Here is a 212,178-nt window from a genome sequence, read left to right as displayed (position 1 = left end):
AGTGAATAGTGAATAAACATTTATTTCTGGGTGAACTATCCCTTTAATTAATCTGATTCATGACAGATGAAGTCTAAAATTTAATTTAATTTTGTTTTAAAATGCAGCGTTCAGTAGCTGTTTCCATTCAGCTATTTTAAGAGGCCTTTAAACTATCGCATAAAAATGAAAACTCCAAGATGCGTATCAATTTTAAAAATACTCATAAAATCTTATGTGTACAACTGAGAAGGAGAACCTTTTTCCACGTTACAACCCCTTTGATTGTAGTCTAGGGTGAAAGGGGTAACATTGAAGGTGTGTTAAAGAAAGAAACGCTGCTCTTTTCTCAAATGTTTATGCAATACTCAGTTTTGCACATAAATATGATTTGCAGTAGTGGAAATCAAGTGAGACTGATATTTTTTGTGGTCTTTGCAACTTACGCATCTGTTCTGTTTTGTGCTGTCGCATCTGATCCCTGAACCAAACCGCATGTGTTCATTAGACATTACCATGAAAGCAGACTCCATTCACACCAGTGCAAATTGATTTTATGCAGTCTTTGTCTTAATCCTCTTAAGAGTTGACTATGTTCCATTCGCCATATAAAAGACTGTAATTGGCTTAATTGTGAATGTCCTAGATGCCTGTATGCTGTGTGTGTGTGTGTGTTTGTGTAGGACTTTTCTCTGCTAACTGTTTCAGCATTCTGTCTTTTTGGGGTTCCTCTCTATATTGTTATGACTATTTAACGTACACAATGTCTTGGCTACTGGTTATTACTTTCCTGTATTTGAAAGTCTTATGTGAACCACAGAATTAAAACTCAGTTACATGCGAATAAGTGACTTATTTCAGCATTTAGTGTTTCTTAGGGTGCGAGATGCTTCTGATACTACAATACAATACAGTAGATTATAGATTAATTGGTAACACTTTACAATACCATAATTGAACATTTTCTAATGCATTATTACCATCCAAGTCAGTGCTTGTTAACATTAGTTAATGCAGCATGAGTTGACATGACCTAACAATGAACTACTGTATTTTCATTAACAAACGTTAACTAACATGAACAAATACAGTAGTAAATGTATTGTTCATTGTTTGTTCATGTTAGTAAATGCATTAATTAACATTAACTAATGAACCTTATTGTAAAGTGTGACCGATTAATTTAAAGAGATTTTTACAAAAAAATGTAAATTACCTCACTATATCTCACCCTCAAGTCCTTCCAACCCTTTATGAGTTCTACTTTCTATTGAACGAAAAAGAAGATATTTTGAAGAATGTTAGAAACCAGTAGTAACAGTAGTAACAGTAGAAAAAGCAAACACTATGGAAGTCAATATTTTTTCCCAATAGCGTTTCTAGTTATCAAATTTTATAAGCTTTTTTAAACTGGCATTATAACCACTGCATAATAAACTGAAACAATAATGCATATTGCAAAAAAATGTATTGCACTGAACTGAACTTGAACTCTGAAAACGGAACTGACACTGTTTCAGTTCACTGTAATCTTCTGTGAAGCTGCTTTGACACAATCTACATTGTAAAAGCGCTATACAAATAAAAATGGAATTGGATTAAATATTGTGCATCTGAATAGGATAATCTTTTTACCTGTGTTACAATTTTGAAGAATGTTAGAAACTGGTAGCCACTGACTTCCATAGAAGACACTATTGTGTTTAACCTGCTGTGTTCAACAGGTTTGTAACAAGTGAAGGGTCTGTAGAATAATGAGATATTTATTAATATTTATATTTATTAATTTCTAGACAGTCAAAAGTTGACATACATTTCCTTGGTATTTTTTTAGCTTTGCTTTTAATCTGTATAACTTTGGTCAAATATTTTAGGTATCCTTCCACAAGCTTCTTACAATAGTTTGAAGGAATTTTTAGACCATTCCTCCTGACAGAATTGGTGTAACCGAGTCAAAATTGTAGGCTGTCTTGCTCGCACAAGCTTTTTCAAATCTGGCCACAAATTTTCTATAGGATTGATATCAGGGCTTTGTGATGGCCACTCCAAAACATTCACTCTGTTGACCTTAAAGCACTTTTAACTAATTTATCAGTATGCTTGGGGTCATGGTCTGTTTGGAAGACCCATTTGTGGCCAAGTTTCAATTTCCTGGCTGATGTCTTGAGATGTTGCTTAAGTATTTCTACATAATGTTCTTTCTTCATGATGCCATCTATGCTGTAAAGCGGACCAGTCCCTTCTGCAGCAAAACAGCCCCACAACATGATGCTGCCTTCCCCATACTTAACAGTTGGGATGGTGTTCCTAGGCTTGTAAGCTTTCTCCTTTGTCCTCCAAATGTAACACTGGTCATTATAGCCAAACAGTTCAATCTTAGTTCCATCAGACCACAGGACATCTCCAAACATTATTCTAATTTAGCAAATTGTAATCTGGCTTTTCTCTCACTATTCTGCTATTAAGCATAACAAAAACAAATTTGATACACCTAACTTTCCTAAAAGAGAAAAAGTTTAATCACATTAACATCTGACTTTTTTATGGTTATGTGCCTTTTTATACAGTGTATGTAAACTTTTGGTCTCAGCTGTATGTGCACAGATTGAATGTGATGGTTAATGCTAACCTGTTACATACTGAATCCCTTGCTCTTTTTTTTTCTTCCAGATGGTTACTTTAATGAGGATGCCAAGTATAACCTGTGTTACTGTGAGTCCTGTCATAAATTAAGGGGTGATGAGGCCTATTACAAGCGAGGAGAGCCCCCCAGAGACTATGCTCTACCGTTCGGCTGGTGCCGCTTTGCACTCCAGTCAGTTACTTTTAAGTTGCTTCTGTATTTAAGCTGTTAGAATGTGAAGATGATTTATTAGTGGTATTTAATGCCTTATCAAGTGGTCTTGTCTTTATTTAATCAGGATCAAGACCCACTGTGAAGTCTCCAATGCCTTCAAGAAGTGGCACATTGCGTATCACGGCACAAGTGTCGGTTCTCTTAGACGCACCCTGGACCACAACCAACTGTTATCAGGTTAGCAGTTACTGGAAAATAATTCTGAATTTATTCATTAACAATTATTGGGTATTGTTTGAAACCATTAAACACTTCTGTTCATCAATGACTTATTATAAGTGATAATTGTCACGCAAATATTAATCTGTTTTCAACACTACTGATAATGTAAAACAATAATATATTAAACAATTACATTAAACATTGAAGAATGGAGTAATGATGCTGTCAGTCCTTTTACAGCAATAAATTACATATTAATAGATGTTAAAATGAAAAACAGTTATTTTTATATAATGTAATGTATAACATTATTTTTCAAACCAAATGTATAGTTATAATATACATTTGGTATATATATTTATATATTAAATATATTTATATAATATATTTATTTTAATATTTCACAATACTACTGTTCATACTGTATTTTTGATCAAATAAATCAAGATTGGGTGGTGTGATTGTAAGAGATTTTGTGTAGTTTCTTATAATTAAGATATGTTATTTAATAATATTTTTCATAAATAAGTGAAATATATATAATATATACATAATATTCAGTTGAATTCAGAATTATTAGTGCCCCTTAGAAATCTTAATTTTTAAAAAAATATTTCCTAAATTATGTTTAACAGAGCAAGGAAATTTTCACAGTATGTCTGATAATATTTTTTCTACGGAGAAAGTCTTTTTTGTTTTATTTCTACTAGAATAAAAGCCGTTTTTAATTTTTTAAACACCATTTTAGACAAAATTATTAGCCCCCTTAAGCTAATTATTTTTTCGATAGTCTAATTAACCTAGTTAAGCCTTTAAATGTCACTTTAAGCTGCATAGAAGTGTCTTGAAAAATATGTAGTCAGATATTATTTACTGTCATCATGGAAAAGATCAAATAAATCAGTTATTAGAAATGAGTTATTAAAACTATTATGTTTAGAAATGTGTTGAAAAAAATCTCTCCGTTAAACAGAAATTGGGGAAAAAATAAACGGGACTAATAATTCAGAGGGGTCAATAATTCTGACTTCAACTGTATATAATTATATATTATATAAAATAATATATATATAAAAATATGTACTTTTATATAAAATAGTATAATATAATGATTAAATATTTATTGTGTTTAATTGTATGTAAATGAATAAATTTACTTTGATCAAAGTATTTATAGTCTGTAATATTTATCTATACTAGCTGTAAATAAAAAAAAAATATATAAATATCCTTATTCTACTGTAAATAATTAATGATTTTTATATATATATATATATATATATATATATATATATATATATATATATATATATATATATATATATATATATATATATATATATATATATATATATATATATATATATATATTTATATACAGTTGAAGTCTGAATTATTAGCCCCCCTGAATTATTAGACCGCTTGTCTATTTATCTCCAATTTCTGTTTAACGGAAAGAAGATTTTTTTCAACACTTTTCTAAACAATAGTTTTAATAACTCATTTCTAATAACTGATTTATTTGATCTTTTCCATGATGACAGTAAATAATATCTGACTACATATTTTTCAAGACACTTCTATACAGCTTAAAGTGACATTTAAAGGCTTATCTTGGTTAATTAAGGTAACTAGGCAAGTTATTGTATGGATATTTTTTATTGTATGAATGAATAGTTACACTGTAAAAATGACACAACATGAAATTTGAGCTGATATTGTTATATACAATTGATTTACACTAGCTGTAACATGTTTACATGAAAATATCTAAGTCTCATTAGTACTACTGTATAAATATGCACAATCATGTTAGTTTCCGGTATCCAGTCTGCTAAAACAACTCCTTTTCAATTGTAGGCTTATTATTTTTTTTATCCAGTTCATCTCTAACATTGAAAAGGCAAAATATCTGCTTCTGAAATGCATGAATGTGTGAATTAAAATCAGCTTCTCTATTTCTCATCAGCAGAATCATCCTCTATTTTCTCGTCATCGTCGGTGAAGACGGAGGGTCATGGCAGCTACGGAGAGCCGGAGGAGAACAGCGCTCCAGAGAGAGACATTCCCAGAGTGCAGCTCTCACCAACCATGCGATATTCCGGCCTCGAGGTCTTCGCTCCGAAAGTGCAGTAAGTCCACAGTTAGCAGACTTCCTGAGAACATTTAAACGGGACATTAAAATTATAGCAGCTTTTGGATGCTATAATGAATAAAAGATTCAGCACAGTTGGTTCAAAAGAAATGAAATTGTTGTGTAGCATAATGTGTTTATCAAATCAAATTCTGAGATTCTATTATGTTGTCTTATGCTCTGTGTTTTCAGAGTGCATTTTAGTGATTAATCTTTTTTGTTGTTTGTTTAGGGGTAAAAATAAGCAGCGGTTTACTGTTAGTGAACATCCGGATCAAACAATTTATGCAATTAATTAATTAAGGGGCATATTTTGCCCAAAAATTTGAATTTACCCACCAAAAAGTGGTTCTCACAAGATTTTCTTTCTTTTTTTGAACACAAAAGAAAATATTTTGAAGAAAGCTAAAACTTAAGGAAAAAAAAAACATGATATGCTATGATATTACACTGTGCTGTGACTGTTATTTAGTTACCTACAGTAGTTGCTTTTTTTTAGCAATACAGTAAATAGTAAACTATTTTCTGATGATGCGTAACAACATTGCACCTTCTGTAGCCCTGGTACAGCAGCAGAGTTCCTTGATTATTACTCCAGAATGAGAGTAAAGTTCCTAACAATAGACTCCTGGAAAACTTTTCATCAGTCTTAGAACAGGATGTATCTGCAGAAGAGTCAAGCTTTAACAATAGAACTACAGAGGCAGTCATTTTGGCTGTTTAATTTTTTAAATTAACTAACTTTGTTGAAATAAAACACACATATCTATAATTCCCTGACTTTTACTAAGCACATGTCTGTATTTCCTTCTAACATTGTTATTTTATTCAAATTCAATTTCTGCTAACAAAAACAACTTTTTTGGGGGGAAAACACAGCTTTACTTCAGATATGTCTTTAAAAACAACATATTCAGCATGTGAAAAAGCCTTATCCTCTGCTTGAGAAAGTGACAGCAGACATGTATGGGTGGTCTAATATAGGATAACTATACATTTATAGGCTGTATTGCCATAAGGTCTGTAAGGTCATATTTTTAGTGTGATGACTCATGAATGAATATGATGACAGAAATTCTAATCTTATTTCTTATTTTTTATTTTAAGGATTTTCAAATAGTACAAAGACAATCAGACAAACAAACAAACCCTCCCAAACACTGCAAATTAAATAAAAATGTACAAATGTATGTTTAAACAAAACAAAATAATTTTAATAAAAATAATCAAAACAAAAGAAGCCAGAACTCTCTAAAAATAAAAAATTCAGAGTTTATGTAGAAAGAATTAGAGAGGTCCCCAAAGCCTCCAGAATTTGTTCTGTTTGTGGTTGAGATCATAGGTTAATTTTTCCAAAGGAAGAAAGACTGACAACTGAGAAATCCACATTGAAATAGTTGGAATTTGAGAAGTAGACTATTTTAGTAATATACATTTCTTAGCCAGAAATGTAAGAGTTGTAAACAGGTTTGATCTCTGAGTCAAAAAAGGTTTTCAGGAATGTCATTCAACAAAAAAAAAAAGTGAGGGGGAGAAGGAAAACGTTTTCCAATTATCTCCTGGATTGCAGAATGAACCCCCCTCCAAAATGCTTGGATGTGAACACGGGACCAAAATACATGAAAAAATGTGCCCTTACACGTTATTGCACAAGCTGGGAACATGTTATGCAGATGAACAGGTGTAAAATAAATTCTGTGGAAAAACTTGACATTTTGTTCATGTATGGAAATTGAGGTACATTTTGGAAAAGTGCAATCACAAATCTTGGACCAATCTTCAGGATTAAACAGAACTCCTAGGATTCAGAGTAAACCTAAAAGGCATAGAATTGAGAAATAAGCCCTATCAAAAGCTTAGTTTTAATATCTCAATAGAAGCTTTGAATATAAATATTACAAGACAATATGACGTCTTATATGAGAACGGTCAGAATGACCACTATGGTAATTCTAGTAGTTACAGAATTCCACTGTTAAATAGGAAAATTATCAAAGCCTTATTTTTATTTTTATTTTATTTTTTTAGCTAGATGCCAACGGTGTAATCTGATTCAATGATTTATGCTATGCTAAGCTAAAAGTGTTAGAAAGAGACCCAGAGATCGGCTGAATGGATTCAAAAATGGTAATGCTTAGCTGTTCAACTCTGGTGGTTGTTTTCAGGGTAAAGAAGCCTATTTCCAAAAAATGAAAATCAGGGTTTTAGGGCTGCACAATATTGGAAAAAGTCTAGCATTGTTGATATTTTATATTCTGCGAAATATATTTCGATATGAATACAATTTCACTAGATCATTTGAATGACTATTTGGAAAGAATTAGTAATTTTATAATTATTTTGATCTATTAGCATAGACAAATTCAATAAAGAATCAAATGTAAAGCAATACTGTATAGTGTTAATAATCATTAATAATTATTCAAAGTTACTAAACAGTACCATTTTTTTATACTTGAATGCCATTAAAATCTGATACAGTGACAGACCTTGGGAAATGATCAATTATATTCCAGATTCAATGTTTAATATTTTGCATTGTGATTATTACTAATGCAACATCAATGCTATTTTGTGGATCTAAAGTAAAACGGCTTTAGTTTTATCCTTTGAAAACTCAATATTTGTACAAAATGGTCACCGTTCCACTTTTCCCTGCAGATTTCGAGACCCGCGTTCGCTCCGCTGTCACCAGGCTCAGGTGGGCTTCCAGGTGTGTGTCCGGCCAGGCTCCTATAAAGTAGGTCCGTCGTCTTTAGGAATCAGCGAGCCGCTAGACCCGCGATTCAGCAATGCAGAAATCGAATGGATCACCAAGGAGAAAGGAGGCACGCTTCTATATGGCCTGCTCATACGAGTTGAGTAAAAACAGACTCGAGCAAAGGAGATCACCATCATCCTCCTCCTCCTCACCATTAAACCAAATTTCAGCGCAGCCGTTGAGGATTTTTGCATTGTTTTTGCTGCTCAAGCTCACTCATCTCTGCATGTTTCAGACATTCTTTTGAGTTCGTTCTGTTTTGAAGGAGGGCGATGAAAATCCCCAGAGACAAAGACACTGCCTGCACTTTATGTTTCGGACACTGGTGGGCGATTTTTAGTTTTTCTGTTAAATTCACTCACTCAGCAGGCTCTCCGTGATTTTTTCTGTCTGTTCATACATTAAAAAAATCTATATATCACCTCTTTTCTTTTTAAAAAATCTTTACAGCCTGTTTTTCTCACAGAAATAATACTGGACTGAAGCAACACAAAACCACAAGTTCACAGCACAGCTCTGAATTGATACTCCTGTTTTTTCTTAAGACTCGCAAAGGACAAATCAACCTGGAAATAACCCGTTTCAATAACTATTTCAAGAAACGGACAACCTGAAAATGACCTAAAACATGCAGCAAAATCAGGAAGAGACTCAGCGTTACAGTTTGTTCATCACTTTCTTTTGTTTACTCCAGAGCTTCTGCTCCATATTTGGTTCTTATAGCTGTGTATTTATGCACACATTACAGTGTTTAGTGGATCAAAAATTCTACATCAAGACAAGAAGGTAAGAATTCTCTTGTGTTTTTATTTTTTATTGTGAATACACAGTTATAACTATCTATGAAGTGGGTCTCATATATATTTTTCTCCATTTGGCCCGTTATTCTGATGAAATCGCTTTATAAAGTGGTTCAAAATGATAGTTCACCCAAACTCTTAAAATGTCAACAATCACCATTTGACCATCAATGATTTGAGTGACTCTTATTTTATTTAGTTTTTCACATTATAGAACAGGACTCATCAAATTTGTTCCTGGAGAGCCGGTGTCCTGCAGATTTTAGCTCCAGTCCTAATCAAACACCCCTGAACAAGCTAATCAAGGTTTTACAAGGTATACTTGAAACACCCAAGCAGGTGTGTAGAGGCAAGGAGCTAAACCCTGCAGGAACACCGGCCCTCCAGGGTCGAGATTGGTGACCCCTGTTATAGAAGATGGTGATTCTGAATAAAATGTAATGTAATGTAAGTCATAAAATGTAAGTCAATGACTAATTTTAGCATTTTAAAGGGATAATTTACCTAAAAAAAATTAATCTGTCATCCTTTACTTACCCTTCAAACCCTATTAAAGTTTCTTTCTTCTGATGAACATTGATGAAAAAAGATATTTTTAAGTTATTGTACCCATTGACTTCCATAGGATATTTTTTCTTTCTATGAATGTCAGTGGGCGTCATCAGCATTCTTCCAAGTATCTTCCTTTCTGTTTTCCAGAAGAAACAAAACTTTTTTAAAAACTACTTAAAGGAGAGTGAATGATTATTTTTGTGAACTATCCCTTTAAGAATAAAAAAAGAGTCATGATTTCTTGACTATTTAGTCATTAATCATATAAAAGTTGACAGTTTTATCTAAAAATCTTCTGTTATGTTTGGATGATGAAGAAATAAGTAATCTACAATTCTAAATCAACACTTAATAAACATTTTTGGGTGAACTATGCCTTTAAATATCAACCAAAAGTACATCATTTCACTGTATTGATGCACAGAAATCAATATCGCCCCCAAAGCACTCTGAAAATTGCTAGATGAGAACATTTATGAAGCTTTATGTGTATTCGTGCGTCCAAATGTGCGTCCCAGTAGTCTTTTTATCTTTAAAGTCACCTGCGGATGTTCTTGTCTTACTTTTCAAAAAACGCTTCACTGCTTTAGACATTGTTTACACAATGGTTTATGTTCAGGTTTGTCTTCTATTCTGAAGTAACTTGCTGTTAAAAGCATTCGTTTACTCGCAGACTTCAGTGTAACAGCCAGGATGTGAAGTTAAACAGGTAAATAAGATAAACAAATGCAAACGTCTGTTTATGTACTACTTTCAACATCCTGTTCAGCGGGAAGGACTGTTTATTCAGTTAGGTTGAGGAATTGTGGGAATTGAAGTCTATATTTGAATACCTGACCCCAGGATTGGTGTTTACACTGGGAATGTGATTTGTTTTAATAGATTGTTTACTCCATGCTAGACATATTGCCATTTTTTTTTTGTATTCTCTTATGACTATGATTGCACAAATGTAAGCCCTTGCTGGAAAAAAAAAGACGACGACATAAAACTCAACTCTTCCGATTGTATCTAGACTCTGTGAAGGCATATCTATCCATTAGTTTTTTTATTAATATTTTATTTTGTTGCCAATACGACATACTTGAGTGTACATTTCGCGTTAGCAATCCCGCTTTATTGCCAAGGGCAAAGTCTGAATAAATGCTTGCTATGTACATTGGAAAAATGTGAAAACAGGGTTCACGTTGGCCCATTGCTGCTTTTTTTTTGGTCATTTGTATTATTTGTTTGTGTTATTTTTATGTCTTTACATTGTGTTGTACAGCCTGTTACATAACACTAACATTACCTACCTGGTTTGTAAGAAAATAAAAATACAAAAAAAAGAGACAGTTATGCACAACATATGAAAGAAAAATGTGTCCGTGTCTTTCATTAGTTCTACCTGCACATCACAAAAATCTGTGATAATTCATTTCTGACAAGACAAATACATACTTAAAGGTCATAATTATAAACAATGGCCAAATATTTAATAAATCTTCATTTAAAAAAAGATTTAGAATTAGATGTTTAAAATAGAAATTGCATAGGTGACGTGGTCACACTAGAGTTTGAGCATGCAAAATTCTTTTGTACGACACTGTGAAAAGGGACGGGATTAAGCAAGATGATGACAATGAAGGGCATCTATTTTACCCCTTTTACAAGATGTAAGAGAAGTCTTTGATGTCTCTAGAATGTGTCTGTAACGTTTCAGCTCAAAACACCCATCAGATTATTTTTTAGGGCTGCACGATATTTGCAGTATTTTCTTTTACTGCTATAGAGTTAAAGTCAGAATTATTAGCCTCCTGAATTATTAGCACCCTTGTTTATTATTTTTTTTCATTTTCTGTTCAACGGAGAGAATATTTTTTCCAACACATTTCTTCTAGACATAATAGTTTTAATAACTCATCTCTAATTACTGATTTATTAAGTTTTTGCCATGATGAAAAAGTATTTGACTAGATATTTTTCAAGACACTTTTATACAGCTTAAAGTGACATTTAAAGGCTTAACTAGGTTTATTAGGTCAACTAGGCAGGTTAGGGTAATTAGGCAAGTTATTGTGTAATGATGGTTTGTTCTGTAGACTATCGGAAGAAAATAGCTCAAAGGGGCTAATAATTTTGTCCCAAAAATGTTTTTTAAAAAATTAAAAACTGCTTTTGTTCTAGCCTAAATAAAACTAACAAAACTTTCTTCAGAAGAAAAAATATTATCAGACCTACTGTGAAAATTTTCTTGCTCTGTTAAACATCATTTGGGAAATATTTTAAAAAATTCAAATGGGGGCTAATAATTCTGACTTCAATTGTATATTGCGAATTGAATACAATTTCAAAAGAAGACTTGAGTATCTCAGTAAAGAATGCATAATTTTAAATTGGTTGGGATGATTTTATAGGGGAGCGCATGTGCATAAAATACAATTACAAGCAAAGTTAAATGCGTATAACAGAGCAAGTATACAAATTAAATAAGCAATGACATGACCTTCTGGGGAGACGAATAGAATTCAGCAGCAGAAATGAAATGATCACTGTTTTCATTTAGTAAATATTTGTACAATTCATCTTTAAGGTACAAAAGTTTAATTTATTGTGCCCAAATGCATTAAATTAGCTTGAAATGCTTAGTCACAGGCACTAAAACTCTCTAAGGTTAAAGTTTGAAATGATCCCACTGTGTTGTAAACTGTAATGTCTGGTTAATTATAATCATAAAGTTACGTTGCAGATTCTGCAATGTGACTATTGCACACTCTCAGCTTGCAATATTGATGCTGAAACTATATTGTACAGCCTTAGAATTTATTATAGCCTCCAGAATTTGTCTATTTTGGTGTCTGAGTACAATGTAGGTGTTTTTGTAGCCTGTGGCTTTAAATGCAAATGAGCTGCTTCTCCCTGCCCACCATTCCAATGTGCGTGTCTGCTTCTCATTATGCGTTAAATCAGATAAACAACAGTCAGTGACAGAGACCGATTAAAATGAAGCTGATTAGTCAAAACTACCAAGTAAATTTTATAAGATATTTGTCGTGGAGTTTATTTAAGCCTTTCTGAAATGATGAGTCACACACAAATGCACACACACACACACATATGTATGTATATATATATATATATATATATATATATATATATATATATATATATATATATATATATATATATATATATACATATACACACACACACATACAGTATATATATATATATATATATATATATATATATATATATATATATATATAATATTGATTAGCATAGCAGCGTCAGTCAATGAATTTATTCTGTGTTGAGTATTTGCATTAAGTGATCCGATTAGCTGACGTTTCCGTTGGCGCTTGAAAATTTGAAAAATTCCCACCTTCTGCAGCGAGCGGCGCTGCGTATCCACAATTTAGTTTGGCAACACATGATGTCGCCATTCAAAGTGAATGAGATATGCTGATGCCCCGTTTGAATGTGTTATTGTCTTTATTACAAACATGCTGTTTTAAAAACGTTTTAATTTTATAAAATAACAGAGAGTTTGAACAGATACTTTAATCTCTGTTATTTTGCAAAGAATGTTCTATGGATGTATGTATACATGTTATTATAGAAACAGGGCGCCTGTCAATAAACAGGAAAACCGCACTCCTATGTCACTGGGATTTGGGTCCTATTTTAACGTAAGTAAAGAGAGACTTGTTGTGTTTATATCATTCCAATATTAAAGTAAACACTATATTTACACAGTTTGGTCCAAACAGCTTACAAAAGATGATTTTTCATCATAGGTGCCCTTTAAAATTTTGTAGTTTTGACCTCCGATTGGTCTCAAGCACTCACGTGATGCAATTTTTCAGATCAGATTTCACCAAGCTTTGGTTTTGCAATGCAGCGAACTGTGAAACTTGTTGCACGAGCTTGTGTTTCCAGTCTGCCGCATTCGCATGCATATGAATGGAAATCTATGGGGCAAAAAGAGCAGCGTGACCGTGGCTTTATTCTAGCTGGAAAGTAACATTTTACATACAAATACTATTTAAATCTTACCTCATTCTCTTGACGCTAACCTTAAGTGCACAAATGTGCTGCTTTCATTTGAGCAGACTTTTGTTAAAAGGCACCTATGATGAAAATCCTCGTTTGTTAGCTGTTTAGACAGAACTGTGTAGGTATAGTGTGTCCACAATCATACTGGAGCGATATAAACATGTTCATAAGCATGTTTGTAATAAATACAGTAAAATCCTTATGTAATTCTTAACCGCTATAATCACCAAGGCCACATGTGTCAGTGAACGCTAATATGTGTGTGTGTGTGTACTGCAAATGACATTCGTGTAAAGCCTGGTTTATACTTCTGCGTCAAGTGACCGGCGTAACCCTCGGCGCATGCAACGCGTGTAGCTGTGCATTTATACTTCTGCGCGCTGTCTCTGTTGGTCTGCATTAACACTTCCGAAACGCTAGTTAGCAGTGAGGTGTAAATGAGGCGGCTCTCGGTCTCGCCCACACTCATAATCGCTACCAAGCTGACCAATGACAGAGCTTGCGCTACGCGTCGTTGCATAATTTTTTGAGAGGTGCACATCAGGGACGCCGACGGGGAAGGGCTATGAAGTCAGCGCCGTAGCATACGCCGGCGTTTGACGCAGTATTATAAATCAGCCTTAAGACTCATCGTTTCAGAAAGGCTTGAATGAACTCCACAACAAATACATGAAATAAACTTACTTGGTAGTTTTGACTAATGAGCTGTATTTCAGCTTCATTAGAGTCTGTCTCTGTCACTGACTGCTGTTGTATTGCATGAGAAGCAGAAACACGTATGAACGGTGGGCGAGAATAACAACCTACAAAAACAGCCACAATGTACTCAGAAACTAAAATGGGCGGATTCTGGAGGCTATAATAAATAATTTGATGGGTATTTTGAGCTGAAACATTAAAGACACATTCTGGAGACACCAAAGGCTTATCTTAGATATTGTAAAATGGGTAAATTAAGTAAAACAATGGTTAAAAAATCTGTTGTCAACAAAAGTTAAGAAAAAACCTACAATATTCAAAACACCATGCTATTGGTTGAGCCAGTGGTGTGTAAACCAACTGAACAATGTTTTTATAGGGTTAGTCCAGTAATTAAATTTGCACTGTGAGCTCGCGTTTATTTTTGGTGTGTTAATCTTATTAATAATATTGTTCATGAGGGTCATGAATCGCATAATTATTACTTTATAATTACTTTATATACGGTAGCTTTATTTTACATTCTTACAAGATACAAAACTTAAGAATGTCAAATAAAGCTATATAAATAATTATTTAATGAGTGCGATTTATGACCTTCTTAATAAAGGGTTAGTCCATTCAAAAATTAAAACTCTGGTATTATTAATTACTCCCTAAAAAAACTAAAAAATTCCTTTTTTTTAGCCAATGTCTTCAGATTTGATCAGGGCATCAGTCTTACTTTTTTCTTGGTTTGTATTGTATAGTAATAATCACAATAAATCAAACTGTATTTTTGAGGAGTAAACACATCAAAATGAAGATTAAAAAAGAAATTCAAAGAGAGTCATGCACATATCCAGATGCAAAAGAAACCAAACACGCAGCAAAATATTATCTAAAACTTGTTTATGCTTCAAAACCATCCACACCCATCAGAGTTTGAACAAAATTGATAAATAACGGACATATAAATACGCTAATAAATAGAGGAACAAAATATAAAAGAGAGATCATAATTGTGGAGTCTTCATCTCTCCTACATTATACAGTGAAAACAGACCAAGTGCATTCAAATGGATCTCACACACACACACACACACACACACACACACACACACACACACACACACACACACACACACATAAAAACCAGTAAAAACCATTTAAGACTTAAAAAAGAACTCATACACAGTGAACTAGGGATTCTCTTGCAATAAATAGTCCAAACCAAAAAAAAAAAAAAACATATGCCTTGTTCTCCAATGCCTAGCCGTTTGCCAAAACAGGCGGATAATGATGCTAACTGCTACTTGAGGTTTCATTTCTGTGATGTCCTTTACATTAGACACAACAGGAAGTGACATTGTCTGCCTGTGGACAGTCGAAATGTGTTGAAGAACATCAATCCACCGATGTAAAGGAGCGATTTAGGCAAAGAGAGGAGAGGACAGAAGTGGCTCCTTCAGAAAACTAGACGCACGGAGAAAAAGACGAGAGCAAATTATAGGGAATGTTCTTGTTCTTGAGAGTCAACAGATGTGAGATCTGAACAAATCCATCTGTTTAGCACTTCTTGGGTCCCCACGCTGACGTTTGTTTCGGTGTTATTCCAGATCCAAACGTTGGGAACTCTTCAGCACTGCTCACGTCTGGTGCCTGGACGTCACAAATAAAGAATAAAAAGAAACAGATAGATTATGATTAAAGCTTTGTCAACAAAATAATCACTTCTTTTAACTTTAGACTGATTTGTTTAAGAGTATTTTTGGTATTTTTACATTTAAGTAGCGTTGGGTGATAAAACAATGATCACAAATCAATTCTCATTCTCCAAATGCTTCATACTGTTTTCAAAAAGTTGTTTCTTCTTAGAAATGACCTTGTTGCCTTGTGCGTTCCAGGGGGCGTCCCGTACGACGAAGCCTTTAGCCAGGGCTCTGTTGTCCTCGTCATTTCCTCCAGTCCCCATCGTCTTTGAAGGAGGCTTCATATAAGCTGCCATAGTCTCTGTTTCTGTGACGCTCAGCATCTAAGAGGCAAGATGGGAGAATGAGTGAGCAAGAAAACACAGGAGACGGAAAGTATCTGTGTAGAAATGAGCATCCTGAACTCACGTATTCTTCTTCCAGGTTGAGCAGATGGTCAATGGTGTTGTCAACATTCTCCGGCAGTCCTGTGACAGTCACCTTGTTTGGGTCCTCAGAACCCGGCTGAGGAAACCGTATATCAACCTGGAATAAAGAAAATAACTCAAAAGGCGCCTCTAAAGCAAATACTCTATGTATACAGTTGAAGTCAGAATTATTAGCCCCCCCTGTTTTTTTTTCCCCCAATTTCTGTTAAACAGAGAGAAGATTCATACTCATTTCTAAACATAACAGCTTTAATAACTGATTCATTTTATCTTTGCCATGATGACAGTAAATAATATATTACAAGACATTTTTCAAGACATTTACAGCTTAAAGCAGGACTATTCAATTGGCGGCCCACCACAAACCTGAGGCAATGTGTTTCGGCCCTCCAAAGTGTGACCAAGACATCAAAAATAAATTTAGTTCAGTCGAAAAATGGACGCTATAGTTATGAAGTGACATCTGTTCAATTATGAAGCGCGTTTGTTCAATAGAGCATGAGCTGGAGAGACTGAGACGCAGAGCGTGAGTCACCATAAGCGAGTGGCGCGGGCAGCTGAAAACATTTGGATGTGTTTGTAGAAAAGGCCTTTTGTACTATGCATTGATATCGTCAATAGGGACGCAATGCCGATTTCACTATTAACTGCGCTTTAATTCATCACAGTTATTTAATCGTAACGGCTTCTCAATGCCGAATTTCTGTTGCACGAAAAAAAAAAAAATGCTGCAATTAAACAAAGTTATGCAGAGTTGCCAACTGTGCGCTAGTTTAAAGTTCCAAGTATGTACACCAGATTAACTATAGCAGCGGCCGTTCCCATATCACGTCTTTTCCGCTTGCAAGTTTGTTATTTCTAATGTAAGAATATATGCCAATATGCGTGCGCCCGGAAGACGCAAGCGCGCCGCTCCGCTTGTGCGCAGTAGAAAACCATGATTATTCTTCAGATTATATAATCGTACAACCAAAATCTATAATTTGCATCCCTAATCGTTATGCAGCTCAAACATAACTGATGAATGTGTCTGTATGTAGAAAAAGCCTACTTCAGCAATGCACTGCAAAAAAGTCTGTTATACAATGCACTGATATTACAGGCCCGTAGCCAGCCTGGTGAAAGGGATGGTTCCTTTTTTCCGCAAAAAGTGGACCTTTTTGCAGAAATACGCTACAGTTTCTATTTAACTATGAGATTTAAATACTGCATTTTAGAGATGTATTTATTTATTTATTTTTGCTAGATTAGATACTAGTCAGATGTCATCATAACCACACTTTTTGATGTACTAAAAAAATTTCCTAAAAAATTGCATTAATTTTTTTTTAAACAAGATTCATTTTAAAAATACAAATTTATTACATCATATATCATTAGAAAATATAGCAATCTGTTAAAGTTTTAAGGTAAAAAAAACTGTGGCCTACTATCATTTATTTGACAAAAACAAACTGGCCAGCACATGCAACTGTCCTCAGTCACAATTTGGCCATTTCAATAAAAATAATAATTAAAACATTAAAATAATAATAATAATAATAATAATAATAATAATAATGAATTCTTTCGAATTTTCTAGTCTCTTTGTTAAAAAAAGTACATTTGAAAATTCCTGGATATCAACAATAGCCAAAATATATTCAAATTAATTTAATATGGTCAGCTTCTGGTGCTTCACACCTTTTTATTGCTCATTTTTATTTCAGGAATAAGGTTCAAGATTTAGAATTAAGTAACCTGTAAAATGTTTTCTCTGTTTTAACACAATACAGTAGTGAAAGAAGACTTCTTAGGGTAATTAGATTAGGCAGGTTAGGGAAATTAGGCAAGTTATTGTATACTGATGGTCTGTTCTGTAGGCTATCCAAAAACATATAGCTTAAAGGGGCTAATAATTTTGACTTAAAATAATTCTGAATGAAAAACTGCTTTTATTCTGGCCGAAATAAAACAAATAAGACTTTCTCCAGAAGAAAAAATATAATCAGACATACATTTCCTTGCTCTGTTAAACACAAGCGGCAACCTCCCGCTCTCTCTCAGGAAGCCAATACGGAAGTAACTAAAACTGCAATTCATCCGAAATTCCGCTACTCCTGGCCGCTCCTGGCTCCAAAACAGAGCAAATTTTAATTGAGCCCACTGTTAGAATGGCCAACTTTACAGCAGAAAAAAAGGTGTCTACAGCCTGGTACAAAAAAAGATTTTGGTTAATACAGGTAATATTACCCTTCATGACAACTGTGAGGGGGGTGAATGTTTTTATAACTCATCCGTTTCCTTATATTAAGTTATATTAAGTTTGCATAATTAAGGGCGTGGCTACTTGAGTGACAGCTAGGTCTTGTTGGTCGCCGTCACATTACCTCAGCTGAATCCTGCAGATTAGCCACTGAACTCGGCATATTTATCGTATTTCTGTGTTGTTTTATGTGGCTTTACACAGTCAACTGCCTTTTGGACTTGTTTCCTACACTTATTTGATGGAATGTCATGCTGAGTGCACTTAATTGTGCTCACAAACCATTCACGTGGCCTCCGTTTCCCATGTGAGTAAAGTTACATACTTATATTACCATCTCTATACATGTATTCGTTTTATTTAAGATCATTTATCGTTTTTATTTATATTTAGAGCTGTAATGCACTCCAGAATCTGTCAGATTGATTAGCTGTAGGCTCTAGAACCGTCATCTGAAGTGTTGTCATACAGTGTTATGCTGGATTTCATCAATAGTCTTACATTAACTAACACAGACTATATATGAAGAGTTTGGAAGTAATTTGCGTTTTCCTCCTGTTGAAAAACGTCATAAGAACAATGTTTAGTGGCTCAATGTATTACAGCAGTGTTTTTAAAAGACTAAACACTTTATTGATATAGTGTACAACCAAGCACAAGTGGTCAGAATACAAACGAGTCAAAGGTGATAAAGTATTAAGCGTTTTCCCATAGTAAAGTGTGTCTGAACCAGGTCCATGCAAACTGTCAGCAGGTGTCTGTAGCTCCGCCCACTCTCCACCTCTTTGCCCTTGTTTGGTATCCAGCCGTGGGTGTGATGATGCGCGAACAAAATGGCGACGGTTGGCCGCGCCTACTTGTGGCTTCTTTTGCGCTCTTTAGAAACCTATGGGTGACGTCACGGATACTACGTCCATATATTTTACAGTCTATGGTTAAACATCATTTGGGAAATATTTAAAAAATAGAAGGAGGGCTAATACTTCTGACTTCAACTGTGTTTATATATTTTTATTATTACATATTTTTGATTTTAAATATTAACATGCTCTACTTATTATTTTTGCATTATTATTATTAATAATATTAGTGAGAAATTATTTAATGACACTTCCTGTTTTTTTTTTTCAGCTAAATTGTCAGATTATGTCAGTATTGCCAGTTTTGACAACAAACAGAAATGGTGAGGAGGAGGTGTCTGTTAGGTTGTAATAACTCTTCTAAACCCTTTTCCCCATCTTTCAGAATGAAATGTCTACTTTACTACAACCAATTAGCTCATATTGAGGAATTTATTGAATGGATGTATTGGTGACTTTCAGATGATCACATTACTTTCAGTTGTATGCTTATGAAGATGACTTCATTATTATTCTTAGTTTTTTTAATGTTTATTTTATGCCATTCCCTTATTATCAACCTATTATGCATTATTATTATAATTCTGTGTATGTTTGACTTTAATAATTCAATGAAGAAGCCATGTTCAAGCAGACTGTTGTCTGATGAGAAAAGCAAAGATACTGTGCAAACACCAGAAACATGAAAAGAATTATAAGAGCAGGATGTGTAAGTAACGTAATAGGAACAGATGTATGGAAGTAAGGTCATAAGGGCACCTGCACCTGTTTTATGTGCGACTCAAGCTCAGGCACACATGCACACTCAGACATGCACCCACACTCAGTTGCAATGACTTCTAAAATCCTAAGACCCTAATGTGAACTTCAGCTGAACTTAAAGTTGACAGCTCAATGTAAAGTAAACAAGATATATCGTTGCGCATTGTTTCTGCTGAACTGCCACATTTGAAGTAGGAACTGGTCACTGGTAGGAAGCCCTAAAAAACTAAGATTCTATTGGTGGTAAAGAAATTACTCAACTGGCCATGGGAAGGGAGCACCTTGGAGAGCTCAGATCCTATTAGTGAAGAAGCTAATGGAGGTGTGTAATGCGTAAATGTGGGTGGAGCGTTAAGGCAAAGAAGTGTTTTTTAACTGTGTGCTGGCCTGTACTCATCAGACACTCCAACGAACTGTCTCTGTCGTTACTGATGCTGTAGCCTTGATGGGAAGTTAAAAAATATTGACCATAAAATGTTTAAATAAAAAATAAAAACAGCTTTGATTTTAACCAAAATAAAACAAATAAGACTTTCTCCAGAAGAAAACATGTCATAGGAAATACTGTGAAAAAATCCTTGCTCTGTTAAACATCATTTGGCAAATAAAAAAAAAAACTCACAGATGGTCTAAAATAATTTTGACTTCAACTGTAAAAATATCTACACATTTAAGTTGTTTCGGTAAATGTTCTTACTTTGAACTCCTCCATGATTTTGCGGATGGCTTTTCCACGTGCCCCGATGATGCGTGCGTGAACCCGCCGGTCCAGCCGGACGTCCTCGCTCACCATCTCCTGCAGCGCGGCCACCAGCTGCTCGATGGCCGACTTAGCATCGTTAGCATTCCTCTCATACCCCGAGATCACGATCACATCCTACAGCCAGAGAAACATGAATGGCATGAGCTGAAGAATGAGGGCAGAGCTGGTCTGTGCTCAAGCACGAGGAAATGTGCTCTGTGGTTAATACATACCTGCTGCTCATCACCCTTGTCCGGGAACTGAACGTTTACATCGTACTCTTTGCGGATTTGGGAGATGACGGCTCCTTTGCGACCGATGATTTTGGGGTGATATTTGGGGTCCACCGAGAGCGTTACTTTATAGCTCCGCAAGGCCTGTAAAAGAACAGTAAAATAATTTATTCTCAGAGTAATCTCAGGATATACACGTGAACTATGTTTTGGTAGCATGTAGCACAATGGCTCTGGATAGTGAGTAAATGGCTGCATTTTTTGGTCTTGGTACAATCGAATTTTGTTAGACGTCACACTGGTGTGATTAGTGATGTGCTACAATGAGGTTGTTATACTTGTGGTTGTTGTGATCTACAACTGTATAAAACTAGGCTAGTTTTTTTTGTACAAAGTGTCAAAGAATAAAAGTCTGGAGATACATAGGCATAGCTGAATCATTTGTATGGTGTCGCGCCTACTTTTTTGGCCAATACAGCATCAGTTAATCTTGGGAATGACAGATACAACTCCTCTACAGTGGCCAGAGGGATTTTGAGCCATTCGTTTTGCAGAATAGTGACTAGGACTACGTGATGCTGGTGGAGGAAAACGTTTTCTGACTCGCTCCTCCAAAAAAACAAAAAGTAGTTCAATAATATTTAGATCTAGGGACTGTGCAGGCCATGGGAGATGTTCAACTTTTATATTCATCAAACGACTGTCACCAGTCTTGGTGTGTGTATTGGTGGATTATCACCAATATGCCTTCACAATACAATGTTTGAACCACTGGGTGCACATGGTCCTCCTGAATGGTTAGGTAGTCCTTGACAGTGATGCGCCCATCTAGCGCAAGTATTTGGAATTCAGTATGTTGATGTACTTTCACATGAAACAGAGTGTTGTGTAAGGGCGGGGCTTTCTTTTGCACATCATTCCTCAATTATTAATATGCAGTTGCTTTGGAAGGCTGAAGGTTGACGTCAACAGAAGACCTGCCACTCTAAACGCAGAAGTAAATGGTCAGTCTTTAATTGTAGATAACCAAAACAAACCAATTTTTCAGTGGATTAACTTGCACAGATAAACTATTCACATTAAGAATAACAATGTGAGCTAGCAAAAGAAACATTGTAAATTCTGATTTCAAGCAGACTTTAAAACCCCAACTCTTAATACACATCTGCAAGCCACTTTGTGTAGTTAAAGGTTTAATTATATTACATAGAATTATAAACATACTTCAACCACAACACAACAAACTAATTTATTCGCGTTACATAAAGAGAGCTTACAATCCTAGCTAATACACCTCTTTATTCACTTCAGTTGGAATTCAATTGTCATTTCACAAGGCATCTACTCACTTTTTAAAATAATTTTTGACAGCTTATGTATGATTATTTTGCACATGTGCATCTCAGAGTACATCACGCTGTGTCCATATGTGTGTGAGTGTCAGACACTAACATGAGCTGCATGAGCGTCAGAGCAGAGCTCATTTATATTCACAACTGCTCCAAATATGTTCTAAACTGAGCTTTGAATTCTAGAGCTAATTCCTGTGGTTATAAGTAAGCATATAAAACTATTTCTGGAGATGCACTTACCTTTATGGCACTTTATGCTTTAATAAAAATACATTTACACTTAGATCCCAATTCACTTTGCTACTCTCAATACAAGCTTCTTTCAAATGGGGATTTCTAAGACAATTTTTTTTAATTGCTAACATTACATGTGCAGTGCTGACAAATTAGGAATTTATGCCATCATCTGTAGTGCTCTCAAATGTTAGTCTGAAGCCCTGATTAGTGCAGATACTATACCCGATCTTCCTGCTCGGCCTGCAGCTCTTTGACTCTGTCCAGCAGCCCGTGTTTGGCTCGCTCCACACTGGCCACCTGTCCTGTGATCTTTATGATGTCTGACTGCTGCTCAGGTTGAGGAACCCAAATGTTCACCTGTACAACACATTAACATTCAGTCAGTACTGGGCACAAATGCAGATGCAATTGTTTGACTGCGGTTTGTGATTTGCAAATGTAAAGTAAATAAATAAATAAATAAATAAGCAGATTGGAAATTATGCATAAACATCTGTTTTTGTTCACCACCGATTAGTTTTTTGGCTCCACTTTCCATTAAACAAGGATCTGTTTACTGCATTTCATTACAGTTGGATGATTTATGCATTTAGCTAAAAGGAAAACAAATGGTGTTTTGATATTTTTGCTCCTGACCGAGTAGGGTGATTATGTTGGCGTTAGACTGCATAGAAAATAAATGCTTTTTGAAAGAATATAATTTTGCTATGATAAAAATAGCATTTAAGAGTTCAATGATTTAGAAAAGCTTCACTATAATAATTTTCGGGGGCAGTTTAAATCAGACAAAATTTGAAACACTTTTTTGCCATTTATACGTAAACATTTTATGCTCGATTTAATTTTTTCATATAATTTCATAGAAAATCCATTATTTTTGTAGCTGAAAGATAATAAGACTTTGTATCTTATATTTCTAACAATTTAGTGTTACTATAAATTACGACTTTAACTAAACAATAACAATATGACTATAACTAAAACTGTAACCCATTATTTAATGTATCACTGATCTAAAGGAATATGTATATTATTAAATTATAATATATTTTATTATATTTTAAAACAGCCATGTGCTGCTAGCTGCAGCCTACAGTATAATAATAACAATAATAAGCATCATCATAATCATCATCATCATCATCGTAGTAAACATCATCATCATTATCATCATAATAATAATAATATGCATCATCATCATCACCATAATAATAATAATATTATGCATCATCATAAAAAAATAATAATAGTATGGCTAATGATAATAATAAATAATAATAATAATAATAATAATAATAATAATAATAAGCATCATCAACTTTATAATAATAAGAATCATCATCCTCATCATCATCATCATCATCATCATAAGCATAAGCATCATCATCAGCATTATCATAATAATAATAATAATAATAAGCATCATCATCTTCATACTAATAATATTACTCGCCACAGCGGAATGAACCACCAACTTATCCAGCACGTTTTTACGCAGTGGATGCCATTCCAGCCACAACCCATCTCTGGGAAACATCCACACACACACACACACACACACACACTCATACACTACTGACAATTTAGCCCACCCAATTCCACTGTACTGCATGTCTTTAGACTGTGGGGGAAACCTGGTGCACGCGGAGGAAACCCATGCAAACGCAAAGAGAACATGCAAACTCCACACAGAAACGCCAACTGAGCTGAGGATCGAACCAGCAACCCAGTGACCTTCTTGCTGTGAGGCAACAGCACTACCTACTGCACCCATGCTTCACCCATAATAATAATAATAATAATAATTGTTATAACAATAATAATAATAATAATTATTATAATTATTATTATTATTATTATTATTATTATTTTATTATTTATTTATTTGTAAATTCAAATAATACCACTAGGGGATTTTTTCAATGGCATTTAAAAATATTACTAACTCCAATATTTTGAAAAGTTCTATCTCTACCTCATAATCCTCCATCATCTTCCTTATTCCACTTCCTTTTTGTCCTATGATATAACGATGAAGGTCGTAGGAAACCTCAACATCGATGGTCACAGGAACTAAAGCCTTGAGTGAAAAAAAGCAGGATGAGGAGAATAAAACCAACAACAACACAAAAGCGAGAGCTAGAATTGAGATATTGTCTTACAAGTAAAGCAGCCCGTGCCAATTCACACTTTTCAGCTCGTCCCGTCACAGTGATGATATCGCATTTTCGAGGGGTGAGATCGGTGTCCCCATTCTCTTGAGATGTAGGCTCCTGAGCTGCAGATGAAAATAACAAACAATGGCACTTGTAAATATTGTTGTTTTCAATAAATGTGAAGACATAGTATGTGGAGTGCTGTGAGAGGAAGAGACCTGCAGACTCGTCTCTGTCTGGAAACTTGATCTGGACTTCATGTTCACGTGTGATCTGTTGTATTCGGCAGCCTTTGGGGCCCATGATGGCTCTGTGGTACCGCTGAGGAATCAACACCTCCATGCTCACCTGCGACTCCTGGTGAAAACAGCAGCAGGTAATTGCAGTCAGTGAAGCGAATGTGTGTTAGTGTTTCTTCTTTGAGATTTCACCTATAAGCAGCTTTCTGTAGCAGCTTACTGTAAAAAGCAGCTTACTGTAAAAAGATATTTAAATATTATTAGTTAATAAAAAAATATATAAAAATATATAAATAAAAAATTATAAAAAATACCACTATTTAAATAAATAATAATAAAAAGTTAAACTATCAACTTAGAAATGTTGACAATTAGAATTATTATTTGAACTGGTTTTTATTTACATTTACAGTAATGTTTATTTATTTACAGTAATGTTGTTAATTATGAGATTTCAATTAATTTAAAAATATTTTGCATTATTGCTGACAATTATTATTGCTAAGTAAATAATTTGAAGCACTAAACTAAATAAAAAAAAATTAAAAATAAATGTAAAACATTTGAAAATACTATTAAAATAATAAACATCATAAAATACTATTAAAATGATCTGTGCGGTTAAAATTACAAATATGTAGCATGAAAAATTCAAATAAAAGCTCATTCTAACATTAATAATTCATGATGAAAAATATATAGAAATATAAATACAACTTAATATAATTGGGTTTATTTGAATTGCAATCTAAACTCAGACATTTGAACAATAGTATACTGACTTCATTTAAATAAATCTCACACACACACACACACACACACACACACACACACACACACACACACACACACACACACACACACACACACACACACACACACACACACACACACACAAACATATATATATATTTACATATACAGTTGAAATCAGAATTATTATAATTTTTTTTTTAATATTTCCCAAATTATGTTTAAAAGAGCAAGAAAATTTTCACAGTATGTCTGATAATATTTTTTCTTCTGGAGAAAGTCTTTTTTTGTTTTATTTTGGCTAGAATAAAAGCGGTTTTTAATTTTTTAAAAACATTTTAAGGACAACATTATTAGCCCCTTTAAGCAAATTCTTTTTTTAATGGACAGTCAACAGAAGAAACCAATATTATACAAGAACTCGCCTAACTAACCTAACCTGCCTAGTTAACCTAATTAACCTAGATAAGCCTTTACATATCAATTTAAGCTATATAAAAGTGTCTTGAAAAATATCAAGTCAAATCATATTTACTGTTATCATAGCAAAGATTAAATAAATCAGTTATTAGAAATAAAGTTACTAAAACTATTATGTTTAGAAATGTGTTGAAAAAAATCTCTCTGTTAAACAGAAATTGGGGAAAAAATTAACAGAGGGCGAATAATTCAGGGGGCTAATAATTCGAACTTCAACTGTATATATATATAAATAATGGTGAAATGTATGACATTTTTATTAATAATAAAAAATACAAAAAAAAGTAAAAAACAAAAATTAGTAAACACTAAATTTGACCAAACTCACCAGATCGCAAACAATCTCCTGAATGCGTTTCTTGGCAGCGTCCACACACTCTCTGGGTCCTTTGAGGGTGATGCTGTCGCTGTGTGTGCCTGTGCGAGGAAAGCTCACAGCAACTCCACCGTATTCTTCCGCCAGTTCCCTCAAAACCTGCCCTCTCCGACAGACGAAATGACGATGGTGCCGCGGCTCCACTATCATACTGTCCTCTATCACATCATCCTGAGCAGAAAACGACAGATCAACTCAACAATCTCCAGTTTTCAACAGGGTTTCTACAGTTTTCCCACCAAGTCAAATACAAGATATTTTAAGACCATTATGAATGAAATTCACAATCATATGATGTTGGTCTCAGTTGTATTTGTAATACATTATATTTTGACTGGCAAAAGAATGACAATACCACAAAAACAACAACAATAAATGGTGTTAAAGACTGGTGCAGGATTTAAATTACAATTAAGTGTGATTTATATGTAACATGTCTGCATTTTCTTTATACATAAAGAGCACTAAGCACACAATTTGCTTGGATATAGAACATTTTGTCAAAATTAATTTAGCAAAAAACATTTGCTACAACAGTAGAAATATTTTTTTTCAAGGTATATAATAAAAGACTATTAAATGTTAATTAAAAGATAATACAACAATGAAAAATACAACATTGTTATTCAGTTTTTATTCAGTTACTTCTGAATATATGTGGTGGATAAGGAGACCCCCCCTTCCCTCCAAAAAAAAATGTGTAAAGTACTTTAAGTGCCCAGAAAAGCACTATATAAATGTAATAAATTATTAATATTATTATTATGTGTTTTAATGTCAATTAATATTCTCATTGCTGGGTATGGGCGTCAAGATGGCGCAGTGGGTAGCACGATCGCCTCACAGCAAAAAGGTTGCTGGTTCAAGCCTCGGCTGGGTCAGTTGGCCTTTCTGTGTGGAGTTTGCATGTTCTCCTCGTGTTTGCGTGGGTTTCCTACGGTTGCTCCAGTCTCCCCCACAAGTCCAAAGACATGCACTATAGGTGAATTGGGTAAGCTAAGTTGTCCGTAGTGTATGTGTGTGAATGAGTGTGTTTGGATGTTTTCCAATGTAGGGTTGCAGCTGGAAGGGCATCCGCTGCACATATGCAAACGTATGCTGGATAAGATGGTGGTTCATTCCGCTATGGCGACCCCAGATTAATAAAGGGACTAAGCCGAAAAGAAAATGAATTAATTAATTACTTGGTATTGGTTGTACTAAAATCAAACAGTGTAATTTAGCTGTCTCCATCCACCTTATTTTTAAGAGCATTTTGGTATATCGCTTAGAAAAATGCTGAATGGAAACACCAAGATGTGATAAAGTATTGAAATTGAGCATAAAAACCTTTGTAGAATAAGAATCTGATAAGAAAACGTGCATAAACTACAATGAAAACTGAATGAATTCCAGCATGCACATCAACAAAGTCATGTGCTGAGGCACAAATAATTTATTATGTTAAAAAAAAGGCCCACAGTGGCTTCTCCTAGTGCAGTAAATTTTATTTTTGATATTTGGTGGTGGTTTATCAGGATTTTGTTATCTTTGACTCACTGGATGTAACAGTGCTTTATACGGAAAAGTTTAATGTAATATCCTATTATTGTTTATAATGTAATTCACTTTTCTGGGTAGAAACGTATTAGCTACTGGTGTCAAATTTAATCTATTCAGTTCATAAGCAGGAAAATTAAGAGCTTTTAAAATTAATCAGGAACTAGAACGCTATCAAATGAATTTAATTTAATGCTGTGTTCACACCACACATTGAGCACTGCATCAATCTCTCTAGTTTACCCACAAGATGTTTTTCACTTCCAGGGAATTTTCCACTCAAGCTGAATTATTCAAACTTGTGCTGAAGAATTTAGGAAAATGCCATGCCTTCACAGTAAACATGCTGAACATTCCATGTCATTAGCATCACCTGATTGAAATTTGCACCCTTTTGTCAAATTTTCAGCTTTGTGTTCAGTCCTACCAGATTTTTGATGAGTGTTTCCAGCTCTCTCTGGGCGAGTATCACCGCTTCTTCTTTACCCATGATGGTAATGTGCTCCTGTTCCTGATCGTCTGCCGATGGGAAGATGATCCGTGCTCCAGTTCGATCTCTGACACGACGGATATTAGCTCCTCCTCGGCCAATCAGGTACTTGTGGTACTCCGGCTTGGCTTGAAGCTCAACTGAGAAGTTGTTGACTTGCTGGTGGGACAAGAGAGAATATCTTGCATTAGTTCAAGGAGTTCTTTACAGCTGGTATTAAGCTGTGTTTTTCAGGCATTTATGTGTTACGATCACAAATGGATGACAAACAAAATAGGTGTAAATGGGTTTAAAATATTTTGACCTCGTTAAATTTTGGCCACTTCCAAGATGTGGTTAAAAATTAATTTTATCGTACTGCTTTCCTGGTGTAGATCAGAGGTTCTCAATCTCGGTCCTAAAGGTCTGGTGTTCTGCCGATTTTAGCTCCAAACTCAATTAGACACACCTGGGCTAGCTTTTCAAGTTCTTAAGCTGTGGTCACACTAAAGTTTGAGCTTGTGAATTTCTGTTGTATGGCGCTGCAAAAAGGGGCGGGATTAAACAAGATGATTAGACATTAAAAAAAGTGAGCGATTGGTCCATATTTTACATTTCTGTCCAGAAAGGTTATGTTTTGATCTTCGATTGGTCTCACACGGTCAAGCGATGCAATTTCACAAGTCAGAGTTCCGCAAGCTTGAACTGCGAAACTTGTCACATGAGCTTGCATTTCCGATCTGACTCATTTGCGTACATATAAATGAAAGTCTATCGGGAGAAAAGTCAAGAGTGACCACAGCTGTACTAGGCTGGCTATAAACATCCTTGCAGGTCTGTTTAAACAAGCTGGAGTTAAAATCTGCAGGACATTGGACCTCCAGGACCAAGTTTGAGAACCCTTGGTGTCGATGCTCATATAGTTGAATGTGTTCAGAGACACAAAATGTTATCAGAAATTTCTTCCAATGTTTTAACAGGAATATTGTACAACACTAAGAAAATACTGATGTCTAAAGTCTTCTAAATTAAAAACAATGGTCATGTGTTGATACAAAAAAAAACAAAAAATAAAAAAGTAGCTTACAAAATAAAACTACAAATGTTTTACTCAAACTTCTAATAGAAGTCATAAATCCAGAGTAAGTGAATCTTTAACTTTCAAGTATTTAAGTATTATTTTTCTCATTTAATTATATTAAATTTATAATTTATATTGATTGATGACTATGTATATTATTTACTCATTATTTTAAATGTTAAAATGTCAATCTAAAGATGAATACATAATAGTTAATAATAGTTTTTTTTAACTAAATCGCCAAAGCTTATTTTCCAAAATTAGATTAAAAGATCAGAAAAAGTCTATCCATATAATAGGCCATAAAATTGTAAAAGTGGTCAAAAATGAAAGATTTAAATGCCTTTGTGAACAGGAATGTCTTTATCGTTTACTTTTGATCCAATCACCTGAAGCCAATGTTTATTACCAGTTGCAAACAGGCCCAAAATGAGGCCATATGATTATTGAAATGTGCAGCATTATTCAGAATTTTTGGTATTTATTTTGCTCTTCTGCAGTGTATGTTGACTGTATTCATCACCTTCTCCTCCGCCAGCTGCAGCAGTTGTTTTCTGGCTCTCTCCACTTCCTCTGCAGGACCTCTGATGGTGACCCTGTCCAGCCCTGATCCCTCCGCAGGGAAGTGGATGTGAACACCTCCACAATCCTCCATTATGGAGCGCACCAGGCTGCCTTTGGATCCAATCAGAGAGTTATGCAGCTTGGCTGGGATGGAAACCTCCACCTCTTTCATGCTGGCCTGGGTCAAACAGATAAAGTGACAATATGAGAAGGTGGAAAGAAAAACTAAAAAAGACTGTTCACCCAAAATGTTTTATTTCGTCATCATTTACTCACACTCTACTTGTTCCATCTAGTTTTTTTTTTTCTTCTGTTAAAGACCGCAAAATATATTTAAAGAATGCCGGAAACCTGTAATCATTGACTATGGATGTAAATAAATGCTTACAGGTTTCTAATATTTTTCAAAATAACTTATTTTGTGTTCAACAGAAAAAAGATTTGAATCCACTTGAGGATGAGTAAATAGTGAATAGATTTTCATTTTGGGTGAACAATCCCTTTAAGGGACTTTCTTTGGCTTGTAGTTTTCTCTCACCAGCTCTTTTTCAATGGCGAGGATTCGTTCTCGTGCAGCTTCACAGTTGCTCTTTTTGCCTGTTATTACAATCACTTCAGAGTTGCTGTTTTCCGTTGGGAGATCAATCTTGGTGTTGGTTTCCTCTCGTATCTATATAGATTTGCATAGCAACACAATCTCTTTCACTAAAAATATTAGCACAGCTTAAAAAAAAAAACACTCCAACCCAAGAAATTATTATTTATTCATACTCTGAATGAATTTCCATACAAATCTTATTGTTTTTTTGTTTTTCATTTTTCTGATATTGATAAATAGAATATATTTTTTTCCTCAGCAACTAAATTTGTTTACTAAAGTGCAAAAGGACTCAAACTGAAATAATAATCGATATAGAAATTTACAGAAACAAAAATATATTCAGTAAACTTACAGTACAATCAAATATAATATATAAAAAAAGTATAGTATTATTAGAAATAACAGAACAATTTGTAAATAAATTTAATGAAACCTAATCTAATATCATAGATACAATTTACTAAAATGAATACCTTTAACATGTTAAATATAAAATAAACATTAATCTAACATATAAATAAACACTGCAGAACATTCAGCTTTGAGTGAACTTTAAAGGATGATTTGATCAGTGTTAAAATCAATAGTAAAACAAAATTAAGGTATTAAAGAGCCCATATTATACATGAAATAGGGTCATATCTTGGTTGTAAGGGTCTCCAACAACAGTTTAATACGCATGCAAGGTCAAAAAACACTTTCGTGGTCTTATAATCTGCATTTATTTTTACCTAATTATCCCAGCGACTCCTGTATGAATCGTCCAGTGATTCATTTGTTCCCAAACCCCTCCTTAGCGCCAAGCTAATCTGCGCTGATTGGACCAATGACAGTCTGTTGCGATTGGTCGACTGCCTTCAGTCAGAGAGTGAAATGCCAAACAACTAATCAGCAATATAAAAGTAATCACAGTTCATACACGCTCGATAGTGTAGGCGTGGATTTTAGCTGCCAGTGGGTCAATGTAAATACAGACTATGGACTTGAAAATTCAGACGACTAACTATTTTATTGAGCAAAAACTCCAAAAACAGTTGAGGAGATCTCCTAGCTTCTCACTCTGCTCTTTTCACAGACACACGCGCGCGCACGCACGCACGCACACACACACACACACACACACACACACACACACACACACACACAATTACACACACCTCCGGACGACATCGCGCGCACACGCACACACAGACACACACACTACTCCTCGTCCACGGAGCTCCGTTAACAAAGCTTCACGCGTCGCGTTTCTAACGTGACTTTGCACGCGGTAAGAGAATATAGCCAGTTAAACTGATACAGTACACGCGGTTACAAGTAACAAATCACAACTAAATACATTTGCAATCTAGAGTAAACGAGGCAACTTTAATCGCACATACTTACACTTGAGAAATGGAGGAAGAAAAATCCATCCTGACATGTCCATCAGTAAGTTACTCTTTACTGATCCATCCTTTAACAAACGCTGATGAAGTATTCTTTGTAGCATGTAGTTTCCAGAAGTTTCCAGTAGTTTCCAACTGCTTGGCTATAATGCTGAGGTTTCATCTTTGGGTAGAGACTCAATATATCCATCTGCAGTGTGACTTCAATCGACCGGCATGTTTGTGTGTGTGTGTGTGTGTGTCTGGGTTTCTGCGTCAGAGGGCGGGGCCTCAGGTTTGAAATCTCCTGGGTTTGCGCGTGCACGTGAATAACTTGGTTTCGTTCGTACGTCATGGCGAAACACCTAATGAATCGGTATCAAGGCGACTCGTTTGAAGCACTATGAGTCGACTCTTTTATAGATGAATCAACAGTTTTAAACACTGTACACTAACAGATTTAAGCCTTAGCTGGATACTTCACTTCACTTAGAGCTGTGTTACACACTACATGGAGGGGAATTTTCAAAAACCCATAATATGGGCTCTTTAAGGTAAATTAAGATTCTGTTTCCTATTTTTGTTTTAACAGATGTTTATTTCAAACCCATCAATCTACACAATCCCAATATGGTTGTTATGGTGTGCTCACCTTCTTAATGTTGGCACCTCCTTTGCCAATAATGTTTTTGTGGAACTGCTTATGAATGGGTACAGAAATTGAGAAGCTGCTCTCAACCTGATAACATGAAAAGCACATAATTAGACACTAAACCTCAATGCCATTCATAGAGAACACAATATCTCAACTGTAAACAACCACAGATTTTCCTTCAAAACAGGAAATAGAAGAAAAAACGAATGTGTCATCTGATCATTTCACAGCTGCCTGAACACAAACTCTTAATAGCTGCTCTGTGAATCTTCGAACTAGCATTAGTAAGTGAGCGAACGTTATTTGAGAGGAGGAAGGAAGCAAGAGGAAATTACTCTAGTACCAGCTCAGCGATGAGTTTCTGCAGAAACTTTGCACATTTCTCCACCTCATTTTTGGGGCCCCGCAGCTGCACTATGTCACTTTTCTGTTGCTGGTCTGGAAAAATGATGATAACCTGCGGAAAAGAAATCAAAGGCATCTGTATGAAATCAAATCATCATTTAAAGGCATAGTTTCCCCTAAAAAAGACAATTCTGTTCTCATTTGGCCCCCTCCACTTGTTTTAACCCTGTTCTTCTGTTCACACACACACACAGACACAAAAAGAAAATTTATTAAAAAAAACGTTGGAAACCTATTACCATTGACTTCCATTATTAATTTCTTTTCCTTTTATGAAAGTCAATGGCTACCAGTTATTTACCTCTTACATACCAGGTATATACAGCAGTTATAGGAGTGCAATTAATTACCTCTTAGGACCTTTTTTAAACACTCTTCCATAAGTTTTACGACCTGATCACCCCTTTAGGTTTCAACGGGTAACATTGGCCACATTTTAACTTACAGTATAATTACTTAATACTGATTGCAAGAAAGCACAACAAAAGACACTTAGCTTGGGATAACTCATCAATGCAATACAATTCAGAAGGGTTAAAATGAAGAACACGCACAGGTTGAACTATTCGAGGTGATTTAACATACAAAGATTCTACAAATAATGCCAATTCATTCTCTTCCAGCAGATGACGCCTCTAGAAAACGGGAATGTGTCATAACAGCGCAATGAATTCTGGGTGTTTAGGACAAAGGAGACTGATTCCAATTGATCTCTTTAGATTTTTTGTAATGTTTTTTTTTGTATCATGTTTCACTCATCAGCAATAAGTGCTTGTACTACAGGTAATGAAGAAAATCATATATGGAGATGTTTTCTTGCAGCAGCGTTGACTCTGTCAGTTACGGATAAACTTCGGATCCGCTCCCTTTGCATCTGTGCTTGGCTTCTCTAGTTACACTTCACTGCTGGTTACATAATGTTATGGAATGCATATTTTCAGCCTCTCAGACACACAAAGAGCGTTTATAAAGGTATATACATGTTAGTCCATTTTATTCTGAGTGTTTGTGAGTGTTTTTTTAAATATACTACTATAAAACTGTAATTTTTTAACATCGAGCTGCAACTCGCCATGATGTAGATTCCCGAGCTCTATAGAACAATAGGAATAACAGTGTTGCCTTGGCTACTTGGTAAACAAACCAGTGTGATATCAAATCTAGCAGGATTTTATCAACTTCATAAACTACACTGCACCCCAAAATTCGCAGATTAAATTCAATCAAACAAAAGATTCAATCCTTTTTTCCCAAGTAATGTGGCATAGTTCACAATAACCGATACCATGTCTGTGACGCCTCATGACACCATCGCAGAAAGTCTGGCATGTTTCATTTTTTTCCTGTTCTTCACAACGAGTTCCGTCATGTGGGTGACACTGTGCAATAGGAGCACATACTTTAATGTTATCTCAGCAGGTGCTGCTGTTAATGCGCCGGTCAGGTAATCAAAAAATTATTTTGGAGTAATTTGGAAACATGTTCAGTGGTGCGAATGCATTGGAAAAGCATTACCTGCTTATCAAATTTGTCATGTATAGTGAAAACAGTTTAATATAGGCTTCTCTAAAACTGTATTTATTTTAATTAGGGTACGTTATTATTTTAATTAACAAACCAACACAATCTCATGGCAATTTTTGTTTTGGCATATAAGCGGACTTGTTTTAAAGCACATCACCTCAAATGTTATTCGTTATTCTTGTTTATAGATAACTGAACAACAAGATACATTAAAACTAGGATTAAAATGATATCAAACGAAACTAGTTTCAAAAAGATATTTTTTTCCAAGAAAAATATACAAATTATATTTTTGCTTGTGCCCCTCCACTACTTAGCTATATGGGTGGATGATTTGTTTTGCTCTAAGGAAAATAAGAATTTAATTAATGCTTCACTGTGATTGTATCACACATCTCAGTTATTTATTTGCTAAATTTTTTATGTCATTATTTTAAAGATTATGTTTTGAGCATCTGATTTCTCCTTATTGCTGCTGATGTGTTGTCATTTTCTCCTTCTCAAGTTCGGGCGAGAGAGTATTCAATAAGAAACCCATGGCAGGAAAATATACATTTAGATTTCAAAGAAAATTTTCTAATATTAAAAAGGAATCATAAGTTTAATCCTATCCACGTCGTGATGAAATATCAAAAAACAATTTAATTGAGATAAGAAATATTGTTATAGCAACACTTGTGACTGCTTTGTGAAATAATGCTCATCGTAGAGGTCATGGGATGACTGATCGTGAAGGAATGTGTAGTCTGGCACATTTGTTACCCAAGACAAGTCAAGATTTTATCAATAAAAAAAATATTGTATTATACGTATATATAAAATATTAAATATACGTATAATCTGACAAACTGACTTTCTAAACAGATAATAAAAATTTTGTGATCTAACCAGGGCTTAAGATAGCATTTAAGACTTTATACTCTTTAAGTTACTAACTAACTTTTAATACTCGGACTCCCTGATATATTCTTTTATGTCCAAGAAAAAAAATAAAATAAAATCATAAAGGTTTGGAAGCACTTGAAAGTGAGTAAATGGAAATGACATTTTTATTTTAAGGATCAACCATCCTTTTAATAAAAAAAAAAACATGTTACAAAAAAAAATGTGTTTTACAAAATAAATCACCTCAGGAAACTTGTCGCGCACTTCTTTGATCTTCTCTCCTTTCTGCCCAATGATGGTGCGGTGAAACTTCTGCTCTATGATCAGGTCCTTTGTGCGTTCATTTTCCTATATTGTCAAAGATTTACAAAACTTAAATTAAGCAACCCAAAAGTATGGTGGCCTACATGTTAAGAAAAACAGGCAAACTGAAAAAAAAACATATACAAACTGAAATAAACATCATCAGTTGAACATATGCGTACAGAAAGCCTCAGAGCACATGCAAATATAGAAACCCGCTGCAAATTAATAAGTGACAAACTCAGCTTTCTGTTTAGTGTTGTTTTCAGAAATCTGATTATTTTAATGACCTGGTCATACAGTTCCTTGTTGTTTGTACATTTTTATTTCTGAGTGTAGCTTTTGCTAACATGGCATTTAATACCATTTGATTTAACTTTAATGTGAAATTGGTCAGATTATTAGAGCAAAAGATAAAAACACAATCAGTAGGGATTCAAACTATCAGGACGTTACAACAAACACAAAAAAACACCACACCTCTCAGATCTCCGACAATAATGTTGCAACTGAATCTAAACAGGAAGCTGCCAGGTTCATCATGTTTTATTTCTCTTGTGGTCTCGTGTGGTTTCTGTATTAGCATATGTTTGGTGTGAATTTGTGTGCGTGTGTGTTGTCAAACTGATGAAGATGTTTTCTCAATTTATTGGTGTGTTTTTTTATTACTAGCAATGCAACTGAGAAACCGAACAGAAATTCATAATAAAGTCATTTACAATTCATCTGAAACATGCTGTGACTTCAATTCCAAAGAATTTTGTACGAAAAATGTGGACATTTTGAAAAATGTGCACACACTGGACTCTGAGATGATTGGCAGAGGCATGTTGAGTATTTGTATGATGCATTTCTCACAAGTAGTTTCAGTTTTATATTACATACATTTGCTTTGGCTTGACGTACAGTATACAACAACTGCTTCCTTACTAAGGAATGTGGTTTCAGACCATCAAAGTAGTATTAATTTCCCCATATATTAGAATTTGTCCTGTTTATTTTAATTTGTGTCTATCCTTAACCATACAATAAACAGGGTTTCTGCAGGTTTCACCAAGTCAAATTTAAAACTTTTTAAGACCTTTTCAGGACCATGAAGAATAAAATTTCTGACTTTAGCTAAATGCTAAGGATTTTTTAATGGCTAAGCAAAAAAAAACAATCACTCACCCTATCAAAAATCTAATTCTAATTAGTAATTTTTAGGCATCACATTTTAAACAATGTCAACAAGTGTAAACATGACTTAAAAAAACTCTTTAAAAACTAAATGTTTGCACAACAGACTGTTATAATATTTAACAGTAGTTTTGAAAATAGTATTGCTAAAAGTTTTATTGTTGGTGATGTGTGTTGGATCGATTAATAGTTTTACATAAACAAAAGAAATTTAGGACCTGAAAATGACTTAACCCTATATTTCAGTGAATTTAAAACAATTTAAGACTTTTTAAGACCCTGTGGAGACCCTGAATAAATCTGTTGTTTGCTTTTTACATAAACATATCCATAACACTGAATGAATGATTATATGTTGTATTTTGTATTTATTTTTTTGCAATAACTATATTTTGAAAAAAGCTATTTAAAAGAAGACCTCTGGCCAGCTTTTAATACGTTTTCTATGTATATATAATCCCTTTTGAAAATTAAGTTTGATTTGGACACCAATATGGGATGTCTTTTTCTTCATCAAGCTCAAAAGATTAGGTCAACATCTGTTTTCTTTGTTTCCATTGCCTTTTACTTCTAAACACTGTAAAATTGAAATTCATTTTTGAGAATTGAGGGGAACAAAGACGTGTTTATAATGTTTTTAACCGTCATGTTAGGCTTGGGCGTCTATATTACCACAGATCTCTTTAAGTGAAATTTTTTTTTATATCATCCTGATATTTCATGGCTTTTCCTAATTATTTTTTAATGCTTTTTTTTTCTATGAATAATAATGTTTCTGATGGTCAGTATTAGAGGTGTGAACCTACACTAGTCTCACGGTTCGGTTACGATTATCATGCCATCGATTCGGTTCAATTTGATATTTCGGTGCATCACGGTGCATCACGGTGCATTGACGGTGCTTTCCATACACAGTTTTATATTTTCTTCACAGCAACATTTCTTGTATTAAAATGTATGAATATATTTATATTTATATACTATTTGTAATACAATTTTGTCATTTAATACAAACAGTCAGATATATAAACTGTAACTTTAACAAAACGAGAATTTAGCAAATAATATAAACAAATATAAATATCCAGCTCACTCTCTTATCCTTGTCTAGTTCTCTTACACCTCTTTGATTGGTCACACCCTCAAAAAAAAAACGGTTGCGATTGGCTCTTGCGCGCTGCGTTCTTCACAGATGAGTGATGCTGATAAGCGGCAGGGGCGATCTCACAGCTGATGTATGATAGACACGGTGCAGAAAACTCTGCAGACACGCGCTCGTTTCTGGATGCAAAAGTAACGCTGTAAAACAGCCGAGAAGAGAAGAAAAGCTACGCCAGGAGGTCAAATGGGCCACTGAGTGCGCGCGAGAGAGAGAGAGAGAGAGAGAGAGAAATGGAGTAGGCTACTTTCGATCTCAGTGAAATAGGGGCTATTGTTGTATTTGTCAGTGAAAGACTGATCCAGCAAACACACACAGTGAAATTGTGCACAGTTTATGAGTTTTAAGTAGTTAAAGCGCTGTAAATACTCGCGTTCGCCTCCCTCGCGACAGATCGCATATGAGGTAAATGACGTCAGTAATAACCGGTTATGATTATTACTGAACCGATACCGAACTGTCCGCGTCTGCATCGCAGTGCACCGAAAAAACTATTATTTTTGACACCCCTAGTCAGTGTAACATGATTGCACCCATGTGATGTTAAACAACAATCATAAAAATGATACATCTCTATTTCTTTTATGATTTTGTTTAAATTAAAAACTTTTCTTTGCTGTAACAGAAACAATTCTGTTTTTAGTTGTTGATGTTTTTTTATAATGTACATTTCTACTTCATTAGATGTTGTATTTAATGATACAATTATTTATTTTATTTCTAGATATTCAAATTTAAGTAGGACAAAAGATTTTGTTTAAAATTATAGTTATCCTTTGCACATATTATCACTGGCATCACAGTAACCCCAAACAATGGGGCAGTGCAGCAGATCTCAACATAAACTAAGCCTAAATGTTTATTTTATGAAGGGGTACTGTTTTTTCCTCTCAATAATGAGTCAGGTGTGATTCATTTTCGGTAAAGTACATTAGCATGTCTCACCATCCGCTGGGCCATGTCCATCAGTTCTTTGCGAGCAAGCTGCACTCCCTGAGGATCACCTTCAATGCGAACCAAACCACAGCGCTCCGAGTCCTGAGGAATCCTCACCGATACCTTGTACTGCTCCTTTATCCGGTTTACTGGGAAAAGCACACAACCATTCAATTCTCTGTTCATTAATCAAAACATTACTGTTACAAATATGTTGAAGAATATATAGACAGATCCAATGTGCAACACAGTCATACATTATATTAGATATTGTAATGGAATATTGTGGATAGTAACGATAATAACACATGAAGTTATATTCAAAATAAAGGGAGAAGTACATTTGCATCCATTGCATTTCAATGCCACTGCTTGCAATCAAATCACATGTAAACCCGAAAATTTGACTGATCAAAATTGCCCAAACATGACTGAAATTTGAGATTCAACTCTCTAGAAAGGATTTTAACTTACTGTTGGCTCCGTTTTTGCCTATGAGGTGTCTGTGGAAACGCTGATCAATGTTAATCTCTGTATAGTCCATTCTCACCATCTGAAAAAAGGGAATAAAGCACCCGAACGCTACACCTAAACAGTCTGTTTATGTTTCAAAATCTCAAACTAGACCTGAAGAACTAATCAGGGTTCCCACATTTTCAGATTCAAGGGCCAATCACCTTTAATTTTTGATCAAGCACTTCAATTAAATTTATACACAGCATATTTAGCACAATAAATATCATTACTGTACTTAACATTACAATTACACTTAATATTTACATAAAAAGTCATTTTCTGACATTTTGCCCATTTTAAACAATTATGTTCAAAGAACTTTAATAAAAATTGCTAATTTTAAAAATTGTGTTATTTTATGATTTAAATGTAAGATTTTTTTTTTAATTTAAGTTTTTTTATTCAATTTTTGACAATTGAGTACACTTGTTTAAATAAAACCATAAACAAATTTAATTTGGACTTCAAAATGTATTTTCTTAAAGGGTCACGAAACACCAAAACACATTTTTTGAGCTGTTGACAGTCGTATATGTGTCCCACACTGCTAAAAACACTATTAGGACACCTATATTTCACTAAAAAGTGTAAATTGGATGTTTTTGCATTATTTTAAGCAAATTCGTACTTTCGGTTAAACAAATTTTTGAAGCTGCATCACGGCCATGAGATAATAGCGTGTATTCCAGTGTGCAGACTGGGCGTCTGTGCCAGAGTGTGTCTTATTACGTCTTACAGTGTGATGCATTAATGCATGAGTAAGGCTTGGTTCAAACCAATCAGCGCGCTCTATTGTGCAACTGCATTAATATTCATTACTGTCACAGTGTTTAGATGACAGAGACGCCACGTTGTATTGGCAAAACAAGCATGAAGTGTTGTTTTTATAGTTTGCTGCCGTTAAGTTTTGTTTTCACTTTCTCTCTGTGAGAGCTCAGCTGGAGTCATGCGTGGATTAACAGTGTACGCGACGCTCGACAACAATAACTTACGTGTCTAAGGAGGAACATTGTTTACCTGAGAGTTGTTTTCATCTGCAAACGCTGAGATCCGGATTCGCTTGTAGTCTTCTCTTAATAAAGACGCGGCTCTAGTTGCTGGTGATTGTCCTGTCTCTACAGATTTGGTAAGTGAGCGACCAGTGCTCTTTGTTTATTCAGTTTGTTCGTATCGAACAAACTATTGCACTGAGTGTAAACATGTTAGCACTACAACCAAACTTTAACCTTGTGTAGGATTTTCACCGCATTTTGTGACCGGAATAACACACGCGGCTTTCTGACGCTACCTGCTGTGTGCATCTAAGTTTCCGGGAAATGCTGAGGGTTTTTTTCTCTCATTTGCCATCCGGTATCAAACACTGCATGAAAAATACACGCTTAGAGCAGTTCCTCGAATCAAATATTTCGTTTGTCGCAAGGGACATGAATGAATTCCCTGAATGAAAGAGTCAAACTGCAGGTAAAGTCTACCATTTAATAATTTGGCAAATAATTCGACTACAGATATCCATGTAAACACAGTCAAATTCTATCCTGTGTGTGTGTGTGTTTTGACTCTGAAACTCAGCGGGTGCCCAAATAGACACTCTTACACCATCCCACTTTAGTTCCTCCGACACTCCCACTAAACAGAGCTGGACACGCCCACTTTTCAGACTTTTTCCAAAGTAGAGGTGTAAAAACACCATGCTGAAATGAGGGGGTTTTATGGCCCTTTAAGAGTAATTTTTCAACATCCAATTGATATTTCTCAGTCATTTTTAAGTACATTTTATCTCCATTTTAACAATAACAAAACACCCTGAATAGGAAATGCAGTAGTTCTCTGACCAGGTCTTTGATGATCTCCTGTATCTGAATCTGGGCTTGTTCCACCTCCTCTGTCGGTCCCTCTAGACAAATGCGCTCCTCTCCATCAGTGAACTCTATATGAACCTGATGACCAACAACAGACACAGAATCTCATTACACATTTATGAGTTACAAATAAGAGTTCTAATGTTACTACTTTTTTGTAACACAAATGGATGAACTATTCTAGGATTTAATGTGGAGATCAAAATTAGACAACCACCTACAATTTCCTAAATGTTGAGGTCACTGCTTAGTGCTATTTGAAGTTAACAGTAGTACTGTAAAAGAGCCGTTTTTAAGCATGTTTTCATGATAAAAAATAGAAAAAAAGAAAAACTCTTTAAGATTTCTCCTAGTCAATGGGGTCAATCTGGTCCCTGTTGGTAAATTCAATTTATATTCATGTGATGTAGTGTAAAAGTCACGCATCTGTGTTGGTCACAGAGCATATCGTTTTCCAAAAATCCAAAAGCCAATGAAAAAAATCCCATTTGGAACCCTCTCTGGATCATAGATCATGCCAACTTCCAGGTAGCCCTACAAAACTATGACATCTCAGCAGAAGCTTGCCCACCTTCAAACAATATCTGAATTGCTATTAAGGGGTGGGTACTAGTATAAAAATTCTATTCCACTGTATGATTAATTTTGACAGTAGTAATATATTTCCCAATTTAGTTTTTAAAATAGGTCATTATACCAGAAAAGTCACAAAAAAATATATATATATAATAAATTAACTTTTTATTTTTGCAATTTTGCAACCTTTTTGCAATTTTGAACTTTTTTGGATAAGCTGATGCCAATGTATTTTGTTTGTATGTTTTTGGGAAGTGGTCATTGAATTAGTTTGTCATTTAATTTCATTTACAGAGTCAGTTTTGAGATTTTTGTGTTTAGATTTCCACAATAAATTTGAATGGGATTTTATAAACCCAATTTATGCTTAGCTCTTAGATGGAACAAAAACAAAAAAGATTTTAATTTTTATTCCTTTAACAAAGGTTCCACTGAATACATTTCTCATAGGAATTTCACATTCTTAAAGCAATATTTTAAAGCCAAAGGATTAATATTACAGACGGTGAATTAAGCTCTAAGTAAGTCAATCCTCGTTGTATCAAACAAGCATTTAATGACATCACTTCATGTTATTGATGTGTTATACTTGAATTTTCCTAGTCTACAGTTGCATTAGGACCCGGGGGAGGCTGTAGCACTACTCAAGTGACTGTTCATCTAAATGAGAGATATTGTACACAGATTTATTCTGTACTCACATTCGTAGCTTCAAGTTAGTAATCCAAAACAGTAAATCTAAATCATAGGTAAAAGTTTACCTCAAATTTTCTCGTGAGCAGTGTCTTACACATACAATGCACATAAGTTATTAGTTCAAGTACACTGCCACACCCACATATTTACATGTATACATTGATTTTTTGAAAGGTTCATTAACGTTGAATATTTATTTATTCCCTGATTATTGTAGCCCCTTTCGTTGTAACATTACCGGTAATTTACCGAATGCTGCTCTGAGTGACATCTACTCCAGCCAATCAGAACATTCAGACGAATTCACATCTGCGCTGTTTCTGAAAATAAAAACCTTTAAATATTTTTCAGACACATTTAGCTGCTAGTTGTTAGTCAGATAACGTGTCTAGCTTCTTTCTCAATGTAAACTGTGTTGTTCACAATACCTATCCATCCACAGAATTTGTAATGTAATCAAATGTGTGAACATTTAGCCGCGGTTCGCACTTCAGCCTTTGGATGTCTCGGGGACAAAAACAGCTGCATAAATGCTAAAGCTTTAAATAAAAGTGAAACCATCAACAAAATACTGCCCCTCATATATATACCAATACAAGCACAGCTGTTTAGAGGTCATTTCTGGTTAAAGATGTCAGAATTTACAGATATTTTGGAATATGTGTAATGGTCTTTTCCAAGAAAATTCCAGAACTTTATTGTCTCCGTGAACAGCATTTTTTTAAAAGAAATTGTTCATTTTTTAAGTTGTTCTGGAAATTATTTTCTGGGTATTTACTGGTATCACTGTGTAAAAGGGGGTATTATCTGCCATCATACAGCTCAGCTCTACTTGCTAAATTCCAAATCTGACATCTCATAACATTGTGCTTTGATTTCACTTTTCTATACCTTAGGCAGCTGCTGTGTAATGCGACTGATGTTTTGTCCTTTCTTGCCAATGATGAATCGATGAAGCCAAGCCGGAGCAATCACTTCTGCCACTATAACACTTTTAGCCTGCAAAAAATACCAAATGTCAAGGAAAGGAAGCGAAAGTGAAAAATATCTACTATATTTAAAACATCTGACCTTGGCGTAGACCTGTGTAAGAGCAGGACCTAGTTTATCTGGCTCTCCTCGGAGGATGATGGTCTCGGATGCGGAGTCCAAAGGAGGCATTTCCACAGACACCCCTGTGTTCTCCAAGATCTCCTGCAGGGTGTTTCCTTTTGGGCCAACAATGTACTTGTGTTGGGACTTTTTCACCTCCACCGAGATTGTGGTAGTTTTTCGTTTCTGCTCGTCAAAATAAAGAAATCAGTAAAATTGCCACCAGATGCATTTTTGTACACACTAATTCATGCAAAAAAAATATACAATGTTTTTGGAAATACGCCTCTGACATAGTGTCCTAACTAAATGCAACATGGTGCCATGACATGCAATAAAGGTTATGGAAAAAAAACTACTATGCAGGGTTCAACGCTAAGGATTTTTTCTACTGGCCCGATCGGACCAGTGGTTCAGATTTTTACTTGCCCTGCCAATATTGTCACTGGCCCCACCAAATAAGTTAATAGCTGTTTGTATCAAAGTGTTTGTAAATCTAGAATTTAAATATTTTAAAAAATGTTAATAAAGTGTTTTGCAAACAAAAGTAGCAAAATGTGCTGGTATTTTATTAAACAAAAGATGACTGACCTGCCAAACTAATGGCAAACTGTATAAAACATCATTTTTTTTAGTCGTGGTGTAGCCTCATAAATGTCTGCTTCCAAGACGTTAGAAACAAATGTTTTCCTTTAGCATCATCACTTGATGTTGCCGCCATGTTGCTGTCTTTTAGCTGTACTGGTTGTTACGGAAAAAAAATATGCTCACAACATAAAATCAGATAAGAGGAACCGAGAAGGTAGCATTTGAAGGCTTAAAAACACAAATGGTTTCTCTATTCTGACTGTATTTGCACGCAATTGACAAATAGTCACAGGCAAATTAAACTTCAGTGACAGGGCATTAGTGGCCTGATCGGGCCAGTAACGATCCTGTCTACTGTCCCGAGCATCTCACATGCTGGCCCCGGGCCATCGAGCAGTCCTTATTGTTGAGCCCTGCTATGACATCTGTCCTTTACCATCTGTCCTTTATGTTTAAACCATCTGCAACAGCAATGCGTAAAATTTTTACTTTAAAAACAGTTTCTATTTCTGTGATGTCACAGCAAACAGCATATACTACTATAGCAATTATTGCCTCAGGTATAGATTACATGCTTTATTCAATGTTAATTGCTACCAATGGGGCTTTGAATACCATTTTACAGGACATTTATGGGGAGAACAGGCAAACTCTGCACAGAAATGTCGACTGGTTTAGAAGGGACTTTAACCAAAGACATTCTTGCTGTGAGGCAACAGTGCTAATCACTGGGCCACCGTGTCGCCCATCTAGAAAGGAGGATGAGTAGGAGTGGAAGGGGGGGATTCTTCAAGACGAAGATACTGAGATAAGAATCTCTGGTTATTTATAGTGATTTAGGAATCATTTGATTGGATAATCAATCGTAAGCTAATGCGGGACCAGCCGTGAACAATCATAAGCATGTGATCCTCATGAAATATGTTTATAAATAAACTTCAATAAGTGATATATAAATAATATTTAGAGTGCATTTAGATATCAGTAATAGCAATTTTTACAGTGTTTTCATTTCTTGAACTCACGGATTCCAAATTTTCAAACAGTATATTGTCCTATCGCCCCAAAAAACATCTATCAATAAAAAGCTGATTATTTATCTTTCAGGTGATGTATAAATCTCAATTTTCACAAACTGGCCCTTATCCTCTTAAGGCCCAAGCTGTTTTTAACATGCTTTTTATATTTCTCTTTGCGATTTGGGCTTATTGGAACCCATTTAGAATAAAACCTAAGTATCATCTTTTGATTTGATGTACTTTTAGAGAAAAATTATGTCCATATATGTGGACTGGTGGTCCGTATTTACATAAAACGCTTTTTCCTGACTGTTTTTTATTGCATATAAAACATATTCATTTTTTAGAACATGTTTTGACTATCAGAGAGTAAAAACAAAATTTTTTGCCCATTTTGACAGTTAAAAATAGGGCTTGGGACATTTCATACGCTGCAAAACAGTTGCAAAATGACACTATTTCTAACAAAATATAAAACATTCAAAGTGTTTTAAATAGCCAATTAAGAGTTAAATGAGCTGTCCACATATGTGGCCACTATGCCCCAGGGGGTTAAAACTGTTTTTTTATACGTTAAAATGTAATTAGTTTCTGTAACTGCAAAGCTGAATTTTCAGCATCATTGATCCAGTCTTCAGTCTCACATGACCCTTCACAAATTCTGAAAACTTTGATAAATCTATAGTTCAAATAGATAGCATTTATGTAAAAAAGAAATTTGTAACATTATCTATTCAACGTGCCCCTGATAAAATGGTGTCAAAATTAATTGTTTCTTCGGTGCACCGCGATGCAGACGCGGACAATTCGGTATCGATTCAGTAATAATCATAACCAGTTATAATGTACTGACGTCATTTATCTCCTATGCGCTCTGTCGTGAGGGAGGTGAGCGCCGGTATTTACAACACTCAGCCAACTCAGGGCCGGCCCGTGGCATAGGCACCATAGGCAAATGCTAAGGGCGCTGTACATCCAGGGGGGCGCCAGAAATGAGCGCGCTTCAGTTGGTTTTGTTTTCGATTTTCCTGACACACATTCAGTTATAGACGGCAATAACTCAAAAACCTCTTACCCTAAAAAGATCTAAAGTGTGTTTCCTACAGAAAGACAAAGCTGGTTATGTTTCACAGCTGTCTTTCTTTTTTTTCGCTCGACATTACGAGCACTGCTCCGTTTAAGCCCTCGCAATCTGCGTTTACTTTAGCCGGCAGAGCTCGGGCTGAGAGGAGCTCTCAGTAAGGGACCGTCGGAAAAGTGCTTATTTTTTCGTTTTTATTATCGTTTTTCTGCTCCGCTCAGCGCGAGCTCTCCCTGTTGCAAGAGCTTAAGTGTGTGTGTGTTTGTGTGTGTGTGTGTGTGTGTGTGTGTGTGTGTGTGTGTGTGTGTGTGTTTGTTTGTTTGATGCTGTCTTTGTTTTTGAATGTATTTGAATGAAAGACAGTGTGGTGCTGTGTGTCTGTGTGTTTATACAGACAGCATGTTATAGCCTCCCCCCTAAAATATAACACTGTATATGGAAAGCATCGTCAATGCACCGTGATGCAGGGAGATATCGAATTGAACCGAATCGATGGCATGATAATCGTAACCGAACCGAACCGTGAGACCAGTATAGGTTCACACCTCTATAAGAAAGTACTCTCTTACTCTTGCTTTTTTAACACTTGAACAGTATTGTAATCACCTTCTCTTCATAGGTGGCCCGGATGCGTGCGATGGCCATCGCCACCGCCTCTTTCTCTCCAGTAATGACGATCTCATCTTTGGGAATGCTGGGTGGTGGGATGCTAATACGAGCTCCGGTCTCCTGACTCAGCTCTTGAACGAGTCGATTATAAGCACCGGCGATGAATGGATGAAAAGCTTTCTCAAAACACAAACGTTCCACAGCACGCTTGTCCTGAAGCAGACAGCGGGAGCATAGTGAGATTGAGAGAATTCAAGTGTTTAACTTCTTGTCATCTAGCTGTAATGATCACCTGCTCTGCGGAGATTAGTTGAATTTCATGGCGAGCTTTCTCAATGCCTTCCTTGGTGCCAGTGATGCGGATGTTGGCGTTGGGATCGTCAGAGCGAGGAATGGCGATCTTGGTCGCTGTTTTTAACTCCAGTTCCTGCAACTTTTCCCCATTCTTTCCGATCACAAATCGATGATGTTCTTTTGGGATAAGCACAGTTGCAGAGGCCTGAGGAAATCAGCAAAGATAAACATTTTACAATACAGCAAACTGGGTTGTTGGTTTGTTGGCATTATTAATTTTTTTTATTTTGCATGGTAACAAATAAAAAAAAATTGGTAATGTTTAAAAAATAAAAATTAAGTACAGTGGTGTGAAAAAATGTTTGCCCCTTACTGTTTTCTCATTCTTTGATTTTGATTCCGCTTAATAATCAAAACCTACATTTAAAAACTGCATGATGTGTTTACTTGTGCTATCTTTGACTAATATTTAAATTAGTTTAATGATCTGAAACATTAAAGTGTGACAAACTAAGAAAATCAGTATTCTAGTTTTTTGTGCAAGAGGTAGATCTCAGTTTTGTCTGAATTTAGTAGTGGGGTTTTTTAGGCATCCAATGCAAACAATTTTTCACACCACTGTGTATGAATGATTTCACACCCTGAAAAGCAAAACCTGCAAAGCGCTTTTTACAATAATTATTGCTTCAAAACAGCTTTACAAATGCTACACATCTCTGCATTACAGTCAGATATTTTATACGAGACATAACCTACAAAAATTTTTTGGGTCCAAATAGACTAAATCGAAGCACTTATAAGTTCTACCCCAACCTACTGCTGGTCTGCAGACACCCATACTAGTGGATTCTGTCAGACTGCATCTTTGATAGTTCACACTGTATGATTGTTACTTATGTGAATGAGCACCGATTTGCCTGTGATTTCAGCCATTTGTCAGCCATTTCTTAAAACCTGTCAGCGAGTCAAAATTGAAGCTAAAATCATGCAGTCTAAACTCGTCATTAGTCTCATTGCCATATCTGCAGATTGTGACAGTGATCACTTTGCTCATCTGACTGTTTAATTTATTCATTCAAACCTTTTAAGATTGATATATACATTATTTTGATGATGCTGTTAGATGTGTTTTGTTCTAATAACTTTTATCAAATTACACAGTAAAATAAAATTTTTCATCAGGATGGTGAAACAAATTTGTATATATACAGTTGAAGTCAGAATTATTAGCCCCCCATTGAATTTTTTTTCTTTTTAAAATATTTTCCAAATGGTGTTTAACAGAGCAAGGAAATTTTTACAGTATGTCTGATAACATTTTTTTCTTCTGGAGAAAGTCTTATTTGTTTTATTTCGGCAAGAATAAAAGCCGTTTTTAATTTTATAAAAATAATTTTAAGGTAAAAATTTTTAGCCCCTTTAAAGCTATATTTTTTTCAGATAATCTACAAAACAAACCACTGTTATACAATAACTTGCCTAATTACCCTAACCTGCCTAGTTAACCTAATTAACCTATTCAAGCCTTTAAATGTCACTTTAAGCGGACGACTAGCATCTTAAAAATATCTAGTAAAATATTATTTACTGTTACAAAGATAAAATAAATCTGTTTTTAGAGATGAGTTATCAAACTATTATGTTTAGAAATGTGTTGAAAAAAAATCTTCTCTCCTTTAAACAGAAATTGGGAAAAAAAATTAACAGGAGGGCTAATAATTTAAGGGGGCTAAAAATTCTGACTTCAACTATATATATATATATATATATATATATATATATATATATATATATATATATATATATATATATATATATATAATTAAAATGTTAACTTAAAACTGTTAAACTTAAAGTTTCTATGAATCTTTAAGGGATGATCAACAGTGCCATTACAGAAACTACTTACAGATATAATTACATGCAGGTATTCAATCAATCATAAGTACAATGTAAAAAATATGTAATTATTACACATTAAGTACATTTTAACAAATGATTAATGTCAGTGTAAGTACATATTAGTTAAGGCAACATGATATAAAGTGGGATTAAAAATTATTGTATTTATGCTCTGATAACAGCAGCTGTTGAAAATATAGCTACTCACAGCAGGCCTAATGGCATACAGTCTAAATAAGAAGAGCTGAAATCCAACAAGCACCTGAGTCTGCAGTCGAGCCACAATCTCCTTCCTTGCTTTCATGACCGAGTCCAGTTTTCCGGTCACCATGATGGAGAGGCCTTGGTCCTTGGCAAGAGACAGTTCGATGTGCGCTCCGGTTTTCTGCATGATGTCCAGGCACACTTTCGCCTCTTCACCCTCACCGAACTGACTGTTGTCTTTATACCGCCGCTCCTCCAGAGGGACATGAAACACCTGAAGATGTGAAGAGAGTGTTTGCAGATGAAGTGTGCCAGGCGTTTGTTGACTTTTACAAATTTCAAGAAGTATAATCTGAATGCAAAAACTGATTATGTTTGTTACACGAGGGATTGTCAGGAAACAAATATTAACACACTGTTGCTCTCAAAACACAGTTTAGAAAAGGGATAGTTTATCTTAAAATGAACAATTCCTCATATATACTCCCGAACATGTGCAGTTTCTTCTTTCTGTTGAACAAAATAGAAGATACTCTGACAAATTAACCAAAAAATTATATTGAAGTCAACGGCTGTTTTTCTTTAGTAAATCTACCTTTGTGTTCAACAGAAGGAAGAGGCTCAATGTGATTTGGAACAAATAGAGGATGAGGAAATGATGACAAAATTAAAAAATTTCTGTAAATTGTGCCTTTATAACAGTTTTTGGCCAAAATAAATCATCAAAATGGTAGGATTTCTATCATTTCATCAGCATTATCATCAATCACACCTGATACAATTCATTAAACTACCAATAAAACCATCAAGATCACCACACATTCAGGGTGCTTTAAGTTGTTCAATACCTAGACAACACAGAGTGGATAAACCGTGTTTACCTGAGTGATGACAGAGGCTTTGATGGGTCTGATTTTGCTCCAGGCACCTGCTGGTTCACCCGACTTCTCACCTGGAGAGCCCTTTTCCGGTAAAGGAGGAAAGGCCTCCAGATAGGTGGGTATATAGGCCTCATCCTCTGGTGCACTACCTACACAAATATAATAAAAAAATTAACTGTAAAAATTGAGTCATTTGTAATTGTATGTAATCATTTCTGACCCTAAACTTGGAGTAATCCTAATCAACACCAAAGAAAAAACTCCACCGAAATCCTACTTTTTAAGGCAGTTTATTTAATTTAATGTATTGTACTGTACCATACCATATTCTGATCATATTATGAATTTGTTGTGTGTATTATATAATTAGATGTTGAGGTTTTGCATACTAATTTTTTTGCGAACTAATATATGATTTGCTCTTTTGATCAGTTTTTTTTTTTTTTTTACACGTGATGCTTTTAGCTATGATTTTCTTTCATTTTTTCCTTATACAAATATTTTAGATTTTATTTTTAGAAATTGTTGCATTTTTTTGTGAATTGTAAAACATTTCAGACAGTTGCTGACTTTTTTACAGTCGAAACAAAGTCACCCACATAATTTGTTAAAAATAAATCACAGGGCACAGGAAAAAGATTTATTGTTTAGTATTGAAGTATTGCTACATTACAAATATTATTTTGCAAATGAACAGCTGGAATACAAACTGTGTAAATAATTGATTAATCAGACATATTATTGACACATTTTTATTTCAGTTTATTGCCAATTGGGTACATCAATTACATGATTCAAACAATCATTGTAACTAGAGGTAATTTATTATTATATTATATCCTTCGGCTTAGTCCTAATTTAGTTCATCCAATTCAGAGACCTTCTTGCTGTGAGGCAACATCGCTAATCACTGAGCTACCATGCCGCCCCATATTATATTATATTATATTATATTATATTATATTATATTATATTATATTATATTATATTATATTATATTATATTATATTATATTAAAATATATATTATATTACTTTAAAATATATATTATATTATATTATTTCATTTTAAAATATATATTATATTATATAAAAATATATTATATTACTTTAAAGTATATATTACATTATATTAAATTATATTATTTTATTTTAATATATATATTACATTATATTATATTATTTTAAAATATTTATTATATCATATTATTTTAAAATTATATATTTTATTATATTATATTATATTATATTATATTATATTATATTATATTATATTATATTATATTATATTATATTATATTATATTATATTATATTATAATCACATTTACCCTGATTTACAAAAAAACAACCATTACATCACTTCTGTAGCAACAATTTTCTAGTTTTTGACCTTTCCTGTCATAAAACAAACTTTTTTTTTAAATAAACAGTTTCAGCCTTAATTTTACCACAGTTGTCATACCCATGATCTGAACGTCCTTCAAGCCACTGCGGTGCTCGGCAAAACTCTCCTGAGTCAACACTGCCACAGAGCTCATGTTTCAAGACCGGATCCGCTATCCTGCAGACACCCAGAGGACAAAATACAGAAAAAGCTCAATAAAACAGCAGTGAAGATCTAATCCAAACACAAAGCCCTGAACAAAACTAACTAAAAGAGCCAACCAGTAAAAAAGACACAGTGTTAAAGTGCATGCTGAGCTGTACAGTATATTCTCTGTGCTATCTGCAGGCCAGCAGGGGCCTAAAACACCCGGGCAGGTCCCTGAGCCCAGCAACATCTCTCTCCCCAGCTGAGCTCTCCAATTAAACACACACTGCAGCTGCCTGAGAAAATCTAAGACTAAGAGCCTTGGGTGTGAAGAATAATATAATGGTTATTGATCACTGTCTAAAACACTTTTCAATCCTTTAGATGGCATATAATATGTTCAAACATAACCATTTTTGTTTAATATCTACTGTATACAGTTAGAATTTACCATTTGAATTTTTATAACACACAATTTATATGGTAAAAAATTATTAGTATATAAAGGTCCAAAAAGCTGTATTCAAATCTGTAACAATGTCAAATTTTGGTAGCTGTTTTCCCCTTTAAATATAGAATATGTTAAAATATATAAATAATAAATATATTTTAGCTATTATTCCATACATTTATTCATTACATTTGTGTACTGACAGATGCAGTTACTTATTCACTTACTTTTATTAGATTATTCTTATATGTATTTTATGGTTTATTACTTTTGTTCATATTTTTGTACTGTACTGTTTGATAATTTATATTTCTCAATTTACTTTTATTTTATTTCACCCCACTATTTATTAGATATCTTGTCTATGTATTTTATCGTCTAATTTCAATATTCTTTTTGGTTCTGTACAATTTAATAATTTAATAGCTACTCATTATTTACTTTTATTTTATTTTACACCAGCATTTATTAGATTTTTTGTGTATATATTTTCCTATGTCACTTCAATAATCTTTATTCCATCATTTTAGAACTGTACAGTTAAATAATTTAATAATTACTCCTTAATTTACTTTTATTTTCTTTTACCAGAGCATTTATTAGATTTTTTTGAGTATATATTTTTTTTCGATGTAACTCCAATTTTCTTTAATTCATAATTTTTTAGTACTGTACTATTTATTAATTTTATAATTACTTATTATTTACTTTTATTTTCATAGAAATGTTATTTATTTAATTACTTGTCACTAATTTTAACAGTTTTTTTATTTAATCTAATTTATTTGATTATTTTATTGTTATTTATTATTTTATTTAACTTTTTTATGCATTTTGTAATACTATTTTTCTCTGAACTTTTCCTTTGCAAGAACCCTGCCTCAAAACACCTGCGCTAAAGCATGTGCTAAAGAGTACAATGTAAGGACTTTGGAATTTTTTTGAGCATTTTCCTCAAAATGTATTAATTATTTTCCACTGCACACATACAATGATGCACATCCTACTCTTAATGAGTCAATTCTATACAATTTACACACCTCAAACATGCCTAATATCACATGAATGCAAAAGCCAGGAATGTTTTACCCACCTGCAAAGGGTCAAAAACCAGAAAGTCCGTCCAGGTGGCTGCTACCGAGAGCTCTTCAGTGTCAAGTCTGTTTGTTCAGCCCTGAGGTTAACAAAGAGAGATTGTAACCAGCCTTGTGATTACATACACAGTGTAAAAAAAAACACACAAACACACACACACACACAGACACACACACACACAGCAGGGCCCTCTGAGGTTGACCAGGCAGGGGCCTGAGTCTCAGTAGTCAATCCTGAGGGAGTCAATAGCTAGATGCGGTGCTAAGGATAGTCTCTTTTTCATTCTCAGGTGACCAGGTGTCTAATTGGTGTGTGGGTGTTTGTGCTTTACAGGAGTGATGGCAAAAATACACACAGAGAGACAATTTACACATGGGATCGATCAATACATTTTACACATATCCAGCCGAAAGTCATTCAGAGGACAAAACACCCATGTAGGAGAATAGATGATAAAATACAGGCATGAGCTATTAGACATTTGACAGTAATTATTAGGGCTGCACAATATATCATTTCAGCATCGATAACGCAATGTGCGCATCCGCAATAGTCACATCACAAGATATGCAATGGTGAGTCTGAATTTTAGTTGACCGGAAGTCCCTGCCACTGACTTCATTTGCATGCATTTTTTAAGAGTCTGAAACGTTTGGGCACAAAAAATTTGGATGATTTGAGGTGTGAAGTTTAATCGTATTTAATTATTTATACAGTATTTTTAACTTCGAATTTTTGTTTTGTTTCTAGTTGAAGAAACTAGAAATATCTACTTTTCAAAGCAAAAATTTGATTATTTTACTTCCCCCATTGGCAGAAAAACTTGCTTGTTTTAAGGAAAACCATTTAATTTTGACTTAAGGTGAAAACAAAACAATATTTTACTTGATTTAAGAATATTTCGACAAGAAATGAGACAAAGCAAAGTAAAAAAAGCTTTTTTTGTATTGTGATCATTACATTTCTGTACCTGAATAGAGTTAACTTGCATAAAAATGGCAAATAGAGCTATTCTTGTGAAACTGACTTTATATCGCAATATTTATCAAAGAAAATCTAAATTTTACAATAGCATGCAGCCCTAGTCATTTTTATCTAATATTGTGCTTATCTTATTGCTGACTGTTATTCTGCACTATTATGCAACAATAATAAGTCTGTAAGAGGGATAAAACATTATATTTGATTATCTTAATCTGCTCTTGACATTAACAGTTCAGTTTTTACTTGTTAAAATGCTCAGTTTTGATATTAGCAACTACTTTTCCACTACTAAATGCTAATTCTCTACATTATTAATATCACAAATTAAAATTCACCAAGTAAATAATGTATTCTCGATATCTAGAACTTTATTGTCACTATTTGTAACCAGGTACACAGCCATTGAAATTCATTTTATGATAATAATTATTTATTTTCATTTTCACGAATTAGATTTGTACTATTAAATTGATTCTAGGCATCAAGAATTTGACTTTAGAGCTTCAAATTTAAAAAAAAATATTTTCTTACTAATAAAAATGTAATTATATAATATAAAAATTGTTATTGTTACTAATAGAAAACTAATTAATGATATCTAGATGTGCTAAAATGAAGTATTGACATATTGTGAATGAATAAAAACAGTTTGCCACACATCAATGGTAAATGTTTCCACAAAATGCCTGCTAAATATGCTCAACATAATCAAATGTAGTGCTCACCTGCCTGTTAGCAGATTGTATAAAGGCTATATTTAACGTGCATCATGCATGATTTAAATCATCTGAATGCAGAGCAGCAGATCAGTGTAAACAAATACAGGAGCAGGCTAACAACACTACCTGCCATTTAATAGCGCAAATGTCATTTAAAACAGCTGTTAAAACCTTCAATATTTAAGTACATTAGATATGCATCCTCGGTCAATTGTAAATGCTAGTTGTAAACGTTCAGGATAACGGAATAAATATTTAGAATATCTTAGTTTAGCTCTCGAGCTAATCTGCTACATGTAACATATCGTTAGCAGCAGAGCTACTGTCTATCTCTGTTTTAAATACAATAATCGGACTGCAGGAAACGCAGATCTGTTCTTTCGGTTCACAAAATGATGCGATAAGTAGCACGTCAACGAAACAATAACAACTGATCACCTTATCAGAAGGAAAAGCCTTGCCGCTTGTCTGCTGATAGTAAACACTGCTGCTGGGAGTCGAATCCCGAACTGAGTCGGATCTTTGATTCATGAATTATTGTTATGATATGCAGCATTGCAGCTCTCAATATTATCTTAGATATTATCTGTACTGTGCCAGTAAATGATGCATGTTTTAGTAAAGTGTTCATTGATATTTTATTCTATAAACAACTGATATTGTGTCTAAAATAAAAATAAATATAGAGCATTTATTCACAGAAAACATCAATTTTGCAATATAAAATATCCCATTTTCAGTATGTGTGTGTATCTGTGTATATGGTTTCCCTTTCTGCAAACAAATGCTCTAAATGATACTTTGCAAGGTATCAATCCGTATAATCCAATTATATATTTATGTCATTCAATTATTATATTTATTCTAAGAAATACAATGTTGAAAATAAATGTGAAATTAGCCTATACATCTCTTTATGAAAATATTTTTTCCACATTTCCACATTATTCAAGAAAAAAATTAAACTGTTAAGGGGTTGTGAAACAAACAAATAAATACAATTATTTAAAATAAAAGGGTATTTGGGCATTTAATATTTTCAGTTTGCATGAATTCTTTAAACAAAATTGGATTTTCAGTTAATGGCAAAAGGTTTTTAACTTCTGCACATCTTCTGGATAAAAATTGTGGAAACATTTTGTGTTTCCTAAAACCTCAATTATATTTCAAAAGCAAAAACCTTTAATGCTACAGTTTTGAATTATAACACAAATTATAATTTGTTAGGATAAATTGGAGATCGTCTGTGTGTTCCCTCAGTAAGCAGGAGTGCTCCAGGAAGACAACAACAACTGAGATGTGTATCATACAGTTTATTGCTCTCTTCTAAAGAAGACTGGGGCATTCCCAGTCTTTATACATCATATTCAAGGTTACATGGGCTGTGAATACATGCAAATATTCAGTTCAGTTCAGTTCCACCTGGTCTTTCTCCAACCAACCACACACAAGCAAAACAATTACACTCCATACACAAAATGTCAAAGCGCCCTAGTACAGGAACAACTTACAATAAGATAAAAACAGTTAGGAAAAACAACAGGATATGTGAAGAGTGAGTACAGGCATATTTCTTTCATAATTATAAGTTATCTCTAAAACAGGGGTGCCCACACTATTTTTGTATAAAGGACCAAAATATAAATATTTTTAAGAGCCATGGGCCGAAGAAGTTGTAATATATATAGATCCAGTAATTTCCTTATTTATTTTCTAATATTTCAAAATAAATAGAAAACATCACTTTAAATCATATTAACTCGCGCACTACTATTTAATTACACCTTATTGCAATAAAACTTAAACAATCTCCTTTATTACAGAGTGGAGTTCAATGCTGAATACACCAGTCAAGCAAAATCTGCCTTTGACATGATTTGCTCACCAAAGTCTCTGGATTGTCAGGTGACAGTATGTACATTTAAACAAAATCTGATATATTTACACCATTTAATTGAAACATTTCAAATAGCTTTCCCGACAAAACAAACAAACAAACAAACAAACAAACAAACAAACAAACAAACAAACAAAGGGTTGCACTAAATTTGAATGGACAATATAGAAGTCATCCCCATCATTCTCATCACTCTTCTCACTCAGATGAGATGGTGGGCCAAATCAAATCAAAGGTTACCATGGGCCAACTTTGGCCTGTGGGCCCAAGTTTGAGCATCTCTGGTCTGATTTATATCTGTATTTACATACGTATTATTTTTGACCACATCTGCCTCCTGAACCATACATTCATCTTTAGTTTTATTTAAATAATTAAGCCTAATTATCACCTTTTTGTGTGTTTACTTTACTAAATTAACATTTGCATGAAACATGATCTATTGTTTTATTTGTGATTTCTGTAATTTTTTTTTTTTGGTCCGTCTTCGTACTGGTCAATTATATTACATCTGTTATAAAAGGTACAACAATCTTTAAAACACTAAGAGAAAAAGCATGTGACTTTTATGTCATTTATTCTTCCCTCATTAATTTGTACAAAATGTTTACTATGCACCAATATTATATTGATTATTTGTAAACTTTGTTATTGTGATATTTCAATTAAATTTCTCATTGGCTTTTTAAAAATAATAATATGATGAAAATGCATAAAATTCTCGTTTAGACATGACATGTGGTCTCTGTTCTGAGGTCAGAATCATGAACTAAATCAAAAAATGGTGGAAAATGTCACCTCTGTCACTGGCAACTCTTTTACTATCAGTTCTGTTGATGGTTTAATATGTTTAACAATAATTACTATCAGAATCAACTGTTTCCCATTTGTGCATTTTGCTTTATTTTACATTGATAATATACACAGTTTACTGCAAATTCTACATCTGTTGAACATCATTATATATGATTAAATTTTTATTGATCAAAGTCGATTTTATTTTTTACTTATGATTGTTTTATAGGGTAACCTTTCATGGGGTTTTAAATACAAATTATAGACCAATATGTTGTGTCATTAATTTGCATTTATTTGATACATCTTCCCATGTATTTATAATTAATTTGTTATGCTTTCTCTGTATTATTAATTAAGCTCAACACTGAAAAAATATTTATTTATTTTTTTAAGTTAAGTGGTTACAATCATTGGCTGGATTTAAACAAATTAAATTTAATGCTGTTTGTAAATTGTTTGCAACCACTTACCCTAAAATTATATGTATTATGTGTGCCATATAATTCTAACAATTATATGTGTTATAATTATTTCATGTTGTCCCATAACAAATTGATTATGTCGTTAACATAATCGTTTTACAAATTTAAGTGGATTGAATAGAACAATAAGCTAAGTTGTGCCACCAAAAAACTAAGAATTTATTTCAATTAATTTTAGATAAGTAGTTTGAACAAGCAGCAAAAGTTTTTTTTTTGTGACTGTATATAGCCAATCGATTTCATGTTTTGTCGCGCTTGGTATCATAATATAGACAAAACCTGATCCACACACACAGACACGCGCTCTCCGCTGGGTGGCAGCCAAAGAAGAGTGTGCACTGTACAGGCAGCAGTGGGATGGGGTCTGATGGGCTGGTTTTTGAATGGGAGGAGGGGGAATAGTCTAATCACAATGTCCCTGTCCGGCTGTTTCACACACACACACGCTCACGAGCAGGAAAACAAAGAGCCAGAGATGCGCGTGGATTTACCGAAGAGCATAACAAAAGAGGAAAGACCGAATTAACGTGTTCTCAAACCCGTACGGATATGAAGTTCGCTCCGGAATATGTCGATCTGTTGCTGTCATTTTAAAGATATGTACGAACGTGGATGTCTATGAAACCGTGCACCGTGAGAGTTGCGGATATGCTTTGATTTTTTAATGAGGAAGTTTGGACACATTTCAGGAATTTGCTTTTCTTTATGGATTATACAGGAGAGTGAGACACATTTGGTGAGTAGCTTAGTCTGGTGTATTAATGATATTAAATGTAATCAGTGACTGTTAATATGCATATAGTCTGTATCTTACATAGTTTGTATATTTTTCAGAAATTTTAAATGAGGGTAATATAATGTCAGGTTAATGTGGTTACATAATGTAGCATTCTGACTGTTGGGTTTACACAGTAGATCCTTGTTGACCATGTGAACAAGATAGTGGGTATATTGACTCTTGTATTTTATTGTCTGTAATTTTATTTCCTATTGTTTCTGGAAAAGTCAGTGTTTAAGGGAATCAAATGTCAAGTTTGACATCACAAATAGGCTATATATATATATATATAAAAACAAACAAATACTTAATCTTCAAATATTATATATTGATCTATCAAACATTGCATTCCATGTGTTTTAAATGCTAACATACAGGTCAGTTTTAAATTATATAATATAATCCAAACCTACATGCTAATAGAAAACTTTCTGCAGTGTTTATGCTATACTCTGATTTAATGCTATTTTATTTTATGAAAATTAACTATGATTTGATTACAAACACCCTAAAAATGATACTTGTAGTAAGCTATAGTAGCCAAAAATTCATTAGCTTTGCTTCAGTAAATTTTACCATGGTATTTGTAGAAAAACTGTGGTTATAAAATTAGTATAGAATCAGTAAGCTTAAAAATCACAATAAAAGCATGTTTCACTTATGTCAAAGTAAGTTAGAACATACTCGAAATAAGGTTTAGACAAATTCATCAAACTTCATGGCTTAAATTAATCTCTACAGACACTATGTCCTCATAAGGAAGGCAAAACGTCCAATTCATGGAATTAAATGAACAAAATATCAGTCTCTATGAAGAAAAAGCACATAAATTAAGCAAAATAGCGATTCCTGTTTTTTCTAAAAAAAACTTTTCTGTGATCTCGGGTTGGGTGTGAATTCTGTAAACAGAACAGAGTATAAAGTTGTAGATTATAAAATCATCCTCAAAATACAGAGACAAACCCAACACATGTGTGTATTACATGCTTTCTTCACTAAAACTTTTACAGGTTTTGTTAAATGTACATCACAGCACCTCATTGTATTTGAAGAATTTGTAAGCCAAGCCAAGGTTCGCAACAGGAAAGGAGGATTCCAATCCCCAGATTGTTTATTGGCTGAAGGGGAAGTGTCCTGTATACATTTTCGGAAAAAAATCTGACCAGCAGGGAATACTTTGGTATCCTGTTGCTTGAGGGGATGTTTATACCCCTCAAATTTGCAACATCAGAAGGGCGTAAAAACGAAGAGCCATTATTTCTTATAGTTCACCCTTATGGGAAAGAGTTTCTTTTGCCTTTGAGATTTGTATGTGCAGGATATCAAATGAAAGCACTGAGTAGTACAATTGAAAACCTGACAGACCTGCTGTGTCTGAATGAGGGCTGTGAGGCGTTGAAGTCAGTGACGGCAAAGTTCAAGCCAGATTGTTGACATGGGAATTCTTGTTGTCACACCCTTTCCCTTCCAACTAAATGGATTTATTCCTACCAAGACTCCAGAGCAGTTCCTTTCATATTGGTATTGTTTTAAAATACGAAGAAATGGTAAGAGAATGGAAAATATACTGTATACCAAGAATTCTGTCATAACATTTCTGGAATATCACTGAATTTTAAAAGGTCTGTTCCAGACATTTAATTGTTTTTTTTTTTGGTCTTTTTTGGTTTGGTTTGTAATTTGTTATACTGTGTTTTGCTCATAATAGTTAAGCTGTTTTTCAATGCAATTTTTTTTTTACTGCTTTTCAACCAGCAATCACTTAGGTCAAATGCAGTAAGCAGGCTGTACCTGTCTGTGGCTGTTTATATTGCATGGAAATTTAGATATACTTCCTATACCTCCCACTAATCATGTGCTTTTAGTTTCAGTGCCATCATGCATTCCTAAGACATGCATAGGCTTATGGAACCTGATAATATACTGGTTAAAGTATGGCAATTACTGTAAACATGAGATGCAAGCACATTTCATGCTTTATTTCTTACTATGTTTCTAAATGTTTTACCTATGAACCAGTCTGCCTCTGAGAGCAAAGTTCAATGCTGTTGTACTGTGTGAGGTAATTTTCAGTACAAAGATCATTGTGCATTTTATATTTATGTTTTATTTAATGAGTAACCAGATGCAATTGTTGTGACAATTATTTAAATGGTTCTGAGAACTTTGTCTCGTTGTGGATGGCTGAGGTTTAACGCTCTTCATGAGGGATACGAAACTGAAATAATGAAAAGATATACAGTAGTCAGCATTTGAAGTGGATCATCTACTTTTATTACAGTTGTCCTAAAGCTATTCAACAACACCCATTCTTGCTTTAATACAATTTTGAAAATCTTTTATGATCAACTTTAAATGTTCACTGTATGTTATACATTCTGATATTAGATTTTCTAAAACATTTTTTAAATATGTTTTTTTATTGTGCATGAACAGTATTTAAAAAAAGATAGCTAACCTAAAATAACAATTTGTCATCATATTTGTACCGTTCACTTGTTTCAAACCTATTTCTGTTTCTTTTCTCTGTTAAAGAAGAATATATTTTGAAAAATGTTGGAAAGCACCAGCTATTGACTGTTATAATATATGAAGAGTTCAGATGCAAAAAGTGCCATTTGAAATGTTCTTCTACAATGGCCATTTTTCTTTGCCTCTTATGTTTATGTTCAGTTTTTTCATGTTAAAAGTGATGAAAATAATTTTATTCTTTGCCATAAAATTGAAATTGCTGAATCAAGACAAAGAAGTTTGAGGAAAAAAAAATGTTATTAGAAGAAAACTTCAGATGGAACTTAAAGAATTTTGCATCTAAACTCTTTAATTTTTTTGGTTCATACGATGGAATTCAATGGCTGCAGGTTTATAATATTCATCAGAATGTCTTGCATTGGGTTTAACAGAAGAAAAAAAAATCATAAGTGTTTAGAATGACTCACGGTGTTAGCGGTAACACATTACAAGTAACACAAGTTATGTAATAGTATTATTTTTGTAACAATAAAGTACGCATTACTTTTTAAAAGTAAGTAATAATATTTGAGTTACTTTTTTTTGTAAATTTTACAAGAGTTACTTTTCAGTTTAATTTATTAGCTTTAAAAAAATAAATTGCTGAATTAAAATTAAAGGATGTGAATGTGTTCATTATTCTGCAAAAGTAACTTAAAAGTAACGTAACTCATTACTTTCCATAAAAAGCCACTAAGTAACGCAACCAGTTACTTCTTTGGGGGGTAACTCATTATTGTAATGAAGTACTTTCAAAAGTAACTTTTACCAAAACTGATGACTCACATGAGAGTAAATTTAGAGGAAATTGTCATTTTGGGGTGAACTAGCCCTTTAAGCTGTGTCTAATCCAAATACATTTGAAAATTAATTTTCAAATGTTTTGTCCTCCATTCACATTGAGACAGTGTTTTTTTAAATGTCTGCCCAAGAGTCTCAAGAACCTTCTCCACATCCCAAGGAAAAAACAAAGACCCTATTTGTTTCTTTTTATGGTCTTCATTCACATTACATTCCAGCTAAGGTGATAAAATGTACTTACAGATGTCTTCCTGCATCAGAACATGATGGCTTTGCTGTACATTGAATGCCGATTGATCTGGACATTTAAAGTGGCGAGATATTTTGCCTAAGAAATGTTAATAGAAGAAGAATAAAGTGAAACATTATTATTTCTGTTGTTTTATAAATGAAAACAATATTAGATAACAGGTTTATTTTTTTATCATTTTTAGTGTGTATGAGACACTTTTGGAAAATGCAAATGTGAATTAAAAGGCTATTTTCAAATGTATATTTTGCTTATATTGGTCATTATTTAACAATCTTGTTCAATCTTGTTCACCCAAAAATTAAAATGTACTCAAAAGTGGTTTCAAACCTTATGTTTCTTTATTATGTTGAACACACAAAAAAAGATATTTTGAAGAAAGCCCAAAACCTGTAACCACTGACTTTCATGAAAACTAATTTAATGGAAGTCAATGCTTACAGGTTTTCAGCTATTGTCAAAACAACATCTTTTTGTGTGTTCAACAGATGAAGCAAAGTCAAACCGGTTTGGAACAATTTTTAGTTTGGGTGAAAAATATCTTTAATGCTCTCCTAAAAGGAATTGTTTAATCTCAAGAGTAATATCTAACGTCCTTGTGTTTTGTTAATGCAGGTTGAAGATTGAAGTTTGACTCAGCTGCCTGGCCTAATATTGGCCAGGTTGCTTTGGTCAAAACACCTTAACCAGTCAAGATGTCTTCTCAAGACTCTCCAGATCTTCCTCCAAAGCCCGAGGTTAAACAAAAACCCCCAGTTCCCTCCAAACCTTCCATTACTACCACAGACTCCTCATCTGTTGATACTGCGGCCTCGCAGAGTTCTGGCAATGTCAAAAACATAGTCAACAAATTCAGCCAGCCCGAGTCTAAGCCTCCACTTGGAGAGACAGTAAAGAGCGTCAACACAGAGTGGAGATCACAGAGACCTCCAGCAGTTAAGCCCAAACGCAGGTCCAAATCTTCTTCACTCAGCAGTGCTGGAAATGCTCCTCCACTGCCCCCAAAAACCAGGCAGAACTCAATTCACAGTGGGCAGAAAGACGAGCTGGACGGCCAAGAGAGACACGAAGAAGGCTTGAGTGCTGCTGATGGAGGCCGATCAGGTATGGTGAATTTACTTTGAATTTCAGGAAATGCTTGTTTTTCAGGATTTATATTTCACAATGCTGAGTTATTAAATTATTAGTTGAGCAATATGTGTTATTATTTTTTACCAATTGGGCTTTTTTAAATAATTTGTTTCAGTCATTTGTACTGAAACATTTACAGCAATTGATTAAACAGGTCTTTAAAGGGATAGTTCACCCAAAAATGAAAATAGCATCATCATTTATTAACTATTTGTGATTATAACAGAACACTTTACTTTTTTTATTATTACGCAGTGCTGTTGACTACACAGTAAAAATATCTCTTAATTAACGGTTTCCATATTTTGTGTTTCACAAGTTTTTTCTGTTTATTTCCGATTGCGACTTTGATGTCTCCTCTGTCATCAATGATGCCTTAATTTTCACTAATTGCCCATGCAAAGCTATAGCCAATTGGTACAACCAACAAATCCATCTAAAAAAAAGTTTAACAAAATTAACATTTATTAAATATTTAGCAATATTGTTTAATTATCTTCCTTACATCTTTACAATAACATTTGTTTAAAAGTTCTCTGTGTATTTATGCATTCATTTATATTGTGCACAAATCTTGTTTATTATAGCTTTTAAACTTTTAAAGAAAAGATATGTTAAAAAATATATGTATATAACTAGAGTTAGCTTGCTTTGACAAATTATTTAAAATATGTAGCTAAGAAACAATGAGTTTTAATTTTAATGGAGCAATTAAAAATCCACTAGTTATTACAAAAAATGTAATTTAAGTTAATGTTAAATTAATGTTTTTCCCTGTAAAAGTTTGAAATTTAATTCATAATGGTCTTAAAGAGGTCTTAAAAAGTTCTACATTTGGCCTGATGAAACCTGCAGAATCCCTGGTCTCATTTTGTTAGCCAACTGTCATTCGCTCCTCTCTTTTCCCCCTGCTCTCAGCACTCCACGCCTATCATGAAGCTTATTTTGAAAAAATTCTGAGGTAGACTTGAACTGAAAGAGGGAAGTTTCATGACTCTTTAAATTAAAAATGATTCAGTTCAGATGAGTATTAATGTCACTGTTAAGGTTTAGTTTTATTCAAATGTAAAATATCTAATTACCCAAACTAAATAATCTAGATCATGTCACTGACTACAATTTCCAGTCTAATTTGTATTGAGTAGCAGATTAAAGTTCATGTTTGTCTTATTCAAGCTATGCAAATATAATTACAACAGTAGGGTTTGGCCTTCACTAGACATGCACCAGCAAGTATTATCAGACTACGCTGCACATTATTTTGTTTCCTGCTTTCCTGTCATATTCTGCAATAGGTAAACTAGAGTTGCCTGGTAATTTTTTTGAGAATGTATGACTTCTAGTGTTAACAAATTGACCAGATTACTGAGTGATCAACAATAAAAGACATCAATATAGCTAAAACTTTAACTGGCTACAAAATTAAACATTTCATCAGTTTTGAAACTGGTAAACATTCAAGCATTGTTTATGTCTGTAGTCACTGTAATTTTCTGTGTGTGTGAGTTTATTTGATAATGATAAGGCATAATAGCTGCATAGAGAGAAATAAAGAAAAAGACTAGGATAAACCCAAATTATAGTAGCATTTGCAGGGTTAAACTGAGAGCTACAGCTACTGAACTCACATTAATCAGCTTTAATCTGATCTTCATCTGAGTGGGTGTTGTGCTGGTAAACTCTGCTGCTAGCCTGCTAATGTTAGTATTACTGTAATCTTGGAGCAAAGGAATGTAAATCGCGACTTTGGTTTTTATAATGTCATTTTGAAGTACCTTTGAATGTCAGCTTTGTGTGGGGCACAATTTAGAAATGCTATGATATCGATTGTGAAACACAAATTGCTTTCAAATTTCTCCACTTTGTGTCCTTGTGCTGGATGTTTTGATTTAGTTTTTCCTCTGAAGAATCGTTCGGGCGTTGATAACACATGGGAGGTTGTGTTCATGTTTGTTGTTGGTCAGTCAGTGGGATTAAACCATGTGTGTCGTCTGCTGAACACACAGACAGATGGGGTACAGGGGATAAAAGAACCCCTCGTGGAAACGATTACATTAAAACTACACATACTGTTCTAAAGTCTGGGGTTGATAAGATTTTTAATTGCTTTCAAAAAGCATATTTTGCTCACCAAGGCTGCATTTTTTCATAAATAAAGTAAAACAGAGATATTTACAGATAAGACACAAAATTAAAAGCATTAGAAACGGCGATGAAAACAAATATAATAGTCTTCTTACAATATTTATATCAGCTTATAAAGAAGCCACATGATCTAAATAATTACTAAATTATAAAAAAACGTACAAGACAATAAATTAGAGAACACATATTTTATAAAAATAAATAGGAAAAAGAAAGTAATTTTTAAAATTACTGAGGAAGAGTGGAAACTTATTTTTAAAACACAGTAGAAATCAACATCTTTCTCAGTCTGGAGGCAATTTGATTGGAAAAACATCATTCGTTTTATTGTCACCCCTGAGCACAAGAAATACTTAAACAAATATGCAGTCTGTTGGAGACTATGTGGCTCAAATGAAGAGAATCATTCCCAAATATTCTGGAAATGTTTACAAACTCAAGCATTTTGGCAAGAAGTTCATAATGTTTAGAGAATATATTCCATATCCCCATCGATTTTTATTTCTCAACTCCATACTTAGGCCTAAAAAAATCTTATGTTAGAAGAAAAATCTGACATAAAAACTGCTGAAAATTTTGCTGATAGCCTGTAAAAAAGCCAAAACCAAAACATTTTTTGAAATACCTCAAATTAGTGACTGGTTTGATAATTCTATATGAACTCTATAAGATGGAGAGGCTAACAATGAACCATCGTTTACAGACTGAGGAGTTTAATGAGACATGGGGAAAATGGATGGAATATATTCTTCCATTGGGACCAGATTTATTATAAAATGTATAGTCCAAAAGATGTGAATTTTATTTTGTTTATTTTATATATCATTTAATTGTAATGAGGGAAAACATAAAATAAAGAAAGATAGTGAGAAGAACATTCATTTAATTTTCTTGTCGGCTTAGTCCCTTTCTTAATCCTGGGTCGCCACAGCGGAATGAACCACCAACTTATCCAGCAATAGCTGGATAAGCAGCAATACCTACTGCGCCACTACATCACCAATGAGAAGAACAATGTCTATCTAAAAAATAAACAAATAAATTAAAATTAACATTTAAGATCCCAAAAGTACCATCCTCACAGTTTCATATTTACATAGTTTAGGGGAAAAAAAGAAAAGGGTAGACTGGGTGCCACAATGTGGTTTAAAAAGTACAAAATTTTATCTGTTTCTTTTAGATGTTATATAAAACAATTATAAGCAGGGGCGGACTGGCCATAAGGAGCACCGGGCATGAAGGTCTATCTGGCCTGGCCTGTAAATTTGGAAACTACAATTAAAAAACTGTTTTACTATACCTACCTACCTACAGTAAAACAGTATAACAGGGAAAAGTATTTATAATAAAAACAGCATTCTTTTTTTTTTTATCTTTTATGAGATTGCAAATGTCTCTACTGTAATGTCTCTGCTTTTGATTAATACAGGTAATCCTTTCTAAGTAAAAGTATTAATTTGTTTAATATTGATTTGTTAAAATAGATAGGTGAAACAAAACACTGAGGGCCCTATCATACACCCGGCGCAATGCTTGTTTGATAGTTTCAGTTTGGCGCAAGAGTCGTTTTGAGGTGTTGCGCCACGCTCTTTAAATAGCAAATGCGTTTACGCTCATATGTGCGCCCACAGGCGTTCTGGTCTAAAAAGAAAGGCGTTCTGAGGCGCACTGCTGGTGCGTTGCTATTTTGAGAAACTATAATAAATTTTTCATCAGACCAAATGTTGGAATTTAAACCAATTTCATGCGTGTTTATCTCAGGAGGTGGAGATCAATTTCAAAAATATTAGTAATTTATTAAGTACAAATGAATAATTCCATTAGGGCCCTGGGTCGCACAAATGTGTCCTATTGGTTATACAATGCTATCCAAGAGAACACACCAGGCGCTCTGCGAGTGTTTTCTTAGCACTAAAGACCCAGTTTTTATACACAGAAGAAGAAGGCGGGTTGCCTCTGTCAGCTTTCCTGCACCATCTCTAGTACCTCTTTTCTGCACAGAAGAACTGGACCAGTTAAATGGACATGCTTAGAGACCTACATGGGCTCCAAAATGTTTTCACAGGAAATCAGAGGCGAGAGACACGTGTTATTTTTATTGTTTCTGCTGCCAATTTCTTGTCCAACATAGCTCTTTCTGTGAATTGCCTCATAAGTATGTAAAATACATCTCCTCAAAGGCCAGTTTTGGTTAGCATATAATTTCACATAACATATAAAATATATTATAGAATATAAAAATATATATGGTAAAGAATGACTGTACGGTAAATGATTTAACATCTCTCAAGGCAAAACATACACAACATACTAATAGAGAATCAAGGATAACTCTGAGAAATGAATTATATATTCTACACAAAACAAACCCGGTCTAAACCCCAGCACAGAGTTGCGCCTCGCTTACACACTGCTTAAAGAGCCCATATTATACATGAAATAAGGTCATATCTTGGTTGTAAGGGTCTCCAACAACAGTCTAATATGCATGCAAGGTCAAAAAACACTTTCATGGTCTTATAATCTGCATTTATTTTTACCTAATTATCCCAGCGACTCCTGTATGAATCGTCCAGTGATTCATTTGTTCCCAAACCCCTCCTTAGCGCGGAGCTAATCTGCGCTGATTGGACCGATGACAGTCTGTCGCGATTGGTCGACTGCCTTCAGTCAGAGAGGGAAATGGCCAATAGCTAATCAGCAATTTAAAAAGTAATCACAGTTCATACACGCTCGATAGTGTAGGCGTGGACTTTAGCTGCCACACTATGGCCAGTGGATAGTGCCACGGATAACCGAACGAAGGAGACAGTCGTGTACTCGCCATACCACACACACACAAAAACACACACACACCTCCGGATGACAACGCTCCCGCTTCAGCCCGCACCCGCCAGGTTTTAGCCTGAGAACCCGCTCCGTTTTCTGCCCGCCGCGCCCGGTCCCGCTAGAGCGGAGAACACAACCAAATATCACCCAGTATACAGTCCAGACAGCCAAGCTGTCTGGATAAAAACACACACACAGCACAAAGTACACAAAGCTCGTTCGTTCGTTCGCTCTCTCTCTCGCTCTCTCCCTCTCTCTCTCCCCGCGCCAGATTTCTGCGGCGCGGGAATACATTTCCGAATAAATCGCGGGAGCAGAACTCTAGCACGGAGCTCCATAAACAAACAGCACGCGTCGCGTTTTTAACGTGACTTTGCACGCGATAAGATAATATATTCAGTTAACCTGATACAGTACACGCGGTTACAAGTAACAAATCACAACTAAATACATTTGCAAGCTAGAGTAAACGAGGCAACAACTTTAACCGCACGTACTTACACTTGAGAAATGTAGGAAGAAACCCATCCTGACGTCCATCAGTTACTCTTTACTGATCCTTCCTTTAACAAACTCAGATGAAGTATTCTTTGTAGCATGTAGCTTCCAGAAGTTTCCAACTGCTTGGTTATAATGCTGATGTTTCATCTTTGGGTAGAGACTCAATATATCCATCTGCAGTGTGACTTCAATCGACCGGCATGTTTGTGTGCGTGTGTTTGTGGGTGTGCGTGTGTTTGTGGGTGTGTGTGTGTGTGTGTCTGGGTTACTGCGTCAGAGGGCGGGGCCTCAGGTTTGAAATCTCCCGGGTTTGCGCGTGCACGTGAAAAACTTTGTTTCGTTCGTACGTCATGGCGAAACACCTAATGAGTCGGTATCAAGGCGACTCGTTTGAAGCACTATGATTCGACTCTTTTATAGATGAATCAACAGTTTTAAACACTGTATTCTTACAGATTTAAGCCTTAGCTGGATACTTCACTTCACTTAGAGCTGTGTTACACACTACATGGAGGGGAATTTTCAAAAACCCATAATATGGGCTCTTTAATAGCCTACACACAAGATGTAGAGCAATACGCAAATATCTTTACATATGAAAAAATTTGATTATTAAGGATAGGCCTATATATAGAATATAATAAGGATATATATATATATATATATATATATATATATATATATATATATATATATATATATATATATATATATATATATATATATATAAAGGATAAAAATATTACAAAACATATTATTCTCTAGCCTACATAAATATGAAAATCCACTGCTTTTATGCCTTCTTCATCTTGGGAGGCTTTTTCAGTTCATTCATAACAATTTGCTTTTGTATAATGTTATTATTATTAGCAGTATTATTTATTATATCCATATTTATATTTGTTTTATTAAAAACAAGCTTAGATTTGCCCACCTACCAGGTTTTAGACCATATGGGGCACAGCATGTGTTTTAGAATATAACTCAGGTTTTTGAACACACTTCGTTATTATTGTTCATTTATTCGTTTGCTGGAAATTAGAACTGAATTTAGAAATAGTTTTGAAACTAATATTTGCGCTTAACAAACAAAATTAATTATTTATAGGCTAATTGATGTCTGTGCGTAAAGGTTTCCCTATCCACGAGAGCAAAAGTGAAAGTTGATGAGTTATCTCTCATTCTTGCACGGTAGATGCTCTGTTTAACTTTTTTCTGTTAAAAAAACTGTAAACTGTGAACTGTTTGCTTGTGAAATGCTCAATTTTTCCACTTCCACTTACTTTCCGTCCTGTAAATAACAAATGCGCTTATGGCGCAACGCAGCTGGCTCTTAAAGGGAATGGAAGATGAGACTCTGATTGGTTTATTCTCAAAACACACCTGTAACTCATTAAGAAAATAAACTCAACCCTTTTAGACCATGCACCATGGCGCAAAGCGGATTTTCCCATCCTTAAATTAGCATATATGGATTCTGACACGCCCTGAAAGCGTTTGCGCACTGCGCTTTCCGTTTTGTGCATGGACCGTCAAAATAGAGCCCTGACTTTGCTGATCCACATGGGATCATCAATATACAGCAGGGGTTCTCAATGTCTGCATTAAAAGCTCCAAATCTAAATTTTTATTAAGGTCAAAGGTTTGGAACAATTTATATTGCATAGCTTGTTTTTTAAAAAAACATTTCCAAGTCAATAGTATTATTTGTTGTTTTTTTTTAAATAAAGTGGCATTTGCATTCAAAACACATTAATGCAATGCAGATGTGGCAAAACCATTTATATAAGTGCATTTTTGTACAAAACACAATAAAGGGTAGGGCAAAAAAACAATAGTATCTGACTGCAGCCATGATGGTGCAAGCTGAGATTAGAATGCACTCAATGGAGCAAGTGGCATCACTGTGAGGGGTAGGGTTAGGTGTGGGCATTAAAAAGCATTGCATGCAGCTCCAGGTCTGCATCCCTCACTGAAAAAGGTTAAAATTTAAAAGGCATATTATGAAAACTTTTGGTGTTGTAGTTTTGCGGTTCTTATTTCTGTATTTTGTGGATACTGCATTTCAAAGTATCCGTGTTTCGTTTCATAGTGACAATTCACATTTCCACTTTACAACTCCAATTGTCTCATTACAAATTAAGCTGAATGTCTTTGTGCTGGCTTGTGGCAAAATAAACCCATTTACTTATCTGTTCATTCAACTGGATGTCACGCAGGAATTCTTTGAATATTTTGCCTTTGATTTACAAAAAAAAAAAAAAAGATGATTTACAAGGTTTATACATTTATCAATGAAGGAAGTCCACAATTTGAATCCTTTACTCATGGTTTTGCAATACAAAATGGAGTCGGTCTGGATTGAATACCCTCATGGTCCGGATCCGTACCAGAATCCAGAAGCCCTGATATACAGCATTTGATTGGCCACAACGCTAGTAAGATTACAACAATGATATTTTTAACAATTATATTTTTAATCCTTATTTTTAAATTATCCATCTACATCATCATACATCTAAGCTTGTGTTATACCTAGTATGTTTCTATCTGGGACTCTACCTTTCAGAAATTAGACTAGTAAGCAGTTCTGTGAAACAGGCAGCATCTCGTGTTTAAAGCTCATCAGAATGCAAAATGCGGCTATAAGTTTTATAAAAAGCTGTTTATCTTTTGCTAAATTATTATGTATGTTGTAAAATGTGCAAGGCTTCCTTGTAATAAGGAAAGCAAAACATGTGGATTGCTTAATATAAGTGTTTAATGGATGTTTATGCACTGTGTGAAATCACTCAGCTCTTACTGTGATTTTTCTTGAGTAATTAGACAGCAATACACTTCATCAGACTGATTTTAGTTCCTGCCTGTGTTTTTATATACATAAAAACACAAAATATAACTCTAAATAGATCTTCATCTGTCCGTTTTGTCAAGTATAACTATAATTTAGCCTATACTTCTATCACAACACAGCTCAGAAGCAAACTAGGTTACTCTGGTGGCATAAAGATGGCTTATGCACTCCTAGCTAAAATAAACCTCTGTACCACATTCAAAAAGATAATTTATTTTAGTATAAAAAAAACTAAGTACAAAGTATGATAAAATATTAGTTTGATTATTTAGCTAATGTATTTTAGAGTACATTATACTGTGTGTGCGTTAGCATCAGAGCAAAGTTCTAATTTTTGTGGTTAAAAAATGATGATGTAAAACCATTTAAGGAGAATTTCTTTACTTATCCTAAGCCACATATCGAATATGTAAATATCACAGAACAAAAGAATAAGGTGTATGATAACTTTCCTATCATACAGATTATTATCATGACTTTTCTTCAGAACATAGATGGGATTGTTGCATAATATAACCGTATAAGCACTTAGAGTTAAGACTTTAATTGGACAGCATTTTTCTTACAACACATCTGGGATATGACTAATAGAATCTGAAAATAATCCTCAAAAATATTATGCACCAAAACATCCAAATTGGTGATGAGCAGAATTAAATTACATTTAAAAGTATATAAAAATATAAGACAGCTATTTTAAATTGTACAATTATTTTAGTACTTTTACTGGCAATCTTTCATACAAATGCTAAGTCATATGAATACATTTGGTCAGTAAGGCTGATTGAATTATAGATGTCTGCTTCACTAAGACACAAGCCTTTTGTCTGGATTTAAACTGAGAGAACGTTTCTGAATACTGAACATTTGCAGGAAAACTGTTCCAATGTTCAAGTTAAAGACTTTACCTTCTCCTGCTTTTATTTTTAAAGAGATTAAAACTATGACATAATTTACCCTACACCTGTTTCAGACCTCTCTGAGTTTATATATTGAAGAAAGTTGGAAATTGTAAGTCATTGATTCCTTAGTATTTTTTCTCTTAGTATGGATTTCAATGCCTGGTTTCCAAAATTCTTCATGATGTCTTTGTTTTTGTTCAGAAGAAAAGAAAACATGAGTAAACTTTTGTTTTTGGGTGAACTGTCTTTAATACTTATGTTGGAACTTATCATCTGAGGATGTATTGTTCATAAAACTCGCTTACCCTATAACTTCTGTGAATTGAGCTAATCATGGAGGCAGAAAAGAACATGCAAGTAGCCCTTTACTCAAGTTTATGTGGTTATTGGGGTCATAAAGCCAGTGTCCCACCCTTAACTTGACATGTGAGTAATCATGCGTTCAAACTAGTCCAGACTCCAGGAGAATTTCAAGCAGGTCAGTCAGCACTGTAGTGAAATGGCAGAAGGGATAAAACGAGCATTTGGGAAGATCAGGCAAAATGTGTTTGAGGTGTTTGAGGATCTGCGGGTTAAAGAAGGGGAGGAAGGAGCGACACAACGCAAAGGTTCAATTCAGAAGATGACGACACTGATAACAACAGGCTCAAAGGCCGAGGTGGACCAATCAAAGCTGAAACAGAAATCCAAAAGACACGGTAATCAAAGATCTTTAATAACTGTAGCTGGCAGGGGATGGCATTCTTTGAAGGCTTTCTGGAACAATATTGATGTGTATAGTGTTTTATTGGCATCAGTCTTTGCTGCTAGAAGATTAGAAGTTTGTTTTTCATGTTCCTTGTTGGTTTAGGCTCTTATTTCATAGCTTCTTGTTTCAGTTTGTTGTCATTTTGTAGTTCAGTTTCCTCAAGAGACCCTCATTTCCATGTTAAACATTTTTTTAAATGCAGTTGAAAAAAATTCTCCTCATTGTTGACACCTTTTATTAATATAGTTATTTTGACCTTTTTTAAATGTAGTAATTTAATGACTTAAAATAAACCCATATAACCATAGTATCTTGCATTTTCTAAATATGTCCATATTGAATTCTAAAATTGTTATTTTATTAAAGTAAACGTTATCATTATTTCTAGCTTGAATATCCATAATAGCAACTTACCCAGCAACTTTCAGCTAATAAAACTAAAAACATTTTGGCAGCAAACAGATTGCCAGACAAAACAAGGTAAACAATAACTTTTACACAATTATAGGATATATTTCAAATAAGATTGTATTTTTAGGGTTTTGACTTCATAAAATATGACGACAGACATTCAAATCTTAATTCTAAAATCTCAATGGAATCTTTGAATGTGAATATGATGTGACTGTCAATTGATTCATTGCAGTTTTAAATTATGAACTGTTAGAATGACTGCTATGCTATTCTAGTAATACACTTTTGGTAGTTCTAGGGTTAAATGTATTATGAGGCCTGTGACTGTAAGATTTCAAGTGAATTTTAACTATTAATGCATTTCTGAACCTCAATGCTGTTGGACCCCACCATAAACCAAGAAGCGCTGTTTATTTAAATTTTTTTGTTTTATTTTTTAAAATCTGTGATTCACTATTTTGTATATTTTTAAATAACATTGTATAATTTATGCTGGACTCATCCACAAAATCATCCCAATCAATGTAATATTATGACGCCATACACAATTGAATTCAGATATATTACCCCTTAGAATTTTTTTCTCTTTTTTAAATATTTGCCAAATGATGTTTAACAGAGCAAAGAAAGTTTTTTACAGTATGTCTGATAATATTTTTTACTCTTGAGAAAGTCTTATTTGTTTTCATTCGGCTTGAATAAAAGCAGTTTTTAATAAAAAATAAAAAAAACATTTTAAGGTCAAAATAATTAGCCCCCTTAAGCTATATATATTTTTTCGTTTGTCTACAGAGCAAACCACTGTTATGCAATAACTTGTCTAATAACTCTAACCTGCCTAGTTAACCTAATTAACCTAGTTAAGCCTTTAAATGTCACTTTAGGCTGTATAGAAGTGTCTTAAAAATATCTAGTTAAATATTATTTACTGTCATCATGACAAATAAAAAAAAAACAGGTATTGAGATATCAGTTTTTTCTAATATCATGCAGCTCTAACTGATGGTAAGGCTTTCAAAACTATGCCTGTTTACACAGATTTACTTTATCCATGCCAGGACAGTAGCTGGCAATGTCACATGATCATATTGTCCTGGAGTCCACCATTGTTGTTTTGGTTGGCAAATAGAAGTCTATGCTTATAGAATGAACAGGTAATACTGTATGTATGCATACGCATGACATCACCATTTTCACTAAATTACTGTTTTGTAGTTTGCACAGAGACAAATGTGTTGTGTTCAAAACTTTCAAGCCCATTTCCAAAACACTGATGTTGTGTAAATGAACAGCAAAGTCACAAAGTCATCCATTATCAATAGAATTTAACATTGTGTAAATGTACACTGTAAAACACTGATTTTGTCTTCACTGTAAAAAAAAAAAAAAAGTACAAATGCTTTGTATAAACCTGGCTAAAAGTATGTTTTCTTAAATGAAAACTGAAAATTCTGTCATCGTTTAGTCACCCTTTACTTGTTTCAAACCTGTTTGACATTATTTCGGTTGTTTAATAGAAAATAACCTCTACCCATTGACTTCTAGAGTACAGGGTGTTTCAAAAAGAATGATTGATGTCACTTGAGTGTCTGAAAGCTGTCATATTAAACATCTATGAACCTCTTCTGGAAAAAAATGTTATTAAGTATTTTTCACATTGAGATTTCAGGAATTCAGTGGTTTAACATAAAGAAGCAATACACACAAAAAGTGCTAATTATACAAAATAACTAGTCACCTTGGAATTATAAGGTTCTATCTGTTTTCTGAATGATTTTCAGATATTGTGCTTCAAAATTTTTGGATTCCATAGTAAACAGTATGTGTGTAACATTTGTTTTTTAAGTAAAAAGTCTTAAAATGTAAACAACCTATAAAAAACGTCCCATGATGTAAATAAGTTGTCATTTATTTATTATGTATTTATTATGTCAGTGACTCAATTTTGACAAAAATGTCAGATAGAACCTTATAATTCTAAGGTGACGAACTGTGTGTGCTTAGAAAATTTAGTGCTAAACTAAAGGCTGACTTATACTTTTCTGTCGAGTGATCAACATGACCCACAGCGCCTGCCTTGTGCATAGGCGTGCTTTTATATATCTATTTGCTGTTTGTGTTGCTTTGCAATAACACTTCTGAAAAGCTAACTGGCAGTGAGGTGTTTATGTTCCTCTGTGTCAAGTTTCTTCGTGGGTATTTTGTTTTTTCTGAACACTACAAATAGCTAAAACTCACTCATTCAGAGGCAGGAACCTGCGGACTTGCAACAGCTTTAATTATAAGGTAAACACAAAACTAAGTTTCCATCTGGAGATCCTTTACGGGACTCGACACTTGTAAACACTCACTTCATCAGGCTTGTGGCCCATCACTCGTACTAAGCCGACCAATCACAGAGCTTGCGATACATGTCGTTGCGACGTATAGTTACATTTTTTAAAGGTGCGCGTCAGCCACGGTGAAAGCTATGCAACCACTTGAAAACTGTGCTGATGCATATTATGTGCGCTTGACACAGAAGTATAGAGAGAGAGAGAGAGAGTGAGGGTGTTTCTACAGGTGGTTTGTTAAGCCCACTCACCTGTGTGAGGCACACTTTATGTAAGCACAGTGATATTTTTGTACAATGTTTTAATTTAATTATTTATTTTTTGTGATATGAAATGATTGTAAAAACATGTTTAGAGCAAATGTGCAAAGAGTTCTGTGTTACATCTAATGTTGATAAATATTGTTTACTTCATTCCTTTAGGGTCATAGTTCATGATGGTGTTTAGCAGTTGTGTGAACAGTAGGATGCTGGACAACGAAGTTGAGGATCTATGTGCAGTTTTTTAAACAGATTAGTCTGGCAGAAACAATAAAACAAGGCAAAGGGTCAAAACACGGCTAGACAAGACAAGAAGGCTCTTCGTAGAGTTGTAGGTTTACAAGACTCAGCAAAGTGTGTGTGCTAGAGTGGTGTATATACAGTCTGTGTAATAAATCCTTGATCAGCTTCCAGCTGTGTGTGTAAACATCGGAGAACTGGTAAAGATGTTTGCTAGTTGCATGACAGGATTTGTAGCTCATAAGGTGACAGAATTGTGGTCTGGGTGATGATGCATGCTAACCAGCGATCTGCAAACCTGAATCACTGGTGATCGTGAAAGAATGATGCTGAGCTCCTTCTACATGTTTTTGTGATGTTGTTCAAAAAGCTGTTCATGATGACCACTGGTTTACATATGACTCATCACCTAAAGAAATGTAGATATTAATACTTTGAAATATTAATGTATTACAAATGTATTAACACTGTAAAAATGAATGAAATATGATAGTTTACCATAAATAAATGAAATAATTTTGTATTTTTAAGTTCAAGTTTAGGTTTATCAACTTTATTAATCCCACCAGGCGCAATTAAATTAATGCAGTAGCATCATGATACAACAAACACTTTGGGCTCTATTTTAACGATCTAGGCACAAAGTCCAAAGCTCAGGGCACAAAAGCATTAAGGGCCTTTCAGAATCCACTTTTGCTATTTTAGTAAGGAAAAATCCACTTTGCGACGTGGGGCATGGTCTAACAGGGCTGAGCTTATTCTCTTAATGAGGTGTGTTTTGAGAAAAAAACAACCAGAGTCTGGTCTTCCATTCCCTTTAAGAGTCAGTTGCGTCACACCATAGCGCATTTGCTATTTACATGGCAGACTAGATAAGTGAAAAAACTGAACAATTCCCTAGCGAGAAAACAGTTTAACAAACCATCTGCAGCGCAAGAATGAGAGAATGAGCCTCCTCACTTTACTTTCACTTTCACTCTCTTTTGTGGATAAGGAAATGTGTTGTACGCACAGACCTCCATTAGCCTACATAAATAATTTTGTTTCAAATAGTTTTCTTTCAAAACTATTTCTAAATTCAATTCTAATTTCCAGCAAATTAATAAATGAACAGTAATTACAAAGTGTGGTCAAAAAGTTATATCTGAGTTATATCCAAATACATGACCTATGCCCCATACGGTTCAAATCCTGATAGATGGACAAATCTAAGCTTGTGTTTAATAAAACAAATATAAAGATGCATATAATAAATAATACTAATGATAACAATAACATTATACAAAAGCAAATTGTTATGCTCAGCGCTGGACTTTAGATCTGCTCTTAGCTGCTCTATTGTGCAGTCTATTTTAGATCCTCAAAATAGCAATGCGCCAGCAATGCGCCTCAACATACTTCCTTTTTTAGATCAGAACCCCTATGGGCACACTTTTGAGCGCAAATGCATTTGCTATTTAAACCACGTGGTGCAAAACGTCAAAATGACAAGCTAAGACTAGCAAACAACATTTGTGTCGCGCCTTGCACCGCATTGCGTTGTTTATGTTAAGTCCCATAAAGAGACAAATCACAATAATAAAAAACACAATCCAGCATGCTTCATAATAACTTCATGAATAGTACTAAAAAAAAAAAGCATGGTAAAATGCTAATATGTGAGGCTGTAAAACCTTTTTGCCTCAGGAACAAAGGTGAATTCATATCTGTTAGAAGAGCATGTGATGCTTCTAAACCTTCTTCCAGGGGGCAACAGCACAAAAAAGGCATCAGAGGATGGAAATCATCTCCTATCACGCTTTGAGTTTTCCTTTTTGCTCTTCCTGAAGAGGCAAACCAAAAATCTTGGAGCTTGAAGTCTTGACTAAGTTTTAAAGGCAATTTTTGTCTCTCACGGAAAGTGAGGAGAACCAGCATAAAAAGGAAAAGCTTAATGTACTCTCAATATAGGTAGTATAAAAAGTTCTCAGTGTATCTTTTCTACACATAAAAAGTTTCCTTAGAAAATACTTTCTCACACTTTTTTTCTTTCTTATGCAGCTTTTACTAAACAGCTTTTTTAAACATCATATTCTGGCAATATATATATATATTAGGGATGTAACGGTATTGTAAATACCGTCATACCGCAATATTAATTTTTTTCGATATTACCGTAGTCGCATGACTCGGTAAAACTATAGGTCTTCTGAGAAAATTTGCTCAGGCGAATGAAGCGAACGGGAGGTACCGGAAACTACAATTCCCATCAGCCCAGGCTTGGCCATAATCCCTTGCGGTCTGTTGTCGCTACAGATCCAGTAATGCGGAAATGGAGTGTGCTGCTAGAAGCGGGGATCAAAAAGATCTGGAAAACCCTAAAGCGGGTGTTGTCGCCGCGCGCGTACTGAATAGTGGTGTTGTCGCGCACGTACTGAATAGTGGTGTTGTCGCGCGAGTTCTTATCAGCTGTGTTGTCGCGCGCGTACTGTAAAGCGGGACGGAGGGTGTGTCGCGTCGCGGGGGCACTTTTGATCATTTTGGAAGGGAACTTTCTATCCAAGACTAAAAAGGGCATGTGCACTGCACAGGTTGAGCACTGTGTGTGCATGTGCCTGCAAGTTGGGGAATACGACTCAGTCATGGGGACTGCAGAAACACAGAACACTGTTCAGATTGATGCAGACATGAGATCTCTATCTCACTCATGGTTTGTCCTCTCAAGTGGGGGAAAGACAATGCACAACGTTACCCACTGCTGTCAACCTGGGCCAAGTCATATCTCTCTGTCCCAGAAACCTCAGTCCCAAATGAGAGGGGTTTTTTTTGTTGTAGGGGACATTGTAAATACCCAGAGATACCAGCTTTTACCAGATTATATATATATGATAATTTTCCTTTAAACCCATCTCTAAACCATCTCTAGTGAGTGAGTGATTAAATGTTGAATGTGATGAGTTTTCAACAATACTAAATTGAAACTTAATTTTTTTACATGGTTTAATATTTTTTTGTTATTAAAATTGAAGTTCCTGTTTCAAAGCTTACAGATAGATGGCTAATTTGTATGTCATTGACACTTTTGGCACTTTTTTGGAGTATTTTCATAAGTTTTGTTTTTTCCTGTAAATGATTCAATAAATACCGTACCGTGACATTCATACCGAGGTATTACCGTACCGTGAAATTCTGATACCGTTACATCCCTAATATATATACATATGTGTTTATATATATATATACAAAAATATATACATATTTTTTTTTTTTTTTTTTTTTACAGAAAGTTCATTCATGTTGAAATTTCTGATTAAAATCTATGTTCTCTTCCAGCTCCAGATGGAAAAGAGGGCAGCAAACAGCGATCGGAACGTGAATCCAGCCCCTTACCTGAACCTCAGTGTGAGAAAAACTGTGGCTGTATGTGCCACCAGCAAAGGCCTGGCATGAAGCTCATATGGGTGCCAATAAGCGAGCCAAGTGACGAAGAAGAGGAAGAGGAGGTACTGTCCAGCAGCACGGAAGATCAAAACACAAGTCTAGCAGAAGCAGAAAACGAAGAGACATTCAAAGAGGAGCCGGTGTCTTTCAGTAAATCATTAGATGTAGTGGAGACCAAGCAGAAGGCACCTCAAATGAAGAATTTTCTGGCGGCTCGTAACCTCATAGAGCAACAGCTGAGGAGGAAGTCAGACCCGGGACCTCCAGCACTGATCACCTCTGTTATCCCGTTTCCTCAGACTCCCATTAACGTTTCAAATGTCCAGACACTAGAGGTTCCAGAGGAGTCAATCTATGACGTTAGCCTGGAGGTGGTTACTCCACCCAGACCTCAAAAACATGCAGACACTGGGACTGGCAAGGACAGCCCTCCAGCCATTCCTCCTAGAATGCCTTTGGATAACAGGTGTCCTCAAATTATTCTGCCTCCGTCTTTAGCACGTCCTGCCTCGCCTTTGATGCCCCCCAAAAAGCGCAGCCCACCTGCCAGTCCTCGACTGCAGAGAACGCCACCGCCTCCACCTCCAGCCAAAACCTATGAGAATGGCAGACGCTTCAGCAACTACTCACTCAAGTCTATAGGTACACTTTACAGGCATTTAAAGGCAGTGTAGTTAAAATGCATGTCTCTTAGTTAAGAAAAGTTCACCCAAGTAAATTATTTATGTTATGAATATTACTGTTATACTACTCTGTAATTCATGTTACACGGCCCAATTTTGGTCAAAATGTTCCTTTCTGCATTCCAGATTGTTGATATTTTCCCTTATGCCAATCAGACTTATCAATTTTGAATAATTTTTTTAAATATTACATTTGATAATCCGGGCATATAAAAAAGTTATACAAGCCCCAGATTTGCCCAAAATCAGTGTTCTGCATTAGATTTTGTTGCTATATTCTTTTCAGGTTCATCAGACTTGTAGTTTTCAAATAAATTATTTTTAAGGAATATTTTTTCTAAACTATGGCAAGCCATAAGCTCCATGACTTAAGCCTGATTTATACTTTCGTCTGGCGCCGCTTCGCGCCCCTCTGCTGACTGTGCACGCACCTCACAAATTGGACGAGATGCTTGATGCATTCGCCGTTGTTATATTCTTTAAAATGATAGGGGGCCGGCAAAAGAAACCCACCTAAAATCAGACGGATAAACAGAAAAGTAGAACGTTTCTGGAACTTCTTTAACATCATTATTATAATTCAGATTTTTAAACTTATTATTTTTTTTATTTTTATAAATTATTTTAATGATTATATAGATTTTTAGGCCGGGGCTTGAAACAGCGACCTTCTTGCTGTGAGAAGACATCGCGACCCACTGTGCCACCATGCCTCCTACTAATAATAATAAGCCCAAAAATAATTAAATGAATACTCCCAATAATATTAATGGTACATTTTGAATTTTAATAGTAATTTTGAATATTTTCTCATTGTTAGATTACATTCAGTTGCTGAAAGTTCAGTTGGAAAAACTGAACGCTTAACTGGCAAGAAAACAGTTAAACAGACATCTGCACATGGATACAGAATTAGCCTCCTCCATTCTGCCTCTTTACTTTCTCTTTACTTTTACTCTATATTTTACTCCTTTACATTTGTGAATAAAGAAAAGGTGTTGTACACACTCCACTGAAGACATTCATTAGCCTACTTATTTAATTTCATTTATTAAGTTCAAAGATTGGTTTCAAAACATTTTGATAAATTCAGTTCTGATTTTCAGCAAACGAGTAAATGAACAACTGAAAAAACTGAGTTAAATCCAAACACACCTGCTATGCCTCATATGGTGATGCAGACGTCTCTAAACCTGACAGGTGGACAAATCTGAACTGGTTTTGATTAAAGCAAATATAAATATGCATATAATAATTAATACTACTACTAATAATAAAATTATAAAAAGGCAAATTGTCATCAATAAAGTGAAAAAAGGCATGGAGACATGAAGAAGGCCTTTAATCATTTCATTTCTTTTCATATGTAAAGATATTTGTGTATTGCTGTACATTCTGCTTCCAGAGAAACTGCAAAGGTTCAACTGAAATATGATCAAATCATTGATAAAAAACATCTACTGTAAATGAAGCAAAAAATGGAATAATGGCATAAAAAGGGAATTCTCATTCATATCTGCTATTAGTTTTAACAGTCGTATTGTTCTAGTTACAGTTTACATCAGAAAGCATCTTTTGCAGAAGATCTTCATTTGTGTTTGACAAAGAAATTACTGGTGCCGTTTTTGCACACATGCAACTAGCGTGTTTGGTTTGACATACAACAATGTATGTTTTAAATGTTCGTTGAGATCTGTTGCTCAATATACATCATAAGACATTTTTAGTTTGTGACAGTTGTTGCAAATTAAATTAAAAATCCTAAATCAAAAAGAGGTTTAATCCGAACGTAACAAGATAACAGGGATTAAAAATATAATCCCTGCTACCCCCATGCTCTCTCTCCACAAAATGTAAACCAAAAACACAACCACTGAGAATTAACAAGAAAATATGAATTATTTACAGAAAATAAGGAGCAAAAACAACATTGGGAGGGGTTCAGCCAAAATAAATGACTAAATCCGCTGCACCTGCGAATAATTCACAATGAGAGCAAGAGAGAGAGACAGAGAGGGAGAGAGGGAGAGAGAGAGAAAGACAGATAAAAACACCACACACACATACTACAACAACTACTTGTGACACACTACTTGAGAAAAAAACAAGCCTTATTCTTCTTTGGTTTGGAGTTTTGGACAGAACTAAACTACATGTGTTGACACAGTTAACACAGCTTAAGTGTTTTAGACCTATTATTGTTGATTATCTCTTTGTGTCTGTTTTATGGTACTTAATTTCTTTCATCTTTTCTATCAACAGATGAGAATGACAGCACAGAGGGGGAAAAAAGTGGATCCAATGAGAAGTAATCCCCCCATTCTTTCTTCTCACTTCTCTTTGAAGCTTTAATATTGCAGTCACACAATTGTAATCTTTTAAAATCTCAATGTCTGTTTCAGCATCAGACCTCCACGAATCGCTACACGTCGACAAAAGTCTGTTGATCTAGAAGCTGAAATGTCTGATGGTATAATTCTCAAATGTATATAGTAAATTTGAGCCTCAAAGTATTTGTTTCATATGATATTGTGTGCAATATGTGAGCAAAAATTCACAATAAGTACATTTTTGAATATTTGAGTATCACTCTTCATTTATTGCCATATTTTCTGGCCCTTACAGAGCTGTATCAGTTTTACACAGAAACATATGTACACAAGGAGATCAGGAGGACGGTGTGTCGCAACATCAGTAAGACCAGCGCAGACTTCCAGATGAGCTCACAAATCACCACCAGCCCAGAGAAAGGAGAAAAGGGTCCCAAATCCAGTGAATCCCAAAGTCTTAAGCAGAACAATTTATGGCGTGAACAGTCTGCAGTCCGGGACAGCGGCGTCCTGGAAAAACTGAGCCCAGAAGAGTGCAAGTACCAGGAGGTAAGCAGAAATGTGCTGGAGAATGGTTTTTCAGTTTAAATCCCAGCTGAAGGCAGCATTCCCACTTTTTATGTTTTGCCTGGGGTTAACAATGAATCTTGGGTATGCTCGTGTTTTACACTGCACAATCACAGTGTTTCCCTACCACTATGTATTAAGGGAGCACCTTTAAACATAGTGGTAGCAAGCAAAGATTCGCACACTTGTAATACATAAACGCGATCTCGACTTGTAAAACTGCGCTCACGACATTTGTAAAATAACGCTGTAAGTAGTTGGTAGATCTGTGTAAAAGGCCTGCCGCCACAGCTGGATAAATCGTATAGGAAACTATGAGCTCAGAACAATGCTTTGTTTTTAAAAGTTTGTTTTTTTGGGATACTTACATGTTCTAACTTGATTTAATTTTGAGAAAATTGTGCAGTACATAAACTGTCTTTTAGAGTTTAAATGAAGAACCAAACGGTATGAGCGGTGTGAAATATTATAAGAGCAATAAAGTAAATAATAATAATAATTAATATGAAAACTTAGCCTTACCATTAGCTATTTCAGCCTGAGCATACACACTTTCATCTTATATAAGAAGCAAAACAGGGTTGGGCTTGGTTAGTACTTGGATGGGACAGCGGGGAATAAGCCAATGAAAAGTGTGTAAAAAAATATGAGCTATTTCTGCACATGTAAACATTTAACATTTTGTTGAAAATTTACAGAGTAAATGGCATTTATTAATACTTTTGTTTTCTTTTTTCTATGTGTGCAGAGCATGTTTGAGGTGATTACATCAGAGATGTCATATTTGCGATCTCTGCGTGTGCTAACAGAGCATTTTGTGGAGTCAAGTGAACTGAACGAGACGCTCATTATCATGGACAAAAAAACTCTCTTCTCAAACATTATTCGCATCCAAGAAGTCAGTGAAAGGTGAGCGTCTTTCAGTGTGCAGTAATGACATTTGCAGTTTGGATATGCTGAAACAGCACTTCCAGAGCGGCACAAGTTAGTTTACCTTTCATAAAGAAACCCAATAGACTACATTTGCAATACATTTTAATGTAATGCCACAAAGGATTTGCCAGGTGTAACACATCGAAATTTGCTGAGATGGCAGCGTTTGATGTTAATTATTTTTAAAAAGTCTCAGGATGAATCAACTAAAAGTCCAGGGGCCTCATGTATCAACGCTGCGTACGCACAAAAACTTTGCGTACGCCAGGTTTCACGCTCAGAATCGCTCACGTTTGGATTTACTAACAATGAACTGAACGTGGGAATGTGCGCAGGTTCACGGCAGCTTTCTGGCAGGCGTACGCACATTTTTTGTGCGTGTCTGTTTTATTTCCATTGGCGACTCCTAGAGGCAGTTGTGTTAAATTCCTCTCTACAAAGTGTCTGATCCTTGCAATGGCAGCTGTATGAGACGGGTTCATATAGTAGGTATGTAAGATTTCCATACCATACAGTTGACCAGCTAAACATTAAAGCGCAAATTGCAGCAGTCGCCTGTTTTCCCAATGTAATCTGAGCTACCTACTGCACGCACATTGCTATAGAGACACTATCTGAAGATGAATTTGCATGCGTGAATCAGAAACATTTCCATTCAATAAATGTGCAAATAAAATATGATGCACAAACTTATTGATGATTCCTACTTGTCTTTCTCTTGATAAATAGTGGGCAAAATCTGATATGTAGCGGGAAAAAAAAAGAAGAAAGAATTCATCAGACGCTGGATTCGAGCCGAGTTCACGCTCGAACGTGTCAGTACATGATCTCATGCTGCTTATGAGGTGCGCCACTGAGACTGCTTGGGGTATCGCAACAGTTTTCAGTTATAAACCACACTATTTCTTTTTTAAATGCACTCAGTGCGATGTTCAGACCCAACTGTGTTAACCGTATCAGCTAAACTCTCCCACTCTATTTTTTTCTTTTGTTGTTAATTCCGGAGAACAAACTTGCAAATAACACCGCTTTTCTCCGGTCTACCTCCGAAAGCAGCACCTCCATTTCACATTCTGTTCAAAGTTTCTCTTTTTGCTTGATTTTGCCGTTGCTTTTTCGTTGGGTTTTGCCATTAGCATAGTCATTAGCATATTCATACGGGGGAGGAGGCAGGGAGGGGTTTTGTGCTCGTGCATGTTGCGCTCAGTATCACGTTCATTCAGATGTACAAAAGAATATGCGTGAGATTCGGCGTACGCAGTGTTTCATACATCTGAATTTTTTTCTGCGTACGCACATTTACAGCTTTGTGCGTACGCAATGTTTTAGTAAGATTTCCACGCAAGTCTTCGTACATGAGGCCCCAGGTCTCTGAAAAATGCTGTATTTCCTGTTAAACAAGTTCTCTACACATACCTGTTGTCTATTGACATTGCAGGTTTCTGAAGGACCTGGAGGAGCGTTTAGATGAGAATATAATCATTTCTGACATCTGTGACATCATTCATTATCACGCTCAACATCATTTCCCGGCATACATCGACTATGTTCGCAACCAGATTTATCAGGAAAAGACCTACAGTAATCTAATGTAAGAAAAAATACATCAGCACTCAAAAACAAAGACTCAGATGCTTTCTTAAAATAATTTTAGCATTTTTTGTATGTATACTGTAGACAACCTTTGAAGTGAATCAAAAAACCTTTCAAAATTGTCCTTGGACAAGAATGGATGCTGAAATGGATGATACAGTAAAAGGTGTTGATCCACTTCAAATGTTGACTACTGTATTAAACTCACTGACCAACATCTGTCACAGGCAAACAAACACTCAGTTTGCGACAGTGATCACCCGACTGCAGGAATCCCCCAAGTGTCAACGACTGCCCTTCATGTCTTTCCTGCTGCTTCCCTTCCAGAGAATCACGCGCATTAAAATGCTCATCGAGGTGAGTGAATGATTGACTTATTAATGGACAACAGGCAGGTTTACAGAAGTAATACCTCATTCACAATGAATAAACCATTGTTTCTCTGTGCCCAATGATGCTTATGGGTTATGGGAGATCCAATAAACAACCAATTTCAAGACTTTAAACTAAATATTGAACTGGGCAAAATAAAGTGTTATTATTCTCCTTACACAGTTCATCCATTCAATATAAAAGGTCCTGTGAATTCCTATAGTTCAAATTCAATAGTTCTTTAAAATTTACAACCATTTTAAAACCAACTAAAACATGAAGACAGACAAAGCCCCTCCCCTTTAATGAAAGAGCAAATAGCATTTTGTTGTTATTGCAGCTCTGCCAGTGACTGAACTGAAGGGCATCAAATCAGAAGCTTCATGTAGGGGGTGGGGACAGGTCAGATACTAGAGAGCATTTGATTGGTCTGAATATTTGATGAGAAACTAAAGTATGAGGTGATGTAAAAAAATAAAAAAATAAATTATTTACACAGAAGTGAGAGGCTGGAAACTTTGGATGTTTATATCTTCTAAATGGGAATTTTGTCACTGTTTTGGAGCACACTAGCTTATAGATATCATTAATACAAACATAATGCACTAAAATGTATTAAAACAATTATTCTAATTTCACAGTATCTTTAAAAGGAAGCTTTTAGGGATTAGCAGTTTCATTTACCATGAATAATTCAAAAACTGAAGTCTTTCTGCAGTTATATTGTAAAAATATTGAATCTTACTGTACTGAAGGGAATACAAAAAGAACAAAATAATCTGATAAACCAAAACATGGTGAACTCTTTAGCCACAGATGCTTGTGATACGAATGTCATGATAAAATACTAAGTGTAATGTTATTTTCATTTCACGTAGCTCTCACTTAGTTTTTATTATGGATGAGAGCTACGTTTTGCTTTGGCCTTTATTTTTATTCATCATGAAAATACCATTAGGCCACATTTAAAAGTACAGAAATATAAGTAATTGCTGGCACATTTTAAAGTAATGTTGAGTAATGTGCATTGACCCTGTAAACAAATAAATTAAACTAGTGAAAAACGTTGATATATTTTGAGCTGTTGAGAGTTCTGAGGTTGCTGATGGATCGTTCAAGCTTTTGTTCAATCCATTTCACCAATCGGAGAGCAGAGATGAACAAAGCATGACAAAAGCAGGACCTTTAGCTCCACCCACTTCCACAATAATATTATTAGCCCCCTAAAGATTTCTTTTTTCAGATGGCTACAGATCAAACCACTGCTATGTAAGTCCTCGTTAATCTAATTAACTTAGTTAGGTCCTAAAAATGCACTTTGATCTGAATACAAGTATCTTGCAAAGCAACTAATAAAATAATCTATTCTGTCATGATGGCAAAGCCAAAATAAGTGGCTATTTAGAAATTATTTATTATGAATATTAGTTAAAAAAAACTTCTCTCGCTCTCTCTCTGTGTATATGTAAATAAATAAAGAAATATTTTTAAAAAAGTTTTTCTCTTTTTTTAACATTTCCCAAATTATGTTTAACGGGGCAAGGAAAGAGTATATTAAAGAGTAATATTTTTTCTTCTGGAGAAAGTCTTATTTGTTTCATTTTTTTTAAATTAAAAAAAAAGTTTAAGGTCAATATTATTAGCCCCTTTAAGCTATATTTTTTCTCGATTGTCTACGAAACAAACCATCATTATACAATAACTTGCCTTATTACCCTAACCTGCCTAGATAACCTAATTAACCATGTTAAGCCTTTAAATGTCACTTTATGCTGTACAGTAGTGTCTTGAAAAATATTTAGTCAAATATTATTTACTGTCATCATGGCAAAGATAAAATAAATCAGTTATTAGAAATGAGTTACATATATTTATATATGTATACCAATACATACAGTGCTCAGCATAAGTGAGTACATCTCATTTTTTAAATTTGTTTTATTTATTTTTCAGTGACTATAGGTCAAATATTTTGCTTTATTTTGAACAAAACAGTTATTAAAGCAATATATTTGTTTAAATAGCATTTTAGTCACTAAACATTTTTTTAAATTAAAACATAATACGTTTAAATTAAAGTGAAGTATAGCACCAACAAAAAATTACAAACTGCATTTTTTTAGACAAAATGTTATATTGTTTTGCTTCTTTTGATTTATTTTTTATTTTTAAAAATAAATGTATTTACTATTTTTCCCTAACATATACATTTAGTGCTAATTTTTGTAATGTTATTATAAATTATATTGGTTGATAAGCTCCAGATTTGGCTTTAGTACTGACTAATCTAATGTATATGCAAGAATATAATATTGTATAATGTTCAATAAAAAATAATGATAATAAAAAAATAGATTTACTTTTATACACTGAGCACTCTATATGTGGTTATACAAATGTAAAATAAAAATGTATTAAAAGCGAGGTGTACATATTAGTCCTGGATTGTTTTGTCTTTGTAATATTCAATAATAAGTAAAGAAAAAGTACACAAAAAGCCCCAGAACAGTCAGTTAATCATCAAAATTATTTCTCAATTACTTCTACAGCAGTCTACTACATCTCACAATCTCAATTTAATAATAATGGCAGCCATTTTCACACACTTATTCTAGAATTGTATTTTGTCACATTCTCTTATATTTCATGTCTGATTTTCATAGCTGCAAATCAAAGTTTGTCATGCTGTGTTTCTCCTGGCTGGTTGGTTTAATTTCTTACAATGTTTTAACAAACGCATTTATTTAATAGGAAAATGAATGGGAGAACCAGCGGAGCATAAAATTAGTTCATTGTTTTTGTCTCCACAATTATTTATGCACTGCAAACCATAACGTGCCCGTAATATGCACAAAATACAGATTTTCCTCTTTCTTCCAGAACATCCTGAAGAGAACGGCTGTTGGGACGGATAAGGAACAAACCGCGTCTAAAGCTCTGGACTCTGTCTCCAAGGTAAACATCCCAAGGTCAAAGTAAATGATGCGCCTTGTTTTTTCCTCTCATTATAAAGTCACTTCTGGCCCGCCGTTTCATGATCAGACTGGACCTCATTGTTCTTGAAATAGCCTGTTAGAGAGAAAGATTAAAGGAAAATGCGGAGAGTGGAAAACAAGGTTAAATCCTGGTCTTCTGACTACAAATGACATTTTTAACGTTATATAAGCCCGCTGTCTTGTTATGGAGTAAAAAACAAAACAAAAAAAGCTAGCAAAGTGAATTTTTTAGGGGTAGAAATATTCTGAATTCATTGACTCCTTTAATTATAATTTTTTAGGATAGAACCAAAATAAGTGTTGTCTTGCTGTTCTTTATTCGGATTCGTCTGTGTGCATTAAAGGAATGCTTTGCTGTAGCTGTGAATTATTTATGACTGATTTGTTGTCACATAGGATTTTAAATAACTTGTCACACCTGTCCTGACAGATTATTGAAGAATGTAATACTCAGGTTGGAAAAATGAAGCAGATGGAGGAACTGATTCAGATTAATGGTATGCTGGAATTCGACAAACTAAAGGTGAGCTGCTGATTCATTGCATTTAATGGCATATATTGTTGGTGCATTTGGTCATTTTAGCATCGATATCGCAATGTACGCATCTGCATTTGCAATGTTGAGTCTGAAATATGGTTGACCAGGAGCCTCTAAACACATGTGATTTGTAGAGTTCACATGTGTTTTTAAAGCAGAACATTTGAGCACAAAAATGATGATGTATGGAGGTGTAAAAAAGATGTATTTTATATAATTATTTGTACAAAAATAAAAGTTTTTCTTATTCAGAATTTTTGTCTTGTTTTTAGTTCAAATATCTACATATTAAAGTGAAAAGAAAAATATTTTTCTTACCACATTGGCAGATAATTTAGCTTTTTTTACGGAAAAAGATTATTTCTTCTTAAGGTGAAAACAACAATATTTTTATTTGATGTAAGAACTTTTAGATATATAGAGTCACCAGAAAACCATCAAATGGTGCTATTCAAACCATCTTTTCATATTGCAATATTTATTGCTGAACAATAAAATATTGCGATATCAGATTTTTCCAGTATCATTCAGCCCTATTACAAATTAGTTTATGAATTGCGAAATCTTAAAACCTCATGTAGTCCAGCATGATCAGGAAATGTCTTTTCTTTTTGATTAAAAAAATATTTATTTATTTATTTACCAGTTATATCTGAAACATATTACTTATGTTTGTAGCATTTTTATGTCACTATTTAAATTTGTGCTTCCTTGCTAGGGAATAGTATAAGAAAACCTTTTGAAAATTGTTAACTCTTTGGGCTCCATTTTAACAATTTAGGTGCAAAGTCTAAAGCACATGGCGCGAAAACATTAAGGGCGTGTCCGAATCCACTTTTGCTATTTTAAGGACCGAAAAATACGCTCTGCACCCCAGAGCATGGTCTAATAGAGTTGTGCCTATTCTCTTAATGAGTTATGGGTGTGTTTTAAGTCTAATGTGCATAAAACCAATCAGTGTCTCATGTCACATTCCCTTCAAGAGTCAGTTGCATCACACCATGGCACATTTGCTATTTACATGGCGGACTTTGTAAACAAACAACTGAATGCTTTACTAGCGAGACAACAATTTAACAGATCATCTGTGCGAAGACAAATAATGAGCCTCCTTCATTCGGCCTCCTTACTTTTACTCTTTACTTTACTCCTTTACATTTGTGGATAAGGAAACAGTGTTGTACGCACTCCACTGAAGACATTCATTAGCCAACATATTAAGTTTAGTTTGTTAAGTGCAAATATTTGTTTCAAAACTATTTCTAAATTCAGTTCTAATTTCCAGCAAATGAATAAATGAACAATAATAACGCAGTGTAGTCAAAAAATTATATCCAAGAGTTATATCCAAACGTGCATTCTATATCCCGTATAGTGATGCATACATCTCCAAAACTCGACAGGTGGACAAAACTAAACTTGATTTTATTCAAATAAATATAAATATGCATAGAATAAATAATACTGCTAATAATAATAACATTTTACAAATGTAAATTATCATGAATAAATTAAGCAATTTGTACGCATTTTGGAACTCTACTGACCCCTTTCAGTTGGTCAGTGGTGCTGTCTATTTCTTAAAACATCAATGTACCAACAATGCGCCTTATCACACCTCCTTTATAGACTGGCACACCCATGAGTCCACAAAGTGGTGCAAATGGATTTGCCATTTAAACAACGTGGTGCAAAACGTAAAAATTAGGTTCTGCGCTCATCTGAAAATAGCAACAAATCACAACATAACACGTCTTGCACCTTATTGCGCCTGGTGTGTGATAGGGCCCATATTTTTTATGAATTTTCGTTTTTGGGTGAACTATCCCTTAAAATGATATGCAATTGACGTAGTAAATTCTACAGGGAGTTATTTAATTGTCTTGTTGCACTTTTTAAAAGTGTTACTTTTGACAAATTCATCTTGATAAATAAAATGTGTTTTATTTAAAAAAAAAAAATTTTGAAAGCTTTTGAATGTTGACATACATATAACTATTTTATTAAAAAACCCAAATCCACAAAAAAAATCAAACAAACATTTTGGAGATTTGATTGTATTACAAATGCATTATATGTTTATGTGTATTAGTTGAAATATTGTCTCATCATTGATATATATCATATATTCAGGCAGTGCCAATTATATCTCAAACACGTTATTTGGAGAAACAAGGAGAGGTGCTGGAAGTAAATAAAGGAGGAACGTTCTTGGGCAACCTGCGCCCCAAATTTACCCCCGTCTACCTCTTTCTTTTCAATGACCTACTTGTCATTGCCATCAAGAAAAGGTAAAATGCTGGAAAAACCTGTCTGTGTTATGCTTCACTTTGTTTCTTTCATCTTGGTCTAAGCAAATTCTTGAGCATACATCAAGTTTATGTGTGCAGTGCACTCCACTAATATTTTGGTAAATATTTGTAATACAAAATGCCTTTAATTAACTTTTGCAGAAAATATAAACAAAATAGCTCTACTTTCATCAAGAGTAAACAAATGGCAGCACAGCGCACTATCAAAAAGAAAGGTCACACTTTATTTTGATGGTCCGTTTGTTGAATGAAGTTACATTGCATCTACATGCCAACTATGTAGACTGTTAGGTTGTGGTTAGGGTTGGGGTCAGGGTTAGGGTTAGTGTAAGTTGACATGTACTTGCAACGTTTTTATAGTCGGTTAAATGTCTGTTGAAGGAGCAGTATCAATAAATATTAAGCAGACAGTCTACTAATACTCAACTGGACCATCAAAATAAAGTGTTAACAAAAGAAAACATCTTTGTTAAAAAAATATATGTGTGGCACAATTAATGGCATCCCTGTGAAATCATATAAGCAAAATATTTTTGAAGTAAAAATGATGTCACGTTTTTATAGTATACCACATTGATTATTATAGTAAGTTGTTTAACCATGACCTCCTTTTACACATGGCTTCATATATGAGGAAATATATAGGCAAAACTCCCTCAGGCATTCATCACACATGAGTAAGAGCACAAAAAAAATCATGTAGAGCTTCACAAAAACCAAAGGGGTTATTAGAAAAAAGGCTAAAACACTGAAAATGTTTCTAAAACTTCTGAAATCTTCCGTCATCAATCATCATCAGTTTTATTAAATTCATATTTTGAGCAAAAGATTAAAAGGTTAACCAATAAAGACCAAGTCGAGGTCCAATATTAGCGGAGGGCACTGTAATACTTTATTTATTGTCTATTTCTATAAAAAGTAACACACCTGATTTCATTTAATGGACATTTGGTTTCTGAATGGGACTGTACTAATGTACTTGTGTCTCTGTTTCTGTGTGCTGCAGTGCTGAGCGGTATGTGGTGCTGGATCATGCCCATCGTTCGCTGGTCCAGGTGCAGTCATATGAGAACTCAGCTGTGCCCAACATAGAGCACTGCTTCTGTCTGACGCTGCTGGAGAATCACCAGGGACGACAGATGGAGAGAATCATGAAGGCTCCCTCACAGTGCGTGAAGTTATAAATAAACCTACAGTATACTATTCATTTGATTCATCCACTATACATTTTTAGTCTGATAATTTAAGCATGTTTCAAATTTAAATACACTTGTCATTTTATATACAGTGTATTCGGAAAGTACTCATAGCGCTTCACTTTTTCCACCTTTTTTTTGTTACAGCCTTATTCCAAAATTGATTAAAGTGAAAAAAGATTGTTTGTACATAAATATTCACAGCCTTTGTTGTGAAGCTCTAAAATGAGCTCATGTACCTTCTGTTTCCGCTGATCATTCTTGAGATGTTTCAGCAACTTAATTGAAGTTCACCTGTGGTAAATTCAGTTGATTGGACATGATTTGAAAAGGCATACACCTGTCTATATAAGGTCCCAGGGTTGACAGTGCATGTCAAAGCACAAATCAAGCATGAAGACAATGGAATTGTCTGTAGACAATGTGGAAAATGTGAAGCGCTATGAATACTTTCCGGATGCACTGTATATTAGGGCTGCAAGATATTGGAAATGTTGAATTTTTCTGCGATAAATACTGTCATATGTATATGCTGTTTCACAAGGATGGCTTTGAATAGCACTATTTTATGGGAGTCTAACAGTATTCAAGTACAGACATTGACTTCGTCTTGTTTCTTGTCCAAATATCTCAAATTTATGTATCATGGCAAGTATAAATATTGTTTTGTTTTCACTTTCAGAAGAAATAAGAGTTTTTCCTTAAACAAGCTAAATTATCTGCCAAATAAATCTTTTTTCGCATTGAAATTTAGACATTTGTATTAAGTTTTGGAACTAATTTATTTAAGAAACATCTTTTTCATTGTTGCATAAATTGTAAATATTTCATATCAATAATTGAATACAATAGATCTTTGTTATACCTCCAAACATCATAATCTTTTGTGCCTAAATGTTTAAACTCTCTTGAAATGCTCAGTCGCAGGCCTTAAAACACATGCAACCCCAAGATGGTTTCCATAACTCTCACTCTAATATGGTTAAACCTAGCTGTGACTATAAATTGCATGTGTTCAGTAGCTCCTTGTTGAATATAATTCAGACTCAACATTGCAGATTTTGCAATGTGACTATTGCAGATGCGCACATTGCAATATTGATGCTGAAACGATATATTGTGCAGTCTCCCTAGCAGTGAAATAGTGTCTCCGGGTTCAGCTGTACTTCAGTGTCAATGAAAGACTGTCCAGCAAACTCCCATGCTGTGAATTGTGCACAGTTGTCTACTTTTTAAGTAGTTGGAGCATTTTAATTACTCGCCCTTGCTTCGTTTGTATAGTATTCTTTTACGACATAGCGCATATGAGATAAATGACATCAGTACGTTATAACAGTTGATGATCTATTAATGAACCGATAGGATTGTCCATGTTTGCATTGCAATGCATTGAAGAAACAATTAATTTAGGATATACATTTTAGGATAAATGGATATGGTAGCTTTATAGAATACATAGGGCCAGGAATATTATACTCAGTCAGGCTGTAAAGATATATGCTGCTTTTAATGATACATAAGTCATGTATCTTTTATCTCACCAATTAGATCTGACTCACAAAGATGGTTGGCAGTGTTTCCAAATCCTGACGACCCCAAAAATGATCAAGAAGAAGTCATATATGAAGACTGGGGTAAGTTTTTGTCCCAGTTGCTGAGGATTTCACTCATGTCCGACATGCTAGTGCTTGACATTGATTTCCATCACATTCTGTTCTCTCTTCCGAAACGTTGCTCTTGAATCACATGTGGTTTTGTATGTCAGATTGTCCTCAGGTGCAGTGTGTGGAGCAGTATGTGGCAAAACAATCGGATGAATTAAATCTGGAGCGCACAGAGATCATCAATGTTATACGCAAAACCAATGAAGGTGTGTAACGATTCACATTCCCTTCATAAGAAGCACACTGTCAGTTTTGAGATTTAGTGATTTAGTTTTTTCTCTCTAAAGGAAAAAGATACTTTCATACATCATTTGCTTGAATATATTTTATTCTACCAAAAACTGTGGAAAATTTCAGTCATATACAGGGTTCACACAGGTCATGGAATTTCTGCAATAACATGGCGTTTCAAAGTTTCTATTCTAAACACTGAAATTGAGAGAATTATATATATTTTATGTCATGAAAGACGTTGAATTTCAGGAATTTTTTCTGTCATTTCAAGTTTAACTTTTCCATTTATTTATTTATTTTTTTACCAGTTTTGTATTGCGTTGTAATAAAAAACACATAAAGTGTAGTCTATATTAGCTACCATAAATGGTCGCTGACAGAAAATGTAGCTAATTAGGTATAGTAATTGCGAGTTAATTATTGTTAGGTTGACATTTTTTAATCTTAAGATTAAGTCTTTTTAGTCTTAAAATTGTGTAAATGAAAAAATATTTAATGTTTTAATCAGTGTTGTATTAATGTTAAGGGACTAAGCCGAAGGAAAATGAATGCATGTATTAATGCTATTTAACATCAAGTCCTGCTTTGTTTTTGGCTTTAAAGTGTCCTAAACAGATGTTTTTTAAGTCAGTGAAAGTCAGGAAATTTGACATTTAGCTTGTATAGCTAAATATATATCTGTTATCATATACACTCACCGGCCACTTTATTAGGCACACCTGACCAATTGCTCGTTAACACAAATTTCTAATCAGCCAATCACACATGGCAGAAACTTAATGCATTTAGGCATGTAGACATGGTCAAGACGAATTGCTGCAGTTCAAACTGAGCATCAGCATGGGGAAGAAAGGAGATTTAAGAGACTTTGAACATGACATGGTTGTTGGTGCCAGATGGGCTGGTTCTCAGTTTCAGAAACTGCTGATCCAGTGGGATTTTCACGCACAACCATCTCTAGGATTCACAGAGAATAGTTCCTAAAAGAGAACATATGCAGTGAGCAGCAGTTTAAATGCCTTGTTGAGGTCAGAGGAGAATGGCCAGACTGGTTCCAGCTGATTGTTGCTGATCATGTCCAGCCCTTTATGACCACAGTGTACCCATCTTCTGATGACTACTTCCAGCAGGATAACATGCCATGTCAAAGTGCGAATCATCTCAGACTGGTTTCTCGTACATGACAGAGTTCACTGTACTCAAAATGGTTTCCATAGTCACCAAAACTTAGGATGTGGTGGAACGTAAGATTCGCATCATGAATGTGCAGCTGACAAATCTGCAGCAACTGCGTGATGCTACCATGTCAGTATAGACTAAAATCTCTTGGGAATATTTCCAGTACCTTGTTTAATCTATGCCACAAAGGGCTGTTCTGAAGCCAAATGGTGGTCCAACCCAGTACTAGTTAGGTGTACCTAATAAAGTGGCCGGTTAGTGTTTATTTCTTGTATGTTAAGAGAGTCCCAAAATCCCCTCTGTAAAAATCTTTCACTCTAATATAAAATTTTGAATTTTTATCAAATTTTTAGAAATACAAATTCCCCTCATTTGCATATTTGGTTATAATACATTTAGAAAACCTTTTTGTTGTAATTTTTTTATGTAGTCAGTCAAGTGGAGATTCTTGCTGATAACTATTAGTTAATTTATTGTATAACCCTATTCACCTACAGTGTCTTGCTTTAAAATGTTTTTGTTTCTCAGTCTCACCTCTTCTTGTGTTGTTTAGGATGGTATGAGGGGATGCGTTTATCTGATGGACAGAAAGGCTGGTTTCCTGAAGCAAACGTTCTGGAAATCACCAATGAACATGTGCGACGTCGCAACCTCAGAGAGCGATACCGCGTAATACAAGCTGCTGCAGTCGTCGCCAAGACCCGGAGTATGACGTAGACCAAATAACTGCTGAATAGTTTTTTTAAATCTAGGCTTTTGACTCTTTAATAAAATGATTAGATGCTTCTCAAATATCCTATTAAGGATGAGAAATATAATTCTAAATCAGAATTTAATCGAAGAACATTGGAGAGACGGTGTTAAATGTCAAATGGAAAATCTAATTTGCTGACATTTTGTTCAAAAGTTCAGTTGTTTTCAGACCTGCTATGGAATGTACAGTATGTGCTTTCTGAAATGTGTATGTGTAAGCGTGTGAGTGAGTGCGTGCTTGCAATATTTAGCACTTCATTCAAGAATGTTGAACTACTGAAAATCCAGTTAAACAATGCAAGTTGGTTAAAAAAGACACAGGTCTGAGTCACATGCTAAAGAAAATCACATTCTTATTGGTTGGTTTTGTCCAAAACATCACATGCTGTCGTCTAAATGAGTGACGCAACCTGCATGACTAGTCTATAGTTTTTTTTTAAATAGTACTGAATGTACACAATTCAGCTGTGTTTTATACTTTTAACAAAAAAGAAAAGCTGTTGGTGCATTAAAGTTTAACTAGGTTTTATTCATTTTTCTATATGGTTGACTTTATAGAAAAATATATTGAGATATGCCAAACCCACCCAGAAATAAATAAAAGTGTGTACATATCACTTATCATTATTTACACTTATCATTTCCGAGTTTTCTGTCATCTGTTGAACAGAGAGATTTTTTCACTGCTCTTTTTTATTATTAGAAAGAGTTAAAGTTGAATAACTGATGACTGTATTTACACTTTTGGAGGATTAACCGTTTTAAGAGTGTCACAATATTAAATGCAGTTGTTAAGTTATCTGTTGCAAGTAAGAGTTTTCCGCAAATGTTATACTGGAGTGTGTGTGTGTGTGTGTGTGTGTACCCTTTCTTTGAATGCAGTGACATTAAAGACACATCTCTTGTTTTGTGAGGCTGTGTTTGTTTGTGTGAGTGTGAAAGAGTGTTTGCAAATGCAGTGAAACTCTATTTGTGATGTAAAAATAAATGATATAGTTTTTGTTGAGAGCAGATGAGTCTGATTAACCACTTTGGATTATGACATGTTTATAGTTAAACATAGGAGAACTGTACAGTCTGTTACACTTTAAAGATGGACCTATGATATTGTCTTTTTTCTGTTCAGTTTTTAATGGAACTTGTTATTGAACCTTTTGTGAAATAGAGAGATACATTTTTTTTTGCATGTTTAATGTGATACTTTGGAACAGGGGTTCCCAAACTTTTCAGCCCGCAACCCCCGAAATAGCAATGGCTGTGTCTCGCAACCCCAAATATTCTTTGAGGGGGTTATAGATGTTTAAAACTTGCTCACATACCAATAGACCCAAGTCTGTTCCTCATTTAAATTTGAAGAACGCCACTCAGAGACCATTCTCCAAGTTCAGTTGTGGCCTGTATTTATGAAGTTGTTATGAAGTATGTATGAAGTTTAATATTAAACTAATTCGAGTGGAGCACACGCTCATGATTGACCCAGCTGGTCCACAATAGCTAATCACCTCCAATCCTCCAATCAAAGGATCCCAAAGTCACTATATATAAATCCTTATTTCCTTTCTACAACCATCTTCGTCTGAAAGAAACCCCCCTTCCTCCCCTTCTTCCACCTTTATCCAGAATGGGCAAGAATACCACTGGCTCCGGGTCCTCGCCGGGCCATCTGGTATTTCTGTACACAGTTTGCGTGTTCTCCCTGTGTCTGCATGGGTTTCCCCTGGGTTCCTCCTGCTGTCTAAATATGCTCCATATTATTGACAAAATTAGCCGAAGTCTTTTCCTAAATGTCTTATTCTCAGGAAGTTCGCCTTAGCCTAAGAAACAGGGGAGTTTTGAGATCGACCTGAGCTTAAACTCCCCTCGCCCTGCGAAAGGAAGGGAGGCCTGGGCCTTTGGATCCCCTTAGCTCAGGGCTCTTTCCCGGGTCAGCAAGTCAAACAAGCTATTTATAAATCATGAGCTAAGTGTAAACATGAGTGCTACAAATTGAATTATAAAGTACATTTAAGTTTCCCCATTCTAAAAAAACAAAAGAAACAAACATTTTATTACTCTAAAATCTTGTTAATTATAAGTATTATAACTGATGTTAAGAGCATTAATTATAATTGATATAATTGATCCCTATGTTTTAGGAAAATTAATTGAAATGAGGTGCAAACATGTTCACAGATTTGCTAATAATGTTTTCTTAATAACTTAAAACAGCATATTTAATATGTTTATAAAAAATGTTTTGATTTATAAATAAACAAATACAGGCTTCCTCATTCAAAAAAAAATCTTATTACTCAAATATATTGCCAATTAGGCTTATACTTGATGTTACTTAAAATTATGTTAACTATAATGTTAACTTTAATAATGTTAACTACATTTGATATTGATCCTAATATATCTTGAAAATGAACTGAAAAGTTTTAAATGAGGTTTAAAAACCCTCAACACATCAGCTTAATGCTTCATATTTGATAAGTTTGAATGTTTTTAGAATGAATAACAAAGTCTAAGTTTCTCAATTCATACTTCATTTGATTTTACTCTTACCTTCATCATGTTACTAATTTGAAACAGTAGGTTTTAGGTTTACCTTAAAAACGTCATTCAAGATTTCATAGCAAAAACACAGGTGTAGCTACTATCTTTCTCTGAACATCTTCCGATTTAAAGTGAATGTTGCAGATCTCTGCAAGGGTGAATCTACAATAGTTGTGGTAAGCAAGACTCCAGTGTGCTGTCTATAAAGACTGTCATTTTATTCACTTTATGTCGCCCTCTGTCCATCCATCTACCAAAAGGATGACAGAACTGACTCAGAAACTCCATCAGAAATTAGTAGATGGAGAGCAGTTGAGTGATTAATGGATTAACTTTCAACTGCATATTTTAAGTTTCCCCCAAAACCAAACAATTTCATATAAATAAAAGAGAGAAAATGAGTGAATAATTAAAAATATTACCTACTCAAATGTTATTATTGAGTACAGCCTACAGTTACAGTACATAAACCTCTTATTCTAATCAAATATTTTAATTATTATGAATCAAAATAATATAGATTGTTTAAAATAACATCGAAAATGTATTCATCTGTAAAAAGCCATGCGTTTTTACAGTGGATAAAAGCATATTTAAAAAAATTATGCTTCATTGATTCAAATAGTTAAACAATTGTGTTCAACATCAAAGTAACTGTAAAATCATAAAATAAAAGGACACTGCTGTGACATTAAATATTTAGTACATCAAGAATATGACTTGGTGCTTAGTTTGGAACCTCTATGGCCCCAAGATTCTCACAACATTCAGTCAAGGTGGGTGAAGGAAAATCATGGTTTGGGGTTATATTCAGTATGGGGGCATGCAAGAGATCTGCAGAGTGGATGGCAACAACAACAGCCTGAGGTATCAAGACATTTGTGCTGCCATTAAATTACAAACTACAGGAAAGTTCAAATTCTTCAGCAGGATAGTGGACCTTCTCATTCTCAACCTCCACATCAAAGTTCCTGAAATCAAAGAAGGTCAAGGTGCTCCAGGATTGGCCAGCCCAGGCACCAGACATGAACATTATTGAGCTTATCTGAGGTAAGATGGAGTAGGCATTGAAGATGAATCTAAAGATTCTTGATGAACTCTGGGAGTCCTGCAAAACACTTTCTTTGCCATTCCAGATGACTTTCTTAATGTTATTTAAGTCATTGCAGAGATGTATGGATACAGTCCTCCAAGCTCATGGGAGTCATACACAATATTCATTCTTTTTCCACTGCACCATGATTTCATATTCTATACTGGACATTATTTCTGTTAAGTAACAAGACTTTTGTCTCAGCAAAGTCAGACCTTACTGTCTGTAAACTAAAGCGTAATCTAGAGGCCTTTGCCTTTCATATCAGCCACTCTTGATGCCAAATGATCAACTAGAATTTAAGTTATTATTTGTTGTTCCTAAAACTTGTATAGGCGACAAGACTTTTGTCCGGTAGTGTATAGCTATGTTTCCATCCACCTATTTGTATGCGCAGTTTTGAATATTGCAATGAAATTGTTTGAGGAAAATGCCAAGATGTGCATATATTTTGAAAATGTGCAAAAAAAGGATGCACACAACTTGAGTAGAATAAACTTTTTATCCAATAAAAAAATGCATAAACTACGATAAAAACACATTTATGAATAAAAACCTTGTATGTACATAAAAAAGTGACATAATAAGAGATCATGTGATAACATAAATGGGTGTGATGGGGCAGCATTAATGGACAAATCAGCAGGCCAACTACATTAAACCCTCTGAAATGTTGTTTTGTGCATTCTAAAATGGGCCTTAGCCAAAGTTTGTCATCGTGCCTGTCAACTTTTTGGTGCCACTTCACGAGAAAGCGATGATTTTGTTCTTATTTAATGATTGGATACTTTATTTGATACTTTATGCAACATTGCAGTTTTGCATATACATTCAGTTATTGGATGGAAACATTGACAACAAAGACTTATCAAAAGAGAAACTTTCTGTTGGATGGAGGCATCGCTGATGTCCATATCCATAAACATAATTGTTACAGAAAGTGAAACAATAAATCAAAATGTCATTTTGGAGTTTATCATTTTTTTTTTACTAATTTGCTTATTTCAATTCACAGTAAAACACAAACTGAAGACACATTCATATTAAAGACTTACTTTCAAAAGAAAAAAAAAAACAGAATGAATAAATATGACAAGCTTTGTTTGACTCTGTATTTGTTTTGTTATTGTGTCTCAAATCTGAAACTTTGCTGCCTCTGTGGGTCTTCTATTGAGCACCACCAGTGTCCTCAGGTCACACTCACCAGCCACTGCATCTTGACAGTCACACTTAATACCTTCTGGTGACCCTCACCAGTCCCAGGGTCTTCCAGTCACCCACAACATAACATCTGGTGATCCTTACCAGTCCATGTGCTTTCGGTGACCCTAATCAGCCCATGTTGATTCAGTGACCCTCACCACCCCCTACGCATGTGGTGAACCACACCAGCCCTTGTGCATTTGGTGACTCTCACCAGCTCTTGTGCTTTCAGTGACTCACACCAGCCCTTCTACTTACCCACATGATAAGATTTGGTCCCCCTCACCTGTCCATGTGCTTTTGGTGACCCTCATCAGCCAAAGTGCTTTCTGTGACGCTCACCAGCCCCATTGCTTTTGGTGACCCTCACCAGCCCCTGTGCTTTTAGTGACACACACCAGCTCTTCAAGTCACACGCACCATAACATCTGATGACTTTCACCTGTCCCTGTGCTTTCTGTGACCCTCACCAGCCCCTGTGCTTTTGGTGACCCACTACCAACCCCTGTACTTTTGGAGAACCAAACCAGCACTTCATTCTAGCTTCAAACTTCATATGAAGCCAGTCAAATATTATACTCAGCTATATGACAAAAAGCAAATGACAAGTTAATAAAATAAAACTGATGGATCAAATAAGAATATATATTTTTTATTATGTGTCAGTGGCAGCTGAATTCCAACATTCTATAGAATATCTTGTTTTTTTGTTCAACAGAATAAAGAAACGCATATAAGTTTAGAACCACTTGTGTGTGAATTGATAGAATCCTCAAAAATTCAGAGTAAAGAAAGACTGTGCCTCTTGCGCCATCTGGTGTTTGATTGTTTTGAGACGGTTTCTCTGTAGGAAATAACCCTGATTTCCAGTCACATTTGTTATTCTGTCCAGTTGTCATTTTTTGAAAACAAGACAATAAATGACAATATAGTTATTTAAAAGAAAAATGTATTTAAATTTTTTATTAAAAATAAAAAATAAAATTTTATTTTAGAATTAGTTTGAAAGAAATGCTATCATATCTTTATAGAATAACACCGTTTGCACCAGGTTATTTTGTTTTCCTAAAAATAAATCAGAATTAAGTCTGTACATTTTTACATAGGCAATTGAATTTATGTAGCATTTTCTTTAAATATTATTTAATTTAATTATCCAAACCTCAAAAATAAATAAACGACTGCACGGCGGTGCAGTGAGTAGCACGTTCGCCCCACAGCAAGAAGGTGACTGGTTCGAGCCTCGGTGAGTCAGTTGGCGTTTCTGTGTGAAGTTTGCATGTTCTCCCTGTGTTTGCTTGGGTTTTCTCATTAATGGGTTGCAGCTGCAAGGGCATCTGCTGTGTAAAACATATGCTGGATATATTGGCGGTTCATTCCGCTGTGGCAACCCCAGATTAATGTAGGGACTAAGCCAAAAAGAAAATGAATGAATAATAAAAAAGCTTATCAACTCTTGTTTTTTTCCATTTAAGTGTACAAAATGAGTAAAAATAAAAGCATAGAATTATTAAAAATGAGCTCAAATTATGTACCTGCAAACTGTGGATGTGGTTGCAAAATTTTTAATGCGTAAAACAAAAATTAATGTGTGCTTTTATTTTGGTGGAAAGGTGCTTCCTTTGGTGCTTCCGGTCAGATGTTCGCATCAGGTTAAGCGGCGGCCGCTAGGGGGAATCGTCTAGCAGTGTCGTTCTTACGGAATTCTTCTTGGTCACCTGATAAACGCAGAAATGGCTGGCCGAGTAAGTATTACTTTCCCGTTAAAGTTATTTTTGGCTAAAACGTCAATACGTATCTTTTTGAGAGTCTACTAAGCAAACTCAAAGCTGAACTCCATTCATACGTGTTGTGTTTGCACACGTCATTCACGCTCATGCAGAACCGGAAGAGCTTCACATCACATCTTATGACTCTCAAACTTAAAGCGCTGTTTCAAGTTTTAAGTACAACTTTCTAATGTTTTTAAAATGCAGTTGTTTTTGTTAAATAAGTTTGATAAGTGAAGTCGGCAGGATGCGTGTTGTTACCCCTTTGGCTGCTGTCATTTCAGATGTTTCAATCAGAGTGAAAGAAAGTTCATATTGTTATAAAGAACCAAATGACAGCGCAACGTTAAGGGAATTGAGTTATGAATCCTCAAGACACCTAAATGCAAATGAAAACATAATTTTTAGGCATTAGTTTATCAGACATTTACTAATGTAAAGACTTGAACCTACAGAGGTCTGTATTGTTGTTATTATTGTTAACCACGACTATTGACAAATGTGCCCTAAAATGAAAATGTACTCACTATTTACTCGCCCTCAAGTGGTTCCAAACCTTTATGAGTTTCTTTCTTCAGTTGAACACAAAAGAAGGTATGTAGTAGGAAATCAAATACTATGGAAGTAAATGGTAACAAGTTTCCAGCTTTCTTCAAAATATATTTATTTGGTTTCAGCTGAAAAAAGAAGCTCATAATGCTTTGAAACAAGTAAAGTGTGAGTGGATAATTGCAGAATTTTCAATTTTGGGTAAACTGTGCCTTTAAAATCATAACAAACTAAACTATAAATGTCAAGTAATCTCTAGGCAACAAATTGAGTTAAAATAAAACGTTTAATTTAAATTGACTAAAATAAAAATGTAATCAAGACTTTTAAAAGAAATACTATAACCAAAAAGGCAAAAGTTACTCAAATAAAATTAAAAAGCTAATTCTAATTATTCATAAATATTGGCACACATGAGACTACAAAACAAATGGCACACAATATGTTCAATGAAGTAATTAAAATTAATTAATATTTGTTTTTGTTTTTTAACTTTATAGTTTGTAATAGAAAACAAAATAATTATACTAATTAAAAATATATTACACGAAGTCAAGGAGCATCAAATTTTGTTGTCGACATCAAATATAACTAGCAAAATTTCATCTTAACAAATATTATTACACATAACTTTGTGAAACCTCTGGGTAAATAAAATGTCCAAATATGGGTTTAAAAATATTCCACCATCATTCAGCGTAACATTTTTTTATTTATTTATAATTATTTTTTTGTTTATGTTGAAAGGAACCAAAATATTCAGACCTGAAACATCAAATGTGCTTTGAAGGAAAGCATAAAGATTTGACAAATGGCAAATTAATAATTTTGAGCTCAAGTTACACATTTTAATATAAAAAAATCAATCAATAAATGAAAAGCTATTTTCTGTCATGACCCATAATACACATTTTAAATTTTATTCATTCATTTTCTTTTCGGCTTAGTCCCTTTATTAATCTGGGGTCGCCACAGCAGAATGAACTGCCAACTTATCCAGCATATGTTTTATGCAGCGAATGCACTTCCAGCTGCAACCCATCACTGGAAAACATCCACACACACTCATTCACTACAGACAATTTAGCCTACCTAATTCACTTATGTCTATGGACTTGTGGGGGAAACCGGAGCACCCTGAGGAAACCCACGCGAACGCGCCGAGAACATACAAACTCCACACAGAAACGGCAACTGACCTAGCCAAGACTCTAACCATCAACCTTCTTGCTGTGAGGCGACAGCACTACCTACTGCACCACCGCATCGCCACATATTAAATTATTTATTGTATTTGATATGAATATTAGAACAGAATTTCAATTTGATTTTCTCAAATGTCACAGTCAAAAAAAGTGAGAAAAAAATACAGCTTGTTTGTAATGTTTTTTCAGATCTTTGGACTCCTTGTCAGGTGTTTGTTTCATTAATGGCTCATAGGTACTTATGCAAATCATAGAAATTTGATAAGCAGCTCCAAACACAGTGTGCATTATAATTATGGCATGTATGCTTGAGGAGATTATGTCCGATTCAGAAATTCCAGAATTTATTTCATGCTAGGTAAAACCACACTAGTGTTTAATACAGGTCTTCAGTAATCCTGTAAGTTCACAAAGCATTACTGTATGTTCTCAGCATTTCTTTCCTGCGAGCTAAACCGAGTCATTAAAGATTTGTAGAGTATTTGAATAATTGAATGTGATGGACGTGTTTCTATTTTCCATTTAAAATGTTGGGTTTTACAAATGTTTGGTTGTCTTTTTGCCTTATTTTTTGGACCAGTGTTAGTTCTAGTTATGATTTGAATTTAGTAATTAGCATTAGAATTGTTTTATTTATTATTTCTCACACCTTTTGCTCTTTTTTTCTGCCAAGTTTCTTATCTAAAAAAAAATCTTTAATAATTTCATAATATTTAAAAATTAAGTTTTGAATAGTCTTTGATTCTCGAAGACACGCTTGTATTTACATCAGAATACAATATGAAAAACACCATAAAAACACTGTGTTTTTGCTTTTTGTTCTGCATTTCTGTATATTTCTGTACATTTAATAAATATGTTTTATATAAAAAATGTTATTCAGTCAATTTAAGCAAAGCTAAATATCAGTATATTTAATTATATTTGAATAACAAATCAGAATATATAATTAAACATTTGGCTTTTACTTTTATTCAGTTAACTCAACTCTACTCAAAATAATGATAGTATAAAAAGAACACCATGTACACTGATTAAATATATAATTACATATTTAAACATTAGAAAATTACCATTTCAAATACAATATTTAGATAGCTACCAAAGTAAATATTTAAAATGTCTTAACAAATAAAAATGCACAAGTAAATTTGACTGTTAATGTGAGAATTGTGTCAGTATATTAATTAACAGAGGTTGATCTTTGCATCGAACAAGGGGTCCTTTGTGTGAAAATGTGAAAAGACCACTGATCTAGTAGTAATTATAACAAATACAAAGAAGCATGTTTCAAGCTTTTGACTGCCAACATATACAAGTCCACATTTTTGATTTCTGTTGTTTGCTACCATTTCATCAATCCTTTGCTTGTTTTTTTTTTTCAGCAAATGCAAGCAGCGAGATGCCCAACAGATGAACTGTCTCTCACAAACTGTGTGGTTGCAAGTGAGAAAGACTTCAAATCTGGGCAGTGAGTATTTGATGTGCATCTGAAAAAAAAAACCCCTGAGATGTGGTTATATTTAAATGCACTATCAGAATGTATGTGTCTGATCAGCTGTTCTGTCCCTCTTGCTCTCTCTCTCACTTTTATAGGCATTTGACTATTAAAACCACTCCAACTCAGAAATTTGTTTTCACTGTGAGAACTCATCCAAGCGTGGTGCCAGGAACCATTGCCTTCAGTCTACCTCAGGTACATGTTTTTGTAATCTTTTCCCAAGGGATTGTCTAAAAGCCACTCATGACACATAATGTGCTCTCTATGGTTTTTACACAGTCATCATTGGTTATGTCTGCTGTTCTAGACATCTAGATCTAAAGCTAAAATTATAAAGACGTAATGCCACATAAGTGTATGGATGAACAGACTCGAGTGACGATTTGCTTCATTATGTGATGCTATTGAAGCTATTTTTTATGACTTTTAATTCTCACAATTATAATTTTTTCCCCCAGAAATTAGTATAACAATCTGGAGTTATAAACAAATGAAATGATTGTAAAGTGTTGAAAATAATTTTGAACAAATTATCATTATTTTTGTTTAAAATGAGTAGATTTAATTAATTAATGAGTCAGAACCATATGAATTAACCTATAATAAACATATTTAATATATGTATTATTATATTATAGACCATGTTCTTCCGCAAGAAGCATATAGTTTTACTTATTAACTGCAAAAGGTAAAATGATTTGCCCTTCTGTAAAATTAATTCTTTTAAAAAAAATTCTCAAATGCTCCTTAAATGAGATTTAAAGAGTTTTTTTTAACACCCTTTAAACAGAATAGTTTTAATAACTAATTTGTAATACCTTTTTTGTCTTTGACATAATAATGACAGTACATAATATTTACTAGTGCAAGATACTAGTATTTAGCTTAAAGTGCTCAACTAGTTTAATTAGCCAAGTAATTTTGCAACACAGGATTGTTCTGTAGCCAAATGAAACAAATCAATTCTTAAGGTGCCTAATGATACTGACCCTAAATATTTAAAAAATAAAACAGCTTTTATTCCAGCCAAACTTAAAACAAAGGTCAGACTTTCTCCAGAAGGAAAAAATGTAATAGGAAATACTGGAAAAAATCATTGCTCTGTAAATTTTTGAAATAACTATATTTCACAGAACAGCTAATTATTTTGTTTATACGGTGAAGATAAGTTGATTTAATTACGTGTATGTACACATTCGTATTAGGTCATAAATATATTCCTCAAAATTGATCTAAATATATTAATAGAAAATTTGTATTAACCTTGCTGATGCATGTAGTGACATTTTTTTATTGCCATATAGTGTGGGATTGTTACACTCCCGCTTAATGTTGTTGTGTTTCTTAACAACCTTTGTTGTTTTTGCCTGCTTATCCTCCACCTATTAACATGAGAGCAGCAAGACACCTCAGGTACTGTTGTAACTTTCTCACAGTGGTCTTATTTTTATGGCACAATGTCATATTAATGAACCAAAAAAAAATGAAACACAACTTAAGAAATGTTCATCTAATGACACTAAAGGATAAATAATTAATGTGCTGTACAGTAAGACCATCTACAAAGAGATAGTTGTGTTTGTGTGACCTTTAGCAGTAGGATCTTATAAACTAACTGTATAATAAGTGTGTGTCTTGTGTTATGTAATAACTTGGATTAATTATGCATGCAGGCTAAATAAAAGATAATGTAAACTTATTAAAATGCTCTCTGTGTCACAGAGAAAATGGGCTGGACTCTCTCTAAACCAAGATGTGGAAGGTACGTGTGTAGTTTATTATTTTTTTACAGTACTAGGTGAAATAATAAAAAATATATATATTTTAAAGAATTTAAAATAAAAAGGTTGCCCGTAAAATCGACACTATTTGATTAGCTGATGTGTGCATTGACTAATTTTTTATTTTTCTCCATTTGTCATGAGAATATTTATTGTAGTGTCACAACTCTTTGGTTGGGTTAGATAGATGGAAGAGCATTAGATTGAGCAAAATCATTTTGATAAAATGTGAAGAAAAAGAATGAATTTGTTATTATACCAATAAATTACACCAATAAGTTCAAATGTAGACGAGTTTCTCAAAAATGTATTGCAAATGTACTGTCTCAAAAAACGGTAATATTGTGAATTATTTTTATTAATACCATGAAAGTTCTACAGTAACTTGGTATTGTTCTCAAAACCATGATATACTAGACTTGCTTTTTGAAGATGCTTTTATTAATAGAAAGTTAAAAAAGAATAGCATTGAAATTGATCTTAAGTAAAACTAATATCTTCATTCTCATATTTTTTGTTGTTGCTGAAGAAAAGTCTGTATTTAAAAAAAAAACAAAGGACATTTTAAAAGCTAGATTGTAGTAAAGTGTGGTGTAAGTAAGGTGTTAGCATAGTTTAGACTGTGGGTCCAAGTCTGACTATTTGTAGACTTCCGGTCAAAATTTTTAAGGTTAGATTTTTTATTTGAAGAAAATTATTCTGTTCATCAAGGCAGCATTTAATAAATGTAAAAAATTGTAAAATATTTGTACAAATTTTACATAACTGCTTTTTTATTGTATGCAGTTTCAAATTAAATGCAACTCTAGTTATTATTGCTTTTATTACCATTAATAATGATTAATAGTAATAGTAATAATGATAATAATAATATGTACATGTACTCTGAAGACTGGAGTAATGAAAATTCATCTTTAAAATCACTGGAATAAATGATTAAATTAAATGATAAACTACTGTTGAACAGTATTTTTATAGTGCAATAACATTTCACAATTTCACAATTTTTACTGTATTTTTTGATGAAATAAAGGCAGTCTTGGTGAGCAAGATAAGCTTATTTTAAAACATTCAAAAATCCTAATGACCCCAAAACTTTTGACTGGTAGTGTATATCTAATTGGAAACGACTGACTGTTCTCATTATTGTATTGAAACTGGTCAGATGCTATTTGTGAATGTCTGCATTGGATTTTATGCCAATAATGTTGTACTGCATTTCATACATAAGAAAAAAACGAACAAACAGACGTTGTGTTACTTTATGACAAAATGCTGCCGTTTGTGATGTATAATAACACCTTATGAGGCAGCAGCACAAACAATGGAAACTGGTATGTGTGGTTTTCATGCGTTTTGACATCTTTGCTGGTCTCAACAATTAAGGAGGTGTATAGACCAGCTGTACTGGTAGGATTTTAGCATTTTTCACCAGACTTTCACTTTGCAAAAACAACCCAGACTTGTTTCTCTAATAACGTTCAGCCTTTTTTCTACAAACAACATCTGACATGTCATGTTCACATTTTACATGATGTAAAAAAGCCAACAATAACAACTCAAAAATATGATAGGATCAGTCGTGATTTTGTATCGTCAAATGTACTATCCTAAGAATGTCCATATGAATTATATGTACAGTATTTACTAACAATACACAAAATACTTCATATACATAATTACATTTTTGATGATATTAATTTTGATCAATATAAAGAGTTCTAACATTTTTATGAGATATTTGGTTCTATTGTGTTTTATTAATGTCTACACCCAAACTCTAAACCTAGCTCTTACAGGAACCTGTTGAGTTTTGTTAATGTCTACACCTAGCCTTGATGTTGTTTTGTTTGCAGTGAGTGTCTACAACTTTGACCCGTCCAGACAGTATGTGGGAACCATGACAATCGAGATCGACTTCCTCCAGAAAAAGAGCATTGACAGCAATCCTTATGACTCTGATAAAATGGCCATTGAATTTATTCAGTGTTTCACTGCACAGGCCTTTAGCATGAGTCAACAGGTGAGACATTAATCAATCTTGAATGTTATTGTGTTTTGACAATTGTGGTTTGATCCCCTTGGTTTGTTTGGTCCAAAACAAATTGACACTTGGGGCCCGTTTCAGAAAAGTAAAAACTCTCAGTATGTTAACGTCGAACTGAGGGAAACTCTGAATTTTCCATTTCAGAATGGAAGAAATGCCAAACCCAAGAAACAGGGTTACTCAAGCTTCTCCTCCCTATTTAAAGTGCTGTTTAAATATGTATTCGTTTTTTAGGTATTTTATCACATTTCAAGTAAACATATTTAAAGATTTTTAAATTTTTAATTGGGAATAATGAAAGGTATTAAGTCTGTTTTCTTATTAAGTTTAGACTTAAATTATGCCTAAGTCAATTATCTGTGAATGTGGCAATAGTAAACATAGAAGTTTTCTTAATATAAATTAAAACAAGAATATTTGGAGTGTTGGCAAATTGACAGTAGCTCCACCCTACAAAGTTACGCAATATTAAATATTACAAAAGACCAGCAAACTTGAAAACTTAAAGGCTGTTTACAATACAGCATTTTCAGGCAAAAACTGAAACTTTTGTTTTGCTTGTACCTTTGCCCAGCAACTGTGTTTTGTGACTTAAAATGCACACAAATATATCAACAAAAATATAAATAAGATAAATAAAGTTTTTAAAAACTCATTATTGTGTCTATGTAAACGCAGGAAAATGAGAGTAAGCACAAACAAACACACCACAATGTTGGAGTACGTGGTTGTGTTGTTTAAGGGAAAACTTTTGACTTGTTGACTATGTTGTTGTCATGTAATCATATGCACTGAGTTATGTTATATTTCAGTAAAAGAAGAAAATAATTTGTTTGAAAGTGGACCAAGACCAAGTTGTTTTAACTAACACCCTTAATAAGGTCTGTGAGTTTTGTATGTGTTGTTAATGTTGTGGCACATTAACCTGTATCTTCTTCTTAAAAGTTTGTCTTTAGTTTTTGTGACAAACTCTTTGCGCTGGTCATAAAAGATATTGAGGCCATGGATCCCAGCATTCTCAGAGGCGAGCAGAACTCTAGCAAAAAACACAAGGTACCTTTTCCTTGCTTACTTGGACCTTATGCATATTAGCATGTTAAGAGATGTGGCTTATTTAGCATTTTCCTTTTCCTTTTTCAGATTGACATTGGTCTACTGCATGGCAATAGTCAGGTGATTTTTGAGAAAGCGGAGAGCTCGTCTGTCAATTTGATTGGTAAGTGTTTAACCTGCAAATTCTCATGATTCTTATGAATCTGATATACACAAGTTTAATCACATACACATACACATTTATTTACCATTTAACAGAAAAAAACAACAGCATAATAAAATAATGAACTTCCCGGTACCTTGCAGAAATGACTGCCACTTATATTCTTAAATGTCTGTTAGCATCCTACCAGTGTCAGTTTTTATGAACTGTTTCACAAACTCCAAAAGACCTAATATTTTAGAATAATTTGTTTAAATGTAAAATATAATATACATGATCACGTTCATTTACATTTAAGGTTTTTTTTACAAACCTTACCTTTTTGTATAGCAATATTATTTATTTTATTCATATATTACAATTGAACATCAGCTAAATAATTTTATAAAGGCTCAAAAATAATGTAATCTGTCAGCTCAATGAGCCTTTTTAAAGATTATTTCTTATTAAAAGTAATGACAGAACACAGAAAAACTTTTGCAATTAATATTGCCAAAATGTTTTCATCCATAGTACCACTTTTTTTCAATTTTTAAATGTACAGTGCCATGCATATTTTTATAAAATAACAGGCAATAAAAACAGATTGCAAAAAAAAAAAATATATATATATATATATATATATAAGGTATGTAATAGATTAATTCAAAATAATTCATCTGTTAACTTTTATTTCTGTCCTGTGGCTAGTTTTGTCCAGTGGTTTACTTGAAACGTTAACAGGTTTCAAATAGTGTAACAACCAAACTGCACCACTAGATGGCAGTCAAAACACATGTGTTTTTACCCACACCTGCTGTACCTCATGGTACTGTTACTCTACATGTTTTACATGTCAATTCATTTTACATATGGAGAAGTTAATTATATTAACTTGCATCTTAGCATTTGTTTTTGCAAATTATTCCACAGGAAAAGCAAAAACCAAAGGCTCTCGTCAGTCTATAATCAACCCAGACTGGAACTTTGAGCGCATGGGCATCGGGGGCCTGGACAAGGAATTCTCAGATATCTTCCGTCGGGCTTTTGCTTCACGAGTCTTTCCTCCAGACATAGTAGAACAAATGGGTGAGTCTTTGATTTTGACTGGCTGTATCACTTTAAAAACCTTTATAAGGAATCACTTTGTGTACCAGGTAAATCAGGTCACATCAGTGTCACTAGTGGTAAAAAAGTTTAGTAAAGGTGCATTTGCCCGTATTTTTGATTTTCTTCCTCTGCATCTCTTTCTGTTTAAGTTTACAGAAGCACAACATGATATGGCCGACTTGAATCACAAAATGTTGTGACTCTAGTTGAAGAAAAAATGAAAAAGCCAAGTGAAATAAGATGGCTATAAGAATAGACATACAGCGCTCAGACCTTCCCAGCACTTGATCCTTACCAGAAATGAAAATTGCTTAAAGTTATACTCGATCCTGACAGAACATCCGCATGTTGTCTTCACTTTTGCTGTTGGCGTACAGTCAAAAGCCTAGTTTGAATTATATTGTCAGACTGCAATCTGATTGTATATTTATGATTTATGTTCACCCTCTAAACAGATCAACAATTGTTAAAGATGCTATCCAGCAGACTAATTCCCATCAGATTGACTCCTGCAGCGAAAGTATTATAATCATTTGCAGTTAAAGCTGCTGTCTGCATTCCATTCCCAGCTTTTAGGCACTTGGGTCTCTTTAGTGAGTAATTATGAACAAGTGTTCTTATTTGCGTGCAAAAAAATGTTCTCACCCAGAAGTTCAGATGGATTATGAACAGGTGTTTATTTTGACGAATCCTAAATGATCATGTCCACTGCTAAAAACTAGCACGATGCCATGCAGAACACTTACCTATTATCAGAGCATCTATTATAGGCTTAACAACCACCCAGAATTCTGTAATATGGAGTAAGCTTTTAGCTTTGCACCCAATAATGTCCTAATTGATGTACACCCTGATAATTCAAATCTCTTTTTTTGGTTTGAATTTTGCCATAAGAATTTAGTAGTTGCTTTGCACACAATTAGTTTTGTTAGTTGGTATGTTTTGTTGAATCTCAACGAAATGTATATCCACATGTTAAGTCGTGACGTATGGAGTACTGTTTCCGAGTCCAAGTACTGCTACTCATTTGAATTGAGAAAATATTTGTTTATGACCACTTTGTTGTCATATCAAACATTAAAGTGAAAATCATGTTGCACACAACAGTCTCTGGACTTTCTGCATCACAGACATCAATATTTTAAAAATTTATAAAAAAAAAAAAAAAAATCACTTTCTGGCCATCGGATATTAGGCATATATTAGACATCATTTTCGAATGCATTACATCGCTTTGTAAACGTTTATTATTACCATGTGTTGAGTCTCCCCATTCGGACTGATAGAGCGTTTGGACCCAGAACCCGCTTTGTGTGACATCACACGTATTGTCTACATAACAGTGAAAAGTTATTCAGTAAAAAGTGTTCCTTGTTTACATTATGTCTGCCAAATGTAACTTGTATAAAGTGAAAAGTAATGGTCATAGTACTGAGCCTTGTGTTATTCCATATCAAACTTGTAAAGGATACGGTACATCTTAATTTATTCATTCATTCATTCATTTTCTTGTCGGCTTAGTCCCTTTATTAATCCGGGGTCACTACAGTGGAATGAACCGCCAACTTATCCAGCAAGTTTTTACGCAGCGGATGCCCTTCCAGCTGCAACCCATCTCTGGGAAACATCCACACACACATTCACACACACACTCATACACTACGGACAATTTAGTCTACACAATTCACCTGTACCACGTGTCACATGAACATGCAAACTCCACACAGAAACGCCAACTGAGCCGAGGTTCGAATCAGCAACCTTCGTGCTGTGAGGCGACAGCACTACCTACTGCGCCACTGCCTCGCCCACATCTTAATTTAGTGCTACCATTTTTTAATGGTTAGAAAAGAATAATTTCAACCATAGCAATGCAATTCCACAAATACCAGCATGATTTTCTAACTTGTCCATGTTGATAGAATCAAATAGTATCAAATGCTGCACTAAGGTCTAGTAAAGCTATTAGCAAATTGCAACCACAATCAGATGGTTAAAGCAAGTAAAATGGTCTAATCTCACACTGGAATTCTCTTCATATACATTTTTTCCCCCAGAACGATACTAGTTGTGAACATTTTTATAGCTACCATCTACCAAAAGAAGTAGGGCAAGAAAAGTAATTGTCCAAGTAGTAAGCCTTGCATTACTCTATATCAAACTTGTGATCGATTCTCTACCATTTACTTTCATTTACTGTCACAAATTGATAACTGTGAGATAATTATGATTTAAGCAACAGGAATGTAATTCCATAAATACCAACAATTTTAAGCCTAACCAAGTTAAAGGTAACAAATAATATCAAATGCAGCACTGAGGCCCAGTAATGCTGTTAACAAATTGCAACCAAGTTTAGATTATAAAAGCAAGTAATATGGTCTCGCACTTCTTTGCAGATATCAGTTCTCTCTGAGAATGAACATAGTTGCGAAGATACCCCTTTTTCACTTCTAATAGGACATTTGGTCAGAAAATTTGGTCTGCAGTTTGCTAATTCTAATCAAGTTGCGTTTAAATAAGATGCTTAATAACAGAAGATTTTTGAGGGGATAAATCTTAATAAAATGACCATCTACCAATGGATTAGCAACCCCAGAACACTCTAGCAAACACAGAGAACACCCTAACAAGTGTATACCCCTGCTTTAGCAACCAACTTCCAATGGTCTAGCAAAAACCTGTAGCAGAAGAGTAAATCTTCAGAGCTGACTAGTTTTCAGCTGATTTAACACTACAGATATGATTGTGCTTTTAAAGAAAAGCAAGTCTAATGCTATTAAATCGTAAAGCATTTAAACAAGGTTCATGCAAGACAGAACAAACAGTTCTGAAGGCATATTCTTGTAATCTGTCAGATGATTTGATCATGTCTACACACACTCACAGAGAGCTATTTGTGTGTGTGTGTGAGATGACCTTTTGTGGTGTGAAGGCTGCAGGAGTCGGCCTCTGGCCCGGGCAGCTGCCTGCTCTAATGAGATGGCGGGTCTTGATAGCACAAAGGTGAGCACCTAATTGGGCTTGGTTTTTGGAGCCCAGGTGCTGAAGGAAGGTGCGGCTGTGCGTCTGAGTATGTTATTGTCTTACAGCACTTGGGTGGGAGTTTACACCAATAGACCCAGTTTCTCCCAAAAACTCCCACCACCTAAAGGTCATCTCAGTCTGTCCATCCATGGCTTCGTTCTTCTCCTCCATAAAAGGTCTGAACATCTACCCTCCCTCAACCTGAGTCTGTCATCAGGTGTAAATGGCTATGCTGATTCTGATCTCAGGCCTGCTGGTTATCTCCAGCCTTCCCGCTCAGTCCAAATGGCAGCCAGCAGATGTTGTTAACCAAAAACAGGCCTCTTGTCTGAGAAATGCCACTGCTCATCAAAAAGACCTGTGTGCTACTTTGAAAACACTTGATTTGGACACACGAGATTGTTTTCCATTACATTAGAACAGAATATGTCCTCTTTATTAGTTTGTTTTTCTGTTTAACTACCAACAAAAATTATTCATATATAGAACAAAGTCCTTTTATAACATAAAGTTGCAGACCAAAACAGTAATTAATTGTCATTTTACACTTTTCAAACTTTTCCACTATCATTCAAACCCCTGTTTTACTCCTTTGTAAGCAATGGTCTTTTTACATATATTTTATTTATAACGGTTTTTTAAAACTACAAAGCAGAACATAAAACATTTATACCAACTATAATACGTTTTATAAAAATAATAAGGTAAAATAACAGAAAAAATAAACAAGTGAATAATATAAAAAACTAACAACAAGAAGTAATAATTAAAACAAAAAACAAAAACAAGCACCAGTCTATCCAAACATGCACCATGCACCATATAGGGTAAATAATATACACCATTAAGTTTTACTTCATCGAACTCAGAACATTAAAGAGTGAAATTGTCCTTGAATCATGCCCTACTTTCAACTCTTAAAAAGATAAGCAAAGACAAGGCCCCAGATTTTTTCAAACTTTTTAGAAGCATCTGCCCTAACAAAACAAATTCTTTCAAGCTTAAGAGCAGCAAACATTTCAGTCAGCCATTTATGAAAAGTAGGTGGTAAAGCGGATTTTCAGTTCATCAAGATCACCCTTTTAGCCACCACCATACCAAACACGATAAACATTTGCTGATTATGTGACCATGCTAACACAGGGTCAGAGCATCCAAACAGGGCTAATTCAATATCTGGACTAATGATTTCTCCTAAAATATTTCAATAAAACTGAAAAATGTTTTTCCAGAGCTCCGAGATCTCAGGGCAAAACCAAAATCTGTCTTTGCATCTTGCATCTGTCACATAACGGGGAAACTGAAGGGAACATTTTATTGAGTTTAGTTATGGTATAATGTAGCTTATGTACCACTTTAAACTGTATGAGTTGTAATCTTGCATTGATAGAACAGGTATGCTTCAGCCTCTCTTCCCAGGTATTATTTGAAATGTTAATTCCAATATCCTCTTCTAATGCCAATTAATTGTGATCAGAAGAGACCGCAAATTGGTAGACGAACAAAGAAACAAACCGCGTCACCAGATATTTGGCCATAGGAGGTTTACACAAAATATTGTATATATTATGGCCCTGGGGCAATTCTTGAAACTCAGTAAAAGAATGTTTTATGTACCTGTAAATAGTGGTAAAATTGTGACTGGAAGAGGTTAAAAGCTTTATACAGCTGTTGAAATGAATGTAACAAATATCCCATCTATATAAAAATCTTTGTCTGTGGTCAGTCCTTTTTAATTGTCCATTGTGAAAATATCTTCTCTGTCTGGCTAGGTAAGACGTTTAAGAAATTATTAAGTGACATTTGCACCGAGGGGCATGTAAAGTTCAATGTACAATGTATTCTTCATTTAATTCAAAGTATTAATAGAATTGAGCACTAAGCAGTGATCTTTAATGATTTTAAATATAAATCAATTAAGTATGGTCAAAAAGTGATCAAAATTTATAATGAATATATATATATATATATATATATATATATATATATATATATATATATATATATATATATATATATATATACACACACACACATACATACATACATACATACATACATACATACACATACATACATACATACATATATACATACACACACACACACACACACACACACACATATATATATATATATATATATATATATATATATACATATATATATATATATATATATATATACATATATATATATATATATATATATATATATATATATATATACATATATATATACATATATATATATATATATACATATATATATATATATATATATATATATATATATATATATATATATATATATACATATATATATATACATTTATTAATATATACATTTATTAACATACACATTTTACATGCATGTTAATAAATGTATATATTAATAAATGTATATATATATATATATATATATATATATATATATATATATATATATATATACATTTATTAATATATACATTTATTAACATACACATTTTACATGCATTTAACGAAACAAAAAGCATTCAGTATAGCTGTAAATTCATAATCATGGAACCCAAACAACATGCATACATATGACCGGAAATTATATCACATAGAGCCTTTATACAGACCTTTTTGTCCTTCATTAAATTTCTACAAGCATGTGTGAAATAAATTTTACTTTTTAATTTAGCTTTCTCTCATTGTTATTCTTTTGGTGAACCGTTAATCCTTGCATGTTAACCTACTGAATAAAAATATTTGTTTTGGTAATCATCACCGAACAATGTCTGACCATTTTTGTGTTTGAATTGTTGGTCCTTCTCTGTTGATGTCAGTTTGATGGCTTCAGCCATGAAATTCTTAACCTCTTAACGTTAGTTTGCTACTAGAGAAGGATATTCAAAAAGAAAGCCCCCCCCCTACTTCTTTTTCAGTTAGAAGTACATCAATAAACTGAAATAAAAGTCTCAGTAAAATCCAATTCTTGCAGACCTGAAATGAAAACTAGGGCTGGGTCGATAAACAATATTATATCGAATCACGATAAAATATTTGTGAATAACAATGATAAGCACTGCACTTTTTTACTTTATAATGATCTAAGAGCCAATCATACAGCAGAAATGTGCAACAATGAGAATTGGAAAGTGTGTTGATATTAGAGATGGAAGGAATTTTCAGCCATCGAAAAATTATCGGACGAAAGGTTTATGCAATTTAATGGACCCTCTAATTTTTGTATCTTCAGTCATTGTTGGCATACTCTCTTAAATCTGGAAGCATTTATAGCGAAATATATATTGTTATAGTTCAATATGGAAAATAGTTATCGAGATTGCATTTTTGCCATATCACCCAGCGCTAATGGAAACATTTGTAAATACCAAAAGTACTTTAAAACTATATTATAACAAAATGAATACCATTGTGACACTTTTTTTTTTCTTTTTCTTTTTGCGAGCGCCCTTTATATTCAACTATATTATTCTGTGATCATGCTTCAGCATTCCTCAACCCCTTTTCTCTTTCCTTAGGTTGCAAGCACGTGAAGGGAATCTTGCTGTATGGACCACCCGGCTGTGGTAAAACCCTAATGGCACGGCAGATTGGAAAGATGCTGAACGCCAGAGAGCCAAAAGTGGTCAACGGGCCAGAGATTTTGAACAAATACGTGGGAGAATCGGAGGCCAACATCAGAAAGCTATTCGCTGATGCTGAGGAGGAACAGAAGAGGGTACGAAACCAGAGATGGCATTTTGTGCAAATTATTCAACACATTGCACGCTTGGGGAAAAAACTTGTGTTGTTTCCATGCATTCACAGACTTTTTTGCACAACCTTACATTCATCTGGCTCTGTGACGGAACCCGCCGATATTTGACACGTTAAAGAAAGGTTCCTCTGTCAACAGTCAAAAAATAAAAACTTTTTTGGGGTTTGCACAAAGGATGCTGTTCCCAGTTTTGGGTGCTCCAGCTGCTCTACAAATAACTCCAAATTGCTGAAATATACTTACCGAATTACTGTAAATGGCCTTGTGTTTGCTTAGAAACATTATCATAGTTTGTTTTTTCCAAGAGTGATGTGCTGGCAGAGATCTGCTGGTTCTGGCTGTGTTGCGAGTGTGATGTTGTGCTGGTAGACTGTGTGACTACATGACATTGAAGAGATCACTCGGCACCTCTTAATGAGAGCATTCGGCTATCTGTAACCCCTCACCCTGACTCACGGGAGGCCACGCACACTCATACTGGCCTCCCATCTGCGCTAAATGTTACGGCCTTGCCTCTCACTGCCTCACAGATGAAGAAGATAAGGCCTTATTGTGGACCACTGTCACCGAGTTTATTTAGTACCAGTGCATTCGCCAGCTTGGCATTTAAAGGGATAGTTCACCCTAAAATGAAACCTTTCTCACTGTTTACTCGTTTTCAAAGCTTTCTGAGGTGCTTTCTTTTGTTAAACACTAAAGAAGATGTTTTGAAGAATACTGAAAACCTGACACCCACAGTAGATAAAACAAATACTATGGAAGTCAATGGTTGCAGATTTCTAACATTCTTCAAAATATCTTCTTTTGTGTTCAACAGAAGAAAGGAAGTCAAGGTTTGAAACATAATGATGATGACAGAATTTTCAGTGTTGGCTGATCTATTTAAAATGAGAGATTAAGAGAATTATATACAGAAAGTTTTAAAGATCATATTAAAATCACAATCATATTCAAAATCTGGATATATGTTGATGTACTGATTTATAATATATTGTTTTATGATATATTATATTACTCGTTTTTGAAGAAAATCCTTTCAATAAATATTTTATCTTTGGTTATATCAGTACATTTATATCCTGAGCTTAACTCAAAGTAATTTTGCTGTCCAGTGTATGTGGATATTTACTATTCAGTGTGCTTAAATTAAATGAATTATTTACTATTCAATTGTGATGTTTGTTTGCGTATTCAACAACAATTGTTAACTAAAAACTAAAATTCAAAAATTAAAAATTCTTAGGAATTCCAATTCCGAAACCGAAAAATTTAAGCTAAATAGAAAAAAACTACATAGATAAATTAATGATCAAATAAATAAACTAATAAACTAATCAGACTAAACACTAAACACCACTAGAAACACACTAAAGTTAAAATAAAAACTTAAAATAGAAAACTTTTTTGATTTAAAAAATATACTTAAATCTAAAACTACTATTAAAACTTATTTTATTTGTTTATTTCACAATTAAAAAAATAATAATATTAGTCTAGTATTAGTTAGTTAATCTGTATTAGTCAGTTACTTATGTAATACATTTGGTATTACCGTATTTTAATATTAATATTACAAGTGTGCTTTATTTGACAGTGTTATAACATTACATTAACAATAAGTGGGAAGTTATTAAATAACTTTTTATGTTTTTCTTCTGCTTTTGAAGTTGGGGGCCAACAGCGGCCTGCACATCATTATATTTGACGAAATTGATGCCATTTGCAAACAACGTGGCAGCATGGCAGGCAGCACAGGGGTCCATGACACTGTAGTGAACCAGCTTCTGTCCAAGATCGATGGTGTAGAGCAGCTCAACAACATCCTGGTTATTGGTAAGAACTTCCTGTGAGATTATAAAAACTGTACACTAAACTTGCACTATAAAAATGCATACTTCCATATTTATTGCATTTATTTTCTGTTTAAGGCATGACCAACAGGCCTGACCTGATTGATGAAGCTCTATTGAGGCCGGGTAGATTGGAAGTCAAAATGGAGATTGGTGAGAATCACAGTAGCTGAGTTGAACCAAAATATTACTGCTCAGTATTTGAAATGCAATATTTTATTGCATGATGTTATGTGTCTTAATGTAGTTATTACATGTATTACATGTAGTCTTAATATGTTTGATATCATAGCAAAAATAATAACAAAAAAGCAACAAGAACAATGTTTGCTCAACATAAAATAATCAGCATAGCAAAACTTTCAACAATTTACAAAAAAGTTATAAAAAAATGTGTGTATATATATATATATATATATATATATATATATATATATATATATATATATATATGTATATATATGTATATATCATTCATTCATTCATTCATTCATTCATTTTCTTGTCGGCTTAGTCCCTTTATTAATCTGGGGTCGCCATAGCGGAATGAACCGCCAACTTATCCAGCAAGTTTTTACACAGCGGATGCCCTTCCAGCCACAACCCATCTCCAACCCATTTTTTGTTATTAACCCTTCTCTGAAATTTTAATTATTTTTCTGTAATTTCCAAAGTGATGTTTCCAAAGTATCCTGCAAAATAACTAGTAAGATATTATGTATTTTACTTTGATCATGGCAAAGACAAACAAAATTAGTTATTAGAAATTTGTCATTAAAATTATTGTTAAAAAATGTATTGAATAAAATATTCTTTACATTAAAAAGCTTAGGAAATATTTGAAAAATTGGAAAAATAAAAGCTTTGACTTCAAGTGCGTGTACATGTATTGTTTTTCTCCAGGCTTGCCTGATGAGACGGGTCGTGTTCAGATCCTAAATATCCACACGGCAAAGATGAAGCAGTCAAACATGCTGGCCAAAGACGTTGACGTAAAGGAACTGGCTGTCGAGACCAAGAACTACAGTGGAGCAGAGCTGGAAGGGCTTGTTCGGGCTGCGCAGTCCACTGCCATGAACCGTCACATCAAGGTCTGATCTCAAATATTTCATCCAGACTGCACTTTCACCGTCAGAACTAATTATGGTTATTTCAACGTGGTTGACCAGTTCTGAACTTTGTTCTTGGTTGGAAATTATCTCAATTCACAAAAATTGTTGATAATGCAAATACAAAGCAGTTTACATAGGATTACAGTGATGCTGGGGAAGAGACATTTTAATGTTGTCTAAATGCTGTAGTTCATTTTAAATACAAGAAAGGATTGTGTCTGTGCTTGAGGCATTGGTGATTGTGAAGTTAATTTGATTGCTTATATATCTTTTTAAATATCCAAAACCCTTAAAAAAGCGTTAGATATTTTGCTGATCTATGTACTGTATGAACATTATACTCAATGTTTTGAAGAATGTTGAAATCCAGAAAAATAAGACATTTATTTATTAGGTATATCCTGCCACTATCTTCGGGCTGGGCCGTGATAAAGCATTTGTGTGTTTTTTTAGGCATTGCTTAATTAGCCTAATTGCGTGGAGACCTATACACAAACTTGTATTGAAAGCATTCGAATACTTTCATAGTGTTTGTGCTCATATAAGACAAAATTATTTGTGTTTAAAATTGAAGACAGCAGGATGGACATGTTTACATATTATTAGGTGTATTTGTCTGTTTAAAAACGCACTCAAATCCTAAAGCATTCACTTTTGCTCATCTTCAAATCACATGTACAGAAGTTGATATGAGAACAGTGTCTTATACGGATCGCATCTTTCACACTAGCTGCACCTGCAGTGCGCAGCTGATTGTCTGCTGCTACACAGATCGATCTAGCTTTATTCTATATATTTACCTATCTATCTGTATATATAAATACACTTTTTACTTTTCATCTGCACCAAGGCCTGCAGCAACGTCCTGTGTGTGGATTTTGTTGGATTGTTGAAAGTTGGATTTAATTTTTTGGGCTCGATCTAAGCTCTACATGTGCAACAATGCAACAATAAAAGAGCCAGTAGGTGGCAGCACTTTACTGTTTTAATGAGTCAGTAATTGTATCAAGTCATTTCAATGATTTGTTCAAATCAGTTCATTCATTTAGAATCAAAACAAGTGACAAAAAGAATGTAACAGTGAAGCATTGGCTGTGTCCAAAACTGCCTACTTCTCAGTAGGTACTGTATTTGAATTTAAATGTACTACTCGGCGTTAGAAAAGTACGTTCTATGTACGTTCTATACAATATGAATGTGAGCAGAATAAATAGAATTTGGATGTACTACATCTGCCTTTTTGTCATGGTCATGTGACCTACCCCCGTCAGTTGCGTTGCAGGGCATCATAGGATAGTGCAGTGTGCATGGGATGCACACTTTAGATCCTTGCCGGAAGTAGTAGGTTATCCGGGTTCTTTTTGCATACTGTTTTTCGAATTCTATGAATTTGGACATACTACTCGGCTTGCATACTGTTTTTAGCGTCCTATATAGTATGGAAGTATGCGGTGTTGGATGCAGTCATTCACTTAAAGGGGTAATTCACCCAAAAATAACATTTCTGCCATTTTTTTCTTATTGCAAGTCAATGGTTACTGGTTTCCAATATTCTTCATAACATATTCTTTTGTGTCTTTTAAGTCAAGGGTGAGTAAGCAATGACAGAACTTTCTTTTCTTTTTTTTTTTTACTTTCCTTTAAATGACTCAACCAGAATGTCTTTAACTTCTTGTTTATTGATTTCTTTTGTATAAAATTAATATCAAACTTCTATTGACACTTCTGTCAAATTTAAAAATACAATATTACTTTTTTAGCTGCATTTTAATAGGCTTCATGGAGCAGTGAATCCTTTCACACTGTTTTCCAGTGACATTTATACAGTACATGAACAACAGTTGCCATTTTACTAAACATGATAACTATTGCACATCCCTAGCTCTGTAAGTGCATATATATCTTTAAATTGCTGGACAAACTGTGTGTCTGAGTGAGTGGCACAGCATATTTGATAGTGTGGACACACAATGCTCCAATGTTTGATGAAGCTTACACTAGTGTGATGGGTCTCTCTTACTCTCACACTTCATAACATTTCTTGTTGATTAAGTGAATAAGCTTGAGGATCAACCCGTGTGTGTGTTTGTGCTTCTATAGGCCACTACTCAGGTAGAGGTGGACACAGAAAAGGCTCAGACTCTGCAAGTCAGCAGGAGTGACTTCTTGGCATCTCTGAATAATGACATAAAGCCTGTAAGTTTACCCTCCATTATTGTGGATTCCGTTTTGCATAATATTACACTGTAAAAAATTCTGAGGTTCCACAAAAATCCTCCATGTTGTTCTAACACGTAGTTAAGACTTAATTGCTTTTACAAATTTAAGTGGGCTGAACATAAAATTATTAAGTGGTCCCTAAAAATCGGAATAATGTTGTTTCAGCTCTTTTAAATAGGTCGTTTGATCAGGCAGCAGAAATAATGTTTTTGAGTGTATGTTGACTTCAAACTAGGGCTGCACAATATATAAATTTAGCATCAAAATAATCGAAATAGTCACATTGCAGGCTTGTCAATGTCAGGTTGGGATTATAGTTGACGAGAAACTGCAGTAGATAAAGTTATAGAAACAGAATTAACAGTTCAGAACACATTCAATTCCTTTTATCTTTCTTTCTGTTGTTCTTTTTCAATGTAAATTGTGTCAAACATAGGTGAAGTTCTAATAAATTAAAACTGCTTCAGTCTAGTTTTCTCTGTTGAAATTCAGTTTAGATTAGTTCAGTGTAATGTAAATGTTACTGCTGAAAGCCGAAACACATGCAACAGAAAATAGAGATGCAAATTTAATCCTAATATAGGGAAAGTTTTTCTTTTTTTAAAGCCTGTGACTATGTCGGAATTCAATTCAACCATTTGGGTACTAGAAATGATAAAACTTGTAGCTTTAAAAAAAGATTAATTGTATTTAGTTTTTTTTCCAATGAAGTAGAAATCAAAATCATGAAATCAGACAAGAATGGGCATTGTCAGATCATTTTAAGACAACTTTAATGAAGGGTTTTGATCCAATTCAAATGTTTATTCCTGTATTCAGTGCTACTTTATACTTGATCATTTAATTTCTGTACCTCAGTACTCTCCAGAAAACCATAAAGCACCTTTGATTTCATTTGTATCTTTTCCCCATTGTATTAATTTATGCTTGTAATTAGTTTATTATATTTTATGCAGATGCACTGACTCCCTATCTGCGTGAAATGATGAATTCTTTTCAAACAAATTTATTTTAGATCATCTTGTGAAATTATGTTCATATTGTGCAGTTCGTCCAAACCACCTGATTAGATTTGATGCAGACATACTTCATTACTGGCATCAAATCTGGTCCACTTTGCTGTTTTTTTTGTTCACAAACCACACATTTACACATGAGGTGGCTATTATTTTACATTCATCATGTAAATGAATTATTTTGTGAATTCTACACTTTTGAATGAGTCACTTGAGACTGAAACTAAAAAATGTTGTCAAAGTATTATGATATGTCATTATTCTTAATTTCAGCAGTAAATAAAGTGATTAATCATTGTTTAATGATTTAATCATTTCTTTCTGTTTTTATCCCCCTGTTAAGGCATTTGGTAGTAATCAGGAGGATTACTCCAGTTACATCATGAACGGTATTGTGAAATGGAGCAATGCTGTGTCTGACATACTGGGAGACGGAGAACTTCTGGTGCAGCAGACCAAGAACAGTGAACGCACACCCCTAGTTACTGTTCTATTAGAGGGCAAGTCTTATACAAACAAACACAAATACAGTGTTAGCTAACTGAAACTAACTAACTAAAATCAACCAACTAACTGAAATAGTGATGTTGCTAATCAATGGCAGGTGTTTTGTGTTGTGTTTTCATGTTTTGTGTGTGAAATCCTTTTTCCTTAAACCTAGAAATACTTGATTTAACTTAAGGACTGGTCTAGACATTGAATTGAGTACAGATGCCTGTGTGGTTTATTGCTTGGTTAATTATTCGGATGAATTGTTTGCTAAATCGGAGGTTTTTTTGCTGAAGTTGAGGTCAGTTTTGAACAAAATAATTGTGCTGCCAAAGTTTTTAAAATTGATGTCAATATATTTAAACAAAATAATAATAATTAAATAAAATAATTAAATAAATATTATCATGAGGTAATATTGCTATTGTGATGACACTGTTTAACTATAAAAAAATAATGAAAGGGTTATTTAGTAAGAATTTAAATATTTATTTGCTTAACCAATTAATTAAGTGTCAATCTTTTTTTGTACATAAAATAAACCTGGAATTATCCTGACAAACCATCATATCATAAGCAGATATCATATGTCATTTTCAAGTTTATACCCAAAAAGTGACAAAAAAGAGAGTTTAGTTTACAGCTGTACTTTCACAATATTTATATGTATGCTTCAGTTTCTTCGTATTTTATGTTAAAAGCTTTTTTGACAATATCTGCTCATATGAGTGACACTTAGTGCTCCTAAATCTTATAAATGACCCAAATTCAGAGCAGATGCAGAAATTGAGTTTGTGTGGAACAGCAACATTTTTCTCTGAACAAGCATCTCTGTCACATTTTTCTCTGAACAAGCATCTCTGAGTCACTGAACACACTGGGTCATGAACTACTTGTATCTATTTAATTAAACCACTGCCATTGCATAATAACAATTGCACTAATCTAACAATTTCCATTAAAAAATTTAGAAATTGTTTAGACCTACAATAAATAATTACTCTCTGAGGTAGAATAGAAGTTACAATATGTAATAGAATAACCTAAAAATAACTCTCCAATAGCTCCAAGGTTCAAGACCCCCTCGAGTACTTTTTTATAGTTTTGTTTGTGCTAAGCATCAGTTAAGACAACGTTAGCACCTGTTCGCTTTAAGTTCGGGTAAATTTCGATTATTTTGAGCTTTTGTGATCTAATTTCTAGCTTTTGTGAGCTAAATAAATTTAAAAATTTATTTTTTAAAATAATTTTTGGGCGGGATTAACATTGCTGACGTAGCGCGAATCCGAGTGATGATGCATCGGTTTTCGTTGTTACTCATAGACAAAGTTTTCTTATCCTCATGACTACACGAGCATTCCGCTGACAAACTAATATGGACATACCATAGACCCACCAATCTGTGCGACAGTGTGTGACACGACATGCAGTATTTAGCCGTTTATTAAGGGTTTTATGTGTTTGTTTTCATGATCCACGAAGTATGTTGCATGGCTTTCTCTGCGATACTGTCTGGGCCACCGATACAGCCAATCTGTTTGTGTGCAGCAAGCATTTTTGTTGGAAGAGCTGAACGAGAATTGGAGAAGGGCAGACTTTGTTTTTTATCAGTTCAGTTAGTTACCATTCAGACACATCACCTATATCCATGCTGCTGCGTTCACACTTGTTTAAAATCTTCAGATTACCGGCAGTGCTAATGGTTGGAACAGGGTAAAATACCTGCTGTTCTGCTATCCATATTGTTATTCAGACTCGGGGATTCAGGAAGAAAGAAGTCCTCATTTATAGTGTTTATATAAACATGATTATCTTTATAATGGTATAACAAATTGTTGATATAACTAATAACAGGGCATTAAATTATTTGCCATTTATTTTTTTGCAATTTAACTTGAGCCAACTGACAAAAGTGACGCCCACTCCTCCCTCTGCTTGCAGCGCTCCACGCCCATCCTGAAGCATTTTTGGAAAAAAAGAAGGTAGACTTAAACTGGAAGAGGCAGGTTTCATGGTCCTTTAGAGGGATAATTCACCAAAACAAATGAACATTCTGTCATCATTTACTCATATTTCACTTGTCACAGACCTGTTTGAGTTTCTTTTTTTTTTCTGCTGAATACAAAGTTAATTTTGAAAAAACTTGGAAGCTGGTAACAGTTGACTTCCATAAGAAATATTTTTCCTACTATGAGTGTCAATGGTTACCCATTTCAACTATTCGTCAAAAAAAAAAAAAAATCATCAAAACAAAAAGAAACTGAGAATGTTTGGAAAGGTAAATTATGAGTAAATAATTTGTTTTTGAGTGAACTATTCTTTTAAATATAATTAGTTATATTTTATATCTGTTATTTTTGAAAACTGAGTAGCGGATTGTAGATGACATTTAAATTACAAGTAATGTATAGCTTGATGTTACAGTACACACACGCTGCTCTCACATCTACCCAAAGGCTCAAAAAATAGCATTCTTTCCTGCTCTTGTTCTCTTTTTCACACAAGCAAACACGCACCAAAATGCTGCAATCTGATATGACTGAGAGTGTGAATGTTTCTCTCTCAGGGCCTGCTCACAGTGGTAAGACCGCACTGGCGGCCAAGATTGCAGAGCAGTCCCAGTTCCCCTTCATCAAGATCTGCTCTCCAGACAAAATGATCGGCTTTACAGAGACCGCCAAATGTCAGGCCATAAAGAAGGTAACAACCTTGTATATGTGGATTAAGGCATTAGCAGACCCATGCTTGAAAGCACTTGTTACAGATGTGATGTTCCAGCCTTTGACCTTTAATAGTGACTTAATTGTTTTTCTCTCTTTAGATATTTGAGGATGCCTACAAGTCTCAGTTGAGCTGTGTGGTGGTGGACGATATTGAGCGACTGCTGGGTGAGTTCATTAGTGTAAATTATCTCACTCTATCTCTTTTTATGATATTTATTGGCTTTTGGTTTGTCATGGATAAATGAATACGACATTTAATGCCGAGTTCAGACTGCATGATTTAGCCCCGAATTTGACTTGCCAACAGGTTTTGAGAAATTACAGAGAAATGCCTGAAACCACAGCCAAATCAGTGCTCGTTTACATGACTAACAATCACACAGTGTGAACTATCAAAGATGCAAGAGCCCTGAGAGAATCGCAGATTCAAATCATGCTGTGTGAAATGTGTTCTGATTGAAAATAACATCGGCAAATACCTACAGCCAGTGAGAAAGCAGCACCCACTACTATGGGTATCTGCAGGCCAGCGGGAGGTAGGGGAGAAGTTAAAAGGCCTTCTTTTTGGTCTATTTGGACCAAAGAAATGGAGGAAAAACTACTGTAAATTTGGTAGGAGCACCTGTGTCTGTTTGATGTGTCATGTGAGCAATATCATAACCGGGTTGAAAAAGAATTTTTTAGAGAAATTCCCTACAAAAGCCACTTAAGAAAAATATGTACATTTTCTACCCCACTAAAGGCTTCTTTATCATAATGTAGTTAGTTACAAAATATATACTACATGGCATTGCATTGTTACCATGTCACTTCTCGTGTGTGTTTGATTGTGAGCCATAGTTAGCGGACTGAGACAAGGTTGTCGGCAGTTTTCCTATTGCAAGTCATGCAGTGTGAAACCCCCTAAAAAAAAGTCTTTCAGAGTTTTATGGGAATGTGTCAAATAGTGATGAAAAGCACAACAATTAAAGAGAAGAGACATTTCATTTTTATATTCGTTTAAGGAAGAAATAATGACCAGCAGTCTGCAATGTAAAATGCAATTATAAAGTTTTCATATAAACAAAATTTGTCCTGCTTTTGTCTTATCACTGACACTATACATTCATTGGCCACTTTATTAGCTACATCTTAGTATCAGGCGTGACTCTTTTTGCCTTCAGAACTGCCTTAATCATTCATGGCATAGATTCAACAAGGAACTGGTCTAATTTCGCTAAAATTTGGGTCCATATTAACATGATAGCACTATTGGATTGAGAGCTGGTGACTGGAGTCCAGTTGAGTACAGTGAACTCATTGTCATGTTCAAGCCAGTCTGAGATGAGTCACGCTTTGACACGGCACATTATCCTGCTGGAAGTAGCCATCAGAAGACGGGTAGACTGTGGTCATAAAGGGATGAACATGGTCAGCAACAATACTCAGGTAGGCTGTGGTGTTAACACGATGCTCAATTGGTACTAATAGGCCCAAAGTGTGCAAAGAAAATACCCCCACACCATTACACCACCACTGACCTGAAGTGTTGATAAGAGGCAGTATGGATCCATGCTTTCATGTTGTTGATGCTACTATCCGAATGTCACAACCGAAATCGAGACATATCAGACCAGGCAACGTTTTACCAATCTTCTATTCTCCTATTTGTGTGAGCCTGTGTGAATTGTAGACTCAGTTTCCTGTTCTTAGCGCACAGGAGTGGCACTCGGTATAACCTTTTGCTGTTGTAGCCCATCCGTCTGAAGGTTGGATGTGTTGTTTGTTTAAAGATGCTCTTCTGCATACCTCAGTTGTAACGAGTGGGTATTGGAGTTAGTGTTGCCTTTCTCAGAAATTTGCGTTAATGAGCAGTTGGACATGTTTACCTAATAACGTGCTCAGTAAGTGTATATATGGATATAAGGACTAACATAGCAATTTTGAAATATCAGCATATTAATACTTAGATTATTTATTAATCCTGGGTTAATAGTAAGCTGTGTAAAGCAGTATATACTACCCAGGGCTTAGAATGAGCCAGAGTTAACTATTTCAAGCAATGTGCAGCCATGTATTATTATAGGGGCGCATGTAGGCCTCATTTTATCTTGTGAGGTTTTTAAATTAATTGATGGTTTACGTACCAAACTTGGCTTATGCTGTCTTCCATCATGTTTTTGACTTTACAGATTTTGTTCCCATCGGGCCTCGGTTCTCTAACCTGGTGCTGCAGGCTCTGCTGGTGTTACTGAAGAAACCTCCTCCTCGGGTGAGAATGATGTGTAATACTGGCATCCATAGACAGGGAGCAGCACCTTCTCTTACACAGAATAAAATGTGCTGGACAGAATATTTCACTCTGTAACTTTAGTCAATTTCACAAATTCAACTGAATTAATGTATCACTACATATTTTAAGTAAATTTAGGAAGAAGAGACACTATAAAAAGCATTCAGAAGTATGAGTAATATTTTATAGTATTTTATTTACACTTTAATGTAATATTTGCATTTAAGCTTTGTGGAGACACTCACTAAGTGTTCATATGCACATCAGAGTTATTTTAGTCTGCTATGATTTATAATTTAACCTCTAATGTTAGGGCTTTTTAAAACCTCTAACCCCAAGTATATTTCTAAACCAGTGTTTTCATACTGTGGTCCATGTAGGATTGCTTGTGGTCATTTATAAATAAAAATATTGACAGAAATTGCTAGTCAACTCATATCAGTCAAATAACTGACTCTGCTAAAATGTTCATGTGAAGATTTATTAATTTGTCTGTTATTTTTGCAATGTATTTAAAAAAAAACATTTTAAACATTATATATATATATATATATATATATATATATATATATATATATATATATACATACATATATATACATATATACATATATATATATGTATATATGTATATGTATGTGTGTGTGTGTGTATGTATGTATAATGTATTTAAGGTATATATATATTTTTTGACAGTCTACAGAACAAACCATCGTTATACAATAACCTGCCTAATTAACCTAACCTGCCTATTTATCCAAATTAACCTGGTTAAGACTTTAAATGTCACTTTAAGCTGTATAGAAGTGTCTTAAAAATATCTAGTCAAATATTATTTACTGTAAAGATAAAATAAATCAGTTATTAAATGAGTTAGAAATGAGTTATTAAAACTATTATGTTTAGAAATGTGTTGAAAAAATGTTCTCTTTGTTGAACAGAAATTGGGGAAAAAATAAACGGGGGGCTAATATTTCAAGGGGGCTAATAGTTCTGACTTCAACTGTACATATTAAATGCTGTTCTTTCTATTTTTCAAGTAATTATGCAACTGATGTTTTAGTTTACACAAATATTCTGAGCAGGACAATTCATAACAATGGAAAATGTTTCATGAAATCATCTCAAATTCAGCTTCGCCATCATATGAATTAATTACATTTTCAAATATTTTAAAATAGTAAGTGTTATTTTAAATTATACTTTTGGTTTACACAACCACTGTACATCTTTGGTGAGAACAAAAAACAATCACAAGTATTAAAAAAGTATTCAGCAAAAATCAGTCCAATGTACTCGAAAAATGTGAAAAACATATTAAAAAGCCTTTATTGACACGGCTATTTCTTAAAACTCCAAGTTGTTTCTTGGCAAACAACTGCCTTTATCAGGGTAACAGCAATCATGTGCGTCTGGAGTTTCTTTTGAATACTTTTGAATGATCTCATTAGAATATCTAAACAATACTAAAATAATATATTGAACACAAGGTCAGCTCAACAATCATCATTAATTCAGCATTGAGAGAGGGAGAAAAAAAAACGTAATAGAAAAAACATTAATAAATAAAATAAAACAAATAAAAAAAAAATGTTGTATAACATTACATACATACACAACAACATATGTATTAAATAATACAACGTAGATGTAGGTAGAATGAAACCACAAAAAAAAAATATATATATATATATATATATATATATATATATATATATATATATATATATATATATATATATATATATATATACAAAATATGTACAGTTGAAGTCAGAATTATTAGCCTCCCTGAATTATTAGCCCCACTGTTTATTTTTTCCCCAATTTCTCTTTAACGAAGAGAAGATTTTTTTCAACACATTTCTAAACGTATTAGTTTTAATAACTCTTCCTAATAACTGATTTATTTTATCTTTGCCGTGATGACCGTAAATAATATTTGACAAGATTTTTTCTAGACACTTCTATACAGCTTAAAGTGACATTTAAAGACTTAACTTGATTAACTAGGTTAACTAGGCAGGTTAGGGGAATTAGGAAAGTTATTGTATAATGATGGTTTGCTCTGTAGACTATCGAGAAAAAAAAATAGCTTAAAGGGGCTAATAATTTTGACCGTAAAATAGTTTTACTTTGATTCTAGCCGAAATAAAACAAATAGGAAGAAAAAATATGATCATGAGACATACTGTGAAAATTTCCTTTCTCAGGTAAACATAATTTGGGAAATATATATATAAAAAAAACATTTCAAAGGGGGTTTTATAAGTTCTGATTTTAGCTGTAAATATAGACAAATAAACTAGTATAGTGTACAAATAAATGCAGATAAACATGCATGTACATAAACAAATACATACTTCCCGAAAGAGAACTGATATATTATTCAAGCTACATGTGAACACTTTTTGTTTGATTTTGTATTAAAAAATATTGTTGACCCAAACATTTGACAAAGTAATATGTTTAATAGTTTATATTTTACTAAAAGTGGTCAACCACTGGCTAAACTTGTCTTAAAGTGGTTAAACATTTACATATTACAGATATAAAACTTTATTACAGCTCATTGAATAGAGGTGTCTTCTGTCACATCACACTTTTCACAATTTTCACATTCTTTTGACCAAAACCACTAACCGAGTATCTGAGTTTTTGGCTACATTTGAAATATTTATCCGAAGCATTTATTGTTTTTGGCTGTGGCGATGTTTTTCTTGGTGAACAAGTCCCCCAACAAGCTCCTGTTGTGTCTTGCTGTCTGGTGGCAGTGAGTGTGTATGTCGTGCTGTGTTTATAAGGTGTTTTGAATAGCTGAGGGTCTTTTCCTCCAGATCAGGACTGTATAGAGCAGCTCTCAGTAGGGAGTCGGGTCTCGGGTGAGTCGATAGAAAGGGTTTGTGAGAGAGCCGAGACCTGGCAGGCCCGCAGCCTGTGTGGCACCTCATTTACATGCACTAGCATATAGTGGACACCACAGGGGGGCGACCCATAATCCCCTGTGCTCGCTGGGGCCTCTGGGAATGGCCCACCTCTTTACTACATGTAGCTGGGCACCATGGCTATACTAGGAGATCTTGAAAGTGAGCCAGTGAGAGATTCTGACCTTTAGTGTTGATTTGATATGATTTGATATGTTTGTTTGTTTGTTGATCCTGCAGGGTCGTAAGTTGTTGATTCTTGGCACAACTAGCAGAAAGGATGTCCTGCAGGAGATGGGCATGTCCGACTCTTTCAGCACTACAATCCACATCCCCAACATCTCTAGAGGAGAACATCTAATGGAGGCCCTGGAGGTTAGAGATAGAGGAATTCATAAGGGCCACATTTTCAGTTTGTTTCAATCAATCACAAGTGTAAAATGCTAAATATGGGTGAAGATTATTTAAATGTATTGCTTATTATCTGGATAAAGGCTTGAGGTTTATCGCTCATGCTTACCATGAGCATTTTTCAAGACATTTTTCGTTGTTTATACCCAAGCGATGTTAACACCAGGTTAAAACAATAATTAGTTTTGTCACGATTACAGGTTTCAAGGTAAACTACGGTCAGTTTGACCAGTTAAACCGCTTAAAGTGTGATTTAAGTCACATTAATCTTTTTTCTTTCAAACTATTTTTTACCATATTTGCTACATGAGGAATAAAGTCTGCTAGACATACTGATCAGAATTGTGTTCAGGCAGAGAAAACATTATTCATGTTTTTAACAAATTCCTAGACACAAGAAAAAAATATTACATGACAAGCTATACAGGGGTGCGTTTCCCAAACATGATGCAACTCGCAGCTGAACTATCATAGTACGATGCAACTTTTTGGAAAAGAACAATAAAGTGATGAGTGTTTCTGAAAACCCGTAGTTTCTCTCGCAGATCCATCGTTTGAACCACATTAGTTATAACGTAAAACGCCTATAATGATGCTGTAAACGAGGTGGTAACGACTTCGTTAGAGAAGAACCCCATAATTTCTTTGTGCAAATTATATTGTTTTAAGCGGACAAAGAAAAAAGAAAAAAAACAATATTAGTTTTGGTAAAAACATGCACTCGTTTTTCCATATTATTTTCCATATTTTTTCAATGGCACATATAGGGCCTATGTTTCCTTTGCAAATATTATTGAGGACATTACATGTTCTACTCTAAAACATAAAATCACTTACAAAAGCTAACACATATTCTAATCTCATATATAAATAAATAAATACTGAGGCTATTTATTAGAAATGAAATTTAAGATTTATTATTTATTAGGAAATGGAAAAAATCATACTTATATTAATAATATTGATGATGGTAATGATTATGATAATAATAATAATTATCATTATTATTATTGCTATTATTATTATTATTAAGTGGGATATTGTTTATTTATTTTTTATTTTTTGAAAAGTCTACTTTTACAACTTGACACATGCAAACCACTGCAGAAATGTTTTAACCAACAGACCCATGTCATATACAGTACAGATTCTAAATTAATAATCTACTACAAATTTAAACGATTAACGTATGCTATGTTTTTTTTTCACAAGCTTTGGAGACTTTTAACATAATTTCCACTTTTAAATAATAGGTCACCTATAGCTTTCAACATGAGCCACGGCTGTGTTCAAAATGACATCAATGTTTTCAAAGTGCACTGTGAAGGGAGCGCAATTGTAAACACGAAGATTGCTAAAACTGAACTGAACTGATCTGTAAAAACACTTTGAAAGCAAATCACGCCTAAGAGAGATGACTTTAATGTTTTTTTTTCTTTTTTCTTGTTTTTTTTTATAATTCTAAGTTTAAATGTCAGAATGTTCTAAACGAATAGGGCATAGGGGGATAACTAGGAATAGAACACAGCCAGGAACTTTGTTTCTAACTACAGCTCCAGAAGTGTTGTTGGAAGCATACAACTGGGACGCAGTTTGCAAATGTTGGAATGACGAGTTTGGGAAACACCAAATCAACAAACTATGTTTGTAACAACAGAACTTGCAACCCTAGTTAGCTAACGATTGTTTTCGGAAACGCACAGCAGGTTTCCTGTTTCTGGCACATAATTCTATTTTTTTTATTAGCATTGCCTTCAAATTAAATTATATTTCTGCCACTGTATATATGTTTTCATGACAATTTGTTTTACATCTACAACAGAATTTTTTTTTTTACAGGTTTTGAACATGTGGAAGGATTAGATCTTTAAAGGATTAGATCACTTTCCAAAATGAAATTTTTCATATATTGTTCTCGCCCCTTTGTCTACCAATATTCATGTTTCTTCAGTCAAAACATACATTTTATAATAAAAACGTGCCTGATTTTTTTGCCAGATACTGGACTTAAATATGTAAATACTTTGTAACCACTAAATCTCGTTTCACAGTATTTGGGATGCCAGCATTATCTTGATATTTTTTCTTGAAATGTTTTCCTTTAAAACCTTAAATTATTTGGGACTAAAGAAAGAAAGAAATGAGCATTTTGGATGACAAGGGGGTGAGAAAACTATCAGGAAATGTTTGTTATGGAAGTCAACTAATCCTTTAAAGAAGGTCATCCTTAAATGACATTCACTCAAAAATGAAAATTACCCCATAATTTACTCACCCTCAAGCCATCTTCTGTGTCTATGCCTTTTTCTGACAGATGAACAGTCAGAATAGTTTTGAATTTTCCATGTTGTATAATGGTAGTGACTTCCAAAGCTTCCACAAGCACATCAGTCTATTGTAAAACTAACCTATTAGGGTGACAAATGTCCAATGAAGCAGATCACAATGTATTTTTAACATAAATATTTATACATTTTAATTATAAACTCACCAGCCGATGGTCAGCTGTTGGCCTTCATCAGTCCATCAGTCAGGCTAGTTGGTTTGGTATGTTCCATGCGTCGCCTCTATCGGGTTAACCACTGATCTTGTTGGCCTGATTCAGCTTGCAGAATCGTCATTGGGGCTGTCAGCTGAAGAGAGCATTTTAATTATTTATTCCGCAATGAATCAAAGTGCGAGTGTGGCGTAGTGAAGTAGAAAGTACACAATTCCCCACATAAATGGTCCTTGTAGTTTTGAGCATTTCTCAAATATTTGCAAACAATATGAATTATTAGATTATCAGACATATTTGCAGGAGTGAATCCCTCCCGGGTGAGGGACAATTACCGTGTTAACGATACAATATGTTAACAATTACAATTAACGATAATGGTATTAAATGTTGCTTTGTTTATGTTTTGTCTGTATGCATCAGAAGTTCATTTTACTTCTATGGAGCGAGAAAGCATTACTGCCCCCATGCAGAGTGGAAAGATATGTCTTCTTGTGCAGGTGCAGAGTGTGGCTCTCATTTCAGTTGGCTTTCGTTCGTTTGGTGGGGGGACACGAGACGACAACCCAGTTGGGTTTCGTTGGTGCTAGTTGTTAGCAGGTGTCCACTTGGTGTGTCCTGACCCATAGCAATATTTTTTCTTTTATATATCTATGATTTTAAAGTAGCATGTTCAGTGGAGCACTATCTCTATGCTGATGATGCCGCAATTTTAGTGTTTCATCAAGACAAACGGCACTGGAAGACATTGAGTTCACAGTTAAGAAATTTGTACTACTGGTGTTTGGACATAGACTTTCTTTGCACATAGGTAAAACAGAAGCTATCTGATTTGCTTTAAAAGTGAAATTAAAGAAAGATGACTCTGTTTGTGGTTAGGATTAATGATTTGATGATTGAGTCAAAAAAACGTTCATTGATTATTTGGCATGTTAATTCATTAATTTTCTTTTCGGCGAAGTCCCTTTATTAATCTGGGGTCGCCACAGCGGAATGAACCGCCAACTTACAGAGGCATATGTTTTATGCAGCGGATGCCCTTCCAGCTGCAACCCATCACTGGGAAATATCCATACACACTCATTCACAATCATACACTATGGACAATTTAGCTTACGCAATTCAACCATATCACATGTCTTTGGATGAGCGATTATGCTACCCACTGCACCACTTGCTGCTCCTTGGCATGTTTAATTGATAATAAATTATTAGGAGATGCTATGGCAAGAAAGGTTTTAATGAAGATATGTGGAAAATTAGGTTCTTAGCAAGGCGAGCTGACCTGTTGGATGTTTATTCTTTAAAATTATTGGCAGGAGCTTTGATTTAACCCCATTTTGATTATGCTACTTCTTTTTGGTATAGTAGCTGCTCACAAAGTATAAAGGAAAAATAGCAAAAGGCACAAAGTAAATTAGTATGAATAATTTAAAAAAATCATAATTTGCACAGAGTTTTTTTTTTTTTAAGAATTAAGCATATTAACTGCTAATAAATGAGTGTGTTTAAAAAAATAATAATGTGGTTCCTAGTTATTTGGTGAACTTCTTTCAAATGGTGAGGCAATTACATTCATATAGTACTAGGGGTTGGGATTTTAATATTTCGTCACCTCGGTATTATAAGGTTCTATCTGCGTTCTGAATGATTTTGAAATATTGAGCTTTAAAGATTTTGCATTCCATAGCAAACAATATGTGTGAAACCTTTTGTTTTTAAATAAAAAGTCTTAAAATGTAAACAACCTATAAAAAACATTCCATAATGTAAATAAGTTGTCATGTTATAAGAATATGCCAATAACTTAATTTTGACAAAAATGTCAGATAAAACCTTATAATTCTAAGGTGACGATTTGTTTATTTAAATTTAGAAGTGTAGTGGGGAAAAATATATTTTTAGAAACAAGTGCAATCATCTGGAACAAATGACCAAAAATGATAAAGCAAATAAAAGACTCAAAAGATGGTTGTTTGAAGAGGATAGTTAGTTTGCATGGTGCATGATGATGTTTTTTTGTAAGTCATTGTTTTGTGAATAATTTTGTTACTGTTTTGAAATGTGGAGGTACCGTTTGTCTTATGCATTAACTGTATGCAGCCATACTTTGTTTTGTTTTTTTTTAGCAGCGAGGACCACAATGGAAACAAGCCCAGAGCTTTATTGTGTTTTTATCCTTGACAATTTTATTTCAAAATGTAATGGATACTTGTATTTTTGTAAAATGTGCCTAAAATCTGTCAAATAAAGATTCAATTTAATTCAAAGCTACAGGAATAGGAGCGTCTTGCAGGAACCAATTACCATACAGTTTGTTTATCACAGAATACATCAATGAACAAGAAAACTAGCCAGTTTGTCATTACGGTATAACGATATACAGTATATTACTCTTAAAATGTTGTGTACGTGTGACTACATCAATCCGCTTCATAAGACATGCATTAACCCCCTGGACCGCATATGGGTTTATTTGAAGCTTTTGAGAGCTTGAAAATAAAAGCCACTATCCAACAATGTGGAAGAGCCAGGTTACAATGTAAAATAACAGTGTAAAAATCCTGGGTTCCACACAATTCCTTCATGTTGTTCCAACACAGTTCAATGAAGTTGGCTTAATTGTTTTTAGAAATGTAAGTGGATTAAACGTAAAACAATTAAGTTAACCCCCCCTGCCATAAAAGCCTCAAGAATTATATTTTTGAATAAGTATTTTGAACAAGCAGAGTTTTTCTTTGAGTGTACTCCGACTGTGTTCGTCTGACAGAAAAAAGTATACACAAAGATGTCTTGAGAGTGAGTAAATTATAGAGTAATTGTCATTTTGGGTGCACTATTTCTTTAAAGGGATAGTTTACCCAGTTTAGATAGTTGTTTTGTTGTGTTCAACTGACTTTTATTATTTGACTTTTATTATTAAGTCATTTTGTTTTTGATTGTCTCTCTGCAACCGTAACTGATGTTCTCTCCTCTTGTGTGCATTTCAGCTTCTTGGAGGCTTTCAGGAAGAAGAGCGAGCGAATATTGGCAAACAGGTGAAAGGACAGAGCGTGTGGCTGGGCATTAAAAAGCTGCAAATGCTGATTGAGATGTCACTGCAGGTGAGACGAAGCAAGACCTTTTCACCCAGCAGGTTGTCTAGACGCCTCTCTGAGTCACCGCTTTCCTGCCAATAATTATCTGCGGTTTGAGTCACTGTCAAATGTAATCATTTTATGGCATCGTAATGAAAACAGGCCCTTCCAGATGTGCCTTCTCTGTTGACACACACACACACACACAAGTAAACAGAGGCCCATAGTCCTCATCTGCATGTCATTTGGTGGATGTGGCCTGTTTCTGGAGCTGATTGAAACCTTTCACTTTTGCTGCCAAACAACTGACTGTTCTCAGAAATCATGCAATAATGGTAGCTGCTCATTGCTGTCACATTATAGATCAATATTGATGTGGAAAGCATAAATAGAAAAAAAAATGTTGCTTCATTTGGCAAATTTATATTCATTCATTCATTTTCTTGTCGGCTTAGTTCCTTTATTAATCTGGGGTCGCCACAGCAGAATGAACCGCTAACTTATCCAGCAAGTTTTTACGTAGCGGATGCCCTTCCAGCCACAACCCATCTCTGGGAAACATTCAAACACACATTCACACACAAACACTCATACACTACGGACAATTTAGCCTACCCAACTCACCTGTACCACATGTCTCTGGGAAAACCAGAGCACCCGGAGGAAACCCACGCGAGGTTCAAACCAGCAACCCAGCGACCTTCTTGCTGTGAAGCGACAGCACTACCTACTGCGCCACTGCCTCGCCTAGCAAATTTATATTGAAGACCATATACAAAATTGTAAATTGATTTACAAACAAAATATTTTAATGAGTAATTTTTATAAATATTTAGCTTTATGTTTTAATTAACATTTAAGCCTTTTTGTTATTTTTAAGCTATTTTTAAGGTTACATTAAATAAAACTTAGTAAACGTGTTCTTCGTAAATTGCTGAAACAAGACAGGTTTTTTTGTAATATATATTTTTTTATACAAAATATTTTAGTCAAGTGATTCTTGAAAAAATATTATTTTTTTAAATAAAAAGTGTATAAATAAAATAATGCTGAAAATAATTTATTCATTAATTTCTCTTCAGCTTAGTCTTATATTTATCAGGGATCCCCACAGCGGAACGAACTGCCAACTATTCCGGCATATGTTTTACGCAGAGGATGCCCTTCCAAACCACAACCCAGTACTGGGAGACACCAATACACTCTGGCATTCAGCAAATTTTGCTTACCCAATTCACCTACACTGTGTGTCTTTGGACTGGGGAACATCGGAGCACATAAACACAGGGACTCAACCCAGCGACCTTCTCACTGTGAGGTGACAGTGCTAGCCACTGTGCCTTCCCTAAAAAAAACGTGACAATGAAAATTTTTATAAAAGATGGAATAAACAGGAATAAATAATTTAATATAAGTAAAAAACATGCACTTCAATAAAATTTCAAGTATAATTATATTCTCCAAAAGCTTATCCATCATATCCATGCCTAATATACATTAACTTTTTTTTTTTTACTTCAGTGCATTTAAAAATATATTTTTTAATTATTTATTTTTTATCATTTCATTGATATATATATATATATATATATATATATATATATATATATATATATATATATATATATATATATATATATATACACACACATACACGCACGCACGCACGCATGCACGCACACACACACACACACACACACACACACACACACACATATATAATTTTTTAACTGAAGTCTGACAATAGGTTTAAATCCATAAAAAAGCTGCTTTATCAAGATTCTTTACATTTCTATAAAAGATTTATCTCAAAAACATAAAAAAATTGATTACACTTCCCTAAATGTTTGTGATGTTGTAATTCATCCTACTGGTTAGACTTCTTTATTGAAGACATTTCTCAAATCCCTGTGAAAAATAAAAAATGGGTAAAAATACAGCTACTGAAAAACTGGCATGGCACTGTTGTGCTGTATTAGGCCAGCTTTGGCTCTGCTGAAAACCAGCATTTCAGAAAATATCCTGGGTTTATTTTTGGCCTTATTTGCGAGCATTAGTTGCAGATTAGTGCTGGTCTAGTTGAATGTGTGCTGGAGCGCTGTTTGTTAGTGTTGTCTGCTGTAATTGGAGTTGCAGTGGTGTTTGTGTAATTGGTGTGGTATGCAGTAATGTGGAATGAGTCTGAGTTTGCCGGGACTTGCTGCACACAGACGCACTGCACTTTCCTCCCTTCGCCTCTATCCTTTCTGTAATTTCCACTTCTCCAGCAGCCTGAGGCAATTGAAAAGCAAAGTTATTGCATACACCTTAGTTCATTTTCCTCCTTGGTGTCTTCTCTCTCCTCCAGAGCTTTCTTTCTCTGTCCTTACAGCACAATTGTATCTATAAAAGAAAATTAAAAGTTCAAACACTGTCAGAGAAAGTAGACCCATAATGAACGTTTTTTTTGATTTCCTAAAATATTGTATTTTTGGTGTGAAGGAATGTGTATTTTTTTATTGATTTTATTTTGCTTTATTTGATATATAGCATAAGGAAATCAGTGCAGTACATTTGATCTGATTTATTTTTTTATTATTTTATTAAAATTAATTTATTTACATTTCATCTACAGTGCTCAGCATAAATGAGTACACCCTATTTTAATGAATGTTTATTAATTTCCCAGTGAATATTGGTTATAAATATTGGTGCATTTGAACAAAACAGATTTAATAAACAGATCTATTTATTAAAATAATATTTTAGTCACAAGCATCTTTAGAAATGAAAAGATTATACATTTAAAATAAACATGCAAAATAAATGACAAACTACAACATTTCAATAAAATCTTATATATTTTTTGTTTCTCTTGATTTTTCCTATTTTTGAAAATTTTATTTAATATTTTTCAAATTTGGGCAGTAATTTTTATACCATTATTGTAAGTTATTTTGTTAGATAAGCTCCAGATTTGCACCAATTTAATATTGTAAAGCATCCTATAAAATATCAATTTAAATGAGAGATTTGTGGGGGGGGTGTACTCATATATGCTAAGGACTGTTTTTAATCTATACCTACAGTTAAATTAGACCTGTCAGAGAAAGCAGCTTCTTTTTATTTGATTTAGTTTTATTTCATTTTATTGATTTGAGTTTTATTGATTTTATTGTATTGAATTTGCTAAACTCCAAAAAAATAAAGAGCAAATAAAAAGCAGATCTGCTTAATTATTTTTAAAAACATTTTAACAATAATTTAAAAACATTTATTTACAGCATAAGAAAATTAAAATTAGTTTTTAAATTAACTTAGCATTTTTTCCAACAACTGATTTCCATATAAAATATATAGAAACAAATAAAATTACTTAATTTAATTAAATTAATTTTTTAAAATAAATTTTATTTTATTATTTATATTTCATGTCATTTAATCTTTTCTTACATTTAAGTTAGACCTGTCAGAGAAATCAGCTTCTGTTCATTTTATTTAGTTTTATGTTGTATTGATTCACATCTGTATTGTCATGCCATTACATTATCATGTATTGATTTGAGTTGTATTGATTTTTATTGTATTGATTATCTGAACAGTTAATTTCAAGATTAAAATTAGATTGAACATAGTTTTATTTAATTTTATTGATTTGCATTTATAGATTTTTCAAGGATGATATGGCCACAACCACAGCCGTATCATCCTGCAGCCCAAGCCTCACTAAAGCTAAGCAGGGCTGAGCCTGGTCAGTACCTGGATGTGAGACCACATTGGAAAAATAGGTTGCTGTTGGAAGTGAGGTCAGCAGGGAGCGCTCAACCTGCGGTCTGTGTGAGTCCTAATGTCCCGGTAAAAGTGAAGGGGACACTATATTGTCAGTGAGCGCCGTCTTTCAGATGAGACTATAAACTGAGGTCCTCACTCTCTGTGGATTACTAAAATTCCCATGGCACTTCTCGTAAAGAGTAGGGTGTAATCCTGGTGTCCTTCCCAAATTCCCTCCATTGGCCCTTACCCATCAAGGCCTCCCAATCATCCCCATCCACTGAATTGGCTGTATCACTATCTCTCCACTCCACCAGTAGCTGGTGTGTGGTGAGCGCATTGGCCCCATTGCCCTGTGGATGCTGCACATTGGTGGTCGTGTGAAGGTTGTATGGTCATACACGATAAACGCGCTATATAAAACCACATTACATTACATCTTTACTAAAATTAGATACAAAATATTTAATAATTTAATTGTTTTGATTTGCATTCATAAATCTTTACCTTTTGGTCAATTCTACCATTTTAGTTCATTATTATTATGATTATACCTGTCAGAAAAGCTTACTTACACATTTAATCTCTTTAATTATACATTTGTATACATTTAAACATAAATTTTAAAGCATCTTATTTTAATTTTCTCTTAACATAATGATTTAATCACCATTTTGTTTAGTCAGAAAAAGCAACATCTTAATTGTCTATCTCCTTGGGCATTTCATTAGAGCACAGGGAAATCAGTAGTTATTCTGATTGGCTGTCAAACAAAACTGTCAAGTGAGTGTTTGAGGCGCAGATATGGCTTATAGTCGATCAGTTACTCTTGCTGTCCAGGGTGAACAGGTACACCAGTCTGCTGGATTTATCACTAGTCTTGTCACTTCCCCATTTGCTGCGGCCCCTTCACATCTCCTCACAGACACACTCAGGGCCCCTCTGAACCCTCCAGGCTTTACATGCTGACAAGGTTTTTGTCTCTTCGATGTCTCAGAACTTTCCAGAAGATGAGGAATGTACAGGAGTGTAACCCACTCTTTTTCGGTTACTCTTTCACTTTTTAATCATTGTTTTCTCTCTTTTTTTCTCTTTCAGATGCCCCTGGAATACAGAGTTCAGAAGTTTTTGGCACTGCTGAAGGAAGAAGGAGCGTAAGTCCATTTTATGGTTGGCTTCAAATGGATTTTTCCTGCTTTATCATATTGTTTTTTTTCATTAACGTGTGGTTTATGTTGTTCTCCAGGCTTGGCCCTGATAAACATGTGGCTTTTTAGACCTGGGGTGCAGAAGAGTAGCCTCACAAACCAAGGCTATTTTGGTAGGATTAAAATAAAGTTGTTTTTCACACATTCGTTTGTCCCTACTTCAGTGCATAATGTCTTATTATGTAGTTCTTATACTATTATCAGTACTAAAAACATAATCGCACTGCAGTGTGTTTGTGTATTGTGCATGTGTATTGTAACATTTGATACATATTTATTTTAGAGTGTTGTAAAAGATACATGTTCATACTGTTCTTTGACTGCTTTGTTCAACCAAATCAGTTTAACATAAGAACGATTTTTGACTTATCACATGAAGATGGTATAGACAGAAAAAGTAATTATGCTGGAAAATAAACTTTGAGTAGCTTTTTAAGTAATTTTATCAATACAATAAATTTAGATAATATAAATTAATATATTTTGAATTATTTCTTAAATAGTATGATTCTAGGAGCAAGCCACATTGGAAAAAACCCCACCCACGTTTATAAATAAAACATTTTTTCATGTGTTTTGATTTTTATGGTGCATAGAATGTAAATAACATACTATGTGAACCTCAAACACCATTGTTTCCGAATTCTCATGTAGCATACAGGTGAAAAACAGGCCAATCAGAACAAAACACAGCTAGTGTAAGCAGGATTATTAATACACACGGCTCAGGCTGCATTTGACTGGCCACATTTCGTAGTGGGATCAGAGCAATGTTATCTTTTTCTTATTATTTTTAAGCTTTTCTTTTTTTTAATCAAAAGTATTTTTATTGAACATATTAGGTATGAAACATACAGTTCAAATAGCTTTTCACTTTTTCTTTTTTTTTACACACATATATATATATATATATATATATATATATATATATATATATATATATATATATATATATATATATATATATATATATTTGGCTTCTTTAAAAATATATTACAAAATATTACAATAAAATACAAATAAATATTAATATTAAGTAAAACATATGTTACTCATATTTAAGGGGGAAAAAGAAAGAAAAAAATTATAAAAAAGCATGTGGGACTATTTTAAAAACATGAGAGGCATAATAAAGCCTGCCGTGTAACATCTATACATTGTTATAAGTATGTTGCAAAGCAAAAGGACTGATGGGAAATGGCGGTGCTGGTGTGTGTCCACAATATTTAGAACTTAATAAGACACAACGCTTCATGTACAGTGTGTATTTGAATTTAAGGAGAAGTTCTCAGCCAGCCATCTGTTCACAGTGTGTCAGAACATGAAATTCATGATATATGGATTATAAATGTGTACAGGGCAACCCCTAAGAGACATGTGTATATTATGAAATTTGAGGGGCTTATAGATGGCTCATTCACTCCTTCTTGCTAAAATAAACCTCTTTACCACTTCAGTTGACATATACTCAGTTTGTTAAAAAATCATTTTTGACTGGAGTAGATTTATTTTGCACATTTTTTTAAGAGTACATCACACTAGGTGTGTGTGTGTGTGAGAGAGTGCATGCACAGACACAAGCTTCGGACAATCAGAGCTGAGCTTGTTAATATTCATGACCATGCCAAATATGGTCAAAATGGAGTTTTTTTTTTAATTTATTTTTTAATTGATACCTGAGCAAATAAAACCATTCCTTGAAAATGTTTGCACTTAACTACTGTTTATGTACAGTTGAAGTCAGAATTATTAGCCCCATTTTGATTTTTTTTTTTCCTTTTTAAATATTCCCCCATGCTTAACAGAGGAAAGAAATTTTCACAATGAGACTATATTTTCTTCTGGAGAAAGTCTTATTTTGTTTTATTTTGACTAGAATTAAATTTTTTTAATACCATTTTAAGGTCAAAATTTTTAGCCCCTGTAAGCTATATTTTTTATAGTCTACAGAACAAACCATCATTACACAATAACTTGCCTTATTACCCTAACCTGCCTAGTTACCCTAATAAACCTAGTTAAGCCTTCACATGTCACTTTAAGTTGTATAGAAGTGCCTTAAAAATATCTAGTAAAATATTATTTATGGTCATCATGACAAAGATAAATTAAATCAGTTATTAGAAATCAGTTATTAAAACTATAATGTTTGGAAATGTTTTGAAAAAACTCTTCTCTCCGTTTGGGGAAATTGGGGAAAAAAGAAGGAGGGTGCTAATAGTTCTGACTTTAACTGTATATGTATTTCCCACAATTTTTAGCCACATACCTATGTTGATAAAATGTAATGTATTAAATAAATGCACTCCATGACACTTTTAATGTTATCTTAGTTTTCATTCATAAATTATATTTTATAAGGTTTCCTGTTTGTATTCTTATAATGTATTTTTCAGAAGCAGTTCAAGGAGTCAGGAAAACACTGGGTGCACTTGAGAGAGAGAAAGAAAGAGCAAACGTCCACACAGAATCTCTCGTTATCCTTCACTTTCCTGAAGTATGGAGTACTGCATGTATACACGGCATCTACACCACAGTGCCCCTGTTCAACACTAGCTCTTCAATTCTCTAGTACTTGTGCACAAGCTCTTATATTTGTACAGTGCCTCAGATGTGTAATGACATCAGATTGAATTGTTTATATATGTATATGAAGACCCATTAGGACTTTTTATATATATATATATATATATATATATATATATATATATATATATATATATATATATGAAATGTTATGCACATATAATAAGGTTTATTATATGGAAATTACTGACAAAGCATTCCTGTTGTTGTTGCCTTACTCCTAAATCCCTAAATCTGTCTTTACTGGGCAGAGTACATTTAGAAATGCCTAAATTCTCTGACCACTTTTTTCGTCTTGTTTTTCAAGTTGTCATAGATGGACTTATTATCTTAGAAACAGTTAGTGCCTGCCAAAAACAATTCTGAAACGCTCACTCCTGTGCCTTTGCATGCCAGTGTATTGTTGCAGTTTGTTTATTAGTTTTATATATTTTTTTTAAGAAAGGGAACTATCTGTCCTCCTTATCCCACTCAGGACATTCCATGTCAGGAACATAGGAAAGGTCTTAGATGAACAGCCTGTCGTCTCAGTTTAATGGGTAACATTATGACCTTAACTATTGTTAAAAAAAGTGACCATTGACTTGCCTCTCCATGTACCAAGATAGTTCACACTACTCTTGAATTCATTGTCATGTCTCTTAAAGGCATTTTTTCTCCCCTCAGAACATTATGAGCTCATTATAACTTTTACTGTCAAACCATGAAAGTAATTGCAATTGAACCACACTCAAATGTCTTGCTCTTTAAATCAAAATGCAGAGTTTTGTGTTTGTTTTGGATGTTTGTTTGCACGTCAAAATTTAGTACTTGGAGTAGATTTCCTTACTGTAATACGTTTGGTGTGTAACATGCTATAAATTATGTTTTTGTGGCAAGAAATTAATGAATGCAATAATTGAAGTTTAAATATTGTCTTAAATCATTGCGCAATTAAATGCGGTTTTAAGATTGCAGTTAATGACTGGTGTTTTTGCTTCTGATAATTTGATGCTTTTCCAAAACGTTGATCTGTACATAAAATGTTTTAGTTAGCTACCATCACACAGACAGTGGTGCAGATTGAGAACTATGTTTTGACAATTTATTTTGATTATGCCCTTTTAGATGTTTTGATATGTTGAATATATATGTATATTTTTAACTACATGTTACCTAACTCTTAAGAGTATTAGTAGATTAAGACAAGGGGCAGTTCTAGGATTTCATGTTTTCTGACCAAATCTAATTAGCTGCAATTCAATTTTATTTTTAAATCTTTTCATTTAAAAAAAAGTGTAATATAATTGATATGTAAATAGACACAGGATGATAACCGGTTTTAAAGGTTTACTGTGGTTTGGAAAAGTCAATGTTTTTTAAAACGCAAAAATTTTCTGTTATTTCGAGATATATGAACGTTTTTTTTAAACGTGTTGTTAAAAAAAATCTGTTTTTGAAAGTTTGTATTTTTGAAGTCAGTGATTTATTTTACTTGTTTAGCCTGACATGTTGTATTTTTAAATATAATATATATGTAAATATGAAATTATTCATTCATTCATTTTCTTGTCGGCTTAGTCCCTTTAATAATCTGGGGTTGCCACAGCGAAATGAACCGCCAACTTATCCAGCAAGTTTTTACGTAGCAGATGCCCTTCCAGCCACAACCCATCTCTGAGAAACCAGAGTACCCAGAGGAAACCTACGCGAAGGCAGGGAGAACATGCAAACTCCACACAGAAACGCCAACTGAGCCAAGGATCGAACCAGCGACCTTCTTGCTGTGAGACGAACGTGCTACCCACTGGGCCACTGCGTCGCCCTGAAATTATTCAGTATTTTGTTAAATGAGGCTCAAAGTTTTGTTACCCAGACATTTAAAAAGAACTTATTTTAAAAGCAGTAATCACAATACTGAGATACTGTGATACCAGGATATTTTTAACCAAGGATATCATTCCGTCAAAAACTTATACCGGCCCATGCCTATATGCAAAACTCTAATATATAATTGTAAATGTATAATATATAAATTTACATTTCTTGATATTTTTTTAATCTTGTTTTCAGTTAGTGATCAGTTAAAAACTCACTTATAATGACTTACTAAATTAATCAGTGAATTACATTTCAGTACTTTTATTTGATTGTTTGTGAGTCAGAAATTAAAAAGTTCAAACGACTAACCCTGCAAGTTGCGATCATTTAATAAAATTAAGATTGCATAGGTGTTCGAATTTATTTATTTATTTTACACAAAATATATTTTAGATAGTTGAATAGCTCATGGTTTTAGGAATGAAAGACAGGGTTACTATAGGCACCGTAAATAGGCTTTGGAACTGTCCCTGGGTTAAGGGTAATTAGAACAGGTTTAAGTACTTTCATGGTTATAGGCAAGAGAGCTGCAGTTTACATCTGCTAATATGGTGCAGTTTGGTTGATTAGATCAGTGGTTTCCAAACTTATTCTTATTTTAACATTCACAATCTCCTCACCCCTCAAAAAAAATCTAGCAGACAAGAATAAAATAATGTTATAAAAATTGGGGTGAGATTATAAATAAGGTTGGTTTGTGATTTCCTTGGCTAATAAACATTATCTACTGAGATTTACCTTGGTATTCATTGGTCCAAAAGGTATTACAATGTACAATATGTATACATATTTAAAACTTTTGCTGTAGATGCATTTAAACTCTGTCTAGCTAAAAACTGCAGACAGCATCAGTGAAAATGAAAGCCAGAATTTCTGGAAGAAATTGGGATGTTATCTGTTTATTTTATACTTCAAACTAGAGTGACCCCTCATAAATCTTTGACTACCCCTCATGGAGGTCGTGACCCTAAGGTTGGGAGCCATTAGATTAGATCACAAGTAGACGTCTTGTCTACTTGAATGCATTTTTGATTACCTCTCAGAGTGGATAAAAGTGGATAAGCTCACAATCCGTTTACACTTTTACACTAGTAAAATAGTTCTAGTTAAAAAACTAAATTTAATTAGGCCTCCTATGAAATTTGAGTTCTTTTTTTAAATATAAAAGTGTTTTATTTATATATATATATATATATATATATATATATATATATATATATATATATATATATATATATATATATATATATATATATATATATATATATATATATATATGCTCAAATATATATATATATATATATATATATATATGCTCAAATATATATATATATATATATATATATATATATATATATATATATATATATATATATATATATATATATATATATTTTTTTTTTTTTATGGAGAAAGTCATATTTTTTTAGTTTAGATAATTTATTAAGGGTGGCACAGTATGTAGTGCTGTCGCCTCACAGCAAGAAGGTCGCTGGTTCGAGCCTCAGCTGGGTCAGTTGACGTTTCTATGTGGAGTTTGCATGTTCTCCCTGTGTTCGCGTGGGTTTCAGAGATGGGTTGCGGCTGGAAGCGCATCCGCTGCGTAAAAACGTGCTGGATAAGTTGGTGGTTCATTCCGCTGTGGTGACCCTGGATTAATAAAGGGACTAAGCCGAAAAGAAAATGAATGAATGAATGAATTTAAGGTGAAGCAGTGGTGTCGTAGGTAGTGCTGTCGGCTCAAAGCAAGAATGTCGCTTGTCCAAGCCTCTGCTGAGTAAGTTGGCATTTCTGTGTGGAGTTTGCATGTTCGTCCCGTGATCGCGTTCCTCTGGGTGCTCCGGTTTCCCCCACAGTCCAAAGACATGTGGCACAGGTGAATTGCGTTTTTTTGATTTTCTATAAAATCAAACTAAACAAAAAAGGGTATCTGATGTCATCAGCATGCTTACACAAAAAGTCCATTTAAATAGCATATTTCTCTAGATTTTACCCTTCTTTAAAACATTTGGGATAGTGTAAGTACATAAGTTAGCAACATATATATATATATATATATATATATATATATATATATATATATATATATATATATATGTTCAGATTTTTAATCTATTTTAATGAGCAAAATCATCCATTGCGTATTGTGTCATGTTTTACTCTGTTATTTAGTAGAGCTACTGTATGAGGTCTGCCTGCGAACCTACCGGATGATGTCATTGCTGGAATGACAGAGTAGATGCAGACATGCAGCTCAGATGATTGTCATCAGGTAGGCTAAACCCTTTATTTAGCTGCGTGCCAATGTCACACAGTATTTTAAGTTTCATGCCACCGTGGAGAAAAGAAATCTGTTGTGAAAAGTGTTTCCCACATTGCATAATACATCAACAGTCGAGTTCCATTAAAAATCAAAGTCATGAGACGGTTTTGTTCTTCAAATATATAATCTTAGTTCAGTCATACAGATATATACATTGTGTAATAAATAATATTTATAAAAACATAACATTTTCAGATTATAAAATAAAAAGGGAATTATGAACTTTTAAAGGCTTTGTACAAAACTTTGGATATAGCGGAAGGAGAAGTGGAAAAGTGAGTGGAGATGTGAGAGAGGGCTCCTCAGGGATCGGGGTGGATGTGAACTAGTGCTGCGTGGTTAAACGTAATTAATGGGAAGCGTACGGGACTGTCAGAACATGTCACATGGAAACCTCCGCTAGTCTGTTGCAGCTTTGTGAAGCCAGTCCTTCTTCCATTTATCGCACAGCAAAACACTTACATGCCAATTTGTAACTATTTTATGTCCTTTCATATTCATATAATCTTCATTCGTTCTTTGTTTAACAGGATTTGCTTACACAAAAGGTTAGATCACTAAAAAAATTTGAATTTATTAATTACTCTCAAGTTGATTCAATTCTCTTAAACCCTTTTCCTCCTTTAGAACACAAATTAAAATATTTTAGATTAAATCCGGCTGATTCTTTTAACGCATCTCTAGACATTCAAAATCTAGAAAAGGAACCAAAAAGTGGTTTTCAGTGGTTCAACTGTAATCATAATGAAGCTCCACAAACACATTTGTACACCAAAAGTAACTGTAAAAATGTATAAACTCACATTTATAAACATGGCATACCCACAAAATGGTGGTAAAAACGTGTGCAAGCCACTTCCCACGCAAAAGTTCTGATCTATAAAAGACAAAAGTGTCTGGAGAATGTACGCAGCTGTATTTCACTTCAATATTGGCTGTACTGAACCACTTAACATCATCACATGAGCTACAACCATTAATAAATAAATAAATAGAAAGTTAGTCTGCAATATGTTAACTTTTAGGAAGGTTTCTACTCAAATTTTATAAATGTGATGAGGTTGTCCATTTATTACGGCCAAAGCGATGCAAGTATGTTTCTAGAAGCCTAGTAAGAGCTTAAATAGCTAGTCCAGGTGTGTCTGATTTGGGTTGGAACTAAACTTTGCAGGACACTGGCCCTCCAGGACTGAGTGTGGACACCTTTGAACTACAGGGAAATGAATCAGAAGTTCTAAAAACAATTGCCAAAAAGGTCTTCCGCATTGGAGAATAAGGTCAATAAGTGGATTCATAGATTAGCACAATGCTCATTTGAATTTGTACAAAGACATTTTTGTTACTCATAACGTATGGAGAGAAATACACCTGACATGGATTGATCTTTTCTTATTGGCGCATGTAATCAAATAGGATATACTTTGAAAAGCTGAATGTCCGGCTAAGTGAAAAACAAAGTATATTTTCAGGTTAAGCGAAAGATCCTAATGTTTGTTTTTTTAACCTCGAAAAATGGTTGCTTTTCTCTCAAGAAGGGGTTGCTTTTTGCTTAGCTATGTTCCTCCTGGTTCTCCTTCCTCTATGCAAACCTATCATCGGGGAAGTGTTGAAATGGAGCCTTCACAGTCATATACGAGGAGCTTTATCAAAAAGAATATGTTAAAAATAATCGTCATAATCTCTAGACTTAGTATAATCATTAGTAGTTTTGTAAGTGCAAATTTAACTGGTCGGGTGCACAACAGCCCAGTGTGTGTCATGCATTTCATCAGCTGTCATGCACTCATCTAGCTGAGTTTCCGATGACTTTGCATGTATATTTCTGCAAAAAAAAAAAAACATTATTGAAACCGCCCTTAGCGATCTATGCTGATTTATCGATTGCATCCTTTTAACTGTAAAGCAAATTACCATAGCCTTTATGTAGCAAGTAGCAATATGTTCCTTAAATGAAACCATTATTATAGGGAATGTGGTAGTAGGGAACTACAAGTCCTTGGGCTGGGAAAACAAAAGAATTGCATTTGATTCAGTAGTATAGCAGGGCATATTTTAAGACCCAGCAATCAGTAGTTAATCGAGAGTTTTTTTTGTCATCCTCTCTCCCTCCTCTTGTTCTTTCCTACATGCCTAATGTCATTGGTTGTACGTGAACATATCCTGTTTCAGCCCCTGGGCAGTAGGCAGAGATGATCAGAGAGATGGTGTTACAGATAAAGAAGACTGAATGATAACAAGGCATTTCGTTCTTTTGCAGAAGTAATGCATGCCACAAAAAAAAGAGCGAGAGGAATGGCAGTAGTAACCATGATGCTCACAGTGGGCATCTTTTGGGGTGCGTATATCTTAAAGGGCACATTAGTAAACGGTTCTACCACAGAAGTGCCACTATCATGTGTTTTTTTTTCCTCAGTCTCTCATTCTCTTGCTTAATGTCCACTAGTCCCTTTCTTTCTGGACCCGCTGTGCTTATTTACATGTATGTACGTCGTAGACCCTCACACATTCCTGGCAGCTAACGTAACAGCACCAGTGGAAGATGCAGTGGCATTTCTCTTTGCGCTTTTCTGTCCGTGTGTTATGGCCACGGCCACAGCACAGCAGGTCACAGCCTTCGATGCCGTGCGACGACACGTTGCAGGCACGGTCACGGGTGCCGAATGAGCCCGTCTCTGGGTTTGGCTCGCAGAAGTTGGGTGATCCCTCATAGTATACCAGGTCTCGCTCAGTGGGATGCTTGAAGAAGGCGTATTTGGCTCGTAGTGTTTCCACCCAGCCTCTGGACTCCCGGTGTTTCTCCACCACCATCTCAGAGGCGCTGTCGTACTTGTCTTTCAGGTAGTCCCCCAACAGTCTGAAGTCAGGCTGCGCCCACCAGCACGTCTTCACTTCACAGCTGCCTGACAGCCCATGGCATTTACAGCGCAGGTGCATGTTCTCCAATATGGTCTGGGAAAGAGAAGATATTGGAATTGGTATTTACCAAGGACCATTATAAAATTGTTAAAGGTGCAATTTTTGGCTCTTCTAAATTATAAAACACCATGATATGTTTGCAAAGTGAATATCCTTGCTTGAAAAACAATGCTGCAGTGAGTTATTCTCCTGTGCATTCCTTGTGCGAATGCCTATCTGTGTTTTGTTTTGTCCTCTATCTATTTATCCGATTATATTTTGCCACCCCTAAATACCATTCCGGAAAACAGTGCATTTGCGTTATGAAGGTTCCTTTAATAAACGTAAGCACGAATGAAAATGTTACCCCTGGAGGACAGTAGCAGCCTACATGAGTAGAGTTCTACATAAGGTGGTTTTTAATTTGCAAATAATACAAGTATTACAAACATAAACATTAGCTAAACAGCATACACTGTATGGTTTGATTGCCAGGCATGCTCCCTCCTGTTTGAGTCATCTATCTGGCAACCTGCATGTGTGTTTTGTCGGATGAGGGGTTGGGTGAAAAAAAACTCAATATTTCGATATTGATTGCAATACCTAGTATGACCACTAGGTAATCTTACATACTGTGCTTTTAGGGAATATTGCTAAATAACTTTCTTACTGCCTTCCTCAAGCCTACATCCAGATACCACTTAAAATAACCATAAGATGGTTGACGGAGTGTCATTATTAAAGCAGGAGCTTTATGATTGTTTGATCTATTTTGATCCTTATTTATTGCCTGTGTTGTCAGCTTTTACTTTCCAAACATGCTTTAAACCAGGATCCACATAGGCTAAACTTGGAGTCCATCTCGGCATCTGATTATGCCTTCATCCATGTTTACATTATATATAGTATTAGGCTGAAAAGTATGCGAACCAAAAAGTATGCTTTGTCTGACGATATTTATGTCAGAATTCATAGTATTCATTGCATTGTAAACAAAATATCACTGGATGACCAACCATTTCCCGTCACGTTTACTTAAATGTATTTCTCATCAATTAATCCCCCTCCACTTGTTCCAAACAGGGTCGAGTTTCTTTACTCTGAAAAGATCTTTTGTAGCGTGTTGGAAAGCAGCAGCCATTGACTTCCTATATTTTTGTTTCTACTGTGGATGTCAATGGCTGCTGGTTTCCAACAATCTCTTAATTTGTGTTAAACAGAAGAAAAGAAATTTATGAAAGTTCAGAACCACTTAAGTGTGATTAAAATGTGGGGAAATGTACAATTTTGGGTGAACTATCCCTTTATGAATCTGAAACATGCTTTACTATTCAGTGAGGCTTTGTAAAGGTGTTAATGCTAGTTACGTGACACAACAGACTCAATACTTTTGGTCACATGACAGTAACAACAACTTGACAAAACATGAGTAATAAGTGTACACTGGTGTCAAAATATTTACATTCATTACCTGGGTAGAAGTATAAATACTAGAGTTTAAAAGACCCTAGTCTTTTGTGCCAACTCAAGAGTTTTACTCATCCACAATTATTCTTGGGCAGTATCCAAATTTTTATACCGTCAAACCTTCTCCTTGTTGTACCTCAGTATATGGTATTACCGTGAAAAATAAAAAAATATTACGCAAGACTCAGACAGCATCACCAAACTGTTGGCTTGTGCCTAAACTGTTCATAAAGTGAATACCAAACTCTAATACTGAAACAAAAACAACTTTTATTAGCAACAAATTGCAGTTTATGAAAAAGTGAAAATACAACAGTCTAACAGAATAGAATAGAACAGTTTTCGTGCACACAAAGCAATTGTATTTTACCATGTCCTTAAAGGACTTTTTGTCATTACATCAGTACAGGTTTTCCAACTGACACTGTCCCTTTTGTACTTTGTTGTTTACCCGAAGGCCCCCCATGACCATCGGCTGCATACTGGTGGTGGACTTACTGTAGATGTTGTTGGTCTTGCATCCGGAGGCATTGAAACTGTTGCACTGAGTGAACTCGGGTCTATCCTCGCAGCAGTTAGTGGATGGTAGTTTCGTATATGCAACTTTAGGTTCGAGGTATTTCCATTTCTCATGGTCACCTTTTTGTTGCACAATTTGAAAATTGCCTCGTCTGTATTTACAGCCTCTCCTTTATTGTTTGGTTGCAACCTGAAATACTGCCAAACTGCAAACTGTATTTTTTCGAGACCACGTCACTTGGATCACAGCTCACCAGCTCTCGTTTCCTCCTCCACCCTGTCCCGTGATGACGACGAACGTATACGTATCTTTAGCCATTAAATAAATTACATTTAATATTTAATCTTTGTCTCTTGTATAGGTGCATTGTTTTTATGAAGGTATAAGTGTATTGAAACTGAAACCGTTGCTATTTTTAGATACCATATTACTATATTACCGCCCAAGCCTATGTACAAGTATTAAAATACTGTTTTCAAAACTACTTGAAGTATAAAACTAAAAGTAATGTATGAAAAAATGTCATTAAGGACGATAGCTTAGGCTGCTCCACAGGGGCCTACTTTACACTAACACTTACACTACTTAACCTCTTCAAAAAAACATGACAATGACAAAAAAAAAGCCAGGAATCGAAATGCATGCATCTTAATGAATAGACCTACCTGGGATGAAAATCAGTTGAAATTAAAAAGTAATGAGGCTATTTTGTAAATTTAAGGAGTAATATAAGAAAGATACCCAAAATATTTACTTAAGGTGACAAAGTATTTATATTTTATTACTTGACACCTCTGTAGGTGTATATAGAATGTCCCTTTTAATGGCTGTAAAATTCAAACGAGATATAATAGCGACTATACCATGTATAATATCTGACCCGGTGCAAGTTCTTCTGCATGATGTTAGGATCAGGCCACAGGTGTTGTTCAGGTGCTGAGCCTGCAGACAGGCCCTAGCAGCTCTCAGCTTATTCTCTTCTGAAGTCCCGCTTAATAGAGTGTGCCACCGGCACTATATGTCTTTGTTTTGGTTTGTTTGCCTTAATTCACTCGCTATATTTAGCTGCAGAATTCCCCAGCTGCGGCGGAAGGCAGGTGTTTGCAGGTCCCTGGGGGTCTAGTTGAGGCTGCTGACATCATGTCCTGAACTCTTTGGGCCATTGGCGGGTTCCCCAGGCTACGTCGAAACAATGGAGTAGGTTTGGGGTCCTGACAGGGCTGACTGTCCCAGTGGCTGCTCCTGTGGTCTCTGGCTGATGAAAAAGTGGCCTGTTGCAGTGTGGTCTCTCCTATTGCCCCTTAAGCAACTTTTGCGCAAACCTTTAGACTCTGAGTCATGACAGTAGAAGTGACGAGCTAAACCCCGAACCCCAGTGTTTTTCTTCCCTCCCTGCTTTCGTTAAACCACCAACTGAGTTTACACTTCTGTCATGGATTCAGTACAGATGCAAGTTATGAGAGGCATGAAAGGATAAGAGAGGTAATTACCCGGTAATTTCTCATGAAAATACCAGTTTTAAAGTTGAAAGTCTCTCGGAAAAGGGATCAGGAGATATTTGACAGATCTGCGGTGCATTAACACCTTTGTGAACTGTAGGGTAAGACCCACCCAGGAGCAGCACAAGTACAGCTTTGTTCATTGTTTGATTATCATCAACCTGCTGGCTTAAAGGTGAAGTGTGTAATTTCTGTGGTTCTTCTGGAATCACAATCAGTTTTAATGGTCTGGCGAAATGGCCTGAAAATGTTTTTACTTAGGAAATGTTTCAAGTTTGGGATGAAGCTATCTATTTATCTGAGCAATGTCAAATGCAGTATTTAAGGTCACTTGTTATTGTTCATTTCTTTCTGGTGCATCATTGCACACTTCACCTAAAGTGATTGCACACATATGGAGTGTATTCTCAGCTTATCTCTTTTCACATTACATATGTCACCCTTGGGCATGTAAACAGCAGACACAGTATGAAGTTTCAAAACTGTAATGATGATATCCAGTGGTACTGAGCTGGGAAATATTTAAGGATACCAAGTAGCAACTTTTTTTTAAATGAATTGAAAAGATCTCTTACCATTCGTCCTGCCTCATTGTTGTGCCTGTTCATGGCACTCCGAGCATCTGGCCGGTTCTCACGAGCGTCTGCAAACTCTCGAGATACCAAAACCCCAAATTCAGCATCTTCACTGCAGCCACCCCACTTCCATCCTTCTCCCGGTGGGCCTTTATGATGGGAGTCACAGCCACACATAGTGGAGGTCCCCTCTGCACATGAACGGGTTACTGCAAATGCTACTCCAGCTGAGGCAATCGCATGAACAAATGCAGATTCCCTTGTAGCTGCAGAGAAGAAAGAGATTTGTAGATGTCAATCATGTAAACATTTCGTCACATTCCTATGACTGTTACAAATCTCTATTGTACCAACAAATGTATCTTCATTAATTCATTTTCTTTTTGACTTAGTCCCTTTATTAATCTGGGGTTGCCACAGTGGAATGAACTGCCAACATATCCAGCATATGTTTTATGCAATAGATGCCTTATTCACACACTATGGACAATTTAGCCTACCCATTTCACCTGTACCGCGTGTCTTTGGACGGTGGGAGAAACTGGAGCACCCGGAGTAAACCAACGCGAACGGGGAGAACATGCAAACTACACACAGAAATGCCAACTGACCCAGCCAAGGCTTCAACCAGCGACCTTGTTGTGAGGCGACAGCACTACCTACTGCACTACCGTGTAGCACCAAATGTATCTTGTGCTGGTCCAAAGCTTAGTGACCTTCCTACATTATTGCAAGTAATTATGTTGTCCCTTGAAGGAATAATTAATCCCCAAATTTAATGTCTGTATTGTCATCTCATTTACTTCTGATTTTAGAATTTTAAATAAATTCACGTTTCATATTTTTTTTAAAGCAGAACTTTATGTAGTTCCTTGACTGCTGAATTCTGCCTTAAACCTGATTTGTGCTGCTGTGTACCCCACCAAGCACATCTAACATGTAGCCAGTGTCGTTGTGAGCTTTTGTATTTCTGCATTCTGTTTGATTTGTTTTGCAATCACACCTCGGAAATGCTAGTTGAGTTGCTAGTGGATTTTTCTATGTTTTGCTGTGTTTCTTTGCAGGTTTCATGGTAGCGCAGTGGGTAGCACGACCGCCTCACAGGAAGAAGATTGCTATTTCCTGGTCAGTTGGTATTTTTGTGTTGAGTTTGCATGTTCTGCCTGTGTTTGCGTGGGTTTCCTCCGGGTGCTCCGGTTTCCCCCACATTTCAAAGACATGCACTTCAATTGCCTGGACTGTACCCAAGTTTGATTGTCCTCTCTTGCCACCATCTTGGTTGGTTTCTGTTCACACATTTTTTTTCCCTTCTGAACCCTGGTACGCTTGCATCATCGAGGTGCTGTGTTGTGTGCGGCTGTTGGTAGGTGACAGACACAAAAGCAAAGCGCCAAAATAGAAAGACGTCTGCACATCGTGGCTATTCTGCTTTTACTGAATCTTTTGGTTTTAGTAACATACAGAAAGCGACTCGTGTCCATCTGCTGCAATAATATTACAACTGGTCAGAACATATTATGATGTCCATGTACATGTATAGTTAAACAGCCAGACACCAATGTATCCAATTATTGTTGTATTTATGCTTGTTGCAGACATTCTGTATTAGCTTAGTGGCAACTCTTCATATATGTATAATCTCCATTGCTAATCTCAAGCCATGTACAGTTACTATACAGTATACACTATATACTATATCTAGAACTTTCCTAATCAAGCCTCATTCAAACTACGAGCTTCTCGCAGCAGCAGAACAACAAGCAACCATTCATTTCAATGGCGTGTGAACGACTTCTGGCAATCTTTATCTACATGAGCGACCATTGGCGACAAGGTGGGCATGTCAAGCGGTGCTAAAAAGTTGAGAATCCTTAAACTTTATGCAAATGAAGAGCAAATTTTTTGAGTGACAGCCAATAGGAGCATCAGTAGAGCTCACGCGATCCTCTCTCAGCTCTCTCAGACGTTGGTTGTATTCTCTAATGTAGACCTACACAGATCTGTGCTTACAGCAGATCGCCACCCGGCTACAAAGTCGCTTTTAGTTTGAGTGAGGCATCGAGGCATTGAGTGAGCCGTTTATGAGGTTCCATGACAGATGCTGCCTTAAGCCATGCTCACACTGCACGCTTCGCCACATAGACTTCCATTTATATGCATGTGAATGTGGCACACCGGAAATGCAAGCCACATTTGAAGTGAAAAAATGAAGTTTTGCTTGTGCGACAAGTTTCGCCTGTTGCTGCTATAAGCCGTGGTCATGCTGCACTTTTTGCCCCGTATTCATATGCATGTGAATGCGGCACAGCGGAAATGCAAGCTTATGCCACAAGTTTTGCATTCATTGCATTCTAAAGTTCAATCTTTGTGAAATCTGACCTATGAAATCACATCACTTGGTTGTGTAAGACCAATAGATCAGAATGTGACCTCTATGTACAGAAATGTAAAATGTGGAGCAATTAATTGCTTTATCAATGTCTAATCATCTTGTTTTATCTTGCCTTTTTTTGCAGTGCTGTACGATAGACTTTCACATAATCAAACTCTAATGTGACTGCGACTTAACAAAGTTTAAACTTGGTGATCTCAGACCTGTGAATTTGTATCACGTGAGCCCTATAGAAGATCAAACAGTGACCTCACTCTACAGCAATTGTAAATATGGAGAAATTCAGTGGCGTAGCGGACGGGCCCGCAGGGCACGCACCGCGGGGGGGGCCCGCGTGATTAGGGGGCCCCACGTCGTCGCGATTTTCAATAATTGAAAATTCAGGAACCGCAATAATCTAACTCTTGGGAACAACTGTGGTCGGAACCAAAGTTCACAGGTCTGTGTGCTCTGAACACCATTCTGATTGCTTGCCGCCGAACCGCGTCATAGCCAATAAAGACGCGCCGCTGTTTCTCGCCTCCGGTTCTCGTTAAAAAATTAATGACTTCTGGCTACTTTGACGCTCTCGCGGCTTTCGGTTTGTGATCGCTCCTTAGTTTGTGAAGAATTCCCCGCGTTGTCGATCCACCCCGCCTATTTTCCCCGCTCCTCAATTTGTGACATAGATATATACACTAGATATCGCATAGGGACCCTGAGCATGCGTCTATAGCGCCGCCACATTGGTACAGTGCTTCCCGGACAAATGTCATTCAAACGCACTAGTCAGGACAGTATTATTACGTGAAGATGCGGGACTTTAGCGCTGTCTACGAGTGTAGTAACGAGCAAACAAAGAAAACAAAGCACAAATGCAGAACATTTCATAGGTCAGATTAAGTTTTTATCTGTTTTTGTATGTTCTGAACTTTGTGCTAAACAGGTAACGTTATTGATGATAACAGTCACTTACTGCATTCACCATAAGGCAAAGCAGCTCCAACTCGCACTAAATACTCGGCTTATGCTAGTTTTGTTGAATAAAATCAGCAAACAATGCAAAATAAATATGACAACGAGATGCCGCGCTGCCAGAAACGTGTATTAATGTCGGCTAAGTTAGTGAAAGAGTCGTTCATAACGGAGATTCATTCACAAACTAATCGCTCCCTCCGTCAGTATGAGAAGTGAAAGCAGAAGAGGAGCTGTGTTTCAGGACACGGATTAGATCAAATTTAACAGCGAGGGTGAATAATACATTTCTGTTCACGCAAACACAAGCTTTATGTCAGGAATGCCCGTGCGATCAGTGATTCAATGTATCAATGTAGAAAAGTGATGTAAAATTATAATTTTCATAAAAAAAAAAAAATTGCATACTAACATCCAGGAAAACTCCCGATCATAGATATATGTGTATATCTCTGTATAAGCACCCCCCCCCCCCCCCCACCTTCGACTGGGGGCCCCGTCGGTGATCCCTGCAGGGGGGCCTCCGCATTTTGCGCTACGCCACTGTAGAAATTGCTTGTTTTATCAGAGTTGCGTCAGTTAGTTTTATCCCACCTCTTTTTGCATCGTCATATGACAGAATTTCGCATGCTAAACTCTTATGTGAATGTAAGAAAAAATTAGTAGGATGTTGAAGATCTCATCAAAGATGTTTATTTAGCATAGTAGTCTCAAAGTACACAGCAGTACCACCGTTTCATCCCAGTCAGAATGAACCCTGAACATTTATTTTTTTACTTAAACCTTTATACTGTTTTAGATGTTACCTTTAGATTTCCCTTTAGATGTTAATGAAGGTACTCTTTGGCTGTTGATACAGCTGTTCTCTCTATCTTTCTATGTTAATCTAGTTACCACACCATTGATGAGATGGTTTTCTGTGCCACATACTCATCCTCATTCTACAATTGCTACCAGTTGCTCAAGATGTAGTCACCTTAATCAATGCAGAGACAACAAACTGTTGACTTATCTTTTCTATCATAATTCAGCCCATTTTGTGAAATGAGCATCAACACATATAGAGTGGAAGTTGGTTCGAGGCAGACTTAATTTCTTACAGTGACCGTGGCTTTAGATGTCTGTGTAGTAAGACAGCTAGACAGCATTTTCCAACTGAGCTACAATCTATCCCGAGGCTTCTGTAAAAGGTTTGAAGGAGATCCCTACTTCTTTAACTGTGGCCCTCCCAAAAGTCTCTCACCTGTGTTTGTGTCTCCAGGGCATGGATCGTTTTCTGTGACTGCCTCTGCAATACTGTCAAGGTGTTTGAGTACTTGGCTGTAAACGTCTGTGACAGCACTGGGACGATTGTTGATCATGTCACTTGTGGCTAATGCAGCCTGAGGTTTCACTGACACTGTGTCATCTCAAAGGTGTGCTGGTTTCTCTCTGGATAGTGTTTCAGGATCCCCCACACCACCACAAATCTCCCACCCGCCCAAGCCCTGCGGCCACGTGTGTGTAAGCCAGCAATAAGTCTGCGTGTTTGGTTTCTGAAGGCATGTGCTGAGAGATGGAGTTACGCCCCCTTTGAATGCAACAGCTTATTATGTAACTAGACACCACCGTTTCACAATCATAGCGCACTTACTGTGGCTCACCAATTCGCTCAGTCCCCACAGGAAAAACTGCAGCTCAACCAACCCATCTGACTTCATCACCCCAAACATTTAAGTGCCTGTAATGACAGTGGTTCTCAGACCAAGTTTGTCAGGAATCAGTAAGGCCTATAATAGTGTAAGATTATCTAAAGGAGTGCCCACACACATGGAATATGCCGGTGTATTGTGGGTAATGTGAATATATGACCAAAAAAACACATCGTCGTTTCCCAATTGTGTTTATATGGTAAGTATCATGGTAACATATTGTTGGCCTGCAACTTGCTCTCTGCAACTCTCACTTGGATGCCCACTGAAGCTTAGCAGGGCTGCGCCCATCAGTACCTTAATGGGAGACTACATGGGAGAGCTAGGTTGTTGTCAGAAGTGGTGTTAGTGAGACCAGCAAGGGGTGCTCAACCTGGGTTCTTTGTGGGTCCTAACGCCCCAGTATATTGATGGGGACTCTTTCAGAAGAGACATTAAACCAGTGGTCACCAAACATGTTCCTGGAGGGCCGGTGTCCTGCATCTTACTAGCCTCAAAGTCTTACTAGGTATACTTGAAACATCCAGGCAGGTGTGTTGAGGCAAGTTGGAGCTGCAGGGACACCGGCCCTCCAGGACCGAGATGGGTGATCTCTGCGTTAAACCGAGATCCTGACTTTCTGTGGTCGTTAAAACTCCCAGGATGTTCTTCGATTAAAAAGTAGGGGTTTAACCCCAACATCCTGGCCAAATCTGCCCACTGGCCTCTGTCCATGGCCTCCTAACAATCCCCATATTATACATCACTCTGTCTCCTCTCCACCAATCAGCTGGTGTGTGGTGTGTAGTTTGGCACAATATGGCCGCCGTCGCGTCATTCAGGACGATGCTGCACACTGGTGGTGAATGAGAAGAATCCCCAAAAAGTGTGGTGTCCAAAAAAGCCTTATATAAATGTAAGGAATTATTCAGAATAATTAATTGTTCTAATTCTGGTAAATTGCTTTCTGTATAAATGTCATCTGGGGTCCAAAACAACACTATACCAGTAGCTGTAATTGATATGGATTTAAAAAAAATATATTACAAAATGCTCTTAGTCTTAGAGAAGAAAGTATTTTGGTTTTAGTGAAGAAGTATGTAATTGTGTAATTAGCTTAGCTTAGCGCCATGCTAGTAGCAAACTGTTGAAACTGAATTCAAGTTATTGCATCCAAAATTTTGGGGTAAAAATGTTCACTTCAGTCAGGCATTGCTTTCCATGATAGTTGTAGGGGGATGTACAAGGAATTTGTCTATGTAGACAGTCCTGAGGCATCTTAGACTTCCAAAGCCTACTATTCTAAGGTTGATCAAGAACAAATATGTGTCCCCAAGCTTTGAATTCGGCTACTCTGCTTCTGAATATGCTGATTTACCTACTATATAGTGAAATCAGTATGTGAAAGAAGTAGTGTGTATGCATTTACAAAACAAAGGTCACACCTATACTTTAAAACCACTGATATTCTGAAGTGGTTGTATATTATGATCACGTTACTACAACACGAGGCCATTAAAGAGGAGATGTGATTGACAATGAAGGGATACAGCTCACTCCACAAGTTACATGACAGGCATCACAGCTGGTGCACTACCTTTAGATTTCATTCTACACTAATTTGTGCAATTTAATGAATTTTTTTTTTTTTGCTCAGTATGTGCTTTCACATACAAAATGCTATTGTGGAATACTCGTGAGAACTCGACACAATCTAGTGAGCCTTTTTTAAAGACTGGAGTACTATAGGGTTGCCTTTATTAGCAATTAACAAATTTATGGTTGATTGTGTGCCACATAAACCTGTTTCAACTGGAAATACATGAACAAAGAACTGAAAACAGCGTTTTGCTCTGTTCCAGTATCCAATCTGTTCGTCTCCTTTCAGACTTCGCTTGGTTACCCGTTGTATTGTGTGCACCTCTCTTGCTAGGTAATGAAGATGAAGGAAGAGGTGCTAAATGTGCAGAACTGTTCACGCCACATTAGCTCTTTCCTTCTTAAATCTTTAGTTTTGTTTCCAAAGAATAAATATAGAAAGCCGCTTTTATCTGCCTGTTTAAAAGCTTTAAAAATGCAAACTGTTTTCAGTCCATTTCTGCATAGAAAAAAGACCTTTCTACTGAGGTAAGTCCTATTGCTTGGGTAAGTGAACACACCGATACACACACACACACACATGAACTATCACGAATGTCATCAATGGCAATGCCATTAGTACTGTGATTTAGTTCCATTGCTTTCACATCAGAAGCAAATCGTACCAATTACTTGTTTAGGTGGACCTTATGGGCATTGACGGCTGTCTCGCTGTTTCTCATGAATCTGCAGACTCATCTCGCCCCAGTATTCTTGTTTTATTCTTGCAGGAAGTTCATGTCCGCACACATAGACAAACAGTCCTTTTTAATAAAGGTTGTGTTTGGGCGCACCTCTCTGGGTTTGCGGCCAGAAGGAGGCCCAGTTGGTTCTGGCAGGCCCAGCTGGGTTCACCACAACAGAGAACTGTGAGCTCTGGGCCCCAGGAGCTCTGGCCAAGGGCCAAGAAGAGCGCTGCTCCCGCTACCTGCTGGGTCCATGAATCCGCCTTTGTCTCTGTGTTGTCACACCGTATTACCCACACAAAAGGGCCCAGCACCCCGCACCCCATAGCCCAGTTCAGCTCTGCCCAGAGCAGGGGCTGGCATTCCCAAAAGGAGCAACCCCCCCACCTCCTGTGACACACATACACAAAACACACATACATCTCATACCAGTCAAAATATTATAAAGCATTTTTAAAAATCCAGTCAGTCAGGACTCATTGGGCCAGTCCCAATACAAGCGAAGAACCTTCTTCCATATCTCCACTTCGCATTGTCTGTCTCCTTCATCCTCTCCTCATCCCCCTCTCCAGTTCCCCCTGCCTTCCACCTCTCTTCCTCCATGATGGGGAAGGATGGAGATTCCCTTTCAGCCTGCTTTCATGACACAGTCAAAAGGGCGTGTGAATGGGGCGTCCGTGGGAGCCGGGCGGTAAGAGGCACACAGGGATGGCTCATACTGGCCTTCATGCACAGTAGGGGTCGAAGTGAACCCTCTAGCCCTTTTCTATTGCTTGTAATCTCATTTGGCCTCCCTACTCTTTTTCTCTCTCTGTTTCTCCCTAACTCACTGCCTGTTCCTGCCCAGGTCCTGCACTGTGGTTAACCATCCTAGATGTATGTGATTTTTTGAGACCCATTTAGCATCCTTTCTGTCATGGGCTATGACAGAACATCAGTTCTCAGTCATTTAAGTAGCAAGTTTTTCAGGAAGCACATCATTCTCTACTTGACCCAGGATTTTCAGAAACATTCACATCTACAGTATCAGTACATTTCTGAAAAACCAGGAAACCAACTCAAATATTAACAAGATGTGCATGGAAATAGACAACATTTCGTTATTACATTGTTTTCTTAATGCATTTTTTTCTATTGCTTTTTCTATCTGCTGAAACACAAAGTTAAATAGTACTTATCAAAGAAAGTGTTGACAACAGTTTAGTTTTGTTCAAAGTTTGCCATTTTATAAAAATAGTTTGATAAGTCATTATTTTTGTTTATTTATTTTTTTCCCCTATTCATTTTGACTGATTTACCACACCGGAGGATTTTTACTTACTAAATATATATATATATATATATTAGAGGTGTGAACCTACACTAGTCTCACGGTTCAGTTCGGTTACGATTATCATGCCATCGATTCGGTTCAATTCGATATTTCGGTGCATCACGGTGCATTGACAATGCTTTCCATACACAGTTTTATATTTTCTTCAAAGCAGCATTTCTTGTATTAAAATGTATGAATATATTTATATTTATATACTATTTGTAATACAATTTTGTCATTTAATACAAACAGTCAGATATATAAACTGTAACTTTAAACAACACGAGCATTAAGCAAATAATATAAACAAATATAAATATCCAGCTCAATTTCTGATCCTTGTCTAGTTCTCTTACACCCCTTTGATTGGTCACACCTTCAAAAAAACAAAACAAAACGGTTGCGATTGGCTCTTGCGCGCTGCGTTCTTCACAGATGAGTGACACTGATAAACGGCAGGTGGCAGCGGCGATCTCACAGCTGATGTATGACAGACACGGTGGAGAAAACTGCAGACACGCGCTCAATTCTGGATGCAAAAGTAACGCTGTAAAACAGCCGAGAAGAGAAGAGAAGCCACGCCAGCAGGTCAAATGGGCCACTGTGTGTGTGTGAGAGAGAGAGTGAGAGAGAGAGAGAGAGAGAGAGAGAGAGAAAGAGAGAGAGAGAGAGAGAGAGAGAGAGAGAGAAATGGAGTAGGCTACTTTCATTCTCTCGATCTCAGTGAAATAGGGGCTATTGTTGTATATGTCAGTGAAAGACTGATCCAGCAAACACACACAGTGAAATTGTGCACAGTTTATGAGTTTTAAGTAGTTAAAGCGGTGTAAATACTCGCCATCGCCTCCCTCGCGACAGATCGCATATGAGGTAAATGACGTCAGTAAAAACCGGTTATGATTATTACTGAACCGATACCGAATTGTCCGCGTCTGCATCGCAGTGCACCGAAAAAACGATTATTTTTGACACCCCTAATATATATATATATATATATATATATATATATATATATATATATATATATATATATATATATATATATATATATATATTCAAGTTTTTGAATCTTTCAGCAGAAAGATTGAAATTTCCAATATGAGATTGCTTTTTCTTACTCACTTTTTTAACAAAACATGTTCATTGATGTTTTCTTTTTATTGATTATTTAATTGATTTAATAGAAGTTAAACTGAAAAGCATTTGTCTCTTTTTAAAATCTTTAGTTAAAATCTAATTTACCACTAGCCTTCTGTATTTTCAACACTTCTTTTACACTACTGCTCTACTGGCAAACGGATGACATCTCAAAACAAATTGTAGGTATGTAGAGGCTGATCATTCTCTATTACTGGAATTAAAATACTATATATTATGTAGACTGATGTGTACTGTTAACCGATACCTTTATCAAGCACTGGTCCAAATATTGCTAGACTGTCCTTGATAGTGGTGCAGTTCCACCTGCGACCACGGAACTGGTGCTGACACTCCTGGATACCCAGTTTGACTCCTTCCGCTACACTGGGCATGATCTCTATGTAATTGCGGCAGAAGCGCAGCTGTTTTGGCACCAGGCCAGGTATGGAGCCACACAGGATGGGTTGGGATCCAATGGATGAGTACTGCTGCCCAAGGGCCAGGGACCTGAAACATAAGCATGAAGTTTAAACACGTATCAGGACACACGTGACATCTAAGTCTTTTACAAGAAGACGGTTGTTCAGAGCAGTTACGTAATCTAATCTTTTACTTCAAGAGGTGTCATTTACTGACCCTAATGTTGTTTCACACAGCTAGAACTTTTCTAAATTGTTAGAATGCAATTGACAATTTGTAATTCAATCCCAGCCATTTCTGTTGGATTTAACCCAAAACTCGGAAGAGACTTGAGCACTTTATGTAATGATGAACATATTAAATGTTGTCTTAATATTATATATCTGCAAAACTGTTTTGTTTAAGTGTGTGTACATAAGCGTAAGGAAAATAATTAATTCTGATCCGGTGTTCAAATATTTTTTTTGCTTGTGTGTGTCTGCTATTAGATATTTGGCTGTTGCAAGTGTATGCATGTGTGTGGTTATGTGCAGTAGCTGAGCTGACAGCAAATTCCTCAGAGATTTCCTTCTGCTCCAAACATTGAGTGGTTCAAGAATTTCATGAACACTTCTTAGAAACAGACCCAATCTATTAGTTATTCCAGAAACAGTAGTACTTTCACACTGGTAATTAAGTTTATTGCCATCCTTCTGTGTCCAAAATGAGAATAACATCACACCATTATCGTTACATCCTTGTTTTGACATGTATACTTTAATAATAGGTGTAACCTTTACACTGCTTAAGCTATCATTGATTTTTATCGCATATTTGTAAAGTTAAATTTGTATGTGTGTGTGATTGTCTATTTGATAACATATGTGGAACACACACGCTCTGAACTGGAAGCTCTGAAGCTATAATAAGTCAAATATTCAGTGTTATAAATCCTGTGAATGTTTGGAAAAGATTCAGTTGTACAGCAGAGGAATCTATTAACAGTTCTGTCCTCATTTTCCCACAGACGACGCTATAAAACATATCTACATGAACCTATGAACTCAGAGACTGCTGCATACTGTACAAATCATTTCAAAAGTAATAAAACACTGACTCCGAATTCTCATTGTAAAGGGCAAATAGAAATTTTACCTCGGTTTTATTATATATACAATATTATTCTGCAAAATCATTTTCTAGCATTTAGCTGTCACCGTCATTTTATAAAACAATAAGCCAAAAGGTCACTAATAAAGGAAGTAGAAACTGATAATTTCTTAGATGTTATGTAGTCACTTACACCCTTGTGAGAAAGACTAGGGATGTGGTTCTATACTTTTGTTAACTGGTTGTAGGATGGAGGCAGATCTGAACTTGAGATTGTAATGTATTTGATCGGCTCTTGTTCTCCTCGTTCTACTCTAAATGGTATTTTTTAGGCCCACTAACAGGGACACTTAACACCACTGCCTCTAGAGTTCCCCTTAAATTCAAAGAAGTTAGATTCACCTGGACAACTCTTACAACTCACGCCCATCCACATCACAAGTCTAGATTATCTCCTGAAATCTGAAGAAAAAGGTTTGAAGTCATCTCATATGTAAACCTCGTTTCAACTTGAGAAAAATGCCACCAAAGTAACCTCCTAAACTAGCGATGCCCGATCCTGTTCCTGACAATTTGCCTTCCCGCAGAGTTCAGCTCTGCTGATCAAAAACAACTAAACCAACTAAGTAGGAACTGAAGAAGCACTTGGTATTTAACACATATGTGATTGGTCAAGTTTGCAGCTAAACTCTGCAGGAAGATCTCTGTAGACCTCCAGGAACAGGACTGGGCACTCTTGCCCTAAACCTTGCTTCCTTCCATGCCATGCACCAGTCTAATCCCTCTGGTTCTTGAGCTTAGAGGAGTAAGGTTTGCCTGCACAGCTCATAATGGCTGGCCTCAGTCAACAATGTAATCCCCAAATCCTCACTCCTATCCAGGTCATGGCACCAGTGTTACCCACCTGCTTCTGGAGTGCTTCACACCTCCCTCCAGTCTGGGTTACATGTCTCTTGAGGTCAGGAGAGAAAGGTTTGGCTCCACAGTTCATGCTAGCTGACCTGAATTACACTCAACCTTTAGACCTCTCTCTAATCTAACCCCTAAACATTGTCATCAAGGTCACTTCACCAATGTAACTTATCTGATTCTAGTGCACCTATTCAAGCCAAGGGAGTGATGTCTACCTGTTGTATTTTTATTAGCTTGCCCCATTACCCCTTCCCCTGTCCCAAACTTCTGTTCGATCTGGATCATAGCTGTAGTGTGATCCCCTAAACCTCTTTCGCGTGTAGGTCAAGGTACCAGAGTAAATTTAGCTTCTTTCCACTCTGTGGTATGGTATGTTTTGGGACAGTTCAGCTTGCTTCAGGTTCAGGTGCATTTCTGTTTCAGCTTAGTAAGAGTGAGATTATAAGCGTAGTTGCACTGCCTCTACTGCTATGACTTTCTTGGCAGCCAATTAGAGAAACATCTGGACTAGTTCTACGGACAAAGATGCTGTAATTTCTGGTGTCTTTTTTTAAAGTGATTATAAAAAAGATTTAGTTGTTCGAACCAGCAAAAGAGCAGTGGCTGCTGCTGACCATTTAAATATAAAGAGTTGGTGGACACTGGTACAGAAGTCATAAACTCTTGGTTCAGTTGGTGATCAGCAGTGTGTGTATATATCGCGCTTTAGCTTCCATTACACTCACTCATTCTAATCTGAGACATGCCACCAAAGTAACTTCCTAAAATAAGGGTGCCCAATCTTGTTCTTGGAGATTAACCTTCTTGCAGAGTTCAGCTCCAACCCTGATCAAAAACAACTAAACCAACAAAGTAGGCTCTGAAGAAACACCTATTAAATAAGACAGGTGTGTTTGATCAAGTTTGCAGTTAAACTCTGCAGGAAGATAGCAATGTCTCACATAAAAAAGCACAGGTACAAGGTAGAGAATGCAGTAGAAAAGGCCTTAAAACTGAGCCATACCAAACCAAACTCTGTCATAAAGTGGAAAAAGAGCCTTTTGTAACATTGACACTGTTAAGAAACTGAAATAAATAATCTGAATAAAGACACCATTGTCTTTTGTAGAGCTGGAGATATATTTCAAAATTCTGTTTTCCTGTTTATTACCGTGAAGCTGCTTTGACGCAATCTGTATTGTATAAGCACTATAAATAACTGTGACTTGACTTTATGAAATGATTGAAGAAATCTGTTGTTTTTTCCGGAAGAGGAGGTTTTGATTAAGACTTATGACTTAAGAAGAATCATAAAAATGAAACATGCACAGAAGAACTGTTCACAATAAGATCGATAACATGCTTTTACAAAATGAGAAAGGTCCCAGTAAAAGCATCACCACATTGCCAGATATGTATTTGTTTATTTTTGTTACTTTTTTTCCAGAGCCTGTGAATTTAAGCATCTACCTTGGGTGTGCAGAGGCATATTTCCATGCTTTTATGATGAGATATGCTGCCTGAGAGCACTGGCATAGACGCCGTCTTGTTGGCCAAGGGTTTACATGGTTCCCCCTTCAGGCCAGCGGAGGATCACACCTATTAGAGATCAGCCGCGCACGATGACCTCAGGAACCCCGCTGGGTGCAACCCTATCACAGCGCCAATCTCTCTGACAGATGAGTGTACTACTGCACCCCTCATACACAAAAGCATTGAAGTCAGGAGAGAAAAATCCCCCTCAGAGGCTTCTCGGCTTCTCTTTACTGTCCTCCCTCGCTCCAGTCGCACACTCTCCGTGTTTGATGTTGTGTGAAAGCGTGAACACAGAGCTGGGAGATGTTAGCGGGCTGCCAGGTTTTAGAGGAGGCGAGTCTTTGTATGAGAGTCTTATGTCGAGAGAAGTGCGTGTCTGGATGGCTTTGATGCTTCATGTGTGTGCGTCACTCCACCATCAGCTTTGTCAAGGTGTTCACGTCATAATGCTGATGTTTGTGTCTGCATGTAGGTGAAAGTGAAGTAGTAAAGCAGATGCACAGGTAAGAAGTACACATCCTAAAGTTACTTTAGGGTTCTTGGGTAATTGCCAGATACATTAAACACAGATACATTTTATGGCAAACAGCAAAAGAAAGTTTCTTTAGCTGTTTATTCTGATGAATCCTTTAACCAAAGAGCAGCGATACATCAATCAAGCTACCCCTGAGCATTTTTTGTTTGATTTTACAATTTTATGGCAGCTCTAAACTATTTTTCAATGGTTTGTTGTTGTTTGTTTTATTGGTAAAGCACATTTAAAAACAACAGATGTTGAGCAAAGTGCTTTAGAAGTCGACAAACACATGAAATCTATACTTGTAAACACATATACATGACCTAATATGTAAAGGCAGACCATTCCACAGACGAGGGGTTGTGACAGATAAAGCCCATGTCACCTTTTGATTTTAACTGTGATTTAGGAAAAACTAGCTGAAACTGGTTTTCCGAGCCGATTGGCCTCAATAAAGTGGGCCAGTGAAGAAGCTCACCAATGTAAGTAGGTGCCAGACTATTCAATAACTTGTATTAAATCTTAGATTAGACTAGGAGCCAGTGAAGGGATGGTAAAATTGATGATGTTTTTTGTATGTTATTCTATTGTAAATAATTTTTATTTCTGTTTTAAAATGTGGAAGTACTGTTTGCTTTATGCATTAACTAAATTTTCAGCCATACTTCGTCTATTTTAACAGTGAGTACCACAATGGAAACAAGCCCAGAGCTTTATTGTGTTTTTATCCTCAACGGTTTTATTTCAAAATGTATAGGATACTTGTATTTTTGTACAGTTAGTTTAAAATATGTCAAATAAAAATTCAATTCAATTCAATACTTACTACAGTAGTCAACGTTTGAAGTGGATCACAACCTTTTATTAAAACTAAAATACTTTGAACAATACCCATTCTTGTCTTAGGACCACTTGTTGACTACTGCATATAGTTAGGGTTAGAATGCAGATTAGGTTTAGGGTTTGTTGCTTGTAATTATGCATTATTATTTGCAAATTCTATAGCTAGTGCATGCAACCAACCCTAAACATAATCTACTGTATAAGTACATGCGATTAATTTATATTTCTGAGTAGTAAAGCGAATAGTTACATGGCACCATGGACATCTTAAGAAAAGTGTTGCCATTTAAAAATGTGTTTAAAAAAAAAACTAAAAAACAAAACACACACACTGTCAAGGACCCCTTTAAAAACAGTGTTATCATTTACTTACCCTCATGTTATTCTAAACTTTTGAATGATCCCATTTTACATGCTATAGTACTTAATTCGATTACTGTCATTGCGTCACCGCAATATCCACATTTCCTTCGTAGTTTCATGTCATTTCAGGTGTTTCATGTTTAATTTGTCGACTTTAACTGCAGTTTGGCACTTTCACTTTCAAATTCGAAACATTTCATACATGCCCAGCTTAACGAACGAGATATTGGATGCGAGTATGAACTGCTGGAAGACTGTTGTTTTAAAAAAAGTTGATACTGCAAGCTGTATCGTAAAAAAAAAATATTTTGACGTTCCGTGATGTCTGTGGTTCTTCACTGACTTGGTAGGTGCAGAGAATAGTGTCAAACAGCTGTGTGTATAGTATATAGACTATCCTGACGCAAAATGATGACTTCATTTCAATAATAAATAATATTCCACATGTCTTAATTTGATTTCTGTTTAGTTCGATTATGACCTTAATCGGATTAATCAAAAATCTCTGTTTACATGGTAGACTCTTAATCAGAGTATTGTCTTAATCCTATTAAAATCAGATTGTATATGTCCATGTAAACACACTCCATGAAAGTCAACTGACTTTTTTTCCACTTCAGAAAGATCGTCTACACCACAGGGGGCCCAAACTCAGTCCTGGAGGGCCTGTGTCCTTCATATTTTAGTTCCAACCCCAATTTAACACACCTGAAACAGCTAATCAAGCTTTTTTGGGGTATACAGAAACTTCCAGGCAGGTGTATTAAAAGAAGTTGGAGCTAAACTATGCAGGACACCGGCCCTCAAGGAAGAGTTTGGACACCCCTGAAAAATTGCTGATTAATTGATGACAAAGTTTCATTTTTGCTTGGATGAACTTTTACTTTAAAGAAGAGCAGTGAAACCAACATCTGTGTTTCTTTGTATCTATGTTTTACCATAGACTCCACTCCTTTCCATCCAACAAGCCATGGTTACAGAATGATATTCTTTCTAGTATGCCATTTTTTTACTCCACCATGTATTATTCCTATCAGTTTAGATTATTATTTTCTAAGTGTCTGACAGAAATCCCGGCCCCTTACATAGCAACTTACTGGAAGCGGAGCCTGTTTTTCTGCAGTGTTTGCTGAGTGAGTAAGTGGCATAATTACACATCTGCTTGCAGTGTAACTGTCCATTAATCTCTCACCCATGAGGATGATTAGTGTGTTGGTGTGTGTGTGTGTGTGTGTGTTGTGCTGAATTGTGAATCAGCCATTCTTTGTGCCTGTGCATCTTAATTAGAGGCGGATGTGTTTAATTAAGTTAATTACTAAACCGCATGCTTTGATACAGATCTGAGCGTGCTTTCATCGCATGCTTCACAACCTCAGCGAACTGCGGTCTGTGAAATGCACCGTTGATTCTGAAGTGGATCAGAAGGAGGGATTGCGAACGTGTAAATATGCGGCGAAAACATCTCAAGGAACGAAGGGTGTGGCGACACTACTGAGTATGGAATACAAACATTGGCTTGATGTGAGTTGCTAATTTGTCTGCTGGAATCTGCTACTGCAAGGAGAGACAGTGAAGCTTTAGGGTCTAGCAGGTGCTTGTCTGAGCAGGTTTAGGGCCACCTCTAGCCTTCGGGTGATGCGGTTCAGTTTTGTGCTGCTGGGTGGGTGGTGACTGCAGTGCGAGATTGAAAATAATGACGCAAGCATTAATAAGCCATTGCACACCACACTACGAGGATAATGAAGTGAGGGAATTCCTCTCTACACAAAACAGAGAAATGTTATTTTGCCATTGACTGAAGAATAAAAGGATACCCACCCAAACATTAAGCCTCGCTTTTCTACATAATGAAAGTGAATGAGGACTGGTGTCAAGTTTTAGAATGACCAAAAAAGCATAATGAAATTCATAAAAATAGGGCCCTGTGGAGGAGTTTTCTGTATTGATTTACAGCAGGCAGGGCTGTGCGATTTTGGGGAAAATATCTAATTGCAATTTATTTATTTATTTATTTTTGAACAGATATTGATTTGCGATTTAGTCAAGCTTCAGCTCAATAATCGGTATCAGCTTCTTACTGCTAAAATGCAGTGAGTGTTAGTCAAAAAAGGAAGCGAAAAGATATAAACTTAAACATTTATTCAAATTTGTTTTTAAATATTCAGAAATTAAACACAAATTTTTCTTGCGCAATTCTAATTGGGCAGAATGACAGCGTGCTCACTCAATTGGCTAGTAAGACTGTCACACACAGATGCTGTGCACGTGTTTACTCTGGGCGGGGGAAATGAAATATTACACATTTCATATTGCAGCCTCTTGCGATAAGCTAATCGCAACATTTCAAATCATCATTGCAATTCGATTTCGATTAATCGAACAGGCCTAACTGCAGGGATTTCCCCCATTTTTTAAAATTATCTGGACCAAAAAGCTTTGCTTGCATAAAATGACAGCTGACTGAAACGAGAATGCACAGTACATTCTGAGCAAGCTTGAGACGATGTACCAATACGATCTCATGGCAATTCGTAACTTTTTGATTTATGAATTTGTATGATCTCAATTGTATGATTTGTTTATCTCCCAATGAAGGTTGGGATTAGGGGTGGGGGTGCCATGGTTCTTTTTTTACAATCTTACATTTTCATATGACTGAACTTGTATGAATTAGCCACTAAACTGACAAAACGTAAAATAGTTAAGTTTCCTTGTGAGATCAGGCTAGATGTACCTTTCCATACATGCAGTAGTCTGTATTGGTAGTCCACAAATCTGAACTAATGCTACACATATACAAACTGTAAACAAATTAGCACTTACTTACTTAGCATTTTCACAGTACTTCTCACTCACCACAAAGGTGTCCGCTCATGAAAATATGTCTGTTGATCTGATAAACAATATTGCTTGCAAATATTTAAGAAATGTGACAAAATGACAGCTGGCTTCTTTGTGTTTCCTCTTGATTTGCATCATTCGGTTAGTTTCATCACTTCAGTTTTTGATCTCATGCTCTTCGCTTTCGCATGTTTATTTGCTATATGACGTTGATTTTACAGTCTGAGAATGTCAAATTTTCAAAAAACCTTTTCTATGTACAAATTTTTGAAATCTTTTTACATTTGTGAAAATGATGTCATGCACATATGCATTACTAGTTCATTGTAAATCTAAGTGCAAGTACTTAACCAAAACAGTGGTGGACCATAGGAGAGCACATATATAAGTGCGTTCATAGTATTACTTTATAAAGTGACACCAAATACTGACGTGGCATGCAAAATACTGCATTTTTAGACATTTTTATTGATTGTTGGCATTGTTGATCGGCTGTACACAAACCTTGCACAATAGGTATTAGTATAGATGTTAGTGCATCACTGTTGTGTAAATGTACCTAACATATGAATCATATGAGCATTTTCATTCCCCATTTATTGTAGCTGCATGGAAACAAGCCACTAAAGTCATTTTCTTTTTATTTTCATTCGGCTTAGTCCCTGATTTACAAGGGGTCACCTCAGCGGAATGAAATGCCAACAACTTCGGCATATGTTTTATGCAGGGGTTGCCCTTCCAGCTGCAACCCAATACTGAAAAACACACATACACATTTTCTCATTTACACACACTTATACACTACAGGTAGTTAAGTTTATTCAATTCACCTATATCAAATGTCTTCGGACTGTGGGGGTAACTGGAGGACCTGGAGGAAACCCATGTGAAAATTAGGAGAACATGCAAACTCCGCACAAAAATGTTAACTGGCCCAGCTGGGACTCGAACCAGCAACCTTCTTGCTGTGAGACGACAGGATTGTCCCCCCAGCAATCAACACATATTGCAAGTTTGAATCAATCTGAGGATCAGTAAATTATTAATTTAACAGCAGAATTTCCATTTTTGCATGAACTATCCCTATTGTAGCATTTTTTTTCGCCCATCCCTCACTGTCCAAATGCAACAACCTAGACAAAGCATATTTAATGTCCCTCTCTGAATGTTTTTTAGCACCCTTACGTTCAGCAGCTTCTCCAGAAAAGTGGGAGATGAGGCACCTGTCTATGACCACACTGCTGAGTGTTCTGTTTTTGTCCACAGGCAAAAGAAATAAGAAACTCTTTGAACTTGTGAGTTTGTGACATCCGACCCCTGGAGCTCTTGAGGTTGATGCCTTGTTAAAGCTGTGTTTGAGTTCATTACAAGGCCACAGCTTTGGCCTGCTACCCCAGGCCCCAGACAGGTCAGGGAACATTCACCAGACATTCCTGGCCAGCTTCTGCTCCTTCTGAGAGTGGCTTGGAGATACTCTGAGGTATGTTTAAATGTGGAGATTTTCACTTTACATGCCCTGATACATGTTAAGCCAAATCAAGAGAGGTGTGACATGGTCAGACATGAAGAATTAATAGTTCAAACTTTATTTTGATGGTCTGTTTGTTGAATTTAAGTTACATTGCATCTACATTAGATGGTAGACTGTTAGGTTGGGGTTAGAGTTGGGGTCGGGGTTAGGGTTGGTGTAAGTTGACATGTACTTGCAAAGATTCTTATAGTCAGTTAAATGTTTGTTTAGCAGCAGTATCAACAGGTATTAAGCAGACAGTCTACAAATATTAAAATGGACCATCAAAAAAAAAAAGTGTTACCAAGTAATAATTTGGAACAAAATTAAATGTATAATAAAAAAAATTAACAAATGTGAGGCCAAAAATGTAGTTTGTTTGAAAATTATTTTGTGAGTTCAGGACCACTTACTTGTGAACCAATATACTACTATAAGGTAATAAAGAAGAATTAAATGGTGTAAACAACAACAGACAAAATTAGATTGGAGTTAAAAAGTAAAGCTTATCCAAGTGAACCATCATTCATTCATTCATTCATTCATTTTCTATTTAGCCTAGTCCCTTTATTAATCCGCTGTCGCCACAGCGGAATGAACTGCCAACCTATCCAGCACATGTTTTACACAGCGGATGCCCTTCCAGCTGCAACCCATCTCTGGGAAACATCCATACACAATTTAGCCTACCCAATTCACCTGTACCTCATGTCTTTGGACTTGTGGGGGAAATCAGAGCATCCGGAGGAAACCCAAACGACCGCAGGGAGAACATGCAAACTCTACACAAAAACACCAACTGACCCAACTGAACCAGCGACCTTCTTGCTGTGAGGCGACAGCATTACCTACTGCTCCACTGCGTTGCCCAGTAAACCAATATACTTTTAGCTAATTTTGAGAAACAGAGTACTGTGCAGAAAATCAGGGCAAAGAAATTAGTCAAAATTACTCAAAAGGAATTAAACTCAAGTTTGTTAGAAACCAGTTCCCAAAATGAACCAAAACACATCAGTTAAAATTGAAGACCAGAATTCATGTTCATTTTCAGTGTTGGGGAAAGTCACTTTTGAAAGTAATGCATTACAATATTGAGTTACTCCCCAAACTCCCCTAACTAGTTGCTTTACTTTTTATGGTAAGTAGTACATTACGTTACTTTTAAGTTACATTTCCGTTCCTTTTTCTGACCTGAGGCTTGATCTCTTTCAGAATTTTCTTTTATTTAATAGATTTGTTTAATTAACAACATACTGTATAACCTTAATTTACCTTTAAAAAAAAACATAAAAATGAATTTAGGATAATGTTGTTTATTTATTTTTTTTGGAGAACTTCCTGACCCCAGAGCTACATGCTGTATTATTGAAAGATTAATGAAAGTTTAAAGCAATGCGTTTGCTACTTTTTGTCCATCAGTGTCCATTCAGATAATCCTTTTTTCCTTTTCTTCCATGTGTTCAGAATAATGAAAATAATTCCATCGCAGAAGTGAAAAGCTCTACTGTCTTCAATTCTGTCTGTTCCTGCATTCTCTCATTTTGTGCAGGATTCAACATGACTATGCTTATTTTAATCCAGCAATTTATTTCCAAAAAGCAAATTAACTAAACTAAAAAGTAAATCGCCTTAGATTTTTTAAAAGTAACTCATTAAAAAGTAACACTTAATTTTTAAAAGTAATGCATTACTTTACTTGTTTCTCAGAAAAGGAATATTATTACGTAACTCGCATTTCTTGTAATGCCTTACTCCCAACACTGTTCAGTTTCCTAAAACAGCTTGTTGATGTACAATTGGGGAGTTCCAAATCATGTAATGATGTGAGCCTATACTTCAAGGTAATAGAGAAGAATGAAATCATGTGAACGACAATCGTGCAAACAAAGTTAGACTAAAACAAAAATTGTTTAAGGGATTTTTTCGAGTTTACAACAGCTTACCAAAGTTAAATTCAATTCAAGTTTATTGTATAGCACTTTTCAGAATAATTATTGTTTCAAAGCAGTTTTACAAAAGCTGCATGTTATTGCATGTTTTATTAGTTCCATAACCTTACTAATAACTTTACTGTAGCTAATTAACTAGCAACTTTTAACTAAGTTGCTAGTGAATAAACACCCTTTAGGCTTTATTCAAAGAAGTTCAGAAAAGACCTTTGCAGAAAAACAGGCATAAATTTGACCAATTTGAAATTTGTTTGAAACAGGTTTCTAAAACAAACCAAAATAGTTCAGCTGACATTGAAAGATAAAGGTCAGAATTTGTGTTCATAATTCTTAGCAAAGCTAAATTAATTGTATTTTAACAAACTTTACTGAAAACCAGAATGTTAACTAAATAAGACCAAAATGAAGTTTGTTTGTAATTCAATATGGAACTTTGAAACAGGCTCCAAAAGTGAACCGAAAAACTTCAGTTAAAATAGTTCACATATGTTCATACAGTAGCTCTAAAATTGCTTGCAAAAGACAAATTACTGGAAACATTTTGACAACATTGGGACCACTACCAACAACAGAAAATAACTATAATTATACCAAAGCTTTTAAGCTCTTAGTTCAAATATAAAGCTTTATCAAGCACTCTCATGTCTCTGTGCCTTACATGTAACACTATAATGATCGCTCCTATTATACATTTATATATGTGTGCAAAGCATGAGCTCTATCACTACTTGGACTTCTTAACAAGTGATTAAAGCCACAGCTTACTCAAATCCCAGATATTGCTCAAGATCGACAGCTTCTACTTTGTTAGGAATGAATCTAGCCCCTTCACTCAACTCACACTTGACATTTTAAGACAGGATGTAGGAGATTTTTTTGAAGAAAAAAAAATTTGCACACCTTTCTGTGTTAAATGTATGGAAAGCATCTGTGCCTTAGGCTGCGTGACCAAAGTAGGAGAAACAGAGAGCAGAAGGATTAGAGAGAGAATCACCTTGTCATAATCAATCCCTCCGTACTGAATGATGGAACATTTGTGTAATTTAATGAACGACTCTAATTTAAATGTCAGTAACATTGATTAATTTACTATTTCCCACAGCGGGCCATATAGTATTTGCTCCATTTCAGAGTCTTGCAAACCTTTACAGTATTTATGGAAAGTATCACTTGAATTTTCAGAATCATATTTGGAATTTTATCAAGTATTCCAAGTGGGATCCATTTCGTTTTAATTATATGCTGCTTTAATTTTGGTCAGTTGCCTTATTATGACTTGAGCTTATTTTCCACTGACTTTAAAAAGGCTTATAAAGGAGAGAGAGGGTTGTTAGCCTGAGGATGGGGCTTTTCCTCAGTCATTCTGTCAGAACAGGAACACAAGCTCTCTCTCGCCACTTATTTGACTGGCATTTCAACTGCTCAGGGCTCATCAGATAAAAAAAAATGTCGGAATCCTTGAAAAATGTTCAAACCTGTTTTCTATCTCTGTTCCTGATGACTCCCCATGCACCCTTGCTAGTGAGTGAGGTTACACGAGAGCACTTGTATAATAATTAGCAATGCGCTGCTTCAAATGTTTCACTGATTATTGCCTTGTGGGTGTCTATATTTGGCGATTTTTATTTATTATTTTTTGTGGGAGATGGCCACCCCCCATTGTAATGACAGAATTAACAGTAGTTCCAAACACTGCTGTTTATTAAAAAAAATCAGCACACTTGTGAGTAGAGTAAAATACAAGCTGTTGATGCTAACTTGAGAACATAAGGTAGTGCAAGCAGGTGAAAATCATTCAAGAAAAAACGAAATCCACCTGTAGCAGCTTCCAGACAGCAGTCAAAATAGTGACATTTGAAGATTAGTTTAGGTTCTCTTCAGCAAATATTGTTCTTGCTACCTGCTTAGATGTGTTTCCCTTTCATGTTAATAAGGCTTATTATTCTTGTCATTGTGCCCTGCTTGTTATGGCTAATTGCTTATTGTTAAATGGACCTGATAAAGACCTTGTAGGTTGAAACTTTGTTCAATTAAATTAGTCTTTTAAGAGGTAATTTGGCAGTGTGGCAATGTTTTTTGACTATTTAAACTGTATAATGTACACTACCTGACAATGCTCGATCCTAGTTGTTGAATTTGGAAAAGTAGGAGGTAGTTTTTTCAAATGAATCATCTGTTGAACTGCATCCCAATTATCAGAAATACTGCAGAAGAACTATTGGAGCCCGCATAGACCCAAGATTCGCACAGAAATCAGTTAAGTTTGGTGAAGGAAAAAATCATGGTTTGGGGTTACATTTAGTATCAAGACATTTGTGCTCCCCATTACATTACAAACCACAGGAAACAAATTCTAAAGCAGGATAGGACTCGTTTTTCTACTGCAGCCATCATATCGGGATTGACCAGCCCAGTCACCAGGTATGAACATTATTGAGCACGACTAGGGTAAGATGGTTGAGGCATTAAAGATGAATCCAAAAAAACTTGATGAACTCTGGGAGTCCTGCAAGAACACTTTCTTTGCCTTTCCAGATGACTTTATTAATAATTAATTTGAGTCATTGCATAGATGTATGAATGCAGTCGTCCAAGCTCATGGGTGTCATACACAATATTCATTCTTTTCCCACTTCAATATGACTTTATATTCTATACTGTACATTATTTCTGTTTAGTGACAAGACTTTTGTCTAAACAAAGTCAGACCTTACTGTCCTGATTAAATAATTAAAAATCAAGGCATATATTATTTTGGTAAAATAAGTGTAGTCTAGAAGGCTTTACCTTTCATATAAGCCACTTTTGATAGCAAATGATCAACTAGAAGTCAAGTTACTATTTGTTGTTCCTAAAATAGGCAACAAGACTTTTGTCAGGTGGTGTACAAGTGAATATGTCATTATATTAGTAATATTTGTGATGTTTTAAACTAAGTGTAACACCGCTGGAATTTAATCTGTTCTGAATGTTGTTTAGAGGGGCCATTCATTACTGTTTTTCTTTCGTTGTGTATAAAGGCATGTTTTTCAAACATATTACAGATGTTAAATTATGGTTTTGTGTGGTTGTGTGCTGCTTCTGTTTTTTTTTATGTGCAGTTTGATGGTTCTGAAGTTTGTTTAGCCTAACATAAAAGAAAATTATTAGTTGCTAAAAAATGTATTCTGTTTCAGAGAAGCCAGTTATTGTCGTTTGATTAGATTTTTTATTTTGTACTTTTAAAGAATTCATAGTTCTCGTTAGTGCAAGAAAGACCGTTTTAGTTTTGTTTTGCTTTTTTTTTTTTTTTTTGACGACTTGACATGATTCAGGATCGTTTCGTTCTTCAAAACGCATCCAAGAGTTGTTGTCATAGCAACACTTCTGGTAACTCAAACCTACTTGGGAGCAGGCTTATTTCATATAATCAGGATTAGATTGGGTGATTTCAAGCAAAGATAATACTGAAAGTATGTACCAAATTCAGATATGTTCTTACAGTAGTAGTTATATACACTTGGCAAAATAGTAAATAGTTTAAAAAGTTTAAAAAATATATTAATAAAACTTTTGCAATCTGCACTTCGAAAGAAAAGTACAAAACCTGTCATATGGTAGTTCTCCCCAAGGGGTTCAAAGAGAAAATGCATTTAATTTAATAATATGGACTTAATATGAAACAAACGTGTCCTATTTTAAGGTGACCCGTTTTAGTACAATATGTGTATGATACTAGACATGCACAATATTTAACTTTTTTTTTAAAAGGAATAATAAATTATGCAGTCATGCACTTGCATGTTTTGACAGCTAAACTGGCGGTTATTTGAAATTAAAAATTGCTAAATACTCTTGATGCATGAGTGTAAATTGTAAAGCCTGCAGCCCACAACAAAGGTAGAAAGTTATTGTGTTTCATATTTAACAAACCCTTTACTACGAATTTTATGTAATTTTGCTCACATGGATAGTTGAAAATTAATCAGAAGATGTCATAACACTACTGTCTCGTCAGCCAAGTTTTGCATTGATTTTGCATCATGATTTTAAGGATCGGTAGATCAGTTCTTTGCAACACATGCAGCGATCTCAAATCAGTTCATCCAGACATTTTAATCTGATTCACGAATGTATAACCAAATTAGCCACAGATCAGTTATCAAGATTAAAAGATCTAAGATCTGCAAAATCATCTAAGATCATTTAATTGAGGTACAAAAAAATGTACCCCTGTTATGTTATGCTATTTTATGCTAAGTTATATGTTATATTATATGTTATGTTATATGTTATGTTTTGTTCACATTGCCCTTACTACCTGACTGACTTCACTAAGCTACGTTAGTTGTCATGAGAAATCAGATCTTATGGGGTTTGAGAAGAGAAAATGTTTGGGTGGTCCAATACTTTGACTATTTCTAATGAGAAATGTGGAAATGGGACAATTTCCACTGCCAAACAGTTTTCCTGTCCACAAGAAATACGAAACAGCTGCACATCTTGATACAATCAAAGCCAATCAGAATATTTTTCAAATCTTATTTAAATTTAAGATTAGACCAAAAGATATTAGAGGGGATGGGACTTTATACTACAAATGCTTCTGATTAGAAAGCTACTGGTTCCATTATAGTATTAAGTAGATTTCTCAGTTTGGCAAAAAAAGAAAAAAAAAAAAGAAAAAAGGATTGGGTTAATGTTTGTAATTTACACTGTGCTAAAAGTGCAGTTTTATGTTTAAGATTTAGGATTTGTTTTTATTAATGCGTGTGTGTTAAATAAAACACATTAAAATAGCTCTAAAATTAATTTTAAACTACTGTTACACAGCATAATAGCTGCTTTCTAACAGATCTATATTTGACCACTGTTGCTCTCTTCACATAGTAGCCTAACATTTAGAGCTTGTCAACACTGAACACGCCTGTTTAATTTTTGTCTTTTGCGTCAGTATATAAAAAAACAGATCAGTTTATAGTTAGAAAGTTGTCACTTATAATGTTGACTGACCATCTAGCTGATGTAGACCGATCCAAACTAATCATAAACTGTTTTTTTCAAAAGGGTCATGTTTTGTGTTTTTCGTTGACATTTTTTGTGCAGTTCTTTAAGTGGTGTAATTAGCTGTGCTGTTAACCTCAGTCCTGTGTTGTGTTATGGTCCAGAAACCTCTGTGACGTACAACTTTGGGGTCTGTCTCTGAGAGCTGCTGTCTGTCACTGTTCATATAGCGGAGCTGTCAGAGGGCTAGAGCGTGCTAACAACTCAGACTCCACCGCTACTCCCTACGTAAGCAAGCTGACACATTTGATTAAACTTGTGATGTATTACACAACTCCCTAAAGCCCCTCTAGATGAACTGACATAGATGTAGATGTTTGGTTTTCACCAGAGCCAAGATGTTTTTTCCAATTCCATTCAGAAGCCTGACCGAACATTAGCAAAATGTCTGAACGTGGTATAGCCGCAGACGGTGCAGACAGTAAATGAATGCTTTTTGTGATAAATGTTACAAAATGTTAACAGTTGTTTTTTCTACGAAAACTACCTAAAACTAAGTAAGAATTATACTTACTTATTTAGTGAGCTTTTCTGTCTTTCAGTGAATCTGTTGATCCAGTTAATAACGCTGACCTGAATGATTCAGACTTCAGAAATACTCGTTTGAAAAACTATGTTTTCTAAAGGAACACTTCACTTGTTTTTTATTTTTTAATTTTTTTTTAAATTGGCTCATTTTACAACTCCTCGGTTTACAGTTAAACAGTTGAGGTTTACCATTCACTAATCCATTCAGCCGACCTCTGGGCCTGGTGGGAGCACTGTTAGCTTAGTTTAGCTTAGCATAGCATAAATCATTGAATTAGATTAGACCGTTAGCTACTTGCTCAAAAAAATAAGAAATAAAAAAGGTTTTAATAACTTCCTATTTAAAGCTTGAATTTTCTGTAGTTACATCATAAGATCGACAGAAAATGAAAGGTTGTTAATCAAAGAATACACCGTAAAACCCAAAATGTTAAGGTAACTCGAACCGTTTGAGGAACTAATCCTAATGAGTTCTGTGAACATAGTCCATTTGAGTAAATGAAGCAATTTGAGCACAGTAAAACCGAATAAATAAAGAGAACTTAAACCAGTTGAGTACTGTAAAATCCAATAAGTTAAGGCAACTCAAACCGTTTGAGGAAACCGATTGCTACATTGAAAAACTAATCTATATGAGTACTGTGAACTTACTCCATTTAAGATGAAGCAATGAGGTATTTAATTAACTCATTACCTTTAACATTGAGTTGAAAACTCTTAAATGAGTAGAATTAACTTTCAGTAAATTTTGAGTTAACTACACTCATTACATTTGATAAAGTTGACTGTTGCAGACATCCCAAGTCTCCCGGAAGTTGCGAGAGTATCCCTCAAATGCAAAGACACTCCCGGATGCCCGCAAATGAATGATAATCTCCCGGAAATCGCGCGCTTCCTGCCCGGTCCTTAAATACGTTGCACAGCCCTCTCTCCACCGCATCCCTCATAGTTCTTCAGGTACGTCGCGCGCAATTCACCCCCACCACTCTTCAGGTAATGTTATGTCGCGTCGCGCGTGCGCGCAACTCCCACCGCTCTTCGGGTACGTCTCGCGCGCACACGCCCCCCTACCCAGATACGTCGCTCACTCAACGCTCACTCTACAGCACAGTAGTTCCATAGCACAAAGTTCCTTAATTATTACACCAGAATGAGAGTGTAGTTCTTAGCCACACTGGACTGTAAAAAATGCTGGGTTCCCCAAAATTGATTTGTGTTGAGACAACATGAAAAGAATTAAGTTAACATTTTATTTTCACATTTTAATAAATTGAACATAAAACAATTAAGCTGCCCCCCCAAAAACCCAAGAGTTGCGTTGTTTTAGCTTATTTTAAACAAACAGCAAACAACACTAAAAATGCTGGGTTCCACACAACTTTTTTTTTTTTTATTTGGAACAACATGAAGAAATTGAGTTTTTACATGTTTAAGAGGATTGAACAATTAAGTTGTCCCAACAAAATCTAAAGAATTGTATTGATTCAGCTCATTTTAAAGTAAACTTTTATTAGTTTGAACAAGCAACAAAAATATTTTTTAAAGTGAATAACAAAGAGCATATGCCATTTTTGAGTTCATATAAGCTTAGAAAGTAGCAACTTTTACATTTCTGTTGATCTTAGTATATGATGTAACTACAAAAGACTTAAACTTTAAATTCATTGTAAAACTCAACAGTTAACTTTATCAAATGAAATGAGTGTAGTTAACTCATAATTTACTGAAAGTTAATTTTACTCATTTGAAAAGAGTTTTGAACTCGGTGTTAAAAGTAATGAGCCAATTAAATACCTCATTACTTCAGCTTAAATAGATTAAGTTTACAGAACTCATATAGATTCATTTTTCAACTTAAATGGTTTGTTGCAATCAGTTTCCTCAAACAGTTTGAGCTGACTTAACTTATTGGGTTTTACAGTACTCAGTTGGTTTGAGTTTTCTTCATTTATTGGGTTTTACTGTGCTCAAATTGCTTCGTTTACTCAAATGGATTAAGTTCACATTACTCATTTAGATTAGTTTTTGAACTTAAATGGTTTGTTGCAATCGGTTTCCTCAAATGTTTTTTTGTGTTACCTTAACTTTTTGGGTTTACAGTGTAGGAAAATTATGAACTTTTTTTTTTTCAAGCAAAATGCTAATGATCTAATCCAATTCAGTGATTTATGTTAAGCTAAACATCTTAAAATTGCTCTTGCCAGACCCAAATGAATGGATTAAAAAATAGTAAAACTCATTTGGGAAATTAGCCTAAAATGAGCCTATTTCCAAAAATAGTGGAGTGTTCCTTTAAAGAAACTTCTAGTCAATATTTTTCCTCACAGAAATGCCAGCCATTTTTATCTGTCTCGACTGTCACTATTAAAGGTGTGTGTGTGCGACAGGATGACTTCAGAGATAACCTCAGGTGGTCTGGAAGATCCACAGGTGTAGTCTGTACCCATTCATCATCAGATCCTGAATGAGGGTAACTATGCGCTCCTCTTCTTAATCCAGTTTGGTTAATAAGGCACCTTTGTGCATTTGTGTCAGTCAGAGAAAGCATTTGCTGGCAGACTTGACCTGCCTATGTGTTCTAACAAGTAAATTGCAAATTGCCGAAACTACAACTTGCAAAATCTCGAGAAATCAAAAGTTAACTGCTTAAAGGCTTGTTGTCATTTATTCACTCTCATGTCTTTCCAAACCTTTAAGACCTCCTCTCATCTTTGGATAACACATTAAGATCATTTTAAGCAATTCAAAAATAAAGAGATCTAAAAATAAACCCATGTGAACTGAACGGTTTAGTTTTCTTAATAGCCACATCACTTTCTGAACAGAATAAACAGGTAAAATGTAGGGATCAGAACAATATAGCTTTTAGATATGTTCACAGAAGATCAAGCATGCTTGGTTAATATGCGACATTCAGTGACATTATTTTTTGTGTTTTAAAAATTGGAACATAATTAACACACAGGCTCATTGGAAATATGGGTTTTAGTCTACATTTTTATGAACTGCACCAAGTAAACTTAGCACTATGGTGTACTATGATACCAACAAAATGTGTTCCTTTTCACACTAATGATGTTTAAATGGTCATATTGACTAATAAAGGTTTATTTTGTGCAGTTCTTTGCACGACACCATATAAATACTACAAAATGTTTAATGGTATCTATGATTTGTAACCGAATATGTTTGCTTGACATATTTAAGATGTTTTTAGTGTGGTTTTAGTGTGCATGTAGTTTACTTTGTACAGTGTTGTACTTGTGATCAGCAGTGCTCAGGTTTAAATTCCACAAAAGTATTGTAAAATAAAGGTAAAACTAAGTGGTCACTGTGGACTTTTATCTTGAGTTTGGCTTTGAAAACACAATTGTTTGGTTTTAGGGAAGGTTTAGGTCAGTGGGTTGCTAGGTGTTTGCATGGGCTTGTAAAAGAAAGAAGTACATCTGAAGCATACATCAAGACATACCCTAAGTAACGTGTTTCAGATTTCAGGTGTTTCAGTTCTGGTTTATTTGTTCTCTGAAATGTGCAATAAAATATACCCAAAGCAGCATATTTTAAATTTGACGAAAATGTAGGCTAAGGCATATATTTCCCATGAGCCTCGGCTGCATGTACCAAAGAAAAGATGACTACAATTCTTAGTCGATACATTTCACCATGTTAAATAAACTGCTGTTGTTGAAAAACAGTTTATCGTTTCATAAATCAACTTTTTTTTGAGTAATATTAAAATATTTACCCTCAAAGACTAATTTACAATATTTGGTTTACATAGATTATGCTTTGATGACAAATCACACAGTTTTGTGACAGAAAATTTAACAGGATTTCACATTCATTTATGTAGTCTACACAAACAGTAAATAGTCAGGATTTCATCTCGCATTATTTGCATTAAAGGTGCTGTATGTACAGGTCTTTTAAAGCATAAAAATACCTCAATATGTTTGCAAATATTTAAGAAACATGCTATGTGAACATCTGTTTAACTTAAAAACAATGCTGAAGTCATTTATTCTCTTTTGAAATTGCAAGATTCGTGTCGGAATGTCTGTCTTTGTTTTGGTGTCTATAATCGTCCACTGTCAGTTTACTGTCAGTTATTTCAGCACCGTATTTTATTTTAGTCTTGAAGGCTGCATCAATGTATGTGACTGCGGCCAAAAATGTGAACTCCGGAGGACAGCAGCATCCTCTATAATCAGATGCAGATTTAAAGTTCTGAAAATCCAAATGAGGCATGTTTTAATTAGCAAATAATATAAATATTACAAACACAAACATTATAGCCAAGCTGCTTACATTGTAACACCGTGTCCTAACAACATCTGACACTATAGTAACATTCAAATGCAGCTATTCAGAAGCAAAACATAGTGTACTGCACTCCAACTAATGATAAGGTTTAGAATCTAAATCTCGATCGTCTACAGAACAAACCAACTTGCCTAATTACCCTAACCCACCTAGTTAACCTAATTAACCTAGTTAAGCCTTTAAATTTCACTTTAAGCTGTATAGAAGTGTCTTAAAAGATTTCTAGTAAAATAATATTTACTGTCATCATGGCAAAGATAAAATAAATCAGTTATTAGTTATTAAAACTATTATGTTTAGAAATGTGTTGAAGAAATCTTTTCTCCGTTAAACAGAAATTGGGGAAAAAAATAAACAGGGGGGCTAATAATTCAGGGGGGCTAAAAATTCTGACTTCAACTGTACTACTACCACTTCTACTAATAATAATAGTTTTGGTTTTATATTTGTGGTAATTTAGTATTTAGATATTGCTATTATTATTATACATTTAAAATATTAGAAAACAATCAAAAAATATTATACTGCTTAAAAAATATATTGCAGCAAATAAAGCGAACCTTAAAGATGACGTCCCAGAACTGCCCCTGCATTATAAGCTAATTGCTTACACACTGTGGACACATCAGTGTTTAACACCATGTGTTATGCAAGTGAAGTTTCGCAATGGATACCCTTAAAAATTAAATGGCTTTAATCAACATTCTTCTATATGTATATATTTTTTTTGCCATAAAACTTTTCTAAACCATGTCAATGTTTTTCTAAAAGATCATTGTAGATCTAAAAAAAAATGCTATTTCAGTCTTTCTAACTCAAACTTTAACCTTTTTTTTCTATGTTTTTCTTGTACTTACTAATACCATTTACTACAAGGTCTGAATGCAAATAGTTTTGGAGTAAATCCTGCACCATTCTCCTCTACGAGATTGCTCTGCCCCAGTGCTATTGATATCGGATTGGCTTCTAATGCTGAACCAATACATCTGAAAAGTAATACCGGTAAGACGGGCTATCTGTTTCACCCTCCTTTTCCTAAGTGGCCCCCATTATCCACGAAACATCCTTGATCTTTTTCCCAGTGAATTGCAGCTGGTGGATATTGCTGTGCTGTGTTTCAGAGGGGGTTTTTGCTATGAAGGGTGTATAATGACATTCCTCTGTCGCAGAGATGAGTCAAGTCCCATTGAAGCCAGCAGGAGCCCAGAGCAGGTCAGAATGCTTACTGGCCTCCCGATGCTGCCCTCCTTCATGCCTATTCTCTCCCAAAAGGAGTTTTCACAATTTTAATTAATTCAGAATTAGTGTTTTATGTTAAGTGTTTGTGTATGTTTCCGACTCAAAGGGGCTCTTTGCTTTTGAGAATGGAGAGTGAAAGCCTATTTGTGCTTAAATGAGAGTCTCATAAGGCTTTGTTGTGGTTACAAAAAGAGCAACTTGAATCCAAGTTATATGTGATGAAAGTGAAAAGTTCATTTAAAGATAATTTTGACTCTTTTATTTTGATTGGGTATCGATTTATTAGTATACCCAGGTGTAAATACACACAATCAAACATTCCGATGTCTGTGTATATGAGAATTTTCGGTAACACTTAACAATAAGGTTCATTAGTTAATGCATTTACTTACATGAACTAATCATGAACAACATATGTACAGCATTTATTAATCATAATTGAACATTTACTAATGCATTATTAACATTCAAGTCCATGCTTGTTAACATTAGTTAATGCACCATGAGTTAACAAACTAACAATGAACAACTGTATTTTCATTAACTAACGTTAACTAGCATGAACAAATACAGTAGTAAATTTATTGTTCATTGTTTGTTCATCTTAGTAAATGCATAAATTAACATTAACTAATGAACCTTATTGTAAAGTGTGACCGAATTTTCTTTATTGCAATATTGTATAAATCGAAATCGAAATCTAAAAATCGAGATCATATTGATTCTTTACGTTCTAAAAAAATTGTGTCTTAATAAGGATTTACAAATTATATTGTGATTTTATATATTGTAAATACTGTAGATTAAATGTTTTTTCATAAGGTATATTATAATTCTATTGTTAACAGGTCACAATTCACAGTATTAAACTACTATAAATTTACACCACTAGCTTAAACTACTGATTCGCTGTTTCTTAATAGTTAGTTAGGCATTAGTTGGGTTTAGGTTTTAAGTAGGATTAGGGGTGCAGAATAAGATCATAATAAGATAATAATATTCTAACAATGCAGAAACTCAATGCATTTAGGCATGTAGACATGGTCAAGACAGAGTCTGCTGCAGTTCAAACCGAGGAAGATAATGGGGAAGAAAGGTGATTTAAGTGACTTTGAACGTGGCATTGTGCCACACGGGCTGGTCTGAGTATTTCAGAAACTGCTGATTAACTGGGATTTTCATGCACAACCATTTCTAGGGTTAACAGAGAATGGTCAGAAAAAGAGGAGATATCCAGTTAGCGGCAGTTCTGTGGGCGCAAATGCCTTGTTGATGCCAGAGGTCAGAGGAGAATGGCCAGGCTTGTTCCAACTGAGGTATGCAGAAGAGCACCTCTGAATGCACAACACGTCCAACCCAGCAGCAGAAGACCACACTGGATGCCACTCCTGTCAGCTAAGAACAGGAAACTGAGGCTACAATTTGCACAGGCTTACCAAAATTGGACAATGGAAGATTGGACCAACGTTGTCTGGTCTGATGTGTTTCGATTTCTGCTGTGACATTCGGATGGTAGGGTCAGAATTTGGTATCACAACATGAAAGCATGGATCCATCCTGCCTTGTATCAATGGTTTAGGCTGGTGGTGGTGGTGTAATGTTCTGGAGGATATTTTCTTGGTATACTTTTGGCTTATTAGTATCAATTGAGCATCGTGTCAACACCACAGCCTACCTGAGTATTGTTGCTGATCATGTCCATTCGTTTATGACCACAAAGTACATATCTTCTGATGGCTACTCAGACTAGCTTGAACGTAACAATGAGTTCACTGTACTCAAATGGCCTCTACAGTCACCAGCTCTCAATCCAATAGAGCCCCTTTGGGATGTGGTGAAACGGGAGATTCACATCATGGATGTGCAGTCGACAAAATCTGCAGCAGCGTCATGCTATCAAAATCTCTGTGGAATATTTCCAGTACCTTGTTGAATTTATGTCACAAAGGATTAAGGCAGTTCTGAAGGCAAAAGTGAGTCCAACCTGATAATAAAGCACCTAATAAAGTTTCCTGCTGTAAATATTCATATATCCCTACTGCAAAACTCCCTTTTTTGATTAGTTATATGCATTGCTAAGAACTTCATTTGGACAAATTTAATAGTGTTTTTTTCTTAATATTAAATGTTTTTTTACATGCTCATGTTCCAGATTTCCAAATAGTAAAATTTAGGCCAAACATTGTCCAATCCTAACCCATTTAAATGCTTACAGTATTTATTCAGCTGTCTTATGATGTAAACATATTAAAATGTTTACATTTATGATTGATTTCGTGGTCCACACACACACTTGGAATCTCCACAGGCATAATGTATTTTATACTGTAAAAAAACACTTTGCCTTACCCTACTCCTATCCTGAAATTAAACCCTTGCTTCAAACCTGTAGCATTTTTTCATGCCGCAAGACTTAATTCTTTTCAAAAAATTGCACTGAGCAAATTCTTATTAGCATAATTTTTTAAATCTAACTAATAGTGCCTACAGTTTTACCCAGTTGACTGTTTTGACAGGTACTTCAGATAATAAGAGCTACTGAAAAGTGTTTCCAGGTCAAGCCGGGACTTGATCATGCGTGGTCAGGCTTCTTCGGAGCTGTTGTGTTGTGAAAAGTTTTGATAGATAACAGATGAACTGTGAAGAAACCAGCCAGCTGGATCCGAACGCACGGTGGCTTTGTGGTGCTGTTGTGGGTTGGAGCCACAAATGCGGTGTTTCTTGCTGTCTGGTATTGGGAGTGACTGCTGATTGAGTCTCGGATCTGTAAATGCATGTGAGATTGAACAAAGCGAGACAGGCTGATGGCTTTCAGTAGCTACCCCTGCTTAAGAACAAGCTTAATTAGTTCATCTTGAGAGGATAAAGTCAGATATTAGCAGCCTGGTAAGCTGTTGAAACAGATTAGGGAATGAAATTGGCCTGATTATTGCAACACTGTTCATCATAGATTTAAAGTCCATTCAGTTGGGGAGGGATTAAAGGGAGACGATCTGCCAGGATGGATTAAATGCGCACTATAAGACACAAATACATTTAATTGAACTGAAAGCAGAAAACACACTATGAAAAGTTACTTCTTTTTTTCTGTGTAGCTTAAAAGTCAACATTTTTGAAATATTAGATTACACTATTATTCCGAAAATTAAATTGTTGATCATATTGTTATTATTTTTTTACTAAAAGCTGTTTGTTAGGAATAGCTGTTGTTGTGTCAATGCATGCCTATTGAAAAAGGCTAATATTTAAAAACTTTTTTAACACAATAAATTGCACTGTTAAATATAAAGCAGCTATTCTGCTTTATCTTACTCCACATCCCCAATCCTAGTCAATACCTTACCCAAACTACCACCTTATTAACTAATAAGCAGCAAATTTTTGTTTATTGACCTAAAATCATAGTTAATGGTTTGTTTTAAGCAAATAATTACCCTAACATGGACAAAAATATTTGTGCATATTTAGAACAAGAATAGTTTGATGACATTTTAAAAGATTCATTTGTGGATCGAAATGCAGCCATAAAATATTTAATAGTAATTTTGAATCTTTTTGAATTCCCTCTGTCTTTAATACCACAAGGCTATGTGCCATCTATTTGACAACCAAATATATTTTGAAACACTTAAAATAATGGTCCATTAGATAATGTCAGTTAATGTGTTATTAAATACAGTATATTCATATTATGTTATTGAAAATCAAGTTTTTCAATTTTAGTTTATGTTAACTTGCTGCATTAATTCATGTTAAAAAGCAAAATTTTGGATTTTAATATTAAATTGGTAAATCAGCCATGATTATTAAAGGCTGTGCGTGTTTGTTCTTTATTAATATATGTTAGTATATGATTTTTTAAAAATAATTAAATATATTGTTTAACCAATAAGCCATTCAATTAAAATATTATACCAATTTTTAAAAATAATTTAAAATAGAATTAAATTAAATTAAATTAAATTAAAATCAGTGTTCTTATTCAGTTATACATTTTCTTTGATTTTTACATTAATGTATTTATTATGTATTAATGTATTTATTATGCTGAATGACGGGAACTATTTTCAGCCATATTATAACATTTTATTACAAAAGTGTAACACTCTAAAGTACCCACTCTCACTAAGATTTTAGTTCCGTACCAATTCTCATGAGCAGCAAATTAGGAGTTTACTGAATTAAAATTTGTATTTAAAAATTTAGTAATAGTAATTGTAGTTTAAAAGAAGGTTTGACCAAAAAAATGACAATAGTACAAGCTTGTTCGCTATGAGTGTGTTAGTAAAAACATTAATTACTTTAACTAATAGACTATTCTTTTAAAGTGTTAACAATGATAATTCTAATCTAATTCAGTATGCTCACTTATTCTGTAATACATTTTGTTAGATTTTTACATAATCATCTGTTCACTTTGCTGAATGCAACTAATTTTATATAATAAAATAAACATTGTACTAATTCTCATTAGTAATAATTAGCAGGTTTCATCTGCCTATAATGAATATATTGGCTGTTAGTTAGTTCTTAAAGCACATATTTTGCATGATTTTATTGTACATCCCTAAACCTAGCCAACAAAATAACCCAACTACTAAGATGATAACTTATAAAAAAATAAAGAAAATGAGAAAGGACACATATCAAATCAATTCAATTTGAACACTGAAATAGGATGACCCTCTTTAAATTGTGCATACTTTATATATTTTATATTTCACCTGTTATATCCATCTAATATAATTTGTTTCTCCATATCTGTGCCCTTTCAGAATCCTTCAGTGATGTCATTCTGACTCCTTTAGGCAGAAGTTGAGAACTGATGACGCATCTGCCCATCTACCTGCAGCCTTGTAAGTTTTTGTATCACTTTCTTTTGTCACGAATGTCTCACACTTTCTCTCTCCTACACTTTAACATGAGACACCACCGGCATGAACACTGTTTTGTCCTGCACCTGTCAGTTTTCAGATGAAAACTATTTGGACTATTTGGAAGAAAATCAAGTGTTTTGTTTGTCACACTTTAGCAGTTTGTGCCTGGCTGTTTTATCAAAATTAGTTCTTTCTCCTGCACTGAGCCATAAATCAGCAGCACTTACTTATACACCAAATGTTATTCATATCTATATTGAAGAGATATACACTAGCAGTCAAAAGTCTGGGGTCAGTAGGATTTTTAAATGTTCTAAAATAAGCTTCTCCTGCTCACCAAGGCTGCATTTATTTAATCAAAAATACAGCACATATTGTACGATTGTGAAATATTATTGCACTATAAAATAACTGTTCAAAAGTAGTTTATAATTTAATTTAATAATTTATTACCGTGATTTTAACGATGGAATTTTTAACTTCATTACTCCAGCCTTCAGTCACATGATCCTTTAGAAATCACTTTAATATTAATTATTATTATTATTATTATTAATTAATTAATTACTTATATAATGCCTGGAGTAATAATTTAATTTGAAACTACATATAATAAGAAAGCAATTATTTAAAACGTTAATACATTTTACATTTAAATAATACATCCTAGATGAGCAGACAACTTTTCTTTAAAAAAAAAAAAAAAAAAAAAAACTGACCCCAAACGTTTGACTGGTAGTGTATGTTCATCCATAATTTGCCTGATATCACTTTAGTATAGGGTCCAATTTTCACTATTACCTTGTTGATTATTACCTACCTTTTATCAAGATGTTGCCTGTTTATTAGTGCTTAAAGTACATATTCTGCAAGATCTTACTTATACATACCTAATCCCAGCCAACATCTAAACACAAATACTATTTTAATAACTAATAACAAGCAGCAAAGTGGGAGTTTATTGAGCTAAAAGTCATAGTTAATGATTTGTCATTATTTAAGTGTGACCAATTATAAACAAAATATTACAAAAAATATGACAAACATTTTACAAAAAATAACGAAAGTTAATACTGTTGTGGATGTTTTCTGAATTATTGAGTGATAAAAAAGATGCTTCCCAAAACTGCCTCTGTAAAAACTTTTGTCTCTAATATGTAAAAGAAATAAATGATAATAATTAACTTAAATACACAATGTTTAGAATAAATTATTCATTGGATTTGTTAAATCTTTTTAAGGTAACTGATTGCAAACAATTCATATGGGCTGAATTTAAACAAATTAAATGTAGTAATGTTCAACTTAATTTCTTTCAACTTAATTTTTTCAATGTATTTGTGCTAGAAAATAGTCAAAATAAACACATATTTAACAAAATAATGCCTTATTTACTAATTTAATCATAAAATTTTTGAGATCTTTTTGAAAAGTTTGAAATTATTACTATAATGAATTAACTTTAGGAAAATATGACGATCACTTACAATTTTTTCTCTCTCTCTTTTCACCTGCAGTGCCTTAAATTCACCCAAATCAACGAGACTCTGCATTCTCACACCGGTTACTGACTGAGTATCTCTATATGTCTGTTTCTAAGTAAAAGCACACAAATAATAACTGTGGCCTCTGAATATGTAAGCATATGAGTGCGACTGCATGTTTGGCAGGCCTCGCTCCATAAACGAAACCAGAAGATGCTGGTGGTTTGGAAAGCGAGAGCAGCGGGGACCACATGCTAACTGGGACTACTAAAGCACATTAGTTCTGACAAGTATTGTATCATGAGCCAGGGGGGCTTTTGTCGTTCGCCTACACAAATATTTTCGCAAAAAGACTTACGTTACAAGAGAAGCCTGTGAGGTCAGTGGCATTTTGAGGATGGGGTAATTAGTGGAACTATGACATATCAGCACCATTCAGAGGCAAATGTGATCCTCGTCGAGTGCTGAACGTAAGTGATTTAACAGTACGAGCCTAATGGCAGATCAGAGTATGTGGGAAAAAAAAAGTTTATTACTTCATTTAAGATTGAGGAATTTGAATTGCATTAGATATACAGTAGTGGAGATAACACGGTTTCAAAGTTAATCAATAAACTTATCTGTATGTGTTTTTGTTAATCATCATCATTCATAAGTAAGATTTCTGCATAGAAATGTATACATAATGTTTTGTTTTGGATCAGCTTGTTAATTTTCTCTTGTGATTGACAAATATGCATTACTTTAAGATTTTTATAATATAATATAATATAATATAATATAATATAATATAATATAATATAATATAATATAATATAATATAATATAATGTAATATAATATTTAAATGACAACTCAAGTTGTAAAAAAAATAACAATGATTTTTTTGTTTAAAACAAGGTACTAAAAATTATTTAATTTATTTTTACATTTTGTAATGTTACAATGTTTACGTTTTTTTAAAGATTTTTTTTGAAGAAATTAAAAAGTATCAAAAATTATTTTATATATATATATATATATATATATATATATATATATATATATATATATATATATATATATATATATATATTAGCTTGAATTATGCTTTAAAACAAGTTCCTGGAAAAGATTAGTTCAGAATTTTAAATCCCACAGATCTTTCAAACCACACAGTGACTTCAAACCAAAAGTGCACATTTAAAACAACTGGAGGTTTATACTGTTAAATGACACTTAGCGTTAAACCCCAATGAATTTATTGAGTCCCAAGCCAAGGGACATCCACACTAATGCCCCAATTAACACTCCTAACACGGCTGGAGTGCTGAGGCTATTAGCGAAGACAACAATATCCCCAATCCAGCAGCCCGCTGCCTGACACCTTAACCTAACCTTATCTCTGACAAACACGCCGCATCCATTTCACAACCCTCCGAGCTTCACAAACAAGCTTTAAAATAAATGGAGCCGGGGCGAAAAACACAGCAGCGAGGGGAAAAAAGACGAGGCTAGCCTTTTCCGTCCCTCCAGTGGCTGAGGTTAAGATTCTTTGGACTGAGCCGAGAAGCTTTTTTCCACGCAGTCAACTGAAAAGTGTGCTGTATTTTTACTGCCCTCTGAAAAATGATCACTGACCACCAATTCTCCCCCAGTGCTGCTGGAGAAAGTGATGCCGAAAGTGGGGATCGTTGCTACTCACCACCAGATGGGATAGCCTCCAAGCACCCGAGAGCTGGAGAACCACATGCACATGAGAAATCCAACCAGGTACAAATCCATGAGGTATGTCTTGTGTGGATGGAAAGGGTCTATTGATCAGTACATAGGATTCCTAGAGAGGGGGTGAAAATTAAATCCCGGCAAGGCAAAGATGGATGCTTGAGAGAATAATTAGGAATTTTTTTTGGGGGGGTTCGCGAAAAAACAAAAATAAAACAATTCTCCAAGGTTTGCTGCTGCTTTGAGTTGGGTGAGAAAAGTGTGTGTCTTCCAGTAGTAGTTAGGAGAGTAAGTGTCTCTTTCACACACTCGCACACACGCTCCTACTCGTCCTCTGATTCCCTCCCTCTTACTGAGGTTCTTCCCTAAGGTACATATCTTTTTCTCTCCCCACTTTTTTCCCCTTAGGATCATCAGGGCCAATATTAGAGAGACAGAGTGAGAGAGAGAAAGCGAGAGAGAGAGAGGGGAAAAAAACGACAAGCGAGGTTTGGAGATGTCAGCTGGCAAGCCAATCACAGAGCATGGCCTTAGGTTACGCAAAAAAAAAAAAAAAAATTATTATTCCTGCCCATCTGTCAATCATGCACCACCCCCTGGTAATGTAGCAAAGAAAGAAAGAAAGAGAGAGAGAGAGGAGGCTGGGAGGGAATAAGAATGAAAGGGTGTCAGGACTGAGTTTCGGAGAGGTAGATTTGTCTTATTAAGATCTATATTGTCTGCGTTAGCATCAAGGAAACCCAGCTGTGCCAGACTCGGGCCTGCTGCTCGACGAGGAGGTGGTGGCGAGAAGCGTCGTCTCCGTTTTTTAAGCACCCGTGCTCCTGAACTAATTGTTCCGGATGCGTGTGCGTGCACATACATTCAAGAATTTTGTCTTGGAGAATTTTGATGGCCGCGTCCTCCCCTTGTGACACAAAGGCAACACAATAAAAAGCCGTAAAAGGTGGTGTGGCAGGGCCAGGCATGCAGTGTTCTGTGCCCCAGCGGCCCAAAGGCAGCACATTTTACATAAACACTATTGTCATTCGGATGGGATGAGAGCAGACAGCACAGAGAAGGAGACACGGCATTAGAAGTTGACAATACATTCAAATATAGAGTCTCTGTGTCAGAATGAACGGCAGGACCGAGGTGAGAACTGACAACAGTTTCAGGTACAAACACTGGAGGAATTGCAAATGGAGGCAGAATGAAATATAAGTTCATGTGGGTAGCTGTAAGTTTTGGCACTTTTAGCACTTTAAACAGTCTAGGAATCATATCATTTGGAGCTTTGAGTACTAATTTAGTTTTGCCATTTGAATAAAGTTGAAACAAATCAATGTTAGGAAGTAGAATTAAACTGCAAATCAAAGAATTTTTTAGATTGTTAGTTAGTTAACTGAATTTCTTTGAATTACAATTTCACAAATGAATCTTCCTGTCGTTAAAAATTATGTAGGTTCCGGTCAATTTTCTCCAACCCATTGCAAAAAACATTTGCATAAGTGCCACTTTTCCCCAGAATATTTAATTATGTTATTGTCCCATGTTGCTTGCTTGACTGTGGTTGGATAAAGCTCTTTCCTGCAATCCAGCAACCAAGTAGTAAAGCCAGTCTGTCTGTCTATCTGCCAGTGCATCTGTCTATCTAACTCATAGCAGGGACATGGACTGTGCACCACAACCATAGGAGCCCAGGAGAGACACTCACAGTTCTGACCGCGGTCTGGAGGTCATATTTCCATCGCCTCTGTTTTTTTGCTTTTATTCTCCCTCTTCAAAAGAATAAGCGCTGTGCGGGGACTCAGCTCAGAGGCATGACGGGTCATTCTGACATCTTAAATGTTCATCACAGTGTTTCTTCCAGGATGATGCATCCTTGATCTCATCAGATATGAACCTGTTGGTTAAATTGCAGCTTCCAGAAGCACTCGGCTCGTGCTACGTTCCTGATGTTGGAATAAAGATCTGCTTTCCATCAGCTGTATTGTGCCTAGATCAGCGGTTTGATTCAGCATTCTTGCAGAGTGACAGATGCAGATCTGCTCGCCAGGATTGGCTGGGAAAACCTGATCGGAGCGTAATTTACGAGTGGAGGCAAGGAACGGTCTGCGGTCGGCATCTCAACAACACTGAAACCACGTTTCCCAGGTCAAGGCCATAGGGGCGCAACACAACGAACCAGCTGGAAATGAGCTTACGATTAGAATCTCGAGGACTCAAACCCCAGCATGCACCGCAATGGTGCGAAACCAGGATAAAAGCCAGAGATGCTTGACATAGCTGCAGCACAAACAAGACCATTCCCTCCTAGCATAGCCATTGTGTTTTGGAGGAAGTCTTGATTCTCGTATCAATCGCACTTAATGAATTTACTGAAGTGGGCCCTAGAGCATGGAAATGAAGTGCACCAGCAGATCAATGGGAATAAAGAGAGTCGCCCGGAGCTTTGACCTCTGGGTCAGGAGTCTCTCATCCTCCCTCATTAAGTCATGTTTGTGGACACTCCTGCATTTTATTAGCGCCTAGCTAATACATCACCCTACACACCCACAAAGTAGTCCCTGTGATCTGGGAGAGACACCCTTTTGGCTTCCTTTGAGTGGACGGGCACAAGTTGATAGTTAGTTAAAATGCACATTTTTAAAAGTATGTTTATGAGCAATAATCATAAAAATTCATGCAGGCTGGAATTTATAGGGCAAAAGATTTCCTTAAACTGGTCCAAATGGACCCACACAACAATGTTTGGTTTCAAAGCGAGTTCTGCTTCATACATTGATGGACTATTGACAGGAGTTTATACAACTATTGTCAAAGTTTTTTTTTTTGTACCTAATATAGCCACACCTTCAGCATTAGCATTAATCCGTATGTGTTTGCTAGCAACATGCACGTTGAATTCAGAGACATACACAGAGGACCCCTGTGGTGCAGGTTTCTTAGGCGACCCCAAAACGGCCGTAACCAGGTCCGGCTCTTTCTCAGGCTTTCCTCAAAGAGGGACATGTGTAGACCCCCACTATCCCTGACACACACTCAATCCGGACAGTGTGGCCGGACACAGGCAAGCAATAAAACCTGGATTAGCAGAGTGTTCACACATAACACTAGAGCGAGAAAGTTTCTTAACACGCCCAAGCCCACCCTCTCCTCACACACGTCTCTCCTCTCTTTCATTCCCTCCATCTCTCCTTCTTTTGTGTCTGCGTCTCTCCTCCCTCCTCTTCCTTTGCCCCTTTCTCTTCAGAATTTCATTGTTTGTTATTACCATGTTAGAGATAAAGGAGGTCTGAGGAATTAGCTTGTTCTTACAGTTGCAGAGAAAATCCGCTTAAGTCCACAACCCCCAAATTTGCGGTACCCAGAAGCCCCAGCTCTCGGGGTTTATCCCCAATGCCTATCTTTGTGGTGGGGGGAAAAAATCATTTTGTAAGGTGCCAACGGGGCTGAGATGGAGCAGTCCGACCCATCTCCAGGCCCCCGTCCTCGCATCATGTCCTGGAAATGGGTGCATTTGTATAATATCACTGCTTTTGTCCCTACTTTGTAAGCTGGAGACAAAGGCCAGACACTCCTCAATCCCCTCCCCACTCATCCCCCCCAAACAAACCTTTTTCATTAGAGCCGCAAACACTTTCCCCTTCAATAGCCCTGATATTACGCATCATCCTCTGCATCTCCGCAGGACCCGAGCGCTCTAAAGCTCCTCTCTTCTCTCAGGACACAGAGCTCGCTTAATTAAACCACACTTAAGCCGGACAATAAGCCTTCGCGCAGGTCTGGGCGAGCCCGCCGAGAGTATTCATGGCCGTCGTAAAGCGAAAGCCGCAAGAGAGCGAGAGAGAGAGAGAGAGAAAGCTATACGCCAGATACTTTGTTCACACAAGATGAAGAGTCAACAGCCACCCCCACACCATTTCTCTCCTAATAACCACCTTTAGAAAGGCTCCGTCCTCGCACAATGCTTCTCGGCTCCCCTCCTCTCGCTCTCAATCACCCTCCAGGACAATGCCTAAAGCTCCGCAGCCCCCCAGGACCCTCGGCCCCACAACAGACACTTCTTTTATTGAAATTCTTTGGTGTTCTAATCCTCAGCTTCCTCTATAGGACAATAATGGAGTGTCAGTACTTTAGCTTTTTCCAGTGTGGCTATCATTAGACCGGCTTGGGTCACAGGCCCTCTCTTCCTCCTCTCTCAGGTTTGAAATTATTCTTGACTCAGGGTTATTGAAGCTCCAAAATGAATACATTACTGGTGCATATTGCATATTTCGCCGTACTGTTATCCTTGCGGAGCATGTCATCTGGCTCACATTCTTAAGCAAATATCGAATCAGAAGTGAGAAGCGCAGACCGTATTTATTTTCAGAGTGCGACAGTCCAAACCCCAGGCCCCAGACGAAGACATTAGACTTTTGAATGAATGGATTTCATTTTGAATAGGAGTAGTGGAAATTATGTCACTCGTATGTGTTGAATATGTCATTTTTGGGGATTGAAGGATTGTCTGGGTCAGGTTTTCAGGGTTTAGATGAACCTCAGATTGGAAAAGGCTTACCATGGCTTCTTAAAGAGTTAGTTCACCCACAAAATGAAAACTCTGAGGTCTATCCTCACACGCCAAAAAAGTCTTCTCTTTATCATTTTTGAGGTGGTCTGTGCGCTGATGAGTGTTTATATGTGATCAAAAGCCTAAATTAAATCTGTTCATCATATAAGGGTCTTTAAGTCTTAAGTCTTTCAAAATGGCTTACATCAAACAAGTCAGTTCATATGGATTACTTAATTTTTTTGAAGCATCAAAGTTTTGATATAGACTATTAGAGATTTAAATATGTATTAAGAGTTTGAAAGGACAAATTAGTTTTGGGGAAAACTGTATAATATTCAAAACGATAGTAGTTGAATATCTTGGTATCTGGTGGTATTTGATGATGATTGAGTGATTACATAGTCTTCATAAAACTATTCACAGTTCACATGATTTATGCACTATATTCCAAATGATCAGAAGCCATACAATAGCATACTGCATACAGCCATCTTTATGTTTTTCACACAAAACATCTATATTATATCAGATTTTGTATGGACTTAAGTTACAGTTCTTTTCTGGTGCTACTGCTTGACAGAATCTGATCACTGCTTACTTTCATTTTAATGATACAACAAGTGTCAGAAATAAAGCCATCTTGTCTGTCATCATCATTGGTGTCCATACAGGAAATGATAACGTAACACTTTACACTAAGGTTCATTAGTTAATGCATTTACTAACATGAACTAATCATGAACAACACATGTACAGCATTTATTAATCTTAATTGAACATTTACTAATGCACTATTTACATCCAAGTCCATACTTGTTAACATTAGTTAATGCACCATGAGTTAACATGAACTAACAATGAACTACTGTATTTTCATTAACTAACGTTAACTAGCATGAACAAATACAGTAGTAAATGTATTGTTCATTGTTTGTTTATGTTGGTAAATGCATTAACTGACAGTAACTAATGAACTTTATTGTAAAGTGTGACCAATGATAAAAGGATGAGTAAATGACATAAGGTGGAGTAACTGGTGAGTAAATGATGACAGAATCTTGATTTATGGATGAACTCTCCCTTACCCCTAACCTAATCTCGTCATGGCAGTCATTAAGTGCAAGTGGTTCTTTTTAGAGCTGCCCAAACAAACCTGTTCATATGCTAATTTGATACTTTAATTTATCAATATAAAATAGTTCCTACTTTTGCTGGTAACACATGCAGAGTGCAAATGTATCTTTAGTCATCAGTTCTTCTAAATAAATAAGCATTTAATCTTACATAATAATAACTTAAAATAGCTTTTCAGTACTAACAACAAAAATACAATGGCTGCCAGAAGCATCAGTTATGAAACAAATTTTAAATTTGAACAGTTATAAAATTTCAGATATAAAGCAGCAATACACTCTCAGAAATTAAGGTACAAGAGATGTCAATGTGATGGGCACCTTTTAAAAACACTTGCAGTGACATGGTTTGTATTAAAAGGTGGACTATTAAACAAAATTTTTTGTATGTTTTAAAAATTTGTTCATTCATTTTCCTATGGCTTAGTTCCTGATTTATCAAGGCTCGCCACAGCGGAATGAACCAACAGTTAGTCTGTCATAAGTTCTATGTAGCAGATACCCTTCCAGCCACTTCCCAGCATTGAGAATACACTAACTCGGAAACCCCTAGTGCTGGAAAACACTCATACATTCTCTCATTCACACACGCACACACACACACACACACACACACACACACACACACACACACACACACACACACACACACACACACACACACACTTGTACACTACTGCTAATTTAATTGTTCTGTAATATACACATAATTTTATAAAAAAAATTCTGACATTTATTAAATATTTTTAATATTTTTTTTCTTGTTTCTGCATTACATATTGAAATATATTTTGGAATAATGGTTTAATGTAAATATAAATAATTTTTCTCTAAGCTTCACAGCAACATTCATTCATTCATTCATTCATTCATTCATTCATTCATTCATTCATTTTCTTTTCAGTGTAGTCCCTTTATTAATCTGGGGTTGCCACAGCGGAATGAAACAGCAATTTATCCAGCTTACTGTATGTTTTACGCAGCGGATGCCCTTTTAGCTGCAACTCATCACTGGAAAACATCCATGCACACTCATTCACACACATACACTATGGAAAATTTTAGCTTACCCAATTCACCTGTACTGCATGTCTTTGGACTTGTGGGGGAACCTGGAGTACACGGGGGAAACCCACACAAACGCGGGGAGAGCATGCAAACTCCACACAGAAATGCCAACTGACCCAGCCAAGGCTCGAACTAGCAACCTTCTTGCTGTGAGGCGACAGCACTACCTTCTGCGCCCCCCCTAATCAGCCTCCACCTAATTTCTAATCAGCCAATCATATGGCAGCTACTCAATGCATTTAGGCATGTAGACGTGGTCAAGCCGATCCACTGCAGTTCAAACCGAGCATCAGAATAGGGAAGAAAGTTGACTTTGAACGTGGCATGTTTGTTGGTGCCAGACTGGCTGGTCTGATTATTTCAGAAACTACTGATCTACTGGGATTTTCATGCACAACCATCTTTAGGGTTAATGACTAGTATAGTAAATGCCTTATTGATGTCAGAGGAGAATGTCCAGACTGGTTCCAGCTTATAGAAAGGCAACAGTAACTGAAATAACCACTCGTTACAACCGAGGTATGCAGAAGAGCATCTCTGAATGCACAACACATTGAACCTTGAGGCGGATAGTCCACAGCAGCAGAAGACCACACTGGATGCCACTCCTGTCAGCCAAGAACAGGAAACTGAGGCTACAATTCGCACAGGCTCACCAAAATTGGACAACAGAAGATTGAAAAAATTTTGCCTGGTCTGATGAGTCTTGATTTCTGCTGCGAGATTCGGATAGTACGGTCAGAATGTCTTAAAGCGTTAAGGTAGTTCTGAAGGCAAAAGGAGGTCCAACCTGGTTGTGAGTGTATGACCAACAATAAAGGATCTTAATCAGTTGAGGCTTAAATGGGAATATTAAAGTCTGGTCCCTTGCTTATTAGATTGAATACTGACCGTTTATTAGTAAAGCAAATATCAAACAAACAAACAAACAAACATGGTTATTGTGGTTAAAGTATAGTGAGCACATTTTAATCTTGTTTTTTTACACTAACCATAGCTTAACTATATTGTTTGTTGTAAAATGACGGTTGCATCATAAACTTTTATTACAAAATAATGGCTTGATTTATTGAGTATTTCATTTTTGTAAAGCAAAACCATAGAGCAAAAAACTGTCTTGAGACTGTCATGTCTGAATAACAATGTGTTGATACTGACATCTTCTGGTTACTCTTGGCACAGTTTTGAAATTGCATATAAATTCTTTAGAATTTTCAGACTGAAAACTTAATCTTATGAACTTATTGGCATTAGGCATTTAGCTTGGCATTAGATTTAAATTTCTATGAACTAAAATTGTTGTGCTTCTTAAGCCCACCAAATCTTGTTGCATATACTTGGTAAGTGTCTTCTAGTGTGAATTTTAAAGCAGGAATATGTTTGGATTGGCTTGAAATATGTGAGGCATGCAGGTAGGGGAATGTTCCAAATTCAAGTAAAAAACCTCAGGGGCAAATATGCCTATATTTGTAAGAACATGAACAGTCAGCAAAACAAGCTCCACTGTTATCTTCAGTAAGTCGAACAGTAATTATAAAAGCTCTTAAAATGAAATAACGCAATGTCTCTGTCTGTACCCTTAATGATGTCCGTGTTCATATAGCCTCATCAGAGAGTCATTCAAAACCTCTAGGCATGGTAATTAGACTGCTTGATACTGATTGGCTAATAAACATTCTATAGTGTGCAGTTATTTGCAGATAAACACACAGGTAAAGTTGGGGTAAAGTCTATATGATATACAGCTGTGGATGCATCAATATAGCCTAATTTTGTGACACTGTGTAACAATAATTCATATTTTTACGTTACTGTGAGGGTTAGGTTTAGGGTTGGGGTAGATGTTAATAAAATACAATTTAATAATTGAATAAATAATATGAATAATACTCTGTATTCATTCTGTTTTTACATACTGTGATGGTTGGGTTTGGGATATGGGTAGACATTAATAAAACACAATTAGAGGGTAATTTAATAAATAATATGAGTAATAATCCAGGCCTGTAGTCAGCCTGGTGAAAGAGGTAGTTAATTTTTTTTCTAAAAAAAATTACCTTTTTGCTGTTATTTGCCATTAACTGTAAAGTTTAAATACTGCATTTAGTAATATTTTAAGCACGATTTTTAACTGGACTAGCTTTTAGCTGGACTAGTGGTCATCATAACCACATTTTTGATGTACCAAAAACATTTCCTAAAGATTTAAAAATTATTTAAAAAATAACTTATTTATACATATTATTTTTAAAATACAAATTTATCTCATCATATAATATTAGAAAAAAAAGGACTCTGTTGCTTTAAATTAAAAAACCCACTATTAAGGCTATTGTGATGGTTTGGGTATGGATAGATTAATAATAAAATACAATTTAAAGGGCAATTTAATAAATAATATGGATAATACTCTGTATAATTTTTGTTTTTGCAGGGGGTTTTGGTAAGAGTAAACGTTAATAAAATACAATTTAATGGGTAATTTAACGAATACTCAGTATAATTTCTGTTTTTACATTACTGTGAGGGTTGAGGTATGGGTAGACACTGATAAAATACAATTAAAGGAGAATTTAATAAATTATATAAACAGTAATCTGTACAATTTCTGTTTTCACATTGCTGTGATGGTTGGGGTAGGAGTAGACACTAATAAAACACAATTTAATTGGTAATTTAATAAATAATATAAATAATACTCAGTATAATTTCTGTTTTACATTGCTGTGATGGTTGGGGTATGGGTACACATTAATAACATGCAACTTAATGGGTAATTTAATAAATAATATAAAATATACTCAGTATAATTTCTGTTTTTACATTACTGTGATTGTTGAGGTATGGGTAGACATTAATAAAACACAATTTAATTGGTAATTTAATAAATAATATAAATAATACTCAGTATAAATTCTGTTTTACATTGCTGTGATGGTTGGGGTATGGGTACACATTAATAACATGCAACTTAATGGGTAATTTAATAAATAATATAAAATATACTCAGTATAATTTCTGTTTTTACATTACTGTGATTGTTGAGGTATGGGTAGACATTAATAAAATACAACTAAAGGAGAATTTAATAAATTATATAAATAGTACTCTGACCAATTTACAAAGTACTGATTACAATTTTACAAATACGGATTGCAATCAGTATTGTTCAAAGTAATCTGTATTTGTACTAATCCAATTTAATGGTTTACTGAATGAATAATACTCTGTACAATTTCTGTTTTTACATTACTATGATGGTTGGGGTATGGATAGATGTTAATAAAATACAATTTAATCAGTACTTTACTAAAAAATATGAATAATTCTGTGTATAATTTCTATTTTTACATTACTGTGATTGGGGTTAGGGTAGAGAGTAGGCATAAATACAATTTAGTTAATGGGTAATTTAATAAATTATATGAATAATACGCTATATAATTTCTGTTTTACAATATTGTGTGTGATGGTTGTGGTTGAGGTACGGGATAAACGTTAATAAAATACTATTAATGGGTAATTTAATAAACAATATGAATAATACTCTGTATAATTCCTGTTTTTACGTTATTGTGATAGTTAGAGTGTGAGTAGACATTAATAAAAAACAATTAATGTGTAATTTAATAAATAATATGAATAGTACTGTGCATAATTTCTGTTTAAATCGCATCAATACAAATCAACAGGCATTTAATGAGAAGTGTACGAATTTAGTACATTTTTAGCAGTTTAAAGATAAAACTCTAATTATTTAGATAATTAAAAATATTTTTTGAATTATAAAGATAAATGGAATTATTTAAAAATAATATACCACACAGTGTAATGGCATTACATGCTCATGTGTACATAATTCAACAGTTGGGCGTCCCGGTGGCGCAGTGGGTAGCACGATTGCCTCACAGCAAGAAGGGCGCTGGTTGGAGCTTCAGCTGGGACAGTTGGCATTTACAGTATGTGTGGAGTTTGCATGTTCTCCCCGTGTTCGTGTGGGTTTCCTCCGGGTGCTTCGGTTTCCTCCACATGTCCAAAGACATGCGCTACTGTACTGTAGGTGTATTGAATAAACTAATTTGGCCGTAGTGTATGGGTGTTTTCCAGTGTTGGGTTGTAGCTGGAAGGTCATCTGCTGTGTGAAACATATACTGGATAAGTTGTCAGTTCATTCCGCTGTGACGACCCCTGATGAATAATGAGAGTACGCCAAAAAGAAAATGAATGAATGAATAAATTCAACTGCCCATTGTCAATTACTCCTTACATAATTAGTCATTTGATGACAATAGCCATCTCCTAAATATCATAACATGCTAGCATTCTGATCATCTCATGACCATATGCTGTGCAGTTATTTGCAGATAAAGTAATTCCAGGTAGGTCCTCTTTACACATTACAGTGTAATACATATCAATACATTGAATGATGACATAATATGCTATTAATCATCTGCAAACCTGCGGTTTACTCTGCATAAGGTTCCCAATTAATA

The 212,178-nt window shown here is 35.0% G+C and overlaps 5 protein-coding genes and 1 long non-coding RNA gene across 14 annotated transcripts in view; 3 read left to right on the top strand and 3 right to left on the bottom strand.

The window, feature by feature from the left end:
* Positions 1-10,413, top strand: part of neurl4 (neuralized E3 ubiquitin protein ligase 4) — a 59,812-nt gene extending 49,399 nt beyond the window's left edge. The window contains exons 26-29 of one of the 2 annotated variants that reach the window (XM_087276227.1): positions 2,650-2,794; positions 2,901-3,013; positions 4,971-5,130; positions 7,794-10,413. In XM_087276227.1, the coding sequence (XP_087132353.1) occupies positions 2,650-2,794; positions 2,901-3,013; positions 4,971-5,130; positions 7,794-7,998 (623 nt within the window). In that variant the 3' untranslated portion in view covers positions 7,999-10,413. Of the gene's footprint in view, positions 1-2,649; positions 2,795-2,900; positions 3,014-4,967; positions 5,131-7,793 lie in introns of both variants that reach the window. The other variant, XM_087276226.1, reaches the window with a different exon arrangement.
* A 4,443-nt stretch (positions 10,414-14,856) lies between these two features.
* hdlbpb (high density lipoprotein binding protein b) lies at positions 14,857-55,817 on the bottom strand. 4 transcript variants are annotated; one of them, XR_015504089.1, is made up of 29 exons: positions 55,740-55,817; positions 53,597-53,677; positions 51,984-52,082; positions 50,521-50,669; positions 49,698-49,913; positions 47,532-47,738; positions 47,237-47,452; positions 43,922-44,128; positions 43,742-43,849; positions 41,434-41,656; positions 39,678-40,197; positions 39,213-39,352; positions 35,870-35,974; positions 33,156-33,269; positions 32,810-32,896; positions 30,728-30,859; positions 30,149-30,367; positions 28,503-28,724; positions 26,489-26,707; positions 24,907-25,045; positions 24,695-24,810; positions 24,508-24,612; positions 22,755-22,889; positions 20,944-21,087; positions 20,666-20,845; positions 16,082-16,198; positions 15,847-15,996; positions 15,086-15,623; positions 14,857-15,046 (listed from the first exon to the last, which is right to left on the bottom strand). XR_015504089.1 is itself a non-coding variant. In XM_087276234.1 (28 exons), the coding sequence occupies exons 11-28, from the start codon at positions 39,754-39,756 to the stop codon at positions 15,531-15,533; spliced, it is 2,496 nt and encodes an 831-aa protein (XP_087132360.1). In that variant the 5' UTR covers positions 39,757-40,197; positions 41,434-41,656; positions 43,742-43,849; positions 43,922-44,128; positions 47,237-47,452; positions 47,532-47,738; positions 49,698-49,913; positions 50,521-50,669; positions 51,984-52,082; positions 53,597-53,677; positions 55,740-55,817; the 3' UTR covers positions 14,857-15,530. The 4 variants fall into 4 exon arrangements, 2 of the variants coding, with proteins under 2 accessions (XP_087132360.1, XP_087132359.1); XR_015504088.1 differs by having other exon boundaries at positions 39,678-39,756; positions 41,552-41,656; XM_087276234.1 differs by having other exon boundaries at positions 14,857-15,623.
* A 3,094-nt stretch (positions 55,818-58,911) lies between these two features.
* arhgef15b (Rho guanine nucleotide exchange factor 15b) lies at positions 58,912-98,953 on the top strand. Of its 3 annotated transcripts, none has more exons than XM_087276260.2 (16): positions 58,912-59,214; positions 63,434-63,922; positions 80,488-81,237; positions 83,541-83,586; positions 83,681-83,748; positions 83,904-84,157; positions 84,924-85,084; positions 86,547-86,699; positions 86,929-87,058; positions 89,954-90,028; positions 90,500-90,592; positions 92,741-92,898; positions 93,926-94,087; positions 95,664-95,749; positions 95,881-95,985; positions 97,746-98,953. In XM_087276260.2, the coding sequence occupies exons 2-16, from the start codon at positions 63,514-63,516 to the stop codon at positions 97,907-97,909; spliced, it is 2,814 nt and encodes a 937-aa protein (XP_087132386.1). In that variant the 5' UTR covers positions 58,912-59,214; positions 63,434-63,513; the 3' UTR covers positions 97,910-98,953. The 3 variants fall into 3 exon arrangements, with proteins under 3 accessions (XP_087132386.1, XP_087132387.1, XP_087132388.1); XM_087276261.1 differs by lacking the exon at positions 58,912-59,214 and adding an exon at positions 60,730-60,803; XM_087276262.1 differs by lacking the exons at positions 58,912-59,214; positions 63,434-63,922 and adding an exon at positions 73,635-73,878.
* A 5,463-nt stretch (positions 98,954-104,416) lies between these two features.
* nsfb (N-ethylmaleimide-sensitive factor b) lies at positions 104,417-149,807 on the top strand. Of its 3 annotated transcripts, none has more exon segments than NM_001442005.1 (22): positions 104,417-104,524; positions 107,688-107,773; positions 107,899-107,998; positions 109,526-109,565; positions 111,441-111,607; positions 112,577-112,684; positions 112,772-112,847; positions 113,760-113,915; positions 120,478-120,677; positions 122,384-122,549; positions 122,645-122,719; positions 123,470-123,657; positions 125,779-125,874; positions 127,258-127,414; positions 129,970-130,103; positions 130,225-130,291; positions 132,298-132,377; positions 135,563-135,697; positions 141,221-141,334; positions 146,156-146,211; positions 146,304-146,378; positions 148,665-149,807. In NM_001442005.1, coding segments are annotated over 21 exon segments (2,244 nt in total). In that variant the 5' UTR covers positions 104,417-104,512; the 3' UTR covers positions 146,335-146,378; positions 148,665-149,807.
* A 5,634-nt stretch (positions 149,808-155,441) lies between these two features.
* On the bottom strand, positions 155,442-201,358 carry wnt3 (wingless-type MMTV integration site family, member 3). The gene is given in 4 exon segments (NM_001114552.2): positions 155,442-155,983; positions 159,991-160,256; positions 170,051-170,292; positions 200,922-201,358. Coding segments are annotated over 4 exon segments (1,068 nt in total). The 5' UTR covers positions 201,002-201,358; the 3' UTR covers positions 155,442-155,503.
* LOC147834465 (uncharacterized) lies at positions 185,011-191,962 on the bottom strand. Its single transcript, XR_015504086.1, has 3 exons — positions 188,335-191,962; positions 186,595-188,050; positions 185,011-186,545 (listed from the first exon to the last, which is right to left on the bottom strand). It is a non-coding gene; the product is annotated as an uncharacterized LOC147834465 (long non-coding RNA).
* Positions 201,359-212,178: the final 10,820 nt, after the last annotated feature.

The sequence above is a fragment of the Danio rerio genome, chromosome 12 (assembly GCF_052040795.2).
Source record: "Danio rerio strain M-AB ecotype USA chromosome 12, GRCz13ab, whole genome shotgun sequence".
Lineage (NCBI taxonomy): Eukaryota > Metazoa > Chordata > Actinopteri > Cypriniformes > Danionidae > Danio > Danio rerio.
The sequence above is the reverse complement of the archived record's forward strand: the minus strand, read 5'-3'. Positions and strand labels throughout refer to the sequence as shown.

Excerpts from the sequence above, each read along its gene's own strand:
- hdlbpb (XM_087276233.1), bottom strand. The coding sequence starts at position 52,059 with ATGAGCTCTGTGGCAGTGTTGACTCAGGAGAGTTTTGCCGAGCACCGC. Across the intron at positions 39,353-39,677 it reads AGGCAAAAACGGAGCCAACA|TAAACCGGATAAAGGAGCAG; the intron begins GTAAGTTAAAAT and ends TGCTTTTCCCAG. Across the intron at positions 22,890-24,507 it reads AGATGATGGAGGATTATGAG|GTGAACATTTGGGTTCCTCA; the intron begins GTAGAGATAGAA and ends TGTGTTGTACAG.
- arhgef15b (XM_087276260.2), top strand. The coding sequence starts at position 63,514 with ATGTCTTCTCAAGACTCTCCAGATCTTCCTCCAAAGCCCGAGGTTAAA. Across the intron at positions 86,700-86,928 it reads AAGACCTACAGTAATCTAAT|GCAAACAAACACTCAGTTTG; the intron begins GTAAGAAAAAAT and ends CATCTGTCACAG. Across the intron at positions 94,088-95,663 it reads ATCATGAAGGCTCCCTCACA|ATCTGACTCACAAAGATGGT; the intron begins GTGCGTGAAGTT and ends CTCACCAATTAG.